The sequence below is a fragment of the Lepisosteus oculatus genome, chromosome 12 (genome assembly GCF_040954835.1).
Source record: "Lepisosteus oculatus isolate fLepOcu1 chromosome 12, fLepOcu1.hap2, whole genome shotgun sequence".
Classification (NCBI taxonomy): Eukaryota; Metazoa; Chordata; class Actinopteri; order Semionotiformes; family Lepisosteidae; genus Lepisosteus; species Lepisosteus oculatus.
The window spans coordinates 745,337-1,033,694 of record NC_090707.1 but is presented as its reverse complement, the minus strand read 5'-3'; the positions used below and the strand labels follow the sequence as shown (position 1 = coordinate 1,033,694).

Sequence of the window (288,358 nt, the reverse complement as noted above, 5' to 3'; positions counted from 1 at the left end):
GGCTATGTATCAGATGTGCTGTTATTTGGCCAGGAATCCTACTCAAACCCAATGTAAGAGAAAGCAGTGAATTAAAACCTGAATTCCCACCCCAAACACAACATGCATTCCTAGAAACTCACCCGGTCTAAACATCAACCAGTATGAAATCTCCACTTCAATGGCATTTTCACTTCTGCCTTATTCTTCATCTCTCCATGTAAAGGAGACAATTGTTCATCACCCTTTCAAAATATTGGCAAACTCTAAACCTCTGCAAGATTCAACAGTATCTGGGCTGAGTTATTTCCTTTAAAAGACAATACAAAATCAATTTTAATGATCAGAAAGCATTGCATGGGTAGGTTCTATTACAAATCACCACGTAGATTGTATATGAACATCATAATGTTCTTCAGGTGACACCACACACGCGAACAAGGCTCCACAGCCAAAGTGTTGTGTTTCCTTTCTTCTCTTTTCCGCTGGAATAAACCTTGACCAGCTCCCTACTTGAACTACCATAATCTACATCTGAGAAACTTCAGAAAGATTTTAAGTATGACCATCAGTCTTTCTTCCTAGCATATATATATATACAGTATTATGAGACTATAATTGGAAATATTGACATACCTCTTGCATGATAGCCTCTGTTTAATAACCTCTATTCTCCTTACTCCACTTAGAACCTGTTTTGTGTCCCAACATGTCTTTACAGCTAGAGTCATTCACCTCATCAGTCATCATCTGTGAGGATTTTCTCTTTCATTACAAGTAAAAAAGCTGCTAGGAGATTATTTGTTTAATGCACTGTTTTCAAGACACATTACTACCTATTTCTGGTGCCCTCTGAGAAATACTCTTTGTGCTTCTTAAGAAGGAAAATGCAGCTATGGGGTCATATTGTGCATAAAAACTCTTTGTTATTCCTAAAGCCCACAAAGACAAAAAGTATGCAAAAAGGAGCATGAAAATGTAACATTACAGACATATTTTGTTTTTAATTCAGCATAGCTAACCTGAACTATTATAAATGTCCTATAAGCATGTGTTTCTATGGCAAATCATATTTCCAGGCTTTGCTGCAACTTGGAAAATTAGAGGTGTCCAGCATTTACAACAGATTTCCTAGTAGAAGAGTCATGATAAAATCCTGGGCTGTAGTAACATGTTTTAACTTTGATCTGAAAAAAACCCACATTTTTGCAAAACCAGGGGGCAGGCAGCAAGCAACTTTGAAGATAGCCCTTTGAAGTTGAATGATAGCTTTTTTTTTTACCTTTTTAGCAGTATTATGTTGGAAGCTTCTACAGGTCTAATTATCTGATATGTTTTGGAACAGATAGCATCTGAAAGGGAATAAATCTTGGTTTCTTTGCTTTTTAATTGCACATTTTGCACATCAGTATTGATCTGCATAATTTTCCACACCCTGCTGCAAGCAACTGGCAGCTTTAATTTCCTGAAAATGGAGCAATTATAGTTTAGGTAATATAAAGAACGAAGTTAAATGATTTGAAACTAGTTAAACATTTGGAAAACTGCTCATTAACCTTTGGACCTGTCAGACCTGTAAAGAGGGCTGGATATTCATCGTGATATGAAGAGTTGTGGGTGCTGGGGACAATACTTGTGTGCCAAATGATTCACTGGGTCCGTCAGGAAAAAGAGTCTGATGAAGTATTTGGAAGAGTGACAACTAAATGAGTCAAATGTGTTGAATGACCTCTTTTACTCCATATCAAATCACTTTTTTCCACAGCACACAGTTGTGGGGTCAAATCTACAGTGTGATACTACAGCAGTTGGTACTTTACTTGACAGAGAAAGGGTAGTTTCATTTAGCTACTGTGGCATCACACTGAAGATGAGACCTGAACACTTACCTGCAAGTGTTGTCCCTCTGGTAAAAGTATCACGATCTGAACAACTCCTGCCTCTCGTTTCCTATTACAGGAAGGTGAATTGGCCATGTGAAATCCATGGCTATATCAATAATAAATAATAATAAACTTTATTTGATATAGCGCCTATAAAGAGCTTTATATGGGTATCATAGATTATAAATATAAGGTAAGAAGCAGTTACTGTGAAGAAGTTTCTCTAAAAGAGAAAAGAGATGTAGGTGTTTAATATAAGATATTTTCTTCCTCTAGACAAGATGGAGATTTGGTAAAAAGGAAAATAAACACATTTTCAGATAAGAAACAAGTAAAGGTTTATTCCATGCTGCAAAGAGAAGATAAGAAGTACAACGTTTCAGCTGTGGAGCCTCCTTCAGACATGAGGAATGACTTAAAAAGAATTGAACTAAGAGCTAAAATAATCTAATCAAAGTCTTGATCACAGAAAACTTCCTGGGCTCCTGATTCATTATTTAAAATCCACAAAGGTATTGGCAAAGTGGGACAAATGGGTATCTCCAAGATCAAAACTGAAAAATGAACAAGGGGAAACAATGTTAATATACTGGGTGTATGTAAGACTGAAACAGGAAGCACTAAATACTGTAGCTGTGCTGTTGAAGCTGACACCCGGGTTTCTTTCAGAATAGACATGGATTGTATAATCAGATTACCTATTAGCAACCAAACTCACTAGCTCATGAGCTGAATGTTATTCTCTCTGTTGTATTTTGTACCTTTGTATGATATGAGTAATCAAGTATCCTTTAATTCTTACACTTCAAAGAAACAAAATGACTTTAGACAGTACCTTGTGGTGCTGTTAACCAGAAGCCTGCAAGAAGTGTTTCACTTATTCAACACACACAAAAGGTATGATTAAGTACCTGAGGTAAATCTACACCTCTGATATTGCTATAATACTGTTTTTAAAATAAGTTCCACTCTTGCATTAATTAGCTAGGTGCTGTTTAATTCACTGGTTCTTAAGTGACTATATTTGCAACCAACATCTATCTGCATACAAAATGATGCTTTTAAATTTAAACAATGAAATCACAAGTGTACTGGTACACAACCTTTTCTTCACGTCATTTTTGAAGCCATGAAATAACGTCTAGATCTTTCACTCTGACAGTTCCCAAGCAATTAAAACAAATCACCAACCCATTTTGCCTGTCCAGCTGATCCAAGAGGTTTTTGTGAATAAATGTTTGTTTATATTCTTCCAGCAAGCTGTCTCTTGTATCCCAGTGTGTGCATCAATAACAACCTTCTGTGTGAAGACACGTCTAACGTTTCCTGTCCTAAATGCTCTTAATTTTAAGTTTTTGACTTTCGTCCTAATTACTCTACATCATTGTTGATCTTATACAATCCCCCTGGACTGACTTCGCTAATGCTTTTTAGGATTTTAACTGGCTGGTTCATCACCTCATCTTTTGATGACTCAATTCTGAAAAGAGGAACAGTTGTGTTAGGTCTTGTCTGCAATATGAGTCAGTAAGTGCTCTTTGGACTGCAATCTCCACAGTCCCTTGCCAGTTTAAATATGATAGGAACTGGAGCCGTCCAATCACTGGCCCAGGTCAGTGATTTTTAGCCCATCTCACTTATTCCTGCATTTTCTCGCTCCTCAGGTGAATAGTAATTAAAGCCCTCTGCATGTTATACCAACCTCATGAAGTAACGCAAGAACAGCGCTCTTAGATTCTTAAAGCAAGTTCCCAGTTGTAAAAAGGGAATTTTGCAGACAACATGAATGCTCTTCTTCACTACCTCCTACCAGGCTCAGGACATGACATGGAAGGTGAAGGCAGTACATCAATAATAACTCAGCTGCAGACTTCCCCACAGCAGTGTACTTGATGATGGACTACTGAGTTACAGACGTGCCATGAAAATATCAGTCTCAGGCTCATCATTTGTGGCAAGGGTTATGTGAAACCCAAATATAATTGACTTAAATAACTGTCCATGTGCTCGAGCTTCCACAAAACTCAATGTGGAAGACACATAATTATTAACTTCAAGAATACCCTTTTTGATATACATGATATTTCTCATTCTATGAATCACTGTGCTCCGGCTTCCTCCCACAGTCCATAGACATACTGGTAGGTTAATTGGAGTCTGGGAAAATTGGCCATGGTGTGAGTGTGTGCATGTCTGTGTCTACAGTATGTACTCTGCAACAGACTGGCGTCCCATCCAGGATGAATACTGTATTGCCCTCATTGCTTGCTAGGATAGACTCTGGCTCCCGTGCAGCACTGTGTTAGATAAAACTATGAGAAAATGGATGGATGGATCACGGTGCTTTTTCTGATTTATTGCAATTGGACTAAAACAACATTGATTTAGTGCGCTCTAACCCATTCTTGTAAGATCACATTTTTGAATGTTCATTCCTGTTGCATTAGAAAAACATGGTAGAGAGTTACAGTACAGGCTTCTCATACAGAAATATGTGTTCTAGCTATTAAACGTATTGTTTACGTTTTTAAATTCAACATGTCAAAATATATAGAAAATGCCTATTTAGTTTAGTTATTTAAAACGTATTCTAAACCTTTATGAAGAAAAATCTTGAAAAATTGTGTTCAATCTCAAGAGTAAATGAAATGAAATTGCTAACAAGGTGAAATTTCATTACTAGTCTTCTTACAAACTTAATTAAGTATCTGCTGTTTTTTTAAACAATCTCTGCCTTTTTTGGGATTATTACACTTGTGATTATGTAGCGTGAAATATTAGAGCAGATGTTATATTACTGAAATGTCCATTGACAATTACTATCATTTTTCATAGCTCATTTCACATAGAATGAAGGAAGAAATTGCACACAAGCTCACTGATATTAATAGAAGCATTTCATATGGAAATGAGATACTAATTTTACCAGAATGCACAATTTTTATTCTAGATCATTTTCAGCTGAAGGGTAGAGTGTTTGAGTTTATTTTCCAGATTAAAATGTAGAGCTACCAGATATTTTTCCATATTAATGGAATTTGAGGCTGGATGGTAAGAAACCCCTGCAATATCGATTTGAAAATTGGTTATTATTCTGGTTTTTGTGTTGCTGGTAGTCAAGCAGTGTATTCTGGGGTCTTAAAATTGAGAAGAAGAAAATGGAACAAAAATGTATTGCACAGAAATGACAGGAAAAAACGAAAATATTCGTTACTTTAAAGAGGAAATAGATATTCCCAGATTACTATTAATATTAAGAGCCATTTCATAGTGGTGAGTATTACAAGGGAAAACATATAAATGCATAATAGAGAATATAGTACTACATAAATAATGCATCTGGAAATTTGATATTTTTTACAGAGCTACATTTATCTAAAAAAATCGACTGTATGTAGTATTCATAAAGGCTTAATATCTTTTTTGAATGGAACTCATTTGCTTTGATTGTGCACCGAAGAAGACTGGAGAGTGGAAAGACTAGCAATGTCAAAAACCATGATATTTTCAGAAGATCCCAGTCATTTCAGAAAGACATATCTTCAATACTGGAGAATAGCCAAGAGGTTAAATTGTTCCCAAAGTCCCCAGAGAACTATAATACTACTGGGGGGTTCATCATCAGTGATGAACATATTGTGGACCAATTCACCGAGAAATTGGTCAGTTAGAATTCAGTTTACCTTCAATCTGAGATCAACCCATATTTTTATGGAATAAAAAGCAAAATTAGAAGCTCTAGTAGGATCAATTTGGTAGTAGAATCAATGAACAACCAACTGCCAGACGACCTAGGTGGGCCAAATGTCCTCTTTTCATCTGTAACCTTTCATATATTCTAATTGTTACTGTATAAAATAAATACAACTCAATTTTGAATATGCAAGTTCTGTAACAGTGTGAGCTGTTGTGAGTTGTGTGAATCCAGGTGGATGCTTAACACTGGTGGTGGTGGAGGAGAGTTCCCATTACCTGTAAAGTGCTTTGAGTGGAGAGTCCAGAAAAGCGCTATATACAGGAAGTGTAAGTGATTTTTATTTTTAATTAATCTCTTAAACTCTCTGTTTTATTTACAGTATATTATATGACACTGTGTTTGGCCACATGGTGCACCCTTACCTGCAATAAAGATATTTATCTCTTACTGACTTTCTGTGTAGGCACTACAACTTACAGTCTTTGCAATCAATTCATTATAGATAAAGAGCAACATTAGAAGCTAATTGCAGCTATACGCTGTTTTTAAATCTCCCTCATCTAAAGAATGTGTAACAGTGGGCAAACCATAAGATTTACTAAAGATGCTCTTTTTTGATTGTCGCACAGCCTATCAAGTGTCTGATTGAAAAGTAGCAACTGGCTCATAGCATCTTTCTTGCACGGACTGTTTTACACAAGGTATCAACATGATCTGATAAAGCTTTCAGGATGACAACAAATATTTACCAGCTCTTTTGAATAATTATTGTTTATATTTTGTGCCGAAAGCATTTTACATATAATAGTATCATAAACATTGACAAGAAATACAGCAGATTAGCATTTTAATAATATTTTTGGGGGCTTTAAAAGTTACCTTTTACCACTTTTACCAAACCATTTTAGAAACCGTAACACATCCCTACACTTGTCAGAATAAAAAGAAGACCTTGATGTAAGAGCAGCACCAAGGGAAGAGAAATAAAAGGCAGTAATTCTGAAATGTGGCTGGTATACATTTCAGTTCTTCAGAAGGGAGCTTGAGATAACATGCCTTTTTTCTGCTATGACTCACAGACGCTCACAGCTGGGTTTGCTGTGCCTGACAGTCCCTTGTGGGTTTTTTTTTCTTTTTAATCTCAATTTTTGACAGAAGGGTTTAGAAGTAGTATTTTATTTATGTCTAAATTTGTATTTTTGCAGAAGAAGACAGCAAAAAACTTTCAGGTTTAACTACACAAATAGTTTGAGAGACCTAATATATCTTAAAAGAATTAATTTAGCAAATGTCATGTCATGTCATTTACCAAACCGCTTTATACCTATCACGCCCTCTGCAGCCAGAGGGCGCTCCTACTCTGTCCTGTCCCTAGTTTCCTGTGCTTCGCTCTCCTTCCGGTGTCTCACTCTGGGGCTATATATTTCCAGGTCACTCATTCCTCTTCGCTCAGCATTGACGTACGGATGTCCTGAAACCCGCTTAGCATCCAGGTCGCCCCACATCCACTGCCTGAGTCCATTGGTTTCTATACGACTCCTGAACTGCTGAGCCTGGGCTAATCCCCAGTTCCACCGCTACGCACATGAGTCTTATTCCGCTCTCCTGCCTCTCCACAGCTTGTCCTTTCCCATATCTGTGACAATACCATACGGTGTCGCCGGAAGCCGGAGCCTTCCCAGCAAGCAACGAGCGCAAGGCAGGGTACACCCTGGGGGGGCACCAGTCCATCGCAGGGCAAGTGCAAGCCAATCATAAATGGGGGCAATTTAGAGAACACAGTAAAGGCCAAGGGGAGAAATTTGGCCCAGACACCAGGATAACTCTCTATTCTTATTGAGAAATGCCTGGGAATCTTTATTGACCACTGAGAGTCAGGATCTCATCCAAAAGACTGCTCCCACTACAGTATAGTGTCCCCACCACTATACTGGGACAGTAGAACCCACACAGCCCCCAGAGTGGATGCCCCCCGCTGGTCCCAGTAATACCACTTCCAGTAGTAACCATAGTTTCCCAGGCGGTCTTTCATCAAGGTACTGACCAGGCTCATCCCTGCTGAGCTTCAGTGGGTAGCCAATTGAGAGCTGCAGGGTGATATAGTTGCTGTAATTTAGCAAAGATTGGTGACAAATATGCCAAGATACGTGAAAAATGTCCTGTTCTACAGTACTCATTTCCAATCTTCTGCTCTCCTCTAACACCAAAAGTGAACTGGTCTTTGTTCTCTGCAGTTACTGTGTCTCTTATTTTGTTTACTTATTTGGTACTAAGTTCAGCACATTTGTTTTGTAGGATTCTTTATCTTGCTATTTCTAGGTAGATTGATTTTGGCCATGTTAGCTACCTACTCCAACACAAAAGAACCTCCAAGCTGAATGAGGTTTCTGTCTAGACTGTAGTGACTGATTGACCTCTTCTTGATGTGGGAGCGAGAGAACAGAGAAGCGTGAATCCTTTCGTTAAACAGAACTCAAAACAATAAGTGCCTATATTAAATGTTGAGTACTTAAGTCATTATATTTATTCTATCCAAACAAAATTATTATTATTTACTTTATTCACTTGTTCTTTCACTTGTTAAGTGTTTTTGACTGTAACACAGAGAGTGCATGTACAAAGTCAAATTTTCCTATTAAGCAATACAAACATTTAAAAAAATATATAGTACAATCTGTGATCTTAATTAAATAAAATGCAATTTTCTAATGATGAATATAAATATGAAATACAAGGAGCTGTCATACTGTAGTACTTTGGGAGCTGCTATTTTAAAGAGCCTGTGACTGACGCCTCAGCACAATCTGACAGTGTTGCCTTCTCCGAATATTTATAGCTCATGATTAATTAAGCAATGGTGACTCATTTCTCTTTCAGTGTAAACAATTTGCCTTTCTGTGACCTTTTCTTCTCCTGTGTCTGGTACCTGTCTGATTCAGTTACTGAAACAGGCCAGGATTTCATGCTCAAACTCACATGACTCCTCACCACTTGGTGACCAGACAAACAAAAGAAATGATACATGAAGAACACTTGGTGAAACAAGAAGTGACGCCAATTTGCAGCACCACTGCGACAGACTGGACTTGATCTGCAAAATGAGCTATACTCTTCAGTCCACTTCAACCTAATTAATTAATTTAATTTTAAAGCAGAAGGAAGATGGCATAATTATGGAGAAACTGTTTCTGCTGAAATGGCTACTATATCACTGCCTAGATTAAACTAATATTCCACAGGTCAAACCCAGGGCTTGATGATTACTTTCATTTTAAGATGATGCCAGAGGTATCTAGAAATAAATGACTATGACAAAGTGACAAATCTGGAATTTGGAATAGGTTGGGTGATGGTTTGACTGAATACTTCTTAAATCTAAGATCATATTATTTGTATTTATTATTTCCTTAAAGTATGAAAGAAAATAGGTTTAGTGTCTATGCTTATAACGCAATATACAATAATGAGTGCACGTCCAGAATATAAAAGGCATGTCATTGACCCTATATATGAGATGACATATTTCATAGTCAGTTTAGATAAACATTAGTTAAAATGAATCGAGCCACATGACAGATAAAAGACTGAAGGGTTCCAGTAAATACACGAGCCTGAGCAAAGCATTTTCCTACAAAAAGGTCAGTCTGATGTGTTGTTCCTATGGTAAATTTGCATATTGGACTGAAACTTATTTTGTGAGACACCAGCTGAGTCTTGGGATCTGAGGAATTTAAAGAATTTGACCAAGAAGTAATTTACAATTAAATCCAATTGCTTTAAAACTTGGCACCAGGCATAAGTCGGTTTAATTTGATACGTGCTTGTTCAAAGAAATGGACAGCATTGCCATTAATAAAATCCTTGTCCAATCCTTCATATTTTACTAGAGGTAAAACACACCTGAGGAGATGAAATGTGACAGAATAATTTGGAATGCTCTATGGCTGGATACTAATTTAACAATTTAAACATTTATGTAAATAAGTTCATTCAGCCAACATCCAACTTCTTTCTTTAATAACAATTTAATAACAATTAAAATTTCAGTAGCCCACTGGAGCACTGGTAAAACTCGATTTTGATCGTAGTACTCTGATCTAATTTATTAGATCTATCATTTATTCATCTTTGAAAATGTATCATACACCGAGATAATTCAGGATCATTAAGAAACATTTTCTTGCTAGGAAATTCTGCTCTATCGTTTGTTCTTCCCTGATGAATACCATGACAGATGAAAATATTTCACTGCTGTGGCCTCTCAGGCACCTGCGCTCATGCGAAGCAGTTAGTGAGGGGTGCGCATCTCCCCCAGTTTGCGCCGGACCTCCAGTACGTGACAGTGCTGCTTGTGATGTGTGAGGAAACAAGGGGCTCAAAGGCTAGTAAGAGAGAGGCGTTCCCTCTTTCTCCCCAGTGTGCTGTCAAGAGCTTGAAAACTGCAAGCAGAAACTTGAAAAATCATAAAAATAAATTACCAAAAATAAAAATAGCAGAAGTTTTTGTTAAGTTACTGTTTTCTTTCTCTATTTTAAACTATGTGTAATGGGTTATCAGTATTTAGACAATCACACCATGCCTCTTTGGACAATATTTTTGTACTTGGAAAGTCACACATTTCACACAATAAAATTAACAAAGGGTATTCTGATATGAGCTCACATTTAGGTGTGTCAAAATGACCGTGAATAGATTTTGGGGGAGATTTTTGTGTTTTAAAAGCATGAAGAAATAAATCAATGTACTCAGGTTTTCAGAACAGGTTTCAGGGATTCAGTCATTAAATGAATGTTTTAGTTATCGGTTTGGATATTAAAGGGTTAAGGATTTTAATAATTTAGCATGTACAGTGATTCATACTATTATATTTTTACTGTGTATGGGTTCAAAGACAGAAGAACTATTAATGATTTTATAAATAAAATAAAAAAATATTTGAATTAGACAAGAGTTTTTCACAGTTTTTAATAATAATTAATAATTGCTTACATTTCTATAGCACTTTTCTGGACACTCCACTCAAAGCGTTTTACAGGTAATGGGGATCCCCTCCACCACCACAAGTGTGCAGCCATAGTGCACCAGAATGCTCAACACACAGCAGCTCTCAGTGGGGAGGAGAGCAGAGTGGTGAAGGCAGTTCAAAGATGGAGATTATTAGGATTGGTAAAGGTGAGGGGGAACATCCCTACTCTTTTCGAGAAACGGTCTGGGATTTTTAATGACCAGGACCTTGGTTTTAAGTCTTATCCAAAGGATGGCACCTTTTTACAGTATAGTGTCCCCGTCACTATACTGGGGTTTTAGGACCCACGCTCACCATAGGGTGAGCGCCCCCTACTGGCCCCACTTACACCTGTTCCAGCAGCATCTTTAGTTTTTCCCAGGAGTCCCCTGCTAGCCAAATTTACACCAGAACTGGTGTTTTAAGAACTGCGATAAAATAAAATAAAAAACATGGGAATGGCTTAAATGTGCTCTTCATCCATTGTGTTCTGACCATATAATAAAGCAGCAAAATGTGCTGATTATCTGTACACTAATATGTAACTGCCAAGCAAGTGACCTCTGACCCTGGAAGAGATGAATGGGGTAACATTAAGAACAGCTGAAAATGCGGCTAAAGAAAAGGATACTGTACTATCTGAGGAGAAGTTGCAAGGGCCACCTCCTGCTGAGAAGAACCAGTTACTATGCAAAGAAGGAGCACACAATGTTACTGTCTTAATGAGAACTATTACAGTAAGCTCTGTCAACCTGTGGAAAAAGTCCTTTGAAAGGGACTATACACAGTACAGTATTCAATAGTTTGTGCTTTCTGTGTTTGGCTGCACTTACTACTGTTCACTCCATGCACTCTATCTGCCTCTGCTTCCTTATGCAGTGGCCTATATAAATGATAGGGGTGCCTTGAATTTGTTTTTATAAACATTTATTTATAAATGTCTTTATTTAATCTGTTCTATTAAATTCCTGTCCCTGTTCATTCTTTGCGTGTTCTAGAAACACTTCCCCACTGTTTCATTCAATGAAATGCTTCTGCATGCCTGATGACTTGAATGCCCTTGTAACCCCCTACTCTCTCCGGCCAGGGCGTCTTTTCCATCTGTTGAATAGGAAAGGACCCTTCCCATTCCCTGTCCTAACTCAGTACCATCTCTCTTCCCATCTCCACTTCCCTGCCTCTCTTCTGTCAGCTGCACAGAAGCTGCATCAAAGAGGCCAGCTCCTGCACATGCGAACTCTGGTCTATATAAAATATAAAATATAAAAATATTTAAGCCACAAGGGAAAGATAAGAAAACTTCAGGAAATTTGGGATATACTGTTTAATTTTATATTATTTTGTGATGAAATAACCAAAGGTCTTTCTCTGTATACAACATACACACAAACAGGCAACTCTGTGGCAGACGTCCAGCCTCCTTCACTTGATTCCAGTCTTCCTAAGCATCTCATTTCTAAAATTAAATATATAGCTGTAGGATGTACTTAAACTTAATGAGGCTTTCTTTTCATTTGCATATGCACACAAGGGGTTTAGCATTGGATTAGGGTATTTTAGGGGGGTTAATGACTGGATGTGTGCTGCTTTTCATTTTTTGTATGTACAGTATTTGTGTGTTATTTCCTTCTGTTCATACATCAGTATGAAGTGTCTGCAGTAATTTACTATGGTGTCATTGTGTGACTTACTGGCAAACTCCTCCAGGACAGAACAAGGGCAAATGATGTTATCTTACTACTCTTCAGACAAGCCAGCTGAGATTAAATTAAAGCAGAAGGCTTCCAAAACGAAATATTTAATTACCTCTAATTTAAAAGCATAACTATCCCAAAGCGAACCAGTAATTATGTTATTTTAAATGTTTTTTTTTAAAACAGATTCAAAATCAATTCTTAAAAAAAACGTATTTTCTTTATTTACATTACCCATGAGGCATCTTGTGGTTTAGACCTGAGATACTCAATCTTACTTTTACAACATAATAGCTTATGAGTATAATTTATCCATCCATCCCTTTTTAAACTGCTTCATAAATTAAAGTTTGCTGGGGAAGTGGAGCCTATCCCAGCAAGCAAAGGGATACACAGACACACATACTCACACCACAGCCAATTTTATCAGAAGCCAATTAACCCACCAGTATGTCTTTGGACTGCAGGAGGAAATCTGAGCACCTGGCAAAAACACACACGAACACGGAGAGAACATACAAACTTCACTCAGAAAGCAGCCTGAAATTTGAAACAAGGGTCTCAGCACTGTAAGGTAGCATTGCTGAACACTGCACCACCATGCTGCCCGCTCAGTGTAATAAAGACAACAATATTACTATTTCAGACCATGGACTAAATGGACATGGATTCATTCTTCCCTGCATCATTTATGCTTTTAACTGTCATTGCTCTTGCTCTAAGTTTAGTTTTATGGCAAGTTTTGACCTACTAATCACATGCCTCATATTCTAAATCGCAAAGCTTTAGGTAATTACACATTCATAATTGTTTTGATTAAAGCCAACATTTGGACTCTAAAGGAAGTAATCCAATTAAAACTCAACTTTCAATGTGCCACTTTGTGTTGCGGTCCATCAACAGACACTTTTACAGGGTAATTCAGAGTGAATTTAATGTACAATGAGTGTGTGTCACATTGAGTTTCTATATGATAATTGTCTTTATTCCCAAATTGGTCCTATCTAATGAGTAAATGTCCCATTTATGTACTATTTAAACAAATAATGTTTGTGTTGTTAAAATTCTGTTTTGGGACTGAATTACTAAGAAGAATAAATGTTACCAAATAGCTGTTTTCAAATAATTCTGTTTTTTATCACATAAGTAAAGACCTCCTGGTCCCAGCTCAACAAAATTCTTCACAGGTTTTGGTTTAAACTTGGAGCTTAGTTCACTATTAACCACAAACACAGATAAATCTTATTTTAAAATACAATGCAGTGGTAGAATCTGAACGTATCAGAGCACTGTTTCAGGATATGAAGTCTGAGATCTGCAAGACCTGTAAAGCTTCAAGATTTGACTTTGATATTAAAAAATGAAAGCAAGATATCAGATTGCAGCAAAGTTGGAATTCTTAATAGTTTTGCTTGCATTCAAAAGAAAGAAAGTAAAAGGTCTCTTCTGATATAGTGATATAATAAACTCCTTCAACACCCCAGCTGCCAGAGTGGTTGTTTGGAGACACTGCAAGCTCCATCTCCATGGCGAGCTACAGGGGAGAGAGCAGCACGTCTCCTCTCTCTCACTGACGTCACTTCAAGCTGGCAGGTCTCTGTATTGAAAGCTGAGAACACACTGGCTGTTATGCCCCCTACCCCTCAAATGTTCAGAGAGCTTGGATAATCTACAGATTTCAAGTACTATGAACGATAACAGCTTTGTTGAAATTATTTAGTAAGAAAAAGTACACTTTTTAATGTAGTTATCTATTAGTGATATGTCCCTCTGTGAAGCAATGTACTTAATATGCCAAAATAAGGTGAGCATAATGGTACTGTATTATAAGCCACCAGGTTCCAGTGAAAAATCATGTCAAAATTGTACCTAGAGTACATTTCTAACAAACAGGTTAATTCCATGTTGCAGGAAAACAATTGTTTTTGTAGTCGTCTTTGCTAACAGATAATAAAATGTTTAAATATACTGTGTAAATAATTTTTTACCGACAAATTTGGAGTTGTCAGTTGTTACATACTGTACCACAGGGTTACTGGAATTGCAGTTCTGCTCCCATCAGAGGAGAGGTGAAAGCATGCACACTCTACTCCAAAATGTACATGATCAGAGCCATACGCTATTTTTCACTTTTAGACAGTCAGTGCCCATGCAAATTTATCATTACCTGGAGGAATGGTGTGGCTCTTGCTGATGGAACCTGAAACTCACTGGTGCGTGCCAAATAGGGTGACTGTTGGGTCAGGAAACCCAGACCAATTCAAGCACACGTCTCTTAGTGGCCCAGCCCCATTTGGCTAATGTTACATCCCAACCTCAAACCACCTACTGTAATTCTGGAGCACTTGTATATCTTATATATAACTAAAACTGCACTTTGGGATAATACCTTTACCTTTACTGATTGATCTGCCAAATAATGTGTTGTTTTCACAACAAACAATGTACATATTTGCATCACTCTTTAAAAAACCCTGTTACAATCTGAACAGTAGTTTCAATGCCTCAGGCCACCACATAGTGCCTATGTTTTACCCCAGAACAACTGGAGTTCCTTTAATAGATCTTTGTTAATGCAGATCAGTTTGCCAGCATGCACAGAATTTCTTCAAAAGGACATCTCATTTCCAGGGAAGGTGTATGGCAAAGTCTCTACAGATTTTATTTGAGATAATTTTATGTTAATTAATGCAGATGTGCTCCTGGCTTTCAAATGCTACCTGGAGTCTGTTTTGGGTAAATTACTGATGTCATTTTTTGCACCATGGAGTCCTCTTCAATAAGGTATTGGCACCATGTGGTGGCCTGAGGCACTGAAACTACTGTTCTGACTGCAAGAACCACTAAAGCTTTTAATTGCCTTCTGTGCTAATATTTCCTTCTCACTAGATGAGGTCTAGGAGAAGACAAAATGTGCCAGAAGAGACTTAGGAAAATGCATTTTTACTTTTTTCCATTTGTATTTAGCTTATTGAAAAGGTTGAGCCCCAACACTATACAAAACAAATATTAAGACATTGATCCAGTATTTAAGAAATGTAAGATACATGACAAGAGACACTAACAATAATAATAGATCAGTCAACCTAAAAAAACAACAGATTCTCAAATATACAGCTACAAGATATATACAGCTACTGTATGACCAAAGACAAACAACTGTAAGGGAACAGAGGGGAATAATGAATTCTAATCCAAAATTATATATTGCATATAATGAAAACAGTACAGATAAACCACTTTACTTTTTTAAACTATAGAGGCCATTTTTATGTTTACAAAACACTGCAGAAAAGACCTAGAGAAAGTGCGAAACAATTGTATAGTTTAAATCGAAATCTGTGCTTTCTGTAACCTGAATTGTTCTGAAAACCATTATTAACAAGGCTATTTTCCTGACATTGCTATTTTCTGGAAAGTAATTGCAGATTCAGATCTCTGGGAGTGCTGCCTGCTAGTAAATGCCAGGTCTTTAATTATTGTCTCTTTCCCATCTCCTCAACTGAACTGCAAAGATATCTATCTGACCACAAGATCCCGTTTAAAATGACTCTAATGGGAAATGACCACTGTCTGAGTACAGGCAGAGATTAGAAGCGACAATTCTAATTGACTGCAGTGGAATTCCCTGGATAGTTGACTGGGAAAAGTCACTTTAAGGGAAACGTAATTGAATTGATTTGATTTTCAATGTGAGCCACCAAAGACTCATTTCTTCTGTACTTTACAGGTCACAAGATACTGAGAAAAGTTCAAATAGTTCTTAAATTTATTCTTAATATTGCAGAGAAATTGAGAGTTGCAATGAACACGATGAAGAACTTATTTTATTGTGATGTACACACCTGGTTCCCAGCTCTACGGTTCTTTTTTTTAAATAAAACAGCAGAAAAAATGTAAAATGTAAACTCTGGACACTTGTGAAATATCTTCAGTGACTCAGATATATTGTACTGTTCAAATCCTAAAGCCAATGAAGTTTTTAACTAAAGTTCAGGATGGATGACCAAGGTCTCCCTCACCTCTGCTAGTCTAACCTATAATTCTCCTTGACGGCACTTCCTAAAAAATGAGAAATAACATCATAAGCTCCTGTCTCCTTCTTGCATTTTTCTCTCACACTTCCTTTTCTGATTCCTTTGCAGCATTTGGAGGTTTTTGTTGGACTCTGAGTGGAACAATGTTACAATGATGATGTGGTCCTCATTCACGTTACAAATAAGGAGGCTCCAAACCTTCATTATGAACATTATGAGCCTTCTGAGATGCCTTATCGATGTCTGCAACCAATTACTAACTCATGTTGCTCATATTGCTGGTTACGCACTCACCTTGCCAATTCCCTCTCATTTCTAAAAACAGTGAGAGGGGAACTGCTTCATGAAAGGTGGTCACAATTCATTACATTTGAATCCCCAGTTTTCAGTTCATCTGGGGTCCATCTTAGTTTCATTTTGGTGGGGGTCTTAACTTCTTCATCTTACTGTCAGGCAGTGGGTCCTTTCTAAATATATTGTCTTAATTGGATGTTGATTTTTTCAGTCAGCAGGCAAATTAAAGTAAAATAAAATGATGTTAGTGGACACAAACCAAAACAAGGTTGCAGTGTTTTCTTCAGCAAGCCCCTGCTCTCCTTTCCTTACTCTTCAGTTTGTACCTTAACTGAATGCCACTCTCTAACTCAGTCATTCTTACAAACTTTATTGAATTAATTACACAAACTGTTAACCGAGAGCTGATTTACTCAACAGAGTTGCAGTGACACTGACCGCTGAATTAACACTAAGCAGGTTCCTTGCATGGAATCCTCAGAAGCTCAGAAGCTGCAGTGGAATTGTCCTGGAATTAAATCACCTTCAGTACAATGTGGCCAGAAAACTTCCTTCATACAATTTCAATATTTTACTGCCAAACACTGTGATAAGCAACACAGTTACATGGGTCTTAAACATACAAAAATTGTACAGTATGAATTATTATAGCAACACAATACTAACAATCCAATACTATATAGATCGGAACATTTCTATAAGTACTGTAGGATATATACAGTATTGCGTAATGGTAAAGAATATGTAAACTGTAGTTTACAAAACAGGTGAAACATAAGGAGAATTAAACCATGCTTGGTGAAGAATGGGGTCTTCACTTCAGTTTCGGGATTTGCTATTCAAATGATGGCTAGTCCATTATGTCTGTGTGGGTTTTCATCCACCAGGTCTGTACTAAAGGTTATATCATATTAGTAGTAGATTAAAACTCACACACATAAATTGTGTGTAATGGGGCTGAAATGGTTGAAATGTTTAATGATTTTTTCTTAACCTAGTTTCCAAAAGCACCAACAAGCTTCTATTGACCTAATCAACCTGGATATGAATAAAGGAAATAGACATGATAGAGCCACTCAACATTGTTACCACAATATGATATCATTTGATGTATACTCATACAAATCTCAGAAATATGAGTCTAAGATTAAGGTTTATAATTTTAGAAAAACAGACTACGGTGAAATGAGGCAGAGGTTACAAGCAATGAACTGATAAGAGATAGCTACAGAGTCTAGAGATAATGTATAGTAATACTTCACAAACATAATGTTCAAGGTTCAAAGGGAATCGTGAAGTCTAAGTCCAGGAACAAAAAATGGCCTTAATGGTTAAATGTAAATAATTAAGAAAAAATCAGAAGGAAAGAAACATGTGCAGAATGTGGAAAAGTATCCCATAACTCAGTAACAGAAGAATAAAATATAGAGGAACAGCTGAGGCTGAAAAAATATATTAGACTTGCCAAGAGGAAGATGCAAAAGATTAAGGCAGTATAGGCAAAAATAATGTGAAGCATTTTTCTAGTACAGTAAAAGAACAGTAGAATTGAGAATGAATAGTTTCCAAAAAGGTATTTTGAAATAGAAGACAATAAAAATATAGCGAACATTCTAATTGAATATTATCCACAAGCGTTTACAATAGACAGTGTCAGTAACATGCCCCACATCATAGATCACGCTCCAACAGTATCGGGTAATGTTTAAACAACTGATCCTGAGCTTCTACAGAGGCCAGGGAGGTTACAAAACAATTAAATCACCAAGGTCCGATAGTATTTTCTCTCAGTCATACTTTAGGAAATAAGGGATGTTATACCCTTAGGTATTTCAACCCCCTTCCTTGAAGCAAGAGTAGTACTGAAAAAGCACAGTGTACAGCAACATCACCTGACTAAAATAAAAAGGAGGAAAGAACTAAAGCAATGACATACAGACACACCATTCTTTTTTGTGATACCTGTAATTTTGTTGAAATTAAAGTTAGTGCTAAATTAGAAAACAAAGGCATTTCAAGAAACAGACAACATGGGTTTAGAAGAAGAAGTTCTTGTTTTAGAACTGGTAGAGATTAGATATCCAGAAGGCATTTGATAAGGTTACTTGTAAAATACTGATTCTCAAATGAAATCTATAGGAAACCTACAGTATGTACTATATGAACTCTACATGGATAGAGAAGTGGTTAATGAACAGGAAACTCATCAGCCGGTTAGAGGTCTTAAAGTGTATAACCTCTAACCGGGCTGATGAGAGCAGGGGTGCTGCAGGTATTTATTTTAGTTCCTTTTCTCTTCCTGATCTACATCAGTGCTTTAGACTCGTCAAATTTGTCAAATTTGCTGATGATACTAAACTAGGGAGAGTGGCGATCAGAAACAGCGTCAAATGAGATAACAGAACTTCTCAGATAAAATCATGGACTGGACTGACATTTGGCTAATGAAATTCAACACTGATGAGCACAATGTCATGTGAAGGGATGTGTGTGTTTATATCGGTTCATTTACAATATGTCTTCATTAAACCAATGTGGGGAGGCAGTCAAGAAGTAAACACTGTTTGGGTATATACTGAAGCAAAAAGTATGGAATATAAATTCAGAGAAGTTATGCTTATGTTCTACAAATAAGCAAATAAGCCCTCATCTAGAATATTGCATTCATGATGGGTCACCATATCACAGAAATATTATAGACTTAGAAAGTTCAAAGAAGAGCATAAAGGTGATTTCTGGTCTCAGAAGACTGTCATATACAGACAGGTTGAGGGAGATAAATTATCTAGTATATTTTATCTACTAGTATCCAAAACCTGAGGTATTTATATACTTTCACTCCCAGAGACATCAACCCAAAAAGGGTCACAACTGGAAACTTAAGGGAAATTAATTTAAGGCAGAGAATAGGAAGCACTTCTTTTCTCGATGAGCGGTGGATATCGGGTGCGGATATCAAAGAGTGAAGATACAGTATCTCCAAAACACACAATTGTATTGGTTTCTTCAGTATTCAAGTTGATATTGTAAGTTGATGTTATATATTATAATGTTATTATAGTGAATAATCTCTATACTGCTTAAGAAAATTAATTGCATTCATCTTTACATGGAAATAACTTTAAGCATGGAAAATTAGTTGCAGTTAAACCAAACACAAAAACAATTTAAAAAACATCAATTTCAGAAACAACTGTACCACCAAGATAACTCAAACCATTTTCCTAAACTGTATTGTTTGGAGATGTGCACAAGAATCCATCATCACCGTCTGTCAGTGAGAACAAATATGCTGCGCTTTCCCAAATGTCCCAAATTGTCTGACTTCCTAGCACAAGAAGGGAATTTCTGTAGATTCCAAAACTTGTGCAAATGTTGAAATGGCAAAATAATAACAACATTTGTCTTCTGTCAAGAGATATTGACATAACGCTACTGGTACAAAATTGCTTTGTGTTGTGAACTGTGTCTTGGAGATAACTCTAGCTTATGAGTGTTCTGTGACTAAAATCTTTTCAAAAGTCGATTCTCCACAGAAAAAATACCAGATGTGAAATGGTGATGATCTGAAACAGAGGTGGCATCAGGTCATTTCTCTTCACATGTAAAATTCTTCTTCCCATCTCAAATACAAACGGAATCTATACATATACATATATTTAGAGTAGTTTGAACTCTAGTACACACATAAATTAACAAATCATTTGTTTCACAGCATTGTTGGCTTTTGAAGTCCTTCTGCAGAAGGTGAGAAAGAAAAGTAACTATGGTGCTGTAAAAAGTTGTTCATTATACATACCCATTTTTATTGATGTATTTCTTCAATAAACTTGCATTGAATTCTTCTTCTTTAAAACATATTTAAATGTAATAATATAATACAATACCTATTATTAGCTAAGAAATCAGGGGAGGTGCCTACATGAGTCACACTAACATGATATAATGAAAATATGTGAAAATACCAATAATCTCAATAGCGAATTCTGATCAGCAAAAGGAATAATATACCTTTAAATAAAAATTAGTGCTCTTTACTTGGGCTCAGAAGTCACTGTGCACCTCTTGTTTAATAAGCTTTTAGTGACCCTGTCAGCTGAAAGCAATCTCCCACTTTGTATAGTTTGTGAAGCAATGAATTAAAAGTCCGCCCAACGGTAATGGGAAACGTTTTTAATTTTCTCCTGACATTAAGATGTTGTGCCTTGTAGGCATTTGGTCGCAGAAGGTGCTGTACTCGCTCTCCTGCTTTCTAAATGTGCTTCATGTTTCAGTTAAACAATTCAATCACAGGAAAAGACCAAAAGTGCTGTTAAACTAATCAAGTGGGGAGACAGAGCCGAGGCTCCTCCTGTATTATATCTTTGTATGTATTGCTCTGGGTACTCTGTAACCATATAAAACAAGGAAAAAGTGTTTCTAGTAATGTAACAGAATCAATCGTCCAACAGATTTTGTTATGAAAGTGATCACAACAAAATAAATTACCACTAAATAACTGAACATTTTTAGAAGGGCTTCCAGACCACTTGTCTCCACCTCAGTTGATTACAGTTTCAAGCGCATCTGATACAGAAGAAATCTGATGGGGAAGAAATTGTTCAAAATACCACTTTCAACAGCCTGTGTCAAAAAGGCAAATTATCCCCAGGTCTCACAACTTTTATAACAGATACACTAAAGGCACTGGTGTGAGCGACCCTGAATGTCTATCAAATTAGGCACACTTTTAATCTCATTTTGGTTGAAGCTGTAGCTGTAAATTCATAAGGCTTTCAGAATTGGAATTTAAAAGAAATAAAAAACAATTAAAGAAGGGTTGAAGTCATTCAGTTTGGGGTGAGGAAACACAGGGCTTCACCATATATTTTACTCTTTCAGTGCCTTTCTCACAACATCTCTATACAGTTTGCTTTTTTCTTAAATTACAGCATTAAAGGCTGGGATTTTATAATAATATGTTACCTAGCAACAAAAAGATGCCCATAATAGCTGAGAGGTTAAGGGACAAACATACCATAGTTGTTCGTATAAGAAATAATCAAACTCTAAGCAGTAAGACTCCGAAATATGAAGACTCCAAAGGACTAGACTCTAGTGAATTAACGATGTAGCGTTGATTTAACTTTCTTTATTAAAAAACGGAAATACAATAAACAGCATAAATCCAGGTAGCACGGATCAAATATAATATGTATATATAATTACTGTGGTAATAATGTTTAGTCTTAATGTAAACATATTTTGAAAGCTATGTTTTAATTTACATTTTCCATTCATTCTGAAAATGCCACATGCCTGAAATTGCTTATTTGGATATTTGCTATATTTATGAAGAAGGTGATTTGTGCTGCTTAATAAGCAAGATTAAATTCCAAATAGGACCTTGCTGACCTTACTGTTTGCATACAACAGTAATACGTTGTAGGCAAAATTAAATAAATCCTGAGGGTAATTGTAATTAATTAGATGTAGGACTCCTCCTCCTTTCATGAAACTAATAATTTTATCCACAGGGGAGTAATAACCCCCAAAATAACAATGATTTTTGTAAAGGCTAAAATTTTCTAGATTTTAATTTTCATTATTTTTTATATTATCAATTTATGTTACCTGCACACATACATTCCAAAACAAATCCAGGAAAAAACTGCCCAGAAGTAGGTCATATACTGTACAGTGTATTCCCCTAACTACATAATTAACAATTATTTTTAAAAGCTGTATTTTATCCAGCAATGACCAAGGTACTGAAGTACAGTAAAACCTGAAACTTCATCTGTGAATCTACTCCATTTGAGGCAGAAAAGCATCCAGGTCTACAACAGATGAGATGCTCTTTCCCCTTGCTTGTCCTGACTTGTTTATTTTACTTTCTACAGCCTCCTACCCTGACTTTAATGACAGTTACAGATTTATTAACATGCACTGTTTTCTAATCTCGCGACACCTCAAAAGGAAATGCACTGTTTGACTTCAAACACAATGAGTGTACAGTAGCTAGAGAAACAGGGATCTTAAATGCAGTGCTGAATTATTTTTAAGTGTCGGTTTCTTCAGCCAAAAATATATCCTTTCATTTCCTTTTTTACACTAATGATCAATTAAAGAGTTATGATGTTACTGTAAGTCAGCACATGCTGTCTATCACTTCATTCCATTAGTTTCAGGTTTGGGAGAAGTGCGCATTTCAGCCTTAAATATTTCTGTATGTTTTTTTCTTTCAGCTGGATTCAATAAGTATTAAAAGAATATCATACAGTTCACAACTGGTGGTTTAATTTTCCATTTAAAGCCACAGTTGTAACCTTGCCATCACAATATGTTTTGTCAAAAACCAATACACAAGATGAGAATCTTATCTATTTCAATCACAAAAATCTGGAAAGCAGAACAAAAAAAAGGAATAGGAAAAAGTTTCACAGAATATCAATCTAATTAATATGGAGGCATTGACAGCACACATAAACTCTTTCAAAGCTTACTTTGACTTTCTCCCTGTCAGCCCTTCTACCACAGAGCTAACGATCCCAGCAGTAAGATGAATCACTCCAGACAGGCAGTCGAACGGTGCTGTCAAGTGATCTGTATAGCTTCTGACACCTGCAAATGCCAAAAGAAAGAATAATACTGCGAAAACCACCTGTAGAAGATGGGGTGTGTTTGTTCCAAGAAGAAATATTATTTCAATTTAAAAAATCCGAAAGACTCAAATCAGCATTGTGAGTACATTTTGAGGGTATTTTGCCAATGTCATACAGTAGTAAGAAAGGTAACAGCCATAGATCAATGCTTGGCTTGTGATGACTATTTATTAATTTCTCTGAAGAAGATAAATAATACAGGACTCAGAAACTTTAAACTTGAAATGTAAATCAAATAACCCATTTACGTCCCTGTGTGTGTCCGTATGATTTGTTTTTTTTCCTCACTTCCTGTATTAAGGTTCCCCCCCCCCCCGTTGGTCCATCATTACACCATTGCGGCAGTTGTGACATCATCAATCAACGACCAATCAGCAACTAGATCTACCGTTCAAATACCTGATGAAGGTTCGACTCCATTAGCTTTCAGCTTCGATCAGCTTTTCGGCTCAACTCCGGTTAGCTGTTCGTGTTCGTGTTCGTGTTCGTGTTCGTGTTCGTGTTCGTGTTCGTGTTCGTGTTCGTGTTCGTGTTCGTGTTCGTGTTCGTGTTCGTGTTCGTGTTCGTGTTCTGATTACCTGTTTTGCTATTACGTGAGTTAGTCTTATTGGAGCAGTTTAAAACCTGTTTTCCTGAATGCGTTGTTGTCTATTTAAGTGAACAAAAAGTATTGTCTTTGTCTCAAGCAGCAGTATTAGCAGACGAATTTGTGATTACCCACAATAATGTTTTTACGTTTGCATGCATGGAAAAGGCTCCGCTTACGCCTAGTACACAATCGCTACTTAACCTATTAACTAGTACACCACGTCCTAAGGAGGAATGTGAATGTTTCTATTGTCACAAGAAGGGTCATATAATTGCTGATTGTACTGTATGACGCTAAAACAAAAGCAACAGAAACAACCACCTAAGGTTGTTGGCAAGGCATTTTCCCATGTTGCAGTTCCTCCAACTATTGAAAATAATACTCCTGATCCTAGTTATGAACTGTTTATCATGAAAGGGTCAGTTTCATTAACGGGTGAACCAGGGGATCAGAAGCCCATTCGAATACTAAGGGATACTGGGGCAACCCAATCTTTATTTTAGTGGATACTTTACCCTTTTCTGATCACTCCTTATGTAATTCTAGTATCTTGGCCCCAAGGGATTGAAATGGGAAACGTGAAAGTACCTCTAAAGAAGATACATTTGGTTTGTGCCCTAGTTACAGGGTTTGTTAAAGTTGCTGTACAACCTTCATTATGTGTTAAAGGCATTAGTCTTATTTTAGGAAATGATCTAGCAGGTGGCAAAGTAAAGCCTTTGTTAGCAGTGTTGAATCAGCCAGAAGCTCTCTCTCGGGATGAGCTAGCAAAAAGCTTTCCCGAGACGTTTCCCGAGGCCTGTGTTGTCACTTGTGTGTAGTCACGGAGACTGGGTGACTTAGTTGATTTATCAGAAACTTTTCTTGCACCAGAACTTATAGACCAATTATTAGATTCTGCCACTCGCTCTTACATAAAACACCCCTTAGTTAAAAGGTTAGATATCGGGAAGAGTGCAACGACTATGGATATGAATTTGGAGATCTCTAGATAACCACTAATTGCCATTCGGCAAGCGGACCCCTTTCTCTCTGGGTGGGTTGTGTCACTTGTGTGTTTTGTTTTCCTTGTCTTTTGTTTACAAACATAAGATGTTTGTTCTTATGGGTAGGGGTGTTATGTCCCCATGTTTTGTTTTTTTTTTAATTCCTGTGTTCAGATACCCCCCCCATTGGTCCATCATTACACCACTGCAGCAGTTGTGACGTCTTTATCTCTACTCCCGACAATCAGCAGCTAGATCTACAGTTCAAATACCTGAAGAAGCTTGGAGTCTAAGCTTAGCTTTTCAGCTTCGGTCATCTTTTGGCTCAACTCCAGTTAGCTTTTCGGCTCGTGTTCGCATTTGTTCACTAGTGTTCGTGTTTGTTCGTTGTTAGCTTCGGCTGCGTTTGTTTGTTTGTTTTGATTAACTGTGTTTTGTTCTTACCTTGCCCGCCCTTGTTCATTTTCCTTTTTACCTTGCTTGTGCTCATTTTGTTACTTTATTCCATGCTTGCGTATTTTCTTTGGTATTACCCATTGTCCCATAATCGTGCAATTGGTTCACTTGTGTCGTGTTCTTGTTCCTAACTAACCTTTACCTCTAGATACCTGGGTTTGTAACAGACCCTATGTGAAGTGTCTGATTTCCAATCAAGAATCATATTTATAATGGATTGTATATCTTGTGTGTGTATATAAAATATTAAAAAATAAATAAATTTGTTGGTGTAAAAAATATTCTAAAAATTCCCAGTTTCATACATTAAGAAAACACATCTATCAGCCATAAGCTGTGCTGTAGCTTTAATGCAGGTAGGGTATTAATGGTAAAACCCACCTACAGTATGACATGAAGGATGCTCTGATTTTACTCTTCATCTTGTCACAACATACAGTACCTAATCGCATCTCCACTAGGTTTGCAGGATAGTGTCTAGCATGAACAAATCAACACAACAGACAGGAGACAACTCTGCAAAACTGAAAGTGAAAAGCTTCATGAGAGGCTTTGGTTTCTATAACAAATGTTCTATCTCTCAGAGGGAAAATAAGCTTCAAATTCTGTTATAAATTGTATTAAAGTTATACAATTTAAATTTTTAGATTTAAATCTGGAAATGAGTCGAATTTGTAAAGCTGTAGTTGACAGAGGAGAAGACCAAGTCCAGAACCTCTGTGCTGAGACAGGGGCATGTGAGGAGAGGACTGGCTTCAGCTGAAATACCGTATGCTTCACTGAGCTGAGCTGACGTGATCTACGGCTCTGTGAATTCATATTAACTACATTGTAATTTGACAGATGTTTAACAGCTGCTATTTCTACAACGACTAAAGTGCTTTTAATATTTTCCAGAAACATTAATGATTTTATATTAGTGGGAGTGTGGAACAAGCTAGCCCACTGTGTTGTTGAAGTCAATCCCCTGGCTTCTTTCAAGAAACTGCTGGATGTGATCTTACTAACTTCCTAATGAGCTAGATGGGCTAAATAACGTGCTCTCAGGCGTAAAAATGTGTTGTATACATTTTATCATTTTATTTCAAGAAGTAATACCAGCACATTTCACAAAGGTACAGTACTTGTTCTACACTTTGCTAAAGTGGGAGTTTGACATTGATTTTCATTGTAGTTTCTTAATACACGATCTTCTGAACTTTGAGTCTGGGAGCTGCACCAGTGTGTGCACAGAAATGGAACAAGTAGAGGCTAATTCTATGCTCAAAAACAGAAAGAACAAATAACATTTTAGTTGTTGAGAGTTCTCACTTCATCTTGTGTTCAGCTTATACTGGTAGAAGGCTTAGCAGCTGAAACATTATTTCTTCTTTTTTTTTCTACTTTCCAGCGTACAGTATTAGCCTCCATTTGTTTTTGTGTGGAACTACAGTGGTTTTTCAATGTGGTTTATTCATATACTGTAGTTTGGTTTTGTCTCAGTTTTTAAAAACAGTCACATATTTCTTGGAATTTTCCTGTGCAATAAATTAAAATAATTTTATATTTCACTAATCTATATTTTTAAAGATGATCTTTTACAAAGATGTTTATCCAGTCATACTGTTAGTTCCTCAAAATGGATAGTAAGAGGTCTCCTCAGCTTTGTAGAATACACTGGTAATGGATCTCACTCTCGTTAATCTAGACATTCAAATTCCAAATTAAAAAAACACTGATGAAGAACTTTTCTCTATAACTATTTTTCTATGCAACTCCTAACATCACAACATTTTGTAACCAATATTGTAAAAAATATCTCATTGCAACCAAACAGGAAAGATCCTTCCACTCATTTGCAACCCTGCTTATGTTCTTGTGGTTGTATAGATCAAGATTGACTTGAAGGGTCTGTTCTTTGTGCTGTTCAACAAAGACATGCAAATCCATTGTGACATAAGAACACAGCCATTAAAGTAATAAATGAATTGCTGTTATCTGTGGATACATTTTCAATCATTTAAATTGCTTTATTTCTGGTGCGATGACTGTGGTTTCTGCAATAAAGTCATTAATATCCAGTTCTGAGGCAGGCAGCTGCATGAGGAGAACATATGTCTGAGCGCTAAGGCTGAACAAGATGAGGGTACACCTGTAGAGAAAGCAGGAAGGGGGCTGTCACGGGCTGTGCAAAGGCCCACGCCTTGTCAATTGCCAACCGCCTGGACATCTGGTAGCTTCGATGCTGAAAATACACTGAAGCTTCAAGGTAATTTGTTTTCCAAAGAAGATATTGATATGAACTATATGGGCAGCTGGGAAGTTGAGCAAAGCCTCTGACAAGTTTTATAAAAAGCTCCACTGACATTTCCAAGCTCTTCTCAAATTCACACTCCCAATGGGACAATTGCTCTTCGATTATTTCACCCTGGCTGTGTCCACATTTTGTAAAAAGGAATTTATTCCTAAACCTAACTGAGTTTTTCAGCATGAAAAACTGTTCAAGATTATCCTTTCTGTTGAGTTTGGGTTTTCTTGGGCAGAGTTAAACTGAGTGTGGAAACCATCCTGTGTTATAGGAATAGCCACGTAGTTATTCACCTTTATTATCTGTTTCTCTTTTTGTACATCCTGCTAGTATTGTCTCTTAGCAACTTTACTTTTGAGTCGGTTTGTTTGTGTCTAACATGACATAACAGACTTCTTTTGCTAAATATGCATATTCCAAGTTGCAGTCAGTGAACTGGGAAAAAAATATAATCTTGTTTCAAAGGATGTTAATTAATAAATTTAATTAATACATTTAATTATTTATTCACTTTACATAACTTAAAGCAGTAGTAATATGATGATTTAACAAATGTTTTTAATACAGTATGTTTAGCTCAAACTGGAGAAAACTAACAGATTATTGTTTTTTTTCCATGAAAAATGGACGATCCTTAAGTAAACCCTTGATTTCATGTAAGAACCTCCTCCAGCTCCTTGAAGAAGTTACACTGCTAGAAATACTTGCTTCAGGAAAACTACAAAAATGGAAGTGAAAGCTGAAATTAAAATTCGAAATATAACTTACTGTTAGTACCACTGTTCTCCTGGTTCTCCAGATATTATCCTTATAAACACCCTTTTTCTGTTTTCCTGAATTATGTTCCAGAGATGTTAATCCATTTCTTGATCTTGTCTTTCACACATATTCTTTGAAAAAGCCCAGAGCTTAATGGGTTGTTCTAAAGTTCAGTGTATTTATCAAAGACCTGAAATAATGTTACTTAGTACTTTTTCATATTTAGTTTTAGGCACTTTTGTATCACAAAGCAGCAGCTATCAATTCTTCTAGTCATCTGCTCAAAATAAAAATTGACAAAACTTTCAAATGATCTCACTTATAACATTCAGCTAGAGAATAGCACTATTTTGACAGATTTTACAATGATTGCTTAATTAGTGGTCTGGTAATCCTGTCTTAAACAATGCTGTTTTATTTCTGTGGCTTACACCAATTTGTTTTAAAAATAGAGAATCAAATACATTCTGAAGTTTGTAGTCAATCTATATGTTTTCTCAATTATATGAGAAACAAATTGTTATGAAGAAACTGGTGCAATAATATTAGACTCAGTAAATTTGATCTGGTTTATTTAGCAACACTTCTTATAAATGTATGCTGTTTACTGTGTTTTGAATCTGTTCTGTGAAGGACCTGAAATGTAATTCCTTTGATGTATAGCATTTCTGATATTTAAGGGGATATCTATACCCGAGGGATATCCTACGGCATCCCGGTACTTTTCCTTTTCCATTTTGTGAAAGAATTTCTGGTCTGTTCACACACTTTATCTTGCCCTTATTTTTGTCTTGTATGTTATTATTCACATTGACTGGATCATTGCTTTTGCATCAAACTGAATTATACTGTTCGTAGGTGGCACATTGTCTTTATCTATATTTTGCTATATTAATAGAAGTCAGAAGTGGGATGGAGGGGTATAGAGGGGACCCAGGGGTTTCAGTCTCTGGAGTGCTGCTTGGGTCTCAGATTAGGAGTCAAACTGATTCTGTTGTAGAAAAATCTGCTGCTCTCCAGAAAGCTCTTATTGTTCAATTGCACTGAATTTACTAATTCAGAGAATTCAGGAAGCAATCATGTTGATTTTTTATAATAGTGGTGTAGATTATTCTTTTATAATAGCACAATTAAGGGAATGGCAGCTGGTGTTTGGCAAACTGGCAAATTAAGTGGTTGAAAAGTGCACCCTGCGAAAGACAGCTCGAGAATAAAACTGTTTCTCTACCCTGTGAGGACAGAAGCTTTACACTCTGGCTGTTTCCGAGCACAAAGAAAAAAATAAAATGTAAAAAAGGATTTCACTGAGATTATTCAAGTTTAAAGCATGTTAAATAACTGATAACTTGTTTAAAGTAGTATAAATAAATAAACGTCTCTTACAAAGGAAATATGGTTAAATTATTGATACAGTATTTTTGCTCAGAGAAACAAACTAAAGCAACATTCGTCCCTTTTTAAAAAATGGAATTACATTGATTTGAAAAGACATTAAAGACTTTACTGAAGCTGATAAACAAGGTTGTTAACGTTGATAAAACAAAAGACAGGTATATGTTATGATACTGAATGATATTCATAGATTTTGCTGTGTGGGAGGCAAATTGCAGAATGACACATGTTGCAATACATTAAGCTCAAGAACAGAGCAGATATATTTTTAAAAGCACGATATTAGTTCAAAATACCATGAGCTTTTTGTAGAAGAAAACTCCTCAGAGAAGTTTGAACCACCTCATAGACCACCACAGTTGTAGGTACTTAAAGACCACACATGTAAGCACTGAAGGCACTCAAGTATTCTGGGTTTCTGATGTTAATGTGATGGGTTAGATCCTGAGAAAACAAAATCCCAGGATGCTGTTACAACGAGTGGCCTTTCCTAACAACGTTATAGCAGAGTTACCAGGGCAACAGATTAAGAAGGTGCCCTGGATATTTAAGGTGCTGCATTCTTACATGGATTAATCTGGAGGTTTGAACTGGAGAGGGTGTAGCAGTGAGGCTGATGAATAGGTCATGATGATGGCTGGTTCAGATATCCTGTCATATTTGGGGATTCTTCAAGAGTGTAACTGCTCGGTTGCAGAAGCTTCAGTGGGAAGCCAAAACATTTCACATATCAATATCAATCTCTGCACAGCAGCTTCATGATTGGAGCGAGGGGGATCCTGACAGATTATCCCTAGGAAATAATTAATTTCCAAATAACTGCATGCTCTTAACTTTCTCGGGGTACACAAGTGTGTCCCTTCAAAAAGATATTCTTTCCTTATCCAGGGCCATGAAAAGAAGTGAAGGTAAGATAAGATCACTTTATTGGCCATATACAATCTTTTGTATGAGGAATTTATTTTTTCCGCATACCCCAGCTTGCTCTCCATGATACACACAAACAGGGAAAGAAGCTTGGGGTCAGAGTGCAGGGTCAGCCATTTACACAGCAACCCTGGAGCAGTTGGGGTTAAGGGCCTTGCTCAGGGGCCCAATGGAGTAGGTTCCTCTGCCAGTCATGGGACTTGAACCAGCAATCTTCCAGCCACAGCTGCAAATCCTTAGACACAAAGCCACCACACCACCCCTGTGTGGTTAAAGAGATCTCAAGTCACCTACTGCACACACAAAGAAGATGTTTCAGCAGAGAATACAAAACCAAATGAAAAGCATGATATAGATAGAGATAGATACTTTATTGTCCACAATAATATTTATACTATATTATTGGCATGATATGGATATGATATTATTTGGACTTTTTTGTCCAAGGTATATTTATATTATTTACTAACACATATAGTACAACATTAGGGCATATACACTAGAGATGCAGACATATACATCAAAAAGGAAAAGATGTTCTCAGAATTTATATGGGTAAGACTTAAAAAAACATCTAATGGGGACAGTGTTTGGATTATGCTACAGACCACAGCTTCCAGATACAATAGAGTCTAATGAAATTATGAATGTTCTGTATGTAAAAAGGAAGACGTGGGTGATAGGTGTTTATAGAAGTTTTTTTCATGCAGAGAAAAATCACTGGAATTGTTAGCAGCTGAAATGATAAATCTGCAACAATTGCTTCCTACTCAATTTGTCCCATAACATAATAGACAGAGTGCCTGCATTTAATATGATGCTCTAAAACATTCAAGTTAGAGGAAATCAATCATGAATGAGAAACCAAGTGAGAGAATAATTAGGGAATAGTGATCCTGAAGGTGAATGAATTGGAGTATGCTTAGAGTTTAAAACAAAGGTTTACATCTTTAGGAAAAAAAAGAGGTGCAAGCAGGCAGCTGCGTCACCATGTGTAGCCTGCAAAGGAACAGGGAAAAGTTGATTCCATGCTGAAAAGAAAAAATCCACAACATTTCAGCTGTGCAGCCTTCTTTAGGTGTGAGGGAGAAAGGAAAACCAGCTGTTGGTAAAGCATGGGAGAACAAAAGACGGGAGCTGAGAGGAGGCAGGAATTCAGTGAGAACGTGAAGAGGGGTATAAAGTCAAAACCTGCAAATGAATAGAGAGGAATAGACAGAAACAAGTCAGTTGTTAAGAGAAGGGGGAAGGTGTTATCCTAGATTCAGGATAATTTTGGTTTCCTTAAATATTAAGAATTTTTCATCCTTCACTTGTATGTGGCCTTTAGAAGAATAATGTATTTTGTTCCAGAGAAGAGGTGTTTTTATAACTCAGTTCTGACCTTCAGTCAAATTACCACTTAATAATCCTGATCATTATCATCAGTTTCTATAATTACAAAATGATGCTAACAATCACAACATTACATTTACTAATCATGTTTCGTGAATATCAGGAAAGGGAACAAATTAAGTTTTAACTGAATGGTCTCTATCTGTAGGATAACACTGAACCCGAAATATGTAAAGGCTTAAAAATATCAGAGCTGATAATGTCAAAAGGAAGCTCACAGTGCTCAGGGAAGAAGAGTATTTTACTTTATTAAACAGCTTTTTCACAAGAAGGGTTTTCTGCAAGGACCAGTGCAGCATTCCAAAAACTAGAGTTTTCAAGGCTCTCAGTAAGCAAATGGGATTTTTAAGGTACTTGACAAAGAAAAACCATTACAATGCAACGTAAGAATGCCTAAGGAAATGATTCGTTTAAGTTCAGACATTAAATATTTAAATCTTCATTAGTAAGGTGATGGATGTGATGTTTAATGCTATTAATGCAATCAAAAATTGTGAAATACTGGTGGTATTCACTGGAGTGAAGCTTTGATAATCCATCTTTCTTTGTTCAGTGCAAGAAGTGTATGTGAGCTATACTATAGTAAAACTAGGGGTTACATGTCCCAGAAATATTTTAAATCAATCTGAGAGATAAAGAATCCAAGTCTTGACTTTCATGCACTTCAGAATATCCTCACCTCACCTCACCTTGAATTTGGTTTTCACGCAGGACACCTGACTTTCCACCAACACAAATAACACATATTTCCATGGCCACAGTCACCACCACAAGTTGCAAACCAAGTAAAAATAAACCTGTTAGAATTATGGTATTGTTTAAAACTCAATGTATATATTGTTATGAATCAGGGTTATCTAAATGTTTAGATTTTATTTCAAAGTACCCTGTTCTGTAAGTTGAAGCTATGGGCATTCTTGAAGGTGTTTGCACAGCTGTGATTAATATCAATTGAGGCAGTCACAATGGCTAAAACTGCAGGTGCCCAAACTATTGTACTAATATTTAACAGTGACTAATTCATTCTCAGTTAAATGAATCAGTCACTCTTAGGGCATCCAAATGAAACTGAATAAAAAGATGACATAGAAACAGAGACAATGGCAGAAAAGAATAAAAGACGCTGGAGAAAGAAAACACGGCAAGAGAGTTCTTGTTTTTAGAGTAAGCATCCAGAGCCAATCTAGATAATTTAGTTTTTGTTAGTGATACTGTACATCGAATAAGAAATAGGTTGCCATTTGCTGACACATCCAATTTAGAGACAAATCTAGTCCTGAGGTGGATAAACTCTTCTGAGACACAAGTTTCTTCTTTTCCTTGTATTGTGCTTGCACTCATTCTGTGTGATGCTCTGTATGCTCTGGTAGTAGAAGGGGTACAACTGGTAATTTTTATTAACTTGTTTGCACAGCAAGATAGTGCTAGGACCTGATCTGGATTAGCTTCTAATAACCTGTGTATACTCAATCATTCAGACCCTCCAGTTTGTAACTATTGTGTACATATTCATTTTACATTTCAATCATTTCAAAAATTAAATAATTTTAAAGAGTCATTAGTTGTATTTTTATGTATATTTACTTACATTAATTTAATTTGGTTCTTTATTTTTTTCTCTTTACACCTCCATTTCAGATCTTTTTTCATTTTGTATTGAAGTTTGTATCACTGACCGAATGCTTCACCTTGTCTGTTCTAACCAAATCCAATAACCTTAGATTTTTTTAAAGAAGAAATATGTTTCTTGAAGTCTCGACAACTCTTTAAATCTTCCATTTTTTATTAATATCACAGACACCAGCCGTGCAGCCAAGCTGAACCTTCAGCAGAGCCCCTTGGGGACTGTCAGGGGAGTGACTGTGATGGATCACAGGTGTACCTGGAACAGACCTGCCATAGATTAGCATGTCTGAAAGCAGAGGGACTCCGTGGGTCTATTTGTTTTGTACTGATGAGATAATCTTTCTAATTAACCTTAAGAGCATTGGTTGATATCCTTCCTCTGCGAGAAGGACTACGAGAAACTGCCTCTTTCTTGTATGTACTGTATATATACGAAAAAGAAATGCTTTTGACTTTCATTACAGATTTCAGCATAGATATAGGATAGATACTCTACTGTAGATGAAAGTAATGCCTATTTTTTGTATGCAAACATTTTTCATCCAGTTCACAGATCTTACTTTTCAATAAATATTGTAACCATGCCACTTCCCTGCATAGAGAAATGGCAACATTTTGCAAAGGCAGTAATCTTCCCGCCCAGCAGGTTTTGTTTTCCCTGCTAATCAGCTGGACCACTGAAACCAAAAAACTAAATCTAGTGATCGTGCCAAGTGTCATTATTTTTTGGATGCAAATGTTTTGGACTGTATTATCAACATGTACTGTGCATACAGTAGTTGAACACATACTGTATGAAAATATGACTCTAAAGGCCAAGGTTTGACACAGTTACTGTATACTGTATGTGTTGTTTAAAATGCTGACAAACAGGACTATGAGTCTCGCGGTGAGATCCCGGCTAGACCCTGGCTGTCAGGGGGCCAGAGAGAAGTAGAGCCTCCCGGTGAGATCTAAGGGAAAGTAAGACCCTCCTGTCAGGTGTGGCACAGGGACTCTGGGACTCGCAGTGAAAGAGCAACCCCAGAAGGGGGCCGGCTCCAGCAGCGACCCCGGAGCGGACTGCAGAACTCCACAGACAGCCTGTCCTACAGGACAGAGAACAAGGCTGTCCGAGGGAGAGCATTACCTCATGTCGAGTCTAGAGGCTCAGGTTTGAGTGATACATGTGGTTGGGGTTATAGGGTAACTTGATCTCAGGATGTATCTTAAGGCTTAAGGTTACAGGTTTATTAAAGGTTTCAAAGCTACTGTATATGGTTATTGACAACAGGGAAAGATCTCATGTCGCCTTGCAGGGAAAAAGAACCAGTAGGTGTGTGACAAGCCAAAAGGTGTTGACTGGTGACGGGGATGAGGTACGCATCAGGCGCACCACTGATGGACCAAATTAGGATTAGCAGGTTAAAAATAACAACATCTTTCCTCACTTTCAGTGAAATCAGGGTTAATATGTAGAGATTTCCCACACTCAACTATCTTCTAAGGGGGTTCTGTTACAAATCATTAAGAGATTATTGCCACTTAGTGTTACTGTCATGACCGCCAGCCAGCAGAGATCAACCCACAGGAGAACTGACCAGTACCGGCAGCAGGTTAATAATAACAAGCACCGCACGTGTTAACCCATCAGCACACGCTCTACCGTGCCCCAGGCAGCGCTATTTAAACCATCCAGACCTGCGTCTCGCTGCCCGTTATTGAGTCTTCTCCTAGAGAGCTCTACCTCGCCTTTGTTTGTAAATCACTTGCGATACTTCTCCCGGCTTCCAAACCTCCCTTTTGCCCTTCGACTTTGAACGTCGCCTGCTGTTTTGGATTATACGCCTGTCTCTGTATCTTCCAGCTTTCGAACTACCTTTTGCCTTTTGACCACAAGCTCACCTGACGTTTCGGATTATACACCTGTTTCCATATCTACCCGTTCCTGCTTCTGCATAGGATCCTCATACCTCATCATTTGGGTTTCCTAACAGTTCTGCATTCATCACATGACATGCTCAGAAACCTATTGTACTTAAAGGTCATAAAGGGAGCCTTTGTATTTTAAAAAAGCAGCAAAATATCTGATTGAGTCAGTAAATACACAGATTATTATTCTGTAAAGAAGTATTTCATATTTTTATTAACACATCTGCCTTCAAAATGAGACATCTGGATGGCACAGATTGACTTCATTCAGTGTTAACCCCAGTAGGGATGAAGATGTCCCAGTAGTATTATCTTTAAGCTTAAGTAACATTTATGGAACAAAGTGAATATTCGACTTTAAAGACATCTGTATTTTATGTGCTTTTTTAAACAGGTGCAACAAAAATATTGATCTGCTACACATAAAAATCAAATAGTAATTTAATTCCCTCATATTCAAAAACTCCTGTTGCTCTTACCGTACATGTGTATCTTATGTAAAAAGGAGTCTGACAATGTTTGTACAGACCATGCTTTGAAATCAGTGAATTTGAACATTATAAGGAACATCATGAACAATCTGTCTTCTAGACATTATTGCATAACAAATACATTGTTTATACTGATGGAGAGAGAAACAAAAATAAAACAGAAGGATTAAAAATGCAGGGGGTTTAGCCCAAAATATTGGGTATGAGTGCTGAATGTTTGCTTTGACATGCCCTAGATTATAAATAAATTGTCCCAACACATTTCTAGTCTAGCACTTGAAGGTCATATTTACCAATACATGTAGCCCTAAGGGTAACAATCCCAAAACAAATTCATCAGAACAGGATATTCGGAGATTTCTGTAGCCTGAAGTACTCCATGCCTAAGATTAAAAATGTGTAAGTCCTGAGCCATCTGGCCTGGGAGAATGGATTTGGAAGTAGAATCAACACCAGCTCTATGCCACCTCTTGGAATGGGCTCTCAGTTTATAAGTGGCCCCAGGCTATGTGTCTTCCATGTATTTGTGAAATTATATTAGCTAGTTTTTCCTTTTCTTAAACTTTAGAAAAAGTAATCTTGACTTGAAGCTGCCTCGTCTGATAAGGAATCACAACTAGGTCAAGGACTTTAAGGAAGTCATTCCACTTGTGCATTTAGCAGTAATTACAGCATTCAGTGACACGAAAACGCAACTAAATTCTGTGATGAGCTTACAGATAAAACCCATGGTAGGATTTTAAAATCCTATTGTTTTATATGTCTCATGAGTGACTCCATTTTCTGGGCATTTTGCAGCCTGGCTGTAGTGCTATAATGAAGCTTACTGTCTTCTCATTAGGCTATTTAAAAATTTTGCAGTGTACCGTACATTGCAGTACATTCTATCTGTTAGTGATGCCTGTCGCTGTGCACTGTGCATAATGGGATTCTGTGGGTATAAATCAGGGCTTTTTCTCTTTTATTTGCTTCTTATTATTTCTATACTGTTATACTGTTTTTGTTCTTAGGAAAGTTAAGATACAGGGGAAGATTCAGTTGTCACCGACTGGTGATTACACAGGGATGGCAGTATACACCACTGATTTTGCTAAATTGAGATGACAACATGGAATTAGGATCATTGCTGATGCTCTCAATCCTGTTGAAAAATGTGTTGTAGAACTTGGAACTTCTGTTATTAGTGAAGATCTAGTTCAGGTTGTTCAAGAGGGATTAGTAATTGATAGGACTTTAGTTCCCATTTTTTTGGACACTCACAGTTCCCTCAAGAAAACTGACTATTTCAAATAAGCCTACTTTTTTGGAAAAATGAATTACTGATCAGTGAGTTGAAATGTCAGAGAGAAATCATGTCTGACATCAAAATGATTTCTTCGGGGTGTAAGTCTCCTGAATATGACTCTTGTTTTCAAGCAGATGGGAGCGATTATGTTGTTTTCGCAACCTCCAAGGTTATGAAATGTTTTGTGTATTACCAAGAAGGACATGTTGTAAAAAATATTAATAATACTTTTTTACAAGATAATAATTAATAATTATTATAATAATTGCTTAACTTATATAGCATTTTTCTGGACACTCCACTCAAAACACTTTACAGGTAATGGGGACTCCCCTCCACCACCACCAATGTGCAGCCCCACCTGGATACATATATTTTTTAATTTTTCGTATTTATAGTTTGCTATTTCATCATATTTTGGACAATTTGGTGGTACAGAAAAAAGACTGTGTACTGTATAAGGATAAATGCTCTGATAGTCTTAAGGCTTTGTGTGACACACACAGGTGACTAGGCACTGACTTCACTATAACTCCAGCTTGAGAAAATACCTATACAAGCCACCCCTATAGAAGAGAGTGGGTGATCCTCCATGGAGAGTGCTGTATACTATTCTGGCAACTAATTATTTTCATTGTATCACTCAGCCTGGTTTGACAAATGACGGAACTGCTCAAGATAACAGCTTCTTTTTGCTGTTCTGAATGACCTTTTCTCTGGGTTGGGCATGTGGCACGACCCGGGGGCAAGTCCAGTGTGGAGGCGTAGCCCTGGTAGAAGAGTGACGCCTCGCCTTTGTAGTCCAGCTGGTTGGGCTTCCAGCTGATGAGCCCCAGCTGGGCGAGTCCTATAAGGGTACACTGGACACACCCCTAAGGGACAGGCAGGGAAACTCTTCTGTGTTTTCTGAGTTTTCACCAATAGTCCCGGAGGGGATTGCTCCCGCGTAAGGTATTTTTTCTGTTTGTTTTTTCTTTTCTGCTGTCCCATCAAGCACTTTCAGTGGGGCAGGCATACACACGCATTTATATTTTTTACGCAATAAGTTCTTGTTTTGTTTTTACCTTACGCTCCCTGCTCACCAGGCTGGACTCAGTTCGATTGGCTAAGCCCAGCCTGGAGGTAACGCAGTACAACAGTGCTTTTTCTTTTTGCCTTTTTGTTAGTTTTTTGCTCTTTTTGTATTATTTTTGGTCCCTGCTAGCTGACGTTTTACCACGGTGCCTCCCACAACACACTGGTACGGGCATTTTGTTTAATGATATTGTGTTTACCTTTGGGGTAACATACAGTATTACAAGAACAAAAAACTCAAATTTTCCATTAGGCTTGGCCAAGCTGGCCATCTTGAAGGGCTCTTACTAGTGACGTTGTAGCACGTCTTGATTTCTTCAAGGCTACATATTGAGTATAACTTTTACAAATTGATTCACAAGTTGGATACTTTTCAAAGTGCTTTCTGGAGTGGGTAGTATTTTGTGTATGATAAAGGATGGCCACAGGTACCGTGAACGTAATTCAGTCACAGGACGCTGGACAACATTGTCACACTTCGAGTCCGTGGAATAGCTCCTCAGTCCTTCCGGTATAACTAACTGAGACCCGTAAAATAAAACCCTCCTTATGGCAGTATACAGTATATTACCTCATGCTATCATACTTTTCATTAGCCTGGAGTGAAACAGTAAACCTCAGATGGCCACAGTGGGGCTACTGCTGCAGTCAACATGGCTGCAGTCAAGCTGTCTTGAAGAAGGGGTTTTAGTGGCAGTTTAATATTTTTAACTCTGTTCGCAGCTTTTCATGAGATATTACAGCCTATTTGAGAAAATGAACAATTGCGCATTGTGGAAAACTAAAAATCCCCAAATGAGTCTGACTCAAGGGACAACAATTCAGAGCAGCTTTAGGACAGACGCTCACCCTGTATCAGTGCCACACTACAGTCATTCCCACTGGAGAAGAGCCTTGAATTTAGACATAAGTTTTGAAATTAGACATAAAACAATTAATTTATCAAACAAGAAACTTATATTTCCACGATGGAACCATGATTTAATGAGGCGGTCATTCAGAGTGAGCTGCCAATACATCATCCTGTGTCTCCGATGTCCTTCATGAATGAGCATGCCATTCATTATCTAAGCTTGATTTCATTACGTTACTTATCAAAATAAGTAAAATATTTGCTATCAGTTAAACTATTATTGTGATTAATAATAACTAAAATTGAATTGCCTGTCAGTTAATAGATCCCTATTATAACACTTAAATAGATCCAAATATTTTAGCTTAAATTGTGCTTTAATAAAATGTGATTGTGGCTTTATTTCATTTGGGCAATAAAATAAATTACATATCATATTTATGCTGAGCTGTGATCATCAGTTATCTGCAGCTTTCAACAAACAATAGCTTTGCTAAGGTCACTCCACCTCCTCTTTATGTCAAGCTAATGTGAAGCTGAAACTGTGAGTTTAATCCTTCGCACTAAAGACTAAGGTCACCTTTTCAAATCCCCAAAGGAGCAGCTATTTTATTTGTTCTGCCTTAGTTACAGTGAACCTCTTTTCACACGCTATTAAAAAAATCTGCTAATACAGAATGAAATCCTTGGCTTATGAAATGGAAATGATGGCATTTCTGAATTCTGTCTTTCAACAGTGCTGCAGGCATTTTTAGAGAGGTTTATGACCCCAAGATTATTCATTTTGGGAGTTATATGTACTGCTATGGGCTATTTCTGGAAGAACCTGATTTTCATATTGATGTACTACAGTGAACATTTTATTTCCCTTTCTGGTCCCGATATTGGCTAATGTATCATCTTAACCGCCAAGCTGTCAGGCTTCACTGATAGCAACTGAGGCAGACAATTCTTATGTTAATAAATAAACAAGGTATCTATCTGCTAGTAATATTACACTGCAGCTATCTTAATATAAAATATATGTTTCATTATGAGCCTTGCATGTGATTAGATCTCCTCCATTGTTTCTTTCCATTTCACACACAGAACAACAATGCTCCTTTACATCAATTTCCCAGTTTATTTTAAACTATGTATCGTAAAATCTTCTTACATTCAACATTATCAGACTTCAATATTGAAAACAATTTCAATCATGGCATGGTAGCCTTTATGAATCTGGCTTATTGGTTAATGAATCTTGAAATATCATTCTCTTGTTAAGAATATGTCTACATTATGTTGTACTATTAAGTTAAAACCTCAGTTGTTAAACCAAACATTGGGCACACTGGTTTTTCATCTGACATCTTCAGCTTGAATTCAAGACAGCTATGCAAAACTCCAGAGAAAGTACAATCCATGTGTACACTTGGACTAGAGGATCCCTGTTCAAAGTAGCTGACTGTACATACTGTAAATGCAATGATTTGTTTTAAATAGTGTTTTATAAAAAAAAAGACAAATAACTCTGAAGTCTCATTAAACTGATTTTTACTGCATTTCAAGACAGAAAACGACAAACAAGAAATAGAGTGTAACAGGTATCTTTATCATACATAGCCCCAATTCACAAGTATCATTCTTCCCGAAGTGTTACTCCTCAGACATTATTTTTGTGCTTATTCAACATTATGGAAAAAACATCAGCTCTCCAGAGCAATGTAATTGATCAAGTTTTAATTGTTCAGTGGCAAGTAGACTAGCAGGCTACGGAACAGTTTTTAAACCAAACATGGAGCACAGTGTGCTACAGTGCTGCAGAACAAGCTACTGTCCTGCCTGAGGGCTGCAGAACTGGGGAGACTTTAAAGGAGCCCCTGCTGCAGTGCTGTCGCATTGTCCTGAAATGATCAAGGGCCGTGGCTGCTGATTGAGATTGTTGTTTAAGCACCAAGAGCTTGTGTGCTCAAAGTGCTGCCTATATGAGCTTTCACACACGGCACAGTAAGCACTTCATTTCATAAGATTTTCTTTTCCCCATCAAGGAAAAACACTGTACCTAAATTACAAGACTTCCAGGACTCAAGGCACTGTGTAATGCAATATGTAATGCTGTACTGAGATTATCAGAGGCCAGATGTGCAATTCTTCCTGGAAAATGGGGCGTAAAACTAGAAAAGACCTGCAAAGCAAAACAGATGCAGCAGAATCCGATCAGTGAAATGACAGGAATTACACAGTGACACTCAGGATGAGCCCTTCATTTTCTTGAAAATTTAATTACTCAGAAACCACAAGATATTTTCACGTGACATTAACAGCCGGGTTAACTGAAAAAGGGCTTTGCCTACTCCATTTATGTTAAACATCTCTATCAACAGTGCTGCTGAATCCATCTATTTTAAGTAAACCTAACAGGATCCCTCTTATAACCTTTGAATAATCTATGATTTTACTAAGCAGTACAGTTAATGTAATTGTAATTTTATTAACCTAGCATGGGGAAAATAAAAAAATAATTACAATCTTCAGTAATGAAAAGCAAACAAGATTTTCTTGGCTGTGAAGTTGTTCTCATAAATCCCAAACTGCATGCGAGATATATGCTGTGGTAAACCCGACAAATACAAATGACTGTAAACAAAGAAAAACACATATTATACATCAAAAGCTTTAGTTTGGCAAACCACTCCGGAGTTTCACAAATAAAATGTTTGAAATTGCTCTGAAAAGGTGACTCAAGTTCCATCCATTCTTTAAAAGATTAAAACCTGTGAGTGAATTTCATTCTCTGTAATATCTTTTTTCATAAAGTACGTTTACTTTCTTTTTCTGTTGAAGAGTCAATTTTTTGTTTTTCAAAAACAATTGAGGAACACTAAGATTACAGCAACACACACAAAAAAAACTATTTGTCGATCTTCAGCATATGAGCTCTTTGTGTTTCAAAAGAGAGAGAGAAAACTTTATAAAATGGCCTTTTTCACAGACTGTACATTGTCCTTTACTGAATCAGAGCTTGTCAGCATTTTTGGAAAGCTGGTAAAAAAATAATTGTGTCATCCTTTACAAAGTAGAGGGTTGGTTGACAGGAACCAGAGAAGCATCATTACTCTCCTTTTTATTGGGGTGTGAAAATGAAACATTCTTGCAGTGATAAATAATGTCTTCCTCAAGAGAAACTGAGGTAAAACATACAATAGCATTGTGCTCCACTTGAGGTAGATGGATCATTGGAAATGAAATCAATTCAGCTACTGAATTAAAGCTTTGACTGGTTACTCTAATGGCTTATATCGGACACTCATCAATACAGCTATTGATTTCAGGAACTTCAATACACTGCGCAAGAGCTGAAGAGATTACGATCCGTCCTGATATCACACAAGACAAATGTGAAATACGGGAAGAGGAAAGGTGGCTCTTTCACAAAGAAATGTTGTTCTTCCAACTGGAAAGTCAAATTCTGAAGTAATGGCAAGAAACTACAGCTGCTTATAAATACAATTGAGGTTCTGTAAGTATTTCCTGGTATGCAGCTTAGCTTTAACCTGCTAAAACATCCAATTAAATCTGATGTAATTTCATAAACAGTATAAACTTTAACAATTCAAGTAACGGAGAATGAAAAAAGAAAAAATGAAAAGAAATGGATCTCCAGGAGCTTAAGATAACAATAATCTTGGATTTCTCGTAAAAACACACATACTGTACATTTCCCAAATAGGAAAGAAAAACGCAACAACCTCGAAGGAGACTGTAGTAAAGTGATGTATATACAGTATACATAAAGGCATGTATATGTAATATTGGAATTACAAGTAATAGTCCATCAGATGTCTCTACCCAATTTTCCTAAGTTGGAGGAGTCACCCAGCTGTTATAGTTTTGGCTCCAGAAGGCGAAGGAGAAAACTGGGAAGAACTGGGGAGCTTGAGGTCAGTTGAGGAGAGCTAGCGTGAGATTGAGATGACAGATCGGTAGTGTAATGTTCTGTACGACCAAACTTTACTTTAATATACAGTTCATTGCTCCACACCCGCCTCTGTGTCATTCTTTGCTTCATGTGAAGATACAACAGAGACAGTCTTCACTTCGTACAGTGACCTTCACTACTGGGCCACTAGGTGCAGTCCACCAGGTTTGCTAGGTAACTTGTAATTGGCAATGAGTATATAACAATAATAATAATGATAATAATAATTTAAAAATAACTTGGCAATAAAGATCAATTAAGTGAAAATCTGATTCAGATCAGTTAAAATAGTGTGAAGTACAGTACGTACAGTAAATCCTTTTCTTATATGCATTTCATTCCTCTATGTACAATGATGACTCTTATGTCGATTCAGTCATTTAAACCTATTTTCAATGACATGCATTTCTTAGGGTTTCTTACTGTGCACAAAATATTAGATCTTAATATTGTAGCGCCACGCGCACGCTAGGCGGGCTGAGAACAGCGCCTGGGGGCGGGACTACGGGACTAGTGGGACGGAAGCTGGAAGACAGCCACTTCCTTCCTGTGTCTGTTAGTGTACAGTAGGTTCGGCGCTGCAATCCCTGTGACTGTGTGTGTACCTTTTCTCTGTTCTGGTTAGTAAATGTGTTGGTTAACCCCTTTTCCTGCATTCTTCGCCTGCTCCATTCCGTACCGAACCCCGCTGTCGTTACAACATTAAATTTCAGCTAGTGGCGTTTTTCAGAGCTGTACACAGAAAATAAAAAGAAAGTAATTCACGTCTAGACTTTCCATTTTTTAGATCCTGGACAGTTATTTTCTTCAGCAATTGCTTCTAGAATTGCCTCCTTTAAAAATCCAGATTTCTGCCACAAAACAGACTACAGTGCTGGATGAACACTGCAAGGGCAGGACTCAAATGACTGCTGTCGGATATGCATGAAAACACGCCTAGATTCATTTAATCAGATGGTAAATGCTGGATTCCACCTGTACTATAATTGGATAAAGCGTAAATACTGTCTTACACCAAAGGGAAACAGGTTTTATAGATCTAAGCAGGGTTATCTGACAATTTAAAGGAACATTTCATTAGTCAGTATTTCACTGAGCACCAGAGAAGCTAAATGAAAAGGGAGTCAGAGGAGCATGATTAGATGTTATTAAGCCAAAAGGCTACTCCTGAGACCAAACTCTTTAAATAGTGCATTAAGTTTCAAACTAATTTCTTATGCACAATTTAACACTTCCCCAAGAGAGGGGAAATTCTGAGATCAGCAAAATGGTTATGAGCTCTAAATGGCTTTTAATAAAATAAAACACAGACATAAATTTATTGCTCAAGTGTAAGCGCTGCCAACTGTGGTTTTTGGGAATACCGAAGAATATTTTGTTGTGCTTAAATTACCCCTTTTCTGTTTTCTAGATTTAGATAACTGTTTTCCACAGCTTTTAATTGTATGATCATGGCTTATATACAGTACTTATAAATATACAGTATAAAGTTTAAGAAAAAAAATCAGATGTCATTTTTATAATAATGGTTTTACACTGTCATACCATGATATATTGGCATTCTATTTAATTTAATGCATGATGTGTTAAAATGCTTAAATATTTTACAAAACAACAATCCATTAGTTGCTTAGAGAGGAGAATTATTGAGTGTAATTAAAGTAGTATTTGCCACTGGCTCCCATTATTGACAAAATGAACCTCTGACAGAGGTCTTAATTAAGCGATCGTATACGTGTTAGCCTTTAGACGTTCGCTCACAGGCTTCATTAACTACACCAGTGTTTTATCATTCATTCTTCAGATACTTGTTCTGGAAAACATTTTAATAACTTGGAAAATTAGTTATCAGCTTTTTAGAGTGAAACACTTTTTCCTCTTTTTTTCTGATTGAATCATTAGAAATAAAATCAATCTATTTACTTCTGTCATATGGAAACAATCTGAAACACCGCAAAAGGTATATCTAATTATATTTATGTTTGACAGGTGGCACTCAGACACTTCATTAATTTTTTTTTTTTTTACTTACCTACATTACTGGATAGAGGTTGAACTATCAAATTAGAAAGGAAGGTAGATGGGGCCTTGGAGAGGTATATTGTACATCTTAAGAAACATGTATTTCTTGGAATATAAGTACTGTATATTCAGTAATACCAGCAAGAAAAAAAATGACACCGTACTGTACTAAACAAATTACCTCAGTGCAAGGTGATGATCTCAGCAGTTTTCCTTCAAAAATGGAATGATAATTGAAACACAGTAAAATAATTCATGTTAAGACTGTTACATTTTTTTAATCAAAATGAGCCAACTTCATGTTTATTTCTGAGTTTAAAGAAATCCCTATACTGACAGATTCAAAGACCTGAATCTTTCCAGTTGTGAGCTAGTGAGAAGCAGCTTGGGAAGAAAACCACCTTTTATTGAGAAAGAATGTGTAAGTACGAGACACACATGGGCAAATTGGAATTAATCCAGAGAGAGTGAGATTCCACATGAGGAAAAGGACTGATGAGATACAGCAGGCTCTGTGTTAAATTGGTCACTCACCTGGGCTATCTGAGAAGGTTACAAGCCGTTAGGAAAAAGGCTTTACTTTGAGATCTAAAGAGCCAGGCTGGGATGAAGGAGAGAGCTACTGTACAGAAAGAGAAATAGGTTTTGGCTTACAGGTTTGTGGGACTTAGTGAGCAAGGGACGCTTGAGAAAAATGTAATGTAGGCTATACTGAGGGGCATCCTAAGTGCAATTGGAGTTAATTAGGGGAAAATACTCTAGTGCTTGATTAGTGAAGCAAGGTTAAAGAAGAGCTGTTGGTAATAACATGGAGTGGATAAGGTGATTATTCCTGCACCCAGTTAGATTAGTGATTAGTGATTAGTGAAAATATGGAGTTAAGGGAAAATCTGGGTCAAGAAAAACAAGCAAGACCATGCTGGATTCCCTGAGAAGGAACCAACAAAACCACCTGGAGCCGAGAGGTATTCCACCTGAGAGACTTAATGATGACATTTGAAGGTGATGCACTAGCATGGCTTAAGACGGTGTGCACTTAGTGATGTAACCCTCTGCTAGAAGAGACGTTTGCAGGAAGACCATAGGAAAGTATTTGAAACCCTCAAAGGCCTTGACGGAGCAGGAATCGGAGAAACCACTGAGGAGACAATAGGAAACAGAGCACAAAGATTAATCTGAGGCAGGAGGAAGCTACCTAACTCTGCTGTGGACAAGATGCCTTCCTTCTTTCAGGAAGCAGCAACATGAGATCCCAGGATCACTTCGCTACAAGCAACAAAATGGGTGAGAGGAGCCACATTGCCTCCTCGCATTCTGTGACCTTTCTTCTGTTCTTATTCAACAATTCAAAAGCTCTTATCTGTGAGGTGAAGTTTTGTTGGCAGAAATGAAATCATGCTTTTTCAAAATCTTGTTAAAAAGGGGGTACAGCTGGAACCTTATGCTAAAAGATGTTGGCTTTCGGCAAGGATCCATCCTCCAGCTACATGTTTCAGAAGATTGATTTAAAATGCATTAACCTCCTTAAAGCTCCTTTTGAGTTGGCGTATCTCTGCTTTATAAAACCAGGAGCTGGTCTCAAGGTGATTTTATCTGTTGCTTTGGGAAGGGGTGATGTCAGGGGGCACTGCTCCTGGGTCCTGGGTTCAATACCAGGCTCAGGCTCCTGACTGCGTAGAGAATGTATGCTGGTTTGTTTTTCTGCCAGTTGCACCTCCCTGAGATGTGCAGGCTGTGCTTGATTGGCTCTTCTGGATTATCCCCTTCTCTCTGGCCCTGCAGCAGTCTGGCATCTGTGCTTCCAGGATAGGCAGCAACATACTGCAACTCTCGCCAGGTTAGGTGGCGTACTGATAATGGATGGCTAATCTACTTCGGTAAAGGAAAGGCCTTCACCATAAATCAGGTTGCTGTCTTCTCTGCTTTGTGATAGACACTATATAACTGCACCTGCTAAATAGTACTAATTCTCTTGGATGAAATATTGCCAGGGTCAGCTGCTGTGAGTCATTTACTGGATTTGTATCATGGCCATATTTCAAGGCCAGGTTCAGTAGCTGCCCATTAAATTCCAGTTGATGCATTAAAGAGCAGTTTATATTCTGGTCAAACCTCCTACAGATGCACAGAGTGACATGCTAGCTGATATGAGAATCTCTGATTGATTGTGGCAGTGAGGCTGTGAGAAGACAGTGTGGTGGGACAGGGCAAGCATTTATTAAACTATCGTGGTTCGCCAGAGCTGCAAGTCTTCACTTGAAGTTAGGGCATTCATCTTTTTATTCCAGCTGTCGGAGAGCATTTACAGTATACTACAAAAACCTTATAGGTACTCGCAGGAAATTGGCCAGATGATTACAAATGCATACAACATTACAGAATAAACACTAGAGCTTGCAACTCGCATACAATATGTACAGTATATAATGGGCCACTAATAGTAATTCCAGTTTCAACTCTCCCAGCTCTTATATACAGTGTGGCATGTTTGTTTTGTAATGAGCACAAGTCCACTAAATGAATGTCTTTAAAGGATTGCTCAACATTTTAAGCAATAAGCAATGGTCTCCTTGTTATGCAATAAACAAAAGCAACTCAACCAAATTTGCTGTACAGTTTTAACTGAGTATCGCACAACTTTATTTATGGGTGCCACTCAGGGTTTGGTTAGCAAGGAAAACCTTTAAAGAAATAAACTTTTCTTATCTCATCTGTTGCTGCAGGAGAAATCTCAGACCAAGATTGTCAGTTCATGTCTCTAATAACACGATGCCTCCGAGGACAAGGAAAATGAATACCTAACAAGGATTTGTGCTGGCTAGTGTTGGCATGATTACTTTGTCCAGTTTGAGAAATCTGGAAAAAAATGTCAGGTTAGTGTAGTGCATAATTCTGAAAAAATGCAGGACCAATGATAAGAGCAGGATCTTCGAGGATGTACTTCGCCCTGCTTATATTCACTTGTTAATAGAGGATTGTTCTTAGATCCTACTTGCCCTTACGAAGATTTGAAGTAAAAGAAAACATAGCAGATCAGATCTTTTCCACTGATAGGGGTAATCTTGACACTCTACTTATCTGCCCTTTGAATGTTCAACTGCTTAGGGTGACTGACTCAGGCATATCAGTGTTTTCTGGAAATCTTCTCTTTTAAGAAACTGGAAAGAAGCAGCCCTCCTGTACGACTGTTAAAAATGAGCACAACATTAAATATAACTTTTATAGTCCAATGTACATTATTTGTTAACATAGCATCTAAGACAACACCAGCTTTACTGCGACATGGAAAATAAAAATGATTAATGTAATACAGACAATGTTTTGGAAGCTACTGAGGTAAACATTGTATTTCTCAAATATATTTAACATATACTGTATGATTTGAACAAAACAATTATCCTGTAAACAATTCTGTCCATCTGTTGTCAGATATCTGCTTATCCAGGCAAGGGTTACAGCTCCAGTGAAAAACAGTTGTGCAGTTCTAAATTCATTTTCTACAGAACCTCAACTTTTTGCAGAGTTTGGTCTGAAGCTGGTGAAGTGACAATTTATATTGTGCTAATTAAGGTTCTGTATTGATTCCTGTTTAAAGAATTAAGCCAGTTGTGCATTATTACTGAAGAAGGGAACATGATACCTCATGTTCCCTCACCATTTCAGTGAGAGAATCTTGAAATGTTATGGTTGTCAAACCCTGTGAGGTAGACATCTTCTGTAAATATATTGCATGTGCTGCATAGACTAATTTTTATACATTTATTTTAAAAAATGTCTTTAAAAGTACCATCTCAAAGCACTTTACAGTAGTTGATGATTAAAAATAACAGAAATCTTGGACACATTTCTAAATCCACTGCTTTCTGCTATGAAATCTCCAACTCAGTATTTTAATGAATTTAATGTAATTCCTCCGAGGTTGTCCTTAAGATAATGTTTACAAAATAAAGGCAAAAAAGACCATTATTTGTCCAAAGTATATCTACTGTACAGTTATTTTCTGGATGAATGACAAATTACAGGAAGTACTCTCACAGAGTGATTAAGTAAAGGTGCTGTGCTGAATTTTGTGCGATGAAGCAGTGTTTTTATTGAGTTGAGCTGCTCATGTTCGAGAATAGCGTACATTAACAGTTCTGTAGTGTATTCCACAAGCTGCTCCAGGCTTTATTATCTCAATGACAAATGCTCTGTCAGTGCTTAATAGGATATTCCCCAGCAAGGACCTTTTGTTATGCAGCTGAGGTTCTGTAAGCCGTGTGACATGATAGGAAAAAAAAAAGTCGACAAGAATTTCTAATGAACTTCAATTACTGATAGATTATGTCTAATGGGAAATATGTGCGACTCTGATATCACTTGTTCTGCTTTCCTTGGAAATCTCTCAAGGCATTGATTTATATCACACTGAGTACAATGGGCTTCTCAAGCAGAAAGTTAGAAGTGGAACAAAGTACTATGTATGTATATACATCAACCGATGCACAAAAGAGACAGTGCTCAGGTCAAATTGATTTAATCGAGTATTTTAAACATTGAAATCAAACAATCACAAAAAAATGTGAAACAAATAATAATATTTCAATATGAAATGCAGCAGTATAGAAGTATATTTCTAACACAGGCCTGGCAGTGTTGATACACAGTCCTGATCAGCCTCTGCACAGACTGCTGTGGTATGTTTCACCATTCTGTCTGTGCAGCTACAGCCAGTTTGCAAAGCATGGCGATTCACAGTTGTCTCCTGTGATGGCATTGGTGAGCTGGTCTCATTTTAGACTCGTATCAGGAGAAAGATCTGGCCAAGGCAAATCATGACACACAACATCAAGAAATATGTTTGTAGTGTGTGGTCCTGCATTGACCTGGTGGAAAATTCACACTATCAAGATGGGCTGGAACAGGAAAACTGTTGGATCAATGTCTTGACAGTGTATTGCTGAGTAATAAGGTTGCGTTCCGTCTGCTAAAATCTACATTTTTGAGTAAAATCACATCACCTTTTTGTGTCAATTCCACATCACCCTTCCACTTCCCAAGTGGAAGATGGTTTAAATAACCAGTACTCAGCATGATGCTCACCACTATGTCGCCACACTTTTAGTATGCAGGTGTCAGACTGTAGAATGGTCTCTGAGCATGTAAATATCTGTACTTAATTTACTGTGCGGGTATTTCTTCCTTCAATTTCTCATGCTGTAGCCGTTACAGTCTTCATTGATTATACAGATGAACGAGATGTTTTTGTCCTGGAGTAGCATGATGATCATCTGCCTCCTGTGACATCCTGTACTTTAGAGAGTGGGTTTCCTGGTACAAGTCTTTACATGAGCTTACATTTCTCAGGAAAGACAGTCATTTGATTTACTGTTCTTTTTAAAACTTTGTTAATACAAATTCTTATTTAAGACAAATCAAAACAAATCAATTGCCAAGCAATATGATCCTTAAGTTTTTATGATGTAATGTAAATGTCATTATGTGCCTGATGAGCTATTAAAACTTGCTTTTTCATTATGAATCAGTATGTGTGCACTGCAACTATAGGCAAGACAAAATATATCAAATATTTTTGCTGTAACAGATGATATATAATGTATGTTGTGATATTGTACCATTTAGATCAAGATTTGTTTTTATTTGGGTGAATTGCAGCCTGTTATCTAAAACTACATTCTCTTGCAGCCCATGATCAGCAAATCCGTGTTCTTCTACAGTTTTAACAGAGGCTTTGCTGGGCAGCATCACCATTGCAGGGCAACAATAGCAAACATCGGAGTACCATAAACTGGCATTTTCAACAGACAGCCACAGGTGCTCTCTATCAGGGTCTAGCAAGCCTCTCCCAGTGGCGCAATGGCTAGGCTTTTTGTTGTAACTCAGAAGGTGTTTTAGCTTCCTATCAGATACGTTTAAGGTCTCCAGTGAATGTGAGCAGTGTTTGCCAGCAATGCATCACTCTGAGGCCCCCTTGTGGAACTAAATTAAAGGATTCCCAGCATTTCCTGGTGCTTTGAGACCTAGAAAACTGGCCTACATGCCAACCCTCAAGGACCAGGATTGGAAATCTTCTCATTTACCAATGTGGCTTACTCAGAAAAAAAGACAAACAAATGGATATTCTAGAGCAGGGATTTATTTATGGTGTGTCTAAAGGTTTTCAGTCCAGCTGAGCATGTAATGAGATGAATTAGGACATTATCAACTGAATTGGATGAGTATAACAGCATCTCTCCCAGTTCCTCATGTGCTCATGCTTTAAAGAGACGTGGAAAAACCTGCCCTTTAGGATTAGGATTGGGGGTTCCTGCTTTAGGAAGGATACAAACAAGAAATGTCCATTTGAAACATCTAGCCCTTTAGTAGTTAATTGATCCAATGATCTCATCCAGCTGTTTCCTGAAAGAAGCCAGTGGATCAGCTTCAATCACACAGCAGGGTATCTTGTTCAATACTCCCACCCCTTGGCATAAAGACGTTTCTCCTATCCATCTGATTTGTTTTTCACTGTTCATGCTGAAGAAATTGGCAAGGTTGACTTTCTCAATGTCTGTGAGGTACAGTATTTTGAATAGTTGTATCAGCTCCCCCCATAGTCTTTCATGTTCAACATTAAAAAGGTTCAGGTACTGAATACAGACCAGTAATATATGTTCTATATAACATAGTGACCAAAATTGTACACAATATTCTACCATTCAACTTTACACCCTAGCAAATGAATTGAATTGAATTTTGTGTCTTTTTAATTCCTCTCAAACATTGTGCAGATGACAGTATAAAAGCCTGCGGTTTGTTGATAAGTAACCTTCTGTTTTTTATTTATAGCTGGTTTTCTTTACCTGCACACAAATCCTTGTACTTGCCTACACTAAATGTCATCTGCCTGCTGTTTGCCCAGTCGTAGATTTTAGCTCAATCTTTTTGAATATCATTTTCTGCTTTTACAATATTTGCTAATCCTCTTAATTTGGTATCATCTGCAAACCCGACTACTTTATTAACTATATCAGAGTCTAGGTCATTTATACGGTATAAAGTAAGAGCAGCTGTGGTCCTAGTACAGATCCTTGTAGCACTCCACTATTTACATTATCCCAGTCTGAGTACTTACCCCCTTACTGTATTGTTCTCATAATCATAGCTGATTCTCAGTCAAAAGTCATATTTCTTACAGTACTTACCATCTGCAATTTGAGAATTAATCATTTATGAGGAATTTAATCAAAAGCCTTCTGAAAATATGTTAATTATCCTGTTATGTGCCTATATAGGTGAGCCAGTATTTTAGTTCTCTTTATTTTTTCCTTGCATGTAATTTGAGTCAGACACATTGGTTCTGCACACCCTAAGAAGGCTCCACAGCTGAAACGTTGTGCTTGTTTTCATCTCTTTTGAGCTTGGAATCCACATTTACTTGTTCCTTTGCAGCCTACGCATGCTGACGCAGCTCCCTACTTGAACATATTGGTCTATACTGTATCTACCTGATTAATTGCTCACCCTTTCTGTAGAAGAGTTCTGCATCAGTAATTCTCCAGTCCCTGGGTACTATCCTTGTCTTGAGGGATTGGTGCTAGAGTTGTTAATGGGTTTTAAATAACATCTCTCGTTTTCTTAAGTACATTTCATAAAATGGGCTGTGGGAATTTATTGCTCCTGAGTTGTTCTAGTACCTCTTCTACACTAGCACTGTCAGGTACAGAACCTTGTACTTCTGCTACTTGAGGTGTTTGTCTGACTTCTTCGGTGAACACTGGAGTGAAATACTTGTATAGTACATCAGCCATTTCCCTTTTGTTGTCTAGACATCTACCATACTGTATTTGTCCCAGATATATTTCACTTCAAACCTGATATTCTTTAGTGTTGTAGTACTGAAGGAAGTTTTATTTATTTTAGCCTACAATTCAATATTGTGCTTGCAATTCATTGTATTAATTGAATTAGAAAACTGCATTCTTTTTGTTGAACCATTTGGTATACAATTGTTTAAACTTTTAATTTTTCGCTTTTAAGAACACACTTTTATGATAATCTTTAGTGAAATGAAAGTCCATCTAAGTTTTGTAGTGGCTATGTTAGCAATCTTGGGAACTAAGATCTTTGATTCATTGTGTTACATATTCTGTCTACAAGATACCACGTAAATGGAATTACACAATATTATAAACTAATCTTTTTGTTGTTGTTGTTGTTGTTTCTGCACAGTTTTAGCATAACCATATTGTCAAAGTTAAAGCCCTGGCTTCTTTCATGGGACTGCTGGATGAGATGCTGAGGTCATTTAGCTACTACAGTACTAACCATGTGAGTTAGACTAGGATGAATAGTCTCTTCTGTTTGTAACCTTTATGGTTAGAAATCAAGAATAAACAGTGGAAACGCAAGGATCAGCAGAGATTACAGAACACACCCCAGTGTTTTTTTGAACTCATCTTTGTAGTACATTGATATTATCATACAGTAGCTCTTTGTAGTAGCATCAATAATAGTAATATACTGTATAAGTAGTTTTAAGATAAAACCCTTTGTTTTTGAATAAAAAGTGCTCAAGCCTTTTCTCAGCATGCAAGATGAAGGCACTTAACTAGGAATTGACTCTCAGATTATTCAATGTATAACCTGAATGGATTCATGGTGTCTGCCATCAACAACAGAGCAACTGGCAAAGCTAAAAAATTAGTGATGTGGAGTTTTTAGTAATTACTTTGCTCTCAATCATACTGGCTACACTACATTAAAATACAATTTATACTGAGTGAACTAATTTGGTTGAGGCAACCGTGATAGGCTTCACTGATTACTATATTTGCTAATATTACAACTGAGAATAGAGTTTTATTCCAAAATGAAAACTGCATTATTATCATCACAAAATTTGATTTACAGTAGCATTTATTTTATTTAGTTTATCCGGCTAGAGAAATTGCCTGCAGAGTCATCACAGAGGCTCAGTGAGATTTGCTCTCTACCCATTAACTGTACTATAGTACAGCCTAGTGGATTTATTTTGAAATTTCAGTTTCAGTTTTTCTTTTATATGCTTAAAGGTAGTAATAGTGCAATTAGGTTTTACTGTGAGAATTTGTCTCCAATGTGGAGACCCATAAATGCATTACCAAATGTGTATCTACAGTATATATCATAAAGATGATCCAGCCTTTTCTGAGTGAAGAAATCTTGTGAAGAACCCCCAATTTAAAAATGACAAAATAATTTTAATATTAATTATGAGAAATATTTAAAGCCCAACTAGATCCACCGTGAGAACTGTCAGATCAGACACACAGCCCAGCCTCTAAAATAAAAAAACTAAATGCTCAGAGTATATATATACACACTATAAAATATGAATAGGGGATTAAATCTTGATATTATATAGGATATTCGCATACTAAAAATGATTATCCTGTAGAAACCCCTTTTGCTCCAGATGTCAAAAATCAGCATTACTATATAGATAATTATAATTAGCACTTCCAATTCAAAGTTATACTGAAGAATTAAGAAGACATTTAATTTTATATGGATTATTTTTCCTAATCTGGAAATGTAGGGCTGGTTTCACTTTATAGCTGAATAAACAGGGCACTCAGATTGCTGTTGAAAATAATTCTTCCATCCTTCTCCTTGCTGCACTTATTGCGGAGTAACTCCAGAATCCCCTCTCTGAGGTCCGGAGGTGTTGTTTTATAGAAATGGTTTTTCTCTGTCATGAAGTCCAGAAGCAGTTCTCCTGTTTCATTCCCTTTCATGAAGCACTCTGTTATATCCAGGGTGTTGGGAATCTCATGCTCTTCATACTTCAGACCCAGGTTCTCCAGGTGTATTTTAATGTCGCCTGCTGAAAGGTACTGGGAGATTTTGTTTGTACAAAGTGCTTCCTTGTAGGTTTTCCAAAGGAGTTCCCAACCGCTGCCCGCTACGAAGAGAATCATCACAAAAAAAAATGCCCTATTAATTTCAGGTTTGGCTTTGGTCCTGAATGGTACACGGAAGCCTCAGTAACAGAGACACCTTCCCTCCCTCCTTTAAGCACATTTCATAATCTTGTTTCTCCCTCTATGCGATGCAAAAGATCTTCACGTGAGTTAACTTGTCATTACACTTATCATAAATACTGTGAACCCAACGTTGGATGAAAAAGCTAACATATCTATGTAGTTTATTATATATACTTCTAATACATCCTTGCAACATTTCTTGCTTCGGCTCCTCTCTGAACCTCACAATGCCATGCTTGGTGGTGAAACACCAGATTCTTCTCTGTCCTTAGGTATCCTATGGATTGTTATGGGTCTGGGCAGCTGGCTGCCTGGGTCTCAGTCAGGGTATGAAATCAGCACTGAAGAAGGCAGAAGATGAGCCACACCTTCAGGCTGTCAGCAGAAGGCTGCATCACATAGCACATGAGCAATCAATGTAACAACAAATACACTGTTAAGCACTGATTGCTTCTTAATTCTTCAGACCCTGATGTTGAAAGAAGCATTGTACAGCAGCCTGGGAACATTCAACAACATGCCCTGTATACAATTAATGGCAAACAGCCCTGTTGGGATTCAAAACAGCTATTATTTCAACTGAAGGCTGTAGGAGTACCATGCCTTGAGGAGAATATATATTTATTAATATACTGTGCAGAGAGTGTGATCTGGCCTTCTGAACATGAAATTCCATGAGAGGATACGAAGTCATTAGACACAACTACGGCTCTTTTAGAAACAGTTTGAAAGCACACACACACACAACCATTGATTCCTTTGAAATACGCATATTGTTTTAACATGTTATCAAAGCATCATGGTATACCACCACAAGCACTGACAATAAAATACAGCATAATACCTGCTTCGTGGATGATAAGAAGCTTTCCTTTCTCCCTAAGAAGGCTGTGAAAAAACTTGATTGTTGCAGCATAGTCAGACACATAATACAGCATCTAGGGAAACAACAGTAAAAACTAAACATGGAAATAAAAAAAAACATGGAAGACTTCTGCAAAATAATATATTGTGCCATTTTCTTCAGTAAATCAAATAACCCTTTTAAGCTAAAAAATGTTCAACTTAATGAAAAACATTGTACGTTCTCTGAAATGTTAGATAAGTTCTAAACTTTTCAGCTCTGCTGAAAAAGATTATCAAAAGATGGAAATTAAGAGATTATCTCATTGATAATAGAAAATTTTCACTAGAAGGATGATCATCAAAAGTCAGCTTTTCAAAGCATTGTTTTGACTTGTTATGTATTGACATCAAGAGATCTTAAAAAAAAAAGAAATCAGGGAGCGGGGATGTCAGGGCTATGAAAGTAAAGCCTTCACAGTAACCCCTTCACCTGTTGAGGCACCCAGGAAAGAGCACCAGTTCCTCCCGGGGCCTCTCAGGAAAAACACTTCCAAAACTAGGAGGGACAAATTGGATACACCAGAAAAAATTGTGTTTTCATGTTAAACATTTGACAAATTAACTGTTACAACTAAGAATTTAATAGGGTTAATATTTTTTAACTTCTAGTATATTATGAGTACATTAAGGGTTTAGCGATAAAAATAAAAATAACTCCAAGTTGTGGATATACATTAACAAGCCAATTGGTGACATTGTACATAGAAACTAGCATATTCTGAATTTATTCTCCTAGCTTCTTCACACATCAATAATGTTCTTTTACAATTGTAATCAGACTAGTACCTCTGTCAACTAAATGTCCCTTGGCAAAAATCAGGTTAAACAATAAATCTAAAAAATATTAAATGTCATTTTATGTGATTGAATTTTTTCCCTCTTCAGTTATTTGCCATGTGCAATGCTGTGAAATGGCAATAATCATTCTTTAATGCCAATCCTCCAATCCTACCTGACATCATGGAACATAAGATTATATATTTTGTTTTTATGTTATTATGATTGTAGCAGCCACATTACAGTACCAAACACAGAGAAATGGATATCAATCAGATTGCTTTAACACTCATTGCTGGAAAGGAGATAAGAATTAGCAATTAATGAGATACCGTTAAAGACAAATTAACTAAACTGTGCTGAGAAATACATCCAACAATGTCCTTGATTTGTTCGCAACTACATGAGACATACAGTATTTGAAAGCATTCCATAAAAGGAAACATTGTGAAAATTATCAGTTGATAATTTTACAGTATAACTAATGTTTTTTGTAGCTAAGTTTGGCAATTTTAAGAATCTACTTCTTTTAAAATTTTTCAATTTGTGAATGGTGTAGAAAAACAGGAATTGTTGGGAAATACATTTTAAATAAAAGTTACTAATATAATTAATGTACAGTATGTTCAGCATCCCATTTGCAAGATCATAAGAAATATTTTCACAACCAGTGGCACTTTTATGAGTTTTTGTTTGTAGTATAAAACTTAAAATGTTTATTCTCAACACCATTCACCTAAGTAATATTTTCTGCCATACTGCACATCCCCGCCTATTCTAGAATTACAAAATACATTAAACCATGAGGACGATTTGTTAAATATATTTGAACAAAATGATTTAAAAAACAATTCTGTTTGATTTCATTACCTGAATCATGTGAATGAAGTCAAATCGTTTGTCATCTTTTGTCTCTTTTACTCGTTGTTCATACTCAGCACAAGTCATAGTATTCCAGGTGAATCTGATGTTCTTAAGGTTTGGAGTCTTTGCCACCAGTGCTAGAAGGTTAATCAGTGATTAATAAGTCAGAGCTGAAGAGCACCTGTAATAGACCAAAGCGAACTGAATACATTTGCATAGCACTGGACCAGCAGCGTGGTGCCCACAGTGGCCCAATGGTTAGCATTGCCGGGGTGCTGTCTGCATGGAGTGTGAACAGTACATTCTCCCCATTTTCACATCGGTATTCCCTCGGTGCTTCGGGTTCCACAGTCCAAAGACATGCTCGTAGATTAACTGTCTTCTGGAAAAACTGGCCCTGGTTGGAGTGTGTGGCTGTTTGCGTCTGTGTGTGGCTGTTTGTGTCTGTGTGTGGCTGTTTGTGTCTGTGTGTGCCTGTTTGTGTCTGTGTGTGCCTGTTTGTGTCTGTGTGTGCCTGTTTGTGTCTGTGTGTGCTGTGCAATGGAATGGCATCCTGTTCAGGTTGTAACCTACTTTTCGCCTGCTGGTTGCTGGTATAGGTTCCTGCTGCCCTGCGACCCAGAACTGGATAACAGGGTTAGAAGATGGATGGATCTGCAGGTTGTGATCAGTGGAAAGAAGATATTTTTGCAGAAATATATCCAATGAAACAGAGATATGTCCAAGTTAACACACAACTGATACAGTATATCAAACTTTCCGTTTGCTGTGATAAGTAAATATGTACAGTATCACTTTTAGATACCAGCAGGGCTTCAGAAGGAGTTGTGTCTATCACAAGCCACTCCTTTAAAAGGCCATTTCCTGAAGAGACATGCCAGAGGAGAGATGAACGCACTGTTCTGATTTTCAATGTGGCAGATGGAGTAGAATGCATGTGTGCTCACTTTTCTTTTCATAGCTCACATGCTGTTTAAACTACCAGGCTGTTGGTGTCATTGCAATACTTTTGATTAGCATGCAAACGGATGTGTTTGCACATTCAAGAACACAAAGTCTGCAGACGTGGGGAGGCCGTTTCTAGCTTGTGAAGCTGCTAGTAGCTAACCGATACAAAGTTCTCATCCAGCCATTCCTCAAAACATTCCAGTGCTCTGGCTTAAACACCATGGGAAGCTTGTTTGAAAATGCGCCTGCTATTTCCAAACTTTGAATATGCTCCCCTTTAGTTTTAGTTTTAGATTATTATGTCATACTGTAAATATTCCCATTATAGAAGAACCGTGTCCACAACACAGAGGAGTGATGGGGAAGAGGCTCCTGATGGGGGAGCACCCCCATCAGTGATTTAAACTTTTAAGGGAAGGGGGGGAGTCACCTTCACTACAAGACAACTCTGGCAGCAGGGTGAACTTTAAACACTCACATATAAAACGACTGACAATCGGAGGGAAGCTAGCAAGATGTGGAGGTTACAAGAACAAGTATAAATCATTGAACATATTGCCAGCTGTGGTCAATCTTGTCCCTCCCTCAACCATGCAAGCCCGGGAAATGGGGTGGGAAGAAAAAACACAGAAAAGCTGTAACTGTCATTGACCTGGTTGCTTTGTAATGTGTTGAGCACAGATAACTACTTCTTCTCTGCCCATGCATGCAGACAAAGATTCTTAAGGTACTCATTACATAAAGGTTTAGGGATTTTTTTGCATGCTGAGAGGTATTAAAATGCATCAAATGTGTACTCCTTTTTACATTTTCTTTCATATTTCTTTTGTCTTTAACCCACTGCTTTAATTTTGAAGGCAAAATATCCGTAACTGCATCACTCACTATACAGTACCATCCTACGGTGTAACCAAATTTAGTCAGGCCAAACTTTCCAGTACCTTCTACGGAATCACCAAATCACGGATGAGCCATGGTGCAGAGTAAATCTTTCATTGAGGTTTCTGTACCTTTGAAGGTCTGGGTCAGTTCCTTACTGGGTTCCACAATATCGGCTGTGATGGTCTTTTCCAGGTGGACAGACTGCAGTTTAGTGAGCAGATGGACATCCACTTCCCCTGAGAAGACAAATCTGCTGTCAATGTCAGCTCTACTACTGTACTAACAAGTAGTCATATTTTGAAATGAGACTTTTTTTTAAGTTTAAAAAAGTGATTATATGTGATTTTCCGGTGTACACGTTCCTTGCTCACAAATTTGCATGCAAGAAATGAATAATCACCATATGTGCTTGTATATTTTTTCCTCAAGAGGGGAAAAAAGTTTTTATTAAATACAAAGAAATACAGTTCCAAAATGTGGAAACACAAAAATGCAGTGTATATCAAAAAAAATTTTTTTGCTGTATGGGTCAAATTTTCTGAAATGCAGTTTATTGCCGCCTTGTATCTTTTTCAAGAATTGACACTGTTGTAACTTTAATAAGAATATGAGTTTACCTCCCCCACTTCCAAGACCTAAAACATTAAGTGTAGATTTTCCATCTCCAATTCTGTAGAGAAGAAAGAACATATTTTAATAAGTATATGCTACAAAAGAGACTGCAGTTAATATTTAGAAAGAATTGTCTTTGGGACAGAGAAAATATGTTGTCCTGTTATTCTTCTCTTAAAGGATTACAGCCCGCTCACTCTTAATTCCCAAAGGTACAAGGTAAAGCATGTCTGCACACTTTTTACCCACATTATGAACTTCTCAGAGGCCGAGTAGAAAACACACACAAACCGAAGTGTGTTAAATACAGCAGTTGATTGAAAGCAACATAGCATGTTTAATTTGTTGCTTTTGTTTTAAACTGTTGAACAGAGACAAGCCATACCTCTGGAATCAAGGTTTTCATAGCTTGAAGAGGGGACATAGTCCCGAAGATCAGACATTTGTAATTAAGTGCCTTAGCACACACATCTCTTATCCAAGTGACTCGAACCTCTAATTGACAATGAACTCTGAGGTACAGTAAAACAAAAACTTCCAAAAGTATTGCCGCAAGAAAGTCAGAACTTATTTTTGCTTTACAAACAATCTGTATTTACAAAAGAAATACTCTTGAAGGGTACTGAAATTCTCAATAAAAACAGGTGACACTGTTTTGTGTTAAGCCCACATTACAGGTACATCCAGTACACCATACTGTCTGTCCCCCTGTGTGATGGAACACCGTTGCACAATCTATCTTTCTGGTGCTGCTCACTGGCTGCTGTGTTGACACTGCACAGAACAAAATGGGCCAAAACCAGCACTTGAGAAGGACTCGGTGGAGTTTGGCTGAAACAAACTCTGACAGGGACAGACTTCTTTTGGAGCTCACACATTACTCAGGATAAATTAACAGCACTAAATTAAAAACCCATCTCAAACGAGCTGAGTGTTGACACACCATGAGTGTGAATGTCAGGCATGCCTAGCTCTAACGCCTGACTTTCCCACAACTGTAGCACAGCTGTCAGAAGAATGTACTTCTGTTATATACTGTAGTCCACAGGACAGACCCAAAGAATAATTTGTGAAAAGAAAAGTGATGCACGTTCCAGGAAATCGACCTTATTTTCACATTTCAAACTTGTGGAAGAAAATATTTGTATTATAATATGTTACATATGCTAACTCATTTACCAGATTAAACCAGAGAGTGTGGATGCTGATGGGACTGTTACTCAGAGGTGTGAAACGCTCTCCAGAACTCCCACACACCCGAAGAAGGCACCTCAGCAGAAATTTGTTTTTTATACTATGTTTTTCATACTTTTCTTTGTGACTTTTCTTTGTGACTCTGATTCTCCCATTCTCAAGTTCACATTCCACTGACCACTTTTACAGAATTGTTCAATTATTTCAAGAACCTCCTCAGGCAAAGTAAATTTCCAAAACTAACACTTGGGTATCTCGTGATATTACAAATTATTGTATTGCTATTTACCTTAGATCTGACATATTTTACTAAACTATCTTAGCAACTGTATAACAATTTTCAGTTTGTTTCTAGTTTGAAGTTAGAGATACTTTTTCTATCGTGCACACGTATCTATGAACTGACTGCAGACTGTTGTACATAGAAAGAGCTCACTTTATTTCTCTGAAACACGTGATATAGTTAATACTATAATTAATAAATCAGACCCTCAAGCAGTGTTTCCTCGACAATGGCTTTACTGCGAATGAGGAAAACCGAACTGCTTTATCAGTAAGGATTCGAGAAGTAGATTGCAGATCTACTTCTAATACAAAAATCATCCTTAATGGCCAGTGTCCAGAACTTTTAAACCATTTTATGCTTTTAACCTTTTTAAACTTTTCAACTCTTCTTACACAACACTCGAGTTTCAACTGAAATATTGCATCAATTTTTCCTTTTAAACTCAAAACAATGCATTGTTTTTAACTCTTAACGAGCAAAAGTATGTTTAATGCCTTAGACTATTTCAATCTGTCACAGTGTTACCTTGTGAACTCCCCCAGGAGAGTTCTGTCGATGAAATCAAATATGCTGCTGTGCTCAGTGGAGCGCTGCAAGAACAGCTTAAAAGCTTGTGCATATCGACCCTCATATCCTGAAGAATCTGTCGCTGCAGAAGTCATTTCTGAAAACTGAAAGCAAATTAAAGAAGGGCAAGCCAAAACAATATTTGCAATAATGAATAAATCTGCATATTATATATTAACATAGTTAATATAATCTATTTAGTGCTGTACATTCAAATGAAGATTATATATATATTTTTTTAAAACACCATCGCTTTACCTTGCTGTTCTGCCGTGTGCTCCTTTCCCTGCTCACAGTGAGGGGCTGTGCGCTTTCACGCTGTGTTTGAAGAGCTGTATACAGCACGTCGCGGTCTTGCCTCACACGGACTTGGCTGTGTGTCAGGTTTTACAGCAGTCTTGTCTTTGACTGCCAACATCATCAACACCCCATTTCCAGGGTGAGCTGGAAGTCTGTTTCCATTTGCAGATTCTAAAAAGAATGGAATCAAATCTCTATAGCACTGTAGATGTCTAAAAAAGAGAAACTTCAAGATAAGTGGGGCTTGTTCAGGACAGAAGTGACGTTTGCTCCAGTGAATTCCTATAGTTAGTATTTGGCCTGTATTGTGACAGACAGATATAAAGTAACAACTACAGTAGCAAAAAATATGTTTCATGATTTAAAAAAAAGGATGAATTAGTTACACTGACTGGAAGAATGTTTTTCTGAATTTAAAGTCACCAAAGGGGAAATGAAAAAAACAAGTGGTAAAAATCCAGGGCTGTCCCAGTAGAGACCATGACAGACCCTGAAGGATTAATGTGCACAGGACAAGGTAAGTAAAAAAGTAAAACCACTGATCTGTTTGTAACCTTAAAAAAAAAAAAGCTAAAAGGATTTTCACTTTTCTTCCCACTTTATTGCTCATCCATCCAGCCCGAGTTAAGGAAGAACAGGAAGCCATTACAGTACAGTATGTGTGAACAGTGCAGTGAGCTGGAGAGACCTCAGAAAAGGACAATAGACAGTTTTATCAGTGTCCTTTCTTCTCCCCAATGAAGGGCTCACAGTGTCCTCGATTCTGCGGGGTACAAGGTAACCAGCTTCCAGGAGGTAAACGATTATCTCAGGCTCCTAGCATCTTCCGTTTCCCAGTGGCTCAGGCATGATCCCCTGGGGCAGCACCTGAGCTGTGCTCCTGATACTCAACCACCCCTTATTTTTCTGCATCATACTGTTTTACAAAAAAAATAAAATAGCTGTACATGCTACCTTGAAAAAGGAAGAACTGGAGAAAACAAAACAGCATCAAGAAAAAAAACAACTATAATCCAAGCACAGCAGTTAAGGTTTATTCAAGAACAGCAAGATTAACACAAAATGGTTTCAAAGGGATACAGATGTTTTATCGTGTTTGATGTCTTGTCTTGCAGTGGTGCACTCACTCAAACAGCTGTGCAGGTCCACACCCATTGCAACTATTACGTGCTAATGTGCAGCTCGCCTTTCTCATCTCTCCAGATTGAAAACCTGTACAAGCAAGAAGGTTCTTCACAAGATTACTATTAGACTGTTGCTCTCATACAGAGAATTGAAATTAATTTTTAATATTTTTAACCTTTTCTATACTGCTTCTATTGTCAATAATACCAGTTTCAGAATCTTATACACACTGCACTGGGTGAAGCCTGAAATTGGGCTGTGGTGCCAACAAGAGCAGTCTTTATTACCTTCATTGAGATACTGTTAGTAAGCTTTTGTCATATGAGATTACCTTCTTAGAAGCCACACTGATTTCCACATATTTCAAACACATTCACATTTTCTATTAAAATTGACAACCACTGATATTGCAGCATATCAGAATATTACTTTATTGGGTATCATTTCATCTTTACATGACACCTATGAACCAAAAACACAGAATTTGCATAATACTGTATGTCCACTTTGTCCTACCTTTTCACCATTTTTTACAACATTGTCTGCGTGAAAAATAAACATTAATCATGTTAAAATCACTTTTTATGACTATTTCAACCCTTTCCTGTTTAAGTGCCTCACTAAAATCAGTGTTTGTCTTTTGGTTAATTACTGATGAAACATTGATAACATAGTTCAAGGAAAGGATATTTTGAGGTTAAGCATAAACACAATTGCTCCATTTGTGGTCATGGTTCAACCACTATTGCACCCAGGTTATTGTTGAAAATAATCCTTCCGTCTATCTCCGTGCTGCACACAGGGTCACGGAGTAATGCCATCACTCCAGCTTTAAGATCCGGCGAGGCTGTTTTATTGAAGTTAAGCACTTCTGTGAGAAAATCAAGCAAGAGCTCTCCTTTCTCATCTCCCTCAGTAAAGCACTCTGTTATGTCCATGCTGGAGGCAAGTTCATAACTTTGGTATTTTATACCCTCTGCATCCAGATAGTCCTTGATGTCCCCAGTGGAGATGTACTGGCTTATTTCAGACTTGCACAGCTCCTTCCTGTATCTCTTCCAGAGCTCACTCCATCCACTTGCACCTTCAGTGGATAAAAGCATATTTTCTATAAAACATCTGTGGGCAGACCAGGGTAAGCAGGGCAATGCACTGTGTGCCCACTCTGAGGCCCTGCGTCCCTACACTCAGCACTGCAAAGAACAGAGGACATTCACACCACCATCAAGTAAGCGGCAAAAATAAAGACATCAGCAGTATCAGAGAAACAGAGAATGAGTGACGCTAGATTTCAGAAAACAGAGACAGTGTTCTGAAGAGAACACTTTATAAAGCTTTAGCTGTTCTATATTACCACACAGAAAATTGAAGACAAAATGAAATATGAATATTTTTTAACCAATTATTTATCAGCTTTAAATATAAATGTTTTTGAGGGTGTTTTGGGGGCGATGCAGTGGCGAGGGCGGTGCGGTGGCTCTGTGGCTAGGTACAGTATCTGGACCTGTGGCTGGAAGGCTGCCCGTTTGTATCCCGCGGCCGGCAGAGGAATCCTACTCTGTTGGGCCCCTGAGCAAGGCCCTTAACCCCAGCTGCTCCAGGGGCGCCGTATAAATGGCTGACCCTGCACTCTGATCTCAAGCTTCTCTCCCTGTCTGTGTGTCTCATGGAGAGCAAGTTGGGGTATGCGAAAAGATAAATTCCTAATACAAGAAATTGTATATGGCCAATAAAGTGATCTCTTTTGTTAAAGTACTGAAACACAAAGAAGTACAAAGCTTTTCAACAAGATGATAAATAGGTAGCAATGGCTCCTTGTCCATTGTGCAATAAATTGTCCCTTGCAGAGAGCTGTCTGCCAACACCCCCATCAAGCTCTTTAAATCTCCCACTGCAAGGTGAGGAGGATGAGAGCTGCATCTTCACACTGACAACAGAAGGACATCTTCGATAACATATGTATCCCTTCCGCACAGCACAGTGAAAACTAGGTATAAATTAACATCTGGGGAAAAGCATCTCTGTAACTCTTTCCATGACATGTCACCACCCTCTTCCTTTTGAAATGTGATGCAAAAAAATTGTAAAAATTAATGTAATTAAAAAGTCATTACAGAACAGTTTTAAAAAGCAGCAATTATACCCAATTTCAATCATATCAAACCAGCCATTTGCTGCAGTAATGGCTAGGGGAATATTCCTACACTGGGTTATGTCAAAAATAAAACATATGTCTGAGGATACTGTACCAGACACTAGGATGATAAGGAGTTTTCCATTCGGCTTCAGGAGACTTCGGAAAAACTTGACCGTTGCGCCAGGATCAGACACGTAATACAGCATCTACACACAAAAAACAACGAAAATGCAGATTCCTTTATTTTTTTTTTCAATTTATTATAAGTAACGTACTGGCCAAGTCTAAGAAAGAGAAATAAAAGACTGAAGTAGATTTGGTACTGAACCAGACAACACATATGTGCTCAATATATGAATTGCGCGAACATACAGTACTTAATATAAATGTTATTAAAAAATTGAAAAGATTTTACAATATATCTTAGCTAGTACAAAGCATTGTTCAACACTATAAAAAAAAATGAATATAGCCTTTTCCCCACTTATATAAACCTAAGTCTACTGTTAATACTGGTATTTAAAGACACAGTAGCTGAAGATACAGTGTCTGTTCCTACTCAGGCAGAATGCAGTGTATACCGTAGAGGAAGTGCCACATCAGTGCCCCTCCAATCAATATGTGCGCCACAATAAAATTACAAAATGCTGCACACACATTTTTATACTTAATATTTTATTCAAAACCTGAATGCTCAAACGTCCAAGGGTAACATAAGTCAGATCAACAAATACTAAAGAAAAAAAGGGAAATAGGTTGTTGTTTGGTGCAAGCAACTTTAGCAGTAATTACAGTCACAAGTCTTTTTTTGGCAACTACTGTACCAACACAGGCTTGGTGCAATTGTTGCCAATCCTTACAGGCGAGTTTGCTCAAGCTTTCTTGGGTGGGTAGGGGATCACTTATGGTCAGTAGTTTTCAGGTCTTTCAAGAGATCCTAAACAGGATTCAAGCCATGTTAGCCATGGACATGCACTTTCTTATTCCTAAGCCACTTCAGTGCAGCTTTGGCCTTGTGCTTTGGATCATTTTCCCATTGAAAAGCGATTTTTTGTCTAGACCATCTATCGAGACCAAAAGGTTCCCATTTTGTCATCTGCCACCTTTGTGGAAGATCACCGAGGCACTTTGTTGTGAAAGGGCAGGCCTAGCACGGCTGCAGTGTCGGCCTGGGTGACTGGAGCACACACTCAGGGTAGGAGCAGCAGTGAACTTCCCATGAAACAGCACCTGCATTCCTTTCCAGAAAACCAGGGCTGTGACAACCACCAGACCTGCGTTCCAGATCTGAAACAAGCGTGTTGTGCGTCCCCCACAAGCACAGCCTGCAGTCAATGAAAAATATCTTGGAGGCTTAGGTGGAGGGCGAGATACTGCTGAATAGGTTCCATTAGTTTGCAGAAGCAAAAAATATTTTGCTAGTGCCAAACTGTGACTATAGTTCAGGTGGGTAGCTGTGTCAGCATGCATAGGCTGCAAAGGTACAAGTAATAAGTTTATTCCATGCTGAAAAAAAGAAGAAAGAGAACACAACGTTTCGGCCGTGGAGCCTTCTTCAGGTGTAAGAGAGACAGGGCAGTAGGCAAAGGTAAAGTAGCGGGAGAACAAAGGTTGAGAGGGAGGAGGAGTGAGAGGTGGGAGCAGGGGACAGAAAGAGAGGCCAATCAAGAGGTGTGAAGTCAGAATGGGTGCAGAGAGGTTTGAAATGAAACTTCCAATGAATGGAGAAAATTTAAAAGAACAGTAGTCTGTCGTTAAGAGAAGGGAGAATGTGTGATCCTAGCTGCAGAATAATTTTGGTTTCGGTGGTCTTTCTGATGTATGAGTTCGGAAAACCGTCTTTGAGAACACAGACGGAGAGATTAGAGTGGTTGTGGCCGTCAGAGGTGAAATGAGAAACAATGGGTTTGGAGAGATCTTTAATCTGTTTAATCTGTTCTCCCGCTACTTTACCTTTGACTACTGCCCTGTCTCTCTCACACATGAAGAAGGCTCCACGGCCAAAACGTTGTGTTCTTTCTTTTTTTTTTCAGCATGGAATAAACCTATTACTTGTTCCTTTGTGACTATAGTTTTCAATCAAAGTTCTTAAATTTATTATACTTATAAAACAGAGTAAAACTTCCTACATGTTTAGGAATGGAACACAATTAAGAGTTCAACTTAAACCCATTAAGTGAATTATGGGCCAACAAGTGTTTGCGCCTCCAGAACCGGGAATGGGAGCCTGGAACGAGAGCTGAACGTCTTCCAGATGCCAGCCTAGGGGGGGGACACAAGGACCGACCCGCGGACACTGTGAAGTTCTTTTGCCCCACATTTAGAGTGGTTTAATTTTGATACTGGTCCACATCTTAGCCGCCCTGGTGTATTACTGCCAGGGACGTTACGAAGAGAAGAGGTTAGCTGAGAAGAGCTAAGGTGTTGTTTTGGTTGGGTCAGTTCCTTGAGACCCACTTACTGAACAGCTCAGGGTGTCCAAGCAGTATAGGACACCCCCACAAAAACACACTGAGCAGTGCAAGGGTGGCTGCCGGAACCTGAATCATGTGAATGAAGTCCATCTTTGTGTCGACATTGTTCTCTTCCCGGTGATCTTCATATTCGGACGATGTCATCTTCCTCCAGGTAAAGTTGATGTTCTCGAGGTTAGGAGTCTTGGACACTAAAACTAGGATAGGATAATGCAAAGAAGTGGTAATAAGTACAGTATGTAATATATGTAGCTAAATCCCATAATACGTTTATATGCATTTAAGTCATTTGTAAGAAGTAATTAAAGAAAAAACAATGTATTTGGCTGGATAACCAGTTAATCAAAAGTTAATCAAACCAATTATGTAAAAAAATGTACTTCATTTTTTCACACAAGTAAATAGAGAAGTTTATGGAACAATATAGAGGAACAGAAGCTCTTGGATGACATTGTCTGCGACAGAGGGATTAACATGCTTTTTGCACTTTTCTTGGCCCTTTTTCATTCCTAGAACTTATTTTAAGGATGGGAAATTACTACCATAAAACCACAACCACTTCCAGGTTGCAATGTGAAATCAGTGTTAAAGACAGTACAGCAAAGCTGAATGTAAGGTCATGCAGGTGCAAGGTAAAGTTCATTGCAAAAGCAATGCTCCACTGTCACACACAGGCTATATCACACATCCTAATTTCTCACATCCCCTTTGTGGTGTCACGATTTCTGTTTTTCAATGAGTGGAAAATTCATATATGTGTGATCATGTTACAAGTTAGAAAGACCTGGATATGAACTGGCCTAAAGGAGGTACCTTTGTAGTTGTGGATCATGCCGCCACTCGGTTCCACTACTTCGTTATTAATCAAAACTCCAGGGTGTTTCAGACGCATCTTGGAGAGTATCTGCAGATCAATTTCACCTGAACAGGAGCAGAATAAATAATACTGAAACTGTGCTGGTCACAGTAACAAGGACAGTAGAGGAATTAAGAATCAAGGCAATGCAAATATATTCTTAAAGGAGAAGAGTCTCAGAGTTCTCAGGACATTTCTCTCACAGTCGTCACTCTGGGGAACAACTGCAAACTGCAAAGGCCAGAAATCAGATTTTTTCTTTGAAACTATTTTTGTGCCGCACAATAGAATGTCTTCTAATTTCAGGAAGTGAGTACTTCCAGTTTTTATTCCAGCAGGTGCTCATAGTTTCTAAGGTGATGTAAAGATTTAATTATAATTAGGGGGAAAAAAATTAACACTTCTATTCAGGGCTTCAAAATATATTCAAGATACTGCACTTTGAGTCAAGCACATTTCACACCATCACATGTGAAATATCTTTCTAAATCTTTAATATCATTAGGGAATTAACCAAGATCTTAGACGTGAATGAAAATTTTAAGAATGTATTGATTGCCAAGCATGTGAGTACAAAATTGCATTAATAAGTATTGCTTTTCCAGCAGCCAGCCCACCTAAAAATGAATTATCCTCAGTAGTTTATGGGCCATAGGCTGCAAGAATTATAAGGAAGTGTTATTTTACAGCTACAGTAGGTACTAGGGTTATATTGAAAATGTAGAATACATTTGAAACTAAAATAGAACAGTTGATTGATTTTAACTTCCACCAAACCACTTCCAAAAGGGGTAAATATTTTAGCACATAGAAGCACTCCAGTCCAGCTTACCAGCTACAGCCTAGTCCCAAAGATCAGACCATGAACTACACAGCACAATCACAGAACTTTTCCTAACTAATTCTGGTTGTTCATGGAAGCCAGAGAAAGCATTCTTGGCTTTAATTAAAGAAAATATCAAGTGGACAAAAATTGTTGTGGATCTGGAAAGCAGAGCTTGGTTTTATTGACTCCAGACTAATAAGTAGAGAGTCCAGTGTCCAAGGACAGTAACGTTTCAAGATAGGTTTTTATCAGCCCAAGCAAAGGTCGCCAGATACAGTACAACAGTTGGTACTACAGGCTGATTTAAAAACTTTTACTGAACATTATTTGTACAGTTCCCAGTGTTATCAAGAGAAGTGTTTACTTTACTTATGAAAGACACAGAATATGTGCAATAAATATTCTGTCATTTAATACACACAAATATCCAGACTTACCTCCTCCACTGCCAATGCCCATGACATCCAGGCTGGACTTTCCATCTCCAACTCTGCACACAAAAAGTGTTACTGGCGTTACATGTGTACCTTACTAAACAGTACACAACACATGTAAATTTCAACAGGAGTCAGACAGAAGAAAATGTATTTAATGACTACTGTACATACAAAACTCCTCAGTAGTTAAAAATACAGAAATGTCTACAATGCCAGTAGGATCGCCAGGACATGGCACACCTTTTACAGTGTTGACATTTAATATTGTTAACCACAGGAAAAACAACTACACTCATTTTGTAAATGTTAAGCTTCTTTTATACTTCTCAGAGCTCAGCTTAATCTTTCCATCAAAGGCTAGTTGAAAATGGCCTTTTATTTTGAAACATTTTATTTTGAAACAGGTATCTGTAACATTTAGCCTCTGTGTAACAAGCATAAGTTTAGGAAAAAACAGAATGACCAACTAGGTGCTGAAAGCATTCTTCCTTGTCTTTACTACCTTGTGGCTATAGTGTGCTGCAGGGCAATATTCAGAATGAATGCTGCTGCTGCTAATTCAGTGCTTCATAACTGAGTACTAACATCAGGCCACCATTCAGTTTGCATTACACAACGTTTTGTACTTTACACCGGTGAACTTCAGTTTATGTCAAGACCTTCTGTAAATGAATGAAATGCTGATAAAAGTGGCTTTTGTACTGCATTCCAACATTTTTTAATATTTAATTTTACTTTACCTTTTAATAAGGTCCGTCCTTGCTATGGTATAAAGGGATTGCTAAATTCTTTAAAGTGTTCCACAGTGTAAGATTACAAGTATATTGCTTTTTTGTTTTTACCAATCACTAATTAACATTAAATTTTTTTTGTAATTAAAAAGTCAAGTAGAAATGTGCATTTACAGGTAACATGAAATCTGTAGCATCTTAGGAGCTGAAGACCAATTCATTGGGTAGACTGTGTTTAAGAGTGCTATGCTGAGGACCAGACCCAGCAGGCACTTTTGAAAATTTTCTCAGACAGGTTTTAAATCCTCTGATCGACTACTGACAGCTCCTGATCAATCCTGTTAAACTGGACAGGCAGTGCTCCACTGCTTTTCCATTCCTAGATGACTGGGCAGCTCTCCAGTCACACAGGCCTTATTACAGCAGTGCTGGATCAAAAGAACACAACAGTTACAATCAAGAGAAGGCCATTAAAACAATCTAAGCCATTTAGTCATCAGTAGCTAATTAATCTGTGGATCTCAGCCATTTCTAGAAAGGCTTGTAGTATGGGCTTCAAAAATATGGCTGAGTAGCTTGTTCTATGCTCCCATAACCCTGCGCTTCCAGAAGACTTGTCTCCACCTGACGACTCAAACCATGATCCCGAGCCAATGCTCACACCCAGGAACTCCTCAGCAGCACCTGCAGCTTGGTGAGAGAATCTACAGTGACTGTTCAGCTGTTATGAAGCAGAGAATTAACTTTCCTTTCAACATCCTAGTAAACCAGTGGCGCAACAAGAACTGGGAGCAGGTTAGACATTTGTTACTTTAGCAGGTACACACAGTAAACAGCTAGAGACAATGACCCAAATATTACACAGTAACAGGTAGGCAGCTGTGACGTGATGTACACACACAAGGAGAGGGCTGAAATGACATTTTGCTGTGGAAACACATCATCCCCTAAACAGAGGAGTGCAGATTTGCATTAATAATCCCTTTAAGCATTTTCAGAAAGGGGGAAGGTAAAGAAGGAGCACAACACTTCCACATCTATGAAACATCACTGCTGCAACAGTCCTTATACAAGCTGAAGGTCTTTTTAAAAAAGAAATGGGGGCTGGTTTTAAGGTGTTCAGCGAATATTTGGTTTAAACTAGAATGTTTCTTGTTTTGGAAAAAGCTGGGCTTTATTTTTATGAAAGCTTCAATAAATGAGACTTCATACCCACATGGTATGCCAGATTAAAAATATTTTGCTCAAGCTCAGTGACGTTAAAACACTAGTCTGCTTTATACAACTGTATAAACATTCATAACAATAAGTACTTAATTAAATAATGGTATTATTGTATCAATGGGTACAGGTACCATCCAACTAGAAAACGGGAACTGCTAACAATGCACCCTCCCTAGTGTAGTGTGCATTACCTTGCAAGTATATCGGGGAGAATCCCGTCAATGAAGTTCTGCATGCACTGGTGTTCAGATGAGCGATCCAAGAACAGCTGGAATGACTTGAGGTATTGGGTCTCATCGCTCACCAGACTCTCCATAGATGATGCCATTGCAGTGTTTCTGTGGGATTTAACAAAAAGAGTCCTTGAGACTTCTGCATCTTCTGCGTCTAAATCCTTCTATTTATAGTTTTCAGGTACCTCCCTGAAGCAGGATCCCATTATCTGTGAAAAACAGATCGGCTTAAGTAGCGCTTGTTTCATTTGGAGCGGCACTGGATCTTAAAGCTCTGAAAATAAATAAATATTAAGATCAAATAAGAAGAGAGCCCCCAGATGACGGAGACCTTGTTTTTCACTGCACGTTCTGTTTCAGTGTAAAGCTCTTGGGGAACTATTAATCCCTGTGCAAGCTGTTACTTACAATGAAGCCCCTTGAAATGTCATTGGATATTAAAAACAAGAGTAAGGTATCTGCTTTTTTTGGGGGTGGTGGTGTGGGGGGTTTAATACCCTATACTGTAGTTCTAGGTAAATTCCAGCTAGGGATTTTGATCAAAAGGAAACAGAATTCTCCATCTAGTTCATCGGAATAAAAGAGGAAGTGAAAAGCAAGGAGAGCCAAATGCACCGTGATCGGTCAAGCAACGTCACAGCTGGACAGGCTGGTGTCAGAATTTGGGAACAAACATGCTACTCAATCCCCTGAAGAGAGGCCTCTTGCAAATGAGCCGGCTTGGTCTCCACAACTGAGTCCTTTTGTGAAGAAATAAAATTTAACACTATTATGCCCAGAAAAGAAGCAATAATGACAGAGCAGAGGTATTTGGAGTTGTAATATCTAATAGTGCCTCGAAGGAATTTTTATGTTTTTGACAAGGACTTTAATTCAATTTATATAAGATAAACGTAAGATAACCTTCTGTGTCTCAAAATAACGTAAGGCAGTACGTTACACAAGTTTCACCTATAGAAACTTACTTTTGTTTGGACTGTTTTTACACAATTGTGTACTAAAACGCGAACACTGATGTGGTTAAGTAGGCTCCAGAAGAACTTTGAACGTTTTCCGATTAAGGCATGTCAATCATATACAGTACAGCAATAAGGTCTGGATGGGGCAGATCAACAAGAAGAGCAAATAACAGCAAATGTTTTCGGATCTATTTCATTATCCGATCACAAAGCAAAACTAAAAAGTAAGATTAACCCATAACGTGTGAGCACGTTTGACGGTTTTACGGTGTAATTCTACGAGACGCCTTTGGACTCCCTCTGCTACAGTGATGTGTGCACAGCGACTCACCACTGTTCTTGAAGCAGAGAGGAGCAGTCTCGTAGCGGCCAGTCACAGCGCACAGTTTCTCAGCTCCCCCGACGGTCCAGACCAGCTGCGCGGCGCGCTCGCCTTCATCCACACCTCGAGGTCATCCAGTCGCTTTTGAATGCAACTTTAAACGCACGAGCTTGGAAAACGCTGAGGTGCCGGGTGACAAAATAGTAGATAAAAAGTTAAGAGGCTGTTCAAATCTGGAGACGTAAGAAACTTATAACCCCTCCCATGCCTTCCGCTCTGAGCAAATCGAAGTCTTGTTAAAGACGCAGGGTCACTTTTTTATCTAGGAAATCTTTTCGGTGGCATTACCTTTTTACTCGCTCAAATTAATTGTGTTTTTCATACGTCTATTATTTTGAAATAGTCCATATATTTTGAGAAAAATATTTAAGGATATTTTATATCCTCTACACTGAATCGTGGGACACTGATAAACTAGATGTTTTATAACTATATCACCTAAAAAGTATAATAATAATAATAATAATAATAATAATAATAATAATAATAATAATAATAATAATAATAATAATAATTGCTTACACTTATATGTAAGTATAGAAAGTCAGAAAGTCACCCGGTGTATCTTCTCATCTAGATTGAAAAAAAAAAACTCAATAAACAGTTTCACATTTGTCTACGCCTGAATACATACTATGGTTCTTCAAATAAACAATCCGGTCTTCCTAGAGTAATTTTCAGATCTTTAGTGCGGAATGGCTGCCTTGCATCATCCAGGTGAGGCTACATTCAGTGAGTGGTGGAGTGGACTCGTACATATAAAGTGCTTTGCGTGCCTTTGGTGTGATCGGTGATATAACAGTACATACCTGTACTGTGCGCCCATCCATTTCTAAACACTTCTTCCAACTCAGGGTCGCGGGGGAACCTGAGTCTATCCCCGCAAGCAGCGGGCGCAAGGCAGGACACACCATGGTCAGGACACCAGTCCACTGCAGGAGGAAACCCACATGAGAAGCGGGAGAAGATGCACGCATATAACACCCCAGGAACTAAACCCAGGGACACAGTTCCACAGAGCACCAGTGCCAACCACCACCCCTCATTTACATGAATCACATTTGCAATACATTATTTGGATACCTTTATCTCTCGTCTATTGTAATTTTACATTAAATACAAATAATATCTACATGTAAGTGAAAGACTGCAAAGTATCAGATGATGCTTCTGTGATAAATTTATGGAAATCTGTGCCAAAACTGTTTTCCTTCACTGGATAATCCCACTATAAGGAATTTAATTTATATGCTAATTACAAATCCCATTGATCTCAAAGGTAATTAATTAGACTTCAAAGGAGAAAAATACTGGAGTGAATGGCACCTAGCAACCAAAACAACAAAACTAAGAAGTACCCTTTAAACTCACTGACTCACCTTAGTCTGTCTGCTCAAATTAGGGCTTGTCTTACTCCTTTTCTTAAAAAAATAAGTGCTCTCAAACTCTCATTAATATCCACCAATATTGTAAAATGAACTTTCTACCTTCTAGAATATTTCTTCTATGATGGCAGCATAACTACCTTTAAATCTGATCACCTCAGCTCACAGGAGCTACTGGTGAAATCTCTGATGGAAAACCATCAAAGAAAACCAAGATGGTGCTGCAAGCGCTGTTGGTAGAACAGTAGGTGGCGTTCTTCCCTCTGGGACAGAATTCCTGAGCCAATATCCCAGAATGGTTATTGCAGACATCGCTGTCAGAGGTGCCATCTACTTGGTCATCATCCTGGGACCATGAAAGTTCCCATATCACTGTTTGAAAGAGCAGGGAGTCTTCTGCCCTGGGCTTGCACAGTCTGGCCTCCACAGATTTCCAACTCTATTTCAGTAGTGGAAACAATTCTCACTTCTCCACCTGGCCTGAGCTGTGCAGTGGGGCTGCTGGTGCTACACTTCAGTGCTTCCCCTCCTTTGCTGTGTGTAAAGAGCTTTGGAACCTGGGGCTCTATAAATGCTAGGAATTTGTTATTATAATGTTCAACACACAGAAATGGTAAATCGCAATTTGAAATGATACCCTTGTGTTTTTAATCAACTCTGATATTTATTTGTTTGCTCTTAACAAAAGCGGCATCCCGAGTGTTTCTTAATTAGTAGTACATTATGCTTTATAAAAAATCATAAAAACCTTTATGGTAATTTTACATATGCTGCTCACTGTGGCAGACGCTCTGTTTTGTCTCTACTCAGCCCTGACACAGCTCACAGTCCCACTCTAGCCTTGCGACTCCCTTCTTACCCTCCACTCTCAGACTGGGGGTCCACATACTACACCTCTTCAGGCAGCGCTGCACTCATTGCAAACTCATGTCAACAAGAAGAGCGCTGTGGCAAGGCTTTAACAAGACATTTACTTAGAAACCTCTTCTTAGTTTTCATTGTTTTAAAGTAAGCCCATGATGCCACCTTATGGTCACATAACTATATTTTATACATCTTTATGGAAAGAGAGACTTACTCATGGAGTGGCTAGGATCTTGCAGAATCTTGATGAATAGGAAACTAAGATAGTGTCAATGATGTTTCTAAAATCAAAGAAACAGCCTGGACCAAATAACCTGAACCACACAGTTTCATCTACTGTATGTGTGTTTTACCTTTTTAATTCCCACAACTATGTTCCTAAAAAAAATCTCCTTCATAAATTAACAATTAATAAGTTTATTCCATGCTGAAAAGAGAAGAAAGAAAACACAATGTAAGCACCTTACACCCGAAGGAGGCCTCACAGCCGAAAGCTTGCATTTTCTTTTTTCTTTTTTCAGCTTGGAATAAACCTATGACTTGTTCCTTTGCAGTCTATGCATGCTGACGCAGCTACCCACCTGAACTTCTTAAATTAACTTCCACTATATACAGTAACATGAGAGATAAAGAGGCAATCCAAAACAATGGCTAATTTGAATTCTCAGAGGAATTATGTAACACAAGGTCTTTGTGGTGCCAAAAGAGATTTAGAAAAGCAAAACATTGTTTGATTATTTTCAAATTTCCCAGTAAAAAAATCTTTGTAACTATTGAGTACAGCATTCCTCTATTAGCAGTTGATTCTCTAGAAATGCGCCCTTAAATCCCATTGCAGTGTTGAAACATGATTGAACACAATACACCTTTAGGTAGAAATTAACAGGACACTGTCTGCTCAGTCTATTTTTCCACATCATTCCCTACCAAAATAAGTGAACCTGTCAGGTCCAGGACTTTCATTTTCTCTTTACTTATAAGCATGCTTAATATTCATCAGCACATTGTCTCCTGCCTCTTCCAAGTCAGTCAAGCCACATTTAACTTTAATAGAATCGCTCAGTGCTAATAAATGATAAAGTCTGATTAAAATGAAGATAAGTGTTTTTCAAGCTGTAGAAAGTTATGAAGCCATGTGCAGGACACAGGAGTGCTCTCTGAGGGGCTCATCTGGATGAATTAATGGTGACAGGGTGGCAATATGAGCTAGCCCTTTGCTGGGGTGGCAGTGACATTCCTATTTTAATTCAGTCCTGGTTTAAATGAAATTGACATGGTTAACCACATAAATTAAATAAGAATATGGGAATCAAATGTATCTGTATCCCAAAGACCAGGTTTTATAAGAGATTGTCTCTGTAGCTCCTTGCCTGTCTTGGTAAAGCATGTCAGAATATATTTCAGCACACCAGGGGAAAATGCTTAAATCTGTGACTCATAAAATTTTGCCCATGAAGCACAGAAAAGAAGTGCCAAACCTGAGCACACCAGGTTGATATCAGACAAACAGGAGAGGTCATCTCTGTACCCTTACAACCTGCAGCAGGACAAGTTGAAGATAACAATCTGTCAAAACATTTGTATCTGCTTAGACTTTTTTGACAATACAACTTGTTCACATGAATGCTTTACAATCACGGGGAGAGAGAAAATTCTAATTTGTACATACAGTATGTGCAATATATGATTTCTTCATAACATATGTTGGGAGCAGTGATGCTAATTTTGTTACATATATATTGTAACGCTTACGGCTGAAAGTGAGTGTGTAAGAGCCGACTTACCAGAGCGGTGACGTCACCGCCCTTCCCTGTGATAGCAGGGCCCACAGCCACTAGGCTGAAGGGAGATCTCTCTTTAGCTCACCAGGCCTGGTCCCTGTTGAGTGATGCCAAAGGCCTGGGTTCACGTCCCTGACAGTGTGGGGCTGACCTGTGTAGGCAGCAGGCGAGGGTGCCCACCTGAACCTTAAAGCGATACAATATATATTGCCTTTACAGTAAGGTATTACTTCTGTTATGCTTGTACTATACCGTATTTTACCAATTTCAAGTTGGTGAATCACATAAATTGAAACAAAATGTTTATTTATCTTTTCAATACATTTTAAGTAACACTATATAATAGCTCTTAAACATTTTATGGTGTTGATTTTTGCAATAAAATTGAGCTGCAATTACACTATTTTGCAATAATTTGATAATACCAAAGTTCTGAACCTCAGTCAGTTTCAGTTTGAAAGGTTTGAAAGAGAAAAGTCTGAATGAGAGCTAACTACAATCGAAAAGGGCCCGGGCTAGCTATTCAAGGGAGGGTGGAGGACTGGTTAGGGTTCTAACCTGGAGGGCTGTGGGACAAATCTTGGGAAACAGGCTGCTGTACTGCATTTGGACAGGTACTTCATCTCTTCTTATTATAGATTATGATCGTCAATAAGAACTCATCCTCAACTGACCAGCCTGGTAGAACACCCAGGCATATGAAAAATATCAAGGCCATAACTACAAGGGTAGGCTTGCAGAGCCATCTAGTGAAAGAAATATGAATTGCATTAAGTGTTACAACCTGCAGATGTGTTTTGGTCTGATATAAATTCTGTCTTGTAGACTTGTGTACAGCTTGGGTCAGAGTAAGTGGCTCATCGGTATAAATCTACTGACATGTAGTTAATAATGGGGGTATCGGTATAATTGTTTTAACACATGAAGATGTAAGGATCTTCTTAAAGAAAACAGACAAACACAGTTTGTAATATTATCTGAACCCATTGTACAATTGTCTGAATACTGTCTAATGGGTTAATAGCAGAAAATCCATCCCCTCCATCCTTCCACCCTCCTCCTGCTGAAGATAATTATTAAAGATCTTTCCTCAATGTGGACTAGCATTCCTATGCACCAAAATAGTGCTTTTAATTTCATTTAAATTATTCCGTTAATTGTGTTGAATAATGTTATAGGGGACTTTGTTCTGATAGTCTACATTGAACAGTGCAAGAATATTAATAAAAAGCATGAAAGATAAAATAGAGCACATTTAAGGTGAAGCAGGCTATCATGCACAGTATATATATGCTACTGTATGTCATAGCAGCAATACTATTCTGGGTGAAATGGAGAGTTACTTACTGTACATAGTAAGTATTGCAACGATTTAGCCCTGCCCTTGCTCTACTGTCAGTAAAACTGGACTAAGCCCAGATTTGTCACCGTGTTATTGGCCTTCCTCCATTTGTGATCAAACCTATTTTAGGCAGACCCTGAAGTCCAGGGTTTCAAGGTGATATTGTAACATTTTCTGAAAGTGACCAACAGGGTCAGAAGGTTTTACTGGGTCCTTCAATATATCCCCTTGCAGAAGATGTACCCCCTTACTGCAGTTCCAAACAGCCAGTTCTCCAACTAGCATCTACAAAATATCCCTGAATTCACACAGTTTGGATATGAAGACAGATGTGTGATTTTCTTCTCCATCTGCATGTTGACTCCCTAGGAGGCCCCATCTTCCAGCATACTGACATACTTGGTGATGTCATCTAGAAGTCACTGGCATATGATGGGTCTCTTGTGCCGTTATCCATCAGGCTATGACAGATTTTAACCCAGCAATATCACACATAAACAAGTTTTGTGGGTATGTCAAGACATTCAAAAGGCCAAATGCAGGATGACTCTATTTGTACCCCCTTCATGTACAAATAGTGAATGGGTCTAAATGGGTCTGGCACAGCTGCAGCAGGTGCAAAGAATCGCTTGGCATTGTTATGAGGCACAAACAGGAATAAAGATTGAACTGCATGGGTTTGGAACCCAAAATGCAGCTTCTTAGCACAATATGAGTAGGAAATGAGCAGTTAACTGACTGTACTCTGAACACATTAGAGAGATAGATGGAAAAAATGCACAGGCAAAAACGATAGTGTATGTCAGTTGTCATTCCCCAGTAACATGCTTTGCAACTTTACTTTATGTTCCATTAAAACAGGGAGAAATTCTCCCAGCTGCCAAACAAGAAAGGGGATCAGATCGCTTTTATTTCACAGAGTATCACAATTTATTTGCATTTTTTTTCTATAATGCATTCATTTAAGTACACACAGTTGTAACATAAATTTTACAGTAACAAAAGAAATCACCCATAAAATTTCCAGGCTACTCAGTGTCCAGAGAGACTTAACAAACCTTTTTGGAAGATGCACTGTAAACCTAATGAACTCAGGTTGTGAGGACAGAATTACAATGAAGCTCAAAAGCTTCAGAATCGCTTTCACAATTTCCCTAAGAGTGTATACACTGAAACATTCAATAAAACAAATGTTTAAGAATGGAAGAAAATGTTCTAAAGAAAACATACAGTACAACTGCAAGGCCACATTTGGATATAGTTGGAATTAAAAATGATCTTTAGAATTATTACACACAGAGAACTGATAACTGATTACCTTGGTTTACCAGTAAAGCAAAATTGTTTATTGTAGCTTAACAGAGAATAACAATAATAAACCTATAAATGATGAATATACTGTAAATACATTCTAATTTAAAGATGTACTTATGCATGTGATATGTATCACAAACTGACTTGAAAAAGCAAATTGACTATCATAGGAAAAAAGAAAAAAATATTACTGTAACAATCTTTAGAACATGGAGACTTCTGAAACATTCATTGATTTTTTTTGTTTTTCATATTTCAACAGACCAATCAAAATTAGCCTATATATTGGAAATGGATCGGTATAAACTGGATGTCAAAACATAGCTAAAAGAGGAATAGTCAACAAAAGCTATTAATATGTACAAATCATTCTCAACTTTCTCAAAAGAAAATATGACTCTACTCTTCCCTGGTCTCCAAACTCTTCTCAGTACCATCCAGCCCATTAGCCCACATTTGTATGTACTCATGACTTTCTCAAGAGCAAAGATTTGAGTGGAAATGATCCCCATAATACCAGCTTCTCAGAAAAATCACTTTACTAAATAAAACTTTACTTTTGGAATGGAGAATGATGTTTTGTATATTTTGTATATTTTATCTGTGGCTGGCAGGTTTTCAGTAACTTTGGTAGGTGACTTCATATAGTATAGCATCTGTAGAATTATATAATGTAAAAGCTGTAAGTTAATCAAATGTACAAACTCTTTTCGCTGATTATAACCACAGAAGCATAAGGTTCCAATTGTAGATGGACTGACTTTTGTGTTGGTAAATATCGTAAAGACTAAAGGATAGCAGTTCACATGTATTTAAATGTTATGTTACTGTATATGATGTATCTTTATTGATTGCAAAAATATATCTCCCACACTACAATAGTACATGCTCTGTTGCTAAACCAAAGGAGTCAGTAAATTCAGTGTTATGCAGTGTTATGCATGTGTACACATTTAGTAGGTGCCATGGTCGGAAATCAATAACATTCTGTATTTTGGGAATCAAGTAACCACTTGCAAAGCCTTGAATGTCTTCTTGTGCATTTTTGAAGAACATGCAAATAGTCTGTTTGGTAAATCTACAGGTTTGTGCAAGCAAAGATTCTTACAGAAAATAGGAGCTGACTGAACAGTAAATCACCTCATGGTGGACACTGTGGTTTCAGGAACAATTTTCTACTCCACTAGACAGAAAATATTCCAGGTAATAGCCTTCTCTAGAAAGCAGAAAACTTCAGCCTGGAAGATTGAAGTTACAGGCCCTGTTACACAAACTGATGAAAATCTTTCAACGACCATGATCTCCTCATATTCAGGTTGGGGAAAAAGGAATTGCACTGATATCTCATCTGTATTCAGGATTCAGGATTCAGAAATTGTATTTGTCACTTTGGAGAGCAAGATCTTTAAAACATATTATTTTAAAGCAAAGGTATTTTGATAGGGCAGCAATTACTTGTGGTATCAAACATTTTTTAAGATTTTCTCATTTTGTCTCTCTCCTATGCATAATTATAATTGAATTCAATACTGTAAATATGAAACTGACATGTATCACGTAAAATTCACAATACATCTCTACTTCAGACACAAAAGTGGCTGAAACATTCTATGTAGGGAATCTAACATACTGTACAGTATGTTGAATACAGTATGTTATACAATCCTAAGTCCATTGCTAGTTTTTGTTTACCAAATACAGCTTATCTGCAAATGCAGCATCTGCTTTTCATTTTAGTTAGATATTTAGTTAAATTTAGTTAAATTTAAGGCAAAACTGAAAAATAAAAAAAAGAAAATCTGAAATATCAGTTAAATCTAGTTGGGACTTTGCCTAGAAATCAGATTAGGATTTCGGAATCAAAAGTACTCTTTAATGGCAAAATGAGCCCTTTCTATCACAGTAATGCATTTAGGTAGTTGCCTCATTAAATATAAGAAAAGGGATGGTTATGAGAGATATGGATATATTTGTGCTTCAGAGATTTACACACAGAAGCTGGTATATTGTGGATTTTACTTCAGAAGAAAGTAGTTGTACTTAGATCTGACAAACAGCAAGCTATCTTTACTTCCTGTTCTGCTCCTGGATCTACTGTAAGGGGAGACTGCGAATTCATCAACTACAAAACATCCTAGGATCATTCTTACTTGTGATAGATGGGATTGCCCACTGTCCTTCCTTTCACCTGTACATTATTTAGCACACTAGTAACACATTTCATGAGAAGACACCAGCAGGCCTGGTTTTGGCATTTTGGGATTAGGAACCAGAAGTACAGACACAACCTAAAAAGTTATCATTGAAAACACAGTTTCACAGCAAATTTCCTTGCATTACAATGTAAACACTAGAAAACTGGTAGTTTGATCTGAAAAGAAAAAATGAACAAGCACTAATATAGTGCATAATGACACACTTCAGCTCGGCTTGTTGTTTAAACTTTCCTAGCTTGTGTATATTTTTGTTTGTTTCTTGTTATACACATTAACGCCACAGTGACACAGTGCCTTTGACAGCCTTATTTTCCCTCTTCTAAATTCATCTAAGGCAAATGTTAGACGACTCCACCTGTATAGGAACAAGGACTGACAAGTCCTGTTACCACCTGTGAATGCCAGTATAATGTCTGTGTTTGCTGATTCAAAAGCTTGTCCTCATGATTTGGTATACAAAGTTTTACTTACCATAAAATGAAACTATAAAAAACAACTGTTTTGTACACTGGTTGAAAATATAATAATGTCTTTTAATGGACACAGCTCAACTGCAAAGAAAGAGTATCCCTTCAATTTTAGTAAAAATCCTTTGTTCATTGAAAAATGTTGCATAATTTTTTTAAAATGTCTGCTTGTTTTCTTGGGATTTTGTGCATTTACTCAACTAGTTAGAACTGTTCTTGAGGTCGTGATGTTCAGGCTTCTGTATGGAACCAATCGATCACATATCCAGGTCTCCATCATAGGCTAGGGTCAGAGGCTTCTGCTGTGGAGTTGCACTTGTGTTCTGTTTAGGCTTTTTGCTGTAAAAATAAGATAGTAGGTCATTATACATGTCATGTATATATGATGTCTTTGAACATTAAGTTTCCATTGACTCTTAACTCATTTAGTTATTCATTCATTCATTAAGTGATCCATTATACTGATATTACCTTAAAATATTTTATGAGTTCTCTGGGACTGGCTCGTTCATTCATTTAATGGTGGCAGCAACAGTACAAATTCTAAATTATGCAGAAACATTTTGTCTGCTTATGTAGAAGAAAATGTTTCCATATTTATTGGGCAGGACTTCACCATGCAAACATGAAAATGACATGAAATATATGGTAGAGTAAATCCAACCAAAGCTTATCAGGAAAATCTTATACTAGCCAAGTCAATCTACAGATTTAAATACAACTGATAACCCATTCCACATGCTCAAGAAAAACACAAAGTGTGTTGGAACACACAAAGAATAGGCAAACTATCTCAGGTGATTGCACCTTTTTTTTGGTTTGGTAAGCTCAGTACCTCAGGCAGTATTATCTCAAAGGTATTTTAAAAAATAATATCTGAAAATTAAATCTGTAAATGGAATTACACAAAAAGAAAACAAACATCATCTGATACATATCTAATAATCTCATGATCACAAATACAAATTGCTCTTGCTTGACTGTAAAGCAAATGTAACAAGAAAGCTGTCCCAACACCTTTGAAGTGTTCTGAACCAGAGAAGCAATTGCACTATACAGTGTAGGTTTAACGCTATACAGTGTTATTTCATTTTTTAAAACCAATAAAAATACAATTTGTGAATTTAATAAAGTTTCCAGTACCAATCTGTGAAATGAAGAGCTACACCAAAGTCACACTTTACATAATCAGTCTTCATCATAACACACTGGCCACTGAGAGTATGTCTCACAGGGAAAGTACTCACCACACCAGAAAAGACATGGCAATAATGAACATAATAAGCACAAATCCAACTGCTGTCACTCCATAGACCCAGATCTTTATTCGTCCATCTGTGCAGCAGAAAAAACACATCAGGCCTTAGTGCAGTATGACAGGTCTATTTCCTTCCTTTTTTATTAGTTGCAGCTGCTGTTTAAAACACCATTGAGAACCTGCTAATAATTATCACTCTAGGCCCTGTTGTTTGCACTGGGAATGAGCTGCATTTTAAAGTGACTGTATTTTCTCGAGGTTGTAAACCCCAGGATGACTATGGATAGATCATCCATCTTGGTAAATCCATAACCCTGGAGAACACAGTGATGCCTGGAGCAAGGTGTATTACACAGTAGCTGCTGTATCTGTGGACTCTGAGACAGAAGTTAGGATTCTCAGGAAATGTGGCTCCCTTGTGCCTTATGTTTTATTTGTGGCTGTGTGTAAATAGTGAATTCACAAAACAGGAGGAACGCATTAGCACGTTACTGCATATACTGTATATACAAGAAAAAAAACATTACATAACAGTTTATGAAAAAGAAACATCTTGAAAGAAAGTTAAAAATGAACAGCCGGAAGCCCAGCCCCTTATAAGTGGTTAATGAGTCTTATTGTTATTAATTACGTGTTATTATCTATTATTTTCAATTATCCTGGAATATTGGGGTGAAAGTATGCTTAATACAGTGCAATAGATGTGTTCATATGGAATGTCTTCTAAAACTAAAGGAATAAAAATAACTTTCCACTGTCCACGAGTATGACATTACCATACATCTGTCTTAGCTTCATTACAAAAGCTGAAAAGGATCCTGCTGGGAATTGATTTCTCACAGTGCTGGTGCATTGCTGTAAGGTTTCATGCTAGATAACTGTCAACAGTGAGATACAGTGATGTACTGTATAAACACCATATATCCTTTGTTTTCTTTGTTCTCTTGCAATACTACCACAAAAATAATAGAACAATGAACAATGAACAATGAAGGTTAATTCTCTTCATTTGGTTCTGTTTTGCAAGAAAAACAAAGTTAATCTAAAATTATTGTGTATTTTCTCTCTGTCCACACAATTTGATACAATGTTGACACAGTAAACAAGACCTGAATAAACTATAGATGCTTATCTTATGCAGAATATGATCAACTTTTTCCTCTGTTCTCATAGTCTCAGGTGGTGCACTAAAGCAACAGACACCAACAGACAACTGTATCTTGCTCAGAGCTCACCTTTTTAAAAACACCATAGTGAGAATGATTAAACAGTCCTACAAACAATGCAAATCATTAATTTACAGTTTATGGGGTTTATACAGTACATCAACAAGATCTTGCCTAAGGTTATAAGAGCATTACATTACATAGTAACTAGGTTGATAGAGATTAAATATAACATACATACAGCCGAATCATCCTACAACTCACAACTGGGAACCCACTGAAACTCAGCAGGTGTGAGCCTGGCCAGTACCTGGGAGACTTCCTGAGAAAGCTAAGGTTGCTGCTAGAAGAGGTGTTAGTGGGGCCAGTAGGGGGTGCTCACCCTGCAGTCTGTGTGGGTCCTAATGCCCCAGTATATTGACAGGGACACAGTACTGTAAAAAGGCGTCATCCTTTGGATAAGACATAAAACCGAGGGTCTGACCCTCTGTGGTCATTAAAAATCCCAGGGCATTTCTTGAAAAGAGTAGGGGTATTATCCCAGTGTCCTGGCCAAATTTCCCATTGGCCTTTACCAATCATGGTCCCTAATAATCCCCATCTCTGAATTGGGTTCATCACTCTGTTTTCCTCCCCACTGAGAGCTGGTGTGTGGGGAGTGTACTGGCGCACTATGGCTGCCGTCACATCATCTAAGTGGATGCTGCCCATTGGTGGTGGAGGAGGGGAGTCCCCATTACCTGTAAAGCACTTTGAGTGGAGTGTCCAGAAAAGCGCTATATAAGTGTAAGCAATTATTATAAACATATTACATTCAAATGTACCTGGTCCAAAAGGCTGAATAGACCATTCTTTGAAGAAGTCCTGAATGTTTGAAGTCCCAGGTTTGAACTTCCCGGCACTTGTTTTGACATCTGCTTTCTTGTTATCTGCTCCTGGAGTTTTGGTGCAATAATCAAGGAAGCCATATGCTGTCATGACTTCTGTGTAGCCCTTCTCACACCCACAGACACCACTCTGAAAGGAAAAGGAAAAACTGCTTTACAGTGAAAACTCCAGAATTCACTGCGCCGTAATAAGGCTGTAGATGCTGCCTGTTCCAGTCAGGACATTGAGACACAAATCTTCCCAAACGGATCTTCTGCATGACACCCAGCTTGGTGATAAAGTTTGTCAAAACAAGAAAGAAAAATCCAGCAACATGTGAAGTGAGATGGAATCAATTTGCTGTTTAGTTTCCTTGTACTGTAGTAACGCATACTTTACTCTGAGTGGCAGTAAACACACTGTTATATGAAATACTGTATCTTTCACCAGTCAAGGACATATGCAAACAAAAATACTTGTTATAAAGTGCATTTCATTTCTGTTGTCTCTCTTTGAAATAACATGCATTCAGTGCAGATTTATTCAATCTGTAGAACAACAAAATTCATTTTCTATTTGAAATTGATTAAAATTGCACTGGCACATTTTTTTATAATTTGAATACTATGGCATCTGCTAAATCCCTTTGATCGCCAATATATGAATTTCAGTTTTATTTATTTGCAGTTTTTAGTACTGTTTAATGTGGTGTAAAATTGGTATGTATTAGGCGGTAGAATGTATGTAATAATTTCTTTTTGAAAAAAAGAAAAGCTTGGTGGTCTGCAGTAAACAGATGTCTGCTGGTAGTTTAAAATCCACACAGCCCAAGTGATGAAGATCAATGAGAGCAGAGACAGGCATCTAACACACACACACAAAAATAATGCACAAAATCACAAGCTTACAGCCTCAAATATTGTGTATGTATTTTTTTAACAGAGAACTGACTGCATTTAGACTAGGTTAACATGGAATACTTTTTGGAGAAAAAACATGAATCTCACTGAACTGGCTTTTATTCTTATTAGACAAAAGCCTTTCAAAGAGAGGAATACAAGATGAAGTGGGAAATTGCATGCAACACAGGCAAAAGACAGCAGCCCGATGAGATCACCACAGTAAAGGTACTCATGCACGGCATAAGGCCACATATTTCAATTAATATTCAAATGACAATACTCCGCACAGTTTTAGTGGACTCAGTATATTTTCAAGGCAAGGAAATTTAATTTCTGTTCCATTCGGGCAGAAGGCAGTATTTACCTGAGTGCAGTGGGAGAAGGGCTTGGTGCAGGGAGGGTGGCAGTGCCTGATAGTCGCTGGACGGGTCTGAAGGAAACACCCTCCTAGGTAGGAAATACGAGTGATACTACTGTGCCTTATTGATAACCAAATTCATGTGGTGTCATACAGAATAATAGCTCAAAAAGCTTATCTGAACTTCCAATCAATCCCTGAACACTGTAATTTTCAAATGGAAAATTACATGTCAAAACATCCAAAAAAAATGCCCTGAGTTCAAGCCTTGTAGGCAATGAGAGATTACACTTGCTAGGCTTATGTTTAGGAGAGACAATTTTTTAAAAGATAGCATCACTTTTAACTGCATATCTACTTCCTCATAGCCTTTATTATATTTCAGCCATTCTGCTTTCCCCTGCAGCAACCACTTATTGTCTAGATTAGTCAGAAAAATTGGTGTTTTGATAGATAAAGTTATCTTTATATGGATATTACTTCCTGTACATTAGTCTTTTCTATGGGGAGAAATGAAGACTTACTATAAATGTAAAGGTAAACATCTGACCGGTTTTGTTTTTGTCGCCCTACAGAGTAAGCAAGATGCACCTGTCACGTTAACACCATCCGAGCGCTGACACCAGACTGAGCGAACGTTGTCTCTCCAGGGACTGGTCCTCCACTCGTAGCTGTGGCATTTTCCTCCTCCAATAAAACACACTCTGAGGTCATTACAATTCAGGCATGATGACGGGCTTGCTTGAACAGTAAGCGTGGAAGTTGTCCTGTCTGAAGACATTCATCAATGGGATGTTCTTCACAGGATAGGACAATGTGGATTTTCCAATTTATGTGATACATGAAATACACACTGAACTACCTTTAAAAGCACAGTTAAATCTTTACATTAGCATATCTAACACACTACAGAGTGGTAAGTAGATTTTTTAGTAGCAATTAAACTCATAAATGTAGCATATTTTCAATGATTATGATACCCAAGGGTCTGCATTGCATGAAACGTGTTTGCACTTTGTAGGAATACAATCCTTTTTTAAACCAAAGGATCATTCAAGAGCTGTTAAAGCACACAACTGTTCCCCCCTCCACCCCCCAAAAAATGAAAGTTGCACACTCAGTGTTTTGTTATTATGAACAAACCTTTACAAGGTCTTGTTTCAAAGACCTGGTGTGGGCAGCTGTCCTGGTTCTCCACAGCCTGAATGATCACAGCTCTTGAGCGAGCCTGGCGGCCAGTCGTCTCAAAACTCCTCCCATCCAGGCAGGTCAGCTGGCAGGAGCTCCACAGTGACCACTCTGTCAAGTGGCAATCACCTTCATTGACAAGATGAAGAGCTCTGATCAAGACTATTAATTTTTAGGGGGGTGCAGTAATGAACAGCAGGCATTGCAGCTCAAGAAATGTCATTTTGTACAGTACAAAATAGTACACATCTCTGAAGATGTCCAAAACACCTTGGGTCCATCAATAGCAGACACCTGTTCTGCAGGGATCTTTTTCAGCAAGTGTAACTGTTCCTTCCAGTTCATCAGCTAATGTTCATGCTGTCCTTTACCCCTATTTCCATTTACTTCAGCACCAAGACTCTTAGCCCATATTGGGCATTAATGCAAGTTCTGTGCATTGTAATGGCTTAGTAACTGTCTTCTTCATCTAGGCTTTTGTTTCTAGTCTGGATAGAAAACAGCCAGGGCAAACACATTTACTGTTGCCTGAAGTGTATATACAGTATATCTAAATTGTTTTATGAATGAGATCATGATGGTGTAAGGACTAATGAGTGTAGGTGATGCCAAACACAAGTTACAGGTTCTGATGATGCAAAGCAGTGAGATATTTAATTTAAAAGAGGACGTTTCTACAAGATATTTCCCACTGCTGCAGTAGGTGTCTTTTCTAACTAATGAAGGTATAGGTAGGTAAAAAGTCAGAATGCTTTAATCACAGATCAGATTTCCAAGACAACCAAAACGCATCTACAGTACAGTATTTCTCTATATCTGACTATATCTGTCAGCTACAGCCAACTTTAGTTATGGGTTTGATTTCAAAGAATAAAAAAGCATCAATCTATTGCTCAGCGCCAGTGAACAAGAAGAGCTTTGAATGTTCTCCTGTCAGTGACAGGAGTGACTAAATTCTGACATATGGTATGTTATATAGAAAGAAAAGTCCTGGTTTGTGTGAAACCTTGCTGTTTAAATGTGCTATCTGTCTAATAAACCAGAACATAGAGCCCTCAAAGAAACCGAGGGATGAAAGGATCTGCTTAATAAATGGTACAATTGGCATTTTATGTGAGATTATGTGAGGCATGCTTGTAGGCTGCTCTGAAATGTTTATATTATAATTCCTTCAAAAGAACACATTCTATTCTCTGTTGATAGCAAGCCTGACCTCAGGCAAACTACAACCAGTCATGACACAGTATCAAGTCTGGATATTCTCAAGTTGAGCAAATAGAACAGATGAGAAAAAACCCAGGAATGTGGGATGAAACTGAAATTTGAAAAAAAATGTCAATGGCAATTGAAACAGTTACCACTGGATTCCTTTGGTTAATTCTACCAGTTTACAAACTGAATAAAGACCTACCTGGACAGGGGACAGAGCAAGGCACTTGAAGTCCCTGTCCGCTCACCGTCACAGGCCTGCCCTCACACTTCTCCTCTTCCACATGTTCAGCAGAAGACAAGTCAGACAGGGAGCCTCTATGAACCACACAGGTCAGGTTCCTTTCTCGAACTCCTTCGCCGCAGTCTGCACCCTATTCACAGAGCACAGACACAGTGAAGACTATTGAAGCGAATGGGGAAGAAGAACAGTATTGCATTACACCCTGAGAAACACACAGACATTTACACGTTGAGTGATTATTTATTTATACAATGCAAACACTTCATTTTAGGTACATTTCTGAAAGCCAGGTGTAGCATTAATTTAAGCGTAGAAAAAGTAAAGATTGGAGTTCATCATGCATAAAATACTTTTAGATCGGGAGTACATTATTCAGAAACATTTCCTACTGCAAAATATTATATTGTGCAGAATATTTTGAAAGAAATCAAGTTTGGATATTTTTCAAGTTGAATTAAGAACTGTAGATTTACACAATGCAAATGTGATTGGAAAAAATGGTAATAATGAAATGATCAGATTTAATAGAATTAAGGTAATTTATTTTGAAGGTAATATTTTTCATGACTTTATATCATTGCTACAGCAACTATATTTATCAAACAATCCATGTACTGTAGTTTATGGTCAAGCATAGTGTCATAGTTTTAAACAAATATTTCATATTCCGAAATGAGTAACTAAGCTAATGGAAAAACACCAGGGAGAAACAAAAGACCCAGAATCATTTAATTAAAATCCAGTTCACACAGAAAAGGTCTGAAATTAGATGAAAATCTGAACACTGTCATTTCTTTTTTTTAATGATCACACAAAATCCAGAATGATGTTTCATTAACAGTTGCATCACGTTTCAAAGACACTGAGCTCCTGTGACAGACAGCAAATGCTTATGTGCATTTATTTTAGAAATTTAATTAAAGTCTTCCTTTTTCTTTTATAAAGCATAATTCATGCAGACTGCTTGACATTTTTCCACTCTTCTTGAAGTCATCTTAACACAATTAACTGAAATTTGCATTACATGCTATACAGTTTGTTAATAGATTTAATATTTTGAGAGCGAGTTTCTATGAAATACTAAGGTATCTAAAATATCTTACTTATTAAGGGTAGCAACTAGAATGCAGTAGACTTCTGTCACCACTCATGAACTTGTCTGAACTTCTGTACAGCTCCTCACTCTCTAGAACACTGCTTATTGCTGGAGAGGATAGCTGTCAAAAACATTGCTTTTCATTGCTGAAGCAGTCAAAAAGTGACATGGAAAAATCCATAAGGGACTGACTAGATTTGTATTTACTTTCTCTAACAGAGATGTAAAATCAAGTTTTAGTCTACATTAATTTTAAGCAATATCACACTTGTAAAGGTATACTGATGTATATGATGGCAGTGGCTGTGTAACAGCCCTGAACTAGTAATTCTAGTCTCTACTCTCTCCTAAAATGGTTCTCCAAGATGATGGGATACCCCATTACCATTAACTAGGGCTGTTCTGCTTAAGAAGTTAATCAAGCCAGTTAATCAAAATTAATAATTAATTTTGTAAATCATCTCCAGATATTACCGGGTAAGGTTAAAAGTCAGGCTTTTGAATGGAAATCTCATCTGCAGCTTTTGATACAGATTAGACAGTCAGCAGAACAATACGCTATAGAATTACAGGATTTCGTCACAGAGTGCTGTCTTGCAGGCAAAATCAGAGCAGTAGTCACTGACAAAGCACAACACATTTCTTTGGGCATCAGTAAAACCATTTTCGTAAGTGTTGTCCCTGCAGCACATACTGTACTGCACCTTGCAGCTTAGCAGCAGGGAAGCTTTGGAAACGGGTTTGATTGACAACCTTCTCACAAGGGTCACTGCACAGCTGGCACCACAGAAGTATGCATGGGGTGTTATTTTCACTAGAATTACTGTAAAACACACGCTTAATAATGCTTAAAATTTTTTTTTTACATTAATTCCATTTATAAGTTGAATATCAATTTGAGATTGTCTTGTCTTCTCATAACAATACAATAAGTTGTACTCCTGAAAGGCACTACTAGTGACAAGACTGGTTTTGTGCTGAAGGCAGACTGTACCTCCACTCGGCACTGGGACCATTCTCCCTTCAGCCAGGAGAAGCACGGCCTAATGGGACAGGGTTTGACCTGAGTTAGCTGAGCAGGACAGGGCCTCCCCTCATCATGGGCTTGCTGTATGACACTGCGAGTCCGCGCCATCAGGCCTGCAAACAGCAACACCATGCAACAGATACACTGTCAAAATGTTTTCACATTTCTGGGCACAACCCCTTCATGATTTTATATACTGTAAAATAAGTTGTGATACTTTTGTTTTCTCATCTGGTCTTGCCTGGCCTAGATCTGGTGCTATTTAACAGACAGAAAATAGTGTTCTTGTCTTAATCCATTCATTTTGTGGCATATACTGTATACTGTTTTTAAAAGCATAACTTTTTACAAATTAAATATTTACCTACAGGAAGTTTGTATACTGTTTTTAAAAGCATAACTTTTTACAAATTAAATGTTTACCTACAGGAAGTTTAAAAAACACAAAATGGCCTAAATTTACTAAAGATTTACTTATGAATGACTAAGAAATGTATGTTTGAACAGAGCTCTTGAATAATGAGATGAATCAATCCAGTTTATTTTATTGATAAATTTGCTTCTTTACTGTAAGTATCACTACAGTAGAATACACCCCAGAAAATAAGCAGAGACAAGAATTTATAATCATCTGGGACATACATGTATTTATTTGAGGAAAAATCTAACAAGAGCAAAATGAAACAGCAATTCCCATCAGGCAGGAACACTCTGAAACAGTATAAACTCAAACAGACAGGATATTCTACAGCTGTAAAGTACTTCCAGGCTGCAGTCTATAGCTGCCAGAAAATGTTTGTACTGATAGATGTTTGAGGACATATCACATGCTTGCATATGACAACGGCTTGCAAATAAAATAATCACGCAGAAAAGACAGAACAGCCTTTCACATATCTGCCTTGTGTTTCAAGTAGTTCCAGAAGTTAGAACAACCCAATGGTAAAAATAGCATTTTATTATTAATTGAAGCTTTTCTAGCTCTTCCTTAGCTGACTCAATTATTTGAAATATTATATCACGGATTTGGCTCTGCGTTACTTCAGTTTTGATGGGTTTTGCTAAAGAAAATATAGCCGGGCTTAATTAAGACAGATGAAGACTGATGAATGTTTTAATTAGTTGACTAACATGCAGATTTCCTTTAGAGACAAACCTCTGGACTGTAAAAGCAGCACAAGTTCTAAAGAGTGCGGTTTAGTCATTTATTAATTGTTATAATGAAGGAAAAGTAACTTTGGGAAAAAGAAGATTTTATATCATTGCAATTATGTTCACAATAAAAGGCAGATTTGATTTACAGTACCATTAATAATTATGTGAACAATAACCAGAAAGAAGAAACTGTAAACATTGCAACGTCCTGCTACAGTATACTGTATGAATTAAGCAACATATAACTTAGTGCACACAGTCCCATGAATATACTGTAACATAGTGCACACGGTGCTGTAACTGACATCTTTTAATACCTTGGTCACCACAAGTGTGAGAGCACTCTGCCCAAGATGACCAGTCTGACAGAAGGCAGTTAAGTGGACAGTCCACCAGGCAGTGAGTGGTCAGTCTCCATTTATTCACCAATCCTAGCTACAAAGAGCAGGAGACAAGACAATGAGAACACAGTTACAAGGTCACTGACAGAGAAGTACAGATCACTCAGTCCTTGTCATAAATGGACTCCACCTGAGAACATGATAATTGGAAAATAAGTCTTACTATTTTTGCACTAGAACACATGAAAACTGTTTTTTTCACACCGTAACATAGTTTAATTAAATCAAAATGTACTTAAACAAAATAAGAACAGCTTCAAAGATATGCAAAAAGTTGGAAGTGGCACTCTCTCCCTCTCTACAGCCCTGCGCTGTAACACTCTGTGTCTGAAGAACATTTTGCAGTTTTTGCTAGAGCGTTCTGTAGGCATCAAGCACAGAAGCCCTTGCTATGACATGAAAAAATGAATTAATTATGTAAGAGCTCATGGGCAATCAGATAAAGACACCTTTACAAGGTTTCTCTGGTTCGCATGGGAATGGAGAAGGACACTACCTGCTCACAATTTCTTAATTCCACCACCTTCCGATCACTCCGTACACAATCCAGCAGGCGGAATCGGACTCCCTCCCCACAGACGGCATTCTCACTCAGCTGACAAGTGCTCCATTCTTTCGAGAGACAGAGAGTACGGAAAGAGAGTAAAGGGGAATATGAACGACTTTCCGACCCTGAAATGTGCAGCATTTTAAAATCATTGTTTCTCTGACCAATAATGAAAGAGAAAATGGTCTTTTGTAGATTTCTTGTAGCTGAATATAAAAAAAATAATAATGGATGGCCATATTGAAATTGTTCAGGAACCGAATTTCCCTTTGTAATTCAATGAAGAGAATCTGCAGCGAGCTGGCACTGTACTGTACCTGAGACATTGTACTGGTAGGTGAAGCAGTTTGTGTTGAGAAGGCAGGGCTCTGTCTCTGTGTCCTCTGGGCAGGATCTTCCAGCCTGTGGAGGTCTCAACACTCTCCTGGTCTTTTGTCTGATCATTTTCTGGTCACAGGGCTGCAGCAGACAATATTGTCAAGAGACACCTTCTCATATTTCTCAGGTGAATCTTCGTCAACTAAATTTGTTTTGTGCTTGTTCAGAAGAGTTTAAACACACCTGCGTTCTTTTAATTTAATGTTTTAAAGTAGTTTAATGTTTTATTGATTCTTCTCGATAGAAAACACAGAAGAACCCAAGGAAACAGTAGCTTATTATAAGGAGAAATGTAAAATTATATTTAAGTTCTAATGATATTAAATGATTAAAGAACATGTTTTAGACAGAGGGAAAAATAATCTAGCTACTATGAAGATGAACATTTATTTTAATAGTTATTTATGAAGTTATCAATAAAATACAGCAAGACTAACCTATTCAATATACTGTATGTACATTTTACCTTCAATATCAACCTCTTAAGATATAATAAGTGCATTATATTCTAAATAATCTTTTAAACCTATTTTCTAAATATTCACAAAAGATTTAAAATAACATTAAATTTTAAACTTGATATTGAAGTCTTAATAAATGTGTCTTTTGAGCCAAATTCAGAAATGTTTAATCTGAGGAATTTCCTAACATCTTTCAATGCTATTTCTAATTTCATAATATGTGAAAAATACAACATTCTGTCTGAGAAGTGCTAAAAGGCTAAAAGATAAATTACCTGGAGAATCAAGACAGGTTTATATGTGCCATGTGGTGAGCTGTTATTAATGTTGAGGCCCATAAATTCACAGAAATCATTATGGTAAAATTATGTTTATCTCCATCACTGTCACTCCTTAATGGGAAACTGTTAAATGCACAACTGGCCTGATACATGGCTTAAACAACCGACAGTAATAATTATTAGTGAGAGAAGGTTTTAATCGGATGGTACATTAAAAGATATGCAGCACATTTGAAAGCAATTTTTCCTTATTCTGCACGCAGTGGTAAAAACGTTTTTTATTTTAACATAATCATAATTCCTGATGAAAGTAATTGTGATATTGTTCAAAAATATGTGCATGAAGGTAGCAGCTATACCTGATATGGCTGTAAAAAAATCTAACAAACAAGGTCTAATGACAACTGGCAAGGTAGTGATGTATTCATTGACTCTGTTGGTGAGATTTGCCTTGGGCTTTTCTGTGTGCATTGTAGCAGGTCTGCATAGAAAGGCTGATGCACAGGATAACTGGTACTATATATTTCATCTTCACCTCCTGACATTGGGGCTTTTTCTGAGCCAGATAAGTACACTCTATCGGTAGAGAGGAGAAGGTCTCTGGGCTCTTACGGATGGACATGTGCTCCACTGTCCCCAAGCAGACATCACACAGTCTTCCGGACATGGCAGGAAGCAGGTCTGAGCCCTGACAGGCATCTCCTCCTGGTCACACAGAGCATCGTCCACAGCCTCTCCTGGGCCTTCACCCACTGTCTTCACACACCTGAAGGAGGTAAGACAGACGGAACAACTGCATAACCGGCCTGAGGCACCACACTTTCTTCTCTAACACGCCCATACAGTATCACTGATTTCTCAGTTACAAACTGTCCTACTATCAAGAAGCTCAGAGCGGTTCAATAAAATTATTGCTTTTTGTATCGTCATCTTAACAACACCACCCTTTCGTATTTCCAGCTGTTACTCTTGAACAGATGTGTATAACGTCAACACTTATTGTACCATTATACAATGGGAACATACTGCATCTCGGCTAATATCTTTTTGCTTATAAGAATACAATTTTATAAATAAGAACATCTTTTCATCAACACAGGAATGTAAGATGTGTCATTATGCAATCATATCGTGATTGCGATAAAATGTTTTTCCAAATGATCCAAAAACATAAGAACTGTTTCTTATTTGCCATCACATACTGTAAATTGCACCTGTGAATAACAAAACTCTCTTCAATATACTGTACATCATAGAACAGAACCTTAAAGGCAACTTGTCTACATAGTTTGCTTATTTATTGACTGTCATGCTGTTGTTGACATGCAACAACTCTGCAGGTGTTCTACAACATGTTCCAAGGAAAATGTAACACTTTGTGAAAGCTGCCCATGAAAGATCCTACAGATGGACTGCTGTAACAATTGCTTATGAGGAGATTTCAAGAGAAGTGTTATCTGTCATAAAATTATGGATCCAATTACACAGTTCATTTTAAAAATCAAGAGCATAGTGTTTTTAAATAACAGCAACAATAAAAACAATAATACTCACCTGATTTTTCTGCTTTGTACACCTTCTCCACAATCTGGAGCCTTGTCCACAGTGTTAATTGTACATACTGACCAAGCCTCAGTTTTCCAGACATACTGACTGCAGTGGTTATAACATGGGACTGCCTCATACACCTAAAACATGAAGTCATAAAACAGGCCTGTTACTAGAAGAACGTAAGAACATAACAAAGGTTTCAAATTAAAGGAGGCCATTCAGGCTAGTTGAATGGTGTATAAAATGTAAAGTGTTTCTTTATCGCGAGAGTATGGGGGTCTGCTTCTTGTGTTGTGGTGATGAGAAGAACATTCATGTTCATTTCACTATCACCTGTCACAGAATTTTCACAATTCCTGAGCACTGTGCAGCTCACCAGGTTCTTCTGCTGACAATTCCCTGAACCGCAACTCCAAAAATATATCTGGTATATCCATCACTACCATTTCTTTTTCTGTCTGCCTGTAGTGGGGTCTGTAAATATGCATCTCGAAATCTAATGAGATGTATTGGAACAGTATTGGTACCCCTCCTGCACTGCTGAAACACTGACACATGACACAGCTGAGCTGCTGGAGTCCTGGTCTGGCACTAGATTCACAGTCAGGTCACTTTGATATTTCCTTTGAAAGCAGAACTCTAAAGACAGAATACAAAAACAACATTGGCCATTTTATTCTGACAGTCCAACTCAGAGAATTAAAAATCTTTCTGAATTTCACACTGACAACTGGGCAGTAATTGGTCAACATGTTTCCACACAGCAGGACTTCAACAATGTGATCCTTAACAACAGCTTGTGTTATTATGTTCTTCATTACCGATCGTGATCAGTGATCTCCACGACTCTTGAACCAGTAACCATAGGTTTTAAAAAATAATCCACTGATAATAGGTCATACACAGATTTTGTGTTGTTACAGTTGACTTCAAGAAAGTATGGCTTTTGCTTTTAACTATTTTATAGTAAGAAGCAGTAGACAATACAGGATCTTTATGAGAGAGAAAACTACATTGTCTGAAGATTCCAAAGACTTTCGGATGAAGACAATACCAAGATTACATTTATGTCTGCTTCCAACTTTTCATTAAAATAATTTCCTAACTTTAACTAATCCTGCTTGACACCAGGACAATTTATTTTCTAGGCAAACATCAAAGCATTATTTGCCACTACACCAGTGTTCTAAAATATGAAACATTAGGTTTTACAGTATCTCATATATGCTTGGCACTGAAAACCCAGTGACCTATTTGTTATGGTTCATTGTCAACTGCCATTTTAAATAGATATTCCTTCCTAGGCAATAGTTATCTGAAACAACAGCCAGCAAATGCAACACAATTTCATGGCAGGAGCAACACGAGAGCATAACAGCAGTTTTTCTTGAAAAAAAGACACATACATACTGTACATACACACACACACACACCTCAATTCTATCCTCCTGCTTCTATTAAAAGATAAACAAAACTATTTAAAAAGCAAAATAAAAAATATGGCCACCTTCTGAGAGATTTATCTTTTAAAGTTTGCTTTTTATTCACAATATAATGACGTCCCATGAATCTTAAGAAATGCCAGAATAATTCCAGGGATGGGATGATGATGGAATTTAAGTGAGTGCTCTCTGTCATTTTTCTTACTGTTTGTGCTGCACACAGTTTGATAAAATAAACTATTGTGCTCATATAAAGGCTAGTCTAGTAGGAGATATTTATCTCCTCATACCTGGCTTTGCATGCATTGACTTCATTAAATAAAGTACAGTATAAATACAGAATAAGTGTCACTAACCTGAGCCTTTGTAGACATCCATATTAGCAGTGCGTGACAGGCAGAAGGGGAGAAAAAGTTATATATCCATTAGTTTGTGTATTTTGCTTTCATTTTGTTGTTCTAAGATTTGATTCTGTTGTGTTTATCTAGATTATGTGTAGGATGTGTAGAAAATGTGTAGAAAATCTGAATAAATGCTTAAAGACTGTACAATTTCATTTTTGATTAAATGATTAATGGTGATGGGACAAAATACTGCGGATGAAGTGATTTGTTATGTATAGTTCAATTTTGCTAAGTTAAAGCTTTATTATTTATGTGATATTAAAGAGCAATAATGAGGAAAAGTGTTACTGTCACTGAATACAAAGAAAAGCTTCCCTTAAGGGTTCCCCAGGCTTGAGAAAAAGCTTGTGTATAAAAACACAAAGTTGCATAATTTAGAAAAAATCCTTATCTGTTATCTCTTGACACATTGAATTATTGCAGATATTCCTCACAAAACTCTTTGCATACCCAAAGAATGTGCTTGGAAATTCTTGTTTTAGTGTTTAAGTTCCTGGCAGGCACAGCTAGGAATGCATTAGTAACAACAGTGAAAGAGGTTAATTAATCTGTCTAATCAGACACTGACCATCTCCTGAGCACACCACCAATGGTGGCACAATTTGAGTTAGATTTATGTTGCTAAAGAAAAGCCACGATAGTACTGTTCAGTTTCTCACAAGGACGTTTCACCAGCTGCACTGCATGTAAAAGTAATTAAAATGATAAAATGTGTAAGTCTCAAATCCCAATACACTTAATCAAATGGATTGTGTTGTTTTAGTAATTAAAATAATTATAACATTTTCTACATCTTTTATGTATCACTTTAATAAGTACATTGAGGGTTGTTACAACTACAACAAAACAGAAAGAATAAGCACTATGCATATATATATATTTACATATACTTAACTAGACACAATGCTTTTGAAGTCATTAAAATAAAATAATAATGTGTAATGCTTTAAAAATATTCCATGGATATGCAGTACTACAGAGGCCATACATTGCTGACCTCTATTCATACAGTATCTGGGCATTAATAGCCTACAACCGCATTTGTCTATAGGGAATGTTTACTCCTGCTGCCTGAGGTGGTGTTGTATTTTTTTTTTGTGAATGAAAGATTTACAGCCACAGCAAGGGACATCCAGTGAGCTCTGCAGCTGAGGATTTGTTCCATAAATCTCTCTAACTGTCACCGTCTGGCTCAAACCTCAAACAGATTGTGCCATTACTGTCGCCATGGCCATCAATGTGATAGAAAACAATTGTCCAGTGGAACAACTTACAGAGATAAATGTCTGTTTCATGATGTACTCTAATACACTTACAACTGCTATAAGGATGTCTAAGAGCCCTACAACAAAAAACGCTTAACAAAATAAAACATGAGCATGAGATGTCAGTGACCTGTGCAAGTATCACTGAATACTTCCTGTTTCTACTTTTGCGAAGACTTTTTTTTTCTGGAAGTCCTAATGTATGCATTTGAACCACAACGTCACCTTAATATAAGTATTCATTAAACACAAACTCCTCTGAGAACAGGACTCAAACTGCACGCTAATGGATAACATAGACCTCACTGAGTTTTATAAAAGAAGAAGACTTTCATGAAATCAATCTTTTATGTCAGCATTATTCTGTATACCTACAGATGTGAACTGCCAAAGATGCTTTGATGCTTTAGAGTGGATTATATATGTTTTTGAACTGAAGAAGTTGATCTTGTAACAGAATTGTAACAGTTTTATTTTTAATTATGTGCAAGCTTGAAGTGATACAAGCACTCATGTCCATGCAACCTTTAATTTACATAGAGTTTCTGTATTGATAACACAGAATCTGGATAAAAGAGCACAGTCATCTAGGAACAGAACATAAGAAACTAATATACAGTACTATATCTTATGTGTAATACAGTACTCAGAAAACTTACTAGACTCCATTTTCCTGACTATTTCAGAAGTGAATGAATCAGTAAAGGCTTTAAATCATATTATTCCACCACGTGTGTAAAAAGAAATAGATTATATATTATGATTTGTGATGTAAATACCAGCACTGGTGCTGCTCTGCTACAAATGTTCCAGCTCCGGGACAACAGCTGCCCAGCTGTATAAATGGGTACAAATTAATGTTATTTCAGATAAAAACATCAGCCCAATGACATTAATATTATCCATCCATTTTCTTACCACTCTCTTCGATAGAGTCAAGTGGGAGCCAGAGCCTGTCCTGGCAAGCAATGGGCATGAGGAGAGATACACCCTGGACAGGATGCCAGTCCATCACAGGGCATCACTCACACCAGCTCCAGTTTCCCAGAAGCCAATTAACCTACCAGTATGTCTCTGGACTGTGGGAGGAAACCAGAGCACCCAGAGGAAACCCATATGAACCAGGAGAGAATAATTGTAATTTGGTTTTCAACTTTAGAAGCCCATCGTGCTATTTTTCTCGGTTAAAATCTTTACTTCAGTTGAGTAATAACAACTAACACCTTTTGAAGTACCAAAATTACTGCTGTTAGTACTGTACTGTAAGATTTTTTTAGAACCCTCAACTTATTGCCTGCCTTAATAAGAAGGATGAAGGATGATGTATCATTTCTGTGGATACAAGATTTTCTCTGCGCAAGAGATAAATACTTGAGCTGGATTTTTGTTCACTTCGTTCGCAGCTGCAAAGTTCAATGGGCCGCACAGGAAGAACAATGGGTAATATACCTTAGAATATAAATACCATAAAATACTGTACTGAGAACATTTGATGACAAAATTTGATAGTATTCTTCAACCTAACCTCTTAGTATCAATAATTCTCGAGGAATAATGCAGTGTTTTCTCAAAACTAGTTTAACAGCTACTTTTGTCTTTATTAAGTATTCTAATAAAAGCTTTTAAATTTTATTTGGGATTTAATAAAGAAGTTTAACTTCCAGCCACAGATGGTGTTTTTTAAGACAATGCCATGAAATTCCTTTACTGTCAGATGCTGAGAGGACATTCGTTATTCCAGAATGTTCATTCCTCATGTTTTGTTATTCTAATTAGCTGCTACAGACTTCACTAACCTTTGTAACATCATTGAACTCTCCAGGCCATCTGGCAGAAGCATTTCTGTGACTGGAGTACTTCCAAGTGCACATCAGCCTTTGCCACTTGGGAATGTCTGAACAATATGCAGATTCATCTGTGATTTGTAATTCAAAGAGGGCACATTACCTTCAATGGATTAGTACCATAAGATAACATTCACATTTGTCCTATTCTACAGAGGCGTGAAACAGATAAATCTTTGCTGGATATCATAGATCAGTGCTTTACAAGCTGTACATTACAGTTAATGAAAACACTGACCAACTGTGTCTATAGCCTTTTGCTACATTTTAGATAAGCCACAATCTATAATTGAAAGTCATCAAGGAGAACAGACTGCCATTTACAGTCAAAATCCTTTAAGCTCACGATCAAAACCACTTTGCTGATATAAGATTTAAAGGTAAAACTGGAGTTTTACTTCAGATACACCCCTACTATATTAACTGTTGAAATATTTAAATACTGTAAGTCCTAGATAAGTCTTATGAAGGATTTTATTAAGGCATTTTTGAGTATGTCACAGCTAAATACGATATTTCTGCTTAATTGTGGAAAGGAAGTACCAGTCTGATAGGATTCCAATTTTCAGGCTGAACATAATCTGTCTACATGATTGCTAAGGATGAGATTCATAGAACTATCAGCACTGAAGTATTACAGAATTCATGTATTACACTTATCTGCTCAGCAAGCAGTAAATCCAGAAAATACCATATTGACATGCTTACACAAGCTCGGAGGTTCAGAGAGAGTGTTTTAAACCTACTGAATAGACTCTTAGAGGGACCTGCTAATAGTTTTTAGGTCCCTCCTCTAGAAAGGATGGTCTCTGATTACAGATACAACTAATCACTTTTGAAAATCTAAATCATATTCAGAAGATGAATGACAAATTTGTCTCATTAAACCTCTTTTTCAGTTTATGAAAGTGCTGACAAGCTTCTGAATGGCTTATTAATGTAAATAAGCTTTAAACAAAATCAAAACATCAATCTTCCTATCTTGCACTGTCACTGTTCTAAAATAAATTATTTTCCTTAAATTGATGGGGAGCTTGAAAATATTTTTTTCTCACTCATCTAATCAGCTAAGCATAATTTAACTTGTTTCACAATGGAAATAAAAGTTAAAAAACTTCATTAGAAATGCACCAGCTATCACTAAATAGACTGCTGTGGAATGAAATTAATATGTATTGATTTCTTCTGTTAAAAAGCTTTGTGTCGAGAAAAAATAAATTGTATTTTTTTAAAAAAATATTATTTATTATTATAATTACAAAGTTTATTATTTAAAGGGAAATAATAGCATGTTCTTAAAAGAACAAAAGCGTTTGTTACTGTCGTTACCCTGTCACTGTAACCAAGAGAAATGCATTTGCTTTAAAGACCCCGTAGTTGGAGGGAGAGGTGAGGACGCATAGACCCATGCATTCATGCAATGAATCATAACACCTTCAGTCACAGGGGGCACATAGACATTTAGGGTTTTAAACATTCATCCAAGTTCATGAACTGTTCTTGCTTCATCCTTAGATCTTCACAGTGCACTATAGTTTAACCCAGCAGACACAGAGCACAAGCAGGGCTGTGGCCCGGAAGGACAGCCTTCTGGCACTGGGCACTAACATACACACAGGGCGCAGTTCACACACACTAGCTCATTTGGACCATATGTCTCTGGTCTGTGGGAGGAAGCCAGAAAGCCTGGAGAAAACATATGTGAAAACAGGGGAAACCTACTAACTTGACCCAGAAAAAACACAGTTTCAAACCATTGATCCTGGAGCTGTGAAACAACAATGACACCCACTCTGCCATTGTGCTGCCTGTAAGGTGGTTTATTCTTTATTGATTTTACAAGACTTTTATGCTTGTGGAGCATTAAAATGTAATACAAATAAAAGGACTACATTACCCACAATAAAACTAAACTAAATTGCTCATGATGTCGCCGAAGGAAAATTGTTTCACAGAAGCGTCCTCTAATGGTCGGCAGTGTTATCCCAACTTCATTCAAACACTTCATTGAAACACATTAAGGAGCTGTTGGCTAAAAATCTGATGTTACCAGAATTGCCTCTGAATGCAGGGAACATGAATTTCATAAAGAGTCAAGATGCATCAGAAAGCTGTTCTCTGTAATGTGTTTTAATTCTTCTGAAGTATAACACTTATACTGAAGGATAATACAAGAAAAGCTATTAATAGTGTATTAGCCTTTCCTGAATGAATGAGTGTAAGAATCTAGCTGACCAGGTAAACAGCCCACATCAAGACAGTGTGACAGAGGTCAGGGCTTCCCAGTTACTATTAATTTGACGGACAATTTTCATTGGGCCATTTTCCAGTGTGTTATCTGAGAGCAGGTTTTTTCCATCCCCCTGAAGAGTCGAGGTACACCTGATAATCACAAAAGCAAATTCTAAATCAAAGAAAATAACCAATCGTACAGCCTCCAGATTCCTGGGAGAACTCCTCAATTAATTTCTTCTAATGCAATTTCCTTAACATGTCAACACTTGCTTGGGTCTCACTCAAAAAAAAAGAGAACTCAAATAGTCTTCTTGTAATTGTGAAAAAACAGGTAATGGTTCATTACCTAAGAGACACAACATTTCAGCTGTGGAGCTTTCTTCAGGTATCAAGAGAAATGTTGTGTCTCTTTTCTTTTCCTTTGAATAATAATTAACCTTTACCTATTCCTATGCATGCTGATACAGCTACTTGCCTGAACATCTCGTACTTGTGACGGGTGTGGCACTAAACCAGAAGATTTGTCTTTTGCAAATATTCTTGAGCTTAAAACTTGAGTTTAAAAATACCTTTTGATTGCTAGAATCCATAGTTAAACATCTATGTATTAATTGGCAATTTGACCATGCAAACAATAATGCAATATTGTTAAGAATGCCATATTGTATAGTGGGAGAATAGCCTGCAAGTGTAAGTGACACCAAGAGTAATGCCTTTGTCCTTATTCTCTTTACATCATTCAGCTGGTAACATGCTTTGTGTTGAAATCATGTGTCTTATGGCAGTCAGTGATAACAGTTTCAAATGCCAGGACAGCGGTATAAGTAATTCTCCTGGAAAGTGCTGTGGGGTATGACATTGACCTGAGGAACATTGCAGCACCCTGGAAGCAGGGACACTGGAAAATGACAACATCAATCATTCATCTGGCACACTAACCTCAAAGAAGGGATCATTAGCATTCCTGCTATCCCCAAGCAAGAAGCTTGGCAATACAAACATTTCAAAATATGGACATAATTCTATCGTCTTTCACAATAAAGAAGTGTTATTAAATGATCCTGCTCCAATGGCAATGTTTCCCAGTGAACTGAAAGAAGGGCCAAAGAGCACTGAAAGCAAACATGCACCAAGTACATTGCTGAGTCTGTAACTACTGACTGAGATACACTAGACTGAACAATAATCACAGCAGTTTGTTGACCACTGACATTTTGACTGCAGAGAGATTTTCTCTTTTGCATTAGGAACAGATATGGGCACAGCTGGTACAGTACCTTAGTTTGGCAAGGATGTTGTAAAAATCCAAACTCATTCCAAATACAATACAAGAGCCACAGCATGAAAACTTTGAAGGCATTTTCTTTGAACAGTTTTCTGACCCTGACAAACAACCTGTAAATATAACACAATACTGATTACATATTTGATTTTCTCCTTAAACATATGGTTTTGGTAGTTCCCCTTCAAAATCTGGATGTGAACTACTATATCATGAGCTTGGTAAACCCTGACTTGGGAAGTTTCTTCCTTATACAGACAGAATAGCTGTTTTGTGACACAGAGCTCTTGAAAAACACACATTTTATAGTGCAGGGAATAATATGAGGTGTCAGTACAAAATAATTTTTACTGAGCTGCACATCCCAGCTTTCAGATGTGTTCCTGGGATTCAGCAGCCCACGCAATAGTTGAGTGGTAGCAACTTCCTGAAAATATTCCACCCTGACTACCCACCAGCACTGAAGTCTTAAATACAGAATGTGCATTGAAGATTTTACTCAGGCACATCTACAGAATTCAGAAACAGGATTGATATGGCCAATCATTTCAAGAGAGGAAAGCAAAACCAATACTGTATATGATTTTCTGATTTTCATATATTTAACATAATAGAGAAAATCTGATTTACAAAATGACTTACATGAGACAGCATGTTTGTATGTGTTACTGTACTGTAGATTGCAAATTTAAATTGAATCCTAAACAGAAAATTATAGGAATCTAAGGTATCAAAGGATAGCCACCCCTGCAGGGAAGCATACAGCTGGCTGGAAGATGACTTACAGACTAACACTAATTCAGGCTTCGTGAGTCTATATTCTAATAGAGTTATATCCTTATCCTCATTATCTGTGAAATGGTTTTAGCAGACAGAATCTCAAAGATATTCCTCAGATACCTCAACTGATTGAGAGAATGTATAAAAGGGCCAATGAACAGCAGTATTTAACAGGTAATTTGTTAGTAACTGTTGCTGTCTCATTTCATGTACATATCAGTGCACAGTGCCTTCTAATGGGCTGTGATATTTCCATTTTCATGTCCTGAATCACACCTGGTATACAAAATTGAGTGCGTCTTGTGTAAATTGGAGTACAAATTGCCACATTACATCAGTACTTCTGTGTATTGAGCATTTACTTTAATGTTTGTTTTTTCTGTGTCCATAACACACTCCCTTCTTGCTATACTCCAAAATATCTAGTTCATTTAGCATTGATGTTTTTCTCTGATATTCTTCCATTTCTGTGCACCTGTTGGTAAAAATATTTCTGTTTCCCGTTAAAATGCAGATTAGTTGGAATAAATGTTTTTAATTTATGTACCTATTTTAGGTCAATCATTAAAAATAAAATAAATACCATTCCAGCTCTTCTTCAGAGGGGTGAGCAATTTTAAGCAGGGCCTTTTGAGGAAACATCCTTGAAATGAAAGACTTTAATGTGTAAATTCAGCATTTTCCTTTTGCTGAGATGACTGTTGGTTCTTAATGCCTGCGCACAGTAAACATGCAATACTGATTGTCAGCTTTAGGTACTGCTGCAGAGGCATTCAAATCCTCAGAATTTTTTTATAAGAAATATTCCATTCATGTGACTTTTCAGCTCTTGTTAGTTAGACCACACTCAAAATAACTGCTTAAAATGAGCCCTCGATGATGGAGTTGAGATAGTGAAATTCATGTTTAGAGTATGAAAGTTTGACCAAAAACATAGCATCACTGGAGGAGAAAATGTTTCTCTCACTCTTGCTTTTTTATGCACACTGCTTGTGTTTTTAAGGTTTACAGGCTCATTGCTGCCTCTAAATTTTCCAGGTGGGGAAAATATTGACTCATCACATTCATTCAGACATTCATTCATTTATTGAAATTTATGGCCCATCAGCTGGTTTTGAATTTTTTGGACATAGAAAATTATATGAGCAGAATTGAATAATAATTATTCATTTGTGTATTTCAATATCTGAGCATAAATATGAAACAAGTATTATTAAAATCTGTATGCAGTATTACAATAAAATAATTTCCCTACGTAATTATTATTGTTTAGATAGACAGCCTTAATCATAGGAACAGTCAATTTTCACCAAATATTTAATGTACTTGTGATTTGAAGCATTATGCTAATGTATTAGCATAAGCACAACTATTATAAAGACATTAGAAATACAAGCCAACTCCCACTGGCCCTTCAGTGTATAATTTGCGACATGACACATTCATCTGTCAGTTGCTTTGTGTAGATTTCAATCAGATGGTGCACTTACTGGGACTGGAGAAAGAAAAACAAGATCAGTTTCTGGCAGAACGTACTTTAAATGCAGCATATAAATCTTATGGGAACAAGTTATAGGTTTATTCCATGCTGAAAAAAAGAAGAAAGAGAACACAACGTTTCGGCCGTGGAGCCTTCTTCAGGTGTCACCTGAAGAAGGCTCCACGGCCGAAACGTTGTGTTCTCTTTCTCCTTTTTTTCAGCATGGAATAAACCTATAACTTGTTCCTTTGCAGCCTACGCATGCTGACGCAGCTACCCACCTGAACTACTACCATATAAATCTTATCTCTGCCACATCTATAGAACTGTTTTAGGCAGCTGTGACAAAGGCTTCAGAAACATCTGGCTGAGGGATTTAGAAGAAGCAGTATAAGCACAGGCGATCTGCTTGCAGATAGACCAGGTTACACTGTGAGGGAGTGGACATGACTGGCAAACAGGCACAGATATTAATTGAAAAAAAGCTGGATGCATTTACACATGTAATGTTAAGGGACCCTTTCATTCTGCTAACCAGGGTTTTAATTCCCTGTGCAGAAATAAGTTAAATGCAGATTTTGCATCATGTCAATATACATCCTGATGGGGACAAGTGAATAAAGTATGTGATGGGCACTTCTTTGGCAGAAATGATGCTGAAGCATAGTCTTAGGAATTGCTTGGTAAACTAAAGTCATTTAATCTGGCAATCCATATCCTTTGCCTGTACAATGCAAAGGTATAATAAGTATCTGAGCTGATACTTAGAAAATATTAGGTATAGCTCAATCCATCTGCTTTAAGTCAAATAATATTGCCTTCCGGCATGCCACTGCCAGCATTACTGTTGGAAAACAAAAGTGGGCATAATATTGCCAGAATGAAGACTCCTTTGCCTATTTTGGAGAAACACAGAATTAATGACTATATTTATGTTTTTCGGAAAGATTAATTGATTCATATATGATTGAGCATACTATAAGGCAGAGGCTAGCACACCTTTTTACATCTGTGCATTTAACAAAGAACTAAACAATAGCTGTGATTCATTATCATGTTTATTAGTGTTTCCTTTCAATTATTACCATATTTATTACCACCATCTGTGATTTTCACAACCTTTATTATCTGACTGCTGATGCCAAAGACAATAACAGCATGCAAATCAAACAGTTAACTTCGCCAGGAACCCCTGGCAAAATGTCTCATTCTGTGGAACCTCAAGTCTTTCCAGGAACTCCAGGATTCCAATAATCCTCTTACTTAAAAGCAAAGACAGAAAGTGGAAGAAAGCAAGTCGATAGACTGATTAGATACTGTAGATGATAATTGGACTAAACACCCTTCAACGTTTGGGTGGGAGTTAAGAGAAGCAGCTGCAATGATTTGGGGTATGAATATCACTTAGTTCTTCATCCAATTACAATGCTATAGGAAACAGTCCTGACTTATGAGATTCTGTGGTTTAAATCAGGGGTATCAAACTAAATTCCTGAAAGGACGAGCATATTGTCCAGTGTTCCACCTGAGCACTCACTTACATTATGGGTCTTATTATTTAACTAACTGCACAAATGTAATATTTCTAACCCCAAAGTAATAATTCTGGAAAATTGCTTAATTGACATCTCAGGTTGCAAACATCAGTATACCTAAGAATTCAGTTTGACACACCTGGGTTAAATATTTGCAAAAACCTGTAATGAAGAAGAGTGTGCTCCTCTCTAACTTTAAATACTACTCTAAAGCCTGCGTGATCATCATGGTCCCTATCAGGCTACAGAAGACAAAACATCATAACAAGCAAATATAAAGGCACACTCTGGCATGACATTGACATTTTCTGTCACATTGAGTCCATGTGAAAGTTAACATGCAAATAGGAATGCAGTACATTCTCATCATGTGGAACTGAAGGATTACTAAAAATAATGCTACAATCAGGAACAAAATAATTGATCTACTTCATCAGTTTAAAAGTAGGGCTGAGCAATGTATAAATTCACAATCACAACCTGCTGAGGTGCTCATCCTTTTGATGTGACAGGCTATGAAATATCAGTTAAGCAGTGGCTTAACAAAGGCATATGAAGATAGCTAGCAGGCATTGAACCATCTGTACACATAATGAAATAAGAATACATTTAAATATTTTCACAGTCTGTCACAACATCTACAGATTGACCTCTTAAAGGAATACATCCTTTACAATCTATTCAAGCATATTTAAGGCACTGAAATTAACAACCCCCCAAAAATTGCTGCCAAATAAATCAAATTTTAATGCAGTTTTAGAGGCTTTAAAGCAAGTTCCTACACACTATAAAAATAATTCTAGACACTGGTGGAGTTTATAGGACAGGTATACATTTGCATTTCTAACTATATAACTTGGAGTTAATTAACCATGAAGTTTAAATGGAAGCAATTTGGGTGAGGAGATACATTTTTCAAAATGGCTTATGTCCCATTGCAGGTATATACCAGAATACCGGTGGGATTTTGAACATTCTTTGGGTATTGATTCATTCGTTTACTTTATTCCATTCAATTGGTCCGGCAGCTAATTATATGGTTTTGAAAAGGTGCACAGATCAATTAGCCTACCATCTTGTTAACAGGACCTCAGTTTTGTCACATGTTTAATAGCTTAGCTGTCCCTGTGTACCTGTCTGACTTTAAGGTGCTCAGTCTTCCAATTTGAGCAGCTTCCAAAGCAAAAGAAATCTTTCAATCACCACAGGCTCCCAATACTTGGAATCCCAATCCAGTAGATTAAACGAATAGCCCCTCTGCTGGGATCCAAGCCTTTAATCTCCAACGTTGCCTTCTACTACACAATTCTGTAAGAATCTAAGACGAAGCTGTCGGTTTTTCTGAGTGCTAACAACATAAATTCAGCTTATTATTTGTGCCCATATACTGTCATCACATTTTAAATAAAAACAAAAAAGTAAGTCTACAGAACAATAAAGAGGAAAAAGAAATACCAGTGAAGAAGGGTCAGAACAAGTGTGCTGTGGACATACTGCTGAACACATAACCATCCAGCCATCCTGCACACAAGTACGACCAGCTAATCATAGTCATCACTCTAGCCACGCTCTTCAACAGAAGCCACTTTATCACCTCCATATACATATTCTCTAAGAGACATATACATGGCCCCTCTGGCCAGTTCAAGATCACACAAAGGGCAGCATTTTCGTCCAGCCATCTCATTTACTGCATCTGTTGCAGGTAATGCCCAGCCATTTATACTGGCTCAACAGGCAGAAGACTGTCTGACTGTTTCTGAAAACATATCAGAGCGGTAAGGATCATAGATCTCATGTAGCTGATATGATACTTCTCCGTTTACCTCTACTAAGCATGATTACAATGCCTCTCTAACTGTCTCTTAGGAGGATTTAAAGATACCTACATTAGAAAGACTTCAGAAGCCAAAATGATCATTAAACATGTCAACAAGTTACTCATTAATTAAATAATTTCGACTCTTTTAATTTTGTCTTCTCTACTCTTTACCTCCTATTTCTGCTATCTCCTCCACACACCTAAAGGCTCTACAGCTGAAACTTACATTTCTTCTTTACTATAACCTTTCAGTGTGGAATTAACCTCCTCTGTTTCATTTGACAAGTATTAATGTCAAGTAGGGATTTGCAAGTTCAAGAAAAATGTGCGACTGAAAATGCTTTATGCTTTGCTAATGTTATGTCTTTTTTCCAGTGTCCTGATTTAAATCAGATTTGTAACAAGATTAAATCAAGACATGTAAGGACAACTAATAGATTTAATGTTATTTTTTGTTTTTTTTCCAGATCAAAGTAGAGAGTAGACTACTAGAGCTACTGAAAATGTCTCAGACAGGATATTTCTTCACAATCTCTGGATTAGACTATGGCAAAGTTGGGTTGCCATAAGCTCTAGTTTCTCAGGTTGTCATTGGTTCCCTGGAACACCTCACCTGATTCTTGAGATCCAGTTTTGGACAGGGCCGGCCACCACTGAAGGGCTTCTCTCTGAGCCATCGGGACCGCATCTTGATCCCACTCCCACACTGAGAGCTGCAGACTGACCAGCTTGACCAGTCACTCAGCTTGCAGTCAAATGGGCAGGGGATGTGACAGGACTCCTCAATGTACCCTGTAATTGTACATGTGCAGTACATTCTGTTTGTGTAGCTTGTTCCTCACACTAACAGCACTTGTGAACAAGTGCCTAAATCTCCTGCTCACAATTTGTCTGCGCTTTCTGGTCCTTGTTTAACTGCAGAGCAGAAACAAATACACTGGGCTTATGTTGTTAATGCTTTTCAGGAGCAGATTTATGATGTCCCCTCATAATCTTCTCTGTTCAAGACTGAAGAGGTACAGGCACTACACCAGCTAACTGTGAGAGTCTTGACAAACCTGATCTTTTTATTGTGCGCTTCTAGACCACATTCCTTAACAGATAACTTGAATCTTCAATGCGACATGTGGAATAACAGACACACGAGGATGGCCTTACCTGAAGGGCTGCACAGAAAGGGGTCCACAAGCCTGTCCTCCTGGTCCGTACAGACAATGGCTCTGTAGCGAACCCCCTGGCCACACTCTTTAATCTCTCTGTGGATGCTCCATCCTAGGAAAGACTCTGTCTTGCTGTCAGCAAGGATGCAGTCTGACCAGTTCCCGAAAGGCCGAGACTGAAACTTATCACAAGGGCAAGGCTCCACTTCAACCAGAGGATATGGTTCAGTTTTCTGGCACTTTTCCTTTTTTTTACTTCGGCCTGGACACCAAAAATGAAAGAGTAAAAAAATAGACATGGCTCAAGTATGTATTAAGTTTAAATTTCAGATGTTCTGAAAACAGTTTTGGGTTTTAATTGCAGTGTGGCAGCCGAACATTTTTCTGTTCTCTTACGTTCATGGAAAACTCTAGTGCCTCTACCCCTCCTCCTCAACCTGTTAGCCTCCTTCTTCCAGCAAATAAAGCTATAAAAAAGAGTCAATGGCAGACTGAGACAAAGTTAAGGCATTGCACTAATGGAGAGGGTCACAAGGAATACCTAGACTAGAAGGATGAAGGTGAATAGATACAATCTGGAGGAAGAAAGAATGCATCAATGTAGCTCTGTCCTGTGGTCTTTTGGTGTATTTATGTATTTTGCCTGACACTGCACTATCACTTGCCTTTTAAAACCTTTAAATTGGTCTATTTAAGCTACTGATCATCTCAATTAGGTTAAAAGCAGATGTGGAATGAATAGTTGGAGACACCCCAATTCTCTAGGACAGGAACTGTACATCACTTGCCTAACCTCAATAAACCGAGGCTTGTAATCAGAGACAACTGTCCTGTCCTGTTTCTAAACATGGGATGGGGTCAAATAGCCTAAGAAATGTAAGGAATACTGAGCTATGAGTTGTATATATGCCCTCATTTTCTCAATGACCTCGCTGATTGAATGTTCTCCCCTTCAGCTCTTAATCAACATGATTATGGTACTGGTACAACATTCTATTTTCTTTTTATATGTAGTTTGGTAATCATAGTGAAACCTCTACAAGTTCTATTTTTTATCATTTTTTAATTTCATTATTTATAACAATTAGCAATTAAAGACAAATGCTAAGGCACTCTTATATTTCTAAAGCAATTTCAAAATAGCTGGGATGGAATTAAATGAGTTCAAGCTATTTACATCTTCTTACTTCTTCCTTTAGTTCAAAACTTTCCATGCGAATTATTTTAATGGGTAAAACGTCTGTGATCCACTCCATGCTAAATAGATGGTTACTAGAGGTATGTATTAAAAATAACAAGCAAATACAGTAGCTTTATACAGAGGGTGGAATTAAAAGTGATTCTACACATCTGTTTCATATTAATTAAAATATGTTTCTTATATAAAAGTTTACTTCAAACTCAGTATTTTAATAAGTGTGTTTCTAAAGCAACACGAGAGATCTAACAGGTTTTCAAAGAGGTCAAATAGTTGGTGCTCAAACTGCAGGTGTATCAGTCACAAAAACATAAATATTTCATGTGTCATGTTGATCTGTGTCAAAAATCAAGATAGCACATGACAAGCATCATGTATCTTCGAGCTTTGATCGAAAGTCAAAGCTCACCAACAGGGATAAACTGACACTTAACATGATAGTTACTAATAACCACAAAACAACGGCCAAAAAAATCAACACAGAAATGAATCTACATCTCTGTGCCCTAGTCTCAATAAAAACTATACGTTGCGAGCTTCACAAATCTAATATTTCTGGTAAGGTTACCATTCAGAAACCACTTGTAACCAAGGCCAGTCCTCAGCAGTGCATCACCTGGTTTCAAGAACAGTGGAAGAAAATAATAGTCTGATTAATCCTTTTTTACTCTTTTTTCCACATCCGGATGGGTTTATGTTTGGAGAAAGCCAATGGAAGCTTTCAATCTTGTGGGAGTCATTGGATCTGATAATTATTCTGCAAGGCAGTATGTGCTTCCTACAGTGCAAACATTGTTTCCTCAAGATATGCCCATATCCCAAGACAGTAATGCCTCATATACACTGCTGAGAGTAAAAGTAAAGTTTAGACTAAGAGAAAGTTAAAGTTTTGTCCTAATGGAGAGGGTTATAAGGAAGACTCTACCTAGACTAGAAGAATGAAATAGATACAAGAAAAAAGAAATATGGAGAAAGCAAGAATGTACTAAACAGATTCAGGTGGGGTTTCATGAACACCAGGATGAATTCAAATTCCTCCCACTGCCCCCCCCAGCATCTCCACCTCCTTCATCTTTCAAAGAACTAGGGGTTTATTTTCTTGAAGAATGGTAAATATATCCCATTACAAAGCTTTTCTGAAGGCTAAGGGCAGGCCAGGCATTTCCACCAAAATTACTACATATACACTGTTTTGCAACAAGTCTTTGACACTGAACAAAAAAAAACAACAATTTAAAATGTTGTCTTTCTTTATACAAAAATGAATCTACGGTGTTCTTCTACTGAAATTTTAGTCACTGTATTCTAAGGTTTTAGGTGATAGTTCAAGATCAGTATTTGAGCTATTTTGTTACTTATGCAGAACACTGAAATTATATTTTTAGTTTTATAAATGTGTACAGAAGAACAAATTATTTTAAAGATGAGTCATTTTGACTTGATTGACAAATGTGATGGATTAGCTATTACAAGACTTTATATAAAGCTTATCACCCACAGTACTCTACTGCATATTAATGTTAATAGCAAAGTTGCAAATGAATATTAGCACATAGCAAAATAAAACACCACTTTGACGCATAGCACAGTGAAACACTAAAACAATAATGTGGCTTTCGGTAAATTGCTGATGGTCATCAACATAATTATATGTTGACTTCACACAACTTTTGATTGTGTGAAACAACTTCTGATTTTTTCTGAAAAAAAAAAGCCTTTTGCACAGTTTGCTTGCTCAAGGTCAATTATTTTGTTCTGTTTATCTTACTTCAAGGTTGTAAAAACATCTTTAAAGGAGCCATAGTTAACATACACTTCTTTTTTATTTTTGTAGGTTGACCTTATGACACCAATCACTTAATTTCCGTTCTTAATTCCTTAGTTTTGCCTTGTTTCAATGGCTTGTTCCTATCCAAAGGAATAAGAGTATCAGTTATGGTGGAAATGCTTATTAATAAACCATAGAATTAAGTGTTGCTGTGGAGTTTTAGTGAGGCTATTGATTCCTGTGTGCTGGGATGCAGGAGAGAAGAGCCTTTGTAATAAAAGTTACATCCCTGCACATTAAAACAACCAGTGCTTCCTGATGGATGTCCACTCATGACACCTGGATGTATGGGAGAGAGCCATATCTGGATGGTGGAACTAAAGCTACAGGTCACAGTCAATTACCCAAAAGGTGACCAACCAATCAATAACCTGTATGTCAGGGAACCTATACGTGGAATAGGAAGATCCTTATGCGTGACCGGAATCCCACAGGACGCAGAGTAGCAAAGGGACAATCCAAAAGACAAAATCCAAAGGCTGGGTCGATAAGGGAGGCAAAGGGTCCAGTTACGAGAGATATTGAAAAACAATTCAAAAGACAAAATCCAGAAGGTGAGGTCAAGGGGCGGAAGCAGAAGATTCGTAACGGGAGATCAGTCGAAGGGTTTGGAAACGCACACTGGAGAATACTAAGAAAGGCTTCTCAATAGTGAGCGTGGGAAGGTGTGCGAAGGGGGTTTAAATACTGAAAGGAAAGGGGTGTGATTGGATGATTGGTTAGGGAGTGAGAATTTGAGGAATCTGATGTATGTGAGAATGTGCTGGGTTCAATCAGGGATGAGATTGGGAAGCAGAGGTTCCGGGAATGTAACGTCGTTTGCGAGGGAGAGTGTGGGGCGTGACACTGTAGGGTGTGGAAAATCACTCCACATGATGGCAACATGACCAATCAATAAGCATATTTTCTCTGATTATAACGCACTGCCCTTCCCTCTACTCTCTATTCAAAACTTAGCCAGCTGACAATATCATATGGCTTCCACTACTGTTATCCTGGGATGAAAGCTTTTGCCTGAAGTGGACACAATTCTGCCTCCAGCCAGACCTTGTGAACAGGTATTTAATAACCATTCATTCATTTAATCACTGGAACAACATGATTGGGATTTCATCAACACATCTAAATATACCAATATTCATAAGTATGTGGTAGAGCAGTGGCTCTGTGGCTAAGAATCTACGCCTGTGGCTAGAAGGTTACCAGTTTGCATCCAGTGGCCAACAGAGGAATCCTATTCCATTGGGCCCCTGAGCAAGGCCCTTAACTCCAACTGCTCCAGGGGTGCTGTATAAATGGTTGACCCTTCGCTCTGACCCCATGCTTCTCTTCCTGTCTGTGTCTCCATGTGTCTGATGGAGAACAAGTTGGGGTATGTGAAAAGACAAATTCCTAATGCAAGAAATTGTATATGGCCAATAAAGTGATCTTATCTTAAAAGTAGCTTCTATAATGGGAGCAAACCACGTTTCTCCCCACCAGTGACTCTCTAGGACAAGGGAGTCAAATTTTTGCACAAATGTTTTATCCCAGTTCTGCTCAACAAGCACAACAAGGTTTGGACATTACTTTGATGACCTCTCTCAGCTGTCTCTTTTTCCTTCTGCACGGGAGTTGTACTGACCCTGAATAAGACACTACTGCTGGAGTAGAATTCAAGGTGGACCTGTTCTCATGTAGCTCTCGCGTGTATTGTTTATTTTCATGTTACATCTCGTTTATTTGTGCAAAAAAAATATGCGTGACGACAAAGCGCCACCTGCAGTAGAGATCTTGTAGTGCTGGTCAGACGCTGCTGAGCAAGAACTCGTTTTGAAATAATATTGTTTCTTTATTAGCCCTATCTTGCATTAGGAATTCATCTTTTTGCATACCCCAGCTTTTCTCCATGGAGACACAGACACTAAAAGAAGCTTGGGGTCAGAGTGCAGGGTCAGCCATTGTACAGCACCCCTGGAGCAGTAAGGGTTAAGGGCCTTGCTCAGGGGCCCAACAGAGTAAGATTCCTCTGCCAGCTGTGGGATTTGAACCAGCAACCTTCCAGTCACAGGCGCAGATCCTTAGCCAGAGAGCCACCGCTCCGCCCTAAATGACTGATTGGTGTGTATTCAAAGATTCTTTCACTGATCTAAATGATTATACAGAAGTGGTCACCTCCTACATCATCTGCTGCGTGGACAGATGTGTTTCTATCAGGAAGATCCTGTTATTTCCCAATCGGAAGCCCTGAATGAACAAAGACAAATTTAACAAGTGGTCTGCTGCCTTTCCAAAAGGTGACGGAGAACTGTACAAAAAGTCAAGGTACGACCTGGAGAAAGCTACTAAACTGGCAAGACAGGAATTCAAGGACAAATTAGAAAAACAGCCTGGGAGTGACTCAAGGCACATGCAACAAGGCTTGCGGACTATCATGAAGTGTAAAGGCAACAACAATGGAATCTGCTATGCTGAGACATCTCTACAGATGAGCTGAACACCTTTTACTCCTGCTTTGAGGCTCAGAACACCGAGCTGCTATCAAGGCTCCCAGTGAACCAGGGGACTTTGTGTTACAGTTCTCTGAACATGAGGTGTGCAGAGCCTTTAAGAGAGTGAAAACCTGTAAAGCAGCCGGCCCAGATGGTGTCTCCCCTCATGTCCTTAAAACCTGTGCAGGTCAGCTATCACCTGTATATACAGACATTTTTAACCTCTCTCTGTCCCTGTCAGTTGTACCAGAGTGCTTCAAGAAAAACACAATTGTGCCACTGCTCAAGAAGACCAAGGTAAATTGTTTGAACAATTACCGCCCAGTTTCATTCACTTCAGTGGTCATGAAGTGCCTGGAAAGCCTTATCTTGTCCTATATAAATTGCACTATTATTAAGATTGCAGATGACACAACAATTAGCAGGTTCACGAGCAACAATAAGACTGCATGCAGGAGTGAGGTGGAGCATCTTATAAGATGGTGCCTCGACAACAATCTGGCCCTGAATGTCAACAAGACAAAAGAGCTCTTTGTGGACTTTGTGGACTTCAGGAGAACCAGAGGTAGTCACACCCCAATCAGCATCGATGGCACAGCAGTGTAAACTGTCAGCTGCTTCAGGTTTCTCAGCCTGCAGATCTCCACTGTCTTGGCTTGGTCTCACAACACTGTAGCCAGTCTGAAAAAGGCACAACTTTTTCACAACAAATGCGGTATGGCGAAGCAGTTCCTCATGAACTTTTACCGCAGCACAGACAGAGACAAAGATGCATTACAAAGTGTTGTGGCAACGACACAGAGGATTATAAGATGTGACTGACCATCAATTGGTGAGATCCACACCATCTGCTGTCGCAATAAATCCCAATCCATCATCCAGCATCCAACCATCCCAGCCACAAACTGTTCTCCCTGCTGTGCTCTGGCAAGCGGTACAACACTATTAAAGCATGAACCGCTAGACTCAAGAACAGCTTCCACCCTGCTGCAGTGTGCATCCTCAACAGCAAACTGCAATGCTTCAGACTCAGTGCATGTCTGCACTATGCACATTTTGCATGGTCTACCATGTTTTGTTTCCTCTACTACCTATTATTGTACTCCACAACATATTTAGGTTTCCAGTTGTTATTATTTATTATATGTGTGATGTACTGTCTACATTGTGTAGTGTTGTCTGTTGTACTGTGTTGTCTGCTATACTGTGTATGTCCTGAGAGAACAACGCAAATAAGGATTCCATAAAGCAATAAACTCCTCTACTCTAGTACACAAAACTATAAACTTTGAGAATTCAATTGTTATCCTAATCTCATTTTGATGCCAATTTAATTTAAATTAAATTGTAATTGTCTATCTGAATGTTGAGTATTAACATGTGACTGATTAACAAGTTAGAGCTAGAACCAATGTTATATTGGATGATTAATACTGTTATTTTTGTACAGTATCTCTTCCAAATCCAGATGTTGTATCTTAGTAAACCTCAGGTAAACAAACTACCTTTTTGTATCCAGGCAGATTGATTAAAATATTTGTGTTGATGTTTTATGCACACTCTCTGTGTTAATAAATGAATATTGTGTATTATGAATCCCTGTGCAGACTGCTTAGTATTCTGTTATTTGATTTCAAATAGCCATGAAAATGCTCATGCAATTTACTGTTACTATTAATAAATTGTGGCAGTAAATGTACACAACACTACAGAAGGCACCAAGTCAACCTAATAGTTAAAGGGTGAGCTTAATCTTTGAAGCAGAACACACCTTAAAATAGTGCCAGTGGTCAAAAGCACTCATCTCTGAGCTGAAAAAGTCAATGGTGCAATATAATTGTTGAGGCAAAAAGTTAAAAGAGTACTCAAGGCACCAAAGATTATTCTATTGTTTTGGTTTTGGTAACTCAGACTGGGTAAACTTGTTCAGACTATTTATGTGAGATATGGATCCAAAGATGGGCAGCAGGCTGGTGTTGTGCTCCTCCTTTAGTATTAAGTATATTTTGTATGTATCACACATGTGAAATCCACAGTAACTGGCACTGAGACATTCTTCCTAAATTCCTGCAGTTTTTCATCTCTTTTATTCAGTTTGGCACATGCTCGAAAGGCCAACCAAATCCAATTACACTAATGATCTGAAAAATGAATATATTTCACACCATAAAGATTTCTGTTTGAGAGGTAATTACCCTCCTCCTTCCAACCCTCAGTTAATGAGACATTAACAATTAGCGAGCTCCATTATGTTTGATCAATTTTATTACGATATGTGGGAAGTTCCCCACTTACATAAAACAAATATTCCCAAATTACACTTTAAAAAACTGACTAAAGAAATGTAAAAGCAAGGCAGAAAAAAGACGTTTGATATAATTCAGATATTGAAAGGTTTTGAAGGGACGCATCAAAGCAAAAAATTGCAATCCCATAAAAGCAATTAAAACCACTGGGAACCAGGGTAGAACCGAAGTCTGTTAGAACAGATTTCAGTTTTGCAGAACATAGACATTGCCACACAATGAAACTCCCACTCTTACAGACAAGAAGTGTTGTAATCTGTTTTCCAGATTGTTCACAGCAGGTAACCTGTAAATATGGAAATTACCATCAAATTGCTCTGAAAAACAACACACCAAAGTAACATTACAAGATTAAAAAAAACACAGCCAAGGATAATAATAGTCAAGTAAAATCTTTACAACCATTACAAATCCCACCCTGTCTATTTAGATGCCAGGTAGATATTTAAAGAAAAAACACTAGTGTAAGAGAATGTCCATATGGCTTCCTCTCCCTTAAGGAAGGGGGGGCTGCAGGTCAAAGAGATGTGTTATCAGCCCCTCTCCCTGCCACCAGGTGCCTCACTGATGGAAATGTATCTAACAGGGTCTTGGTGGTGTGTCAAGAGAAGTAAGAATGACACACTGGGCACCATGTCTGTGCAATACAAAGCAAATGTATGAAGAATAAAGAGACTTTATCTTCCTTTTCTGCTTTATGTCTACCTGAATCTTCTCTATTAATAGTTTTCTGTGTGATTCCCTGCTGTTGGTTGTGCAATACTTGAAAGATATTCACTAAGCAAGATAAGTTAATCATACAAGTAAAAAAATACACCTTTAACTTGAAAATATCTTAAAATTCAAATGTAATTGCAAGGATGTGACCATGGAAGTTGATTATGTTTAATCAGTTCTATGAACAATTCTACACTTGACATGATGTGATTCATGTAACTAATTCAGATGCAATTTTACAACAGTGAGCACAAGAACAGAGAACAAAACACCTAAAACCACTAAAAGATTAATGAGGGGCATGTGTGATGCTTGTCTCAGAATAAGAAATATACACTGTACATAATATTTATAGAGTTAAATTGATTTAAAAAAAAACAAATAAAAGGGGTATGCTATTTTAAAAATATAAAAAATAATGAAATAACGATATTTTACTGAATACGGGTTGAATAATGGTTCAAATCTTACCTCACTGATCACTGTCACTTTGTCTCTCTTAATGGGTACAGGTCTGATATTGGTCTTGTTAAGTCTGGTGTCCCTCAGTGCTCAATACTGGGCCCCTTGCTCTTCAGCATTTACATGTTCCCTCTTGGTCAACTTTTAAGATCACATGGCCTCAGCTTTCATTTTGACGCTGACAATACTCAAATATACATCCATACCAAACCTGATACTGACGTGGCTGTCTCTATTCTATCTAATTGCATCTCTGACATAAAAATTTGGATGACTCAAAACTTCCTTCATCTCAACTGTGACAAGACTGAAGTCATGCTTATTGGAACCACCCATCAACTCCCTATAGCCAGTCCTGTAACCCTGTCTGTAGATGGTTCTCTACTTGAGCTTCAATCAAAATTAAAAAACCTTGGGGTTATATTCGATCCTGGCTTAACATTCGACCCACATGTGCAGCATACTGTCAAAACATCGTTTTTCACCTTAGAAATATCACAAGACTACGCCCTATGCTATCATTAACTGTGGCTGAAAAGCTGATCAACACATTTGTATTCTCTCGAATTGACTACTGTAATGCTCTACTCGCAGGGGTATCAAAATCTACTCTCAACAAACTGCAGTATGTCCAAAATTATCAGAGAGTCACCCTCTCTAAACTCCTTCAAATCCAGACTCAAAACCCTCTTCTTCAGAAAAGCCTTTACTATACCGGTTCCATTCTTCACCCCTCTGCTCTTCTTAGTACCACCATCCTCGGTCTCCCCTATATATTGTAATTGTGTCTTATCTTGTGTATTATCCTTATTTATTTTATACTCTTCTTATTTATTGTTATTTTCATCCTTTAAAGCGCTTTGAGAAGCCACCTTTAAAGGCGCTATATAAAATAATGTTTATTATTATAGTTTATTATTACTGCATTTCAAAATCAGAATTAGGATAAACTAATCTAATTACTTGATGGCATGATCTAAGCTATCAATACATTACACGCATGCAGTTACAGTTATGTTCTTATAAAATAAGTAACAGAAAAGAACTGGTCAACATACGTGTTTCTTAATTCAATAGACAGGCACTAAGCACAGAGATGTACAGTGACAGACTGCGCCATTACAATCACTTCACCCCTTGTAAGAACAGACAAGTTCCTCAGTCCTTCCCAGCACCTTTCCTTAATCCTTCTAATTCTCCCTTTGGTATGCCTGCTTCTGTCCAATCTATTCTCTTTCTTTTTTCAACCTGATGCTCTGGTTTCACGGTTGATTCTGAAGAAGCTAACTTTGTCAGTGCCTTTGAGGATTTTGAATACTTGATCAGATTCCCTCACAGTCTTCTCTGTTCAGTTACACACTAAAAGGTTCAGTTCCTTCGGCCTGACAGTGTACAATATCCATTTAAGACCCAGAATGTATCAGGCTGTTCTTCCAGAGCTTTAGTACCCTAACATGGTGTTTGCCTTTGTTCTTGATTCTCCACACTGTCTAGAAGATGTAAATGATGTCCAATCATACTGTAAATATATATATATATTGTCCATAAGTAGCTTTTTCTAGCTCAGTTTCCTATTTTGAAGGAATAGCTTGTGTTTTTTATTACCTCTATGCAAACTTTAAATTTACCTAAATATTTTTTAATTGAATTTTATGCTTTGACAGTGTTTGCTATTCTACCAGCTGTTGCAAAACTGTCTATGTTACTAACTATACCAGAATCTGAATCACTGATACATGAGGAGCAGCAGTGGTCCTAATACAGATCCTGGTGGTACTAATGACATCACAATTTAACAATTTACCACTATACTCTCTGTTTTCGATTAAGCAATTCTCAATCCAAACACATACATTTACTCTTCTGCCTGTAGTTTGTAGTTTTCTCATAAATTTTTAATGAAACTTTATTCTGAAAGCCTAAATATTGCATGCTCGTGTGTATCGGTTAATATTCATGTATTCTGAACTTCCTTCGTCAATACCTGCCTTTTCTAAAGCCATGTTGACTATCCTCTAAGATCCTATTTCAATAGAGCTGATCCTCTAGTTTGTTTTTTATACTACTTTCCATAATTTGACATGTAATAGACTTCAAGATGTATTACTTATAATAAACTTTATTACTTAGTTCAGCTATGTCACCTTTCTTGTGGATGACCACTGCCTTAGCAATTCTCCAGTCTCTGGGCCCTGCTCCTGTCTTGAAACAATACATGGAAGAGGATCAATGGTGTCTTAATGACACCTTTTGTTTCCTTGAGTGCAACTGATGTGATACCATTGGGCCCAGGGCATTAATCAATCTTGAGTGCTTCCAATACCTGAACCAAATCTGCCTCTTCGATTTAACCCAGACCTTTGGCCTTTGTGCCGATTGAGGCATGTTGTTGACTTCTTCCTCAGAGAACACCAGAGTGAAATATTCAAGTAGTTCATCAGACATTTCTCTTTGACTCTCCAGAAGTTCGATGCTGTAATACTGAAATTACCTTTGTTTCTTTATTTAGCCCCCATAATCTGCCTGCTGCTTCTGTCTCCAGCAGTGTCCTTACAGCATGGGCTGTGTTGCTGTTGCCCTGGGTCCCAGCTTCTGTCCAGCTACCCCCATTAGCTTTGCCCCTTGCAATTCTGTCTCTGCCCTCAATACTGACAACCCACTCCAAAGGCTCAGACAACAGGAGCCCTTTCTGGTCTTTTCTAGCTGAGCTGTGGCAGCCCCAGCAACCAATTCCCATCTCAATATCTATGTAGAACAGACAGTCATGGGATCGAGTCTCTAGTGTAGGCATTGATGTTTTGGCCTTAAAATGTCCTTTTCTCTCACTGCCTCCCACACCCCAGCTGTATAAAGTCTGTAAAATCAAGGAGGTCTCTAAAAGTGTCTTTACTGTTGTTCTTATTTTGTGTTCTGGTTATGATGATCAGGGCTGTTCTCTGAAGCGAGGGATAAATATGCAACTGTGACCTCAGGGAATACCCACATTAAACTTCAATGAATCACTAAACATGATTATTACTGGATACATTTTTACATCCACATCTGATAAATATTCAAAATCAGAGTTATTCCTAGTATCATTTTTGTTAGAAAAAAGAACAAATACACATTTAAGACAAAATTTAAGGCAAAAATGATTCAAATTAATTCTCTGTATGTAATGACAGAAATATAATTCTGCTTTATAATTTTCGTTTTTTATGGTATGATTAACATTATACATAAAATGTAAAGTGAAAGTTTGGACTATGTGCTCTCAGATATAAAAGACTGATATTATTGGAAATAACAAAATTGAAATAAAGATCTGATGTAGTACTTTAATATGGTAAAAGACTGTAGTTGTGGCTACATGGAAATATAGTCTAAATTTAAACTTTCTATATACAATAAGGTCCAAATATTTCCTACATTCAAATTTAGAAAACCTAAAGTTTAGCAGCTTTGAGGAATCTCGAATGATCACACTTGGTGAAAACCCTTTGATTATCTGTGAAACATTAAACACGTTTATTAATCAGTCAAAACATTGTGACTCCGTCACAGCTGTTATGCCAGTTGATCACATTAGGTGCTTTACACACTCCTTATTATAAAGCTTTTGCATTAATAAAGTCTCAAGCACTCAAGTTTGATGTTTGCTATAAATTCATTAAATGCTTTGAATATTCTTAGCCTTAGTTTATCCTGCAAACTCTGCTCCCTGTTGTTACAGTACCTGCTGTAGAGGGACCAATGGCAACCACACAGGTGTGTGCTTTTGCCTGGGCTTCTCTTTCCAAACACTGGCAGCCCTGGCAGTGCCCCTCTGGGCCTGCTCTTTTCACACAAATGCGACTGGCAGGGTCACCCTCTCCCTGCTTCCTCTGGTCTGCTTCATTACCAAACATACAGGGAGCAGACAGCTACAGCTGCAGCCTCCTAAACACTTTGCTGGTTCAAGACCTAGTGAGGCACACTAGGGAAACAGAATGTGGAATTTGTGGGAAATTAGCAAAAATCCCAATTTGTCTGATTGCATAATAGAAACACACAGCAAAGTCTGGGCTGGCAGCATTGCTTTGCACCCTTTTATTAAACCATGTAAACAGTAATCACAGCTCTCCTTGGAGATCCTATATTCAGAGATAATGCAGACTGCACCGAATGTTTTGTTTATATTTTGCTAGAAAGAAAACAACTATCAAAACCGGGTTTTGTGGATATTTACCAGCAAGAGCTCGCTTGCGGCTGCGCATAGCTCCACAGCCTGTGCAGAGAGTGAATTTTGACCAGCTGGTGAAGGTGCAGTCATCTCTGCAGGGTACTCTACACTCCCTAACCTGCAGGGGCATGGTGCCAGCCCACTGCAAGCATTCGGTCACATCGCCATCTTCTCCGTCATCTCTCACACACGTCACACCTGAAATGGCCAAAGGAGGATGATTTTTGTTAGAGACTTTCAAAACTTCAGCTCTGGGACCTCCATATAGACCTATCAAGCCATCATGCAATTCAGAGACATGAGTGTATCTGGAAGTCATAGTATATCGTATTTATTTAGGACAGATTGATTATCTGACATGGAGAAAAGTAATCTTTAACACAATAACCTGTGCATCCAAATGCAAAGGAGTATAGAGGGGTATGGAGGACAAACGTATTACTGAGGTTCCATCATTTATTTAAAAGAAATTTTAAAAAGCACAAAACAAAGAAGAATATGAAATAATCAGTGTTGACTGTTGAATGCCAGAAGTGTGTTCTTCTCTAAGGAGCTTGTAGCCACGATCTTCATTACCGTCTGGTGCTTAATGCCCCATAAGTCCTTACACCTGTAACTTTATTAATGGATTCATTCTATTTCATTGGGAACAGAAACTAATTTAAAATGCTAAAACATCATTATTGTTTCATTGGCAATATTTTTCATTGTTACTAAAAATAAAAAGCTGATAATTTGTGAACTATGTAATGACCACTGCAACATACCACAATTTTAACAGTGTCTTCAATGCATTTGAAGCAAAGTGTTGCAGGATCAAGGCCAGTACTGTACATATCTCCACAGTAAGTCTGTTTAATTTAGAATCCTTAAGGGTGTCAGAAAGGTCTTTAGCTTTCAGTATGCCCTGCAAGCACTGTGGTTTCTTGAAAATAAATTACAGGCTTTATGATTGCCAGAGCCAACCGTTAGCTTTTCAGGAAAAGGATGCAATCATCCTTCCCACAGGCAACAGCATGGTTTCAGACTGCAGTGGAATGGAGGATGATGATTCTAATTGCAACCTTAATTTGCCACTCTGCTGCTAGTGGATGAGATGTTTTGAAATAAAACATTTCCTCTGCTAGGAATATTTCAAAGTAGAAATAGACCCTAATCATTGGTGAACATCAGATTACACTTTTTATGAACTTTTTTCCAGCCTGATATATCACTTCTGCTATATTACTAAAAGATGAGTCTGATAACACTCAACTGCTGTCAAGATCTCTTTAGCATAATGCCTGCATATGCACAGCACCAATGCAGTGTCTGATTCCTGGAACAGTAGGTCCCCCAATTACATTTACACCACAACCACAATTCTTTGGTCTGACATCAATGCATTTCATTAGTCAGAGAATTTAAAATCCAATATACTGTATACAGTAAAGTCATTCTAATGATACATTTATCTCTAAAAATAACACTTAATAGAAACTGTCATAAGATCTGCAAAGTTGAGACTACTTCTTTTCAAATACAAGTGATTTATCCTTGTTTTTTCTTGTACAGCATTAACAAACAGAATGCAAAACAGATGTCTGATTCAATCACAGGAGATAACACATCCTGTTAATGGCAAAGCATCTCCTATTACAAGATGCTAAATATCCCTTGGATAATCTCAAGATGTGGTGATCATATTTACAGAGCATTAGTGGGTTGTTATACCAACTGCTGTCCTGCATTTTAACTAATAAGCTAACATTCTGTTTAATCAAGGAAACCCATATTAAAGCCTGTAAATAGTGAATAAATATGTCAAGCACTTGTCTACTGTCAGGATAAGACTTTTGGGGAATCCTGGACAAGAATGTCTGCAGCTTTTCATTCCAATTCAGCTCTTGACCTAAATCAGCTCATTACTGACCATTATTGAGAGGAGCTGCTGCTTTAAAGAGACCTGGAAATCCTGGAGATGTAACGAACAGTTCTTTCCGGACCCTATGCGGACGACACAATCCGAAGAAGTGGGAAACAATAGGAAAAGGTCATACAGGGATACGGGGCTGAAAACAGGGGGGCGTGTCCAAAGTGCGCTGGTGCACGGGGAAGGTGTGGCCGAGGCAAACAATCCAAAATACAATCTATAGAGGGAATCCAAAATACAAGAATAAGTCCATTGCCAGGTGATCCATCCAAACAAAGAATTAAAACCATAAACCGGGTCGGAACCGGCGGACAGGGAACAGGAACAGAGATTAAAACCTTAACGGGACCAGGCGCTTCCAGGTCCCGGACTCGCACGGTGCGGAAATCAGATGCAGAGCCAGGATGAGCGTCAGCGCCTGGCTTTTAAGATGGGCTGGGAAAAGGGATCAGGTGCACAGAAAATAGTCTTAAGTGAAAGGGCTGGAGCACCCTTAAGGATGGGGGACTATAATTGTGACAGGAGACACACTTCATCTCCAGGATAAGGTCTGCCCATGCCTTACTTACACCCCTGGCTGAGGGAAGACAGCTGTATTCACAGAAGCCAGTTACTGCAAGGTAACTGCAGTATTTCAAGGTGTTTTGCAGTAGGACAAATTACTGTAAAAGCAAAAGATTAAAAAAAACTGTGTGTACACAACAATACATTTAACAAGTTAAACAGAATTAAAAGCTAGTGTAATAAAGTGAGTATTAAGACAGGGTTTAATTCATGTAAGATCTAATAGGGGCTGGCAGATAATGCCAGTCTTAGAGCAACAGAACAGAGAGCACATCTGCTGTGGTTCAGAACTTTCAGTTTTGGGAACTGAAAGAAGGACAGAATCAGAAAAGTACAAACGTGGTGGAGATGTACAGTATAGGGAGTTAAAGGGGAACTGCAGAGCTGTTTTTGTATTTTGGAGTTAGAATGAATCAGCATTGATGAGTGCATTTGAAACCACAATAAAAGTAAAATGTACACAGCAAACTGTAAAACCTTGAATTTACATCACAAAATAGATAACATTTCTATGTGTAGTGTCATGTTCTGCGATTCAGACCGACACAACAAAACTCTATGACATTGTAAATAAGCAGGCTTGTGAATCCATAGAACTATTGCTTTAGATTTTGAGACAACTACTACTTATCTGTAAATTCTGCATGCAGATCATGTTGGAACATTTCTGCGGTGAAATGTCTACCGTACAACCTGTACTTATTTGCTCGTACATCACCATACATCTGTCATTACAGTGACTAGTGAGCAGGAAGGGCTGCATCATGTGGCAATTCATGGGAGCTCAAATGTGCGTTTACAACAACATGGCGACTTACTACACTATCACATAGTTTATGATTTTGTGCTTTATTTGAAATGTGTAAAATTTTATCAATGGATTTATTTTGTTACCGAGATTTAAGAACTAGCCTGGAAAATGGGGACTGCAATATAATGCAATATACCCACTGATATAGTCAGGTGCCAAAACCCTTCAAGCACTTAAAGGTAAGAAGCAGTAGTTTGAATTGTATCCTGTTATCTACAGGGAGTCACTGCCTGTAAGCTAAAACAAATGACATATGCTCAAACATCTTATTTTAGTTAAGATCCAAGCATCTGAGTTCTGAACATATTGTAATGCATTAAGAAAATATGTAATTATACAAGCAAGCACTGTTTTACAACGATCAAGCCTGGAAAGACAAATGCAAACATTAGCTTTAATGCATCAGTCTGGTATAAACATGAATGGATATAAACGATAGTATTAACATGAAAAAGAGAATATTGCAGACAGGTCCAGTCAAAACAACACCATATTTCCTCACCTGTGTACAGTATATGGACTGGTTGCAACATCACCAATAGTAAATAAGTTCATAAAGCTGATAAAAAAAACAATCAACATACCTTTTGTAAGAGTTCAAATGTAAAAGTTTGTGTTTGAACTATTTTTTAAGTCATGTGAGCAGTGTGGCAAGACAGTGCTTGATGAATGTCAAGTTTCATTTCAACATATATCTGGGAATCATAAGTATAGAAATAAAATCTAATACCATACCTACATTGTTAACATACTATATTACCAAAAAGAATGGGACCAAGAACACAGCCATGTGAGACTCCAAATGTGAGTGGCTTTGAGAAGACAATTTCATAAATTCAATAATATTTACTGTAAATCACAAAAAATCAATTTTGGTAGTATCAACAGCCCACTCTAATCGCTTCAGCAAGATAGGATAATCAACAGTTTCAAAAGTAATTCCAGCAGCAAAATAACGAATGAAAAAACATTGGTAGCAGTCATCAGTAAATCTTCAATAACCTTAACAAGAGCTGTTTCTGTACTAAGCATTACTCTGTAACAGAGTAAAATGACTCATAAAGCCTATTCACAGATACATGAGCTTGTAACTGAAAAGCAACAGCCTGTTCTAGAACTGCAACAAAAAAAAACGTAGGTTAGGTATTATCTAATAATTACTAAAAAGGGTGAAGTCTTACCTTTTAAACAAAGTTATATATTTTTAACAGAGAGATAATAACCGCAAATTAAAGGGCTGGGGAAAAGTTCCAGACCTTAAAGATTCGTTGATGATACAGTGTGTGTGACAGTGGGACAGAGAACAGTAGAATTTAGTTTTGCTATTTAGAATTTAGTTTTGTGTCTAGCAGAAAATACACGAGATTTTCAGTCCTGGGAAAGACAGATTCACTCACATCAGAGTTATGAAATTCCCTTAGTTACCCATTCACTCAGAACTCTTCAGTTTCGTGCTGTCCTAGATATTGTAGCAGAAGATACCCAGGTGGACATCTGTATATTTTTTGCTACTGGAACATACAAATCAAGAACAAAGTATTTCACAAAAGCAAAGGAAAAGAAGGTGGAAAATACAAAAAATAATTAATTTAGGAAAAAGCATAACATGATGTACAATGGAGGAGGCAAAAAACAGGAAAAAAGCACAAGAATTTTGTAAAGAAATGATTTGGGTATGAATGTATGAAAGAAAAAGTATTTCCTTATAATTGCTTCTCTTCTCTTTTAAAGTCTCCTGACATAAAGCCTGCCTTGTTGGAATGCATGGCACATTGGCACTGTGTGTTCAAAGCCACCTTCCTTTTGCAGTCATTAAACTTTCTGTCATCCAATTAAACAGTCCTGAATGTGTTCCAGGTTGAGGTTAAGATGTGGTAGAGACTTGAAATAAGGAAGAATGAAAGTAGCTCTCTATGGGGAAGCTGAAATACTGCTTTTTTAAGCACTGGCACATTAATGTAGAATTTAATAAAGTGGGAACTGAAAGGTAAATGTACTGGAAAGAGTTGCCTTTTTTTGTTATATTAATTGTTTTTCATAAAGAGAGCAATTTCAAAGCACAAAAGGAAAATTAAATGATTGCTTCCTTAGTGTATAAGGTGCCCTAAGGGAATGTTGCAGTCTTAGAATACAATTCAGTCTGGGTGTGATGAACAACTGATAAAAAACATGCTTTTTACCTGTCTTGTTGATTCCTATCAGGTGTTTAAATTTCATTGCGAAACAGAATGTACTGAATAGTATGATCTGTACCCTAGGAAGTGAGGAGTTACAGTAGCATTAAGGCAGCCAAGGAATACTTCACCCAGCCTTGTCACTGCTGTGGAAGAAGGGCTTAGCTATTACTGAGTTTTCGGTGTAAGAAAAACAGAGCCCAGCTCTTTTGTTTATTTTATACAGATAATGAGGGCAAAAAGTCAGGTGTGCTTATGTACACAAAACATTAGAAAAAATAATATTGTATTTTTAAGTCAGAGTTTAATGAACACATGAATCATTTATAAAAATACATTATTTCAATGATCTACCTGTACACATAGTATATTCCAAAGCAAAGAAACAAAAAACTCTGCTGCTCATTAAATAGGAAAAGAATATTAAAAGTGTCGTTAAGTACACACTATGAACTAATGTGATATTATTTTATAAAGGTCACAAAACAACATGTTAGCACACATCTTGAAATCATCCTAAGTTTTTTTTCCCTTTTTTAAGGATGTGGTATTTAAAAAAATATACATATTTAGGAAAAAGAATGAATTACATGTCATTTCTACTTGATTATTTCCTTCTGCTTGCAAAACAACACTAGAAATGTCTCACATGCTTGCCATGATTCTCAATTCATATTATAGTTTGCCTGCACAAAAGAATAATGCTTTTAAAGGAACTTTGGAATGAAATACACTAAATGGTGGTGCTAAAAAACAGAAATGTAAATAGAGACTTAAACTCAGTTAATGTTAATAAGCAGAAAAAATCCTTCTTTGAGTTACTTTTTTATAAAGGAAGATTAATGTCTTGCAAATAGAAGGATTCACATTAATTGTGACCTTTTAACACACTACCAAAATGTGTTAAGAAAGATACAAAATGTAGAAAAATGTCACGGATATTGATGTTTTAATATAATTGTTTCTTGGATGACAGTGTTAAATGGATACTACTTACACTTCAAAAGTGTATGTTTAAGAAGTACTGAATGAACAGTAGCTGTATGTTGAAACCATTGAGGTGAAGAATTTGTTCAGATTCAAATACGTTTCTAGAATTAATTATAAGTTGTATTTTGTCTGATACTGTATAACCACACCCTTTCCTATTATCTAGAAAGTCCTACAAGTTTGAAGGGACTTGTATTATCATAGTTCAAGAAGGTGACTGCGTCAGCATGTGTAGGCTGCAAAGGAACAAGGTTTATTCCTGTTGAAAAGAGAGGAAAAGAAACACAACGTTTCAGCTTCTTCTGGTGTGTCACCCACATTTGAATGATCATGTCCGCGTGAGTTGTTTCATTTTACTTAATATTTTATATTTGAATTATACTTTAATTTATTAATTTTAGTATTATGGTACACAGTATTCCGCAAAATAATCTGTACTAAAAAATTCAAAGTCATGTACAGGAACAACATCAGAATGTGAGAGGACTAAGCAGAGGTTACTTCTGTACTGAAAATTAATTGATTTAATTTTTTATTTAATAATATGTTTCCCTTTCAGCATGCAATTAACCTCTACTTGTTTATATTTATCTACTTTATCTTTAAATTGGTTCTGCACATAAGTGCTGATGAACAGGTGAGATTTCTCAAATCTGCTGCACCCCTTAATACTGTACATACAGCAAAACTTCAGATATTGTGAATTACAGTGTTTATCCTTGTTTTGGCAAAATGCAATATGCAGTTTATTTCAATGTGCATTATCCCATATCATGACAGTTGCCTAACACAATAGCATTTCTCACTTGATGTACAGTAAAACCCATCTTTGTATTTTCAGGGCTGTGATTGTGCTGCAATGCATGGAATACCTGCTGTGCATGATGCACGTATTGCACACCTGTTGCTTATTGTGGGAACGTTTAGCAAGTGCTCTTTCCAATTAAATAATCTGAAACTGATTTCTGTAGTCAAAAATGCAAAACCATGAAACCTCCATCAGCAGTTTGAGGAGCAGCTGTGAATGAACAGCAGCACTAGTCTTGATAGTGTCTGTCCTGACTCGCTGGTTAATAACATGCATTCACATTCACAGTTCCTAATGAGCCAATTAACCTTAGCCTATTTAATGCTGCTTCACACACTTCTCTCTGCTCTATATTAGGTTTATCCTGGCTAGAGCAACTCTTTCTACTGCTTTGACTTTCTAGTTGGTTATTGGCTTCCTGACCCTGGTTTGGTCCCCGGCTACGTCTCCTGGTTTTGGTTTTGGCATCATACTGATTGTACTGTTTTTGACTCTTGGCTTCCTCACGGCTTAAAGCTCCGCTTCAGGTATTGTACTTTTGCCCGGTTTGCTGACAATGGATTGCTCACTCGACTATGACTCTGGATATCGTTCAGGTTTCTGCATAGGGTCCTCACTACTACTTTGTAACATACTGTAACACGGGTGTGTCAATCAGTAAAGGGTCATTAATTATGGTGTCTGCCGTTGTTGAAAATTCAAATTAGTTGGGAAAGAAAGGCTTTTATTACTTCAGTACAAAGAACAAAAATGTTCCCTTTATTGTATTTGTCAGGAATGAGAACTATAATGTTAAGACAATGCAGTTGGAGCCACCTCATCACCTAACCCAAAAACAGTTCAGATCTGTTACCTTTATTCTAGTTCAGCAGAGCAAAGCAAGGTGAACTCATGATAATTTTAAGACTTCTCAGAAATAAACACTGACTGACTTGCTCTATGTATTCTATATATGATATCAACTATCACTGGTGTGTGACTGAAGATGAAAGTATATCACTTAAAGCTTGTAATCATCACAGGATTAAAAGCTTGTAATCTCCAACCATGTAAAAGATGCAAAAGACAAGATGATATCACGTGTCTGGGCAAAACAGAAACTGTTTAACAAAATCTGTTTTTGAATGAAACATCAATCTGAGCATTATTGGCATATATACTGTATGAATGAAAATTCACAGAGTGCTGTTAAATATATTGACCTAAATGTTAAAGAGTGAGGGAGCCCTAAAAGGCACACCAGAAAACAAACATGGTAAGAAGAACAATTGGAGGAAGAAAATGAGCTATATCTACTGAACAAATATGATTTAAACCAGTGCATGGTAATGTCTGAAGAACCCAACATTTTCCCTAAACTAAGGAATGCAAAGGCACCTACAGTAGTATCAGGAGACACCAATAGGTCATTCATTACCCTACCGAGAGCTGCTTCTGTACTGTGCTGCAACAAAAGACTGAAATGGCTCCAGTACATGTAAACATTCCTGTAACTAAGAAGGTCATGGTTCGAAAAAGACTACATAGTGAAATAGATTAAAAAGCAAATTACAATGCTCCATTTTGTCTCTTGAACTGCTAAAAAGCCAGAAAGTCAAAATGGAGTGATTAATAAAAATAAATGTAAAATAATGATATACATTGAATGGATAACACAAATAATATATTGCTTCTTGATTCCATCTTTAACCAATAAAGAATAATAAGCTGAAGGTCAATATTACCAATTTAGACAGTGTAACAGTAAGATGGAAATAACATGTGATGCCATGGCAAGGTGTCTGCAAAGACTGTTATGTATTGTATTCTATTTTAAATTAGTATTAATTATTCACAAGCTGAAAAATGATACTTCTTTTTCCCCAGACTTTAAGTATAAAGCTTATTGACTGCTAATACTTTGTAAATATCCACACAGCCAGGGCTGTGCGAAACCTCATGCTTTTTGTTACAGGCCACAAATCAAAGTCACTGATTATCTTACTACAGTCCTAATAACATTTCATGCCCCTCAGTCAGCTACTCTTTGTACAGTAGGAGGAGGTCGGTGGGCAGGTGGCATAAACTATAATTGGCACATACAATAGTCAATGGAGGACATAGTCAATGGACAGCATAGTCACTGGGGGACACAGCCAGTGGAGGGCACAGCCAGTGGACAGTATAGCATGCTTAGTTTGTATGGTGGCCGGAAGTATAGGATAAAAGCTGTAGAGTAAACTTGAACGTTTAAAGACAAATTAAAGACAAACAGGTGCATATAGAAGCTACTGACTGTTACTTATTTTTATTGTCAGGAATTTGAAAGGCCATTTCCTTACATTTGAGAGCAACATGAAAAACACTTGTTCTGTGTCAAGAACCTTTGTGAAGCAATTTACTGTATGTAAATATATCCCTAAAAATGAGTAAAATCAAATTAAAACTTTATTTTAAATAAATATATTTTTTAAGCTTCTACAGCATCCTATCGTTCTGCATTTAGTTCACCAAGAAAAATAAGCAGCTTCTGGTAAACATAATAAAAGTAAAGTTAGGTTTGCCGATGTGCACTGTAGATCAGTAGGCTATAGTATAATGTAGAAATATGTTGGGTCCCAGCAGAGACAGTAATTAGTTAATCTGAAACTATAAATTTAAAGAGGTAATGTTAGGTTTCTACTTGCTATTTTAGCAGTAATAATGAAGCAATGAATATTGATTTTGAACTTTTAATTTATTTTTTACGCTAAATCACATACCAATTAAGATAATAATGGCTGTTCTTTTTTTATAGGTTTCACCCAGACCTCTGGGAAGGTTGTCAGCAGTGACATTTTGATTTGAATAGGCTGTAATCCCTTTTTAGTGCAATTATATTTTTTCTTCCCATTGCCACAGCAACATTTTCCTTTATATTATCTACTTTCAGAATCATTAACATTTTATTCTTATGGAGAAATGTGACAGGGATCATCTTTAATAATGCAGTTACTTAGAAAGGTGATAGTGTTTGCTGACTGCACAAAAGGACGCTGCAGGGAACGTTGTCTTGGAGAAGCTAATGAAACACTTTTTTTAATAAGTGATATTCAATGCTCATTAATTCTATTGAAAAACTTTATACAAGATTCAGAGACTTTTCTTTTCACTACTTCTTGGTTGCTAAGTAAGATTAAAGCACAATAAACTGTTAACCATCAATCTTACTTTCTGCTGAGTCTTTCCTTCATTGGCATTGGTTGGCCCCATAGGTCTACACTATAGTGTGTATACATATATTGTATATTTCACTCCGGAGCCACATATAAACTCCAAGTGCTACTTTCTAACTGCAGCTGTCTTCATTATTGCTAATGTTTAGAGACTTGGATAGTCCTAGATGAGGGTGCACAGATGTTTTAAGAAGATTAATCCAAATAAAGTCGTAAGAGCAAAAAAGAGCACAGGATAGAGGGTAGGTAGTTTTGACCAGCTGTCTCATGATGGTGACCAGAATTTGAATTTAACCCACTTGACCACAGGCTTAACAAGACAGCCATGTCATTTTTTCACTCCAAAGTGTGAAATGATACCCTGGGTTCAACCCTTCCCTGTTGTGACCCTGCTGTGGTGACCACAACTGAACAGAACATTCTAAATGAGACCATTCTAGAGTGCTGTGAAGCTTTTCTAGATTTAAATTAATGTTTTTACCATATAACCAAAGCATATCCATTCATGAAGATATTTAAGAATTCACACAAACACCCAGATCCCTTTAATACAGTATGTAACTTTAGAATCACCCATATGATAGGCAAAGTTTTAAATGCACTCCTTATATTTCCCACAAAGATTAACAAAAATATCCACTTTATCTGGTACAAGATCTCTGATTTCTGGCAATTTGAATGTATTGTTTGTGTCACCTGTAGCTCACTTTACTCTGTATGATTGAATCCACCTTTTTATGCAGTTTCTGCAAAAGTAGAGCACTCTCTTCCTTCTGACCTCTTTATTAATTTTGCATTAAAAAATCTAGGGCATAGTTTTCCAGACTTAGACTTGTTTTAGGGATTTTTTTCTGAGCCTTTAACATTACGAGTTTGAAGTACAACGATCCTACATCTATTGACTGTGTATCCACCTGTTCCCATTTTGCCCCTCACTTATTGCTTTACAATATTCCTTATTAAAATTTATAAACCCAAATTTTAAACTCAGGCTTTAGAGATTTAAAATCTTCCACATATAATCACAAAACAGTGCTTTTTCCACATCATAGTTCCAACTCACAGTCCTTTCTATCTAAAACATCTACCTATAAATTTTATAATTTCCCCCATCATCTTCAACTACCATGTTTTCTTTTTTTTTCTATAATCATAGTTACCTGCAAATACAGTTGCCTTGGGGTCTCACGTTTTCTTCTTTATCATTTTATACAGTATAAGCATTTAAGAAAAAGGCTTTGTTATTTGATTAGTTCTTATTAATGCCCAGAGCTTTCCTGAACCCACCCTAATTGGCCTGCTGGGAGCACCCTGACCCCAGTTTGCCATATAATAAACTTCTGGACATCACTTTATTGTGAGAAATATAACTGAAGATGTAACAGACATTCAATTAACATATAATTCAAGATCTTGACTAATGTAACATTAACCAGTTTTATATGAACTGGCACTGGAGGGAGTGGTTACATAGATCACATTTCTGCCTTTTTGTGCGTTACAGATAAGATTCATCACTCTGTGATCATTTCCATAAATTCCGCCACATTATTGTCTTAATTTATGTTTATATTATTGTTAGTGAAATTAATCAATCAAAGTCAGTTTGCACAGCATCACCCATGCTTTTGATTTTAGAATTTTGCATCTTTGGCTTTACTGCCTTGCCAATCAATATCTTTGACAACCATGTCCGTTCATGCTGGGAAATGATAGACCATTTCTACAGCTCTCTAATTAATCACTAATGACATTCGCTTCCTGAACACGAAATAGGCTCCATTTCACTCATTATCATTTCAAGCATTTATTGCAAATTGATTCAGTTATAGCTTTGCCTTTTCAACCAAAAATCTCATAGGGATCCTGAGTCCCAGCAAGCATTATTATAAATTTTCATTGTGAAAACTTTGCTAAAGATGCATGCAAATGTCCAGTCCCAAGATGACTTTCCATAATGTTTTTCTTGAAAATGTTTATTTTATGTTCATTCTGTTTTCTCTTCTTCCATCCACTTTGTATGATTAGATATAGAGAGTTCTGTAAGTGAACACAGACCAGCAATGTAATACTCTAAAAACAATTAACAATCAGATTAACTGAAAATATAATACATTTTCTAATTTGTTTTTGGAATTTGTTGCAGGTGAAAATTTCTTTTGATGCACAGTATAGATGTTTACATTCAGGCACAATAAAGAGATCATTCAAAGATTTTACAAAGCTTGTTCTGTATAGAGGAGCCTAACAGATTTAATGCTAAAATGGAGAAAGTTCGACCCAGCAAACTGTTTTCATGTGCTGAACTAAACTGGTTACTAATTAAAACATGATAGCTGGTGTTAATAAAAACACTAAACAATCAATTTTACTTTAAAGAATTAGTGCTAAACAATTGAAACCTAATTGTGCTCACTAATATATTGCGCACAGCATTTTCACATCTTGCACATTAGTTATACGCTTTGTCATCAGGCACATTATGGAACCTATTTTCTGCAATTGTGCGTTTTTGTTAAACCATTCTTGATAACTTCCATCTTGAGGCAGTGTATGATCCTTGAACACATTGTTGTAAGGGAAATTTTTTCACCTTTCTCTCATTTTGCAGCTCAGCTGCACTTGTTGGCTCATTTACCACAATTTATTGTCCTCTGTCCCACCCTGGTCTGTGTTCACTCACTTGCTGACGCAGCACAAGCTTCCTAGAGCCACGGGAATCATTTGCATTTCAATGCAGAGTAACACAATCAGACTTCAGCAACAGTTTTCACTGCATTCACACGGACACCAGAGCATCTGAGATACACGTTACACTTACATACATTACCTTAAACGTGCTTTGGCCTGCACAGAGCTGATTAATGCTCATTAGAATTGTTGAAGAAAATCGAGAAAACCACATCAGAAACGTCGATCTTACTGTAAACTGCATCTTTATTGCTAAGACACCATGCATAAATTTCTAACCCCTGTTGTTATACATAACGTAATAAGAGAATTTAGTGAAAAATAATGTAGCACAAGTATCAGTTATTCACAGAGCTGATTTTTATGAGACACATTGCTCAGGGTTACGTTCATTTGAGAAGTCAGAATACTGAATCACTTGGGCTAACAGTCTCTACACGCCTGGAGGTCAAAGTTGTCGATCATAATTTACAGACATTCAGATCACAAACCTAGCGTTTGAAAATTGCAAGAAACAAATGACTCAAATGAGAAAGCTTTGCTCTTGTGTGGGTTATAGTGTCACCTCATTTGGAACAGTGTGGGGAAGATTGAGAGGGGTTTGCTAGAAGGTCAGAACTCGTCCTGTATGTTGTATAACTTCTTTATTATTACTATTTAGCAGGTACTGTATAGGGCTGACTTTAATACCTCACAACAAGGAAGACTGTAATGGCGTTTAGTTAACAGAAATTTTAAATGTCTCACACAACTAAATAGTGTGTGGCAGGCAATTTGATATAATCCAATGAAACCAATAGAGAGCACTGATGTGGTTTGACTGATCAAAAACTAGCATTAGGAGGTTGAAATGTATTCCTTATGGACGTAAAGTGAGATACAAAGTGAATATAATTATATTGTGTCAAAAGACAATAAACACTAGCTGAGTATCTGATCAGCTTAAGAGACAGCAGGTAGAAACAAATTCTGCATAGAGTAAGTCTAAGATCAGTGACCACAGCCTGGCCACAGAAACTTGAAAAGAGAGACATGGCTGTCCAGAGAGGACAGGCTCAATGACCATAGCCTGGCCACAGAAACTGGACACAAGCAGACCTGGCTGCCCACAGAGGGCTGCACTGTGAAAAATACTCAGGGATTAGACATTCTTCTCTAAAATAACAAATCTTGTCTCCTGACAGAATAAGAACAGCTCCCAGTACCACTGGGAAAGGGGGAGGTTAGGAAATGCAATAGAGCTGCAGCCCAGTATGTGATCTCCTGTCCCAGCCTGAGGAACAGACAGCAAGCCTGTCTCTCAATAATGCTTTATGGGTTGTATTTAAATGTCCATTAATATATTTGGACTGTACTGTATATGTTGTGTTAAGTGCATCTCCTTTGGGAACACTGCAATTAATCGTTCATGCCAATAATGCCCTTTGAATTTGAATTTGGATTTGAATTAGAATGAATTAGGCCAGCTTTCATGGGGTTGGGACACAGGAAAAAGCAGACCTCAAGTCAGGATAAAAAGAATCACAATAAAAATAGAGAGAAGGATCGCCTCAGAGGAGGAACAAAACACTGTAGAAGTAACTGGGCTGCGAGACAGAAATATCTTGCTATGGACTATTAAATCAACTCTAGTGCAGGCGAACACTGGAACAGGAAAGATTTCTACACTTTCTAGGTTTCAAGGATATAGGATAGCGGGTAATCACACAGATTCTGAAACCCTACTGACAGCAGGTCCAGCAGGATGGAGATGATTGAAAAATACAACAGTCTTTAAACAAAGGGTTCTGGGAGTCTGGAACAAGCTATCCAGACACAGTGTGGAAGATGATACCCTGTCTTCTTTCAAGAAACATCTGGATCAGAACATTGGATCAGATCCAATGGCCTCCTCTCTTTTCTAACCTTTCTCGTGTTCAGCACATCTGCATAAAATGTATCATTCATATCATTCACTCTGTCTGTCAACATTCTTAATAAGTTTTAAAAATCTATGAGGTTAAACAAATTATTTCAGACAACGGACATTCTTGTTTTTTACATTCCTATGTGTTATCTCACAAATATTTTAAAATTAATAAATATTTAAAAACCACGGCAAGACAGGATAGTAAATGCTGTATAGTGTACTAAACTGCAAAACCTAGAGATAAAATCCAAAATAATTTGAAATGCAGTCCTGTCTAAGAGGTGCCATCGCAGATGATGTGTGTGCGTTAATGAAAACAACACTACTGTGACTAAATCATGTTCTCGTGCTCTGTGTTTCATTACATGACAGTTTCCCACTGACCAGATCCATTTGAAGCTGACAAAACTGTAGGTTCCTTATGTTGTTGACACTATCTGTTGTCAAATTAAGGGCTCTGTCAAAGAGCTAGTCACTGAGGGTTTGTAAACTTGACACAAAACAACAGAGCTGCCAGTAATGTTGTATTGAGTAGAAAATATGGTAATCTGACAGCACGGTATATTGAAAGCCAGGTTTAAACAGAAGATGCAGTTGTGTACCTAGGAAAGACAAAGGCTAGGTACACAACTGCACAATAGCTTGCACAACTGCAAGCCAAGGATAAAAGCCACATGCACATTTTCCTTTATGTAAAACAAAGTTAAATGGAATAAGGTAAATTATAAAAGCATACAACTGTCACGATCGCAAACCCCTCCTCTTAAGGGCGCTCCAGCCTTTCCTTGATTGTTACTTATCTCCCGCACCTGTTCCCTGTTCCAGCCCCTTTTCAGTTCCCCCTTAAAAGCCAGACGCTGATGCTAATCTGTCTGCATTGGTTCCCGCATCATGCGAGCCAGGGACCTGGATGCACCTGGCTCCGTTATGGTTTTAAGTTTCTGTTCCTGTTCCTGTTTCCCCTGCCGGTCCCGACCTGGTTCTTGTTTTTAATCGTCTGTCTGGGATGGATTGCCTGGCCTTGGACTTTTGCCCGGTTTTTGGAACTCTCTTTGGACTCATCCCTGGATTGTTTGCCTCGGTCTCACCTCCCCCGACCACCAGCACTCCATGGACACGCCCCCCTGTTTTCATTCCCGTCTCCTGCATGCCTTTTTCCCCATGTTTTCTTCACTTTCCCTGGATTATGTTGTCTGCATAGGGTCCGGAAAGGACACTTTCCAGACAACAACAGGTGCTGTTTCTATTAAGCACACAAATCCAGTGACTAACAGGAAATTACAAACTCTGGACTTTATGTCAGTATTTTATTTTCCATATTATTGCTTCTATTCAACATAAACCTGCCACCAAGGTCTTTCTTTTTAAAATGTTTCATTCATTTTCTGTGGTTCCATGTGTCTACTAAAATATATGTATACAATACTTTTGTTTTGTCCAACAGAGAGAATCTGAACTCATGTATCTTAGCCTGAATCTTACCTCTCGCCTCTAGACCTCGCCCACATGACTCCCCAACTCCAGTTATTCCTTGTCGGACTGAGTCTGGCACAATTGTGCACTGTTGCCACTTGTGGATAATCCACCTACGAAGGAAACCAAAATATGCTTCACGACCTACACCAGCTATACTAACAACCATGTATTAGTTACACAGAAGCAAAAACAATAAATTGGTTACAAACTGAAAGGCTGCAAAATAAACATTGCTACTTACTGCGGCCACTGTGTGGTGCATATCATTGAAACACCATGCGCAAGCGCATTATTTAACATAAAACACATGTATATTCTGTGCAGAAAAAAACTAAAACTACTGTATTCCAATAAGAACAATAACACGTTCTGTTATGCTAAACGAAAGCGGAAAATGTATTTAGGAAAATGCATCATAAAACACATCTCTTACTGTTACTCTTTACTGTCACATTAATTTTTGTGAATTATGTGAAATAATGTGAATAAAAATATACAAATTATAAAATGGGTGTGGAGAAAATATTTTAGGAATACATGCAGCACAGTGGACAGCAACAATAAGCATTGTGCTTGCTGTCCAAATCACAGGAAGCTCTATACTCCTGTAAGGCGCTGAGAAAATTACAGTAAATACAACAATTGTAGAAAAAAACATTTTGAAAATAGTATGAACCTTGTTTTAGAACAAATGGTCTCCATTGTAGTTTTTTTCAAATTTTAGCTTGTACAGAGGTGTTTCAAACTCAATTTCTGGAGGATCTAGTATCCTCACTAGATCTAACCTGAATCATTCAACCTACAGTACATATTTCATTTCAGACAAGTATAGGATTTATTTTATGGACATTTACTGTTGGTTAGAAGGATTGAAGTTATTCAGTTAAATAATTAAACTGAAATCTGAGCTCAGGTTGAACAAAAACTAGAAGTCATTAAATCTTGCAGAAATTGCAGGAATTGAGTCTGAGACCCCTGCTTAGTGCACCAAACTATTTCAGTACTGAGATTTTGCTCTGTTTGCTAAAAAATACTTACCTGTAGGTCGGACAAAGAGGAAGAGGCTCACACTCCCTTTCCTCGTGTAGAGTATCAGGACATTCCTGCCCCCCATTGGCTGATTTCTGGATAACAATCCTGTAGCGGGACTGTTTAGGTGCAGTTGCATTGGCTGGGAAATAAAATATGCACACAGCATAAACATATCCATACGCTACACCAACATACATACAAAGCACAAATATATATAAATATAAATCGACAAAAGTCAAAGTTGGAACAGAATTTAATATAGTCTCATAAAAGAAAGGCAGTCTTTTACATTGGCCCTACCTCATTTACATAAGAAAGGTTTCAAATGAGAAACGAGAAGAGTTCACTCAGCCCATCTAGCTCCAGGAGAACCCATAGTATTGACAGGTTATTCCACACTCCCACCATCCTTTACATAACGAAGTGCCTCTTGACTCCACACAGCCTTAAATTTTAATTACATAGATTTTGTTTGTCTCCTTTAGTTCTTGTTCTTGTTTTAGTTCTAAAGACCGCCACTTCGACTTTGTAAATGCCTTCAAAGCTTTTGAGTATTTCAACGAGGTCCACACTCATAGTCTTCTCTGTCCAAAACTAGAAAGGTTCAGTTCCTCCAGCCTTTTGGTTAAAGACCTAGCCTTAAGTCCCAGGATTTTAAATGAAGGCATTGCCCAATTTTAACACCCATCAGTGATTCGTTTCACCATATATCCTATTTTTTTAAAACTTTTTATTGCTTTCCTCATTTTAGAATGTATAGCACTTATACATGTATAACACTTAATATCCAGTAAGTAGCTTTAACACAGCCAACCAAGTCCTTTTCGTTAGACTGGAGTGAGGCCATCAAGACAAGATAAGATGACTTTATTGGCCATATACAATTTCTTGTATTAGGAATTTGTCTTTTGGCATACCCCAACTTGGGTCATAAAGGCAATAATCCTAATTGACATTAATGATCTCTTGTATAGTGATCAAAATTCACAGATGTTACAAAAATAGGTGGAGATGCAAATTATCTTGCAGCAGTGCAAAGCAATACAAGAAAATGTAGACACAACTGAGAACCAAATGACACCTGTTAAAATGAATTGAATGTTGTTCAGTATAAAGTATTACATGCAGAGAGCTAGAACGTGAATTTCAGATGTGAAATGAGTGATATTAGCTGGAGGAAGCAAGACATGGGAAAGAAGGAGTTTTATGTTGACATCACTCTCCAAATAGATAATGCAGAGCAGCGATGAAAAAGGCCAGGAAAATACTTGGACACTTTGTTCAGAGCATAAAAGCAAGTCAAGTCATTTTAAAATGATGCTAGACATTAGTTAGATGTTACTTGGAATTTTGTGTTGACTTATGTTCACTGTGCTCCAAGAAAGGTCTTACTGGTTTAAAGTACAAATGAGAGCATCCAGACTTGTTCTGGTCCAAAGATTAGAATTTAGAAATAATTAGTCAAAATGTTATTCAAAGAGGAAGCCTCTTTATCTTTTAGAATTAAACTCCTAATACATTACTGAAATTGCTTTATAGTAAGACCCAATACACAATGATATTTTACAATAACTGTGCATTAATATACTGTAGCAGTATTTATCAAACTGTTAAAATATGGCATTCAACATCAAATCATTTGGAGATCAAGTCAAAGCCAGGCCTCAGTAGCACTCTGTAGTTCTTTTATTTTTATTTTTTATTGTTTTGAGACAGCTTCCCTTGCTGTACTGTATTTCAAACTTTTATAGAAGCAATCATCAAATGAAGGAATTTAAAGAACAGCCCAAGGATGTAACAAGAGTTTTGCTATGCAATAGCCCTTAGAGACCCACACACCAAAAGCTGTCTGCTCTTAAATTACAGAAGCATGTTGCAGGAATACACTGTACTGTATATCTGTCTGTTTAAAGTTTCAGGGAGAGGGCAAGCTGTCACCACTGTGAAAGATGCTACAACAGACTTACTCCCAAGAGAGGAGAATTGAGAAATTGAAAAACAAGGGATTGTTTTTCCCAGGTTATATCGAGAATACCAGGAAATCACTGTGTTGTGTGCCAAAACAAGCTTTTGCTTCCTGCAAATTTGATAATGTCTATACTTGTCTGATCCTGAATTTATCTTTTGCACTATACTGATGTTTGCCATACCACCACACTAATACAATACCTCTGTGAGGTCTTTCTGTGCCTTTTAACTGAATTTAAGCCACCACACTAATACAATACCTCTGTGAGGTCTTTCTGTGCCTTTTAACTGAATTTAAGCTAAGAGAATGACTTTTGTCTTACTGGCTGTAAGGCTCATTGCAATAGCACAAGTGAATCATGCAATGATATGAGGACCCAGCCCAGGAAGCAAACCTTTACCCTGTTAAGGATCTTCAGTTACAGCTGAAGTTCACAGCTGTGTGATGTGATGCAATAATAAATAATAATAAATTATTATAATTATAATAAGACACCTTCACACACCTGAAGAAGGCTCCACGGCCAAAATGTTGTGTTCTCTTTCTTCTTTTTTTTCAGCATGGAATAAACCTATTACTTGTTCCTATACAAATAAATGATTGTTGATGAATTAGTTGAAACAATACCTGGTTGGCATGCAGTAGGGCATGGAGTCCATTCGCTGAAAGGTGTCACAGTGCAATCCTTCCTGCAGGGTAACAAACATGGGCGAATTGCGTCTGGCCGCGTTGAATCTGGACACCTACATTTCACATAAAAAATAAAAAGCTCATGTTTCAAACAAAATAACGATTCAAAGCAAAGACAAATACAATTTATTCTTCTGTCAGTTCATAAACTGAATTACTTCTCGCCTTTTGGAATCAATTGCTGACAGATTTTAGAAGTAATGTAATGACAGGGAATGCTTTGGAGTGCTATCTGTCAGACTTACACACTTTTGAAAGTCTTTTCAGACTTTGCATAACACAGCTTGAACAGTATTTCTCAGCACCTGTGTTATGAGTGCCCTTGTGCATCACAACAGAAGGATACTCAGTGCTGAGTCTCAAATATTGGAGTGTCCCCTAGCACCAATTAATTTTTTTCTTCAGTCATTCCTAGTTTTAGATATACATTTCAATAAATCGTAAAACACTAAAGACAAATGCAGAAATGAAGTGATGTTTGTAAACACAATCAAGTAGAAACAGGATAAAATAAAAAACATTGTGACCTTCTAGTGTTTCATATTCATTTACAAATCCTCTCAGAATGCAGAGGTGCAGAAAAGACAACAAAAATAAAAAGGGGTTCATGCAGCTGTGCTTTGGGGTATCCAATATACCTTAGAACAAATTACGATCTAAATTAAAGGAGAACAAGATCAAATAGCTTGCGTCAAAAACAATGGGTACAAGCCAACTCCCAAGATAGGCCCATAGCTTTGTGCAAAGTTACAGAATTATTATTATTTGCATAATTATTTTGCATGCATTAACATAAGAAATAATATTCAAATTAAAGTCATAGCGGAAATCGGTAGAGAACAGTAACGAAATCCATATTCAATAAGAGTATTTGCTAGTATTGTTGTACCAGAAAGAATGAAACTCAATAGACAGGGACAAAAGGTCTTCAGGGACAGAGCAAGTGCTGTGAAATCATGATTTAGAAAACCGTCATTATGTTTGAGTGGCTCAGTGAATGTAAATACTGCCTGCAGCCAACACCACTTACTGCCACATGGACAATTTCTTTTAATCTTTCTATTAAAAATCCATACAGAAGAAAAGACTTAATTTCTGAACAGAACATTGACAGGAACGAAAAAGCAGCAAAGTGTTCTGAGTAAGTAATTCCGTGATCTGCATTCGCTCAAAAGCAGGAAAGGAAAAGACTTTCGCCTCTGCCATTAACATTCATTTGCACCTGGGAAGACGATTTCATCACTGGTTTGTGGCACAGCCAGTCCAGTAAAGCCAGGATGTTTTACTCAACATTTCATCATCAGATGGTTTCCCTTAAAAATTGATGCAGAACAGTCAAGTACTATGTGCTCATCTGTAAATGCTTAAAAAGGAACTGGAGACTTTCAACTCAGCTTCTTTTTCTACTCTACATTCTTTGATTTTAAAAATCTTTATTGCTTTGTTTTGGCTTGCTTCAGTGCCACAGACCTCACAGGAAAGATCTCAAACAAACCAATCCACATTAAACTGCTTAATACGTGATTATAGTAAACGATTAAATAACATGTTCAGTACAATTTTCATTTCCACTGTGCATTTCAGCCTGTATTTTGAAAAGGGCAAGTGTCTGTTTGGACCATATTTAATCTAAATGAATTAAATTCTGAAATCCTATCATTTGACAAACTGATGCTGATAATGGTATTCTTACATCCTTAATAATCATGCTCCCATCAATAAGCAGGAAAAAATAGACTGCCTGTTAAAATGCTAGTGGACCATGTTTTTTTCACAAAATCAATTACATTTGAAAGACATACTATGTGATAAATGCTTTATCTAAAGGTTTTACAGCATCAATTTAAATTTGTTATTATGTGAGTTTTGATTTAATAGTCTAAACAAAAAAATAGTCTTAACTGGAACTTTCAATGCCCCCATACTAAAAAATAAGAGGAAGAAGAAGACGGAGGTCTCCAATTGAAATTATAATTTACATTTTGTTTTATTATTAAAATGGAGAAGGTAGGGCCATTTGGATATTGTTCTAAGGAAAAGAATCTGTCAGAATGAGAGCCAAGATTTATTCACACATGGAGTTCTTCCTTTTATACATTCTGTATTTTTATTCTTGTAGATGTTATCTAGAGATCAAAAAAACTGCATGAAGTTCTAAAGCTTTACAAGCAAGTCCCTTCCCACAAAGTGTTGCAAGACACCAGAAGTATAAACAAATCTAGATGCTGGCAGAGCTTGTAAGACCAAAGTTTCCATTTGGGCAGATTTTCCAAACATGCGATAACCTGGTGTGAGTATGGGGAACCGCTGTGATGTATGAGGTGCTAATCTTTATCAGGTTTGAGCTTTGATGAAACCTGTCAGATACAGATTAAATAGTCATAAAAACACTGGTGGTGGGACAGGTGTCTTGAATTATGCAGCCACCCCACATTGCAATATTTAAATTGCACTGCCCCAGAAAGTTATCAGTCAATTTCTGCTGAACAAATTTTGGCAAGGGAAAATTTTAGTGGTTAGGTTGTATGTCGACAAGGGGACAAACTGATTTGAGCAGGAGCCCTATGTCACTGTGTTGTAAATACTTTGACAGTAATATAATACCAACTATGTTTATTGGAATTGATTGTCTAAAGTAGTTTTGAAAACAAATAGCTAGTTGTGTAGAGCATATTTTCCCAAGCATACGAAGTCTTGGTATATGAAGTATTACCACAATCTACAGATTACAGGACTGCAACAAGTCTGTGTATGATGAAATCTGTTTAGTTTCAAGTCAATTGGCTCAGCAATTCCCCCAACAACAGCTTGAATTTTGCACAAAAAAAAGGTAGTCACACAGATATAATTTATTTAAGAACACTAAATTGTATCATTACTTGAATGCTACCTACCATATTTGGAGTGAATATACTGTATGTAGTGGCTAGATAATCTCTGAATAAAAGCAGCTTGCGTAAGAAAATATATTTATTTTCATTATCATGTTTAGAGTTTGTCAAAGAAATTGTTTTGCTTTTAAAAAATCTACTATGTTTCATTTTAGTTCACATACAGTACTGTGTAGTTTCAAGTAAAGAAGATTTAGAAAGTTGTAACAAACCAGAAGTCCTAAAAGTCATCTTGGTTCACACAAGATTCCAGTTTTTGTCATATATAAAATCCTAAGAGGTGTAGACAGGGACTACTGTATTTCACATTCAGAAGAATAATATGTACACCGGGTCACAAATAGAAATGTAAAGGGAATCAATCGGCTACGGACAACAGACAGTGTGTTACGCATTTTGCATGCGTCTCTGACCTGTCTCGCATTCCCACCCACACTGTGTTTAACAAATGCTCACCCCGTAAGCCATGTACTGTACCTACAGTATCACCCCTTGCCCCTCGTTTAGTCTTCCGTTTCAGGTTGTTGCCCTCTAGTTGTCCCTCTCGTTTTCTGACCTCCTTGCTTGTTTCCTGGAATATGTTTTGTTTAGCGATTTGGATTGGTGTTCTCTCTCTCCTGAGTCCTGCACAGGATCCCTACCTCCTACCTGCCCATTTTTACACAGTGCTTCTTTACACAAAGAGTTGCAAGCATCTGGAATAAGCAAATCCTCCAAGAATCAGCTGTACAAAACTCCGGATTCAGACTCTGCTACTAAATAACAAAATGAGCAAGACTATGTGAATGATCTTTTGTTTGCCATCGTTCTGATGGTCTCACACATCAGTCAATATTGGCTAGATTGTTAGCAAATTAATTGATCAAAAGTGTGGTGGGGATGTAAGGAGCAGAGTTCTAATCAGAAGCACATGGGAGAAAGCAGAACCTTCTCGAAGTGCTCAGGACCTATGACCGTGTGTTTGTGGACCCATATAAGGCTGCTACCCCACAAGTGCTGAGCACACGCCTGTCAAGAACAGTGGGTTTTTGAGCACACAGATCCTGTGTCCTGAGAAATATACAATGGACTTCTCCTTTGATTTCAGTAAATGTATACAGGCCACAAAAGTACATTCCTGTAGTTTCAAAATGAATGTACCACACTTTAGTGATAGAAAAGTGGTTTCTTAGCTATTTATTTTTTGCCTTTTATATGTATTTATGTTAAACTCACAATTTAAACCCAGAGTTAATTCTTAGAGAAATATCAAAGACTGATCTTATCATCCACTTGATAATCACAGTTTAAGAGGAGCTGTTTCCGGCAATCTCAGAAACTGCCTCCTGCTGTTTCTTTGTAACTGTACCAAACTTGTAATAAAGTTTTAATGGTCAGCTTCAAAGAAGCTGCCTTGGATTAGTGTCTCTAGAAGAAACCTGTGAACTGGGGGTGTAAAGTGAGGCCCTGCAGAACAGCAGATAGCAGGGGAATGAGTCCCTGAGTGGGGAATAAGGTGCAGTTCTTATCAGCAAGACTAGAGACAGATGGTGATGCACCTGGGTCTGAGCCTCCAGAAGAGAGGGGAGATTATAGCTGGCACTGCCCACGCTTGGCTCTTTAGAGGACAAAGGAGATGACCTACTGTAACCTTTCAAAGGTCCACTCAGGTCCTATTACTTCATTTCTGCAGATGTCACTTCCGATGTCAATGAGACTGCTTAAGTATCAAATCCATTACAGATAGACCAAATCCATTCTTGGAGTTAATATCCAGGGAATACATTCAAGAACCTGACATCTCTCTCAGACCATTCTGGGTTCTTTCTAAGCGGGTGAGTCCTACCTCACCTCATACAATGACTGTCTCCCAAAAATAACAAGACCGGTCCATTTAGCTACAGACACCTTTTTGAAGTGACAGATTTGTGGGCTGTGTAGACAAGGTCCTGGGAGGATCCTCCAGAGGTCTGATGTAGCACATAATCTCGTTACAGTACATACTGTACAATTTATTTAATTTATTTTTGTACACTTGCCAGTTAGACCATAAGGCTAGGTTAATAAACCACTGCAGTGTGAACTCCCAACCACTCTCCTGCAGAAAAACATGATCAGGAGGCCCATTTTATCTCGCACAATTAATCTCAATTAATCTTTACAATTTTAATTAACTTTCCGAAGTTCTGACAAGGTCTGTTAATGTTTAACAGGGTGATCGTTTTGCTTAGGAGAATGACACATGCGGGCTGATCTGAACTCTCTGGTCTCATTAGTGCTGTACTTTGTAATTAGTACCATCTCCCTTGTTTGGGATACTAACAAAATGATACTGGTGAGATGAAAAGGGAATCTCTGAGTTGTGCTTGCTACTAGATGAATGTCAGACTACAGAGATTCTCAGCTTACCTAATGGTTAAAGCACATTAGTCTCCACTAGAGTATATACCAACAGTGGTTATAAGGGGATGAGGGTCATTAAGAAGCTCATCAAATGTTTTTTTCTAAACCAAAATGTCAGTGAAACATAACAGCCGATTAGTCCTTTACCGTGTGAATGTTTACAGTTTGGAGACTTTAGTCTCCACAGCAATAATTATACAGACTACATTTTAATACTATGAAAAATAAATAAATTAGAAAAACGGAAACGAGAACTATGTATACTGTATATACGTTAATGCTGCATGACACTAATATGGTACCTTTAACTTGCAGAGCACATACAGTACTAAACCCAGTATACTGTATGCACTTTCGTCTTTTGTGGAGTAGCATTGAATCACCCATGGGAAACACATTTTTAGGATAATTCCCTTCAAGGACATATTCATACAAATATGATATTATTTTAACCCTTAAGAAGGTCAAACATCTGATTATCTATGGGTAAATTTTTAAATAAGCTTTCCTGATAGAGCAAATAAAAATGATTTTCTAGGATACTGCAAATAATTTTATAGCTATGCCATATTACAAAAATGCCGTCATTCTAATAATTCAAAACCACTTCTAGCATTTTGGCACTGTCTGTGTTAATTATCAAATGTTTTGTAGTGAAAGAGTATCTCATTACTGCCTTATTACAGTGTCATACAGATCAATGATGTGATTTGGGGCAGCTTTGAAACCATTTCACTTGCAGGCTCCTGTGTGGCACAACAAAGCTGGCCCATGGAAGAACGCAGTGCTTTGATCTCAAACTGAAATGCCATCTCAGGCTCTAAAAATAATCCTTCACAGCCCAGATGAACACTGCTTCAGGACTGAGAGAATATTAAGCACTGAAATAAATGGTTTCTACCACACCTACGTATATATTTCTTTAAGTACTGAATATAATTCAGTTTTATTATCTATTAATATAGTTATTATTTAGGAACAGGTGATGGTTTATTCCATGTTGAATGGAAAAGAAAAAGAGACACACCTGAAGCACACCTGGAGAAGACTGCACAGCCGAAACATTGTGTCTTTTTTATATTTTCCTTTCAGCATGGAATAAACTATTACCTGTTCCTTTGCAGCCTACTCATGCTGACGCAACTGCCTACTGTACTTGAACTAGTTATTATTCAGTTTTGTTATTATTGATCATAAAGACTCTTTGCTTGGGGTGCTATTCATGCTCTATTCACTTGACCAGGAAGTGTAAAGTAAAAACCCTACTGAAGAATATATAAGAATATTATAAATATAGATGAATATTATATAACCTATTTGTGTCTAAATTGTGGATACTGTATATCCAATATCATTTCTATTAATGAAACATGGAAAATACCGGCAACTTATCTTGACGTCTAGTTCATCTAAGTGTAATAGAGAGAAGTATGAATTCTCTTACATTAGGAAAAATTAAACTTCCATTAAAAAGTCCACAATACACCTTTCAGAAACTAAAACAAATGAACAAGCTCATTAAATAAATGTCTATGAGCAGCAGTAAATGAAGGCAGTACTGGGAATGTTAGTTGTAAGCAATAAAAAGATAATTGAAGATTCTGCTAAAAAGGATTAACTGCTGCAGTTAACACTGAGCAACAATTTTCTGCCCTGTGTAGTGTTGTAGAGTGACTGGTTAACAACAGGCACAGTGAGTGATATGTGACCACAGGGAGGGAAAGTATAAGGAAACACCAACCATCTGATGTCTGATGAACAGTCAATGGAATGAAGATATTGCAGGTTTTACAGGTTTTAACATAAAAAGAAAAGCACTTCCTAACCACCACTAGCACAGAGCATGCCCTTTATGTACTAGACAAAACTAATTATACCCATGCGAGAATGTGCATTTTCAGAACCCATTGTGGCTATTCAGAATAATAAGAGGTCATTTGGCAGTAAAAGCAGCCCCCTTATAAAAACCCTGCCACAAATCCCCCCTCAGCTCTCACCAATGGGGAGAGTATCAGCCTGCTACAAACAAGGACAGATTGAATTGGAGAAGGTATCCTTCTGGGTAAAATACACTCCACTATGAACCATCCATCCAAGGTCAGCTGAAGACTATCAGTTCCTGGCTAGGTGCTCCAGCTTTCCTCTTGGAGGCTGGTTGCCACACAGATGACAACCTTTCCGTTAGACTGACACTTCAGAGAGAACTGTCCATGTAACAAACTGCAAGGATAGCAGCACTGTTCTCCGGGGCATGCTGTCTCCTACAGACAGGACAGGGCCTGCAGCAAGAGTCGTTTTGTTGTCCAGGAAACATCATCTCCTACCTCAGGATTGAAGGAGAGGTTGTGGACTCACTGGGCTCTCACTCTTTCAGTGGCTTTTGGGCTAGACATTCTACCTACACTTTCTCTCTCCATCTCTACACCTCTACAAGGTCTTTCATAAAGGATGGATAACTGCAGTATATCTTCACCTTCCCTGGGCTCAACCCAGGGCAGTAACTGTAGGTCATCTCCTTTGTCCTCTAAAGACAGTGCCAGGTATCATCTCCCCTCTCTTCTGAAGGCTCAGACCCAGGTGCATCACCATCTGTCTCTAGTCTTGCTGATAGGAATTGCACCTTATTCCCCACTCAGGGACTCATTCCCCTGCTATCTGCTGTTCTGCAGGGCCTCACTTTACACCCCCAGTTCACTGGACAGTTGTGTGCATTGCTGATGCAGTTTATCCAGGGGCGGCACCTTGCAGTCTCTGTGTCTGGTGGTCTGCTGGAGAGAGTCTCACAGGGAGGCACTCTCCCATTGCAGGAGGTTCAACAGAGTACCATGGCCAACTTCCAGCAGCTGCTCTTGGCTATGACCCAAAAACCAGCTGCGGGACGGCAGACTCTTGGATGTTGACTGTTGCAGTCATGGCCCCCTGGTAATGGACGCTCAATCCACACCCTTAATCAACAATCTAACAATTAGATAATGGATATCCAGTGTGGCTTTATACAAAAAAGAGACCATATAGCAACCTCTGCTGGCTGATTTGCTGTAACTGCATCCCCTTCTTAAGCCAACCTGACTATTTTCTTAATAGGTTGCTCATATTTGCTGTGGATAGCAAGCTGATATTGCTGGTAATAGAACTGCATTGATGTAAAATATAGTGATCTATATATTTTATTACAAAGACAAACAAAGACAGGAGCTCTGTATTAAAGAGTTGATGACCTGTAGTCAACTAACTGAACTGCCGAATACAAATACAACATGGCATTTCCCGTAAGTTCAGAATGCAAAATATGAAATACTGGAATATAAAATAATGTAGCATTTGCTGTTTCCACCGAGTGTTAAGCAGGAAGGACCCCTGGGATTGGAAGTTTCTGTGAGCACTGGGGTCAAGATGAGGGTAACTTATCACTGTTTCCGTGGTACCCCAGGGCATCGCCCTCCCTTTGGGGTCCTTAAGTGTTTGTGTAGGGCAGTCTGGGGGGCATGGAGAAGTGCAATAGTACTTGGCAGTTTTGAACATTAAAGTTTGGTTCTCCTCCTTTAATCTACCTTACACTACAGAAACTAATGTAAACTGCAACACTGATCCAAAAAATCAAATGAAGCATTTCCTTGTGCAGAACAGAACAAAAAAAGACACTCATTACCTTCACTGTAAAATTGCATATCATGCTTGTCCAGTCTAAACTACATTCTAATAATCAATGTTTGGTGCATCTATCATATCCATTCCAGTTCAATATGAATTCTTTTTAAATTTGAAATTGCATCCAAAAGCCTGTGGATTACCTTTTGGGTGTAACTTGCCCGATATTGACTTTCATGCAGGTGACCTTGCGAGTCTGAACACCAATCGCACAGGCTGGTCTGCCATTCCAGTTATTGGTAGCATTTAGGTTGGTCACAGAGGAGTCTTCAATGCAGTCTCCCCAGGATGAAACTTCCCAGTAAAAAGCAGAGCATGGGTGGTCATTACACAGCCTCCACTCTTCCAGGGCCACAGCCGCTGGGCATGGTTCTCCCTCTGAGTAAAACAAAAAGGAGGAAATCAAAGGTTACACAGCACTGGCATAAATCATTGATCAATTCAATTGCAACAAAGGTAAGGAGAAATAAATAACCTTATAAAATAATTAAAAAAGAAAAGGATCCAATTAAAGAAAATTAATTCCATGAACTGCAAGATTAACTATAGAAGAATGAAAGAAAGCAAATTGAGAAAAGTAAATTGTAATGGAGGTGTAATAGGGCAACTGTCACTGTTTAGGAAAGCATGTGGGGTTAATGGGCTATATAAGGTAATGAGAGGGTAAAGTGTGCAATTTGCACATTTGAGTTAATTATCTGTCTCTTTAAGTATAGCTGAGGCAGAGAAAATTACAAAGAAAAGACCACACACTGTGAGGACACCAACAAACTCTCCATCATGAAAGTGACCATATTACATCATTCTCTGGTTAGATCCCGCTGGTAGCTGGCTAAGAGCTGTCTCTTGCAGTAGGTAGACATGTTAAAGTGCAGGCAAACCCCAGAGAGCCCTCTCCAAGGATGCTAATATGGAACAGAAGACTGGGAAGGGAAAGGTTAAACCCTAAAGTTATTTCTTCCCATTGGGCTAGCTCTAAAAATGCTCTAAAAAGAGCTCTGTGTTACCCTCTTGTTACAGTACCTCAATGACAAGTAGTAATATTAACAGGTTAGATACCAAATATTGATCAATATATAGTCCAGGCATGTATAAGCTACAATGCAACTCACAGTACATGACAAATTAATTCAAATGACTTCTCAAGTCAGATTAAACAGATTAAATGAAGCTACCATTTTACTAACATCTAACATGTAACACAACACAGGTGCCACCTATCGATTTTCGCTGAGTTGTGAAGCATTAAACTCAGTATTCCCTACTGCTGACACAAGTTTTGATGTGCATTCTAGGCAAAACCTGTAGATATGGTTACAGGGTTACAGGTTAAGGATATTACTCATGGTTTTGGGTGGTGGATCTCTCTATCTCTCTTTCTGCTCATAAAGCTGATCCTCAACTACTGTGGAGTTAATGTTCTCCAGAGACAGCTTCCTCTACCCTTTTCTGTCTCCCTACTTGACTGGCAGCCCAGTGTGTGCTTTCCAGTTACAGCCAGAGGAACATAGACTGAGCCTCTCAAATAATAATAATAGTTTTTACTGTGATTGTTCTTAAATGATTTGTTAATTGCAATTGCCTTGGCAAGTTTGTAATTCATTAGTCATGCTAATACACCTCTTTGAATCTGAACCTGATTTTTCTGATGGTAATGTTATTGTTGTAAACTGTCACGGTATTAATATGTTTCTAATTCTATAGAAAACAACATGCTAATTGCTAAAATATTTTAATGTAAGTCACAACTGTTGACCACAGACTGAGTTAATATTAATAAGCAAACACCAGGTTAACAATATTTCAGCTGTGTTGTCAGAATGTATGACTAGGAAACATATTCCCAAGGTGGAATTGGGTGACAATTAAGTGAAAAGTGACTTTGTGTGGGAGCTGAATGTCCCAAGGCTCAGGTGTATTTTCGTCTTAATTAGACTTGTGCTTGTGCAATTTGAAACAGGGCATGCATGATTTATGTCATATAGTCAGAGTCAACTGTAGAGTAATTTACTGCCTCAGGACTCCATTTGACAGCACAGCTCTCCCTAAATCCAGATAACCAGTTGCTATAAATGTAACATTACATCGTTGAGCCCAAAGTCGCCACCTAACTTATCAATAATATTTTACTCAAAACTACAAAGACTACTCTACAGCATTACTCCTTTTTGTTTCTACAGAATCAGGTTACCAAGTACCTAGTTTCAGTACCTAAAAAGCTTCTGTTCATGCTGTACCATGTTTTTGACTAATGCTTTAAACCAAGACAAACTGTCATTCGCAGGAAAATGTTACCTCTAAAACATGATTAATGTTTTTTTCTTAAACTTTTCTGCTTTCTCCACTACGTTTCCACTGACCTACTTTTGCATTTCTTTATGGTCAGCTGTTACTGTGACTGTTAAATGACACAGCTCTATGGAAACACTGCATTTTCATGTCAATTTCACAAGGCAGAATGGTATTGTTCTGGACTGCCTTGTAAATGTTCTTTGTATTTTATGTAATTTCACATTTAGGATTTCCATTGGCACTGAACATCCTGCTGCTCTTCTGTGACTAGAAGATGCAATAACAGATGACATTTGCAGACTGCACAAGAATGGTGAGAGAGCGTGGAGATTACAGACATTGAACATAGTCACGGGAGTCACAGGCTATGGTGACCCAAAAACACCCAGACATTTGCCAGGCAACATCCCCTCCCCTGTTTGAGAATGCATCCCAAACACACTCTGAGATTGCCAAAAACAAATTACTACTATTACTACTAATTTGAAACTTCTTTCCAATTTTTATAGGCATTTCACTATGATCAAACCAATTGCAGTTGTCATTAAAATCACTGAAACTTGAACTTGAAATGAAAATCAAATGAACTACAGTATGGCTTCCACATTATCACCAAAAAGAGCCTGTACCTGGCCCTGGCAGTGCTAGCACCGTTCTCGTTCTGCTCTGCCTGCCTTCTGTGCTTTTGCTGGAGCAGGAATGGGAGCAGGCTGACCACGCTGACCAGGAGCTGAGAACGCAGTCCGAGGGACAGGGCACTTCGCAGGGCAGCTGAGAAGGTGGAGGGACGTCCAAACACTGCTCGCTGGGAACAGCCTCACCTAGACAACACAGAAGACTTGAATACTTATTTCTGACATTTAACATAACAAATGAGCTCGAAAAACTCAATTTCCTACCAAAGAATTATTATGAAAATACATAGAGATCTAACAAAGTACAATTAGAAAAAATCCAAACAGGAGGAGGCTGTTCTGCCCAAATTGCTCACTTAATAACATTTAGCAAATAGATCTGAGAATCTTGTGTAGGGGTTTCTTAAATGATGTGGTTCAACAACAGGGTTGGGCAGCTTATTCCAGTACTCCATGTGTAAAGAGGTTTCTCCTATTTTCAGTCTTAGATGCACTTAATCTTATTGTTGTTGTTTTGTTTGAAAATTGAAAGGTTACAGTACATTAATAATTGTTATTGGTCACAAGCATTCGTCTCTTTTTTGGGAAGTAATATATCCTACAACTTTAAATGAGAAAAACATATAATTACAAAGAAAATTGAACTGTTTTAGGTTGTATAAAAATTAAATGTTCTTAATATTCCAAATATTATCTTGAAAATGAACACTTTGCTGAAGAAATTGGTATGTGTGAAACAGAAGAACGTTTCTAAGATTTTAATCAGAAACTAAGAAAAATCTTCAGATTTGACTCATTACTTTTGTTATTTAGATCTTAAAAATGAAAAATGCCTTGACAGACAAAATTTGAATTTGATTACGTATAATAAACATAATTGAGTGGATTGCATTAATATTCTGACTTGACTTCTAAACAGAGTTATGGGGTTTCCATTTCAATATTAAATTAAATTCAAGGTAATGAAGCTGTAGTTATTAGTTAGTATCAAACTTCAGTGAAAATCCCTGCGCTGGTAGCATTTAAAATGTGAACTAATGTGTTAGTAAATTAAATGAAAGGCTGATTGGAAATGGCAGGCTGATTGTTTCTTCCCTGCTATGTCTCACGGTTTTGCCGTTAGGCTGTTACAAAGTAGTGCATTTTAATTATCTGCTGAAAGAAAATACATTTTTTCTAAGTGCATACTGATTTTCTCAAGCTTTAAATGTACAATCCAGTCTCAGGCATGGTACACTAAATGTGCATATCTTACTATTTAAGCATCACACCCTATATTTAAATGAAAAATACACGTCTGTATAGAGTCCGAATATAATGAATTGTTTTATGAGAGACCTACTCCTTTTTTCTGTTAGTAGTGAGCAATATCAGCTGCAGATTCTCTTAAAGATTGGAAATGCATATACTGTAGTAGGAAAGCTACAGTAAGCAATGCAATCAGAAGCAAACACCTGGGAACTCAGAGCCCCCTGTTCCCAAAACCCAGGTGCACACCTGGGCCATGTCACTGGCTGACTGTGAACAGCAAACATGGGGGGTTGGTTGGATTTAGTGGGTTTAAGTCAGGCAGAGCCTCCTTAACTTGTAAGCTAACAGCCACTACTGAAATCTACCAGACGTCTACAAGCTTGCAGGGACATCAGAGAGGGATGCACTGGTCCACCAGTTCGCACTAACTCTCCTGTGTGTCACTGTGGAGCTTGCAGATACTTTACATGCACAGGTCCTTGTTCATTTGGCACAATGAAGGTGTTGTAGTGGAGACACAAACTCATGAGCACTGGGTGATTTTAAAAAGGGCAAGCATAAAATAATTGTCAATTCCACTTTTTAAACTGCACTTATGTTGATTTTATGCAGGTAAAAAAGTATGGCTCTTATAGTTTCTGTATAATGTAACATCACATTTTATGTGTTTCTGTATAAGTGTCAATTCCTGCAAGATTTAACAGGCAATTTGTAAGAAGCCGTTTTCTTCAGTGCAGTACAGAGGAATATTCTGTCATCGGCTGTTCCTACAGTGGAACACCTAATAATCAAAAACAAGAACGTTCAGGTTAGAAGAGTTCTGCTTATCCACTGATAAGCATCAGGAACACTAATCAAGCAGGGAATCTAAGACTGAAATCATCCTGTCCACTATTTTCCTGACTTTTTACTATATCAGTTGAAAAACACATCACTATCAACCCACCATATACATGTATTTAGTTTAACATTTCCATTAAATGAAACATCTAATATAACAGTGAGCCCAAACACTGAACCTTGTCCCGAAAGTAGGACCGCTCTAAACACAGGCTGAAAAAATTGTGACACCTTATCTTGATGCAACAGAAGCAAAGCATCAGATTAATAAATGCATCTGGTGTAAAACCTGTGAGATTATTCTTTTACACTCATCAAAGAAGACAGAGCTATTTACTGATTCGGATAATGTTCAACACATTTGTCCATGAATATCCTAATGTAAAGATACAACCTTATTCAAAATAATAACTCTAACAACTATAATTACTGTGTATATGTACTGTAGGTAGGTATCATGCTCATAAACGCCTCCTCTTAAGGACACTCCAGCCCTTCATAGTTTTCTACTATCCCCTGCACCTGCCTCCGGTTCCTGCCTACTGTCCTATAAAAGCCAGACGCTCCTGCCAATCTGGGCTCAGCTTTGGAAGATGGAGGCCCGGAAGCCCGCCTATCCGCAAGTCCAGGAGCGACTCGACAGCACAGGCTTCATCACGGTGTCCTGATCTTCTGAGACCGGGATTAGGGAGCGTCTGGTCCCGTGACCCCCCTTTTATTCCCCCGACCCTCTGTAGGATCCTGCTCCAGCTTTTAACTCTGTTTGTCTGTCAGGATAGATTTAAAGGTTTTGGACATTGGAACATGCATGGATTTGTCTCGGACTCTCTTTGACTGTTTGCTTCGGACACACCTCCCTTGTACACCAGCGCACCTTGGACACGGCCCCTGTTTTCTTTCCAGCCCCTTTGCATGCTTTTTTCCACGTGTCTTCCACACTCCTCCTGGTTTGTGCTGTCTGCACGGGGTCTTGAAAGAATACTTTGTGACAGTAGGTAGGTCCCTTATCAGACCATAAAGGGCCACCAATTTTTTTGACCATCCGACACTGGAGCATCACACTCCAGCCGGCCTGTTATACCTGGATGGATTAACCCCCGTTACTCATTTGGAAAGTGTGTATGTATACATACCTATAAGTTGTGTCTTTCTATACATACAGTACTAATAAGTATTAAATTCAAACATCTACTTTTCTGTGGCATAAATTATGTTGCTGTTAATAAATGGTGTTACTAATGGTTGGTCTGAAAGGTTTGAGAATTGTTTTGACTTAAAAGAAAATTGATACAGAAGCAAAACCTGTTTTTCAATAAATGCTGCTTGAATGGAGCCGTCAGCTCGTGAAAACGTGGGAAAACATAATTCAACAATGTACAGTTTTCCCTTTTCACAGGAACCCACAGCAGGTGAAGGCAGAAGTTCCTAAGAGTGTAAATCTGTTTGCATGTTGTTATGTGATAGAAAGGGTCTCTAATTGGCTTCACTTGGCTGCGCACTCAATAGCATTTCTGGAGACGAGGCTGTGATGCCACCTTAAACTCACAGCACTAAACACCCTTTTAATCTTTTCAAAGCACTTTGCCTCTGAAATTGGCAGCAACAGATTACCAAAAATTAAATTAAAAAATATATTACAGTTGCTAATTTAAAATAAGGGCATTGTATGCATTTATGCTTGAAACATAAAGAATATCTTTTTAGAACTTTATTCTCTCTTTTAATAGAAGAAAAAAATTACTGCAGAAGTCACTAAAGGTAAAATAGTTATGAAATCTTTTAATTTTAACAACTAAGTGAATTATGCAACTGTCATTTCACTTCTCTATGATTAGTGTTAACTTAGAGATTCCCACTTCTGAATATTACTGACTGATGAAATTGCATTTCAGAATGTAAAATTTACTTTATGAGCTCTTTGACATACATGCTTTGAAACTAAATCATGCTTTGAAACAGATCATCCATTAGAGCAAATTGTAGTTATATATACATACACTTCTCAAAATGAACAGATACAATGTATAATCAAAAAGTCTTAGTGATTTGAAATATAAGTCATGACCCATACAAAACATCATTAAAATGTGCTTGAATTTAGTATATGCTGTATTAGCCTGTCTCCTCCACTAAATAATCCTCCATGTTGGACATTGGGCACAAGGCTAACAACCCTGTCCTGTAAAAACCTAATGTTACGGTAACAGCAACAGGATGTTGCTGCCCTTACATGTCAGAAGGCATAACGGGCAATCATCCATCAATTTATCCACTAGAAAAGAAAAGTTACACCCTAAATCAAACATTTTGCAAGTAATAGGACTTTGCAAGTAATATGATTTCATCCTTTTGAATGACAGCACAGAAACAGAGCCTAACCCAGCAAGCAACAGGCACTAGGCAGGATACACCCTGGATGGGACACCAGTCCATCACAGGACACAATAAACTCTATGCTGAGTAAAAAACCATAGCAGTGTACCAAACTACATTAGAATTTTTTCTAGAAAAAAACCAACAGTATAGATACACTCACAGTGTTATTCAATGCACAATATAGAGAATACTCACAGTGCACAACAAGCAGATTTTGTATTTGATATGGGATTTGGTTTCCCAAATTTGAATGAAGTATTATTTAACCAATCCATGTACTAACATAATGACCTGTAACATATTCCTTCTCATTCATGATTTGGTGTGAGTAAATTGTATAAAACACTCCAGTAACTATATTTAAAAGGAATTAATTTGTTTTCATTAACATGTAATAAGTGTCCCTTTGGACACTTTGTTCAATACAGTGAAGCTGAAGAAAGTGAGTTGGAATGTACAATATGTATTACATCATGTTTTGTCATGCAGACAAGTTCTGCTATGTCAAAATAAAATCAATTTCCTGATAGGACATGATAATTCCAAGTGTACTGTGGTGCAACATTCATCCAAAGTGCTTTTTCTTTCATTCAATTCATTCTATTGGGATTAACCCTGACATTAAATATTAAGATCCTAGCTCTCTGAGGCTTCTAAGAATTCATATGTTTAAGGAACAACACAGAATAACATATAAAGTCATATCCTACAGTGAAGGAGAAACAGTATACTCAAATTAAAAACCAATAGTCTTCCAACTTGTACGGACCACTCATAACGTGCTCACATTGTTATTAGAATCTAGAAAAAACATTTTTTTAATAATTGTTTCTGAGACCTATAAAATATTCTTCTCTTCTGAGGAAATAAATATGCAAATGAGGACAATTTTAAATGCTTTCAGTGCTAATATCTATTCCAAGAGGGAAGCTTTCAAATGTACATTTTTATAACTTCATAAAACATATATAAGGCAGTGATGACATTAGTTTTTAATTTATTTTCTGCTCTTATGAATTTTGATCAAAATTCACCTGTGCATTTTTATTCCTTTTTATTCAAATGGTAGCGAGGAAGCAAATTCTTAATGCCTTGTGCTGAAAAATATTGACAGATCTGCACATTTTCACACGGTTTATAAATCATGAATGGAGAAGGGGCATGATTATCTGTGAACTCATAAAAAACAGTACTTGAACAACAAGTTCTAGTTTTAAATGAAATATTTCTTAATTTAACGGAAGAGTGCCTTCCCTAAAGCATCTCTTTGATTTCTTTTACCAAGATATAATACAATCATTCACTATTCACACCACGCACATCAGATGCATTAAATACAAAATATACTATATACAGTATAGTAGAAAACTATACTGGCCAAGCATTTACGTAAGTAACCCGATGTGGTATGTGTCACGTTTGTAGTCCCTCCCCCTTAAGGTCGCTCCAGCTCGTTCACGTTTTAGTTGATTTTGTGCACCTGCTCCTTGTTCCAGCCCACCTTTAAAAGCCAGACGCTCACTCATGCTCTGCGATGGAACACGGATGCCCGGTGGCCTGCCTACCACCAAGTCGCCCTACGTCCACGGCTCGGGTGGCATTCGCCTTCTAGGTGTCCTGAACCAGCTGAGTCGGGGACCTGGAGCACCTGGTTCCGTTCCCCCTTTCTTGCCCCCAACCCTTTGATGGATCCCGCTCCGGTTTTTTAACTTTTTGTTCCTCTTGGATTTATCACCCGGCTCTGGACGTTCGCCTGCACTGGACTTCCCTTTGGACTCCCTTTTGGACTGTACGCCTGGACCACGCCCCCTGGAGCACCTTCGTCACACCTCCGCCCCCCGGTTCCTCTACCAGCCCAGTTCCTCGTCTCCCCCCTGTGTGTGTTCACTCCCTTTTGGATTATGTCGCCTGCATAGGGTCCTGAAAGATGCTTTGTAACAGTATGTCTGAAAAGATAGTAGTAAGTTACCTTTCCTTTGTGTGTGAGCCAGTTTTTTATTAGTTTTATATTTAAAAAAACAGAACACAGCAGTGAAGTATAATCTTCTCCCTCACACACCTCAGTGGTATACATCATTTAGTATAATTTAGCAATATCCTGTCTGTAATAATGGGCGAAGAAGCCTGTTTCCAAACCTCTATCCACATTGGACAAAGCTTCATATGATAGTGTCTATGAGGGGTCAAGCACACTTTGTGAAAGAAATGCAAAATGCAAATTTCAGTGCTATGATATCCAAAGTGTTTGACCTATCGTTCAGTTAAAGGTAGGCAAATGTTCCCCATTACAAGTTGTACTGACTTGGACCAATTAAACTAATATCCTGATACAGAACTGACATTATCAAACTGTCAATCAGACAGTTGTCAGAACTGACGTTATCAAAAATAGTTGATAGATGAGGCAGGGATTGTGGTACATTGTTTACATATAACAAATGTTCATAAGAATACAAAGAAACACAGTGCTGAGCTCTGTTGGGAAAGGAATCAGGCTTAAAGTAACAGCATGACAAACAGCTTGAGCTAGTCTCTCCAAACAAGGCAAATGACAGAGAGGACAAAGAAAGAGGGCATCTAGCAAACAAGAAAGACCACATACTGCCTGTTAATACCATTGATGAAGGGCTATTGTTGGGATCTTTATATTTTTTCAATAATAGTGATATAAGAGCAGTATTAACATCACTCTGGAATGCTCAATGATCTTTCTAAATGGCAAATGTCTCATTTCAAGTAGTAAGGGACTTAACAGAGGTCAGAAACACTCAAAAAAAGTCTGAATAATTGCTCTTAGCACCAGGAGATGAACCCTTTGTCAAGTTCCTCAGCTTAGACAGGGACACAGGCATCTCCAGTACAGCTGCCTCGTTGGGAGAGGCTATGTAAATGAACAGGTTGGAGAAACTTCATACACTTACCCTGATTATTCTGAATGTCCAAACAGAATAGGCTAGAATTGAAAAGGCCAAATATAAAATTTAAGTGCTTTGGATCTAACAGTAATACCCTCCTGCTAATCTTACAGCAGGAATATCTTCTTAGAGTCTAAGGTATACCTAATTACTGGTTCAAATACCATTAAAAAATATTTTTACCTAGATCCACATATAAGGAATTTACATTGTGAAAGAAATAATTTATTTTCTAACAAGTTCAAGTTCTAAAGCTGTAGCATTAGGAAACATGAGTTTCCGAACATATTATAACAATCCAACTTATTATCCGAATCTGTCAGTTTACTAAGATGACTTTTATGCAGGCATGAGGCAAATACAATAAAATTATCTTAAATGAAGCCTTTAACCGTGTCCTTTAGAAAGTGGGGGTCATCGAGTAGGCCACAGTTAAAATCAAGAAACTGCTAATTTAGGCTGATGTCTCACTTTTTATGGTGCTAAATTGGCAATGGGTGGCAACTGAATATTCACCAGTCAGAACAAGTCTGCAGAAATTGCCACAATTCATGGGTGTGATCATGGAGCCAATTTGAGTTCCTTAAGGGACATAGAATATAGAGTTTTGGAAGCAAGAATATAGTCACAATTTTAGCCTGCAAACATTAAATACTTTGGCTGAAGTGTGAGACACACCCTATATCTACCATGTCCAGTTCAGACAATTTCTCTATGTTGTAGATAACAGAGACTGGACATTAGTCTATTTCAGTATAGATCTTTCAAGTAGGGTTTGTGACAGTTATGACTCCTTAATCCCAAATCTGTAACTTTGCCCTTAATTCATTAGTCCCCTTTGGCTCTCTGGAGAAGATATTTGTAAATAGTGATATTTATTAGCAAATCTGCAAACATCACGTTGTTCAAAATTAGATTCCTATGTAACAACATAGCATATTTTCTCTTTCATAACAAATATGAACAGCTAGCTTGTTTGGTAGAAGAATTTATCACATATAACTGCCAGGAACAACAGAACCATTAGTCATGGGATCAGAGAGCAAATCGAATGTCCAAGTGAAATAAATTATGTCTAGCACAGGTGATAAATCTGGAGAGCTGAGAGGAAGCACTTCTAACCTCCCAGCCACACTGCTGACTAGAATGTATTTTATTTTAAATAAAAAAACCATGTTGGATTGAGCAGAAATCGCGATTAACTCTGCTTTGGTCAGCTCATTCTATTCAGCTCTACTTATGTTAAAGAGCTTTCACAGATCTTATTAATGTCTGAGTTGCCTTTTGTGGATCCTGGAACTCAATGACTAATGCAATGATTTTTTAATTTCTCTTTAATTTTCTGAGTTTGTAGGGGCCACCATCTCCATCAAAACTTGAGTAAACACAGATCACCATTTCACAACCAATTTGATATTTTAAAAAATAAAATGAATTAAAAGATTATTCTGGATAACAAGATTAATAAAGTACATTTTTTAACAAAAAGTAATATTCTCTCTGAAAAATCTGCAGTATCCTCTGAGTCTGTAATTCATTTCAATGAGCACATCCATAATAAACTGCAATGCAGAAAAATGCCTCCTTGTATTATAGCTGCTTCTTCTGTCAAATTGCACATCCACCATTACAGGTACCTATGTTCTCACAGTGTCCACAATTGGGAATCAAAGCAATTGCAATACATAGTCTGAGGTTTTTATAGTCTTGTTGTCATAAAAAAAAACAAAGAATTTAGTTATTATGAAGTTGTTTTTAATCGATATATAACATAAAATATTAGTTCAGGTGGGTAGCTGCGTCAGCATGCGTAGTCTGCAAAGGAACAAGTAATAGGTTTATTTCTTGCTGAAAAGAGAAGAGAGTAAACACAGCGTTTTGGCCTCACACGTGAAGTAGGCTTCACAGCCGAAACGTTGTGTTTTCTCTATTCTGTTTTCAGCATGGAATAAATACTTGTTCCTTTGCAAATAAAATATCAGTTAATATTGTGAGGGATAATACTGAGATTTTGATTATTTGAATGTCTGAATATATATCCAATGACACGAAAAGTTGATGATTTCTTGTATCAATTTAAAACTGTGAACGGCAAAGGGGACTTCACATTTAAATATATTCCTCATTCAAAGTTGTGGGAGTATACCAATACCCTCGCTTCTTTCAACAAACGCATGGTTAAATCCTTGGGATCAATTAGTTACAAAGCGCTGAATGGCCTCCTCTTGTTTGTAACCTTTCATTTGTTTTTATTTTTAATGTTTTCCATTTCATTTCACAGCTCTTTCTGTGGATTTGCTGCATGTGAATCTGAGTATCACAACAGGAGCTCTTTATCTTGCTCAATTATTTGAACACAGAAAGTGAAGGCTAGCTCACAGGATGTGGCTAATGAACTGAACTGCACTGAAGTCCTGACTTCAGAGTGCTGTTTTCTATTATGAGAAAAAGAACAAATGCACTGAAAATTGAAATATTGAAATAATTTCTCTTGGTTGCTCAACCCCTCACTTTTCTGTAATTAAGAAAATTAAATGCAATTTTTATAGTACAGTTGACATGCAAAAAGCTCATCATATGCAGTAGTATTATGTGCAAAGTGAAAAGCTTCTAGGGGAAGTACAAACACATTGCTTTTATTTGTCTTGCAGTTTTTATGCCAGAAGAAAGGTTGATCTCCATAAGGTAGACTATCTTACTGTGCTCAAATCCAAGAGTCAGCATGAAAAGTCGTTGATACCAATAACTCACTTTAATGTCACTAACAGCTTGATTTTAAATGTTATTCAGAATTATCCAGCAGCAGATATAATATTGGCAGTCCTGCCAAACAACCAGAAAGGTCATTTGCCAGACTACTGTCAGTTTCATTGATTAGACACTGAGATAACTGACATTTTGATAGACCTGAGAGTGGCTTACGAAACAGAGAATTTTGCAGCTCCCTGTGCTGAAAGTTATAAATCATGTCTTAAAGGTTGTTTGTGCTGAGCTCAGCAGCATTATAGCATGTGCTTTCAAATGTACAGTAATGAACGTTGTACATAAACCAGCTTCTGTGCTGCATTATAACCTGAAGTTAAGGAACCATTGTAAAAGAGCAATGTTATAATACAATATTTACTAGAACTCACTTTTAACTATCTGGAAAAATACAATGAACTTTTAACAACCATGATCAATTTGGTTTGAAACCTGTGGGATGACATCATTCCTGCTTTAGAACTGTCAGCACTTACTAACACATACTGGTGACACAAAGTAGGTGTTTCATGTCTGTAGATACTTTTTTTAAATTAACAATGCCTTGCAGAATTTGAAATATATTTTATCAATCAAGTTCCTTATGTTCACAACTGAAAAAGTTCAGTTTGTTTAAAGCTTTTAAGCGTTTTCTTCTTTGAAATGGTTCTAAAGCATCGGTTGCATTTTACACAAAGTTGTATTAAATATTCAAACTAATTGTATATACTGGGTATACATTGTATAATCTGAAATATTTGTTGTCTGCTGCTCCCAGATAGTAAGTAGTACCAGGTAGACTAATCATATAATAGAAACTGAATTAATTTTTAAAGTAAACAAGCCTTATAAAAAATAATGTACTGTATGTACATATACATGTTAATAGAAAATATTACAAGTAGCAAGATTACCAATACAGGAAGCCTAAGGCTACCTTCACAGCAAAAGCTCAGTCTTCATCATCTTCCTCTTCCATTGAGTTACACATGCAATAAAGTGAATTTCATGGCACATATCTGCCCTATTCACTTCTTAAATGACAATAGTAGGCAACAGGCAATAAATCTTTTCTAGAAAGCGAATTTCTTTCACCACCTCCTCTAAGGAATTATAACAATAGAAATATCTACAATTACCCAATCTATGAAAAAAGCTCAAGTTTTTTACATCCAGTTTTTTTCTTGTTTTTGGAGGTTTTGTCTGCTTGCAAAGCCTTACAGTACCATTTTAAATTGACAGCCACTACAAAAACGAAATATTTTACATATCACAGTCTTGTTAAGTTAAAATAATATTCTTCATCATTTCACTATGATACACTATTGTGTCATCTTTTCTGTTGGCAGTGTTTGCCTGCCTTGTTTTACTGTTGCATTGGACTGTGCTGTAAAACAAATTTTCCCCAGAGGGTAATAAAGCTTAAATTGAATTCACTATTAGAATAAGAATATGTAAAGCGTAAATCGGCACTCTTGGAAATGTAGTCAAAATTCACCTCTATGATTCGCCAGCAGCCATATCACTCTGCAACTCACAACTGGCAGCCCCCTGAAGCTCAGCAGGTATGAGCCTGGTCAGTACCTGAATGGGAGACCTCCTGGGAAAAACTAAGGTTGCTAGTGGTGTTAGTGGAGCCAGCAGGGGGCAATCACCCTGCGGTCCATGTGGGTCCTAATGCCCCAGTATAGTGATGGGGATGCAATACTGTAAAAAGGCGCCGTCTTCGGATGAGATGTAAAACTGAGGTCCTGACTCTCTCTGTGGTCATTAAAAATCCCAAGGTGTCTCTCGAAAAGAGTAGGGGTGTAACCCAGGCATCCTGGCCGAATTTCCCATTGGCCCTTACCAATCATGGCTTCCTAATAATCCCCATCTTGAATTGGCTACATTACTCTGCTCTCCTCCCCACTGATAGCTGATGTGTGGTGAGCGTTCTGGCGCACTATGGCTGCCTATGCATCATCCAGGTGGGGCTGCACACTGGTGGTGGTGGAGGGGATCCCCATTACCAGTAAAGCGCTTTGAGTGGAGTGTGCAAAAGCGCTATATAAGTATAAGCAATTATTATAATTATGATCATCTTCTTCAGGCAAGATGAAATCTAGTCTGATGACACTAGTCACTGCTTGGCAGGCGAAAACTGCTACACATTGGAATGGGTATTGAACTGGTCAAATTCCCCCTCCCCTGTGTTCACATGGGCCTTTTCTGGGTGTCCTGTTTCCTCCCACTTCCCAGAGACAAGCTGGCTGGTGCTGCTCCATTGTCCCTGGGATGGACTGCCATCCCATCTGGGCTGCAGCTCCATACTGCACCCAGTGCTTCCAGGACCCAGGTTCCCCCAACTCCTACAGGAATAGGGGGCTTTTCTGACAATGAATGGATAACACAGTGTTAAAACAATTCACAATTCCAGTTGTATTTCAGCTCACACTCCGCACCGGAGATTCAATTCCCTATCGCAAACACATGTTGCATTTTAAAACATTCTCAATTAAAAACGTAGTGTCCTCGCATGAATGTGGAGGAGATGGAGCACTGGAGTTAGGAACAGATGTTGCTAAAGCCCCCAGGAAATTCACTGATTGATTAGAGACCTCTAGAAATTACAGATGCCAAATGTATCAGGTTAAGAAAAAAGTGTTAATAAACTCTGGGATGAAGTAACGTATAGGAAAGTCTCAAAATTCTGGGTGATGAAAACAAAAATAATTCAGCTTAAACTTACTTATACTATAAAACCTTATAAAACCTGTTGACAGCACACATTTTCTATTTAGTGAGCTGAGCATGTTATTGTACAAGAGGGTCTAACTATTAGAAGAAATAACTTTTATAAGAAATGGTAAAAACACTCTCATAAAAACAGTCATACAACTTTTGATTGTTTTATTTTTTCTTCCAATTGGTTGTGCTATCACTGTAATGTACTGACTCAAGTTTCAACAGGTTTTATCGGAGTATATTTATTACTGAAAAAGAGAAACTAAGCCCAGCTTACCAATACTTAGGTGAAAAGATTTGCTGTTAATTCTTCTGATAATTGTTTTATTGCAGATGTTGATGGCGCATAGTAACTCATCAGTTGGATTTAGGATCCACATCAAACCTCATCAGTAAAATTATTTTAAAACATTACATTTTTTAGTTAAGGATATAAAAATGAATTAATGTAAAATGTTTTTTTTTAAAAAACAGTCTAAAATAAATGTGAAGGGATTGAGGGCAGTTATGACAGAAAACAGGCTACTCTGAGCCATTTTGGGACAGCTAAAAGAAAAGAGTAAAAAAAGTTTTAAAAGAACATGGTGTGGTCCAATACAGGGAGTGTCTGGTGTGGGGGGCGGAGCCCCGGATTGAGGAAGACGCGTTGCCGTGGAAACCACACCTGACGTGATTAAGTGAATGAACGGCAGGTGTAGAGGTGGTTTAAAGGGGGAAAGATGCAGCAGGACTTCGGCTTTGCTGTGGCTGCAGCGGTGAGGGGACAAGTGCTGTGCGAGAGCCGGGCTGAAGCAGGACAGTAGCGGGTGATACACTACTAGTTAGGGTGATGATTAGACTACATTAGCCGCTGTAGAAACCCCGTGAGGGGCTGGAGAAGAACGACAATCGCAGAGGGGATTGTAAGAGGGATAGTCTGCAAGGAATGGAGTGAAAACGTCAGTCTGTGAGGAGACTGACGAAAGAAACGGAGCTTTATGAGATCGTTGAAAGATTTAAAGGGACAGTATCCTGCAAGGGTGTGAGAGCAGGGCTGTCGTGTCTGCTGTGTCAGTGAGTTGTGATTTGATAAATGAGTAAGTGTGTGTGGACCAGAGTGGGTTGCGTGGTATAGGGACCCTCCCCCTGGCAATACATTGGTATTGTGGAAGTGAGTGGGGTCTATCCAGCTTCACCCTCTGGGAGGTAGTGCAGTGGTGGCTGGGCACAGAGAGGTGTGCTGGCAGCTGTGAGTTCACAACCTAAGGGTGTGAGTGTGTTAGAGAGGGACAGTGTGTTGGGTCTTGGCAGTATGTGTAGTGTGGAAGAGACTCAGTGATGTAGGTAGTGTGTGTTTGTTTAACCCAACCTGGTGGTGTTGGGAGAGGATGTTGGGGCTGGAGGCGGAGCTGGGAGTCTGAGGCACTGGTTGAGTATGAAATGGTGACCTACTGGAGTAGGAGCAGGAGGCTCCTTGTTGGGGTCTGGGAGCAGGAGGCTCCTAGCAGTGAGGACAACAGGATGAATAGGGTGAACTTGAGACTCTGATGTTAAAGGACCCAGAAGTAAGGGAATGTGGAGTCATGTATCCTGTTACCCCGATGAGGGGGTCAGTGTGATCACCACTCTCGGAGGAGAATGTGTAAGAAGGTAAAAGAGCCTCAAAGAGTATAAAGGGGTGTGACAGGGGAGAATGAGAGCTTGTCCATGCCCAATGCAGTGTCAACTACCCCCATGACACCACAATGGATAGAAAGCTTAAAATTCCAAAATGATCTAACAAAGTATTTTCTGACTTTATCAATGTGATATGGAATGTCTCCTCAAGGTGTGTAGTGCAGAACACACAATAGAGGACATTGTGTACTGTTTCTTATTAGAAGTACATGAATCCTACTGTGCTATGGTCAGTCTAAAAGGGAAAAAGTAACTTTTTTTTTTACGTTGACTGATTGTATTCTTTTATGTAATAAATCAAGGGTTGCTTCATTTCCTCTTATTAAAGCAGACCAGACATGCGTATTAGTCAGATATTCTCTCCATATTACCATATTTACATCTAGTTCATGCAAACTGGTCTTTTAGTAAACCACAAAGCATAGTAAGCATCTTCAACATTGCAACATCAATATTGAAAGTGAAACACAGGACACAAAAGCCATGGGTGAATGTTTCTTTTATAGAATAGGATTTACTTCTTTTCACAATGTGTAGTGTGAGCCTAGAACAAGCCAACTATTTGTGTTATTGAACCTATTTTCTTCAGGAAATAGTGGGATGAGATCCCTGTATTATAATAACTAAAACCCCATAAAATTGATGGGCTAAATGGCTTCCACTTATTTGCAAATATCCTTATGTTCCTCACTTGAAAATCCTGGTTAGAATCAATAAGAAGGTTTCATTTAACAGGTGGGAGTCAGAAGAAAACAGTTTTGTCAGAGATACATTCATTTCTTTTCTTCATTACTTTGTCTGTCAACAGCAAACGAACACGATGTTAATCTGTTGCCTTAAAATATGAAAAGGTTAAATCCCCTACACAAGAACAACTCCTCACTGTTCCTCTACTGTGATTATGCAAATGGGCTGTGCTGGCATATTGTCATTTTGTTTGGGGGGAAAAAAGAAAATATATACATTGAATCACAGTTCTAAGAAATCATAATGCTATTGCTTTCATAGCTCCACAATCACAGTCTTTTAAGAATTCTTCCTTTCCTAAGTCCTGCTTTGACATTTGAACTGGGTTGTAATTATAGAATAGCAGCTCTTGCTGTTCTGACAGCTGAATAACTGTTGCTCTTAAATATCTTTAATGAGAATAAACTTTTACTGAGATGCTTGTTTTCATAATATTAAGGGAATTTCTGAGGTGTGAATATATTAGAGAAAAATGACAGATAGCTTTCCTAAAAAGTATTTACTGTAAATGCATTAAGGACCTTCAAATTGATTTGGAATTGAAGTTGATGATTGCTAAAGAAATGTGCTCATTGTCAATCTGGGAATCAAATTCCCACTGTGCAAATCCTTGCTAATGGCTCTGAGCTCAAGGCCTGTACACCATTAACAGGAGGTTCCAGAGCTGTAGCTCCTGGCCCTGTAGATGCAATCCATGACGTGTCAATTTTTCTATTATTCTTCTCTTTCTATTAAATGTTTCCACCATGTTCATTGCCAGTAGGTTGCTGACATCCCACATGCAGTGTTCTCTCATCAGAAGTGTGTAAATCTTTTGAGATACAGTATGGATACATATTGAAAAGAACACCCACCTTGTCACCACTTGGAAATTACAGGAGAAGCCCCCTGGAAAACAAAGAGCCTCTGTCGAGAAAGGACTGGGAATTCTGGATTGGCTGGATTGGTGGAAGTTTTGTGAAACCCTACTTCTCTGACCAGGTTCTCTTAACTTTGTTTTAAGTACAAATACGAATATAAATTGTGATTTCACATAATACATAATATCACATAATATCTCCTGAAAGATAGTCTTTTTTGTTAAATACAGGGGTTACTGACCAGATGTTACATTTATTTCGTTTCCAGTGATGACTATTTTAAGACAAGGATAACAGGAAAAGGTGGAACTTAACAGTATGTTTTGGGTATTTATGGAAAAAAAATACGACTTCAGTTTTTTTAATTTTTCTGTTTTAATATTATTGTTTTTAGGAGTAGTAGTACCAACAATCCTAGAAGCGTTAATACAGTATATCCGCTAATTTATAAATAATAGTACGGATTAAAATCACAGATTGCTTCTTCATGCTGGTTGCTTCTTGTTGAATAAACAATGGAAGAAAATGTCAAAATGGGTTTGTGCAGCACTTCGATGGCTTTCTTGCTGTCCGTTTTTACAATTTTCCAAGAACACTGAAACGTAACTTTGCATGCAAAGATGTGTGTGTTATCCAAAGGTCACAGGGAAAACACATTGTACACTGATGAAAATCTGTACATTAACACAAAATCCTGATATCTTGTAACTTCGTAAAGTTTTAATGCATGCCATAGTCAGTTCCCTCTATCTAGAAAGGTTCATAAATACATAAACAGATTCAGCACACATTTATTAATCTGCAGGATATGCATCTTGTGGCACCACCAATCCAATTACATAATTTGGCTACAAGCCATTTCTTCATTAATTAATAATTAGAAGGATCAATGTACTGTAGCAATAAAAGAGCTGGTTACATCACATTACAGCAGTGGAGCTGACTGGAGGGACCACAAGTTGAGTAGCCCTTTACTTCTGAAACTTGGCTGCACAAACTACCGAGGTAACAAATCAAATTATAAATTGTATTGCCTGCTGAAGCCTACAACACAGGGATCAAATAAAAAAAATCACTGAGAATAACAAGAATCAAAAACCAAAGCTATTTATTGTTGTTTATTGTGCTATATGTTTAAGGTAACCTTGCTGGGAGTTTCTTGTTTCCAATTGTAAAACATCGTGAAAGTGATAAAGAGTTTAATCAGCAACAACTACAGCTATGATAAGAAAAAATGGCAACACTGATTCATTTTTCACATGTGAAAATTGATTTTCCAGCACATTTCTGCCTGTTGCTTGTTCGGGCTCCTATCCATCAATGCCAGGGGTCTCTGTTTTGACATTAGCTGTAATTACTGCAAGATTCTGTGTTTGATAACTCCCCAGGCTCCAGCTATTACTGAATTAGCTTCTAGCGAGCGGGGACTTCATCCTTAGTACGGGGATGGGCAGTCCTGGTCCTGGATGGCTGGTGAGTCTGCAAGGCTTCATTCTACCTCAGCTCTTAATGACCTAAACCGGCTCGTTACTGGCTTAACGCTGGGGCTTTGAAAAGTCCTAAAACACCTGCGGACTACTGGGACTAGGACTGCACTTCCCTGCACTAGCAGATTTGTAAAAATAACCAGACAAATGGCAGAGAGAGGATACATACAGATACGAACTCTCCCTTCCTTGAAAGCTAAGGGAGTTTAAGAAATGGATATATAGTCAAATCTATGTGTAAATAAAATACTGCAAGGGGGAACTGCCAGACTATGTACATCCACAGTGTTTAAAAAGGCAGATAGTTCCATTCCAGGAGAATGCTGAAGTTGGACACCATCACTTGCCTTGGTATGAAAGATTACAAGTAATGGAAGCCTTAGGGAATCCTCACTAATTCCCATTGCTCTGGAATCATTCCAATTTTAAGATAGTGAATTTATATTCAATCTATGCAAATTGGAATTTAAATATAGCAGGAGAGTTTGGATTCAGAGCAAGTTAATACATTCAGTTTTCAATCTGGCGGAGTGCACAAGGTCTGATGAGTTTAGAAAATACTGTGTGTGACAGATCTACCATGTAATCAAGGCTGATCACTACTGAAAGTAAGGAACTCACACCAACACAAATCTACAAGGTCAATGCTCAGAGATGCAACTTGTCTATTCTTTCACAAGCATTACAAACACACAAACTAATTTAGCAAGACAACAGAGAATGAAAGAAACTTTAAGGAATACTTGAGAGACATTTTATGAACAAGTAAAATGTAATAAATTAAGAAACAGATTCAGTGCTGCTGAAAAGCTAAGCTCTTTTGAACTTTTAAACAGAAAAAAGATGAGGATGTAGAGTATTTTCAGCTCTGTTTCAACTGAAACTCTATTTTTTTATGCCATTTGCTCTAACGTATTACATGGAAGTCTTCATGTATACATTCAGGTTTTGAATAAAACATTATGTATAAAAAATGAATATGCAGCATTTTGTAATTTCACAAAATGGGACACCATGTTAAGGGTCTGAATAATTTTGCAAGGTACTGTTCACATTTGTGTGGATTCTTTAAAATAAAAATTATTGGCCAGAGTGATTTTGACAGTTAACTATTATCTCATTATATGATCTAAAATCTGAAAGTCCAATTTTAACAATAACATTGAGTGCAGAGCCATCGCATCTGGCCACAGAATAACACTCGACAGTTTTTGACAAACAGAAGCAGATACTGAAATACTGTATATACCCCACCAGTGTATTCACTGCATGTGCTGTGTCCCACTGAACTGAGCTAAGAAAGGCATGTTAGTTGAATCAGTCTTCCACTGCCTTCAGAAACCATTATAATCTGATTCATTTTATTTCTGACTAATTTCAGTTAAGAAAACCACCATTTTTTTCTCATACATAAAATGAAGAAAATATGGGCGTCCATCTATTACATTTGCATTATTAAAAAATGTTTAATATACTTTGTTTAAAAAATAACATCTTAAGAACTGCAACAAAATTAATTTAAGGCAATGCATGGAAAACATCTAACTAATCACTATTTGTGGAATATATTTTTATTCCAAAACATTCTGAAATGTTTTTTTTTTGCATTAATCTAAAAAAGTGAAGCCATGAGAACTAAATATTGATAGATCTGTAGATGTAGTAGAATTATGGAATCGATTGCACAATACATCCCCCCTTTTTTAAGGATACGTATCCTCACGGTTATGATTGTGTTCACATAAGGTACAATTGGAAAATTTAAACATTTTAAACCCCAGTGTAAAGTCACAGTCTGCTGTGTTGTACACTGTCACAGACACTAAAACCAAAGTTTTAGCTGAGCTATCTGTAGCTTCTAAGTGCTGTCGTTGCACAATGTAATAAACTGTTTTTTATACTCATATAATTATCGCTATCTCGTAATTACAAGGTAAGGCACTATCCCAAAATAAGGAGATAATTTTCTCATAATTATTAGATGCCACATTAAATATTTTTTCCTTGATGGTAGCAACGCAACTCCATAATGTGCCCACATCAGGCTGAATGATAAAACAATAGCATTTTACAGTGCCACTCCTACCTGAGCATCTGTGCCCCACATACAGAACCAAGAAAGGATGGGCGTCTTTTGTATTAGGATATACTGTATTAAGAAGAGCTACAGTACTGTGTTTTTAGTAACAGCCTGTTTGAGAAAAATAAGTAATGTATTTTAAAACAAATTATGAGGATCGTCTTTAGAGATAACTTTGTAGCCCAAACCAGAGATCACAGTTTGCTAAGCCATGTTTGCTTGGGTGAGGTATAAGACAAATTCAACAACTTAGATACAAAATACTCTGTGAGGTTTTTAGTTACATTGTGTATAAGACTCTTTTGTTAAAGTTCCCATATTACAAAACTTGAGGGCTTAGCCTTTTTAGACCTGTCAGTAGGAAACACTTCTTACAGCATATTGTTCAGCTTGTTAGGGTATTTAAGAATCTCTTACAGCATTTTACAGTAGTGTTGGAAAAACAAGATTCCTGAGCAAATCTTGAAGTTGAGAATGTAGTTACAGATCCCTTCATTCTCAGGTACAGCGGCAGCAGCTTGCGAATCTCCTGAAGTTGAACACAGCTCTCCAGAGCTCAATTATATGTCTAAATGTTTTCCATGAGTCTTACAGACAGCACAGATTTCACACTGGAGCAGGTGTGAATTTCATATAAAGTGTAACAGTATACTAACTATTATGGCATAAGGGTAGTGTGGTTGCCTTTAAATGATCAATAACCACACAATTTTATCTTCTACTAAATAACTATATACTGTGCTGAACGTATAGATATTATTATGTACAGTGTGCCCCAGATTCTGTTTCTATACGGCCAGTCACTTGAACATGTCTTATACTGTAAAGATATGTTTAAATAGTTTTATAAATACGTAGGTCAGGAAGATCTTTGATATTGACAACAAGAATTTATGTACAAGCGAGACAGAATATGACATAAGTCTGATGCTCAATATAATATTACTAATTTATATACAATATAGTATTTAATTTCTGAATACTTCTCAAGAAACAGCAGCATGTAATTCACAGAACAGACTAAAAAAGTAAAAACCAAAAGACAAAATTAAATAATGGATTCAAGCAGTGAGCATCACAAACATAGTGATACTTTATCATCCATTGTGTAGAAACTGGACTTTGGCAGAATAAGGTGGCCTGAGTCAGCAGAAGATAGATAAGGTCTTAGGCTGCACTCATACAATAATACCTTAAGATAACCTGGTGCCATTCCATTCAGTGAGTACAATAACCTTAAAATTCATCCTAAATTTCACAGGGAAACAATGCATTTACAGAGGATGCAAGTTACAGTATGTCCTGAAGAAGGGTGTGTTCAGTTAGTACAATTGCTGCTGAATTCTGGACATACTGAAGTTTATTTTCTACCATAGGAGATCCTTCAGTACATAAAAATAACAGTAATCCTGAGGAAAAAAAGCCAATTCTGTAGCCAAAAGGCAGAGTAACGTTCTCAGTTGAGCAATGCTGTGCAGGTGGAAGAAAGATGCCCTTGTGAAGTTTATAACATGTAGGGGCTTTAGGGATCTTAAGAGAACTTTTAGGTTGTTATGGCTAATTAACCAGTTCAGGAAGCAGAGCTAGGGGGCTGTTCCATCACTCCGCCGGGACCTTAGTTAGCTGGAGTCTGAAGTCTTAAAGGCATCACAACTCAAGTCTTAATTAAAGGAAAATCTTTTTCTACATTTGTGTTCAAAAGCACCTTCCTTGACACACCACCTGCTTTACACAACTGAAGTCATTCCAGAAGCTTTTTGTAACACATTGGTTAATAGGTAATTTATGCTTTTTTTTTTCATGTCATAAACTTAAAGTAGGTATTGACTTGAATTTCTTTGAAATGTGTCATACCACATCAAGCACAGTTTAAAGATAATTAATTTGGATATGTAACTGTCTCTTCAACAAATATATTAAATCTATTGTGACAGTATAATAAAATATGCAAAACAGTGATGTAATTAGGTATATAAGACATACAGACCAACAATTAGTACATTTTATTGAAACCCTTGTACTGGCTTTTAAATAGCAAACACAAAGCACTTTTCAAACACTATCCATTGGCACAGTGAGTAATGGATGTGAAACAGGATAATAGGAACACACTAGGGGCTCATTAACGTATCTGTGAAATATTGAAATGTGATACGTTTGCTTAGGCAGGCTGGAAATTTTACTACACCTTCCTGCTTTCCAGTGGTAATTTACCATATATCAAGTTACTGACAGAATTAACTGCTTACCTTGAGAGTCCTGACACAATAGTTTCTGTGCCCGTATCCCCGGACCACAAGTTCCTTCACTGGGAACGCAGAGCCCTTTCTCGACCTCGTGCCACCAGAAACAGGCAGGGTCCTCACACGGGACGGACTCCACTAAGTGCGGACAACTACCAAATGTACCGGAGGGGTCTCGGAGCACCCGTCGCCATCTCTGCCTGAAGCCTGCAAACAAACGAACAATTCTGACGGACAAGTACATTCAGAGATCAAAACGAATCTGAAGACCAAAAAAAACATTCCGCTTTTTCCTGTCTGAGAATGATCTTATCTGAGGACTCTGTCAAGGCTGACTATCCTCACATAAAGGAAAGCAATGAATGCAGCATCTTCCATGCACACAATGAGGGGGTTGGATAAATTCAGGTACAGAAATCTCCAGAAAGAAATTCTAGTAAATGATAAGTTTTTTTTTCATGATTCACTACCAGAAGGTGTATCTGTTTTCCACAGTCTTTGTTGAAGCTCTTGTCTTTGTTCTCCCTGAATGAGTGGGGTTCTCTTAAGCATTGTGAAATAACAGTCAACTGCTGGATTTCCATTCCAGATGTGACACGATCATTACAATGGGATTAATATAATCGTGGGTGGATGTGCCAGACCGTACTGTGAGAAAGGTAAAAGACAGAGGCAGTATTTTAGCATCGTTCATAAGTAACCTCTAAAAATACCATGTGGAGGAGAACATGAGATCCATATTTACATTGGTAGAAAGACACATTAAAAAAGAAAATAGTTACATTCTATACAGACATACTGTAGGCTGATATAGGTATCTGCAATATTTTGTGCTGGTATTGCTTGTGTCTAGGAAATGCAGGACCACAAACGTAAACCCATGATTAAATTTAGTAAGATCTTTACGCAATACTCCTTGTAACACTTTATCATTTGGTCTTTATATACAGTACATAACATTTCAGTTATGTATATAAATTGATAATTTCATTGTTTTATAAACACAACTACTAATTACTTGTTAAATGAAACAAATTATGTAATTTTAGTTCCCAATACATTTTTAGACTGCACTATACTAATTAGATTGCTTGGAAATTACATCATTTGTATACTACATTAGAACTAATTAATCATAGCTATTTTATTTCAGATCTGAGCATCAATTGGTTTCTGAAGCAGAAAAAGAAAACAAGTTAAATGTATTTTGAAAGAATCTATTTTCCAGCTGTTAATTTACTTAATCTGAATTCTTTGATTAATGCCAAAATATTTTTCTGTTTTATCCTTGAATACTAAAATGTCCAGCACGTTCTTCTTTTTATCTCATAAAAGTATATTTGATAATGCAACAGCACCAACTTAGTCTTTTTAAATAATTATTCCTGTGGTACTTTTCACATTGCTAGAAGCAAAATAAAATACATATTTGTCCCTTCCAATCTGAAAGAGTTATCATTCTTAGCCAGGGTGTATGAAAATATGCTTTAAATGGTTATAGTATTAAGAGTGAAAAACATTGATTCAAAAATAGTTTCATGATTAAAATGTTTGATCAAGCAACAATACCTCTCCTGGAAACCGATGGTAACCACTGTGTCACCATGCCTACCATCACGTGATAAAAGTTCTATTTATACAGTTTATTGGAATTTCTCAATTTAGCATGAGAAAACTCCAAGATAGAAATTATGTTTTACTACTAGCTGTGTAATTTGGTGTGAAAGTGTGATGTACGGGGATTGCACTGTAGCAGACTGTAACCAGAGATGGGGTTCAGTCACCGGGGGTCACCCCATTCAGGGAAACACATTCTTCACACTCCTATAACAAAATAACTTGGAATCACCACCTATTTAAAACTAATGCCTGCGACAGTCAGACGTTGTCTCTCACACGACACTCATGGTTGTTAGGAACAATGAGAACGAGAATGCCATGAAAAGCTGAAGTGTTCGGAGAAAACCTCTTTCTCTCAGGAAAACCCAGGTCGTTTCCTGGGTCAGAACACCGATAAATTAGAAGATAGCTACTGATTGCACACGGCCAACTGGACTCCAAGTGAGGTCCAAAAATGAATTTTTATTTTTGGCATCGGGTTTTATGGACGAGACCCCCTGTCAGGCTATCCCAAAGGTAGGGATCCTTCACAGCAATGGGAGGGTCGGGGAACATGCTATCCAACCCCATTCCTGAAGCCAATACCCTAATGGCTTTAAAGGAATGACTGAATGAAATTCTACTATCCAGCTGAATTCCTCCCTCTTGTTTGTAACCATTCTAATGTTATTTAAAAAAAAGTGAAAGTTCAGTGAGAAAAATGTCCTCTGCAGCAGATCCCAGGAAATGAGTAATTGAAGAGTGCCACAACCATCTCCAAACTATTATTTCTGGCTCAGTTCACATACCCTTTTCCTTTTTTTCTACAGGTTATTTAGTTATTCTTACATTCATGTAATTCAATTTAAAATTAAGCTCAATTCAAACTGTATTATCTCTTAGGGGAAATGTGTTTTGCTGCAGAGTAAATCGCAACAATGCAACATACAGTAACAACCATTAAAAACAAAGTGATCAAGGCAAAGAATATGTTAGGAAATAAAAGACTATTTTACATTCTTCAAAAATGAAACTGCAAAAGGGACATCACGATTCCTAAAACCTACTCTTACACCTTGTAATCTCAACCAAATCAGAGTAGTGCAGATTCACAGAGGAAGAGGAACTCTTCAAAGCTTAATCTGAGTTTTTCTCAGTGCATAGTCGCCTTATCCTGGCAGGAATCGATGACAGTGACACAGAGCTCTTGCTCAGCTGCTCTGTCATTCTCTGTTTTTGTTTTCCATGTCTGTCAGTTGAGAACACATTCAGTTCCTACATGAACAATCTTAGAATGTAGTTTCTGTCTCGTGAATACACCAAGCATGCAACACACTTTGGATACTCCACAAAACTAAAGTACAGTACATATATAAACTATATACAGTATATATACAGCATAAAGGAACTTAATTCTCATAAGTGACTTTACCGAAATTTCTGTACCACCACTGTGCTATGGCACACCACTTTAGAAAAACTGAATTAGACAGACAAACAGATAGATATTTAGCAATTATGAGTCAACTGTTTTTTTTTAGGAAATTCACCATATATTCACTAGTGGCTGTATCACCAGCCGGGTGTGGGCAGGAAAGATGGTGTGTAGTTGTAATACCTCTTCTCCCAATTGGTTCCAAGCAGTTCTCATACATGCACAGGCCCCAGGGACTCCAGGCAGAGACCAGACACTCCTCTGCACAGGGAACAGAGCACTGCTGGACAGCGGGAGGCACAGGCCCTGGACACAGGTTCCCATTCACAGGCCTAGATACTGAGAAACAGCAATGGATGCAAGCAGGAATAAATAACTGCAATTTCTATTTAGAACTGAAAATGAAGTGAACCTACACAAAAATAAATTTAATTGAGGATTTGTTCTTGTTATCCTCTGGATATTTCTGTGCAGCTCCACAGAGTTCAACTTTAAATACAGCAGACTTCATCTTCAACTTATTTACTGTAGCATGAATTAATAATAATAAACTATTTATATAGCACCTTTAATGGTGGTGCTTTACAGAATGACAACAACAATAAAAATACACAATGCACAGTGAGAATAAACAATGAGATGAGGCAGTATACGGGGGTACTGAATACAGTATGAGCAGAGAGGTAAAGAACAGAGCCAGTTAAGTAAAGATTCTTCTAAAGAAGAAGGTTTTGAGTCTGGATTTAAAGGAGTTGAGAAAAGGTGACTCTCTGATATCCTTGGGGAGAGATATCCAGATATTTCTGGGCATCACAGGAGAAGAACCTGTCACTTATAGGGTGTATAAGGGTTTGGGTGACAGATAGGAGACCAGAATTAGAAGAGTGAAGGTTGTGAAGTTGGGAGCAGGATGACAGTAGTTCAGACAGTCACTGAGGAGCCAAGCCATTCAAAGCCTTATAGCTGAGCAGGAGGATTTTGAAGTCAACACGAAACTTGACAGGAAGCCAGTGCAAGGACTCCAATATAGGAGTAATGTGATCACTTGCACTAGACTGGGTCAGGATTGTGGCTGCCAGATTTTGGACATACTGGAGTTTCTTCAATGTGGATTTAGAAAACACAGTGAGCAGAGCATTGCACAGTACTCAATTTGGGAGAACACAATTGTGTTGATCAACATTTCAGCAACAGTTAGCAATAACATAGTCTGACTATATTTCTGAGGTGAAAGAATGATGTTTTGATAATATGTTGCACATGTGGGTTGAATGTCAAGCCTGAATCAAATATCAACCTGAAGTTTTTCAATTTAAACTGAAGCTCAACTACAGTACCATCCACAGATAGGGTTATACAGTAGCATTGGCTTTACAAAGTTGATAGGGGTGCCAATAAGCATGACTACAGTCTTGACACAGTTTAGATGGAGGAAATTTAGAGTCATCCATGTTTTTATGTTGGAAATGCAACTTGATGTTCCTGTGAACACTTGAGAAATTAATATTTTAACATATGCAGTAGAACCCTTTCACTATTTAGGACAGCTTCAAATACTCATATTCCTGCCTTTGTTTTTCTTAAGGCCTAGTGATATGTGCAGTACTAGAACCTCACATTGTTCTGGAAAAACCTTTTTAGAGACCACTTTTGTTAATCTCTTTAATTGAACAAAGTGAATTTTTTCACTTGAATTACTTACTCCCTAAATTTCCTTATTGGAGATCTCCATTCCAAAACAACCATCTGCAATCAATTTGCATTAGCTGCAGAAGAGTAGGTCATGTCTAAAGTAAACATCTGCGGTGACTCTTATTGATTGGCTCCTGGACCGCCATTGATTGAAATGTGCTTCTCCATGCAAGACCAGGTATCTCCTTTTTTATTTTTTTAAGAAATGAGAGATCAAAAGCAAGCCATCACAAACAACACCTCTCACGGACAATTGAATTTCAGATATTGCACTTAGGAATGTATTTACCGCAGACAGCTACCACTGTTAAGACAGATCACATAATTTCCTGTGGAATATAAAGTGGTTTATAAGTTGTAAATTATGCATGAAACTGTATTATGTAATTGGACTGAATATACATATGATTAGTGATGTGTTGAGGCCGTGGGAACATATTGGGCTTTGTTAAGTTAAAAGAAGATAAGGCTCTTATGAAGTGCTTTCACCTACTCGAAACAAACTCACATTTATCACTTGCACATCAAAAAATTTTAGTACAGTACTAACAAAAGTAAATAGGATATCTACTATCCTTTATGTGCAGTACCATATGCACTATTAAAATCACATGAAGTGGCTTACAAACCTCAAGACTTCCAGCTCATTGACTGAGCCGAAATACACTTGAAAGTCAGTCGAGTGTATGCCAATGTACTCTCAGTTCATTGCACAGGAACATCTTTTTTGATCTTTCTATTACTGTAAATAAGAATGGTCTTCCATACAGTTACACAGCTAATAGTTCAGATTATGGCATATCCTGTAACTTGAAATCTTGTGCAGCTGGCAACAAAAATAAAACATCCATGCCCAGACTTTATTCAGTGTGCTCGATTTCACCATTTTAACCACCAGACACATGGTGAAGAGCTTTCTGCTCGCAGTCATAAGAGAGATTCAGATTCACCTGCAGAATAAAATATACTTTCCTCTATCACTGTAACAATGTTTGTCATTCACTGCCTTCAGCAGTCATTCTTTTAAGATGCATCATGTACTGAAGCTGAAGAAAGCTTCTTGAAGCTTGATACAGTATGAACATTCATATGGTCTATTACTAATCAGTGGCTTCCAGAATTTTAGGAATATGATGAGATTCAGTGGGACTGAGCACTAGCCTAGATAATCCCTCCGTGCTGCAGTAATATCATTAACTACTGTCAGTAGTATTAGGAAAATAAATGTTCCCATCTTGCACATAGCTCATCTGTGCAGTGATAAAAAATGTATAATGGTTTCATTTATGTAAATGGAATTGCAGAAACAGAAAAAAATCAGAAGAAATTGAAAAACAGAGGCTGTTACTTCTTTTCTTGTGTATGGTGACATTTGTTACACCGCTTCTGATCTCCCTAGATAACTCACAGAAAGGATCAGTCCCCTTCAAGGAACAGGCAGTGCTGACAGTTCCATGCTGCAGTGGGGAGCAGCCAGTGAGAGAATGTGGTTCTGCACAGGATTCTGACAAATTAGTGGAACAGTTTCTACCTTCTTTCACTTTATGTGAAGCTGTGTCATCTGGGATCTGTACACAGTAGGTTTCTCTCATCTGAATCCCTCCCCCACAGAGTGCAGTCAGATTGCTGAGGCGCTGGTCCTGCTGGCTGAGAAGGGGGGTCACCTGACATTCACCCCACTCAGTGACCTTCCACATATACCTAGGAAAATGAATGTTTAATCCCATTTTTCTAGTGAATACAGTACTAAACAACACAGTGCCTGGGACATATATAAACTGAAAAAATGGCATAAAATATTCAAGTGACATCAGGGGGTCCATTAATTTTACATTTAGATATATTGTACATTCCTCATATTTTAAAAATGTTGTAAATAGAGATTTTTTAATGAAGACGATGGTCTGTTGTAATCTACCAATTACTTAATCTCATTCATTAGTTCATTCAATCACTTTCGTGGATGTTAATTATTTTAACCTTGTATTTTCACATTAGAAGTTTATTTCTAAGTTAAATTAATTTCCTTTTAATGTGCTCATCTGCAGAAGTGCCTAAGCGCCATTGTTCCCACATCTCTTTTAATTACAGATCCATTGATAGGGTTCAGTGAGGCTTAGCTACCACCTGATTTCTTCCTCCCTCTAGTAGATATTTAATTGGAGTCAGTCCAGGCAGTCCGTCTCTCGGGGGGCATACCTGGGGCACTTCGGCAGGAAGTCTGCAATGATGTTACAGGCCTCCCTTTCTTCAAGAACTGGGCACTCCCTTCCTCCACCAACGGGGATGCGCTTCAGGCTGCGAGTCCTTGTCCTGTAGCCAGGAGACAAGTCCACCGATCGACACATCTTGGAACAGGGGCTCCACGAAGACCAGTCCGAGGTCTCGCAGGGTCTGGGCATAACGCACGACTGAAAGGTCACGGGGGAACTGTCCTGAATGCAAAGACTGGAACAAGAGTGGTCATGGGAAGTCAGTGATATCTTCAAAGTACAGTATATACCAATATACAGAACAGTTTGCCCTTATTGTGTAAACACATGCTTTATAGCCTGTAATTTTAATCAACCTCCACTATTCTGTTGGTGTTTGCTTTTGGTTGTACCATATCTCTCAGGGCTGCCGTGTTCAGGGATGATCAAAATCAGATGGTAGGAGCTGCTAGCTAGCACCAATAACGCCCCTGTTGGAAATGAGCACTCAGAGCCCCTAGAGTGGGAACGTGCTCTCATGCAGTCTAATGTGCAATGCACGAAAGTGCGGTCCATGTCGCCTCCCTTGAATTCAGCAGACTGGAAAGCTGAAGCTATGGTGCCCCTGCAAGAAGTCCTCTCTTCAGCTCTGCTGAGTCACAGAGGAAACTCTGCCCCATCTGGAGCCCTTCCTCACAAGATACATAGAGGGGTTCTTCACACCCAGCAGGTCATTTATTCTGCAACCCCAATCCTGCCAACAGGTCCAATAACAAAGCAATTCTTCAGATGGCTGTGAACCACTGTACAGACTGACATCCTGAGCAATGAAACTAAATATCTCACTGGTCTCTTGGCAACAAGAGATCAAATCTGTTTATTAATTAAGCTGCTCATCAGTAAACATGCAATGTAACTGTTTAACTGTTTAACTGGTCACTTTTATGTGTAAACAGCCTTTTCTACACTAAAATGGGAAGTCAGCCTGGTTTTTAAACAATTAACCTTCATTGTATATCTTTTTAATTTCTTCTTTATATTTTCATGTATTATTAATGACTTCTTCTTCTATTAGTGAATTCTCACTTCCAGTCTGAAATCTGGTTGTCACTATGCTTAATGCTAATGTGAGAAAGTGACAGTATCTTTCCAACAGTGAGAAGTCACTGAACTGTAACATGCAGGACAAAAGGTCTAGCAGCAAAATAGTTTAACTGTTGCAAAGTGAACTAGACTTGAGTACTTGAGTAGGTAATTATAAGGAAAACAAGGAAGCACCTGAAGAACAATTTCAATGATATATGAATTTTAATCAACAGCAAAAAACATATGTTTATAGTACGTCAAACTCTCTGATAAAAATACTGAGCTCATACAGGTGGCCTTGGGGTCACTCTTCATAATTTGCTGTAGTACCTTATACAGAAGCATTACAAAAACTGCATTACAAATGGCAAATCTATGGTGAACCTTAAAAGGGTATTACACAGTTAGACAATTCTTCTACAATAATTTTGTAAACAAGATTTTGTAAAATAATTACTTGCTTACTAACAGAAACAGGACCTTGCTACTGTATATTAAAATAATCAGCGTTCCAAACTGAAAGTCTGTGTTTGAATGAGAACTCCTTTGTGCCTGTGAAAGAAAGCCTTCTACATCAATATCAACATCAAGCCCGGCATCACACACTTGGCCAGGCGATCAGACACTTCTGTGCTTATGCATGCTTTGGCAGATACAGTACCATTTCCATTGGTGAGACAGGAAGAAAACTGGCAGACCATTTCAGGGAGTATGTCAGAGCTGAGGGGATCAAAGATCTCTCAAATCAATAGTTCCCCATTTCACCTCTAAGGGCCACGATTGTTATGATCTCTCCGTCTGCATCCTCACGCAGGGATTTTGGAAGCAATATTGCAGAAAGACACCTGAAACCCAAATTATCCTTAAACTTAGATCACACCTTCCCAGCTCTCTCAATGACATCTCTTTCTTCTCCTTCAAAATCCTCTCTATTCATTGCAGATTCTTGGTTTTCACACTTCTCCTCCTCTTCTCCCTGAGTTTGGACACTCATTCTCTACTGCTTTGTGCCCATTTCCTCACTGCTCCCTGCCCCTTCTTACCCACTAAGTCTTTCGTTCTCCAATGCCCCGTCATTTACGGCATTTACTCCTTTCCCCTCAGATCTGAAGGCTATGGAAGCGCATCGCTGCCAACAAAGAAAAGCCATCCTTGCCCTTATCTCGTAATTACGACAGGGTTATCTAGTAATTACGACAAAGTTATTGCATAATTCCAAGAAAATTATGAGATAAGGAATATCGATAAGGAATACAAGTCTCACGTATTTTATGTGATCACACGATAGTACAATTGTCAGACAATACCTACTGTATATCGCTACGTGCAGACTTACTGTACAGTTTTGAGCAGTGGAACGGGTGGCACATATAAATGTTCATAACGGAACCACCATTGCTTTGATCTCTAAATCGGACAAAACTGGTCCTCATGCTTAGAATGATTCTGTTCATATTTGCTAAATGCAAGATTTCATTAGGACTGAACTCCAGTCAAAAGTAAATCCGTACAAATTCTGCAGCGCCAGACATTGACACGTTCAGTGCACAACGTAACAGGTAGTACATGCACTGAAACAATCATTGCCACCTCGTAATTATGAGATAAGGGGGTGAATGTTTTTTTCCCTCGGTGGCAGCGATGCTCTTCCATAGGAGAAGGCTACATGCTGAAACGTTGTTTTTTTATCTTTCAGCATGGATTGAACCTCAACCTATTTAACCGTGATGCTATTCTGTCTGTAATGTAAAATAATTGCTTTTGAATTAATTGGTATTGAAAATAGTATTGTTGAACTCACAAGAACTTATAGAGATTGAATTGAAACTTTCTGCTGTTTCTGAAACCCGAAGACTGAGTCACAAGGGCTTTGACAAATATTCTTCCAAACTGCCACATACTGCTTTACCTGCCTACTGTGCGTCATTTACTCTTAGGACCTATGCAGACCTATCTGGTTTTTTTTGTATATGTGAGAAAACACTTTCATTTTGCAGTATAATTTGTTATGAGGAGGTGGTTTATTATCTGGCTGCTGAAGTATCTTTCCAATAACTCCATATATCACAAAAATACAAATAAATGTACTACATCACAAGGTACATAATTATAATTTTATCTGTTTAATTCCTACTGTTTAATTAATTATGTATAGTATAATGACTGTGATGTTCACTCCTGTGTGATTTTACTTGGTAATTAGACTGTAATTAAAGAAACTGCATAAAATGCAGCTCAGGTGGGAAATATATATTCAACACCAATACATAATATTAACTTGCCATTTGCCATTTTAAATGAGAATGCTAATTAGATATTGTAAATTATCTTTTTTCACTGGGAATTACAGCCGTGACACACCTGCAAAGGCCCAGTGCTGCTCACCTCTCTCTCTCTTTTCCTGAAAGGTGCAATAACAGAAAGTTCTTTTGCAAAAGCGGCTTTGTATTTAACACAAGAATCGACAGTAATACCGTTGTCTAGCAACTAGCAAAAAGCATTTTTCTAAAATGACTAGAACATGAAAAAAACATGACTAATTCATTGGCCCCTGTTGATGTTTAAATACAATCTATAAACGTATCTCTGTTCTTAACAAAAGACTGAAATTAGAAATTTTTAGTCAACAGTGTAATTGCTTGAGATGGAACACACGAGTTCACAAATCCAAAGGGACTTCAACTGACTTCATAGACGTTTAGTTGCTAATACTGTATGTAGCCAGAAGCTATTTTCATGGAATCAACAGCACTGTGCAGATAGAGGTTATGTGGGTTTCTGCACACCTCAGGCTTTCATTCCTGAATGAATGAGAGCCACATTACAGCCAAGATTCATTTAAGATGAATCTTGGATAGTATCCCATACAAATGAAAAATGCCACATGTTATTTTTTAATATCTACATAATATACATAGGAGGGATATTTAATTTGTTGTACATTGTGTGGAGGACAGTCATTTATAGTGATTCCTGAAATACATTTATGTTTTTTTATTATGCTTAAAGAATAAAAAAATACTTTAATTCAGGATGTGCATGAGCAAGAAGCACCAGAGATTGGCTTTTGCCTTCAGAGTAATAGTCGTTTGTAAGAAAATTCTGTCCGACCAGTAAGAAAATTAAATACGTTTCTAAATTTAAAAGATAACCACAGAATCCAATAAAGGGTTTGTCATGGTCAACATTCCACCCCTAGAGGGCGCTCCATTTACTCCTGTCAATAGTTCTGTGTGATCATTATGTATTCCAGGTGTGCTTTGTTGTGTCTCCCCCTATTTATTCTTAGCTCCTCCAGGGATGGGGCTCAACATTAGGGAAAGGATGTCGCAAGGCCCGCCTAACACCTGTATACCCTACGTCCATCTCCTGAGGGCATAGGCCACATCCCTGACACCTCCCGTTTCCTGAGCCCAGGGTCTGGAGGAACTCGCCTGTTCATCCCAGGACCTCCATGTTTTTCATGTGTTTGTGTTTTCCAACGTTCCCGGGGATTTTATCCTTGTCACGTCAGAGGATGGATCTATTGTTGATGACTCATGGACTGTGCCCTGACCTGCCTTTGGACCTGCTCAGATTCAGATGCTTCTTTGTCCCTCCCTTCACCGTCTCACAGACTATTACTGTTACTTTACTGCACCATTAAACCCCTATGTGTCTTCCCATACTCCGCCTCATGTCTCCTTCAGCTCTTACCTCTTCGCATAGGGTCTAACATAGCATCCGATACGGACTACAGAGCCAATCATAACAGAGTGAAAGTGGAACAGAGTATGAGGTGATATTAGTCCCAAAATAAAATTAAAAATAACTTTTTATCCTGGAGAGCAATAAATAATTTTACAACAAAACAAAAAACTATGAAAGCAATGTTGAAAATAAAGATACATAAAGAATTGTTTGAACACAGAATTAAAGAGGACATTTACACCAGTTGAAAGGCTGGGATGTGGATTGCTGCACAGCCATTCAAAGGATGCCGGGAGGAGTGAGCGTGGGAAATGTCCTACACAGCCAGGTGTGATGAAGCTGTTTTTCCTCTATCTGCATCTCTAATCAGATGTATTGGCATGGGCTAAAATGCGATACTTTCCCTGACATACCATGATACTGTTTATGAGGTGAAAATGAACATTACCATTTACAATATGCATATCATCATGTATAGAACAATGCTCATTCTGTAGCTTAAATCGGCATGTGGCATGTAGCTCCCATTGGTGTTGCACGTTGACTTCAAGAGATATAAAGAGTACTGTAGTGAACAGGAACTCCCTTTAGAGTTCTGACAGCAGGTTTAACTGAGGATTTTCTTGTGAATACTGAAAATAATATTTCAGACGTTCCATATAGTGAATTCACTTCACAATGCAGATCCTCACGTTGAACTCAGGTAATCTCAAAATTGCCTTGAATCAATTATATGCAAATTCCAGCAGTATCCTTTCATAAACATGGATGTCTCTGTAGACTGATATTAAACTATTCAGCTCTGCTGAACCCCTACTGCATTAAAAGCATGACAATTTTCTTCCTGCAGTAACCATGCTGATAACATAAATGGTGCTCAGATCAACTAGAGCAGATCAAGATGCAGTGTTGTAATGCATCCCATCTAAACCTCATGATTGTTTTTTTAAAATAAAGATTCATAATAACACCAAATTACAGGATGTGCCATGCTAACCATACCAGCAGCCTCATTTCAGAGCCTCCTGCTTTGCAATTACAATGTAATATGATCAAAAAACAGCATTCTCATTTTACACTCAATATCTGACACTTACTATCTATTTAGTATAATTACTTAAAAGAAGATCTTTTAAAAAAGAAGTTGTGCTGTATTTAGGCAAAAAGAGCCAAAGAGCCAAAAACAAATGCTTCTATAATTGAGAACATATTAACTAAATTCCTAAACATAGTCATCAACCTAAATTGACTTTAATGAAACTGACGTTAGAAATTATTCATTCTCAAGAAAAGATTGTTCTCACATACAAATACCCTGTCAATCTAGAAATAATGTATGTTTTAAAAGCTACGTTTTTATGTATTTATAACATAATGACTACTGTATTTATAACATTATGACTAACTTTTAAAACGCTGGGTTTGTGTGGAGGGTCAACTTCTTACACTTAGGTTGGGTGATTGCCATGGCTTCAAGAGAAATTGTTTTCTGAAAATCAGTAACCTGTTCCAAAACCTTTTATTCAAGAACAAATCTTTCTATCCTGCCGGTAAGCAAGAACTACACACACTGTATTTAGAAATGAATACTCTTCATTTCCTCAATGCAGATGAAAGTATTGTTTTATTGTGTGCGTATGTTAGAAGACATCATACCTTAGCATTGCGTTCTTGCCATCACTTCTTGTGCACCTGACCTGTCTGGTCTGGTATCCTATCTCTATGTCCCAGGACTTTGAGTGGTGATGATGATGATGGTGAGTGCTCTGCACTTGCAGCTTCACAGAGCTCTTCTCTGCAGATTCAGTGCTGAAATCCAGCATGGTCCTTCCACTCAGCCTGGCCTCCTTCTGACGAGGGAGTCTGCATTCACTCCATGGCCCAACCTTAAGGCTGTATCGGAACTCATCCTCTCCAACAGAGCAAGAGAGCTGATTGCTGCAGGTCCTCGTCTCCGTCAAGTTAGGACAGTTTGCACCCCCGTACACAGGCGTAGCCAGCACAGCCCGCGTGCGGTGCTGTAACCCCGTTCCACACGTCTTGCTGCAGTCAGACCAGGGAGAAAACTCCGACACCACACAGTCGTGTGGACAGGGAATGAGGCAAGCCTGCTCAACAGCTGGCCTCTGTGAAAAAAACTCACAGATCCTCTCAGTTACCACTGTCCTGTTGGACTTCCGAATGCAGTGAGCCTTCCTTTGCTGTATTCCGTGCTGTGCAGTGACACACTCTGAGGTCCTTACTTTCAGTTCATTAGAAAAATAAGGAACCAAGACACATGGGCCCCACTCGGTCACTTCCCACTCAAAGAGTTCTTGGTGCCATTCACAGACTTTGAAACATTCCCTCTGGCTTTCCGGCTTCTCCGTGTGTCTGCAGTTGGAGTGGTGCGTTGTCCAGCCCTCTGAGTGCACACACCACACAGTTCTTGTCTGCACTCCTCCAGGCCCGCAGTCTTCGCCCATGCATCTGCCCCACTGACCTGCCAAAAGAAAACACACAATACCTTCCTTAGATCTGAGCCTGGCCCACACTTTACATTTTATAGGAATAAGAACATGAAATAAACATGGCATAAATACTGTAAATCTTTAACTGCCCCTCAATTGTGCCACCTTGTTAACCTGGGTAATTGACTTACCTGGTGGTAAGAAACATTCCTGGGATTGAAAGTATTCTATTTTGTGTATGTTTTTGGTTATTAAGTCACTTTTGTTTAAAAAAATGGGTGTTCTTGGTAATTATGTATAGGACTATACCTATCTAAAATGCTGAATTCTGTTGTCTAGTGATTGATTAACATATTGAACTAGAATGGTAAATTGTATCAATTTCTGTTTTCACAAAACACAGAGATCATCTACTAATATATATACTGTATATATTTTCAATTTATATATATAGGTATATATAATTTTATCCAACATAGAATATACTTTTGACAGTAGAGGACCTGTGTGTTTCAGACATCAATATTTTGTCTTCCAGATGGTGAAGTGGAAAAATGTTCAGCAAATTACAATATGAATTTGGTTATTGTGTTGTAGAGACTGTGTTGCAAAGTGTTTTAGTAAACACTTCACAAGGGTGAATATGCACAATTTGTGATTTCATTATGATTTTAATATTTTTAGAAAGATAAGTCACAAAAGAACAGGGTCAGTTTTTTTAAAGCATTTTTTCATTTTCTTCTAATATGGGGATAAGTGTGTACATTATTAATATCACAGAGGGATAATATTTTCTATCTTGAGAACCTGCCAGAGATGAGCCCTCTCTGAAAATAACTTAAAAATTGTACTTGTCACAAGGGCTTGTGAAACTTTACTGGGGAGGTCAGTAAGGGGTTAGCAAGAAATTGTCAGAAGGCAGTCAGGTGTTGCTCAGCAGCAACATGTGTAGTGAACAGCAAACCATGAAAAAGTGTGATAATCGCTGCAAAGCCAGCTCCCTTAGTGAGGTCAGTGGGAGGACAATCGCATTATAACTCAGTGATAACCTTTCTGCTCTTCACATATGATAGAACTCAAAATCCATTGCACAATAACTACAGTACAAACAAGCAGACTCATTGGCCATGAGAAGTGATATATCACAGTCACAACTCCAGGTGTCCAGCAAGTCTTTGCTCCTTAGTTAAAACATTAATCTTGACATACAGTGCCAGAAATTCCCTTTCCTATTCTAACAAATTTCCAAGCATCACTTTAATAGAAGATATTTAACTATAACCATCAACATACTGATTACAATATTCTTTGAATGATCTAATACAGTATACTGTATTTTTTTGGATGCAACATGTGGCATGCGATGTGAATGCAACAGTATAGGAAGAAAGTATACTGTACATGCAACAGTTCAATAAGATTCTTAGAGTTTATCTGATGTACAGTAGCTCTCCTGGCTAAGGCCGGTTTGTCAGCCTCGCCTAGATTTAATTTAGGATTCTAACCTACCTCCCAGATTTGTGTTATCACTTTGTTATAATTCCATTAAAGGGAACCTGTGTTTGGTATTTTGGTGGATAGCAGGTGCAATATCTACCACTGAAAGACACCTGTGACTCATAATAATAAAATACACAGCAAAGTGCACTACCAAAATCTTATAATTTGTTTTCTAATCATCACTGTGGTTCATCATCAGTACATCAGAATATATCCATTGCATATAAGCACTTCATTACACTTGATTTAAGACTGTGCATGTAACTGCACAGTTTACAGATTTTTAAACTACTTTATCCGACAAACAGCAAAAAGACGTTTTGATCATTTGAATTAGTAGGTTGTTATGGATATCAGACTGTATACAATGACTTCAGGGCGAAATTATTAAACAGCATTTGCAAAAAAATCTCAATTCTATTGTTACGACCCCAAGTGTCTAGGGGAAAAGGGGTGTAACATTTAGGATAGTTCTTTTGGAAGCAGGGGGGGTTTGGTGAGGGACTAGGAAGTATGATAACAAGAGTAAGGAACTAGAGTGGTGCCAAAGGAAAGAAAATAACAAACAAAAATGGAGCTGGCTAGGACAGTGAGGGAAAGCTAATCTGACTACAAGAGTAAACCCTAAACACATGGTCTTCGGCGTCTTCAACACCCTAGCTAACCTGCAATGACTACCCAAAACCATACGAGACAAACGGCACTCACCCGTACTAAACTAGTGTACTAATACAAAATCAACTAAGTGTGTAAGTGTACCCAACAACCTAAACTAACCTTATATACAAAAGTTCACACAAAAACACAAGTGAACCAGGAAGACAAATAAGGGAAAACAAGAGTAATAAATAGGAGCAGGGTACAAAAAGAACACAAAAGTTGAACATGTAACACTGGGGCAAGGTAATGACAAAACAAGGATGAACACACAAACAAACGAAAGTACAAAGAAACTAACGTAAATCCAACAAAACAACAAAGCCGAAGCTATAAGAAAATACACACACACAAAGCAAAACAAACCAACAAACGAAGCCGAAGCAATAACCCGAAGCGATAACCAAAACCAATCGGGACCAAAGTCAAACAAAAGGCCTCTCTTTGCTGAAAGCCTCCATGTTATATAGTGAATAAGATGTGTTCTGATTGGCTGAGGCTAATTAATGATGACGTCATACTGAAACAGTGGAGTGATGGTGGGCCAATGGGGAAGGGAGAACAATCAAGGGTCAGCAGTGTGGAACATAGAAAAAAACACACACAGAACACACACTGGAACGTAATTGTAATGTAATTTGGAAAAATAAAAATAATAAAAAGTGGACAAATCATTTTAATATTGTTTTCTGCAGGTTTCAGAGTACAATGTCAGTACATTAATATATTATATTGTTGCAACACTTCAATTATTTTAATCCTACACTTGGTGTTTTGGGGAATTGCAGCTCTGTGATTCTGACTGATTAAGCTCTGAAAGGCCTGGTAAACACTCTTCAGGAGCAGTTCACTGGTACTCTGATGCTGAATAATCACACTGGCTGTCACTGTCTTGCTCCACAGAGAAAGAAAACAAATAGCCTCAGGTTTATTAATTTATGGAGCACTTACTACATCAAAGCACTACCACAAAACTCCTCAAGTCATTGAAAACAGATATATGAAGGACTCATAATTACAGCTGAGATGAACTATCCTCCTTTAAGTGTGCTTTTGTGTGTGTGTATTTATAAACTAACCACACCATGAACAACAATTACCATATGCAATACAAACTGTTTAAATATTCCTTCAATGTGACCAACAGTGAGTGATATGACTTTTCAACTAAAAGTATGAAATAAAATGTTAAATGTTAAACAATAATAATATAAACTGTTTTTAATTCCATTCTTTTCACATTCTTTTGAGAGAATTGTAATGGTTACTGATGTAGTTTTGCATGCATATCAGTTTGAGGTCAGTGGCTCTTTTGCAGTTTATTTAAGAATAAGAATAAGAGCTCTAACTGCATAATTAGTTCAATCTTGTCCTATCAGCATCCATATCCATCCGAGGTCCAGGATATGACGAGGCTGTCTGCAAGTTCTTCCCAGATGCAGGATTTGCTGTCTCAGAATACAAGCTCTGTGGTGCAGATCTCTGATAGATTCTGTCTCTTTAATACAATAGCAAAAGCTTTGATTAGCAGTGGGTGCATTACAAATCAGAAAGTGGAGTTCATCTGGCTGAAACATGGCACTTACTGAATGAGTATTTGCTGTTAAATGAGGTTATATCCACTGGATTGGTTTTGTTGAAAGATCTCTCAACTTTGGCCAGCATGGCGGCTTAGCAGCCATTCATCACTTACAGTAAGCGCTGGTCTAGACACCTGTGCAGAATGTTACATCCTTTGATTGCTTATTTTTCAACACAAAAGGAGCTCACTCTCTGCTTGGTTCTGGTGTGCTATCCCCTCAGGATCCCCTCAGTTATTTGTGCTTTGCCCGAAGAAGGCCCACAGCCGAAATGTTGTGTTTCTTTTCTTCTCTTTTTAGCATTGAATAAACCTTTACCAGTGCTTTGTCCAAATTATACAATAAAAACTATACAATAACATTGAATCCATCTTTTGGGGTTTTAATATACAGGTCAATTTACATAACTGCTGAACTACTGCTTTGTTGATATACAGATTCCTCTGTAACAATGACACTGTTAAGACCAAGTGTCTAGGGGTATTGGGGTGTAACATTTAGGATAATTCTTATGGAAGCAATTGGGTTTTGGTGAGGGACTAGGAAGCGTGATAACAAGGGTAAGGAACTAGAGTGGTGCCAAAGGAAATAACAAACAAAATGGAGTTGGCTAGGACAGTGAGGGAAAGCTAACCTGACTGCAAAAGAAAACCCGAAACACACGGTCTTCAGCGTCTTCAACACCCTAACTAACCTCCACTGACTACCCAAAACCATACAAGACAAATGGCACTCACCCATACAAAACTAGTGTTACTAACACAAAATCAATTAAGTGTGTAAAGTGTACCCAACAACCTAAACTAACCTTATATACAAAAGTTCACACCAAAAACACAAGTGAACCAGGAGTACAAATAAGGGAAAACAAGAGTGATCAACAGGAACAGGGTACAAAAGAACACAAAAGTTGAACATGTAGCATGTTAGGGCAAGGTAATGGCAAAACAAGGATAAACACACAAACAAACAAAAGTACAAAGAAACTAACAGAAAACCGACAAAACAACAAAGCTGAAACTATACGAAAAAACACACACACAAAGCAAAACAAAACAAACCAATGAAGCCGAAGCAATAACCAGAAGCGAATCGAAGCGATAACCAAAACCAAACGGTACCAAAGTCAAACGAAAGGCCTCTCCTTGCTGAGATCCTCCATGAGAGCTAATTGATGATTACGTCATACTGAAAGTGTCGTGTGCTGGTGGGCCAAAGGGGAAGGGAGAACAATCAAGGGTCAGCAGTGTGGACATAACAGAAGAAACACACACAGAACACACACTGGGACGTAACAGACACTTTAGCACAAACTATTAGCAGCTCCTGTGAACATTCATTGTTTCTTATGCTCTTTCATTTGCCCGGTAAACAAACTCTTGTCTGCAAAGGCAACAGGGGGAAGCCTTGATCACTCATGAACGAAGGCAGAGCTGATAGTTAAACTCTGTGTATACGAATAATATCAGCAGACCTGCAGATCCTCCTTCTGCTTTTAATGAGAAGCATGGTAGTAATCCCACAGCCCTCCCTACAAGACCCCCTGTTAATACTATTCACAAGCTGAAGACTTCTGAGTCATAGGCCTCTCTCAGCACCCAGTGAGGTTAATTTTCTTAAGATGTGAAAAGATGACTGTGCTTCCTAATCTTCAAGCAAGAATTACTACTAGTGGCTTAAAACAACTACAGTATATAGACTGTCACCTGTAGGAAACATTCACTTATGCTTTGTTTTTTCAAATATTTTGTAAATTATTTGATTGGGTGTGCCATTTTTATACAGTGCCCTCCAGATATTATTTATTAATCATTCATAATACAATTCTTCAGATTTATTAAGGTATATGATCCCAAAGTAGAACAAAAGTTGAAGAAAGATCATATAAAGGAAAGAGTTATTCATGGAATAATATGTCTGGCTTAAAAAATTCTAAAAGTGTTATATATGTAATCATAATAGAAGTGCATAGAGCAAAGTCATAACTGTCAGAAATAAATAATTGAAATCCAGACATAATTCCAGAAATCATGAGAATAACAGTTATTCACCCCTTTTCAAATTAAATTCAACAGAAACAAAGTTCAGAGTTATAGACTGCTTTTTGCAAAGGAGGCCTCCAGAACTATATAGTGGGTGCCCCCTTACCCTGGGGTGTAAAAAAAGTTAATATTTGGAAAAGTAGTAGCAGCATCATCATGATTAAAGTCAGAGACATCTTTAAAGACTGCAGGCAAATGGTCATGGTTCTCCACAGCTATACTGTATGCTTGAAGGTCTATTATGTTGTGGATCCTGGAGCCTTTGATAAGATTATGAGTCATGAACAAGCTGGTTCCTGCTACCAAGACACTGAAGTGTGGCTGAGAATGAATATTCCAGAGTGCCAATGGTCCAAAGCCTACATTTACAGTAAACTGACAAAGATGTGGTCAATAAGGGCTCCAGATCGCCATCCACCTGACATTTTGTATTCAAAGAAAGGCATTCACAAATGGAAGCCAAAGACCCTGGAGTACCAAGTACAATCCTGCCTGGAGGTCTGAAAGCCCCCCAGAAGTGCCAGAAGCTCAGCACACAGCAAGAGGAATCTTTATAATATTCCAGCCTAGGAGGATTTACTAAATTATAACTAGAGTGTAAAGTCTCAATAAATGTGACCTTCATGTTTTCTGTACTGACTGTATCTATGAAAAATATGACTTCACTTTGCAAAGCAAATTCATAGTTAAGGCTTTAATAAGAAATACGTTATTTAATCTTTATATCTTTCAGTTATACAAAGTTTTGCTCCTGCTTCATGCGCGTGTGAATAAATCTGGGATTGACCATATACAAGAAAGATAGATTGGGCAAAAAGAAGCCTGACTTTTTCTTTTTTTAATGAGCTACCTGAAGTTGCACTTGCAAGATTCTATTATTTATTTTAGTCTGGTGCATCCTTAATTACTAAGTTTATGGAGCAAATCATAGTCTTATGTGTTTTCACACAATCCAGCTTTCATCATTTCCTGAATCAGCTAATTCTATGCAGGTGTCTGCATAATCTCCTTCAAACCCTTGAAACGTATTAATGGCTAACATTTAATTACCAAATAATCACCTTGGTTCAGTTACTTGCAAGACAGCTATTCAAGTACAATTACCATATCTTCTATTTTGTGGAGTATTCCTTCCTTAATTAAAAGAAATTCTAAATCTCCTTCTGGCACAGATAATGGGAGATGTTACATGATAAAAAATGTTGCACTGGCAAAGTATGGAAACAGCTGGAAGGGAACTAAACAATATTTGTTTCCGTTATGGCAAATCATGAAGCATATGTAAGCCAGCCTCATGAAATTCCTCATACATGTATTGTATCAAACAAAGTAAGAGATAACAAACTAAAATATTATGATGAAATATTCTGGTTGTCTTTCTACATTTACAGTGTATAAGCAATCACAGACACCAAAATGTCCCATAAGAGTAGCCCTTCACAGTTAGCTGAAATGCTTTGTTAATGAGTTTTCTTCAGGGTACAATAATATTAAAGACACTACAATCTCATTTATAAACCTCAGTCAGCCTGCATCCTTAAACCAGGAATATGCTGCCTTAATCTGCTTAATTCTCACATTCATTGATGTCTGCCAAGTGATTTAATATGCACTTCAGAGACAGTTTATTATTAACAATAACCATGCTATTTTGCTATGATAATTTATGTTCCTCCAACAGTCTCCATGTTATACTTTATTTCCCCAAAGCGTTATTTTTAATAAGTCCATATAGATTGATATTGTCTTTGTGAGGCAGAACAGTGGCAGGGGGCTTCCCTGTATCCACATTTAAGAACTGGTTCCATTGCCATGCTGAGGAAGTTCAATGTGTTTCACTTGGGTACCCCCTCTTAATTCAAATTCAGATAGACAGGGGACATTTCATGGTTGTGCTATTAACAGGACATGGCTTTGCTTGCTCCCAGAGAACATGTAGTCAGCAGAGCTCCATGTACAGTAATACTTTAAATTATGTTGTGGTGCTTGGGTTGCCTTTGTGCTTTATCGTATGTAGGAGGGACCTGATGTTGCACCTGTAGCTGGAACTATTACATGAGCAGCACCGGACTCCAGTACTTCTGTCTGAATTTGGCTCAGGACTATTTGAACTGCCCTCACAGGCAAAAACATTGTTTGCATTTTCAGTTGTGTTTGCATAACTGGCCACGTTTTATTTTATTCCAAAACAAAGAATTTGATAATTATTTTGCATAAATTTATTCAAGTTAATTAATATTGCTTTCAGTCAGGTGACATATTACTGCATTCTCCAACAGTCTGTAGACCATAATTAAATTTCCTTAAGTTTTCACCCTCTTTGCAGATGGTTGGCCTACAGCTCACTAATTTTAATAAAAGTTTTATTTTTGTCTGAACAGAGCAACTCGCTCTGGAAGAAAAGATGAGAGTGAACATATGGAGACCTTTATTTTTCAGAAAAAAACATTAGAAGACTTCAAACCACTTTCAATAATGAATATTAATGACTATTGCACTACTACAGAGATTAAAACAAGAGTCTGGTGTTTCTATTTAACATGCGAACTAGTGACAGCAGCAATTCAACTTCCCAGTCTCACTCATATCACACTGCATCACAACCCTCTCTTCCAGCAGCATTAATTAGTGAAATGCTAACAAGCTATTCTATGATATTCAGAGCTTTCTGCTTTTTGTCGGCTGTACTTTGAAATCCAATATTAACAGCTTTTGTTACAGATTCTGCTTTTGTAAAAGGTCTTAGAATAATATCTATGGTACGATTTAAATGTAATGTCTATGGCTGATTAAATTGCATCAGATTATTAAATCTTGTCCATTTAGTGTAAAATAAAATTAAGACAAATTTCTTAAGAAGCCTTAAACTAAAATCTATTCAATATGATAACTAACGATGGGGTTATTTTCATCCATCAACAAGGTTTAGGCTCACTGTATGGAACAAAAATAACAAAAACATATTGTTTTCAGAGCTCAGAACCAACTGTCTTCAATTCTCTGTGAAACAAGATAAAATACAAAACCATATGAGCAGGATGGGAGGACAAAAGCACAGAATGCCTCTGTTTTTTCTCTTATAATAGATTTGCATTGAATGTGTTTTATAGCAAGTGCAGAAGCTCTGCTGTTATCAAAGGATTATTTCAATGTCATCAACAGTGGTGAGAAAACGTTTGTGAACCCTCAATATAATTATGGAATTAGAATTTCCTACCATGATACCCTTGTTTTATCAAAAACAGTCCTTTATTAAATTGCCAAAAGGGTTTATATTTACTAATTCAGCGTTGTTTGAGATGCAATTGTGTATGATGTAGAAAAAATACTATAAATGAATGATTAAGAATCAGTGTATGCAAAATAATAAGTGAGCCCCTAATTTAGCACAATTAATGGGGTAATTAGAATCAGTTGGATAAATAAGTAGGAATAATGAAGCCAATTCATAGATGGGGATTATTAGGAGGCCATGATTGGTAAAGGCCAATGGGAAATTTGGCCAGGACGCCGGGGTTACACCCCTACTCTTTTGGAGAAACGCCCTGTTTTAATGACCAAAGAGTCAGGATCTTACTTTTTAATGTTTTGTTTTGTATTTTTTACTTTTCTAGTGAACTACTAGAGGATGATTGCTGGAATTCTTTTTGTTGTTCTTTGACAAAGCTGACAAAAGGTAATCCCATGTGTCCTGAATTGGATTTGTAGTTATTAAGTACTTTTATCTTAGACGCTACCATCTTGTTATCCTTTAATATGGCAGTACTGTATATTCTGGATAGATATGATAACTTTCTTTTTTAAAAAAGTTTTCTGATTCAAAACATTTGGGTACATTCCGGCACATCAATTATGCAACAGAAGAATAATTAAAACAAGAACGCACATTTGCTATTATTTATCTATGTATATCAGAAAACACTTTTATAGACTAAGTTGTTTTACAGCAGCAGTGTTGGTGTACAGACGGACAGAAAGAAGGAAAACGACAGGGACAACATATTTGCAGAGAAGGTCAAGTGTCAAGTAATGATATGGCTACAGGTATGAATGAGTTCTTCAATCTGTTGGTTTTGGAGTTGGGGAGTCGGTATCTGCATTCTGATGGGAGTAGCTGGAAGACCTTGTATTTAAATACGTGTTAAAAGTTCCCATGCAGTGACATGTGAACAGTGTGCAATCATAATGATCAATTCACCTCATCAGTTCTGTCCATCATTCTCTAAACCCAGAGCCTAATTCCAACATGGCACTCAGGTCATTACAGCCTCAGTGTGTGGTGTTTTTTTATGTGACTGGGCATTATACTCCAAGCAGTATCCACTCTGTTTGATGCCCAGAGTTGACATGACCACCAAAGTATACCATTTTTATTTTTCCAAAAGATTTTGATAACCTCAAAAGCTCTCTTCTGAAATGGTGTGTGAAAACTAAACAGATTTGCCTCTATCCAACTGTCAGTAGAGCTTGTTTCGTTTCTTTCCAATAAAGATAATTTTTACTAGATTCACAGTTGCAGTTATAGGGATGGGAATGTGCTCTATTGAAATGGCAGCATCTTTTCTTAATTCTGCATGTAAAGATATGTTTAAAAGCCAAACCAAAAGAAAAGAGGGCACTAATTACAGCAGCGGTGTTAGGTATAATTGCAGTGATAGTGATATTCTATTCAGATACAATCTTGCTGCAGTAATTATATTTAGAATGGAAAATGTGGAATAACCACAGACAATGAAGTTTTCACTTATTTACATTAAATAATAAAACACTAATTACAGGTATCAGAATAAAAAAACTGAATAGCTTTAATGTGTTACAATTAAAAACAGACTTTGATTAATCATTTTCATTAAGGAATATTGTCTGTATATGTTGCTTTTCTGTATATGTGCAAAGAAGATGGAAGATGCAGATACTCATTTACTGCAGTACAATGTTTGCCTCTTACCTTAAGGCTACCTTAATCATAACCCCATCCTTGATTCTTAAATGTATTTTAACTGAAATTAGCTCTGTTGCTAATATTACATGTAGCTGAAATCATAAACCTTCAGGGCTGTAAATTTAAGTCAGTAAATTTATCTTGAGGTGTGGTGGATCATTACTCAAACTTCTATCATGTTCTGAAATTGTTATAATATAAACACGGCAACATAGACATGAGTGAGCTGTGACAGATCTGCTATCTGAATTACACAATTTAATTACAAATATCCTTGTTCCAAAATTCAATTATAATCAAGAGCACAGTTATATTTTAAGTATAACTAATTAAGAATTTCAACTTGCAAATGACTCCAGAGCTGACAGGAAGAATGTGCTCATTCTGCAATCGAGAGACATCATAATACAATCATCAACCAGCACTGCAAGGGTGGCAGCTGACTGAAAACAGTTTAATTAGGAACAATTAGAAGGTAAGATCTGATACAAAAATATTGGAATGAACTACTTTCTGTTTGCAATTATTTTCCAATAATGTAGTCATTATCTGATATTAATAGGCAGTTAATGGTTTTAATTAGACATGTTGATTATAGCTTCATCTGAAGGCTAATTTACTTATCCCTTCAGGAATCTACAAGATCACAAAGTCAATTCCAGTTGTTTTTTTCTTTACTGAGAGTTTCCTCTCACTTGTATTTTCATTATCTTGCTAATGAAAAAAAAGTCTGATTGCACCTCTGAATACATCAGGCCACAGCACTGTTAGTACTGCACTTGTCATGGTTGAAACTCAGAAGAAGACATGGGTGCTCATACAGTGCCCTCCTTAACCCAGCAAGCAACCTGGCTCCTGTCTTTGTTTAATACCAACAAAGTATTAACCTTAACAGATTGAAAGGAAAGCAGCCTGGACTTTATTTTTTATAGTTCCTGTCAGTTTTCTCTTTTGATTTTCGAATATCAATTTGTGTTGCACTTCCACACTGTTAAATTCAGTACCTTAACAAAAGAATATAAAAGAGAAATGTTAAAGGCTTCTACAGTAGAAACAAATCGATGAGCAGGGTAAGAGGCTTTCAAAGACCAACCCCTGTGATGCTGAAGTCCATCAGGGTTGTGTAAGGCCACTTGGAGCAGCAGCTAGACTATGTTTAGCCTCTACGGTATGAAATCAGCTTCTCCGCAATGTCAGTATGTACTCAATGGAACTGCTGTGTACAATCATCAACCTACAGCAACATAGAACAGCAGGGCAAGAAAACTCATGTTAAGCTTTCACTGGTAAAAAACGGGGTCTTTCAGAGACTCCACAGATGTGTTTTAAATACCGTGGTGGGTTGGTTTAAGAGCAGCCACAAAGTTTGTTTGTATTGTGTTAGAAAAACAAGAAGTTCAGCTTTAACTATCACGTATTTATATTTTTACATTTCTAGGGAAGAAAAACAATGTTGACCAGGTTTTCTGCCATTGGTTTTGGAAGGAAGGAAAAATCCCAAACAAAGCAAGAAAACAAGCAAGACACAGAAATGTGTGGCAGGAGATCCATCTTTACCTTTGTGCTTTCAGTCTAATAAAACATCTGCAATTTTCAGGAAATAGCTGATGGAGTATCACAGGTTTTTGAGAAGGAAACCACAGAGCAATAACACCAATATGTAATAGTGATGAGGGTAATTTAAAATGTGTATGTAATTTTAATTCACTACATTTGCAGAATCCATCTTATATTTTTATGTACTGTACCTGTCTTTTCATAGATTTGAGCTGATGTGGCTTTTCAAAGTAGGAGAATGTTATTAAACCTTGTCAAATTTAATTGTAGTTACTCAGCAGGACGAGTCTATATACTGATGATGAACAGAAATGAAAGAATGCAGACAGCATAGATTCATAAATTCAAGCCTGCCATTTAAACATTGGTTTCTCAACTCTGAACTTTAAAAGACAGGTTCTGATGTACTGCAAAATCTATTTTTTTAGTCTCCTGTAGTCTGACATAACCATAACACCATCTTAAAAGACTTCTGTCTGAAATGTGAATTATAAAACACTATGTTAATCATGGTTACTACAGAGGATTTACTTTCACTTACTAGATATAGTATGTAAGAATCATAACTCAAATAATCCTCAAAGGCAAAGTCAAGCCAGTAGACAACATCAGAAGAAATGAAATGAAACATAAACCAGATGACAAAAGCAGAAACTATCAGTCATGCTCCCTCTGGAAAGCTGCAGAGTGAGCTAGTGTTTGCCAAGGCAGCTGGCCACATCTCCACCCATCTTTCAGTCTGAGCCAGTTGCCATTGAAACGTTCTCTGACAGGAAATCTGAATCACCTGTGGGCAATGTGCAACCATGCCCATCTCAGGTGGTTCAGAATACTTAAGCTCTACTCAGAAAATACTCAGAGCGCTGGTATAGAGTTCACTCTGACCTTACCTTCGCTCTTTATTTCTGTTCCTGAGTTCCCTTGTGCTTCTCTTTGTTTCTTCCTGGTTACTTGACCCAAGCTTTGATCCGATTACATCACTGGCTTTGCTTACTTGTGCATTAGAACAATGTTTTTCTCATGCTAAAAACCTCGCCTGCTTGTCTCAGCTGCGATTCTGGTTTTGTCACTTTGTGCGCTCAGGGTGTCTCTCCGTGTTCAAATCATGCTTGCGTCAGACCTCTAATCCTGGACTCTGCTTGCCTGCACCATGCAGGTGCAGGACCTGTGCATATTTTGTTTGTAATATTTGACTGTAAGACAATTGCTTGCTTAAACAATATTTAAAGTTCAGTATCTAATTTCGGGGGATCATTTTAGATTGTGCTTTTGTGATGAATATACAGTAGTTGTGCCCCCCACTGGGAATCTGTCACAGCTGATCCCAGACAGCTTCTGAGCCACACAGCACCACTCCCCAGACAGCACAGAATTCATCTTCACCCTATGGCTGGGCATCGTGCCACAGGAAAACGCGATACTCTCTAGGTTTCATGGGAGTATCACTGACCTTCTGCCACAGAGTCAGTGGCACTGAGTCCTGTTGCACTCTACTTTACACTGTATACTGCAGATTCCTCAGGTCAGGATCTGCTGGGCTTGCAGCCTGGTAATAGTCGTGTTGCTGGGAATATAAAGTATCTAGAACAAGAAGGCAGGATATATCACACCTACACTAGACTTTTCGTAATAGTTTCCAGTACAGTTTAGCATTAATTAAAAACACCTACCTTAACTTATAAAGTTTATTAATACACAGGTACATGATTATAAGAAATTAGTCCTGTCCTCCTAACTTACACAATTCTGTTTTAAAGCCATCTGTTACACACTTGCTGACAGCTCTGAGGTCATATATAAAAAGAAAACTTCATACCAACTTCATAAGTAAAATCTGCAGACAGTTTGAGGTTAAGTATGGATCTATATTAACATATCTTTTATTAAGCCCTACTCACATTTTAAGTTTAATAAATTTAATTATTTGTTGCCATTTAAAGAAGTGATTTTTTACATGCTACTGTACATTTGAAAGGTTTAGATTTCTCCCAGTGTATTGTGCTACATTACCTTTCATAATCTTCATGCATTCTTTTGCCCAATGATGTGTGAAACATTCCACATCTCCAACACTAGCCCTGGGAAAACCCCAGTGTTATACAGTAGGTCAGAATTAAAAGGTGAGCCCGTGATTTGCTACATAATTTAGGAGATCATTTTGTACTCAAATCTCAGAATCCTTCAGCCCTCAAGGACCAGAGTCCTCTTGATTGAACATTTGCTTTCTTAATCATCCATAGCTTACAGGCTTATAGGTGTTTCCAATATTTATAAACAAGTGACTTATATGATTAACTGGCGTGTGACCTTACCAAGACTAGATTTCAAAGTAACCCACTCTCTAATACTAAAAAATAATATAGTTTTGTAACTTAATCAGTTTAATACAAATTGATCTAGGAATTTTAAGATTCATCTGTCAGTGAGGAAAATTCTGAAAAGTCATGAGGTGCAAAACTGGTTTTACTAGACTTGAATGTTACTAGATGTAAAATGATTGAGACCTACCCTCTTCTCTTTGCTTATTGAACACTGAAAAGTTTAGTCTCTCTAAAACCAAGCCTAACAAACACCATTATGAAATGTTACATCAATATGAATGTTAAGCATTTCCTAAATGTTTATGTTTTCATTGATCCTGACTTTGTGTTTCCTTCCTTGTGGACTTGCTGGGGGCTGAAATACTACTGCTAGGTACCTTGGGACATCTGAATAAACTAAATGCTCCAATAATAATACTAACTCACTCAAAGTATGCAAACACATGTGGTACATATGGTACTGGAAAATAATCTGTGTACTGAACGTCTAAACAATCGTAACAAAATTGTAGGAAAAAGAAAATATAAATACTAAAAAAATGTTTGATTGTCCAGTTTTGTATTTATCAGTCATACTATCTGTATTCTATGAAGTTTACCAGCATTAACATAAATGTCTTAATATATCAGTCTTTTCTTTTCAATTATGCCGAAACAGGTAAATTTAAGTGTGGTATGATCTTTCAACTAAATACTTAAAGGAGCACAAATATGATCTCTGAGTCAGTGGTTATTAAAGTGACATGCTCGAGAGAGACAGTGCTCACCCTCGCTTTTTTTTTTTCATTTGTGTTATAGAGAGGCTAAAATAAAGCACTACAAATGGGACTGGAGCTGTTTATTGTCCACAAGGTTTATTAATCTACAGCTGCTCTTTGCTTTATTTTTTTGTATTTAGCTTAATGGGGCATCTGATGTTAGCATTATAGAGACTGCTGTTGAAAAACAAGTTTAAAAGCAACACCATTCTGTTTTAATGCGCATTAATGGTGGTGGTTTAGTTTTCATTGACTGACGCAAAAATGTCCTTTCATTACCAGAAAGCTGCTTGTCCTTGCAAGGGACTTGATTGCCCCAAACCCATGGCTGCATGGACAAGACAACATCATATATTCCTAAAAACATCATATTTTTTCTGACTAATAAAACAATCTAACCTTGTGAGAATGAAGAGGGATAAATCGAGGTCAAAGTTAAACATACATTAAGTGAAAAATGTTGCCATAGAGCAGCTATTGTTGCTGTTATTGCCTTTGTAAGGATATCGAAGATGACTCTTTTGCCAAGTCAAATAAAGTCATCGGTGGTTCCAGAGAGGGTTGTTATCTTCAGTCCCATTAGAGCTACTTGGGCTACTGGAATCCATTCCTTTTCTTGACTTATTGGAAATGTGAGAAGATGAATGGTGAGGATGGATCAGATTGCCTCTTCACGTTTATCTCACTCCAAATGAGATCTACCATATTGTCAGCCACAGAGTAGAGAGGGAGCAATGGGTTTCTGAGGACAGGAAACACAAAACTGTTTATGAAATTATTTATTATTTATGAAAACTAGAAAGCTTTTCCTGGCTTAGCCTTACACTCAGATAGTTTCTTCACCTAATGTTTTCCATTTTTAAGTAGTGCTAATGTAACATATTTAGTCAAGAATTCTGTAAATTAGCTAAATTTTTCTTTAAGATGGCTTTGTTCAAGAAACATGCTATTCTGTTTCTGTGTTTCATTGCAGACTTTTTATTCCATAAACACTTTTTGTCATAGAATGATGGACGTTTAGCTCTTTAAATGAAGCAGTTACTATAAAAATGTTAATACTTTGATTAGCTTTCATTAGTAGAAGCTAAATTACTAAAGCTTTATGTTATCATGGAATAAGAAGCGCATTCTCGTATTTAAACTATTAGAATGACAAGAAACAACCTGAATGTGAGTACAGATGCCAGACATTGTTCGTTTGTGCTTTCAATAATAATGAGCTACAGTACAGTAATTAGTTCATTAATGGTTCAAGAAGCAAGTACTGTCTTTGTAGCTTAGAAATACTTTATATTTTGTAAAGACTAGCTTTAATGCAAACAAGCCTTATTATACATTTATAACATTGATCCCAGCATCTTGGTAAATTACTGATGGAACTGAACTTACAGTACAAGATATATTCAGATTGCTTTGACTTTTCTTAATATACACTTATTTTAAAAGTTTTCAAATATGAACAAATATGTTTACAGACATAGCTATATCCTTAATGTTTAATATACTGTACCTGTAAATCTCACATTCAAATCCATTGCCAATACTGTTTTGAGTCCTTTAGGGTTGAATTTGTATCTTGTTGCATATCTATAGTTAGAGGGCCATAATCCATAATCCCCTTGTTCATTGTCAAAGTAAATTTGTATTTTTCAGATGAAAATATAAACCTCTGCAGTAAGACCTACAATCTCTGCAAACACCAACCTTTTATCAGATAACAGAAGCATCCAGCAGTAGTAGACTACAACGCACTGTAATCATCTTGCAAACACTGTAAAAAGCCTACAGAACTTTATGTGGGAGGTAGATATCAATTCACATACAAAAACTTGAAAGTGGCACTTCAATCAAAAATGCTTTACTGTAATACAGCAATTTGAAATATGAGAACATCAAATAATGATAGATGAAATGTCTGTGAAGAAATGAAAATATGAAGAAATATGGATTTCATTAAGTTCATCTTACTTAAAAATACATTTTATCTCAAAACACACACCCTTACATATATTATTAAAGTCCAGAAGACAGAAAACTATGATGACTATAAACAGATGACTATAAAAGTCCTCAGAGATTCATGAAGTCCTCATTTTACAGCACTCCAAGGTTGGGGTCCGTCAGGACTCACATGGGATATAATGAATTCCTGAGAGTGACAAAAAAGAAGCAGGGGACTAAAAAATACCCACTCTAAGCTTTCTGTACACCTGCCATGCCCACACATTCTGTAGTACTCTGTTAATCACTGCACGTGACATATTGTAGTGACAGTAAATCAAATACAATGGTAGATTCAATATTGAAGTCTATTTTTATATAGACTTCAAATGAAAATGATTGTACTAGCTTGCTGAGTAAGGCTGCTTTTCTCCCCTTTAAACACTGAACCTTAGTTGGATTTCAAGTCATTCTGGAAGCACTGGCTTGATTGCAAACAGATGGGGAAATCATACCTTGCCTGCCTGGATGTGAGGCTGTGCCAGATTTGTTGCAAGCTGCCAGAAATAGGAGTTCACATGATTTACAGATTTTGTACATTTAAATATGCATTAGGTTGGGAATACAAAAGAGAAGACAAAAAACTTAATCGGGAACAGTCTCTGACAAAGCAGTCAATGAAAACTAGCTAGCTTTGTTTTATGTTATAAATAGTTACTAAACCCAAACCGTTAGTGTTTAAAATAAATTAAAATTAAAAAAATCAAACATTAGGCAGCTCATCAAACAATATGAGTCAGTTTAGTTTTTATGGTTTGTTACATTTTCATGTCAGTCAAAGCAGTGAATGGATTAATTTCCCTGTGGTTTTGAGGGTAGAAGGAATTCTACGGCATATCTAAAAACAATTCCTTATAAGATGCTTTGAATCATTAACTGTACAAATTAAAAAAAACTGAAGGAAAGAACTCTTGTCATTAACAGAAACATTCTGAGGATGCAGATGGCCAGCACTTTCAATATTTTTGATTCAATCTTGTTAAAATTCATATAGCAAATTAAATGTACAGTATGTATTTCCTCACAGGAAAAAAAATCAGAGCATACTCACGAGACAGGAATGCTATTTAAAAAGAGCTGAAAGTGGATTTCATAAACATTTTGGATTCATGTGTACAGCTCACTGCAAGAGACATGGGGTGAACAGGCATAATTGGCAATGAACAAAGGTTACGGGGTTGCTTGTGTAACACAAAGCTCAAAACAGTACAAGAAATAGAAAAGTTTTTGCAGTTGTCTGTACTATTCCCTGACTTGTAACATTCACAATCTAGCTAAATCATGTCATTTTCTTAACATGCAGGAAATATTGTTTTGAAATAAAACTACTGCATATATAGTACATCTGTATGTAATGTAAAGAAACAAAATCAAAGATACGTTTATTTCTAACATATGGAACCTTTGACATTTACTGTTATTTTCTGGAGAAAGAATCCAGAAGCACCTTAATGAATTATTTAGTGTGAAAGATAAGAGTAGGTGGATGTAACAAGATATTGATTGCTGCAAATAATCTGTTCATCTTGACAGGCAGAACCAGAGACAGCAATCTAATTACATTTTTTTTTATTTTCATCAAATGCATCGAGTTCAGCAAGGTAAAACAAGTAATTATAATTTGAAGAAAATCTTATTGACTAAAGAATTAGAATAAGAGTCACGTGTTGTGAACAAGGATAATCTCTCTGTAGGCTATGATGTTCTGTAAGCTATGACGAAGAGTACAGTAATGTAAAGTTACATCAAACATCATAAACAATCCTGTGAATGCTGAAAACAAAAAATAGTACTATAAATGTATTAATAGGTGCAATGTTGTTGATATTTGAATCCAATTAAAATTTAAAGGAATGGCAGCTCCTGGAAAATTAAATAGTGTATACACTAAAGACTGCAAATTACAAGAAGTTTCGTTAAAAATGCATACTTCAAAGAAGTTTCACTGTGGGGTTTATAACTCAGTTTTCCACTTTTTTTTCACTAGTTTCTGCAGCCTGGGGCAGCGTGACAGAGCCTAGCAGTGTTCTTTTGTCTACTGCAGAGTAGTGATTCTGTACGTATGCTGTGTTGAAACACCTGGTATCTGTTTATTAAGGAGCGAAGGGCAGTGTTCCATCATCCTAAACAGCATATCAAAGAGACACAAAAAAATCTGAATATTTTTCAGACAAACTTGTTGAAGCATGATGCATTTTTATATAAAACACAATGATTATAACTGAAAAAAAACAAAAAACCTTTTTCAATTTAAAACACAATGCTTCTGTTTCATCACTTAAAAGATTTGTGACCAAAGGTTGAAACCTAGCTCAAGGATCTTAAAAACATCCAAATGATTTATCAAATCACAAATATAACTCAAACAAATGTTCATGACAAAATGAGTGCTTCCAAAAAACTCTCTGGGGGCAGCAAATGACAAGAGTACATAAGGATAATGATGAGCTCATACTAGACCATATTAACTGTTAGAACATAAGCTGTCAGTTCTTAATTGGCATGTTCCCAAAAGTGAAGGAACCACAGTAAAAAAAAGTTTTTAAATCTATGTGATAATTACAGAATTTGTTTAGTTTTTTTCCATCTATAAATTTAAAATGATATATGTCTGAAAAATATTTTTTAAAATGTTGATAACCTTTATCTCTACCAAAGATTATGATAGCTTTTGCACTATGTGATTGAGACGCTTGGTAACTTGGTTCAAAGAGGTTGTGAGAAACTCAGATTCAATCTAGCTATCATACAACCTGTGTAAAAGCAAGATGAAACCTTTTAGCTGGAAGATATAAATAAGAAAACTATGGATGATTTCCACTTTCACTTTGAACACTGATGCAGAGGTTTACTGTGTCGTTGTTAGTGGAGGTGGAAGCCTGTTTGGCTCCTGGAGTTAGCTAATTATATAGCCACACTGTTATTATGTTACACCACGGTCAATTAAAAACATACAAAACAGTCTGTGGCATGCTAGCCTTTTCAGAACACTCATAGCCATCTGAATTCTTTACCTCAGACTCACAAACAGCAAAATCACCTTATTATTCTGCTCTTGTTTAAGGTGCAAATGATTACTTTTTTTATCCTGCCAGGATAATTAATTAAAGCTAAAGAAAGCTTAATTGCACAACAGGATTTTCTGCCTTCACTATGTGATCATTTTCAATCCACTAATTTTCTGAGTGGATTGTCCCAGGAGTTATCCCAAATGCAATCAATGCAAAAAGGGGGCAGTGAAAAAGTCAGGTCTTCTCGCCATAAGGATGAAAGTCACGTCTGGTATTACCTTATTCCTAACTGCAGGGGACCCAAGCGATCAACAGCCACAATGCACACTCGGCAGACTTGGAGTGACAGTTGCAACACTGAAATTCTAGAAACTACAACAGCACACTAAAGAAAAAAAAATCTTAGTCTTTGTAGCACAGCTTTCTGGCCACAGAAACGTGGCACTACAGACTGTGACTGCTGTGTAGCTACTCTTAATGTCCGCAACATGTAAGAAGAAAATAAAGACTTTGAGATTTTACAGCAGTCTGGGGTTTATGTATCAATATTTGGCAAATGTGAGGTTTCCACAGACCACAATCAGTGACACCCTTGTGTTTAATAATCAATAAGAATATATCATCAAGTCCTTCCTGAATTTGCATACTGTAATTACAAACATTTCTGAAAGGGAATCCAGTTTTCATTGCTTAATGGTACAAATATCCAGTTTTCTGTTTCTCCAAGAGAAGATATAGATTTATGTTTACTGTATATTAAGAGATTTTTAAGATTATATTAAGATTATTAAGAAATTATAGTGCATTTACTATAATAGAACCATGTGGCAAATGTAATGTAAGGTATTTCTCCTTTTCATTAAGTAACTAGAGTCAGAATGAGAAGTGAGCAGGTGTTTCATGATGCATTCAGAATGTCTTGACTCTCAGTCATAAAACCTTGTCCAGAGACTACTGTATATCAGTTTAAATACTCTTAAATCAATCTGAGAGAAAAGGAGAGGAAAGTAGATTTGTTGATGAAGTAATTGACATCACACTTGTCCTTATCTTCACAGAGTCTTTTAGTTCCACCTGATTATTAATTCTTCTATGGCTTCCATAACCACCAAGTGAAACTCACAATTATAGGTCTGCTAGTCACACCTCATTATTGTCAGTGAAGCTGACATACTGTGAATAAATGGGAAACCCAGTACATCCAATTTAAACCCTGAAAGTGTCTATCATGTTGGATGTACTAATTAAAGACAAAGGACTCAAGGGCAACCAATTTGAAAAGTGCAGTGTGAGAAAAACTTGCTTTCTTCATCTTCCTACAAGTTTAATGATCTTCTGGTTTTGGGCAATGAAACTTTTTTCATCCATTTCTGTCTAACACAGAAGATGATGCTCTCGAACTGGTAAGCAACATTATTTTGAATGTTTACATCCAGTAGCCCAACCACAGAGTTTTTCCTCACTTTGGAGGCCACAATCTATACAGATTACTTCTTTAACCACTGGATCTGGAGTGGGCAGGGGCAGTACAAGGTTAAACCCAGGTTATTTTTAGCTTTTCATTTTATACATAACAATTGTATTGTTTTAATAGAATTAGTTCCACAAACTCCCTCAATATATATTTCTATATTTACAATTTGTAATTTGTAATTTGTTAAATTCCCTCAATTAACTTTTTCAGCTGTGTGAAAAAATAAATAGAAAGGCAGTTTTATATTTTAACGCATACATCTTCTTACTGTTGTTAACTTGTCTTGCCTGAGAAGGTTTTTCTTTCTTCCAGGTGATGCGTTTATGATTTAGTGGAGAGACAATCTGCCATTTTCACTGCAAAATTATAGTGCCATATTCCAATTACCCATCTGGGCACTTTTCTTTCAATTCAATGCTTTAATTACAATATATTATCAATCTGCTGGGTATGTCATATAATTATTTTATTATTCCTAGAGCACACTAGCAGATGACAGCCACAGAAAAAAATCAACAACATGTGACACTGATGTGCTTTACACACAGCTTTATGGTACTTTGTTGCAATGCAATCAACAAGATATATAATAAATTCCTGCTGAGACAAATCGGTAACCTTATTTAATGTCTTTTTTCATTTCTATAGGACTATTTTTTTATGGTTTCTAAGATACATGCAGAAGAGAATGTGACACAGCTTATATTTCCTGTGTTAACTTTATCAGAAATCCAAAAAATATTCCTGTATCTAGTTACTATGGTATTTTTATGGATGAGATTTCTCTCAAGTAGGCTCATTGAAATGCACCCTCTCAAATACCTCATTTAGATATTTACTGCCTACCATCTGTGATCTGACATCCCTGATCACCTCTGTTGTTTCAAGTACTCCAATAAGCTAGCGTATTTAGTAAGTATATAAAAATTACGGCCCTCTTCTTAAGAGAGAGACAGAGAGAGAGAATTCATTTCAAATGTTAATGTGCATTTGAAGCATTAAATCCTTTGTGGCACACCTGCTTTCCAAAGGTGAACTGAATTTGCACAGCCTTACGAAAACCATGGGTTACAAGCATTATCAGTGGGTAAAAATCTGTTCATTAACTGTTACCATTACAAAGCGTTTTTCATTAATTAGAACTTCAATTTCTGACCTCTAACAAACACAGCCATGTACAGCCTGTAATTTTGTAAAGACCCTTGGCCCTGAAGAGACCCTACTCTTGGCTATTTTTGTTTTGAGCCAATTGCTGCGCTCTTATCAATTAGATTTGCTGGATATTGTCAGTGATGAGCGAGAGAAGTTAAGCCTTGAAAGCATTATCCCAGTGGATTACAAGAATGTGGATCTCTCCTGTCCACATTCAAGAACTGCCCTTTCTTTGTCCTTTTAATGGTTGGTTAGTGTCAGAAAGAGAATTTACATTCATAAAGCACGATAGTATTTCTTAATTTGAAAATATAGTACCAAATGCCAAATCCTAACCTGCATGTTCATTTAACTGTTGTTAAAAGAGCTAAGTAAATTTATCTTTAAATCACATTCTGCTAGCTCCTTGCTGTACTGTACATAGCTAAACATCTCTCTAGCTTTGATGTCTCTTACCTGATCTCTGCTCAGCTATGGAATAATATAACTATTCTTTGTTTTTCACATAACAGGCCTGTGGCAGGAAGAGGACAGCCTCCCATCACACTGTCAGCCATTCTCATGTGTGCTCCACAGAAACACCCAAGGCTGTGTAATCCAACACTAATTGCCTGGAATGGCACAATGTGCATAGTGTGAACCAGAGACTACAATACATGCAGCAAAACATCTTGGAAATGTTTGCCTTTTAGACATTGACTAGGAGAGAATCAAAATCTCAAAAAGGGAGCAATTCAGGCCAACATTATGGAGAAGGCAAACCGGCTTTGTTTGATTAGGCAATGAAAAGCCTTTAATTTGTTACCATTGATTTTAGGCCTCAAGGCTTTTGTTTTCCTTCTGACATTTTTCCCCATCTGGCTGATTGTTAACCTAATTTTCTAAGACCTGCAGACAAGTTCGGAGACCTGTGTAATCTTATTTCCTGATATTTCCCCAATTAACACAGTCTAGGTCAAAAGGGTAACAAATTGCTCAGAAAAAAAAACATGACATAAAACTTGGAAGAGATATGAGTGTCACAAATTAATGATAGTGTAGATAATAACAATGATAGTGTAGAAGGATGGTGAAGTGAATTTAAGCTAATTTTGTTCTTTTTTATGTTGTAAGAAAGGCTAAAAGAAGTAATGGGTTATTCTGGAGATTTAATGTAATGCAACACACAGGGGAATAATTTGCAGTGTGAACACAAATATTAGTATTTAAAATAAATGCAAAGACCAATTTCAATAACGTGCTGAAGTCCTGAAGTCTAAAATGGCTTTCCATATATATGAGAATATATGAAGTGGAAGGAAATTAAAATGGATTGGTAAAGGAAGAGAAAGAGGTGTATTAAGGAAATGAAAATGAGGTGTATTAAGGAAGAGAAAAACATTAAAAATAAAGATGTCCTCTGATGTTGGACATCAAAGATGAAAACCCACCTGAAAAAGATGCAACACACTAAAATTGAATGATATGTGAACTAGGATGACATGACAGCACAGTGGTTAACATTAATGCCTCACAGCACTGGGGCCCTGGGTTTGATTCCCTGGAGTTTACATGTTCTCGTAGTGTTCCTGTGGGTTCCCTCTGGAAAAAACTCTGGAAATAAACTCTGCAAACCAGTTTGCTCCCCACAGTCCAGAGGCATTCAGTACTGGTAGGTTGACTGGCTTCTGGAAATTGGCCCTGGTGTCCGCATGTGTGTGTTTGTGCCTGTGTGCCCAGCGATGGACTAGAGACCTTTCCAGGGTGTATCCTGGCTTGCACCCCTGCATCCTGGGATGCCTCCAGGGCCACCGTGACCCTGAATTGGATAAGCAATTGTTGAGAGTAATGTGATATGGGAAAGACATGATCTTAAACATAGGCATATTATCCAGCATTAAAAGTGACGTAAGGACCTGTGGATAGTGTAACTTAATATGGCAACATATTGCTTTTATAGCTAGACAAAGAGATAACAGGTTCTCTGAATAAAGCTCAGTTTACAGCCAACACCCTGCATGAGTTATTGACGTACTGTAATGCAATTGAACTTCATCCATATAACAAGCTGCAGCAGAAACATAATATACTTGAATCTGCTTCAGGAGAAGCTCTTTGAATACAAGCTCTTAGAATACAAGATTTGCCATGAGAAGTTGCTAAATTCCTGGCTGACAAGGCCCGACTTCACATGTGCTGTAGATGCTGGCTCCTGCAAAAATTAATTGACTTGGCACGATTCGTGTCTATAATATCACACTCCTTTGACTCCACAAAACCTGTACAAAGATAACCTAATGCAAATTAGGCCTCATGTGACAGTTAATAAGCTTCTTTGCACCTGCAGCATCTGAAATTAACTTTAACGCCCTAGTTTCCTTAGTGGGGTGACATCTCTTAAAGTTGGTGTAACACCATTGCAAGCACAGGCTAGTTACGTACAATACCTCAGTTCACTATGGCAACTGACTGCATTTCCACACATACTCTAACACCCATCAGTGCCATTCAAACATGATCTAGAAATGTATCTGTGCCACCTGCCTCCAAATCTGTGTATTTAATATTTCACTCTCAACTACTCAATGTTCAGTTATTGAGTTCCTTCCTCTAGTCAAGGTGGTGTTCCTCAGTGTTTTGTCTGGATTCTCAAGTTTCTGAATCCCCTTTTGTCTGACTTTGGCTCTATCTGACTTTTTCCTCTGTGTTACTCCTGGTTCCCCAACTCTCTCTTCTGACTATGACCCTGTCTTGGATTTCATCATGTACTTCTCTTGTGTTTTAGAACTTTGTCTGTTTTTCAAACTTTCTTTGGATTTTGGCAACCTGGTTAAATTCTAGTCTGCACTGGCCTGTCTGAAGGGGCCCCTAAATTAAATTGGTGAAACAGTTTCTCACTCCTCAGCCTGATCCTCTGTGTTATTCTGGTGCACAGAATTCTACACTTCAGAATTGGGTCATACAATTTCTCCATGTCAATAAAGAAACTGCTTTTCTCTTGTTTTGGCTTGACTACAAAGTTCACTGGTTAGTTCAGAGCTCTAGTACATTTGAATATGGACTCTGTGAGGAAGGAACTCCTGATAGCCCTGATCTGGGAAAAATAATATTTTTCATGGTTTGTTGTCACATTTTAACATTTTGTGTGTCATTCCCTTTATTGATCAGCAGCCTGGCTTGGGGCAAGTGCAGATGTAATATGCTTCATTTGTGTGAATGTTGATGAGTGTGATCTGACAGTTATTCAGTACATTTTCATGGATTTGAATTTCCCTGGAAATATTCCCACAAGAGCCTTGAACTGCCCATAACAAGTTAGCTTCCATTTCATCAGAAAATTTCATTTTTAGCAACCTGAAACTCTGTGCAGTAAAGAAAGTTGTGTAGTTGGCTGACAAAAACTGTATGACAAAACAAAAGTGGGCCCCAGTACTCAGACAGGCCACCAGCAAACATTAATTTCTCAATGTAAACATTCCAATATTTCCTTTTTCTACTTTAGAAAAAAAACTAAATATATAATATACTGTATGTGGCTTGTAATCAGCCATGAGAATGTGGGAAAGTTAATTACAATTTCCCAGGCATATTTTTAGTTTCAAATCAATTGGTTTCATTGAATTTCTTCCACTTAGCCCCAGCAATAGCAATTAGGAAGGCTACTTGTAAGCATTCCTCTGAGAGGCCAGTAAAATGTATTTTCCCACTGTATAGTCTTGGTGTTTCTGAGTCTTTGTTCAAATCAGAATACAGCCTAATCTGTTTTCACCGTGACTGTCTCTTGCTTTGCGTATTGTTTTTATTTGAACATATCACATCATACACATATACAGATAGCAGAAAGAAAAATATTTTTCCCCACTACTCACCACATCACCAGTAACTCCCTCCTAACCTGCCTCCAGTGTAGTAACTAAATTTATACAGACCCGACTGCAGCCCCATGCCTCCATTATCCTACCCCAGTACCAGGAACCCAGGTTCCACATAAAGAGTGCATAGAACATCCAGGACCCAGTGAAGCCAGAGAGATTAATATAGAGGTTCCTACTATCCAAATTATCAGACACAGACCAGCATTCAACTGGGTAGTCAGGTGTGAATATGGATTAGTCAAGAAAAAGTCAGATGGCTCCAAAACGTATCCATATCTGGACGCTCCCAAAAAGTGTATAAAATCATAACAACAAAATAAAGGTCAAGGACAAGAGGGGGCTATGTATCCCATCTGATAGTTAGTATTTCATACTTTCACTGCTAAAAGCGAAGTATTTGGCCTCCACACCATGGCTGGATAGCTTAAACATGTTAAACAGTTAAACCTAACATACCCATAGTAACCCATGGACAAACAATAGGCAAGGGGATTGGGACAGGTTTCCCATGATAATATTTACTGTACATTTTAGTGAATCATTCATTTAAGTGACAAAAATAGTTCCTGACAGCTCGTATTGTAGCAGAGACTATCATTAAAATATGTACTAGCATGTGAATCAATTTATTCCTGTTGGAAGTGGAAGAAAGAAAGGGAACATAAGACATTTTTCTGGAAAACAGGAAAATGAGAATGCCATGTTTTACTATTGTAATTATGGGCCCAAAGTGCAGACTTTTTACAGACACTGTAAAGAATCTTGAATTCTATGTGGAAAGATCAGATTTTCCTCTAGTGGATGCTGAGATTCAAGCAGTCTCAAACAAACAGTGATCACAGAACAAAGGAATACAAATCGAATGTAAAGTCTTGCAGATATTTCTCTATTTATGGACAAGTTAGCACTAAGAATGATGCTATTAACATACAGTACTTTTCACTCAGAAGACTATTTATGAACATGTGAATTATGACATACAGTAGGTATCCATGTGGTGGAAATTAAAATGTTTTGAGTGACTTTTCAGTGAAACCTGAAATAACAAGTAGAAATTTCAGCCATATACTGTACTCTATATTACACAAGATTGTTTAACAGACCTGCAACTAGCCTGGTAGCTGAACGATAGTGGAAGAAAGGGTTTACCCTTCCTTCCTTAATGAAACTCTTATTGATTTCTCATCCACAGGAATCACTGCCTCGAAGCTAGTTCTTTCTGCTGGAAGTTCTCACATTTCATTTGTATGTACAGTAGTCTGTAGGGAACCGTTATCAAATGATTCTGAAGAAAATCTTGAAGGAATGTATTAGACCACCACTAAAATCTAAGTTCTTCAATTATATTTTATTGTAGAAATCAGAGCAAAAATACTTGTCACTTAATAAATATTTGTTTGTTTCCTTTTCTAAGTAGTTAAAATTAAATTTATGTCCCATCTTAAGGGCAACAAAGGCTGCCTTAAATGAGCAAGTCATAAAGTACTGTATCAGGCCGGCAGCCATGTCATCCTGCAATTCACATCTAGCAACCCACTGAAGCTCAGCAAGTGTGGGCCTGGTCAGTACATGGATGGGAGACTTCTGGGAAGAACTAAGGTTGCTGCTGCAAGAGGTGTTTGTGGGGCCAGCAGGGGGTCTAGGTGGTCCCTAATGCCCCAGTATAGTAACGGGGACACTATACTGTAAAAAGGAGCCATCCTTTAGATGGCGTGTAAAACTGAAACACTAGATGGTGTGTTTCTCAAAAAGTGTAGGGGTGTAACCCCAGAGTCCTGGCCAAATTTCCCATTGGCCCCAATATAGGCCTCCTAATAATCCCCATCTTGAATTGGCTTCATCACTCTGCTCTCCTCCCCACTGAGAGCTGGTGTGTGGGGAGAGTACTGGTGCACTATAGCTGCTGTTGCCGTCCCCATTACCTGTAAAGTATTTTGAGTGGAGTGTCCAGAAAAGCACTATATAGGTGTGCACAATAATTATTATCTGTAGGGAAATATTGGCTTTCTCAATTATTGTTTTAGGATCTAAAAAAGTAAAGCTGACAAGTAGCTGACAAAGTATCAGATATGGTTAACTTTTTAGTTTGAATTTGAAATAGTATTTCAACAGTATTGCTTAAATCCAAATTATTATTAAATTAACGTTTTAATATTTTTTTAAACAGAAGTCACTGACATGGAATGTAGAGCAAGGAGTTACTGTGCATTTTGATTTAGAATAAAACAAAACATTAAAAAAGTATCTGCCTTTCAGACGTTAATGGAGTGTCCATACAGCTCATAATATATTTTAAGTGATCAGATAAGTGATCATGTTCCATTCAAAGTTAAACTGTTACTGCAAGTCTTGAGATGTTGATTTACAATCTCTTAATGGAGTAGGTTATACATCACTCTGCAGTAACATCAAGCAACATCTGATTTTTTTCAAGTTTCATAAAATAAAAATTGTTTTGATGTACAGTACAGAAGTCATCCAATTTAAGGCCGCTGAATCATCTCAAGGGTAAGCCACTACCTCACTCTGACATTATAAACATGACCATAAATTGAAGTCTTATAATCTTAATATAAACCACACAGCTAGTAATAGTGCTGCAATGCTAGAAAATACAGATATAGGAAAATTAAAGTCTTTGATGACTGAACTCCTAACAAAACGTTTTAAGCATCTCATTTTTGTGAACTAAACACAATTTAAAGAAACTGATGTCCAATAAGAGTAAGCATAAAATATTCAGATTATATAGTGAAATGGGTATTCAAAATCACAGGGACAAACACACACCAGCTGTAGACAATGTGTTTGGTGTTTAGTAAATGTAAATAACAGCTTTGATGTGTCATGAATATCACACTCAAAGACTGCAGCAAGTATTTGGAATCATTATCCTTTAGATCATTCATTGTATTGTAAAGCGCATTGTTTAAAAGAAAATCTATTGTGTAGCCAGGACCTGTTTACATCACCAGTTTGCAATAAATCTCAGTCAAAAGCACTACCAGACAAAGGAGGCAGGCCTGGGTGTACAGTATATGGTGAATAACCCATACTCATGTGAAATAATTTTTCAGATTAGAATTAATATCCAACATGTCTTATGGGTCCTTAAGTCATTTACAATTTTTCTGCTGCTTTCACAAGCCAGCATTTGACATCATGTTTCAGAATCACCACATATTTTGCATCTGTTCACAACTCTGTTGGGTTTAGGAGCATCAATATACTTCTAATCTGATTTGGGGCCATGTGTGCTATAATAATTAAATCATTCTCAGTGCAGAGAAAGCTTGCTCATCTAACACCGAGTCAATCAAGGGCACACCAAATGGTGAGCACAATGAACCTGAACAACTGTTGCCACATGTTCCATTATGATGCACTTAGAATTGCAGGACTGCAACAATCTGCAGGTTAACATTCTGATCACTAATCTGGATTTACAAAGCAGGTGCACTCTGCCATTGTAGAAGAGAATGTTCAGTGAGTGCATGAATTGAATGCTCTTAGTTTAGATTTTTATCTGCAGTTAAAAATTAAAAATTTAAAGGGTGTGAATCGGTTTCCTTCACATACATCACTCAATAGAATTGTGTCCTCAAGTGAATGTTTGTCCCCATATAATAATATTCACTTGTGAGTCAACTGTAGGAGCAGCAACAATGTATTGGAGTTCCATGCCTAGCTTTCCACACAGGGTCAAGAGTACCAGCTACACATCCATTCCATTTATACTGATGGAAAATAGAAATATAACACTGATTCTTTTTAGACTTGAACAAAGAAAATAAGGGGACCTAATACAAGTATCTAAAACCCTCAAAGTCAACCCAGAGCACTTCCTCAGAATAAACAGGATAACGACCTCTCAAGCACCTCAGATGTTCTGTGGCCCTCAGACTATGAAAAGTTTCTTTTCTCAGCTGTTGGCATGTCACCCCTAAATAACCTCTGAACATGCAGATCATTTTCATAATAATTACTACATTCTGTTGCTTTCCAGAGTTTCCTGTGTTGTAATCACTGCTCTCTGAAAGGGATTTATGCAGTTGGACATTCTGGGCCCGTATGGGGCCTCTTCCTCAGAGAGCCAATTTACTGGTTTGATGTGATCAGTCTGATAGTTAGATCTCACCTTTTTATTCTCAAGGCAGCTTCCTCACAAGCAGATCATGTTAATTACTGATATTAGTGGTGGGGATTTCAATAAACGTCCATAAAATCAAGTGTTATAGAGAGATTTTAATCATCTCATTTTGAAAATCTACTCAAAGGGACACTGAAAATGGATGGTGAAAAATGTGGTGATAATTATTTTTTATTGTAATGAACACTTCAATTCAAAATCAACAAATCTATCTCCTCACTATTTAACATGTAAATAACATAATGTACCCAGTGAGCTGTTGAAGTAAAAGTGAGGCACTTGCCTTTTCATTTTTCATTAATCTATAAACACCTTGTTTTTGCTGCAGCTGGTGGAAGCAAAACATGATTTTCAATAACTGATCCTTTCTTTAGAACCAGTGAAATTCAGCACCCTTACATGCCTTCTTATCTTCCTCAATATCTGTTTTCATTTACCTACTGTACAGACCATGAAACTACCCCAGGGGTTTGACTTATTGAGTTAGCCTGACTGAGCACGTATTTTAGACTGTTTTAGCCAGGCATGCAGGTTATAGACATCTGACACACCAGTTTACTTAGACTTCAAAAAAATATTTCCAATTGATCTAACATGACCGATAATATAGAACAATCCAAAAATAGATTTGGCAACTCTGTGGGATTGATACCAGTGAAATTAAATCCGTAGAACAGAAATTTATTGAAGTGCCAATAATTTAGTCGAGTCACTTGGTACAGGTCCAAGACAAAGCAGAAGGGGTCACGAGAGAAGAGCAACACCTCAGCCAAGAGAAAGGCTCTCCAATAGCATTGTTTGGAACTGAGCCTGATGGCAACCCCTGGCATTGTTATATATATATATTATGTAGATATGAAGAAGGACACACATGGAATGAAGAGTAGAATAATACAAAACATCTGAAACTTTTGCACAACAGTGTACATACTTGCAAATAAAATGCGGAGAACAGCCAGAGTACTGTATGTACCCAGGATGTGGCTCCCAAAGAAAAACTGCAGCACAAGTTGTCACGATTGTAATCCCTCCCCCTTTAGGGCGCTCCAGCTCTTTCACATTTTAGTTGATTTTGTGCACCTGCTTCCTGTTCCAGCCTCCCTACAAAAGCCAGACGCTCGCTCTGTTCTGGGCTCTGCACTGGAAGACGGACATCCGGAGGCCCGCCTACCACCGTGTCGCCTCAAGGGCATTGGCCTCCTATCAACGTCCTGGACCAGCCGAGTCCAGGACCTGGAGTGCCTGGTCCCATTACCCCTTTTTATCTCCCCGACCCTTCGCCGGATCCCGCTCCAGTTTTTAACTTTTTCATGTCTCTTGGATTGGATCACCGGCTCTGGACTTTTGCCTGCACTGGATTTCCCTTCGGACTCCCTTTGGACTGTTTGCCTGGAACACGCCCCCCCGAGCATCACCGCACCTTCGTCACACCCCCCTGTTTGTCTACCAGCCCAGTTCCTCGTCTCCTCCCTGTGTCTGTTCACTCCCTTCAGGATACTGCTGTCTGCATAGGGTCCTGGAAAACGCTTTGTAACACGAGTAGAATCAGACTCTTTTACTCCACTTAGGTGCCTCTGTTCCAGAAACCCTAGAAATACTTTGTTTGCTATTTAATATATTCACGGAAATACCCGGCATATTCTGTAATATAATTCAGTTTTATCTTACATTTGCTACACCTTGCATTAATGTGTGTTGTTTTTTAATAGTCTTAGAAGAGACAAGCATTATGGAAATGAACGTCAGAGCAATATATTATCTTACAGTCTAGTGCAGCATTTCTCTTTCTGATTTGTGTTATTTTCTTGTGTATTACATTCACAAGTCTGTGAGTTTAGACTTTGGAAGTCTAACTAGTGACTTTCTGTGCATGAAAGAAACAGGAAACACTGCCCAAAAGATCTCTGATTACTTTTTAGCATTCTATCACCTTGTTATAGTTCTGGCTCTGTTTTTCAATGAGCACTGTAGATACACATAGTAAACTTCCATCAGATTGTATAAAGTGACAGATATGACATGTTTCAACTTCCTCTTACCCATGTGTTTTTAGGATGTAATGTACAATAAACTTCAAATTTTGTTAACTTTTTCAATGTCAAGTTCTTTTCAAGAAAATAATTCATTAGAAGCAGTGCACTTTTATACTCTTGCTTTTGAAAGTGAAATGAAACTGAAAGTGAATACTGGACTGCTGAGTAAATGTAATGTCACACTAAGTATTTCAGAAACTGATGGCCTCTTTAGAGACCATTTCTACTGCAGGCTAGTGCATTGCAGTTTTTGACTATTACAAGTGTTTCAAACACAAGAAACAGTTCTTTATTGAAATCTCCTACAATGCATTACTTGCTTGCCCATAATTTATCATTCTACATGCAGCTTAAGTGATATAGCATTTTTCTCTTCAGATGAGTGCTTCGGTTTTGTTTGTTTATTTCTATCAGGCTTTGACAGAATGTTTTGTTTGCATTACTTTTGTTCAGAGACATTATGCCATTATGATATTTTTTTAAGGCAATGTTTGATGTAAAATACTTTGGTAATCTATTACAATTTTCACAGCAATTTGCAACAACAATGGCTTTATAGGCGTTTTAGATAGGGGACATATACAGTATACTGTATATTCATAGAATTAACAACAAACTTGTTGGATTCAGTTTTGTAAGCGGTTGGGCATAAACTCACATAAGCCTTCTTTGCACGGTAAGGATGTCAGACCCTCACTCCTGGTGTTCTGATTAGATTCCCTTTGAACATATGCCCTTTCAAGTGAAATTAATCAATCTCTTTATCACTCCAGCGGCATCTGGAGCTACAATCATTACCCGACTGCTGAGAAAGAAATGAAAGTGCTAATCGCACAGGGAGTGGGGCTTCAGTGAAAGAAGGGAAAGTTTTTATTAAGTGCTAATCTGGGAAACAATTATTTGGGGTAAGGCACACATGCTAGTGAAAGAAATAGAGTGTGTGAAGAAATCTTAGAGTCCACCAAGAACATACTTTGGGAATATTTGACACACATTATCGGATATCTGCTCCCCTCCTAAAACCCCACCAGTAAAACTTGCTTATTCTTGTTACAGCTCTCCATTTCCCATCTATTGAGACAGTGGAAATTGTTCCTTAAAAAAGTATTGTTAATAAAATCATGCCCTTCATGACACCCAAAAGGCTTGCACAAGAAGTGGAGAGTGGCTGATCCACCAAGAGTTAATCTAAATGAACACCAAAGATTGAAAGTAGCTTTCTGAAAAGCACAGCTTCTGTAAATGTAATAATACCTTGATCCTGATGCAGGGAAAATTATAGACTGTAGCTGTATGTCATTTATAACTTCTAAAGGTCTCTTGACATATACCAGAAAAAAATGAGTCAGGAAAATAAAATTATAAACAAACTCTTTATTTTCATTAAATGAAGACAACATTTGTCAGTAATTTAAATAAATTCAGAGCAGCTCTGAATAAGTTGGTTTGATAATGAAGGTAAAAGCACACACCACAACAACATACAGTAGCAGAAAGCCCACCAGATACATCACAGATATGTCTGACAACTGTCCAATTTATAACTAGAATGCGCTATGTAAAAAAAAAAAGACTGCCGATGTTTTTTCGGCATTTTATGTCATTTTTCATAATTAGAGTTAACACTCTTTTGTAAATAAATTGGAAATGCATATGCAGACAAATGTAATTCATACATTCGATATATATTTATATATCCAATATAGTAATATAGAAATATAGTATCTTTCAAATCCAAAACTATAGTTTGTTGGCTCACAATGCTGGCAGGTAGTTAGCCATAATCATAATTTTAATTAAGTATTAATTTCTTAACTAATACATTTTCTTAAAAAACATTTTTTATTACTCTTAATTTAGTTTTTAAAGTATGATCATGATCTCTGCCACTGCTGTCTGGCATATATAATATCAGTGAATGTTTGGCCACAAAAATGGTAGATAAGGAAGATAGAGTCAAATTAAAACTGATTAAGACAAAGCCTCTACTTCCCTAAGGTTAGAAACAGTTGGTAAAGGCCCATCATCATAATTTTGTAAAGAGAAAGGAATTTGCTTTTTAAATACTGTGATTGAACTGTCTGCTGCTGGTTATAATTCCAGTTCATAATGCCTCCCCATAATTTAGTTTGTCCTTTGGAGCAGGTCCAGGACAAAGCAGAGATCATAGCTGAAGATCAGTTCAGGGTCAAGGGAAAAGGTCTCCAACAGTATTGTTTGGAAACGACATAGTTATATATTCTGTGACTGCAGTTTACTGCCTCTCATGCTAAGGACAGCTTTGCTTTCTGAATTAGATGGATGGATGGATGGATGGATGGATAGATAATACTTTATTAATCCCATAAGAAAATTTATGAATTAATCATATTCTCTGCATTTAGAAATGTAAGCTTTTCTCTCACAATCTATATGTTCAAAATTAGAGCAAAATTAAAATCGGATATGTCATGCAACATGGTGGAAAGGTGGCTCAATGGTTAGGGTTGCTGCCTTGCACAGCTGGGACCCTGGTTTCAATTCCTTTGGTGCTGTCTGCGTGGAGTTTGTCTGTTCTCCCTGTTTTTGCCTCCGGGCACTCCGGTTTCCTCCCAAAGCTCCAAGACACAATAGTAGGTCACTGGCTTCTGGTTGTGGTGCATGTGCATGTCTGTGTCAGTGTGCCCTGTGATTGACTAACATCCCATCTAGGTTGTGTCCTGCCTTGTGCCCACTGCTTGCCTGGATAGACTCCAGCTGCCCTGCAACCCTGTCTAACTATAGCTTATCATTCCCGTTCATAATGCCTGCAACCCTTGGATAAACCAGCTCGAAAAATGGATGGATGGATGTTAAAAGAACAGATATGTGGAGCCTTGAGATGGAATACAAATTTATAATAAACTATATTTAACATATAGGCAAAATTAAATAGCAGTATCAGGCTATTGCAGTGTGTGGTTTATGGAATATGGGGTTTATGGGGGACTTTGGAGAATGCAGTCAACTCGTTGAGCACCTTGAGCTGCTGGAAGCTGGTGGCACGCCCCGTACAGAGATTGTGTTCCCCCCATGAGCAGAGGGCCAGGAGGCACAGAGGCTGCTGAGGGGATCTGCTACCACTGAGGTCTCACAGCAGAGAGGGAGACAAGACTGGGTGGCTGAGCACAGGCAGCAGCGACACGGCAGGGCCTGTGCAGCATACAAAAAAGGCTTCCCCCGAGCTTGCAATGTCCAACCAATTCCAGGCCTTATTTGAGACGGATCAAGGCACTGACAGCCTAGAGGAAAGTAGGAGGAGTGATGGGCCCTAGGAGACCTGAGAGCCTACCCTCACAAATAGAAAGGAGGACGGGATAGTGGAAAGTTATTAGACTTATAGACAGTATAGTGTCCACAAACGAAGGAAAGCCTCAGGTGTGGATTTGCCTGCCTTTCTGCGCAATCCAGAATTACCCAATTGATTGGTACACATACTGTAAACTGTGATAGTACGGAACGAGCTCTGATACCCCGGTTTCTTTCAAGAAATGGCTGAGGATGAGTTCCTTGGAATGATTTACTACAGTACAAATGGACTAGAAATAGTAAAGGGCCTCTTCCCGTTTGTGGCCTGAAGCAAGAAGCAGTTCAGAATCTGTATGGGTTAAGACAGAAACAATTTTTCAAAAGGCTTAATAGGTATTTTCTAAAGGCCACCCAATGTGATCATGAGATTACTATGTATGAAAACAGGAAGATATGTACAATATGCAGCAAAGGTGATGTTATATAACAGGAAAATTTCAACTTCAAACAATTTGATTGGGATAAAGTTATGAGGAATATAGGAATTGATACAGAACAAATGGGTAATGACAACTTATTAAACCAGCTTTTAAAAGCACCAACTAAGGAAGTTCTTGTTATCGTAATCTATTCATGTTCAAAATAGACTTTCATAATCACTACTGAAACAACTGTACATGGTCACTTTTTTGCACGAAAGATTGAGTATATCTGCATCTTACTTCCAGTAAAGAGAATGATGCCCAAACTTTGGCCTTTTTCAAGAGCTGGCTGGACAAAATTTAAAATTTCAATTTTTCAAACTATCACATCAACAAAATGGGCCTAGAGGCCACCTTGTTTGCAACCTTTCTTATGTTCTTGTGTTAAGATCTTTGCCTTAAAAAATATTTGAATTCACCAGGTTGATCATTTAGTCTGTAATGTAGGTACTGTAGCAGTTTAGATGCAGCCCAATGCCATGTTATTGCTAAAAGTCATTCATAAATAGTGTCATTTATGTCTATTGCTCTTGAAATTGTATGAGGTCTCTTCTGATCAATTTATGTCTGCTTTATTTACAACCATGGCTTGAAGCCATTAGCCATATGTTGTCAGTGTCGCCTGCTCATATTTTAAATATGACAGCAGAAGTGCCAATACACTCAAACACACACCTACACACAAATAGTGTTTCACTGTTTTCTAAAACATTTTCATTTGGCCAGTTTTTTATTTATTTAAAGAAAACACCTAAACCATGTAAATGTCAGACTGCTGACCATACTCTTACTACTTTTGGCATTACTTTAATCATGATTACTAATAATATAATTTTATGGTTGTAGTAATAACAGCAGTAGAAGGAAAAGTAATACCAGCTATTCTAGTACAATTAAATAATAAAGTGTGATTATTTAAAAAAAAAAAGACCTAACACGAATTTAGAGATAGATGGGCCCTTTCTGGTTACAGAAAATAAAATGTGAGAAAATCTGTCTTTTTTTATAATACCCTCACCATGCTAATAAACCCACCAGAAAGCATAACAGTGAACCATTACTTAGTCTTTGAAGACTGTAGGCGGATTACTCCATAAATCATTATATGTGATTGCAGTTTCTGCTGCAATTCTGTCACCACTGTGTTACCGATGAAAAATCTACAATCTGCATATATATGTACAGTATGTTAACAACCTTGAGCAGAAGCCATGCAGTTGCAGTGATGATGACACATACACTGTACTGTACTACCCTAGTACCACACAGGGTCTCAGGAACACTTTATTGAGACTTAGGAAAGCTATACACTGAAACTTCATTTTATAAAAAAGTGAGAGTGCATTTCTCTTTTAAAAAGTATTATGTACAAATACCAGAAATGGATATTATAAATATGTATATATGTATAAATAGGACCTTAGACACCGAGTTTGAAGTACCTATGAAAACAAACTAAGGTAATAATAATAATAATAATAATAATAATAATAATAATAATAATAATAATAATAATAATAATAATAATAATAATAATAAAGGTGTCGATGTTGTTAAATTATGATGTGCCTCTAAACACCGTGTTACCATGATCATTAATATTAATGATTAAAAAAAGCAAATGTTTTAAAAATATAGTTAAAACAGAAAATTGTAAGCAAAGAAAATTGTTCAAATTGTAAAATGCACTAATCAGACCTGGTGTGGTATTTGTGCACAGTAAATGGCGCACAATTTTGGTTGTCACTTAACAAGAAAGGCATCGCTGCTCTGGAGTCCATCCAGAGGAGAGAAGCTGCACATCTGCCTGCGCTTGAAGTAATTTCCCTCACAGGGTCAAAAGAGAAGTTTTTAAGTCTTGTGGAAAGAAGAGTATGAGGGGGCTTTAATAATTAAGCCTTTGCCATGGTGATAACACACCAAATCTGTTCAAATATATGGCAATTTAAATGGGTTTTGTATACACATACAACAAAATTTGATTACATTGTTTATTACACTACAAACAATAGTGTAGTTGAAGTAGGGAGCTGCGTCAGCATGCGTAGGCTGCAAAGGAACAAGTAAAGGTTTATTCCATGCTGGAAAGAGAAGGAAGGAAACACAACGTTTCATCCAAAGAAGGCACCGAAACATTGTGTTTCCTTTCTTCTCTTTTCAGCAGGGAATAAACCTTTACTTGTTCCGTCTTGTCTTTTCAGTATGCAAGACATTGTAATTTACAAGAACACAGGAAAGTTTATAAGGTAGGAGAGGCCATTGGGCTCTCCCGCGCACGTGGGTGTTATTGCCAGCTGCTTGAAGGGCCGGCTATTTACCCAGGACCCAAAGCATCAGCTTCACCCACAGCACACGGCCACATACTGCAGCTGGTTGACACTCTAAAATCCTTTTCCTACTTGTGTCCACTAGTCCAGGCGTTACTGCTGATCCTGGAGAAGCCCATGGAGTTGTGTGTACTGCTTCGATGAGCAATCTCAACACAGAAGCACTGTGATGACACACCATGAGGTGTCATAGCCCAGGGTACTGAATGTCTAAGGCTAAGATAAAGGTCTGAAATCACAGATCTCTGCGGCATGACAGGTAAACACCCTGGATCTGTCCTACCTGTTTTCCATGTGTAGTATTTATCCTTTGGATCTTCTAGGTCTGCCTTGGTCAGTGTTGCCACAAGGAACATGGAGAGGAGAAGATACTTCCAAACCAGCCATTTACAGGCACCTGCTCCCGAGTCATCATTTAGAAGCATAGTCCAGACCATTGACTTCCGTCCCTTTCTTACTCCTGCAAAAGCAAAGCACAGCCGTTAAAGGAGCATTGGGCACGTTTAAGCATTCCCATAATAATATGCAGCATTATTCAAAAAGAAAATCTTTAATGGCCTCAATTTAATATCTCATCTGGAGGAGAGCCCCTGCTGCAGCACAGTGTCCCCAGTCTTTATACTGAAGCATTCAAAAATGGTCTAGAGAACAATTCCACCTACTGGTCCACCAACATTGCTTACTACAGCAACCTGGACACTTACCACATCCACTCTTCTACTTTATTCTACTTTTTATGTTTCATGTATCAAATATGGTATTTGTGATATGTGAAATGTTGAACATTTTGTATTCTGTATTAATGTGTGGGTTGCTCTCTCTGTTATTTCAGACTTGTCCCCCAGGCAAGATGTCAATTTTCAAAATTCACTGTCATTTTATCAATACTTTACCACTGAAGCTTATCTGTTTCTACTGAGTTTTAACATACAGTTTACGTGCATCTTCTACTGGCCATGATTTTGAGGATGCTAGCAGCTGAAAATCACATTTGAAGGTGAATTTTTCTGTCATTCCTCTGATCAATTATATTGACACACTGCAGCCTGAACTGTGTGTATATAAATTGAAAGAAAAATTGGTCAGAAATGAGAGATTTAGAGCTATAAAAGCCAATAATAACATTTAAATGTTGTGTGCGCTGCACAAAAATATTTCTTTCAGTCTCCCTCTATATACCGTATACATGATTAAAATATTTCAACATGATTCCTGAAGAAAGCCAGCTGTTCCTAACAATTTCCAAAGGCTGAGTTCATTCCAGTAAATGAGATTCTTATCCCTTTCCATTCAGTGAATGTCACCGCTGGCTGAATCTGGTTTAGAAAACACTTCTATCCCTGAATGCAAACAGGGCAGAAACAATTCCTCAGAGCCCGGTCTGAAGTAAATTAAAGTACCTATGCTAAACTGCTGATGGGTTCGAAACCCATTCCCTATTGGTTCACATAGACCAGGCATTTATGTACACAAACATATGCCAATTACATACTTATGCTTCTTCAATGCCAGAGAGCACATCAGGCATATTTCCTAAAGGATGTGAAACTGGCAAGTGTACAGTTTCCCATTTTTACCTTATTATACCTGCATAGCTATTTCTCGATTGTTTCTTACACAATATAAAATCTCACTGTATAATGGTGTTTGATAACTAATAACATCAATAAGATCATTTGAAACAAAAGGATAGCATTGTTATTTCACTGGCATCATTTGTCATTCGGTTTTATTTTGTGCTGTGTACTGTTCCTTTAACATTAATGGTATTCTAATTCAAAAGGATGATTAAATATGATTAACCATGGAGAACAAGACATTTGTTCAATAAAGTTCAAAATGAGTGAGAAACCTAAGATAAGTCATTCATATCGGTTTTCATCTAAGGCCCATGGCAAAGAGGAGGGATGCTGCTCTGTCTTTTCAATGTCTGAGCAAAAAGAACTCTTTAATTTGCTTATTTCTATCTAACCACAACAAATCAAACTTGTTACTATTCCACCAAGAAACAGATATTATAAGAGAACCAGCACAGCTTTATGAATTCTGCAAAGCATATCGCGAAAGCTGCATTTAGTCACAAGATCACACATTGCAGTTTGTCACAATCTGATACAAGTCCTCTATTTTAAATTCAGCATGCTCACCTCATAATAGTATGCGAAACATTCACTCAGGGATGGATTCTCTGTGTCTGCCCCTCGGTGAACAGGTGGTCACAATAATTAATGTTTGATTATGCCGATGAAACAACTACTAAAGTACTGTTGGTGGCAGCTTTCCATTTGTTTCCCCACATCAAGAGGGACCCTCCTCTCCACGCCACAGGCCTGTGCCAGATTGCTGCAGCAGCTATGATGGCATCCATTTCTGATCCTGTTAACCCAAGAGCTTCTCCTTGTTTATTCTTCTGCCCAGTTATTTGCTCAATCAGCCCATTTTCTGTGTGGATGGAATATCTGGGATTCTCATTACAGTACCTTTCTGTGTTATACCCTCTTTTTTTCTTTCTACTTCATTTGTGAATTTGGGTTTCCATAGAAACCATAGAATCCAGGAGGACATGGAGGCCGAAAAACATTAAAAAATGAAGGATCAGTTTCAAGAATTTATAAACATTAAAAAATGTTTAAAGAGTTAATTGATTACATTATTCAACACAATACTTTTTCTTTGAAAGAAGTACAGTAGGTGGTGTTACAGAGGTTTTACAGAAGGCTGCTCTACCTGAAAAAAAATACCTCACTGTATATTAACAATAAAAATAAATATGAATAAATCTTAAAATGTAATGTTGTATTACATTTGATGTCTTTAATATTTCAAATGTGTGTATTTAGCAGGAATTCAGAAACTTCTATTAATAAGAACAGCTCTAGTTTTATTGGGAAGAAAATGAAGTTAATATATTTTCTTCAAAGGTAATACATACCAGGGGTCAGAAGTCAGAAGTTGGGGTCAGAAGCCCACTGGATTATAGGAGAGGATTTAGACATTATGCACCACTACATCTGAGGTGGTTAAGATACCGATAGCCATGGTACAGTACATTTGTATCATTTATTATTTGTATATCCGTAGACACAAGGGTTTTTCAATAACATTTAGGTTATTTTCCTATTCCCATGTCACAGTGTCGGAAAGGCTGATATTTAAAATAATTCCCCATATTTGGAGAAAAGTAGAAAGATTACATTTCGCCCTTGTTATGGCTCCAGAACAAAAGAAAGACTTTGGTGTAATAAAGCCATGCAGGAGTGATATGATACAGTGACCATATTTGGCACATATAGGCTGTATCTTCTTGGGGGCTTCCTTTCAAATGCACACTGGATCACAAATCTTTTAGATGTTTTAAAAATGAAAAAAATGAAAAACACTGGGGTTCCAGTGAAGAGCCCATCTGGCATGGCAGGTTTCTTGCACATGTTTATCAGCAGAAACTGATTCTGGTCTCATGGCAGTGTGGGTTTCAGCTTATGGTGCTGTAAAAATGAGCTTCTGTTTTTTTTCCTCTTCTTTGTCATCTAGTATTATCTTTTTCTTTTACCAATATTTCTATTTGGTTGACTGTTCTATTGACTGTTCTTCACTACATTTCATGGTAGTTAATGTATAAAAATGAAAAAGATATATTTGGTTAATGTATTTACAGATTAATGGTATCCTACTTTTGCATGGGTTTATAAACAATATTTTCTCCTACTTGAAAAAAATAAATCAGCCTGAAATCATCCCGACACCCACGCACAGTCTTTCCATGAAACACATGCAATTTTATTGTAATTTTAATAATTTTATTTCTTGCACTTGTATATTTTCTTTGTATTTACAAAAATGAGTAATATGGAGACTTTGAGACTGTCACGATATTAGTTCCCCCCTCCTTAAGGGTGCTCCAGCCCTTTCACGTGAGACTTTATTCTGTGCACCTGTTCCCCATTCCCAGCCCACCTTAAAAGCCAGGCACTGACGCTCATCCGGGCTCTGCATCTGATTTCCGTATCGTGCGAGTCCGGGACCTGGAAGCACCTGGTCCCGTTAAGGTTTTAACCTCTGTTCCCGTTCCCTGTCCACCGGTTCCGACCCGGCCTTCGTGGTTTTAACTTCGTGTTTTGATGGATCTCCTGGTTTTGGACTTTCTCGTGTGTTTTTGGATACTCTAAGGATTACTCTTTGGGATTGTTCGCCTCAGCCACACCTCCCCCGTGCACCAGCACACCTTGGACACGCCCCCCTGTCTTCAGCCCCGTATTCCTGCATGACGTTTCCCTAGTGTTTCCCCACTCCCTCGGACTGTGTCGTCCGCATAGGGTCCGGAAAGAACTGTCCGTTACAGAGACTTTAGCACTCAAAATGTGGTTAGAAAACAGCTGAGAAAGTGGTTCTTTTATCCAGAGTAGACAGCAAAGCTGTTGAGACCTGACAGTGTTATAGGTTGTGAAACAGAGTGCATACAAACTACACAGTGCAATAATCCTTGAAAGAATAGTACAAGTATGTATATATATATATGCATTCACACATTTGTGTACTTAAAACATTAAAATTGAATGTTTAACCCCAGACTGTGGAACTGGAACCAACATGTTCTGAACGCAGTCAGGCAGTCAGTGTAGCATCTCCTTACAGTGTAGACGAAGGAGGCCTATGTCTCCAAACCCTATTGAAACCTATTGTATACAAAAGTAAACTAGAATCTCAAAATAAGAGAAAATCTGTCTTTAACTTCAGTTGGGGATTTAAGTTTATAGGGGTATTTCAGAATGTACAATGACATTTAGATCCAGAGCAGTGATATCGTTAAGTTAAAATGAATTAGGGTAATTTTATTACCTGAATTGGAAGACAGACAGTCATCCCTTGTACTGACTGCAAAATGTGCAGATTCCCACTTCCTTATGGCAGCCTTTCTGATAAGATAACTGACACTCTTTGCAGATAAACAGAGACTTGTCTTTCTCCAGATGCCTCATCCAGCAGCTAATCCTCTGTGACTCCCCTCTGGAAGATCATCACTTGAAAGATGTGCCGGTCAAATCATCCCGACAGCAGCCAGAGATAACCCAGTGGCAATTGTTAGGTCAAGTAGTCACTGAATGAAATTCCTCCAGGGACGATTCCAAAACTACTGAAGCTGAGAAAATAGAGAGAAAGGATTCAGTGAGGTTAAAGAACAAATTTAATTCTCCCCACTATAGTTTTCTACCTTATTTCGGCAATATGAAATGGAAAAATACAGTTAAGTTTCCTGAAAGATGTGTCTTGCATGACAGTTCTGAGAATAGTAAAGGGCTTCAGTCCCAAATCTATTGGCATCCATTTCTCTTTCTAAATTCCTTACATTAAGCACTTTCATAACCTAAAGTGCATTTAAAAATTATGGAATAAAAAGGCCTATTATATTTTCTTTAAAATAATACTTTTGTATTCTTAATTTATATATAGGGTAAACATCACTAAATCTTTCAACAAATGACCTCAAGAACAAGAAAAGTTTTAAAACATTTTCATTTTATCTGTTATTTCAATTTTAAATGACTTGTTATTGTTCACAAAAAACATAGGTTATACAACCCTTTAATCAAGAATTGCTAATCAGAGCTGGTAATCGATGTGATTCATTAGCAAAAGTCTCACGCTAGAATAGTGGAGGTACAGTATCCACCAAACTGAGCACCATTCCATTCTCTCCCCTTCACTCGGGCAGCCCCTGCACCAGCAGCAGGGACAGTAGGCAGTCCACTATGGTCACTCTTTCAGAGGAAGGCAAGGATATTCTGGCTGACATAAACCTCCCAGCTCAAGCAGCACTGGGCCAGTGGCCTGGTGGAGTCCTGGTCACAGCTGTTTAAAACATAATATTAAGACTAAATGTCCCACCCGGTGTTCCCAACAGGTGCTTTAAATGGTGAAGCCCTCCGAAATATTATTATTTAAAAAATTCCAAATACTATTGACATGTCTGTTTATAAAACTAAATTATCTGCATATGGCAAACTGTAATACATTGCAATACATGTGGGACAGTGCACATATAAATGTTTTAGGACACTGACCGTGTGTGGCATAGCTGCACATTTTTCCACTTAAGATTTAAATGTGCACGCTAATTAATTATAATAATAATAATAATTGCTTACATTATATAGCGCTTTTCTGGACACTCCACTCAAAGCGCTTTACAGGTAATGGGGACTCCCCTCCACCACCACCTGTGTGCAGCCCCACCTGGATGATGCAACGGCAGCCATAGTACTAGGAGGTGATGATTGGTAAGGGCCAATAGGAAATTTGGCCAGGACACAGAGGATTTACGTAAAATTAAAATAATATCTTGCAGATGTATAAAATGTGTTTTAACGGTTGACATTTTAGGTTTCCATTTTCATATTCACCACACTCATGACTAAAATATTTAAAGCAGGTAAACAGCTGTCATGCCATTTACAAATATGTACAACATTGAAAAAAAGTAAATAAAGTCAAATTAAAAATATATATATATATATCTGAGACCTCAACATCTAGGGCATTTATATAGTTTTAAAAGTAGTCTACTATAAAAAGAAGAAGACAAATGTAATTCTTTCTTTCCTCAGTTTTCCCACTGTTAAGGAGATTGTGCTTTGTATGCAGTTGACAAGCATCTGCCCATGTGTGCCAAGTGGTCAACAAGCCCAGTTGTGTGTAAATAAGCTCTGGAACACAAAGCCAGGCCATAGGGATTATGCATACTGCATGGAAACCACCCATACATGGCTCCTCAGCACTTGGTGGGTTTAGGGCCAAATAACAAAAGGACCATTTAGGGATTAGTTTACCAATTTATCTTTATCAAGCCTGTCTTATCAATGTTTTTCGAATTGGTATACATCTTTGTCAAACACTTGTACTGGTTATTCTTCCTGGCTGACATGCAATTACTACTTGTCTACGTTAGGCCAAACCCACCCTGGGAATACAGCCCTTACACTCCCTGTTTCTATTAGCCCTCGCTTGGCCTGTGACCACTGCCTTCCAGCTTCACTACCCTTCAAGTCTTTTCGAACTGGCGCTATTTCCCAGGGAGTTATCTCTTTTCCATTTATCCCTTGTTTAATTTTTTCCTGCTTTGTGTTTTTTCACCACTTTAAAGGATCTCTGGAATAAGGTTTATTGACTTAAGGGGAACATTTCAGCGTCACACACGTTAACACTGGTTCTGATGGGCAGTTCCAGCAAATTTGCAGAAGATCTTTAAAATGTTTTTCTGTTCCAAAAATCAGAACTAGTGTTAAACACAGCTTAAACATGCTACCCGAGTTGTAATACATCATAATTACTGGCCTAAGCCTGCAAAGGCGATGGTACTATTTTTACCACATATTATTCTGCCACTAAATGACAGTTATTTCAGTGTCCTTTGACACACAATTCTAGATATAATGTTTGCTTAAATCTGTGCTTAAATTAATAAAAGAAACTGTTGCTGAAAGCATCACAACCAAACACTGAACTGAGTTAATCTTTCTACTATTGACTTTTTAAAGACCTTGACGCAAACAGAAGATTTGATGTATTCTGTAGAAACTGTCAAACTATTACAGTATGTACAGTAGCCTTATGGAAATTAAATTGGCTTTTCAGGATGTCAAGATGTAAAATATATAGTATATATATATAGTTCTCCACGCTTAAATTCAATTTTGAAATGACCTAATATTAGGTTTCACTTTTTACAGTTTAATTTGTTCTTAAATTAACATAAGGGACACCTTCTATGAGCAAGATACAGAAAACAAATGCTTTATGAACACACACCAGAACCAGTGGAGAAATTCATAGGCAAAATGTAAATAAGAAATAGGATTTGGTGTGAATATCAAAATAATTATCTCCTTGTCTCTTTTTGAGTTCTTCATTTGAAAATATATTAAATAGCTTGAACAAGGTAAAAACCATACACAAGTTAAAATTACAAAAAGAAAATAAATAAGACTTCCTACAAACACGAAGCTTGAAGTTAATTTTTTTTAGATTTCTATGCTAATTTTCTTGTTTAGAACCCTTCCTTCCATGTGTTTAAAAAGGAAGTAGGTAGGATTGTATAACTCCTTTATTTGTCTTATAGAGCTATAGTGATAACATACACTGTGGTGCGGCCTTCCAGTCAGGACACATTTATCTTTTATGAAGTAAAATAAATCAAAAACTACAGAGCTGCAGAACTGAATTTCAGAACAGGACAATACTTTGTTTAGATATCCCTCTGTAAGTACAGTTTTAAAAGATATCATTGCCTGTGGGAATATATCCAATTTATCTCCTGTCACTCCAAAAGCACACTTTATCCAATATCTGTGAGCCATACATTGCTGTGTTTGCTTATCATTGCTGCCCACTTGGGCCAGTATTGGGCTGGTAATACTGCTAAATAAATCGAAATAATAATCGGGTGTCAAAATAACAAATCAATAAAACATTATACATATTAAAGTTACAGTCTCATTGCTTTACTTGGACTAGTCTACTATCAATGAACACTGCTTAATTCAGCAACCAGTTGCTGAATTACCATATTATTCAGTTTACTAATTAATCCATTATGAGCAAGGTTAATGTGTTCATATTTCTGTTGTTCAAATTATGTTAAACTACAGTACTCTTATCTTTAGGGTTGTACCAGTCTATCTGGGCTAAATACCACATATGATAAATAAATTAAATCTGTATTCTGTATTCTTTTAATGCTATCTCCTTAACAAACATTTAATGGCAGTGCTTATAGTTTACAGATCTGCCTAATGGATATTTTTGGTAAAATGTACTTAGTTGCATGTGTTGTTAACTTAAAGCATTTAAGAAATTAAGCATTTTAGTACAACTTAACACAGCAATTTATATTTCTCTCATCACAGGATTTTACCTCTTTTAGGGGTCTTTTTGAATGATCTCGATACAATTTCACAGGTCTATCCAAAAACTGTAGCTTTTAAGGCCTTGGTTAAACTGCCACCTCTTGTGAAATAAGATTGTTGCTTTTTTTTACATTCCAAGTGAAGTGTAACAATAAAGTCTTGGGTTTCAATACTGCAATTTGAAATCCCAAAAGGAAGGATGAGACTAAGTGCTAATACAAAAAAGAAAGACCTTTTTTATGGGATATCTGCTTTCTAAAAACATTTATGTGTTGTTTTTCTTTTCAATGTCATATGTAGATATAGGCAAATTGGAAACAAAAATGAAATAATGAGTTTCCTTACAGTTTGTTTGCTCTGAAATGACATTCATGTTTGCATCTCAGTGGAAGACCAAAAAAAAAGACTCCTAAGTAACACAGAAGAAATGGAATCTGTCATGAATCTTCTTTAAAGGTTTAAAAAGAGAAAACAAACAAGATAGTATTGCCCAACAAGGTCAGAGGATAAAACTCCTGTCAGGCCTGCAAAGGAAAATCTTCTTGTCATCTCTGAATTTAATTGGGTGCTCTTCACTTCCTGTGTGCATGTATCCAGGCTAGAAAAGCCACACACAAGAGCAAAGAATACTGTATTTTGGAAAAGGAATTGAAAAAAAATATTTTATCCAGTATTCTAATTAAAAAGATACCTAAAATGAATTAATTCCGTCCACAAGAAGGAAGACACAGTACAGACCTAATTAAACTCAGCCTCCAAGTGAGGAAAGGAACTACAAATTGTGCAAGATGTTCCATCTCAGTGCCTAACCTAGTTAAACAGTTTATAATTAACAAAATACCTTGAACTGGCACTAATACAGCAGTCTCAGCTGCAAAGTGATAAGAAAGCATGGAGAATGCAAATACTCCGAAGTGCTTCCTGGTGGCAATATGGAGGGGAGGGGTTATTTTTAATCAGGTTATGGTGGCTGAGGTTCATTGATAAGGCAGACCATCAGTCTGTCCTCCACCTGTCTCGGACAATCTGAACAGCTGTCCCAGCAGCTTAGTGGATTTAAACTAGGATCCTTAGTATAAGACATCTAGCAGTGGCACATGAAGTGAAGCTTATTAAAGTTAGTTCTACATGTAAATAGTCCAAAGGGTGTGGAACCAGGGATGAAATTGAAGGTTGGAATGGCTAAACAGTTTCGTTCCAGATGTATATTCAATCATATTTTCTCTGAAAGGAATTTACACCATGTTTTTTTAACCATTTTTACATCATTAGTGTTACTCCATCGTACCGCAAGTATTCTGAAAGAGCCTATTAGTTTAATTTTTTACAATGTACTATTCGTTTTAAAGTTACAGATTTATCTGTACTGTGTGTTTTTCTTTTCATGCTGAGTTTTCAAAAGCCTGGCTACTCATCTCGGCTGTTGTGCATGTTTCATTACAGGAATATGCATTGCTATACTTCGCAAACTTTCATATGTCCTTATCAATATTAGATCAATCTGCTTTAGGAAGAAAAAACATTGCCAGTTTTGAAGCTAGCAAGCATACCAACTGCTGTGTAAGTGCTTTGACATAGTATATAACACAGTGTTACGTCCCAGTGTGTTCCATGCGTCGGTTATGTTATTGTAGCATCACACGGGGCTCCTTAGCCATGCGCACGCAAGGCAGGCTGAGAACAGCACCTGGGGGCGGGACTATGGGACTGTATATAGTGGGGCGGAGGCTGGGAGACAGCCTCTTCCCTTCGTGTCTGTGTGTTAGGGAAGATGCAGCTCTGTAACCCCTGTCCTTGTGTGTGTACCTTTCCCGGTTCAAGTTAATAAATGTGTTGTTCAACCCCATTCCCTGAGTCCCATGCCTGCTCCATTCCGTACTGAAACCTGCGGTTGTTACATTGGTGTCAGAGCGGGAGGATGGACAATGAATAGCCGTTGATGTCGGACTCGGAGACCCCCTAAAGACTTCCACCATAGAACCAGTTGATTCTGTATTGAAACCCGCAATATATTTGGTGAAATTGCCTTTTTTACTTAATACACAAATACTGTATTTGAAAACAAGCCTGTTTTTAAGTATTACATGTGTGTATGTAATTACTTGTGGGCTCTTATTAATTTAAATATACAGTATGTGAGTCTAATCATGTGCTTACTACATGACCTACTGCTGTTTTATGGATAACTTAAATATCTAGAACAAGTAAAGATTAGATTGGGGTGGCTTTCCAGAAATTCCCTGCAATACAACAGATAAAGATATTTTTTTTTTTTTTTGGAGGAGGAGTAATTGGTTAAATAAGGAAAACCTACACGACAAACAGATGTAACAGCTATGGCAGAGGACAACACAAAACCCTATTTTGTGCTTGTTTTGTGGTTGCTCTTTAGTAACAGTAAGGTTGAGGTTATTTGGAGGCAGATCTGTGAGAAGCCCAGGGTGTGGTCCTGCCTCCCACAAGCACTGGGAGCAAATTGATTTCTGATGATGAATGGATGGTGCTTTTGGAGATTAATGAACATCACACAGAAATCTCTATATCAATTTACATTTACATTAATACATTTATTTTTTAGACCTTATTTTCTTAGACCAGAACACTGCTTTGATTTCAGTGCTATTTTATATATTTGTATTCTGTTTATTGTACAGATACAAATCCAGGTTTCTATGGTAACTATGTCAAACATGGCCTGTGGGCCAGGATCTGGGATTGAAAAGGGTGAGCTGGTTCAAAACGTTCCGGGCAAATCCAGTCTTAAAGCTGTAGATAAACAAACAATTTACTGTACTGCAAGGGCCACTTCCTCACTGCAGATTGTCTGCTAGTTATAAAATTATCCCATTTTATTCAGAGTGGTGCTTGACTGTAAATTGAATCATTTTATCACAGAATATTTATAGTGTCTAGAACAAAGATGAAAATAAAATACACAGAATGTATTTTTACTGAAAGTATTGTATACTTCACAGTGACTGAAATGCAAAGATAGACCATGAGGGAAAAAACAGACACGTAGACTAAGTATGTCTGGAACTTTGTAAATGAGATTTCGTGAGTGTATCTTTCTACATCAAATGGACTTGGCCTGATGGTGCCACATCCTTGTGAGAGTAACTTATTCATTTAACTCACACTAAATAAAATAGAGAGCATGCATGAAGTGCCTATGTGTATTGCCCTGTGCCTGCCCAGTGCAATCTTTGCATAATAAAAGTGTAAATCTGAACCTTCAGAAATGGAATTGCATGTCATCTTTTAAAGGTTATCTTATTTATTAGTGAGGGTTTGTTTAGAAACCACTATCCTTCACAAACAGACAGAAGAAGATGGAGTGCATGCAATAGTGAATGAGTCAGACACTCTAGACAGATCTCTATATCACAAACAAGCTTGAGATGCAACAACATCCTAGGCCTAATATACTTTTATATACATCCCTATATATTTACTTTCCTATGCAGAAATAATTTGTTTCCTCTACCAAAATAAGCATTTCAGCCTAAAACCCAATGCTAAACACTGTGAATTATACAGGTCGCCTTGCTTAAAGGCCAGCAGCATGGAGCCTCACTGTCCTGTCACTGCCATGCCCTCTACAGCTTTTCTGTCCTGTTCCTAGTTTCCCTCTGCTTTGCTTTTCTTTCCGGTGTGTCTTTATGTGGGGTTATATATTTTAGGGTCACCCTTTCCTCCTGGTTCAGCACTGGGAGTCTGGATGTCTTGAGAACCCCCTAGCACCAGGTCTTCTCCTCCGCGGCCTGAGGGCATAGGTTTCTTCCCGACATCATCTGACCCCCTGAGCCTGTTAACCCCTGTTTTGCCACTACGCATAGGGTCTTTTTTGCTCTCTTGCCATTCCACGGCATGTCTTTTCTGTGACAGTCACTGAGGAGGGCATTGTGTCTGCCGGCACTTTCAGCAGCAGTACGGGAGACAGATCTGAAATGATCTCTCAGACGGACCAGTCTGATGTGTTGGTTCTGCTCTGGTGTGGTCACTCGAGGGCAACCGGATCTTGGATGGTCATCTATCTTGCCAGTCTTCTGAAACCTTCTCTGCAGTCGGAACACAGTGGAGCGGCTTACTCCACAGTGTCTGGCAATGCTGGCACATGACTTGCCTGCCTGTAGCGTGCCAATGGCCCTCTCCCTTGCTGGTGACATTCAAAGTATTATGGAATGCACAGAAAACTGACTGTGGTCAGTGTGGCCTTTTTGTTGCAGTGACCTTAACATTGAATTAATGCCTTTTTAAAGGTGACCTGATCAGGCATTGCTCCACCTGGACCTCGTTGGGTAAAAGTGCACTTAAGAGCTTTCATGTGATTGGCAAGTTGCAATGCCTCACTGCACAAGCTGTATTGCTGCTCAGAGGCCTTAAAACAACTTGACAACTTTTTGTAAAAGTACATAAACTATAACTATAGTATTGTCATTCCAGAAAATGTTGCATTTCTTTTTTCTATCAGTATATATTACAAATTGTTTTGAAGTGGATTTAAGTGTATCCTTCATTTTGAAATTTACCAGTGAATCAATATTATATCTGAATACCAGTGCAAAATCCCTTTGACATTCTAAGACAGTAATTCGTTTTAATTATGTTATTAGCCTTCTTCCACTCACATTAATTTCAACAGTATATTTTCTTCTTTTCCTTTCCAGGGATTACAAAATATTAGCTGTTTTTCTGCATCTGGTATGGAGATTCAATTGACACATTGGTTTGAAACTCTTGGATTAATAACTGTTATGCCAAATGTTGAGTTGTAATTTTCATTGGACTAAATGTTTTCAGCAGGCAGTTGTGCTGTATATCTCAATGAGAAATTCTGTAATTTTGGTAGTGGAGAGTACAGGCCTTCACCTAGAGAAGAGTCACGCTATTCAAAATGTATGAAGTCCACTGAAAGTTATGGGATTAAGTCATTGCAGGTTTACTGATATGTCTGTCTCGTCCCACAGGGGCATCTATGTTGGCCTTTATCTTTCTGAACCTGGAAAGAGAAGTTCTTTGGGTGTTATTTTATCCTCTACAAAGAGTAAGGACCTCTGGAGACTGATGGAAACTTTCAAAGTATAGTCAAGCAGAGCAGTAGAATAACTGTGATGAGAGGGCAGCTGTACTCAGGGCATATACTTTATGTGTATATTCAATGGTGTTTTTCTGTGCATGACAGATGCAGTTGTTAATATTACCCTCTCCTGTTTACTATTTTACTGTTCTTCACTTTTTTTCATTGCTTGGTCATCTGTGCTGCAATGGCATAAGACTCAGTTCATCATTTTGAATGAGAATTTGCTCTCAACTGAATTATCTGGTTAAATAAAGGATGGTTATGTCCTCCAAGTTATTCTTGTAAGTCAGCAATTACTGTACCACACTGCAGCAGAAAGGTCAGCTGAAAGGAAATGTAAAGCAAATATTGACATTTTTAAATTTTAATTAGCTTCTCTAACACAGCAGCCAACTAGAGTCATCACAATAAACAAGCAGGAGCTTAAATACTTTTTATCACTAAAACAAAATTTATGCATTTTAAACATTTGTTTGGAAACACATTTTCTTAGAAACACTTTAATTTCTTTAAGTACTCCACAATATTGAAAAAGAATCTTTAGGTCTTTAAAACAGGTCATAACAACTTGGCAATGAATGACTGCCAAACCTGATGACTTACAGTACGTTCACAACACTAGACTATCATCAAGGTTAAATGTGTCAAATATTATGCCAAAGAGACAGCCTTTTAATAAAGACCATTCTGAAGCTGAAAATGGAACAACTGCAGTTTCTCTGGCAAGAGGTTCACTATGTTGGAGAAAAAAAGAAACCTTTCCTTTTTTTCACTCTGAAGTTGTATTAGAAGTTTCCAGACCCATGTGCAACATAAATTACTAAAGGAGGCGGAAGGAGCAGAGGCTTATTCAGTTGCTCAATCCAAAGCTATTAATCCTATTCAGTACTCTAATGCAAAAACTCAGGAAAAAAATGAAAGCTTAAGGATCTTGGAGTTCAAAATTAACCTGCTTTAAATTTCTGGCAATCATGCTTGTTGTGAAATCACTGTGTTCTTGAGTTCTTAGTCAAGCAGTCAAGTAGGAATGATAAAATTGTGAAGTAACAGTTTATCAACTCAATCAAACTGAATTTAAAGGACACACTGGTTTTCACATTAGTTTTAACCATAACGCAACAAGTGCTATGATCACTGTAGACCCCCGAAGAAAGGATGAAAGGTATAACAATTAAGCAAAAAGGTCAAAGGTATGTATACTGTACATTGCCAAAGCACTGTCACTGTATATATACAGAAGGGTTGAAAATTATTTGGCATTAAATTCCTATAGACAGTATATGAAACTCATGTCATCACTCTCTCTTAGATTTTTCATATTGTGTGAAGTGATCCAGTTAATCCAGAAATAGATGGATTAAATCAAACTGTTTGTCCACTGACATACAGTAAAAATATTTTTAGGAAGTATCAGGTTTTTTTGTATTTGTTTTGTATCTTGGGCTTTTAAAAATAGAAGAGGCTTTATTTATAATGCCCCCCAAACGAGCACATACAGTAGCAAGGGCAAGGAAGGAAATGCTGATTCTTTTGTGCTTCAAAATGTTTCTTTTAAAAGAAATTTCAAGTCCCTTAGAATTTGCTCTTTCATACCTGACACAGCAATTGCTGTTTAATACAACTTGCTGGAGCTTTTCCTGTACTCTTGCTTGGAATAATGGAACTCTCAAGTGTCGTCTGTAATATCTCCAATCTTATTCTCATGCTGAGATTGTGAACCAACACAGCACACTTTTTGCGTCAGTAATTTCAAGACCTAAACTATTCGAATGACCAGCACACTGTGGCTACCCTCTCCTGTCCCTTTCCATTGTCTGTCAAACACATACAGGAGAGGAGAAAAGTTACGATTCAAAAATGCAGTCTCCAAAATAAATTAACATCATTTAAATATTTCAATTCTTCAAGAAAATTAGCCATTTGTTCTTTTGTTCTCCTTGCTTGCTTTAATACTAAGCCCAAACATTATACTTTTCTCCCAGATGCTCATTTGTGTACACAATTAGAAACAAAGGGTTCCTTTATAATGTATTCATGAAAACAAATATCAAAGTCTTAAGCTAACTGAGTAACCATACTGAGAAAAAGGATGTATGCACAGTCCATACATCTCAAACATTTCAGTTACTTTCATTTTGCTTAAGTGCATTATTTATGTTTGAAAATTCTTTGACTAGTTTGATTGTTATCTTTTTAGAAAGATCAAAGCAGTTTGGAAATAAATCCAACTCAGAGAAAAGTTAGCTTCCTTATCCTTTTTTTCCCAAAACAATCACACAAAGTGGGGAAATTAATTTTAAAATGGCTGGATTATATAAATCACAAATACAGGGATCATGTATCAAAGAAGACAGTTGTGCTGCATCATTGAACCCTGTCGTTCTGACCTTCCCTGCTGTCATGCCCATTACAGTTCAATTAATGACAGAGGCCTGCTGTGGCCAGACGGAGCATCTGCTGTGCCCGCCTGGCAATAATTCAATAAGAGCACACAACAGGAAGATATAACGTTGAGTCTTCCTATCTCATCCACCTTCCACAGGGAATACAGATTGGTTCAGTTAGAGGAGGGAGAGCGTGACCTGGAGAAATCAGGATATGCAGGACAACACGAGATCTTTCTCAACAGACCCAGATGGTTAATTGGATTTCCTTTGCAAGCTCGATAATTGTTGCTGAATTCTAAGCCAGATTCAAATTATATCTATACCTGTCGCCACCTAATGTAGAGAGATTATTTTTTTTAAATGATACTAGAAACCTGGTAACCTGGACTGGAAATGCTCAGTGTCCACTGGCAGCATCTCACACCAGAGGAGATAGTCACCCTTTCCCACTGTTTATTGAGAAAACAACAGAGAGAGAAACAGAAAACTATCCCCCACACAGTGCAGCATTTTATGAGAAAAAAATATTTTTACAGAACTGCTGACAAAAGATTTAGGGATCAGACAGCGTTTGCTCCCCACTGGGGCCCTCTGTTGATTACTGACGAAGCACAGTGTTCTTCACTGCCAGTCATGTGGCCCAGAAGAGCTGCAGATTTGACAACAATCATCTTTGTGCTGGTATCTGATTTTGCTGGATTCCTTTAGGTCCAGCACCTACTTTACTTTAGTGTCATAAGAATATAAAAACATTACAAAGTTGAGGAGGTCATTTGACCTACTTCACTGGAGTTTAAGTAAAATTAGTTAATTGATCAGAGGTTTTCATCAAGTCAGCAGGGTAACTTGTTCAAGGCTCTCTCAAACCTTTGTGTAAAGAAGTGCCTCATGTTCCCAGTTTCAAATGCACTTTCCCTTATGCTGACGTCACACTACATGACTTTTCCTAGGATTTTCAGTCATAGCCTCACTTACATAATCGTAAGAAAATCACAGCACGTTGTGGAGAGTCGCAGCACACGCCCGTTACTGTCAGCTGTGTAGTGTGACTCAGTCATAACACTCTTAACAGCCCCTACAACTCTTTTACAACTGAAAACTGGTTTGATTTTCTCATAGCGAGTTGTGTTCTTGTGAGATAATGAACCCATTATATTACACTTTATAACGCAATACTAATTTGCTTACAATATTTGTTTTAAAAGTGTTTTATATTTTTAACTGTGTTTTATTTTAGTAAATTTGTTCTATATTTATAAAGAAGAATTATATTTCATTATATTTCGTTCATTGGCTGCCAAAATGAGGCGACCTCGCAGTACTTTTGTGGCGCAATACAAGATTTTGAACTGTAATGAAGAGTTGTGAGGAAATCATGTAATTAGTCACCCCCTGCCATTCCTAGTCATATGATTTGACACCCTCTAGGACCGAAAAGGCAGCGGAATTCAGCAACTGCAGATGTTAAATTTGACATGCTCTTTGACTAGAAGTCGTGTCGAGTCCTGTAGTGTGACGCCAGCTTTACCTTTGGTTTGTGTCTTACTGTTGGTTCTGATTAAGTCATTGGGTTGATTTTGTCAATGCCTTTGAGGTTTTTGAATATTTGAATCAAGTTCCCTCTCTGAAAGGCAGCCAAGTGTTTTTGGGTATGATCTATTTAACATACTGATAGAAAACCACTACACCACAGCTCTGCGCAATGAGTTTGCATCTAGATAAGATCAAATTTAAGGTGGTCTTCTTAACAGAAGGCAAACAAAAAGGCCTGCTGCAGGCATGAATGTACAACACTTACACGTTGTGTGAGAACATTTGAAATCATTATAGAGACACTTATCTGGATAACACACTCTATATGTGGACATCTGAAATAGAAGGAAAGTCAGTAATCCTTAGGTTTTCAGGCGCTAGCTATCATCCTCTATTCAAATGCAGCCGCTGAAATCCATGAAGTAGAACAGAAAGAACTTTAAGAACCATAGCACGATTCCAGGCAGGGTGGTGGTGACAGGATTGCTGTACTAGATCTTTCCAAAGAGTTTTCCAGGCTTGAGTGAAGGACCTGACATTGCAGCTGGCTTAGTGAGGCAGTCTGGCCATTATCCTCTCACCTACAGTATATGAAAAGAAACTTAATTCAGAGTTCCAAAACAACTGAATAATATATTAAATTACAGATATGAATGCATCACTCTTCTTGAATAGTCATACAAATTAAGTTCCATTTGATATATTTCTGAACACTATAACATAACACATAACGTCCTAATTCAATAAAATTATTTTAAGTGTCTAAAAAAGCATGTAAAGAGGACAGAGTATAACAGGAAGAAAATCTATCAGCTTTCTAAAAATGAAATATCTTTTTCTACAAGAAGCAATTGATGTAGGGGGATTTAAAGACCCAGGGATAGTTATTCAAAGTAAATGGTTTCTCTCTTGTAGTCGATGTGGTTAAGATGTCTGGAAGCTATTATGTTATATATGTTATATGTTATAAGATATATTATATCTCTGTAAAATAAAAGTCATTTAAAACCATCAAAGTCAGAATCAATGCTGAAAAAGGAAAAGCAGTGACATATCTACAATAAATTCAGGTTATTGTGGGACACTACAATGTTGATCCAATGCACAGAGACCCAAAATGATTTCTCAAAACCATGTTTCACTTTTGAAACAAACATTTAAAGATGGCAAACTTTGAAAGGCAGATCCTATCAACTGAGTATCTTTGTTTATGTCCTGATTTTTTCTACTTCCACATCTGGAAAAGCATGTTAGATGCAATTACACATCATACTGCAAGTGAGATTGATTATATCTAACCTTGATGTGGCCTTTGAAATGAGAGGTGGCTCAAATTGTCTCTATCTGAAAAGGGGAACAATACATTTCTCAATCAACTGATAATACACAGATAAGACACAATCCAAAATCCATTAAAGTCTGTTGTAACTGTTAAACTTTTTTGCAATTTCAATTGGTTGGAAACTTCTGCGTTCAGCATCAGTTACCCTCCAGAGAAGAACAATAGTAATTTTAATGAGTTTCACTCTGAAGTAATTGTAAGGTACCCTCACTGAGCTTAGTCAGCACTGAAACACCACAAGTTATGGAAAAAGATTGGAAGGCATTACAGGTAAATTAAATCAATGACATTCGAGAAGATTCTTTTCTTTACCTTTCAACATGAAATAAACCTTTACCTGTTCTTTGCAAATTAAATTAATATTGCTCAGAATTTATTAACCTTAGCATTTAAATAGTAGAGAGAATTGATTTATTAGCTATTGTTGTATCATTTGTCATCTTAATAGAGCATGTTGTATTCAACAAAGAAATTTATTTTGGCCTAAGGTTGTATTTAGTTTAATCTGCTTCTAGCATTTAAGTTTCTTCTTCAAAGTAACAGTACATTGTAACAGTTAAGAATAAGAGAAACCGGTAAAGCATGTATCACTACCTTTTATTTACTATCAGGCAGGAGTCCCAATTACCTCAATCCAATTACCTCAAGTACTTACTGTAAGTATGTTTCCTAAGTTAAGAAACACTGCTTCTAAAGCTTTGGTAAAAGATGTAATGTTCTTAAGAGTTGATACTGTTATAAATGGGGAGTTACGAAATATCTGAAAATCAGGAAATGACCAAGCAAATAAATCAATAAGTAAAATAAATCTTAACCCCTGGCTTGTAAAAGATTTTTTCCAAGAATATAGCTGAATAGCTGGTATAATTAAAAAAACTTCTTTGTTCTCTGTCACAGCTTTGGTAAAAAATAGTAATAATTCAGACACACTTGGTTAAATAATTTTTTCTTAATGAGATTACACACACTAAACTACACACAACATAAACATTCTGTATAACATACAAGTTATGCCTTGTTACAATCTCCTAACCACTCAGAAAAATCCCAGACTGTAACCAAGTATTCAGCTTTTAAATAGTATAAAGCCTTCTAAACTAAATAGAATACAACCTGAGGGTATTAAAACTCTCTGTAAACCCAGATTTTTTAACGAAATGAATGGGAATCTATCTCCCGATTCTAAAATGTACCCACAAAACAGGAGAGGACGTTTTTAACCAAGGGATTCTTTACACAGGAAAACAGAGTTCCCCAAAAAACACAGAATAAAAGCTCTCTTAACTAGGTTCAAACAAGGAGCTCTAACATCTGATCTTTCCTGGGGTCTTGGCTGTTGTCTCTACACCCTGTCATTTACTATCCTCTTATATTGTGTCTTTCTGGACTGTTAGTTGACACTTAATCATTTACCCATACCTTAATTAACTAAGGAACAAGTAAAAAGTTTATTCCATGCTGAAAAGAGGAGAAAGGAAACACAATGTTTCGGCTGTGGACCCTTCTTCGGTCTTCACACTCAAAGAAGGCTACACAGCCGAAACGTTGTGTTTCCTTTCTTTCCTTTTCAGCATGGAATAAACCTTGTACTTGTTCCTTTGCAGCCTATGCATGCTGACACAGCCACCTACTTTAATTAACTAAAGTATACTGTCCTAAGCTTTATTATTTGATCACTAAATCTGGATCTCCTACACCTTCAGCCAAACATCCTTTTGAGGCTGGAGATGAGGATACTAGTCAGGTGTGACCTATTATATCTAGATTCTAGTACTCTAGTAGATTCTGTACTCACCTATAGCTGTAACGATACAAGAAATTTTCTCTGATCAAAACACTTAGTAAATATCCCGTTTCATGACATATTATTACAGATAAGTTTTACACACCCCTCCGTATCTGCCCCAGGCAAGGGGACCGGAAAAAAATGATCGAACATTAAAGCATTTTCTCAGAAAGGGAGTGAGTCTAGAGGGACAAGATTGAGTATCCTGAGACTGGGATCAAATGATGCCTTTTCACTTACTAGCCATTTGGAGTTCTAGATATCTTCACACGGGAGTCTGGGGGATTCTCCCTGTTTGAAAGGCCATATGGTCAAGTACCATTTTTATATGAGCTGCATTAGTGGAAAGACCATATGGGTGAAACCATCATCTCTTCCTAAACACAGCCAGGGAGCCGTAGTACCGAGCAGTGATGGGCATTACTGCATTTATAGTCATGATGACAGAACAGATAGCTAAAGTTACACCATTAGCTGTTAGAAATACATTATATGTTACCAGCAAAACCGAGGAATATTTATAACCAACAAGACAGCACACATTATTTTAAACCAGAGGATAGGGTATTGCTTTTGTTTCCTATTCCAAAGGGTCAGTTGTTTGTAGAACTGTAGTACCCATAAAAAGTTTTAGAAAAAGAGAATCCCATGAAGCATAAAATCTGTCTGAAACAGATTTATCATGGTGATTTGCTAAAATCTTGACTAAACCCTGACCCTCAGGTCCCTCAACCAATTTCATGTGTGCTGTGTAGCAGAGTCAATAAAATAAGTCCTGACTTCAGTGAAGATCAGAGAACCACAGCAGATTTGTTTATTGAAAAAACAGAGATGTACAGTATTTAGTCTGGTTCCTAGGAGAATGCATACCATACACCATTGCATAATCACTGCCTTACTGAGTGTCTGTAGCAGAATGAATAAATACTAACTCTTTAGGTGTTGGAGAAGAACAATTGCCCATGTTCTAGGTCCATTATTACTGTACCAAAATCTGATGATTTTGTAATGATATTTGTCACCTCAGTGAGGTTTCCAAGTTCGATAACTAACTGATGCCCATGGTGGATGAGCTCTTTGACCATCTGGGTGCTGTACAAAGGCTACTGTGAGGTGAGAGAAAAAAAAAGAAAAAGCCCACACTGCTTTATACAGCGCTGTCTGATTTCTGCAGAGCTCTGGCAACCTTTCAGAGGAACGTGGATAAACTGTTCTATCCACATGTCCAATATACCTCAGCCTCAGCGTATTCAGAGCTGACTGGGAATTCCATTCTCAGCATCTTCAAGGTGTTGTTAAACAGTATCTGGGAGGCAGGATTAACCATCAGTCCTCAAAAAGTGTGAAATTGATTTCGGGCCAACCAAATAGCTAGTAAACATTGTAGGAAGAATTTAAAGGTAATCACTTCTTGATGCTGTAATGAGTGGCTCCAACACCCACACTATTATTGCTAATAATAATATGAATTATTTGAATTTTTCCAGCATTTTTTACCGTAAGAATCCTAAAGTTTTTAGACTTGTTTCTATGTTTAGAATCAATGTTGTCTCTTCACAGTCCAGGAAGAGAAAAGTTCAGCTCCAGGACACCGTTAAAACAGAAAGTGTGAGCACAGATTCAGCCATGATGAAACCAACTCTTCAGTTCGGTCTCTTAAAATCAGAATACCAAAGATTTAAATAATTTAAAAATAACTAATTTCATTTATCACTTGAACCATAACTTTTTTAAGATTAAGTTAATTTGGACCTCTCAAGAAATAGTTTGATTCAAAAACAAGATAAACAGAGCTCTAAGGTTTTGGAGACACAAAAATAAGTACAGGGGAATCAATATCTTGTTATTTTGACAGTCACAACACAAAGTACTACTAGAGAACAATGGGTTCAATGCAACTTTCACCACCCAATATTTGTCAGGCTGTCTGTTTGCATTCAGAAATGACATGGTGTTTGCTGAAAATTAACAAGTCTGATGCACTGAAGAAGGAAATTCATCAAACAGTATCTGAGCTTAATTTTTTAACTGCCTGGAAAAGGTGAAAATCTGTTCGGCAGTATTTTTAAAAATCTTTGCACAGTGTGCACTGCCGAAGGACATATACCTGCTGAAGCACTGCACAAGTACAAAACCCTTCAGTGTCTTATTCCCCTGTAGTCAAACAAATGCAGCATTTCTCTTGCTCTCACCAGAGGGTTTTGAGTTTATATGAAGTGTAACATCTACAGGAATTAAAATGAAAAATGGTTGTAAATTGCAATCTGCCTCACTGCTCAGCACTCTGACTATGATGTGGGATTATGATCTCTCTACACTGTCCTCTTTAGGACCCTGATTTCTGCAGCAGTTTCATAATGCCATTGAGGAGGAGGACACACTTGGTCCACAGCTGGAAATACATCCCCACAGGAGGTGAAGCAAGCTTTACCCACTAATGTACATTATCTTTATCTACAGCACTTCCACTTACTCATAAATCACCTATTGAAAACACAGCCATGTGAACACAGTATATGAATTTGGGATTTTTATTTATTGTCTCATTATTCCTGTTTTCTATGGTCAAGTCTCAATCAGTAAAAGAAAAAAAACACCTGATTTAAGTAATCTTAAAGATTTTTAATACATAATCAATGATTGTGTGAGAAATTGAAGAACCTTGTTTCCCATTGTGCTCTGAGTGATAAAAATCATACACGTTAAAGAGAATGTCATGCTTTAATAAAAGTCCTGATAATCTCTGTCAGGAAACTGTGGAGTTTGGTTGCTTTTCTCCTGACAAATATTGGGTCCACTCTGGAAATAAAGACACTAAGGTAAATCACCATTTTAGTATGGGTCTATACTGAATGCAGGTAACATTAACACAAGCTTTGTATTCTTGTTTATTTATTCTAACTTCTTACATTCTAGCAACAAAATTCATGTATTTGCCAATTCAGACTGGACTAGCACTTGTTTGGCACTGGCCCTGAGACCTGTGTGCTGTCAAACCATCCAGTCATTTTTCACACTGGAGTCCTAACAGCAAAGGGTATGGTGACGCACAGGTGGTCCAACACCTACAGACAGCACCACTGATCCGCTGGCATGCGTCTGGCCCCCATGGCTCTCCAGTACGCAACACAAGCCAAGGATCCCCCAGGAAACGTCAATCCAAGAGGCCCCCATGCTCAGTGCTCAGCCCGCTGGAGTCCCCTTCTCACAGTCAAGAGCCCCGAGGCAACATCTGACAGCCCAGCCTGAATCCCGTGATTTCCAGCTATGGGTACATCCTGCCCTGTATTCCCCCTGGATCATTCCTTTTCCAGAAGAGACTAGTACAGGCTCCCTGGGTTTCCTTGTTTGCGTGTCATTTTCAGGAAGATGTGGGATTGTAAGACAGTTTGTTTCCGAGGCATGAATATAAACAAGAAACTCCCAGACTCTACTGTAATTCTACATGAATAATTAAGTCAACATAACAACTGTCTTTACAATGTAAATTCTAAACTGATGACTCCTTGAAAGAAAAAGAGTTCACTTCAAAATTTTTAGGAGCTTATATCTAAATGACAGAACTGAAGCATAAATATGCATAAATGAAGTTTTTAAATAATGCATTAATAAAAAATATTTTTATAATATCAAATATATTATTATAGTGAAAGTATTTACCACATATTGTTATATGAATTCATTAAATTGTAGAACTATGTTATTTTTAAAGTATACTTTTATAAGTCTAATACACTCATTTTGCCTGTGTGTTGAATACTGGTAATTAAAAATGTTTAGGATTCAGAAATCCCATTGTATTTATGTTTTTTGACACAATCTTGTAACAGGCTGCTATTCAAAAGGCAAACCAGATGCTGCTCAGAAACAGAAACTATAAGGCAATGATTCAGCCACAGGCCCTCCACATGATAAATCTTATCCATCCATTTTCAATTACCCCTGAGTCTAGTACAGGCCCACAGTGCGCCAGAGCCTAACCTGGCAGACAATGGGAGCAAAGCTGGAGACACACATACATAATGGGAAGCAATTAGAGACAGAGACACCAATTAACACAGACACATATTAAAAAATTAACATAGACATAGCTTTTGGACTTTTGGGGAGGGACCAGGAGTACCCAGCAAAATGCCTTATAGCCCTGTGGAGAATATGAGCCCCACACTTAGGGCCTCCCAGCCTGGAAACAAACACAGGACCTATGAGCTGTGAGCTGCCATCCTGCCTACATGATAAATCACCCAGACCAATTCTATAGCATGGTCTCGCACACAAGAACTATACTGAATTCTATGGGCTATTCCCCATGTAACCACAGAAACAAAGCAGGGCCATTGATTGCACATACAGAGGAAGTGAACTGGAACACCAGTCCTGTCTGGCTAGAGACACCCTCCCTAGCTTGTCCTGAACTTGAACACTTTTAGTGTTTTTTAAAAGATGAAAAGACAGGAAGGACAAACGACAGAAAATCAAAATTTCAAGACATAATAATAAGCAATGTTTTAAAAGTTTCTTTTTCATTTTTTTCCATTTTTTTACATTCTACAAAATTGTGCAACTTTTATTAAAGTACAAATGAGGATTATTACTTGCCTTTTTATAATATTAGATTTAGCAGTAACATTGATTTATGAAGTTGTGATTCCTTTCTGAAGAAAGAATATTCAAGAATGCTTTTGCAAAATTTACTTTTTTTAGAATTTTTTGTAATGTGAATGACAATAATAATTTACTCTCAGGTTTATTTCAGGCCATACAAGGCAGAATTATCCCTGAAACGTTTTATGGAGAAATGTTTTCCCCTTATCCTGAAAAGAAGAATCTACCATCAAAATTATATCCAGTTTTCCCTAGAATAATGGCTAACCAACAAATATATATTATATTTAAATTTGCTGTCTTAAAAATTAACAGTTATTCCAGACATCATAAACTGCTTTGCATATACATAGATAGTATAAAACATGTTTATACTATCCATGTAGATCACCTGGGCCTTTTTTACCTTTTGAAAAACAGTAGTGAAGACATGGAGCAGAGAGGTGCTGTCATACATCTATTGAGCTCTCAAATTTCCTTCTATTTTATCTTTCACAATAGATCATGTTCTTAAATGAAGAAATCTATATTTGAAACTAAATCTATTTCACCCAATACACAGCATGTTTGTGTTCCTTCCTCCTGTCATTTATAGTACAAGCTTTGCTTGTCATGCTTAGTATGATTCACATTCTTGTTGTCAAAGACTGCCTATGATTCACATTCTTGTTGCCAAAGACTGCCTATGTAAACAATCAAAAAGCTGCAAAACTACCCAGAGTACTATTAACAAGAAGAGGCTATTGTAATTACATTGTCATTTAGGCAATAACATTGCATTGTAAAATATCCATCAACAAATTGCATCACAGAAATCCTTAATTAAACACTACTGTTTCTGTAATAAGAATATTCTCACGCACAAAGCAAAATTATCCAAGATCTTTTAAGAACTGTAAATTTCCACTGGCTCCTGTCACAACAAAAATGTAGCCTGGATTGCGTGAATACACACAATTGCATCTGCTTTGATAAAGCCAAAAGCAGACACAGTGTGCCTACTAGCCCCTTGCCAGCATCTCTCCTGCTATCTCCCCTCACTATCTGATCTTGTGTTAAAAGGGAGCTTTTATCAGAAAGGCAAACTGACATTTTCACATGCTCTTTGACTTCAGACCTGCATCCAGCAGCACGGAAAAGCAACACCGAATTAGAGTTAGGCAAATCCACCAAAATGGTCGTGGGTGACACGTTCAATCAGTCATCTCCCGACTTTGCCTTTTGTTGCCTTTTGCAGATTGAGGTCTGGAGGGAGGCTGAGCTTTATCAGTTCTAAGAAAGGGACAAGGCAGAAATTATTCATTCCTTAAGCTCTACCATGAAATCTTCCTAAACATTCTCAGAAATACAATTACAGTATGCATGACTGGTACTGGTTTTTGTATCAAGAAGCAGGCAAAAATTGATTAATTTTAATACGTTTCTCAAGCATTATCCATCATTGATGATTTTCCAATAATATGACAGTCAACTTGCAGCTTGGATTCACGCCCTGACTTCCGCTTTGATCTGTCAGTTTTAATCTACCTTTTCAAATGGATGGAGCCCAGAACGGCAATCACACACCACCAGCACAGAAATTCATTCATTTTTTTCTTTATTTTCATTACATCACGGTATGGAATTGTAATAAAAGAAACAAGTCTTACACTTGATTGGTTACAAAGAAATATACATAATTAACTGCCACTAGAATGACCTCATGCATTTTTCTAGGAATACAATAAGAACTTATTCCAAGTATTAGGAAAGAATCTATATTTTTTAAATTTACCAGAATTCTGAGATCTCCTTTTTATAACTTCCGCTTCAACCCCTCAATATCAGTTTAACCACTGTTTTTCTCTTGATGTGTATTTTAATTTCTCCACCAAAAAACGGGAGTGTAAAATGTTTGATGAATGGGGTCGGTAGACCAAGGGCAGGATTCTAAAAAATGACTGTGCATCAAGACAGAAAGAGTGGGATGAGTGGAGTTTCACACTAAGAAGATGAATGTCTTCAGTTTTATTTTAACTGATTTAAGTGATTATGCACATCTGTCATCACCTATCGTGAAATATATTAATTATCCACATAAATTATATTAAATATGTAAAAAATACTAAGATTGCATCTTACATTTTAAATATAACCAATTTTAATATTTTTTTTCTGATCTCAGTAGAGTCATGGTTTTCAGTGACTTAAACTAGGAATTTAGAGAATCTGATAACATAATAAAGTTTGATTAAAGTCATAAAAATACAGTGAGGTATTTAGCCATCACTGGATTATGCTTTAATGTCTAAAAATGAAATACCATCTTAGAACCCGTAAGTCTTCTCAATATATTTTATGCTGTCAAAGGTCAAAGTAAAACAAACCAATTCTCAATGCACATATATAGATGGAGAAAATCCATCTATGGATAGTTTGGGTTTAAATATATAATGTTTCAACTCGTTGAAGTTATAAGTAAATTTCTAAATGCATAGGTCGCAGGTCAATCTGGTCTCTCCTTCAGTTTAAAACACAAATGTATACTGTAAATATGGTCCTTATTAAGAGAAGGTAGATGCTGAAATCTAACTACACTGCCTAGCCCAGTGGAGTCTTTCTCCTATAATTGTGGTTTCTACAGAAAAAGAATTACAAATTACAAAGAAATTCAAATCTGTCACAAGGCTGAAAATTGCTTCTAATTCGTCTCCAGAAAAAATACACTTAACTTTCCAATTCCCTGTTTTCATGGAGGCTAATGAAACCAAGCTCAAGTTGGTCATAACTTTCCACCAATTTGATCCAACTTGACAAAAGTCATAAGTTAAAAAAGATATCTTGCTTCAAGCTGAAAAATTCCCTTGCCTCGAATCTTCCAAATTCAATGTTAATCCACACCACTCTTGCTAGTCCCAATCACTAGTTTCACTCAGTCAAACTGAGGTGTGCCAGTTCTGTGTTCATGGCTACATTCATTCATAAAGCTGGGACTCTGTTATTCAAAAACCTCAGCGAAAAATATAACTTCTCTTCAAGTGGTTGTTTGATAATTTGAGCCTTGCTGACAGAATTATACATCGTTCTGTTTAACCTCTGCATCTTCAGTCAGATAATGTCATACTTATGAATTCTCGACTGCTTAATGTTGCATCCTGCTGATTGCAAAATCAATTATAATAATCCTTTTATCCAGTGCTTGTGTTTATGTGGAGTAGGGTCTTCTCACACTTGTGAAAGAACGACAAGACCAGCAAGTAAGTGAAACTGAAGTTTCCTCTTAAGTGTAAAAACTGAGATCGGCAAAACTGCTAAAGTTTATAAAACACTGAAATAAAAAGTGTCAGCTGTTCTTGTTTATCTCTTGATCACAAAATCCAACACCAAGCAATGCAGAGGATTGGTTATCCCTCCGTGACAAAAGATGTCCACTCTGGAAAAGGACCAGAATGCTGCAAAGGATAGTAGTGATGCTCAGGCTGCCTGGAGGGTCCTTAGCAAATGTTTCTTTCATAAAACTCTGATTTACATTCAAATAACCTTAATTGAAATTCACGGAAAGAGATATCCATAATGGTTTTTCAGCTGTTCATAACACATTTATTTAAATCTCAGCAGACTGTAGACAGGTATTGGCACTGTACAATCCGCAATCACAATCAAACATTACAAGAGCAGAATGATGGAAATTTGAAAATGAAGGAACTGGTCTCAGACCTGACCTGAACTGCAATCAGAACTCTGGCTAAAGCCAAGTATTTAAAAAGTCAGTTGGCATTAATTTGGGTACCACACCAACTAAACAACTAATATGGGTACTTGTTTTTGTGTCAAGAGCATTGTGCTCTGCCCTCTGTACAATATCACTCAATATCAGCACATTTTCACCTGCAGACAACAGGACAAAAGTGTGCTGCACGTTATGGACATCTAATGTGAGACGTGTTTGCAGCAATCCCACATGTGCTGAGTTTACTGAAAATGTTCCATCATCTTGTTAATCTGCGTGTGAAATTTCCATATGGAGAAAAGGCAGTGGTATTATGATCATTAATGTATTCTTGTTATATATGCGTGTTGTAGTTATCAACTCTAAGTTGTTAATACTGTAAATAACATGTTCTCGTAAAAAAAAAATTAAAAAGCATATTACTGGGGTCCATTTTTAATACCATTTAGACATTAAAGAAGATACTCAAATACTCAAAATGTCAGGCTGCAGGATACTTGAGGGTCCAGCATAATTCAAATCCAGCCCTATGAAGGGAAGCTCATCATATTGCTCAGAAATGGCCTGTCTGTTATAATAAGATGATAAACAAAAGCACCTAAACTGCATGTCATGGCACTGTAAATATTACAGTGGAAAGTGAGGACCATGACGCAGGCTGCTTCTGATGAAATAATGAACTTCCTGGGGAATGGCTGCAGCATGGAAGACTCTGCTGTATTTTAATCAGGAAGTTTGTGAATTAGTCCACACAGAGCAGATTAGGTTGGTAATAATCTAGTCTGGGCGTCAGGATGTCTAGTGCAATCACCACAAATAACTGTTAATCACAGCAGTGGATCTTTGCCGATCATCATCAACAACACATAAGGTGGAACTCAAAAACACTTTCATAAGAAAGCATAAGACACTGCTATTTAAAAAAATACATGTTTTTTGAAAAAATTGTAGATTTTTAAATATATTTTTGCTTTACATTTAAAATGCTGCTTTTGTCATTTTGTCACTCTCCCTCGCAAAACGCCATTGCGTTCCCAAACCCACTGTTTCACAGTTTCATTCCTAATTGAACCCATCACATTCCCACATGCATCAGATTCCACAGATTCTCACTCCTGGACAAATTATCCAACCACATCCCGTTCCCGTCAGTATTTAAAGTTCCCTCACGCACCAACCCATGCTCCCTACTGAGAAGCTTCCTTTAGAGTTCTCTAGTGTGTGTTTTTGTCTTGTTGAATTTCCCGGATTTTGGACTTAACTTTTCCCTTTTCGATCTCATCTCATGGATTTCACCTTTCTGGTTAACTGATCTCTAACTTCTCCTATCGACCTTGCTTCTGGATTACGATTTTGGATTGTTTGCCTCTGCATTCCGCAGAATTCACAGCTACGCACAGGATCCTCGGAAGACTACCTGCCGGTTCCCTGACAGATTTGAAGATGCAGTATGCTGTTCAGTCTGCAACTAAACCGTGATCTGTCACTGAACTAAAAGTATGTCATTTTAAGACAAATTCTCACTAGACTTAAGATAGAAATTTTAATTCTGATTAAAATTCTGACTACAGAAGATTAGCATGCTGATGTTCTGCCTTATAATAGATACTTAAAAGTTTAATTAGTTTACTTGAATACAAATGGAAAATAAAAGTTTCGAAAATAGAAAATTGGAGGAGATTTACAGCCCTTTCTGGTCTCTGTTTCCCTATTGGGAAGCCTGCCAGCTGAAGAAGGTACATCAAGTGTCTTCTTGAATCACCTGGCCAGCTGTGGGTTTAGTCACAAATATTGGGTCTGTTAAACTGGCACTGTGTGGATATCAATATTACCAGTCTTCTCTCAGGTACACTTTGAGTCTCCTGAGGTCACGCTGAGGGGCCCATGGCTCTGAAAACAACTCAGCACTTGTAAGGTGGGAAATTTAAAAGGATCTTTTAAGACTGTTGCGATAAAAGTTATTCTGTTTTCTTTTTCCTTGATCTGGTAAAAATATGAAACTTAGAAGTTAAAATATGAAACATAGAAGCAATAAAAAGAAATATATACTATTGTTTGCTCAAACTCAGAATGCCTTTTATCCCACCACTCTTTATTGTCAGCATTTCTTTCTATAAAATGTGGTTTGTGGTATTCTGTAATATCACTTTATATTGTTAATGCCAACAACTTAATCTAAGGCACATTGCATAAAATGATCGCAACTGTTACAGTAAGGTATAACATTTGTCAATAAATGGCAAGAAGTCACAAAAAACAACAAGTAGAGTATAATTAACTCAAAGCTAAAACATTTTAAGAAACATAGTTCAATCTGAAGTAGGAACGGCTACTTCAACAATTATTCTAAAAATAGTCGGATGCAGCCCTAAGGCTGTTTGGGAGTGTGAAACCTGCTCTCAATCCCAAACGTATTTTTCTATGTTCTTAAACTGGGCACATGTCAGTGACTTGAGGTTCTCGTGGGAAAGGAGAAAAAGCACTGCAAAACCTAGAGAAGGGACAGTACCATGGAGGTCAAGAACCCTTCAAACACAGAACTAATTTGTATTAGAAAAAGATACAGCATCGAAAAAACTTATTCACTCAAGTGGATTTCATACAAATAATTGAGAAGTCATAGTGGAACACATTTTTAAAGATATTACATAACAGATAACTTGTAAATGTGTATTTATTAAAGAGCAATTAAATCATGAATCACATACACAGCATCTGTAGGTACACCTTTCAACAGTCCTGATCTGGAAGGTGATTTGGTAGCTCCATGTGGTACCATAAATCATTGCTTTGTAGTATACAAAGTCTTCATCTACTCTTATGATTAGACAAGGGCTAAACCATCATTCAGGCGGAGTTTCACTTAATGTTGTATGGATGTTAGCAATTAGCTGTGAGGATGACACAATGCATAGGAGCATTTTGAACTGAATGGTTGAATAAGTGAATTGAACATCTCAAGTTAATTTTAATCCAAACATTGTTCTTTTGTGCAAGTTTTATCACTCTTCTATTGTTCATTAGAAAGTTTTAAAAATTATTAATACTTTAATCATTAAATAACATGCTTCAATAGTCTAGTTCATTCATAATTCAAAAGCAAAGTGAAAAATAACAACTGCAAACTCATTATGTATTTCTGGGAGAGAATTAAATTGGTTATGCATGGTGGAGACGTGAACTGAACATTGTGTATCCAGGTTTTAAGTGAAACATGTTATTATTTGTATTTTAAATACCATTGCCCCCTTAATAAAATGAGATGGTAATGCCTTCTAATTTGACTTGTCTGTGTAATCTTCAACTGTTCACTTAGAGATAATAATTCTGCTCCCTAAGCCCAGTGTTACATTAAACATGTTTATATGTAAGACAGACTTTACACAAAGACCCAGTATGCAGAATATTCAGTGTATCTTAATGCCATTAAGTCGCCTGGAAGAACGCAATCTCTCTGTGCTAATTCCTGCTATATGATGTTGAGCTTGACTGAATGTCTTTTGTGATCCAGAAGTAATGGAGTAGGTGGTAACATGACCTCAGGGCTGTAATTGGCAACCCACTCAAAGACTGGCATATGGTGCTCAGCTAACCAGCCAGACTCTGACCACTTGTGCCTGCACTCCCCCACTTCCACCTGAGACAGCTGAAACAGGGAGGCCGGCTCAATATCCATCCCCACGGCCTGGCAGACACTCCAGACGTGCTGAGGGATTACACTGCCATGATCACCAAACGATTAACATCCGCATGTGTGTCTGTTGTAAAGGTCTAGTAACTAGACTTGGTGGGGTTTTTGTTTGTGACGCAAATGAGGATAAGGACTCCTGTATTGGTGCTGTACTGTGTGAGTCCTGACCTTGAAATGATCTGCATTTGAAGCTCTCCAGCACTATTGTCTTACACAGTAATGAGATCAGGGAATCACCAACTAAGTCTGCAATGCAAATACATTTCTCATAAAACACCCAAGAATATGCAGCAACTGCCGTACCTGTCCTGGGAGAACCTAGATTCTCATGAATTAATACGCAAAGCATACACTCTGGTCCCAAGCTATCCTGAGCTTAATAATTAAAGCGATGTGACAGCAGAAAAGACAGCTCTGAAAGCTGATGCTGTTGTTATGGACACAGAATGTTCTCAGCAGTGGTCAATAACGCAGGAGTGGGGGACCAGATCATTTACTCAACATCTGTGCCCTTTCCTTGGGCTGGATGTCAGTTAACAATTATAAAAAAATACTAAAGCTCCCTGAACACTGCACACATATGTTGTGAATAGGTACCTGATCAGTACCAGGTACCGGGTCTAGTACCATTGACTAGAACTAATAAACACAAAAGTATTTTGTATCACTTTCTATCTGTTGTCTTTTGTCTCTTTCAGTCTTAGCAGCAGTGCAGGTCTTCTCCCAGCTGGAGTTAAAAAATAGTCGATCAGGAACCTCCAAGCTCTGAACCACACCAGCTCAGCAGAGCTGTAGTGAGGTCCGCTATGCTAAAAGGTCAGGCCTCCGGCTGAGCCAGAGTTCAGCTCTACCACTGTTCACGGGGATCACATCACCTTGCAACATGCTTGATGAGCCCCTACATCCATCATCAAAGTAGATTCTTTCATTTATGAACTGAGCAGTTTCGGCTGCACAGAACCAAGTCTATTCAGAGTTGATCTGACTACTGGATTTATTCTCTCACTTGCTGTTTTTTTTCATTGAAAATGCACAAACATGACATACTCACTGGAGACTGAAAACATTCTAAAAAAGGACAGAAACATATTAAATTCCAAACAACGTTAAAACAACAGTAAGGATTGAATATTAAACCTACTGTGCCTGTGATACATATTTATAGCCCAATGCATATGGACCAGCTAGATTTCAATCTCTCATAGTGTGTAAAGGAGTCATATGGGGGATCTCTCAAGGATCATGTGATTTAATACTCTTGAGATCCCCAATCATTTTAGAAAAAAGAGATGTGGCTACATCAGCAGTTATTTTAAACTTGCATTTGAAAAACATTTTCTGAAATCACACGGATGTGTTATAAGATGTCATGAGATTAATAAGATCTTTAACAAATATTACATTATTTTGGAGGTTTGGTATCCTGCATTATTATACAGTAAAAAAAAAGTTTCATTTGTTTCATTTCAATTATTCATTTAAATGTCCAAACCGCAACTCCTTAAGAGCTAAAGTAGCTCAGAAATGCTGCCTTGGAGTGGCAGGGATGTGTGGATCTGCATAGTTTATGGCTCAGGCTAATTTCATGAGACTGAAGCTACAGTACAAGGCTTTTTTTACTTAGGTATAATTATTCTGAAAATATATAGTTGTGAAAAGGCATTCAGGGTTTAAATTTTCAGCAGGAAAAAATTCTAGAGAGAAATCTCCAAAACTCTGCAGGTTTGCAGAGAGTGGGAGGGAATCAGAAGTGACCAGGAGAACACAGCAGTGAGATTACATAAATCCCCTTCGTCACAGACAAAGACCCAGATGGGGTGTATCTGCCAATTCACTGAGATTCACAGATACATGATCAAAGTGGTACCATGTGGCAGCAGTCATGACTGTCTTCATTTGAAAATAAAGACGCTAGTGGGGAAAATGAAAATTACCTCTCTTAAAACTAACAAATGTTCCTCTAATCCCCATGAAACTCAGAGATAGAGGAAATAGTGGGAATTAAAAATGCAAACTGTGAGCACTGGAACGTAAGAAAGGCTACAAACCTTTGCTAGAGTGATGCCTATGCTTATTTCACATAAGGGTGTGTAACAACAAAATAATCTCCCTAATTCCAAATATAACATAATAATATAGGTATTTATTTCAGTCTTGGGGGTGTCGGTATTTGAAGTTACTTTCATCTTAATAAAACATCACTAAATTATTCACTGATAATTCTTCTCCAGTATTTATCTTCTGTACACTGTACACTATTCCCTTATCCTATAGAACAGCTGGTCAGTATTTCCCCGTTTGGAAAGTCAGCGTCTCATGGTGGCTTTTGTTTTGTGTGGCAACGAGGTCCTTTTAACCTCTTCAATGCGTAAGCCACTGCTGGTTTGATTCAGTCCCATGCATTCTCACATGCACATACAGCTGCATATGTACAAAACTGCTCTACTTGGCACCAGTTGCAAAGATTAAAGCAGAACATTTGAGCTCATTTGTAATTAAATATAATAGCAATTCAGCGGCTGAGTAATGCAATACGTACTCTGTGATTAGTGTCCCCAAGATACAGATTTACTGAAGAGCTTCCACGGCAGCAGGGAAGTGCATCTCTGCCTGCATGCAGGTGTAGTAACATGACTGTCTCAAGACCAAACTGTATCGATCTTCTCAAGAGCATAATATATTCACAGCATTACTCTGAAATATCACCCTGCAGTATTTAGAGGAGGCTGCAAGATGACTTTGACATCTTAAACCAAGAGTGTGAAGCACATTCACATAAACACTTTGCTGTAGCTTGAAGAGAATTAGAGCACTTCATCCTATATATAAAGAGAGAGAGAAATAGCTCTACTAAAGGCTAGAAGCAGGCATCATTGAAAGCTAATTAACATAGACTACTGGCTTGCACTGCAGGTGTAGCTGAAACTGGGTTGAAAAATCTTTGCATAAAACTATACTGCAGGAATCTGTCAAAATGCCAGAGTACTAGTATATTTAATGTTTTGTTTTTGTAATTAATCTGTAACATTATATATTTTGAAAATATCATTGGGTAAAAGGAAATTGGTACAGGAGCTGCTCTTATTTTAGAGAGTATTTCCTTTATGCTACAGACACAGCAACACTATTAAAACACAGCAGATGTGTAATGGCATTCCAAACCAGCTCTGCTGGTAGGTATTCATGTGACAACTTTCAATGTCTGACTGCGAACATAAGCCTTAAAATGTTTTCACACTAAGAAAAACGATGCTGTTGTAGACGGAAGTCAGGAAACTATTTTATCAAAGAGCTGCCTATTCACAGCATATAACAGACATAATAAAAACCTCTGTTAATAATGTTACTGTTCTGGAAAAGTTTCAGTCCCAGCAGATAATAAAAATGCTGAAGAGCCAGGGCTCTGCATAATGTACAGTAGGTACTTTTAGTACCTTCAATGGTTCAGATTAAAATGAATTCATGCATGTTTAATTCCTCAGTATTTCCCTAACATCATATCCCTTTGTTGTATAGCCTAATATAGTGATCATTAAAACATTTCCTCCTACATAGAATATTACTCCCTTGGATTCTACATCATGACCTATTAACTACAGTATAAATAAAACATTGCTATTCAGTTAGATATGACACGCAATTTAACTGGAAAACATTTAGAGCTATTTTTGTTTTGCATTAGCTTTTTGTGCACAAAAAGAACTACATGGCTCACCTCACTGTACTGTATCTTACAAGCAAGCTAGGAACAAGAAGGTATTTCCCAAAAGACACACTGCCTTCTAGTTACCTAAGAAAGAGGTACCATCCTGACACCGTCCTGACGCTCAGATTAATCATCTTGACACCTAGTCTGTGTTAAACAAAGAGAATCTGTAAAATGAAACAACAAAAAACCTTTTACAACACATCTGGTACAACTGGCTAGGGACTGCGAGCTCCAAGTATAAACACACTCAAGTCAACCTTCGCAAGAAAATTAAATTCAAGTTTTTGTAAAAGATAATGCCATATGTTTCTTTTTTCTTTCTTCCAGTTCAAGTTTTAATAAAGAGTTGAAATACCAGGCTGATAGATATATCTAATGGCAATATCTCAGATTCATGAATTACCAGTCAATTATTTGTCTAGAGTGGCACAGTGGTATACGGTCAGCACTGCTTCCCTTACAAATCTTGAATCGGTTTTTGGACTGGGGCACCAGTGAGCTGTTTGAATGTTCTGCCTGTGTTCTCTTGGATTTTCTTCCAAAGACAGACTGCCTAGGTTCATAGGTGTTTCTACATTCTACCCTGTGTGTGCTCTGCTATAGACTGGTATCCTGTCCAGAGTGAAGTCTGGGCTAGCTTGGTACCCTACGTCCCCTCGTCATCACAACAGACACTTAACACATATTTCTGTATCTCACGGAGTCTTGATAACTATTGCAGCATATAATATAAGTCAATATTATGTTTTGCAACAAAGTCTTTTTTTATCACTTTAACTTTCTGTCATTTTCTATAAACTTGTATCCTCATATCATTTTAACAACACTGCAAACAAGTTTTTTCCTAATTTTGGAGGGTCTTTGTATTAAAAGAGGGTTTTCAAACCATAAAAACCACAACAACAACAACAACAATAATAATAATAATAATAATAATAACAACAATGGTTTAACTGCAAAAGAAAGATTTTCATATTTTTTATGAATGAAATAAAACAGCAGCAAAAAGAGCAATACTGATGTGAATGTTTCTAGAGTGTTTCAACTAATGACAGCCAAAGACTCAGCAGAAAAAAATGTTTTACAAACCTCTTACATTTAATTGTCAGATGTAACCACTGCAATGGCATTTAGAACTGTCACTATTAGCCTACTTACCTGGATTGCCAGAAACATGTCTGTTGGGGGCTTAGACACTTCAAACTAAAACAACTGCACTGTCAGTGTGTGTAACGGCTTTTAATAGCTTCTACTTCTGAATGTGCATCGTCTGATGAGTAGCATGCAGTTTTGCTCACTAGACAATCACCAAAACACCTAAAACACCAGGATCCTCTGCTACTATAACCATCTACCTGTTCACATTGATACACGTTTGCTGTGCCATCCATTCCAAAATCTGAAAGTACACTGATGAAATCAAACCACAATAAAACATTCACACATTCCACAGCATCCCTTTTCTCTCCCGCTGCTCATCACAGATCCTGGATCTTGAAGTTACGGTAATCTCAGTTTCAGTTTCCAGCAACAACAGCACTTACATAAGCATTCAGATCAGAGGTCTGTGGCAGCTTTTCGCAAGTGCACTATTTCCTTGGGTCGTCCACAACTTAGCTCTTCTCAGTCTCAGCTGCTGAATGTCTTTCTGCTACTCTGCTTTCACTCCCATTAATACACACAAATGAGGAACAACATCACCAGATAAGAGTCTTGCTCACTATAGAATGTGTCAGTCTGTCACTGTAAGCAAGCAAAAGAAAGGGACTGAAACCCCTGCGGACTTACCGGTGCAACGTCAGTCTGCTGTCGTGACCATGAAGAAGTACTCGGTGAGTATAAGCCAGCTGCCGATGTGAAGGCACAGCTCTCATTGCACTCTTCTCTGAAGGGATGCTGGAGCTCCTGGAGGTGGTACTTCTCAGTCTAATGACATCTGCTTCACTCTTTAAACTCATTGGCTAACAGGGATGATTCCCATTTATCCAGCCCTGCTGTCTCTGAATGAGACTCTTCTCTTTCTTCACATCACTCCCTTTCTCTTTCCTTGAACTGCTTTGCTTCTCTTTTCTCCTCTCCTTTATTTCTGTATTTCTTTCTCTCTGCCCCCCACTCTGCCACCTTCCCTTTGTTTGTCTCTCCGCCTCTCTCAGCCTGTCTGTGTTCATCACTGTGCTCTTGTTCAGTCCCACACTGTCTCCTCTCCCTTGTCATGACACACTGTGCTCTTTTTTAAAATCTTTTTGCTTCCTGCTTGCTTATTTCAGTCTTTTCAAAATAGCTCCTAGTCTCAGGGAACAGCAGTGTTTAAATGCCTCTGCCTTATTTATTCTCTGGGGACTGTTTTTCTAATTGTTTCTCCCCTAAGTGGTTTTTGCTTTCCAAATTTTTGTCTTTTACGAGCTGTATGATACACAGCCCTGGAGCGATACTGTGGAAGCATTATGCCACACTTATGCCAGCTCATTTTGTCATCAGTTCTCCGAGGACCATTCTGCAACGACAGTAAGAATCTGGGTTCATTATAACTACTATTCTCTCACTTAAACCTCTCAGAGCACATTAAAAACACTGGATGTGGTATCATCGTGGTAACGAAGTCAGTTCGTTTACCTTTGCACCCCTTTGAAATCTGACAATGTAGATGTCAGCTTAAATCAAATTTAATTAGTTTAAATTCGTTTAATTATTTTAATTTTGCAAAATTCAAAATGATAAGTGTTAACTATTAAATTGACAAATCTGTAATGAAAAAGCTCTGCAGGAAAACTGGTCTGACAAATTAAAATACAGGTTCAGAACATGAAAATAAGACATATTTCATCACTCATGTTAAAACTACAGATGTACAATGGTTAGCTGCAGGACACAACAGGGACTCCTTAATAACTTTTTGTAATATGTGCACTTTATTTTTGTTTTGCTTCTTTCATTGCTCAGGGGAAAACTAAAGTAGACTGCTGATGCTAATCTTTCACTTTTATGCTCCAGATATTCCCCAGGCCTTCTATAAACCACCCAGTGATGAAGGCTTATATTGTACATTATTCTTTATTCCCTGAGTTGTCCCATTTGGCAGACAAAACAACATTAAAATCAATTATATCATAAAAGCTTTGGCTCTTGGCAAATGCTCTCCTGATGTGGTTTCCTGTACGATGCACAGGAAAGTTGGTGTGTAGCACATTAACTGATCAGAGATATGACTTGTAAGGTTAATATTCATATTCAGGTTAATGTGCCAGCACATAAAAATGGCTTTAAACAAGAGGGGATCATTTGGCCCATCTCATTCATGTTGGTTGCAAAGAGTGAATTGATTCAAGGGGCTCATCCAGTCAGTATAAGAAAGAAGCCAGGGTATCAGATTTGTGAACAAAGAGAGATGGAACGATGACTATTGGCTCTAGATGCAGTAGGTTGGACGCTCAATCACAAATGCAACAAAGAAAGTGGGAGAAAGAGGGAGAGAGCAGAGTAAGTGCAGAGGAAAAGAGGGAAGGAATGGAAGAGGAAGTGTTCTAGCACTCCAGAGAGGGATGTCTACATCAAGAAGAAGTGTTGTGACAGGATTGGATTTCCTTTACCACCTTTACCACCTGCAATTTTCACTAGATCCAGAATCTAGGTAATTGTTATAGATTAGGAAAAGCGGTGGTTCTACTAAAGATCTCTGTGGTACTCCACTAATTACATCACAACAATGAGAGTATTCTAATTTTATCTGTACTCTCTGTTTATGCATTCCTGGTGTTAATATCTCTTCTGTTGTAGGAATATCAGGAAATACCTCAGACTTTTTCTGCTTTTTATTCTTCATTTTTCTTTTAAGGATTTAAATTTAAAACCTGTAAATAATTTCATGTGGTTTATTTTTAACTTATTGCTTTGTCCGCATTGTAGTTTTGTACTAAACACCATAAATGTTCAATATTTTTTTTATTCATTATAAAAAGAAGATTAATAAGACTTCTCTACGGATGTTACTAGTAAATTGATTAAAATTCTCTAAGTGTACCGCATGACCTACTATGAAGATCAGAGGACATGAGTGTCAGAGTGTCCACCTTCTCTCCTTGCATAACAGTACATGCTCTTGTGATAAAAAAATAAAAAGTATTGCAATTGTGTAGCTTTTATCATAAAACTTATTTATTTGTATGCTATTTATAAGCACTACCTCTATCCTAAATAAACCTGACCGCTTTAAGAAGCACAAGTGCCTTCATTGTCCTCTAAGTTCACCAATATCAGAGTCGGCACTTTCAATTTAAAGGACTCTTTTTATAAAGCTGAACACAGTATACAGTACAATTTTAGTGTGATTGCTATTGCTTCTTCAGCTTTGACAGGCACATATTCACATTCAGATTGCAACAACCTGGTATTCCTGCTGACTGCAACTTCATGCAGGGTAATGTATTTCCACAGTGGGCATGATGTCCAAATGTGTTCCAAATCTTGTTTTCAGCCACCAATTTCTGACTTGGTAGCCTGTGATATCACCTTGTGATTTAACTCTGTCACGATCCACATTCTGACCCTTTTGTATTTTAGTTCATTACGTGTACCTGCCCCCTGTTTAGTCAGCCACTATTTAAGCCTGGTCCTCCCACTATTCCTCTCTCAGCATTGGAAGATGGACGCCCAGAAACCCACCTACCAGCGGGTCCAGGAGACACCAGACGGCATAGGTTCCTCACGGTGTGCTGACCATCTGAGCCATCTGAGGGCTCAGAGTGCCTGGCTTCGTTAGCCTGGTTTTACTCTTTTTTCCTGTTCCGGATTTTAACTTTGTCTGTCTCAGATGGATCCCCCGGTTCCTGGACTCCCACCTGGGCAATCGGGTGTCTCCTTCATGGTAGGCCTCACTGCTTACACTATCTGCTTTCAGAATTCTACAGCTCGCAATTTTATTTCTTCCGCATTTTTCACATGTTGTGAAAACATGCATGTAATTATAATGTAACTAACACATACTATTCTAATGTTTTTTTGATTCCCAGACTGGTAATGCAGCTTGCTAACTACACTTACTGTAAACACGGTATACATAAAACCTTGGCTCATCTTGTTTGTGCTAACCTTATTATTTCATTCATTTACTTTTCCCTGCACAATTGTTCTATTTACTTACACTTAATGCAAACTGTCTGTGTCTATACCCTTGGATATGGTCATCTGTTAAACCAATAACTTAATAATAATGACAACAGAGCCATAGCTGCTTTATCTCACCCACCTGTTTCGTGAAAGAAGCCAGGATATCAGCATCAACAATATGGATGGGTAGTTTACTCCACTCATTTAAATTAATATATTTAAATGACAAATAATTCAAATTAATAACTTTGAGGAATTTGAATTCTTAAATCAGGTCTCCTCATAGAGCATCTAGCTGCAGTTTCTTATGTGGCACATGCAGTCATAAAAGGGATATACTTTGTTTCATGTCTGTTATGTCTTTTGTCTGGTTTGTGCATTATTTGCATGTCGTCTTTTCCTTTGTGTTGGATTATGGTTAGCCTTTAAAAGGTAAACCCAATGTCTATATACCTTTTTGCATTTTTTAAACAATTTTTGTGACAAATTGTATCAGTTTTTCTCCATGTTTTCTCATGTTATTTTTGAAAATGTTAAAAATATGTATTCTTCCCATGGTTAATGGGTACAAATCCTGTGTTGAAACACGGCTAATTTCCCACAGGACTGTGTAACGAACAGTTCTTTCCGGACGACACAGTCCGACGAAGTGGGGGAACACTGGGGAAACGTCATGCAGGAAAACGGGGCTGAAGACAAGGGGGCGTGTCCACGGTGCGCTGGTGCACGGGGGAGGTGTGGCCGAGGCGAACAATCCGAGAGAGTAGTCCTTAGGGAATATCCAAAACGCAAGGGTAAGTCCAAAATCAGGAGATCCATCAGAAGAAGGGATTAAAAACCAAGAAGACCGGGTCGGAACCGGCGGACGGGGAACGGGAACAGAGGTTAAAACCTTAACGGGACCAGGCGCTTCCAGGTCCCGGACTCGCACGATATGGAAATCAGATGCAGAGCCCGGATGAGCGTCAGCGCCTGGCTTTTAAGGTGGGCTGGGGATAGGGAACAGGTGCAGAGAATAAAGTCTTAGTGAAAGGGCTGGAGCACCCTTAAGGAGGGGGAACTAATATCGTGACAGACTGTTCCTCTCAACCACTGATGGGGACACAGCACCCTCACGCAATGGAAAAAGAGTCTGACTCCTCTGACTCCTGACTGACACTTCTTTCATAATCTTGGAAAGTCAAGGGATATACAGTGACAGTAAGAACATGACTTACTGTATCACCCCGTTTGAAAAGAGGTGGGATAGGGGTGGTGTTGCTGTCAGCTGGGATTTCAGCAGTTTTAAAAAAGAGATTAAAAAAGTGGGTCAGCAAAGCAGATGAGCAGCAAGTTTTATAACAAAAAATAGTTAAATACTATTGGTGCCTAGCCAATTTACTAGTCTGAATCTCACAAAGCAGGGATCAATGCAGTGCAGGTCACACACACTTGCCTTCTGGCACCTTGTCAGGTCATGTGAGAGTTGTGATGCTCTGACTCTTTGGCATATTGTGCAGTTTAGACTAGTGCACAATTACAGATGGTATCTCAGCCTTTACTAAATACATCATGATCATGCAAGAAGGACTGCTGCCAATCTGTGCCAGTGGTCATTCTTTCATGCCCTTTGTGTAACAACAAATGTAGAAACAGTGAGCCCTGAGCTCAGCAATGTGGGCATCATTTCATACCCATGTCTTTACCCTCAATTCTCAACCAATTCCCATACCCTCTTCCCCAGTTAAACTCACTTCCTAGGACTTTTTAATGTAATTCTGGAAAGGTTGTGAAACCTTGTGAAATGTACTATTTGTAAAACAACTATTTATCAATGTACTAAATGTTTTGCTTATCTTGTATTTGCCTACTCTTTGCATAGTTTTTATTTTAACACTTTGCTTCAAATTTTAATTTAAGGTAGCTTTTCTTGTTGGAGTTCAAGATTTTTTTGGCCATTTATTTCCCACAGTAATTCTTCACAAGGAAATCCATTGATCTTTCATTTTTTTCTCTTGCTCAGACTCTAGTAATTGGTATTTACAATGATCACCTCATGAACCTCTGCCACTTTTATTTGATATCCATCTGCTCTTTCCTGTCTTACACAATGAAATATAAGGTGTTCTCATATAATTGGAGCTTTTCTTTCACCTAAGGATCCTGCACAATTAGAGATTTTACAAACTCTTATTTTGGGAAACTGTCATAGGAGGTAAACAGCAGGTAATTGAAATTCTCGTTTTAAATCTGTCTGTTAAGCAGTGACACAAAACAAAATAATACAAATAATAATTTTAATCATTTTAAGACTGAGATCATGAAAACCTTCCAAATATTTCCTTTATTTCTCTCGGGTTCAGCTTGAAAGTTTGTCACCTTTAGACACATTGTACTATTTTATTAGACAATAATATATGCTAAGTATATTTTGGATTTAATTCCTATTAATTACAGGATTCCATTCTTCTCAGGGGAATTTGCTTTGATTTTGTTTTCTGAGTAGACATCTTTTAGCAATACACTTTACACATTTTCACAAACATCAATCGACTTAATTTTCTAATCCTTAAATTGACTCAAGGGAACCTACAGCACCAGGCACAAGCACAATGCAAAGATATCTCTTCTAATAGAAGTGGAAATGCAACATTATAAATATGCAATTAAAAACATTAGCAATTTTTAACAATGTTTTCTTGTTCTTCCTGATAAAATGTAACTTCTGTAAATTAAGAACATCAAAGCTCTCATTTTTTTCAGCCAGGGTTCTGTTGGCAGAGCAAAATAAACTGTTTTGTATTCATAGAAAAACTATCTGTTCCACATTTACATCAAAACTGCACCCATTTCAAATTCCAAAAATAAAATAATCAAAGGGGGTGATGTAACTAGTGGTGTACCACAGGGATCTGTACTAGGACCACTGCTCTTCCCGATTTCTATCAAAGTTCCAGTATAGTTTGTAAAATTGTCAAAACAAAACCTAAATAAAAGGATGAGCAAACAGTGTAGCAGCTGCAGATGAAATAACATGATTTTAGACAGAATTCAACACTGGGCAGACACCTCCAAGATTTTATTTAATCCAGACATTAGCAGTTTTACATGCAGGGGTGAAAATACTGTACCTCACTCAAGACAGAAAATATATTCAATGTACCTAAACATGACCTAAACATGCTTTATATTGCAAACATAAAAATCACTTAAAGTATGTAGTACATTGCTTTTTATTTTTTAAATGTTAATGATTGCCCTCCATTGCAACATAATGAACAGAAAAAACTTATTCAAAGCTTAATGATACAGTGGCGTTAAACGCACAGGATAGTTTTGTTTCCGTTCTCTGGCACATAAATCAGAAACTGCATCTCCATTTAAATCAGTTGTTCTTTATTAAGGAAACCAAACACATTCTCAATCTGTCTCTTTGAACAGAACCATCACTTCTAAACCAACAAGGCACCATTCATGGCCTTGAACCTGTCTGCCTGCTGTCACTCCAAGAGCTAAGTGCTATAAGGCCTCAGACACATCAAGCACCCAACAGTATCAGCAAAGGAGCACATTGCCAAAAGCCATTAGCACAGAAAACACACTTAGTCAGAAAACTATAGTCATGCAAAATATGTTGGTAGTTAGACTAGTTATAACTCTATCTTATGTGCTAAAAAGGTCAGTAATTGCCTAATTATTGAGGTACAATATAGAGATAAACAAATGTAGATGATTAAAAGTATTCAAGTTCTTGTTTTTGGGCAGCCTTGTATATATACAGTCAACACATTAGTCAGCATCAGACCAGTTTCACCCTAATTGACAAGGTGCAGTGTAGACATGTCTTTGCCGAGGTCTTTCTGATTTTCTGGTTTTAGTCATTGCTTAAGACAAGCGCTGTTAAAAGATAGTAACTGGGCATCAAGAAAGGCTATATTTAAAAGTGCTACGCCTAAGAAGCAGACTTCATCCAGTCAAGAAAAGCCAAAAATGCAATGAAGAACAACACAGGAACAAGGTCCACTGCAGCATACAGCTGCGGTGCACTGATGAGCCTCCAGCAGTTTGTACTGTAGCTGCTAAACCATTTGCATGCTTAATTATTAATAAAGGCAGCCAAAACAAGATAATGGAATCACACTCTGTGATCTCATTTTTTCTCACACAAATTGGTTTATATATATACTGTACATTGACATACACACAGATACAGTATGTCCACATGCATATATAAAATAATATTCTGTGTGTTTACATCCTATTGGTCTTTAACATAAAAGCCGTGTTTGTGGGGTCACAGCCACGTCCCCCTGTCCCATCCCAGCCTTTGTGGCACCTGGTTTATTCTTAGAGTTGAGAACGTTGCACAGACCTTAGAGATTATCTCACTTTGTCCTACCTTCAGTCTTCAAAGTAGAGAGAAAAACTGCTTGAGGACAAAGCTTAACATAATTTATAATAAGGCCATAGTTACTCATCTACAGAAGTCCTGTAGATCTCCATTCAACAAATCTAAATTGCTCAAAAATTACTTGGTGCAAAACATTCCAAAGGCACTTTAAATTTAATTAAAAAGAGCCAGATCCCTTATCTTCACTACACATTGCAAGGGAAGGTGTCAGATATGATAACAGAATAATAAAAGTCTGTGACTGACTCATTCTTGTTAAAAGGATAATCAAACTAGATCACTGATAAACATACTAAGTGGCCAAGACTGCAGGCACTTCATTTAGCCTTTAACTGGATAAATCTTGTTAATCTCTATTATTGTTTCTCTGTTCTAGAGAGAGGAGAAAAAAGAAACAAAATAGTGGCATTACACAGTGGTGCTTTTTGATATTTCTATAAAGTTCACATTTTTGGTGGTAATAAGCAAATTTGCTAAAGTCCTGCCATCTCGTGTTTAAATGCAAACTGAACATTATGTGCCTATTGTTGCTCTTAGATTGATACATTTTTACACTTCTTTTTGAGAAATTATGTATCTGTTTATCACAGCAAACTTATTTTAAATTAGATTTTTCTTTGCTATTTCAAAGAAATTGTATATATTTGGGCAGTTGTCCATTATAATCCCCCCTTAGTTTTGTCCTGTTAACTTCTCAAAATGTAATAATTTCTTCATTTCTTACTAAAAGACATTCGACGTTTTTATAGATCTTATGGAAACCAATGTGACTGACCTCAAATTTCTTATCAGGAGTGAAAGGGGCAACTCAACTCAGCTTAGTTCAAAAGAAGCTCAATTGTTTTTTTAAATGTTTTGTGAACTCAAAATTTTCCACTCACTTTATAAATTACTACAAAATCTACAAAAATAATTATGAATTAATTGTAATAAAATCATAAATAGAAAATGGTAATGATATTGAGAGATACAGCATTTATGCTAAAGCCCTATCAACAAAAGTTGAAGCAAGATGTTCTCTTCTGAATAAAGAATTTAAGAAAAATGACATAATACAACAGTGAAAAGTGCCATCACGTTGCCCATGAATTACTGCTCAGTGTATTGTTGTGCAAAACATCTCTGAACTGGGAAAAATATTTCAGCCTCTCTGAGCACATTTTATGTGTCATTCTAAAACAATAGAGCCTCATCCCCTTCAACATGAAATGCTCTTGAAATAATTATGCTAAGGAAACCCAATTTTGACAGTTGAAGTAAAATGGACCAATAATCTAACTAAGCTGTGCAGGATTTGTTACTTATCGATATTTATCCAGACAGTGTTCTAAACCAGAATTTTGTTTCACCTTAATTTAGGGGAGCCTAAGAGAATAATGTACATTATATGTACTTAAGACAGAAAGTTAAAAAGTCTAGAGAACTCATCTCAATGCATCAATTTTAAAAAAACAAGTCTACAATCTACTGAAATATCTTCTATTATGGTTAGTATTACTAAATATTTAACTGTCTTTGACTTTATAGCTTAATTTCCATACAGTCTATTACATTCATAATAAGCCCCTGTAGGAGCTAATGGTAGGATCACAAGAGAGAAAAGTATAAAGTAAAATTTAAGAAATGAGAATGGGGAAAATAGGAAATTCTAGAAGACAGAAAATGATCAGGAAGATACTTACCAGATAATTAAATGAAACCCTAAGAATCTGTAATAACTATGCAATGGAGTACTCTCCACTAGAATAAGAGTGATTTTCATGGAGAAATTATGTCTCATAATTTCCTGCACATTATTTAAATGAATGTGAAATTTAAGACAGCTGTTCATGTAGTGTCATCAGTAACACTGTGAACCAGAAGCTATTTCCAAATCGTAACAACCAAATTGATCTGCCATAAGTTTTTTTTTAACAGAGTGATGTGGAGAAGAGCTTAACATCTTGCTCTCACTGTAAGAATTATAACACAGATCAGTAGGAGGAACACAAGTTAAATCTCTACTGCTAGAAAGATGAGACAACCTTATGATTCTTGGAATGTTTGAAATTCATGGCATCATGTTCCTGACAAACAGTGATCATCTTTTATTTTCCATGTCGGCCTTCCTGTGATTAGCTAGTAAAGATGAGGTAGAACAAATACTCTTGAAATTCCAAATATCCTCTCATTATCTGTTTCATTTCTGAGGAAGCAAGAACAGTGACCGAATTCTGCTAGTAGAATAGTAGTTTTGAACTCTAATCAAAGAAAGAAACTCTTGGATAATATACATCACTTAGGTAATAGACATTTGAGACTGACGTACCCTTAGGCATATACAAGTCACATTGTCTTTGTTACACAATGCTTAGCTGTAGTTTTCTGTCTAGTTGCTTTCATTTAGATAGAACTAATGTTTCTGTAGGCACTCTCCAGAATCACTCATGGCCAGAGTTTATTTACCTGGAGTGAGTAGAGACAGCACTGAAGTGCAGGCAATATTAAAGATGACTGCAGTCATGATTCAATAAAAATCACTAAAACTGACATTGCCAAAGAAAGAAGTTTATAAGGTTCTATAAAAAATGCAACTTTGGATTTCATGAAGAAAACATGTTTTTGATAATTATGTGTAGTATTTCTTATATTAATACAATTCTACAAACATCAATAAATTCAATAAAAAGGTAAAACTTTAAATGAATTGATTGCTTTGTCAAACAGTGAATTTTCATTTGACGTTGTTAGTGTGTGCTTTGCTTTCTTTCCTCAGAAATGGTCAGTATTGTCAACACATTAAATAAACACAAACTGTAGCATTAGACATAGACAAAAAATTAGAGGAAGCAACATCAACAAACCATTATCTAGTAAGTTATACGATATGCTTAAAATGCACATGTGTTTAGCTCCACTACCATTACTGGACTTCTATTGGTAGTCAAGAAAATGTCACAGAGTTACTTTTAAAAGGGAATTCTTTGTATGGCCTGTATGCTAAATGATCTATCAACAAATTCAAAAGGAAGAGATTTGAATATGTGTTAAATACTATATTGACCATTTGTTGCTCTTTGCTGCTCATAACATGTTTGTTTTTAAAGATAAGATACAAAAGGATGGTCAAAGGGGAGAATTGCCTTACTTAGTTCTAAACTCAGGGAGAACATTCGAGTCCATTTGATTTCATATAGTGCAAAGTGAGGTATAAGTAGTGTTATAATTGTAAGTTATCAATTTACATATTCTTGGATATAGCCAAGCCAAGTCAATACTGTTAAAAGTATGTTAACAGTTTTTTTTTTCAATGAGAAAGTCTGCTTAGAAAGGGAAAACTAATTGTATAAATTATACAAATAAAATAGAAAGCAGACAAAGTATGAAAGTACCACTTATTATGAAAAACACGCAGCTGATACAGCTGATAAGTTCCCAGTCAGGACCTTCAAGAGTCAAATGAAGCAGCTGTAAAAGTAGCAGAGTCCAAACTAGAAAAGGTGAAGCAGGTCTCATATTGTTTGACAAGGCACTGCTACAGTAACATCACTTCCCAGGATTTTCCACTCTGCAGAAGGCATCCAAGCTGACTGGCTGGACTTTGGTGTAGAAGATGTCTTTGCACACGAGATGTGTGTGTGATGCTCAGGCCTGAGGAACCTCTGTCTAGTCCCAGCTCGGGATGTACTTTCCATAAAGGTCTATACAATATTCCTGGCTAAGTAACTGCAGGGTAATTGAACAGGTTGTGAAATATCCAATGACACAAGAACGGTGCAGTGATCCCTGGACTAAGGGATTCAGGTTGAGGTTGAAAAGAGCCTTTTCTTCAGACAATATGCCTAAATAAAGGTATCAATATAATCAAAATGGACATAAAAGTAACAGATAAGTTATATGACCACATCCTGTTGTTTAAGTAGTGAAAAATTGAATTGTTTGTGTCACGATCGTAAACCCCTCTTCTTAAGGACGCACCAGCCCGTCCTTGTTTATTCTTATCTCCTGCACCTGCCTCCAGTTCCAGCCCTCCATGTACTATATAAGCCAGACATTCCTGCCTACTGGGTCTCAGCTTTGGAAGATGGACGCCCGGAAGCCGCCTACCAGCAAGTCCAGGAGCGACTCAACGGCATAGGCTTCACAACGGCCCATCTCAGGACCATCGGGGAGCATCTGGTCCTGTTACCCCCTTTATATTCCCCCAACCCTCCGCTGGATCCCGCTTTGGTTTTTAACTCTGTTTGTCTGTCAGGATGGATTACCCAGTTTTGGACATTTGCTTCTTTCATGGATTTGCCTCAGACTCCCTTGGACTGTTTGCCTCGGCCACACCTCCCCCGAACACTAGCGCACCGTGGACACGCCCCCTGTTTTCCTTCCAGCCCCTAGCATGTCTCTTTCCCCGTGTTTTCTTCACTTCTCTCTGGATCGTGTTGTCTGCATAGGGCCCTGAAAGAACGCTTCGTGACAGTTTGCAAAGCAGGTAACAAAACCTTTACAGGTAGCAACTCACACTGGTGATCATTAATATTGTAATTGTTTATTTATATTTATGCTTACATAACAAAAAGAAAAACTGTAAATCATGTAATAATAGCTGGAAGTCACTAACAAAGGATGAAACAGGCAGGTCCAGCTCTGGCATAGTCTCATGTCATCCCGGTGCCCCCTCATGCTCTCTCTGTATCTCTGCTGCTTTGAAACACACAGACCAGGGTATGTAAGTTTGGGGTCCTCGTGGCTTGTAATGTATATTGATAAGTTGTGCAGCTACACCAGCCCTGTGATTAATGGCCACACCATGAAATTAAAGTGCAAGTACAAGAACCATTTTCTTCCTGAACTAGACTCCTGACCTCTTACGCAACGAGTAGTTATTGATTAATAATGTCAGTGGTGTAATAGCTGCGGTAATTTGGCAGACAGCTTGTAAGGTTTGGGAGGTGTAATGGCTGTGCCTAATAACAGTTATTCCTTGCATGAAGCCGACAGTCATCTACTGAAAATTAATAGATACTTAATCTTGTCCATCTGCAGGAAAGTAGAGAAGGGCTGTCTAAATGTAAATAAGCACAGAAACCCAGTGCATGCTCTTCGTATTGGAGCAAAACAGATAACTGATACAAATCAAAATCACCTCTATTTCCACTCCCTGCTGGTTGCTTCCTGTGAGATCAGTCAATTCCACATGTGTGGTACCTTTGGGCTTCCCCTTTACATAAGCAATAAGAACTGGGCTGATCTGGAAACAGTACACCAGCTAGCTCTTATTTATACAACAAGAACACTTAAATACCTTCCAGCAATTATGATAATCCAGACTCAAGAGAGACAGTGTTTGCTGAAATCTGACAGGACATCTGAGAATTCTTTCAATATGCCAGTGTAGATCTAAATGAATTCTGTCTGCTTGGAACCAACTTGAGTTTTATGTGCCTCTAAAATTGCTCAAATTTGCCACTGGTTTTCATTGGCTAGATGCATTTTGCTTTAAAATGCCTTTGAGATTATTGTGTTAAAACCACAATATTCATAACAAGGTAATTTAAAAAAGAAATACAGCATCTTATCAACACATTTTTCTAACAGGTAATGACAGAGCTGTGCTTTTCATTCTGTATTTTTGTTAAATCTAAATGTGTGTGTGGTTGCACACAAACTGGAAAAATTGTGACACATCAGCTGTTAAGAAAAAAATGCAATATCACTGATAAATACTGCCTACCTAATTGTGTCAGGCTAAAATTCTGGGTGAAAAAGACAGTTATTAGTTAATTAAGGAAATTTGAAAAAATGATATATAATATAAAATATTTTAAAATAATCTACAGTGCCAAGGTAACACGTTGAGCAATTATGACTTTGTAAATCCAGATTTAATCTTCCTGCTAACTGGTGATAACTGTTTGTCCTTCCTTACCAATACTATATAACAACTGTGACGCATATATGTCTATGACCTCATATGTCTGTGGTCTCTGCTGAAGACTCTGAGCACTGTTGTACCCAGCTCTTGTTCCCTGCATGAGGTACTTTACCCCAGTTGCTCTAGTCTGCCCAGCTATAAGAATAGGGACCTCAGGTTATTGGGTTGGCTGCGTGACAAACTGGTGTCCCTTACAGGGAGGAGTCACAGGCCCTTGGTCATTGGTCTTCGCCATGGACACCAGTATGAGCTCTGGCCTGAGAAGCTGTTGTGGCTCAAATATGGGCATCACCCCCATTTTTAGTTAAAACATTTTAATAATAATTGCAAAGCTAAAGAGAATGTCATGTTAAATGTTCGTGTGTACTATGCTTTTAATAATATTACCATATATCAAGTGCAGTGTCAAACATATGGTTGGACAAAAGATACCCTTATTTCACTGACTATACTTTTTATGCCACTCCATCTTGAAATGAATCCAATGACTTTGTGTTATAGTGTTTTGAATTGATAAATACTTTAGACCACACAGTAATGGCACATCAGGCCATAGAAATCATCTGCTTACAGATGCTTCCAGTTTGTCCCTGTGGGTATTCATGTGTCTCAGTCTGCATCCCTTCATACATGATTGCCTTTATTTAACCAAGTTCACGGCTGTTGTTCCACCATAAAAAGTACAATATAGTTACTGTCTGACTTGACAGCAGAGAAAGAAATATGACAAGGTAGAAATACATGTTATCAAAGCATCATCAGAGTTGGCTTTTAAACTGAAACATTTTTTCTTTCCTTTTCAGAAACTCTGGGCTGCATCTTTAAATTCAAATTATAAAATGAATGGCTAGGCCCTACATATTTTGAGCAAACAATGTTTGTGTGACATTGTAGAACAGCTGGAAACATATATATGATGATGAGTGATATATTTTAATATCACACAGTGCATTTTTTATACAAATCCTCTCTTTTATAGTTCTCTGTACTTTCACCTCAGGAAAGCTGAGGGCTTTACCTTTGGCATTTTACATTTTATGAAAAACGATTTAGTGTGTAATCAAAGGCACAAGTAGGGAGCTTGCACTGACACATATATTCCGGTTACCACTAGTTCCCTTCATGAAAGCAGGAGAGACAATTATATTGCATTATTAAAGTGTTCTGGGGCTGCAGCAGAAGTAAAGCAGTCTGGAGGCTTGTTGAAGCCCTCAGTGCTCTCAGCTTAGTTTATTGCTTTTATCGATGACACAACATTACAGGCACAATGACACTTTCTTCTTCTGCACTGATTGGTATAAGTTCCAAGCTAAGAGCCGTCACTCTCCAAACCCTTCTGAATTTTTAACCTATTTATTGTCAGATGAATTATGAGTCATAGGTTGCACAGGGGTCAGAGTTCTTTGTAGTATGATATGTAGCTTTGACCTCTATTTCGGGGTTATTTGAGAGTCCCATATTTGTACTTTACTCATATCACATTAGTTACCTACTTTTCTGTAAGCCATAAATTCATTTTACTGTAATACATTATGAACAGAATTAAGGTTACAAATTAGAGGAGGTCATTTAGCTAGTACAGCCTGTTTGGTAGTGAGTAGTTCATTGACTTAGGGATCTCATTGAGTTGTTTTCTTAAAAGGATCAAGGATCAATCATTTCTACAATTTTCAAGGATTGAGCTTCAAAAACATGGCTGAGTAACTTATCCCATGTCTAACCTTCTTGTTTTCAGTTTTAAATGCACTAACAATAATTTCACAACTATTTGTGCCATCTAGTTTCACTGTTCATTCTAAATAAATCTGATGGGATGACTTTCTCTATAAATATTTTGAGTACTTGTATCAAATCCTCTTTGTAATCTTCACTGTTCAAAATTGAAAAGTGTAGGACTGAAAGCTCTTCTTTGGACTGAAAGCAAAGAAGCAATATATTTTGGACCAAAATTATACATCATGTCCTATCTAACTAAACCAGAACCTAGATTGTTGATATAATTAAAGAAGAGTATTGATCCTAATATAGATCCCTGTTATGGTCCATTAATTACATCACCTTAATTTACCCCTTATCTGCACTTTTTGATTTATGTCTACTAACCAATTCTCGAATTCTCAACCAAAACATGCATTTCTGCCAATACATACTACCTTAATTTTGGGCATTAGTTTGAAAATTATTTTTTATAAGGGAAATTTATCAAGAGCCTTCTGAAAGTCTACATACATTATATCACATGTTATGTGAGTGTCCATTATATTGTTTGTTTCAGTCATTTTGTTAAAAATAAACATTAAAAATAGCATGTTCTCACCATATTTGATGTACTGTATTTGGAGACCAGCTAATCTGTTTGCCCAGACTTCTCATCCTTTTAGGCTTGGTTCTATATTGCCTGAATAAAAGATGCTTGTGTGACAACAAGAATCAGCATGGAGCAAGGAAATAATGACAAATAACATTTTTTCAAAACCAATTCAAAGTGCCTTCTTGTTTATACAAATCCTATTTTTATCATTATCTTTCCAATAGTGGATTAGTCTGCAATTTCACACAATGGTGTTAAAAGAATAGAAGTACTTCTGTTCCTCAATTCTAGGCCTAATTGGCTATACTTTGCAGTAAGTGCCCTATCATGTAATTCAAGGTCAGTAATAAAGTATGGGTCATGATTAAATGAGTGACTGTAGGATGAAAAATTAATTAATAATTACTTCTTTCGAATCCAAGAGGAAGCAAATTAGGACTTACATTATTCAAATAACTATTCTATTGCAAAATATCATTTGTACCTCTTAATGAGCTTAACTATTGTTGAAAAAGACTCACAAATGGGTCAAGGTTTCATTTCTTCCCTCAAGAACTCGAGATGTAAGCTTTCTGCAGCTCCAGATGTCATTTGATAAATGAAAGCATTACTAAACGAATTAAACGATTTAGTTATGTAAAATGGTAATTGCAGAACTCGCCTTACAACAGCTAATACAATACAACAGCTCATTTTTATCCATAACAGCTTCCTTTACAATTGAAACAAAAAGACAATCTGCTCTGTTTTTCAATGCTTATTGCTTGTGGCAATCAGTGAGCCTAACAAT

At 37.4% G+C, this 288,358-nt stretch overlaps 3 protein-coding genes across 6 annotated transcripts; all 3 read right to left on the bottom strand.

Moving 5' to 3' along the window:
* Positions 1-51,365: 51,365 nt before the first annotated feature.
* On the bottom strand, positions 51,366-62,766 carry LOC102684614 (histamine N-methyltransferase-like). 2 transcript variants are annotated; one of them, XM_006636315.3, is made up of 7 exons: positions 62,549-62,766; positions 62,249-62,387; positions 60,249-60,301; positions 59,760-59,867; positions 57,808-57,938; positions 56,099-56,192; positions 51,366-55,172 (listed from the first exon to the last, which is right to left on the bottom strand). In XM_006636315.3, the coding sequence occupies exons 2-7, from the start codon at positions 62,383-62,385 to the stop codon at positions 54,820-54,822; spliced, it is 876 nt and encodes a 291-aa protein (XP_006636378.1). In that variant the 5' UTR covers positions 62,386-62,387; positions 62,549-62,766; the 3' UTR covers positions 51,366-54,819. The 2 variants fall into 2 exon arrangements, with proteins under 2 accessions (XP_006636378.1, XP_015214054.1); XM_015358568.2 differs by having other exon boundaries at positions 62,249-62,394; positions 62,549-62,764.
* Positions 62,767-63,602: 836 nt separating this feature from the next.
* On the bottom strand, positions 63,603-74,170 carry hnmt (histamine N-methyltransferase). Of its 2 annotated transcripts, XM_006636222.3 has the most exons (7): positions 73,924-74,170; positions 72,592-72,738; positions 70,446-70,498; positions 69,140-69,247; positions 68,393-68,523; positions 65,965-66,058; positions 63,603-64,799 (listed from the first exon to the last, which is right to left on the bottom strand). In XM_006636222.3, exons 2-7 carry the CDS (start codon positions 72,726-72,728, stop codon positions 64,444-64,446), a joined length of 879 nt encoding a protein of 292 aa, XP_006636285.2. In that variant the 5' UTR covers positions 72,729-72,738; positions 73,924-74,170; the 3' UTR covers positions 63,603-64,443. The 2 variants fall into 2 exon arrangements, with proteins under 2 accessions (XP_006636285.2, XP_015214053.2); XM_015358567.2 differs by lacking the exons at positions 72,592-72,738; positions 73,924-74,170 and adding an exon at positions 70,948-72,388.
* A 6,095-nt stretch (positions 74,171-80,265) lies between these two features.
* On the bottom strand, positions 80,266-272,057 carry thsd7ba (thrombospondin, type I, domain containing 7Ba). 2 transcript variants are annotated; one of them, XM_015358247.2, is made up of 29 exons: positions 271,645-272,057; positions 237,948-238,248; positions 233,395-233,571; positions 193,210-194,035; positions 186,785-187,033; positions 186,117-186,286; positions 183,077-183,232; positions 179,866-180,066; positions 157,930-158,121; positions 155,152-155,386; positions 146,025-146,140; positions 143,435-143,567; positions 142,403-142,506; positions 125,874-126,065; positions 112,680-112,943; positions 112,135-112,313; positions 97,436-97,569; positions 96,494-96,647; positions 95,079-95,220; positions 94,711-94,826; positions 94,131-94,248; positions 92,626-92,771; positions 90,494-90,665; positions 89,038-89,211; positions 88,486-88,581; positions 87,901-87,983; positions 86,592-86,784; positions 84,591-84,678; positions 80,266-83,682 (listed from the first exon to the last, which is right to left on the bottom strand). In XM_015358247.2, exons 3-29 carry the CDS (start codon positions 233,546-233,548, stop codon positions 83,601-83,603), a joined length of 4,869 nt encoding a protein of 1,622 aa, XP_015213733.2. In that variant the 5' UTR covers positions 233,549-233,571; positions 237,948-238,248; positions 271,645-272,057; the 3' UTR covers positions 80,266-83,600. The 2 variants fall into 2 exon arrangements, with proteins under 2 accessions (XP_015213733.2, XP_069052736.1); XM_069196635.1 differs by lacking the exon at positions 237,948-238,248.
* Between the last annotated feature and the right edge of the window lie 16,301 nt (positions 272,058-288,358).

Coding starts and splice junctions, on each gene's coding strand:
- hnmt (XM_006636222.3), bottom strand. CDS start 72,728: ATGGCATCATCTATGGAGAGTCTGGTGAGCGATGAGACCCAATACCTC. Junction 66,059..68,392: donor ACTTCATTCACATGATTCAG/GTTCCGGCAGCC, acceptor TTTTGTGTGTAG/ATGCTGTATTACGTGTCTGA. Junction 64,800..65,964: donor CCTTATCATCCTAGTGTCTG/GTACAGTATCCT, acceptor TATCCACTGAAG/GTGCAAGTGGATGGAGTGAG.
- LOC102684614 (XM_006636315.3), bottom strand. CDS start 62,385: ATGACTTCTGCAGCGACAGATTCTTCAGGATATGAGGGTCGATATGCA. Junction 60,302..62,248: donor CTCCTGGGGGAGTTCACAAG/GTAACACTGTGA, acceptor TCTTCTCTACAG/AATTGGAGATGGAAAATCTA. Junction 55,173..56,098: donor TCTTATCATCCACGAAGCAG/GTATTATGCTGT, acceptor TTCTCTTCGTAG/CGGGCAGCGGTTGGGAACTC.
- thsd7ba (XM_015358247.2), bottom strand. CDS start 233,548: ATGGTCTGGACTATGCTTCTAAATGATGACTCGGGAGCAGGTGCCTGT. Junction 183,233..186,116: donor TTCACATAAAGTGAAAGAAG/GTAGAAACTGTT, acceptor GCTGTTTCTCAG/TATCTAGGCCTGTGAATGGG. Junction 97,570..112,134: donor AACTGGATCTCAAGAATCAG/GTGAGGTGTTCC, acceptor TTCATGTTTTAG/GTGTATGAGGCAGTCCCATG.